Genomic DNA, 248296 nt, shown 5'->3' with positions numbered 1-248296 from the left:
AGAATTCACAGTTATTGTTATTGAGGCTAAAGGCTTAACAAGATCCTAAATTTGACATTTATTTAGATAACAGATGAACTTTGCACAAAGTAAGAGATAGTGGTTATAGAGAATATATGTTTCAAAGGTCAGGTGTATAATAATGTATAATAATAATAATCTTGAAATCAGAAAGTTTTTGTTCTTGACTTTGACAGCAACAACAGGAGGAAAGAAATCTGGTGCTGCAAATCCATCTGGCTGGATTTACAAAGAGAATCAGGAAAAATATCTGAGAGAGAAAATAGGCAGATGTTCCTAAACTACAGATGGGAGTCCTGGAAAGAGAGGAAAGAATAGGAGGAACTTTGGCATCCTCTAGAAAAGGGGCTGGACAGAAAGGGTAAGAGAATTTCTCTTATAGACAGCTGGCCCAATATTTCAAGTGCTGGACCTGTGCAGCTCTCTTGGGCAAGAAAAGGTAAATTGTTTTACCTTCTTGCCTTGTTATGTATCACTAAAGCACTTAGACTTAACAGTCTTTAACGCATAAATACAGCGTGCGTATACAGGTATCCTTAAGCCAGCAAGGTTTTTAACCATGGGTTTCAGTTCTAGCATGCGCACTGTTCTGTGGTTGCATTTGAAGTACAGTTGTGCTAAAGCGCTTCTGTGAAACTAGGCCAGAGTGCGCAGCCTTTGCCAGGGAAAGCCTGTCATGCTTGGCCTGTGACGCATCCAAAGACTGTGGTCAGAGAACATTTGTATGAGTCATTGAAGTCAAAAAGTGGTACGCTGGAGGGGTCAGTTGCAAATTATTAGGAAAATTGGAAATCAAAGACATAGAAAATTGAGCCAACCTTTGAAAGATAATTTTCACCAATACCTATAATTTCTCTGCATTTAGTAAGATACCGAAACATTCACTACTCTTAAAGAGAAGCAATTAGTGTATTTACATACAGACTGCCCTTCACTGCTAACACTGTCAGATGAAGTTTTGGGTTGTTTGACATCAGTTCTTTTACGGGGGTCAGGATTTCTCACAGTGCTCCTTTCTCATAGGGTGGTACAGCAATATATTTTAACAAAATCTTTAAGCATCCAGCTGCTTTATTTGAAATAGTAGCACCATCTAGAGGACTAGTAATTCTTGTTTCTTTTGATAATATCATTCAGGACAAATGTAATTTTATTTTCATAGTTTGTACGGTATAACCAGAGAAACTTGCTAAAGGATTTGAGAAAATTGCTTGAAAAGGAATTTAAACCCAACAAGCTTTGTCTCTGGTGGACAGGGAATCCACAAAAGATGTTAAAGGAGGCATGTTTCATTTCATACTTACAAAGGTGTATCTCTAAACGCTTGATAGCAGTCTCTATAGGTTTCATTCATAGACTTCATTATGCTCCACACTGAACATGGCAAGAGACAGTCTACATGTAAAACAAGTACAGCTAAGTAGACAAGACAGGCTGAGGCAGTGAAATAACTTATTATTAAAACTTTCAAGAATAAATGTAGAAAGGGGCTGACCAAAAAAACACAGTTGATTGTCTCCATGACCTTTGTGTGCCAGGGCAAATTTATGCGTGAAAGCACACCAGGATCATCATGTAGCTGGAAAGCATTCGTGAAACTTGTGTCTTCCCTGTGAGAGATCCATTTCTTATGATTATTAGCCTGGGTAGAGACCTACTCCATTGCTTAAATTCCACCTTGATTTACATCAAGTGCCTATTCAGAAGGAGTGATCAGCTGCTCTGGGTCACCTGAACAGAATATAGACCTCTGCCTTCCTGTCCCTTTCTGCTCCAACAGATTACAAAGACTGCAAGGGACTTCTTAATAAAAAATTTAAATGCTAGAATTCAGAGTGAAAACATAACATCAGTATAATGCTGTGGTTAAAAATGTAAATGCCATATATTTGTGGGATCGGGTGGTGCTGGTGGGTTTTTTGGTTGCATTTTTTTAAATCCCTTAGTCTTCTCTGGGAAGCAAACAAAATTATTCCACTTTTCTAGAGTGAGTTATTACTAACCTTTCAGAATTTCCAGCTATATCATTGCTCAGTTACTGCAATGGTCAGAAATTTGTTTCCCACAGATGGGGAGGTATAGCTTGGCAGTGACTCCAGTGTGCTGTCACACACATTTATTCACACTCAGCTGGCCAGGGCTCCGTTTGCCACAGTTTACTTCCTTCATCTTCGTTCCACCTAGGTACATAGAATTGCTTTTGGAAATCAAGGTGCGTCTCTGTTCAGGCAGACTGGGTGGGATGCCTACAGGGGACATACAGTTCTGAACGCACAGAGAGCACAAAAGACTCTCTCAGTGGAGGGCTGCAACTAACCCCCAGGGAAAAGAGGTGGCTTGTCAGGAAGTATTTCTGCTTTAAGAATAGCTTTGCTAGGACCAGCACCTTTCTATTCCTACTGCTAGACACCTCCACCGGCTGAGGAAGGGCCTGGCTTTGCAATAAATTATCTTTACTTGGGTTGTTTTGTGGAGGTTCTGCTCACCTTGGCAGACATATTTTGCATGGTCTTGCAGAATCCATGTCTTGAGCACTTGGGGAGTTTTTTAGTTTGAAGTTTGCATAATTATTTCACACTGAACATGGTTAGAAACATGGTTCCCATGCTATTCCTTGAGGCTTGCAGGTGGTAAAAATCTGTCCTCTCAGAGTTATTAGTCACGTTAATTTGTGTCCCCACTAAGTGCTTAATATGAGATGATCAGGTTCAACAACTGTATATATCCATCAGCTCCCACTAACCGCACTGGCACAAAAGCAAAAGAAATGAAGGATGTTGATGTGCTCATCTCCTGTCTGTGGGTGACGACTGTAATTATCAATGACTGCAAATATGTGTGGGATGGGAGATAGCAAGAAGAGGTGAGCTGGACGAAGGTGAGTTGGGCTACACTTCACTGGGAGTTGAAAATGGGCTGACGAACATGGGGAAAAGCAAAAACGAGATCTCAGTATTTTACAGCATTGCCATATCTGAGCTGCAACTTGTCTAGTCAGCCATGTAAACTGAACTGTTGAGTCTTTCAAACTCCAATAATTTCTGAATTAGTTGAGAAAAATATACATCCTACCTGAAAAACTTGGAGCCACACAGCCTGTTGTTTGTGTGCGCGCTCATTGTGCCCTCTGCAACAGCTGGCATAAAGTCTGAAATAGACTGAGTCTGAACAGCCCTTGTCCTAATTAAACATTAGTGTTAATCCCTTCTCAGGCAGCACATTGGTAGTTTTTAGTGGGGTCCACGGAAGACACCAGGGCCCACAAGCCATGTGCAGGGGTGCTGCCTAGTCCCTCTGGGGTACCCCCTAACTGACTTGCCCCAGGAAAGCCCCTCTACCTCTGACGATACTGTCTTGCTTTGCTGCCTCTGATTAAATTTGTTAGTCAGAATCATATTTATCTTTGCCAAATGCCAGCTAATCCTGTCACTCTTCTGTGGCATCTGTATCACACTACCACATGACTCAGTCATGCATCTTTGCTGGAGTCCTCAGTACTCAAAAATCCACAAGGTGTGCGCCCAGCAAGTGTTGCTGTGCTACAAAACACAGGGGATCCTGCCAACCTCATTGCCTTAAGGGATAAAGCCAGTGGACTCGGGTTCTGATGCTTGAAGTTTTCAGAACGCCATCAATAGGAATTTTTTACAGTGTTTTTGAGCAAACTGTTGTGGTAAATCTTCCAAACTCAAAACAATCCATGTACATTAAAAACCCCAGATAAGCTGATGTTCAGAGCAACCCACTGTCAGCCAGCGTCTTGGGTTCTTAACACCAAAGCTTGCATGTTTTGGTGCATTAGAGAGAATCCTCTTGCAGTGAAGAATACTTCTTACAAGTCTGTCTTGCTTCACATGGCAACAGGCATGGATTTATTAGGGCCTGGGAGGAAGAGGTCTTAATTGACGCTGCCAGATGCAGCATAGACATCCTCGTCTTCTTGATGTGGTTATAGGGCTCTGAAGTGCTTTCCATCACCCACACCGTGCAGACTGGGATTACTTCTGACTCTGGAATAGTTTCCATAGAGAAAATATGGACCCAATTTCTCCTATGTCAGATGTTAAACTGTACAAAGCACTTCAAAATACATGGTGGAGAGTACCCTATTTCTCTGGGAAAGAGGGGAAATCAACCCAATGACCTCATTGGACTTCTCTCTTTCTAGTGTGTTTGCGATACTGTGGCAGAGCTACATCACTATTAGTAACACTTCCTGTTTCAATATGCAGGCAATGAGTGGACATGAGGAGACAAGAACATTTACAGAATCACCAAGGTTTTCAGATTTCATCATCATCCAGAACAGTACTGCTCGGTCATTGTTATAATCAGCCTTTAAAATCAACGTTTTAGTCACCCGAATGTTGATAGGAAATCTCATGTCACCTGGAATTGCCATGTCCGTTGGCTGCTCCACAGACAGCAAGAGCAACTCCCAATTATGGGAACTGGAAGGAAGTGTCCTACTCACTTGGCCAGTAAGAGCAGTTTTAAGCCATGTCACTAAGTCAAAGTCATTTGTTTCCAAGCTGACATAGTAGGTTTAGCCCAGACAGTTCCTCTTATTCCAAAAGAAAATGTGAATAATGAACCACCTAGAGAAAAGGGATCGTGTCCTCACTTCCTGTTAGTCAGAGGGGGAAAGCCAAGAGTGTTTAATTGGCATAGAGGAAGACACAAGGAAGACAATATGTCTCATTACCAGAAAGATACAGAAAAGTGAGTTTAGGGCTGGAAATAGGTAGAGGGTTCTCAAGAGACTGATTTTCAAGGACAAATGGAAACAGTTAGCTGTATCTTAGCTAAGCACTGAATCACAGAAAATTGAAGTATTGGCAAAGAGAGGAGATGATTTGCATGATAAAAGGAGTTTTAATCAGAATAATGGGTTGAAATTGAGAGGGGGAATATGTATCCTGAAAAGATGATCTTTCTGTGGGGCACATATGATGTGCCCAAAGAACTGCCTTTGGAAACACTGGAAGATTCATTTGGCCCATGTAAGCAAATATATCCTGTTCCATCCTGACTGCAGCAACATGGGACCTGCAGGTCTTATTTTGGGGAACCGAAGTATCCGAGGGTTTATTTCAACTGGTAGGTGTTCACCTTCAATTCTGCTTCACTTATTTCCCAGCAAGAGCTTGACAGAAAGTGGAAGGGCCCTGCAGGGACTTAATTTCTTTATAGTTAGCAAGCATCTCATATGCTGCTACAGTTGATGCAAAGTTTAGCTCTCAGTCTAAGACCTGATAGTGGGTGAATTTTTGTTCCCCTCATATTTTTTACAGGTCTAACCAGATCTTTGGAGGGGGAAGGGGAAAGAACTGTTGCCCAGATTTAGAGGGGTGAGATGGATAAAAATCTTTTCCTTTTAAAAAGGGAGGTTTGATGTTCGTAAAATCAAATGACTGAACTATTAGTTCAACCTGAAATTATTATAACATTAAGGTTCCTTGCCAGTTTTGGTGATCACCCTCCAAAGACTACTTGAGTCAAAAAGTGGCAGTACAGGCTTGAGCAAAAAAATGTAGCGTATAGGTGGGGCATGCTTTCTTCATGGTGTATTCCTTGAGGCATTTTCATATTGCTTAATTCCCCTGCGCTGCTAAACATTACCAGAAACTATGCACCACAACTGAAGATTTACCGAGGGTACAAACTCACACTGAAATAGTTGGAGAACAACCCTGACCTAGTTGGGACTGTGAGGCTCACAACAGCCAAGCGAAGTTTGTGCTTTGAAAGACCTCAGTGAAGTGTTAACATGTTGTTTCGTGCAGGAGATGTGGCACTCTCCTGGGTGACTGCGAAGTGAGAACCAATAAAAGTAAAAAATGCCTATCTCACGGTCTTAAAACTGGTTTTATTTTTTCCTCAAATAGAAGCCTCAAAAGGTTGCATACCCGTGTGAGCCTCCCCCACTGACCATGCCTAGCCTGTGACCTGCAGCACCAGCAGACGGCACATGCACGCAGGACAGGGACAAGAAGAAGTGCCCAATACCCCACACATCGATGGAGTGATGACTGGCAAAGGTCTTTGTTGGTTTGTACTGTTACTTTTTTGCCTTGAGAGTGGCAGGGGACACTAACAGCACAGATACAGGATACTTCCCACCTCTTGCTCTTATCTTGTGCTTATGTAGACCCCTTTAACTTTGCCAAGAGAAGACATAACTGTGACCTGAAATCAAATACTGATGCCACTTCCATTAAGTTGATTTTTACTGCACTGATTTCAACTCATTCATGACTGAGCCCACCCCTGCATAGGGAAGTGGCCACAGGTGCAGGAATTAGAGATATTCAGGTGGAAGTGAGTGCGCTATCAGGTGGTGAAAGAGTATAATAAGGGAGGAAGGGAGGTTGCTTTGTTTCTTTGGCAAGGGGGAGTGGGTAGAAGCTGAGATATAGGATCAGGCCCATCTCTGTTCTTTTGTTCTCTTTTATATATATATATTAGAGTAGCCTCTGTGAGCTCATTATGGTTCAGCAGAGTGCTGTTATGCTAGATGCTAGTCAAATGCAGGATATAAATATTCATGTTCCCAAGCTTAGCTATAGAAAGGGAGACAACAGCAGAGAGAGACTGAGGAGTGCCATGAGCAGTATTACTCATTGTGATAGGCAGGAGTCTCAGGGCATCAGCACTGCAGCTGGAGAAAGCTGCTTGAATTTAGTCCAGAAAAGGTAGTTTGGGGGAATAGGAAGTAATTAGGGTGCCTGGCTGTTGGGTAATTTTGACAGTCCCAACAATAATACTGTTCCTTCAGTGCCCCAGCCTCATCTCCCTTTGGTTTTTTTGCCTGAGCAAAAGAATAAGCTGCATAGCGACATAGTTGCAGGGAATATACTTGTGATGGAGGCTCCAGTAACACTTCTCCATTCTTTTGTGAATGGCACTGTTCTTTTATGGCAGGAATCTCTGGGGAATAAAATCTCCAGGCATGTATGTTATGCAAATGTGCATAACAATATTGCTAAGGAGGCCCTGCAGTCTGGACAGTACCAACTGGTAAGTGCTATCCCAGTATTTTCCTGGAATGATTTTCCACAAGGCTGTCTCCTGTTAGGTGATAGTCAAACACTTACAGGCTAATTCATTTCTCTGTTGCTCAGCTGCACAAAACAATCTCTTATCTCACAGTTTATGAGCATAATATTTAAATATTTGCAGGTGCTATTCAGTTGTCTGGAGCAGTGTGAAAAGCTTTTCATACATGTGTGTAGCAGCACACAGATATGATCCTAGAACAAGTTTAACTTTGAGTGGAGGAATGAGGAGAGTGTTGTATCAGAGGTAATGTTGCTGAAGCTATGTACTTAGAGAGCAGTCAGGAGTATGCTATTTCAATTGTACAAGCTGCAGTCTCTGAATCTGAAAATGTTTGTTAATAGGTACTTGGGATATAGCACAGCGTGCATGTCCAAAAATGTTAGCACAGTAAAAACAAACTCAGTAAAGACTTTTGCTGATCCTCAAAGTCCCTTATTTTCCACCTCTCAGAGTAAGAATAGCTAAATAAACAGTGAGAAATAGAAAATGTAATTTCAACATAATCGATAAAACAAGGAACAATTTAGTGAAAAGTCAAGTATAATTACTAAAAAAGTCTAAATCATTTACAGAACTGACTAAATATATCTCTAAAATGGGGAAATGCTGACATGCATATTAAAGGAAGATTTTTCATCTGGGATGATACTTGTATTGAAATATTTCGAAAACCAAGAAAATCTGCCTCCTAAAATCAAGAGTTCAATATTAGCAAGCAAGCCAGTAATATCAGGAGAGCTTTGCCTTGCTACAGCATCACCCCCTGTGGAACGGCTGCAGCATTTACACTCTCCTAAAACACAAGATTGGCAGCAAAGCACCCTTTCTGAGCTCTAGTTGGGGTAGCACTGTGACTACACTGTTGTGACTTTTCTATTCTCTCCTACTTCCTTCCTTTTCTCTATCTGGCTAAAAGTTAGCTGGAAAAACTATTGGAAAATGATAGGATCTTATTCATCTTATCATACCTTACAGAAGTACATCTTCATGCAGTTTTTCAACATAAACTATACTACTAGCATTAAATGCATACACATTCTTTTAAAACCATTGTCTCTAGGGGATATCTTCTGGCATCTTCCCACAACAGATCACCAACTCTGAATCCTTTTCCACAGAAACAAAGAGAATTTTAATGCACTTTTTCCACAGTGAAAAATCATGAAAGACTCTTGTGAATTAATTAAACACTCTACTCAGGGGAATTGGGCTGCTACTGGTAGTTGGCATGCACGGTGTTTTAGTACCTAAGATGTGGATTATTTTAAGGAGCTTGGGGAATGGAACACTGACAATAAGTAATTTACAATTACCCTCGCTGTTACTTGTTAATGTTAAAAATGCTTTTTAGACAATGGCTTTTCCACTTAGTTGAGTCCCTGTTAGGGTACTGAAAATCATAGAACTAAATATAAAATCTGAATAACTTTAATGCAAGTTTGACTGGGATCACGTCACATATCAGCAGATAAACAAAAAATGCCGCCCTGACTCGCTGATGTCAGATGGCAGATCTCCAAATGCTCAATCCCTCCCACCTGGGGTTTCCTTCATCTTGTTCGTTTTAGTTTCTAGTGAGTCTAGCACTTGCTAGAAAAACAAAATAATGAATGCCAAATAGGGCTTCTGCTCCTTATTTGTACTGTGCAGACTATGCAAAGCTAATGTTTTCAAGTAATTTTTCATAGGAGATGCATGCCTAGTTATTAATATTCTTGACCTCTGTGGCATCTCTGTTAGTAACTGAAGCAGCTGGTAACTGTTGTAAAACTCTATAAAATGGTCTGCACAGCCATGATACGGCCTATTGCAAAACCCTCCATGGCTTCTAAAAAATGGTAGCCTTGTCAGAAATCTCAGGGTGGAGCAGGTCTGGGAACATAAAGGTTAAGCAGGTTAATGGTTGAAACTATAAGACAATGTTTGCACAGATGTGACTTACTGTAGTTCTGCCTCTTATTTCCCGACTCTTAAGTCTGCCCTTAAAAACAGCTCAGTTCAGGCTCACAACACTGATGTGTAGCACGTGATGTCCTTATCTGTTTTCAGGAAGATTAGCTAGAAATGGTCGGGCTCATGTTTCCTAAATCTGACAATTGCACAGAAAAGGCCACACTTAGCTTATAGCGAGTCAAGGCTGTCGTCATAAGGGAACAAGAAGCTGTTAACAGAGAACAGGCAAGATGAAGTGTAATTCTCATGCATGTGAACTGTTACAGCTCGTACAGTCTTCTACACCTTTTCACAGGCAGGTTTGAAACAGGGCTCTGACTCTCTTGCTGCAGCTTGTCCCAGTTTTTCTTTCTGGATAAGTGCCACTACATTATAAATAGACCACACTGCTAGGTCCTATGTTCTGTTAAACCACACAGATCTGGGTGCTTTCAGATATAGCTGCTTTCTGAGTTCAAAGTACTGCTTGCTGCCAAACTAATTTTCTTTCCTTAGCAAAAGACTTAAGCCATCTTTTACTGTGGTTTATATGAGAGTTAAAGCAAGAGTCCTCAAATGCACCTTCACCTGATTTAATCTAACTTTGCCTATTTTCACATTTCCATCCTCAGAGTGACTTCAATTAAACAGTCTCTCACAGTCTGTGTTGAGAACTGAGCTATGTTCTCCCAGGCAAGATTAAATGCCAGTATTCAGTCCTTATTCCAGGTAGTTAGACCAGCAGCTAAGAGACCATCAAAGCAGCTGACTCTAGATTGTAGCATGTTAGCTTAGGCACAGTCATTTCATAAGGTGTGAACAACCTTTCCTGGTACAGGGTTTGGAATATATCATCATAAATTTGTGTTGGGCATAGCTGGATGCGTGCTCAGCACATCCAGCCAAAGGGCTCCTAATGCCAAATCAAACTGGCCTAGGCATGGCCTGTGCTTCATGGGAAGCTGATTCATTACCAAAACCTCGTACTTCACACAGTAGAGTTGAGGCAGCTGTAATACCCAGCAGTCCTGTTTTTAAAGATATGTACTTGATGAACAGGAGGAACTTACTTGCAGTTTGTAGATATATTTTAAAGCCATATTCTTCAGATTAAAATGTCTGGTTCTAGATGTTAGTATCCTAAGATCTTTTATGTTTTTATTTCCAAATTTGCAATCTACCTTCTACCAAAAAGACCCCAAACTTGGCTCCTTCTTCCCTTGTCTACAGCTGGAGAAAGGTTCCTGTTTTGCTGGCCTGCATAGTTCTCCTTAAATTCCCATCTATTAATCAAGTAAAGGAAAGACCAGCAGCTCTAAGTACATCTCTTAGGCCTCACTGCAAAGACATAAATTTTTAAACATACTATTTCTGGTGATAATGCAAAGACTCTATAAAGAGAGCAGAAGAACTTATGGTCACTCTTCTGGCATGTCCCAAAACAGAAGTCTGCATTAACCATTGCTCAACAATTCAAAACTAGCAAAGCTGAAAAATGCCATTCCCTGTAGTTGGCACAGCAAGAAGTAACACCAGTACTGTTTATGTGAAACACGCCTGTTTGTATTCTTGCAGACCCTAAGGGTACGTGTTCATCAAAAACTATTATAGATAAGGAAAGATCTAAACACGCCCTCCATGTTTTCACTGATATGACTGCGCAAGTGTAAGAATTTCTAAGGCCATTTCTGCTTTTTCAAAGTAATAGCAAAAATTTTTGCTTTCTGGACCACTTAACATGATCATTTTCTCATTTCTGCTTTATGCTTTCTGAATAGTTCCATAATATATAATAAACTAAGCATGACATAAAGGGATGTCATTTACAATCCAAATGCATGCGCATAACCATTTTCTTTTGAAAACAGTATGTAAACTGCAGAGCAGCGATCGTTTTAGATATTCTACTGCTGCCATTAAGTCATCTGTGAGCGACTCAGCTTTAGTAATATTTCAGCATATAATTATTGCGTATGTGTGTGTCATCCCACTTTGGCAGCTATGAAGTAAAGAGTTTGTTGTCTAGCAAGTTTCTCTCTGCTCCCTAATTTCAGATGTAGCAAACCCTGTAAGGCTGCGGTACTCTTTCACTGTACTTATCTGTGCTTTCCAACAGCTGAGCAAACCGGATGACTGAAGAAGGGTGGTTTTGTGTTTTTAGGATAGTTTTGAGCTTGAATATAGTTTTACTCATTTGGCAGATTAGTTGCTTTGGATGTTGTCGCAGCATCAGCGGGCCCCTACTTTGAAGTTCATTTGTACAATTCTGAGGCGCCTTGTCTGTACTGAAATGCACGTTTCGTAAGCAGGGTAAGTTCTCTGGGACCTTCTGTGGGGGTTTGGTGTAGGAGTGATGCCTTTGTAGAGAGTGAAATCTTAAAGAGACAAAGACTAAACCTATCTTTCAACTGGAGAATGCTTTTTTGTTGTGCTTGTTTCTGTTTTTCTAATTCTAATTTTCTCAGTCTTTCTCCTGAGCCATGCCCTGCTGACTCCTTGGGCAATCAGGAGTGAAAAAGATAGACCTAATTTCATTCGTATTTGTCAGCCTGATGCACTGTTACACTTCCTAATTTCTGTGTGAAGGGGATCCAGAATATACTATCATACAAGCTGAATTTAAATAATATTTTCATCGTCCACTGAAAGTTTCAGATACTGTAGTGACTGTCAAAAGTAAAATACCTAGCCTAGCAGAATAGTTTTTATTTCAACTCAGTAAAATTTATTTAATTCGGAGATAGGCAGGTAAATAATTTTAAAGTATTTTCCTCAGGGAAAAACATTGCTTTTCAGAGTCTTTAAAAATTTTTGTTAGGAAGAACCTTCATAGGAAAGAACAAATTTCTTACCAAGAAGAAAATGATTTTTTGATAGCACCTGATGTCTACAAATGTCCCTCAAAGGTTTGAAAATCTTACAGAAAGATGAAACTCTATCAAGTGTAACTTTCTGGTGATAGGATTCATATACCATAAATAATGCACAAAAGTAAAAATGAAGTTTTATCATCTTTCCCGTTGGGGAGGGGATGGTTTTTTTTATGAGCTAGTAAGGTCGTAGGTGCTGGAAAGTGTCATGGTCTGTGCTGTGGATGTTCGAAGGATCCTGTGAATGAAATAGCTATTGGTAGTCACTTCCACTCCTCTGCCCCTAAGGAAGAAAAGACTTTTGACCCATGAGCTGAGTGTTTCTTTTGATTTGTAGGATTCTCTCTTAGCCACTTTGTTTATACTGTTACCGAGCTATAGAGATATAGATATGTATGATTTTTCTTGTTCTCAGATAGAGGTGCATCTGTGATAGTGTGTAAAGTCCCATTCACCATTACAGATAAATGCCTTTTTATCCCCAGCACACTGGAGGTGAGATACTAAGTCCTCGATGTCCTCAGAATCCCCTTCAAAGTAATTCTTAATACTATAAATCAGCGCAGTATTTTTGTCTCGCTGCCCACTTCAAATGAGCCACTTCTCTGGTGGCCTGTAAGTAACAATTAACTAGATAATGGGAGTAGAAAATAGTTACAACAAAAGAAGACATTCTATATCGGGTTACGTAAGCTACACCACTTATGATTTGACATTCTTCAGACTGTTGTGCTGTTTTTCTTTTTATGTCATAGATTACATAAAATGATAGTGCACAGCAAGATGATGATGAAAGCAGTTGGTCGTTAAACTGACAAGACAGAGTAAGGAAAGAAGCTGATAAGCATAAAAAAGCTTCATTAACTCCCATGAGATTTGCATGGATATAGTTAAAATGAGAAGTGAGCTCCGTAGGCCATATTGTCAAAAGCCCTAGCTTAGTTTTCATCTAAACACGCAATTAATCGTGATTAAAAATGAGAAACAGACGCTACCTCAGCACTGTAGCAAGGCATTTCTACCATTGTGCCTGCAGTTATTGTGCAGACTGAGATCTCATTTAAAATAGTCTTTGTAGCTGAGACTATGCAGTCAGATCTCCTATGTGCTTTTGAAAGCTGCAGTCCATGTACACAAATGTGAATCTTTCCTCTTTTTCGTTCCCAAATTGCTTCCTTAAATCACTGATGGTTCAGTAGTCTTTCATCATCCAATACAACTTCAATGCTATCTTTGACTGTTTTCACCTCTCCTAAACGAGGTAGCCTGCTCTCAAGTCATCGCTGAAATCTCTGCAGTGAAAACTGGCTGCAGATGGGGTTTTGACTCTCACCCTGCAGATGGCCCACACAGAAATGTGTTCTGTATCTGAGCAGCTCCAGCATTGCTCGCAAATGAGAGGATCTTCCCTGTGTCCATTGTGTGCTTTAGAGATTTTAACCTTGGTCTTTATTTTTGCCAGCTCTTCCTACCGCTCTCTCTGACCCCTCCAAATTCACACACCTACCAGCTGTGCCCCTCTTAACTTGGCAAGTCCTTTTGCTGACACACTTTTTGACCTATTAGTCTGCTTCCAACTGTTCTCTTCCTTTAAAGTCACTTCTTTTGTGAAGCTATTTAATGCCCATCTCCATCTTTGTCTAGTCCCTTTATATTTGATTTATGTCAAGTATCACATCTGCCTCTTCCTCGGGATGGGAAATGTCTTTGCTCATAAACTACTGTGTATTCTTAAAGTACTTGGTAAGAAGTAAATAGAATTATTTATGAACTAAGCAAGACAATACTCATTTGTTTTAGCTGTGTTAAGATTAAATGTTTATCAGGGAAGTCACTGATACAACATGTGTCTGAAGATGACATGAACTGCATTTTCAAAGGCATAGACAAAAGCCTTTTTCCTACCTCAAATATGTAATATCCAAGTTCAGTTGTTTTGTGCATTTACTGCAGTGAAAGCTATGGTGTACTTTGCATGCAAGTGTACTAAGTAAATCATATTTGCCCTTTATAAATTATTTCTATGAAAGTTGTGATGTGAATTCTTAGGAAATGCATCCAAACTAGGCATATTTCTTAGTTGCACTAGTGTGAACATGTCTACTGATGCTAGAAGACACAATGAAAAATTAGTTTCCTGCCTGTGTTTTATCCCAAAGTTAAGGAGTACTTTCCAAGATTTCAGATTTCTTCTCTATTTCATGTAGTGACAAGAAATTACAGCTGCACTTACATGTGTTTAGGCCCTGTAAATTCTCAGTTGTCTGTACTTGGGATTGAAAATTTCCCCATACTTAAAACTATTTGTCATTTATGCATTAGCAGATTTTCATTCAAATATCAATGTATTTTATATGGTTGTCTCCTGTCTCACACCAGGTGTCATGTCTTTTCAAACACACTTCACAATCTGCTTTGTATATCTTGATATTCCCATAATGAAGAAATTCTAGTGCTAAGGTACATTGACAACACTGTGACAGGAGTAGAAAGTTTGTGTGTACATTTGTCACATTAAGGAGAAAGTGCAGGTAGGAGAGGAAGAATGTGTAGTTCATTTTGTTCAAACTTGCAGGCAAGTGATTTTTATCATTTGTCCTTGGATATGGAGGGCACTTCCCTGATTTCCTTGAGAATGGGTCCATGACCTTCTAAAACTTCCTATTTTTACATTCAGTGAATTTTAAAGTATCCTGAATTCACCTTCTCGCTTTCAAATTATCCTTAGTGATTTAAAATTATGCCCTCAAGTATTATATTGAGAAATAGGAAGATAGTTATGCATTATTACTTGCAAAATTCGTGCTGTGCGTGTTTATAAGCAGATAACGTGCATTAAGATCCTTTTGTGTCATGTGGTGGTGATCGTTCCCATCCAGCAGAGGCATGATTTTTTCTTTTTCCCTGAAGAAATGTTGAGAGGTGTCACCAGGACACAAAAGTCCTTGATGTTATCCATGTGATTATTTAGCTGAGCTCAGCCTGGACATCGTATTCAGAATCTGTCTGTCTGCTTCTGCTATTTTAATGCAGTGAAAAGTTTTCTGTGTTCACTACGCTTCACGTCTGGAACCTTCCGTCACACGTTGTATCTGTTGGCACAGATATTCCTGGAATTTACCTCTTTTCTGAAGTTACCTTGGATAAGAGCAGACAACTTAGATTAACTGTAAATGTGCACAAACTTTAGGGCTACTTAGAAAAGTCGTGCTCTTTTTGTTTCTCTAAATAACATATAGTGTCATTGTGATTGACAGACTCCCTTCAGTTTAATTTAGGTACATGCTTGAATTTATGGTTCTCCTGGATTTATGGTATCACTCTTAATGGTGCTTTTCTTAGAATGTAATTTAATCGGTCTTGAATATAACCTTCCAGCCTTGACACATAAAACGGCGTGTATGCGCTTAAAAACTGAAAAATGAAAACTTTGGAAAAAATATCAAGATTTGTGAGCTTACATGTGAAGAGACTGTAAGTAGGCAATTTGGTCACTATACTTTCTTCAAATGAACAGGAGTTAAGTAACTGTGAATCTATCTACTGCAGAAACATGATTAAAGATAACAACGAAATTATTCCACTAATGGGCAAGAAAACAAATCCGTCTGGTATTCCTCCTTCAAACCAGCAAGAGAAAAAGCCGACTGAAAGTACTCCCACGAAGAAAAGGTAGGACTCTAGCTCAGTCTAAAACACTAAACCTCCCTGTTTTATCTGCTTTAGTAGATATTTGCACTGAAATATTACTAACATCTTTATTCACGCTGCATATATGCATGAGAGACGCCTGATGGAACACAAGGTGCCTTTAACAAAAAGCATATGCTTATGCTGTTTAGAAGTGGAAGAGTATCCTGGTTAGGTAGACATATGACTGTTTACCCTAGTGGGACAAATATTTAACCCCTATCCTAGAGACATTGGACTCGTACATCAGTCTGTGTCTCTCATCAGCTGGGCTTTTGGCATCCACTCTGTATACCCATAAAAGCTTACAAGAATGCGGTCTAATGATGGTCAGTGTTTCAATAGGAAAAGGTAGAGTGATCTTTTTAAAAAGATCACGTGGCAGGCTACACCAGGTTTTATGTCAGAGATGCTGGCCTGAAAAAAGGGAGCATTTCAAACTTAGCCTCACATGGGAATGTGACAGATGATGGAGAGGCAGAGGTGAATTAAAAAATGAAGGCTGGGAGAGCAGGAGGTTTGAAAAATCCCATCACAACCAGAAACCTGAATTCACTCTATCTTATATTATTCTGATTAACAAGACTTCTTCATTATTTTATTTATTTTATAAAATATTCACTGTCATTCATAATTTATGCTAGAGAATTAATACAAGGATTAAGGGTTTGTATTTAATATGAATGGGGAAATATAAGCAGTAATTCATCCCTGATACTACGGTATTGAAGTCAGCTAAGTTACTGTAGAGTGAGGATGAATTTTCATTCATAAGCTTTTCACTCTGTGGCTAATTACTAGCTATTATGGCAATTTTTGAAACTCTGAAGGCCTAGGCAATTTCAGCTGTTCTGACATTTATAATTCTTAATAATCAGAGGAATCACTTTCCACAGAAATGGTGTCATTTGTTATTTGAGACCCACTGCCTGGGTGGCCCAATTTGTCCTTCTGTCATTAAATTCAAAAAGAGAAGCTCTTTGCTTGCATAAGGGGAAGATGAGATGTCTGAACAGCTCACAATGCACCTAGTACTTCAAAAAGGGGTAATTCCATGGAAGATTCAGTAGTTATAACAAATGCTGGCAAACACTACCCCTCAATTACTTAAGCTCGTATCTTGCATTCAGTTTTGTGGCATCAGTAACAGTAACCTTGGGGCTTTTCCCACCTCTCAACCAAGAGCTTGGGGTGTGGCCGACAACATGCCTGTAATATAAGGAACGAAGATCACGTGAATTTTAATGCAGAGGTTTAACGTGTTCTATTAATTATATGTTTCTATGCTGCTGTACTTCTGTTGCTTCAGAATGCTTCCTTCCACTGTGCCACTAAGCAGCTAGTGCACCTCCATGGGTGGTATTTCTCACTTTACAAAATATATTGGCAATATGCACTTTCTGAAAAGACAATGACTTCCCCTTCTTGAAGGTCCTGGTATTTGAGTGGACTAACAGTATATAATTAAGTACAGGAAAACCGACAGGCAGGCTGGGAGGAGTGCTGCCAATGTTGTCAGAGACTGATTATGCTTGTGGGCAGTGTTCCTCAGAGTGTGCATCATGGCCACGTAAGCACTTGAGTATTTGTTGGCAGTTGTCCACCTGCCTTGCATGGTGGCTTTTAGGTTGTTTTGGGTTTGTGGTTTGGTTTTTTTTTGTCCCCCTGTGGTATCCCCAGATAACCCGCATGCTAGGATAGGTTATATGTCGGCCTCCAAAACAGGGCCCACTTCATAGCTGCTGTACATCTATTGGATGCCAAAATCTTCAGCATGAACACACTGTTGCTGAGCCAAGGGCAGGTGATGTGGTCCAGCAAACCCTAGAGTGTGGCACTTCTGGCTTTCTGGAGGTTCACTGTGACCTCCAACAGCTGTATGGATGTTGGGACAGTTCCTGCACATCAGGGTCAGGGAATGCAAAAAAGCAGGATGAACCCATGTTTTTTGCACTCCTTAGTCTCTCTGCCAAGTCCAGACCCCAGTAAAACAACAGTGATTTACAGCAGCTGTGAATCTGGCGAGTGTGGTAGAAGTGATGGCGATGGTCCTGCTTCTGTCTAGGTTTTTCCTGTACTCTGAAAAGCACCCCTTGCCTAAGTAATTTCAGGGACGCTGTCCTGCTAACCAGAAGTGCCATTTTACTTGCTGCCTGCTTAGAATACATTCACAGACATATCTCAAATGTTAAAAAGTCATATATGTTTAAACAACCACATACAGGGAAATAACACTTGGATCACCAGGTTGTTGGAAAATTAGGTGAACTAGGGCCATTTAGATCATGCTATTTTTAGCAGATATCAACAGGTTGTTCAGTAGTGTTCTAATAGAATACTGCATTTTAGCATCAGTATGTTTAATTCAACAGGATTGTTTGGGGAGATGCTGTCAAAAGAAAGAATATCCTATGGACTAAACAATAAATATTAGGTGAACTGGAAACATTTTCCAGGTGACTACTGGATTACTGGAAATGTAAGAGCGTTTCTGAACAATAGGCTGTGTGGGAGTTGCTACATCCACCACTGAAACTCCTCTGTCTCTGGTGAAATGTAGCAATGTTTTAATGAGATCTAGTAATACTAAGCCATTGATTTTGCCTCTCAACTCTGCAGGATTTTAAAGGGTGAAATCTTCCTATTCTTCTCATGTTCCCTTTTCTGTGTTGTCTCAATTTTTTTTTTTTTTTCCCCTGAAAATAGGGAAAAGAAATAGTTAAATGTCATGCACTGAGTGGCAAGATTACACATTCAGTCCTGGCTGTTGGAAATGCCTGATGTGATTTAACATGTGACCTTTCAAACTTTCTGACTTACTGATTATCACTGCTGATGGGTTTGAAATCATCCATCCTAATGGCTCCTGGCTGGAGAAATAGGGACTAGAATGCATTAGATTAAAACGTATATGCATGTGTGTGTGTATGCGTACATGTATGGCTGTTCAGTAAATGTCTGGTTTTGCATTTAGCTATTCTCACAGAAGTTGGATGCAAGGCTGTTTTTAGGCTGCTGGGGTAGCTGCTTAGACATGTCAGGATCTGATGCCATGTGTCCTAAAAATATCTCGGGATCTTTTGCCCATCTGCCAGCATGAAAGTGCCGGGCACAGTATTGGAGGTTGGGATCCCCCCAGGGGAAAGTAGATAAGCATCTGTTCCAGCGTCCTATTAGGTATAATGCCAGAAAATATGAATTGTCAACCTTGTCCTAGGCACGTATGTGTAGTGCTTATTTTATGGTTCAGCTTGCTTTTTTTACTAATGTTTTTAAAATGCATTGTGTTCAACAGTTCACACTTTTTTCTGGAGATTGATGGTTTCGAAAGCAATGTGACTCCAAATAATACATCTCCCCCTGTGTTTTCAAAACCAATGGATTCAAATATTCGTCCATGGTAAGTTAGATGCATATGCAATAGTCGTACTGCAAATATATTTATTTTCTTTTCAGCAGCTACTCCTTATTTCTCCTTAGACTTCAGAGCTAAAATTTCACATGGTTTTTCTTAGCTTTTGGTCACTTCAAAGACAGAACTCCATTGGAGGTCAGTTGTTGCTAGATGACTTATCTTTGAGTTTATCTACTGCTGTCATTTACACTGAATAAATCGGGCCTCAGATTTGAATACATTTAAAATCAATACTGTCTTCTTTTTTTGTCTTGTTTCTATTTATGATATGTTAAGACAAACTCCATGCACCCATTTGTGTATTTTCTACTGCATGAAGACCACAGTTTAATTTAGCAAACCCTATTCCCAGCTGTGTGCTGACATCCTCCCTCCATGCTCATTAACAATCAAAGAACATGAAGATGCTGAGCCTGAAATATTTAAAGGCAGCAATTTATGCTGAATGAATAGAGAAAAATTATGACTGGGAAGAATGCACTTAATTTTTAAAAATGTGTGGGGTACTAACAGCCAATAATTATGAATAAGGGAAATATGCATCCAATCTAGCATAAGCCCAGAATGGCCAAATGTTTTTGTGTCTGATGGATGTCTGATCAGTTTTTTGGAATTAGCTGACAGTCTTTATTTTGGTTTCAGAGGAGAGGTATCCAAATTTCTCCCTCATTCAGGGACAGACCTGCCCAAGACACACATATGCTTTATCACCAGATTCCTCACAGTTTTCTGCAGAGAAGTGATGGACTGAATAAGAATGGACTCTGAGCTACCAGCTCTATTTCAAAGGGAAGGGAGTATCTGCAGAGCAATGCTGAATCCTTCCATGATTACTGTCCATACATCCATTTTGTCAATAGATAATAGTTCAGGCTCCCTAAGTTATTAACATGAGGTAATTCATCAAATCTGAACCTTATAGAAAGCAAAAATACAAGTGAGAAAAATTGTAATAAATGAATTTTTAAGTTAGATCTGCTTTTAGGAACGTCTGGAAATGATGTACAGCAATTACAAAATACCGATGCCATTTAAATCCTTGAAGTTGATTACCTAAATATGTATTTAGGGCCCAGTCCTCAATTTCTTTTAGCTGAAGCTTCCATTCAAGTCAGCTGCAAAATGCTCTTGAGTTGCCTACAGTGTACTGTGTAGTAAATCTTTAGGTAAATCACTTTCATTGTGTGCTTGCAACCCATGTACAGTTACTGATTTAGCACTTGTTTTGTGGCAGATGACAAATTAAGCATGTGAAAAGGAAGAATGTAAGCTTCAGGCATTCAGGATGATGCATAATAAGCAGTGAACATCAAAAAAATTAAAAAAGCTTCCCACAGTTTCAGGATCCGTAATGAAATAACATCGTAAAACACAAAACAGGTTGCTTTCGTAATGATTTTTTAAATATAACAAAATCCTGTGGGTCTCTTCATTTTTACCATTCACTTTAAAATTCACGGGGGAGATAAAATGTTAGCATTAAAAAGCACAATGTCAAATTACATTAATTTCAGCTCTACTGTAGATACTGATTCTTCGTGCAATTTGCTAAAATGTCTTCCAGTATCTTCCTGACTTAGCCCTTATGCTTTACTGTTTTCTGTAGTGCATCTGGAAATGGGGAAGATATGGATTCCCCCCAGTCTCTTCAGGATGATGCCACTGAATATAGCCCTAATGTAGACAGTTGTTGGTGAGTGGAGACGTGAAGTATCTCTTCAATGAATTAAGTCTATGATAGGGCAGATATTACCTATTTTGCCTGCCATGTTTTAGAAATAAGGTCATATGTGTGCATGCATTTCTGATTCTTCAATAATTACATTTTGAAATAAACAACTCTAACTTCTACTTTTCTCAAATCTCATTTTTAGTGTGAGGATTCTTCGTATGTAAATTCTGTTTCCTAGATGACAGCACAAGACCTAAACACTAGACATGACCAAATTCTCAAAAATCAATATTGTTTAGCAACAATATAATGCATTCTTCCTTCAAAAGCAAATTCTTATAAGATAGAAAATATTTATTTTGGAGGGTGAAGTATTGCCCTCTATTTCAATCAGTATTAAGAAATATCTGTTAGCTTGATGGAATCAACAAAATGTACTTGCTTAACATTTCTGAGGACTAGTAATCCTGGTAGTTGATTTCACTGGGAAGGGAAGAGAGAGAGCTAATGTATGAAGGAGAGGCTTCCAATGGAAATCAGCAAGGAGTATTTCTGACTGGGGGGGAAATATTAAAACATTCTTATTGCAGACTAATGTATGATCAGGAAAGTTGTGTAAGAAGATGTGAGGTTAAAAATTATCTTCTGCTGTGAGTGGGATGGGTGCAGCTGAAGTGCAACATCAGGGAACTTCAGGCACTGAAGTCAGCGAGTCGTGGACAGATCAGAGAAGCAGAGAAGTATTTCCTAGCCTTTGCTTTAGAAGAATGGATAAACTGGAAAAAAAAGCAAAACAAAATACTTGAAAAATTTACATTTTTATTATAAAAACCCTCTCAATAGCCACTTATCTGCAAATAAGCAACCTGCAGAAACATTTTGAGAGATCCATGCCAAGACATACATGGAAGTGGGGGAAGTATATGTAGTTATTTCTTTTTCCTCTTACATAGAAAATAAAATAAAGCACAGTAAAGTGAATCAGCAATTTCATTATTGTTTCTTATAATTCAGTGCTAACATATCACAAGGACCTGAGCAGACCAGTGCCCGGAAGAAGTTGAAAAGATACATATTTCGGGCAGTATCTGAGGGGAATATAGAAGAACTGCAATGTCTGCTCGCGGAGCTGAAGGAACGATCAAATGCGTGTACAAACATGACTGTGCCAGGTGAGCTGTGGAGTTACCTGAAGGAAGATTGTTAGCTCTTCTAGCAGCATATGTGTAGTCTAAAACTGGGAAATATCTCTGTGCAAAAGCTACTTACCTGTGAATTTGCAGTCACTCGTTTGCAATGTAGTGTATGTCACGTTTCCTATTTCTAAATGAAAGCTTAAGGTATTCAACCAACCACCTCCTTGCTGATACACGGAGGGTCTATCTGCACTGCGTTCCGAAAGCCGTACCTAAGCTAGCCTTCTGTAGCACGAGACTCAAAGCTGATGTCTCTCTTCAAACTGCACTCAAATCGCAGGGCTTGTGATGTGTGCAGCACGGTAGAACGGGCAGAGAAGTTAGAAAAGGGTTCTGGGTCTCTCTGGAGTTACCACAGCACTGGGATGTCCAAAAGAGAAACCAAGTGCATTGGCTACCTTACTAATTAGTCCCACATCTCTGAATGCATCATCTCACCAAGTATACATAGCTCAGACACAAAGTGAATAGGATGGAGTAATTGTTTGGCAAATAGTTTATGTTCTTATACATCCCTCAGGTTCCACCCCTAATAACAAAAGCTTAGCATTATTTTACATCCACTTTAATAAATAATGATCAATCTAATCTCAAAATTCACTCTTGTAGATTATCTGATGAAAAAATTCACAGCTTCAGATACTGGGAAAACTTGTCTGATGAAAGCTCTGCTGAACATCAACCAAAACACAAATGAGATAGTGAATACGCTACTGTCCTTTGCAGAAGAAAATGGTATTTTGGAGAGATTTATCAATGCAGCATACACAGAAGAGGCATATAAAGGTATTGCCATCTGATACCAATTTCAGGTATACGGTTAAATATACCACCCATAAAAGTAATGTTTTCTGCAAACTTTCTAATGATGGTTTAAATTCCGAAAACAACTTTTATTCATTATCACTGGTGCTATCCATTGTGAAACATCACTAATGTTTCATCATGTCCTTAAGAGATTCATCACTAAATACCTATGTCTGTTGTTTCAGGCCAGACAGCTCTAAATATTGCTATTGAAAGAAGACAATATGAAATAACTCAGAGCCTTATAGAAAAAGGAGCTGATGTCAATGCTCATGCCCAGGGTATTTTCTTTAATCCCAAACATAAGCATGAAGGCTTTTATTTCGGTAAGTGGAAATGTGATCTCTCTGGAAAAGTTAGGAGGAATACCCTAACAAGTAAGACAGTATGGAAGATAGGCAAGTGTGAATCATTGCTGTAGCTAAACCTAGATTAGGAAACTCACATCACAAGGTATAAAAATGGCGTAGTACCTTTTGTAAAAGTAACTTGCCGGAGTGCAATGTATTATAAACACTCAGAAATAATTGTAAAGCATTTACAAAAAATTGTAAATGCTGAATGGCAAGTAAAATGTAACAAATTTGATTTTGAAGGCTTTCTCCAAACAATGTTTTCATGCAAATTAAGCTTTTATAAAACAAGAGCTAAATTCAATACAATCAATATGTAAATGCGCTTTCATATATTAAGATGCTTAACACAGTCACTCTTTTATAATACGATTTGAATGCTTGTAATAAAACATGAATACATGCTACATTTTACAATTTTGTAGGTGAAACTGCACTGGCATTAGCTGCATGTACCAATCAACCAGACATAATTCAACTGTTAATGGACAATACCAGGACTAATATTACTTCTCAGGATTCCAGAGGAAACAATATCCTCCATGCATTAGTTACTGTGGCAGAGGACTTTAAAACTCAGAATGACTTTGTAATCAGAATGTATGATATGATTTTGTTGAAAAGTAAAGACAGAAATTTGGAAACAACAAAGAATAAGGAGGGCTTGACACCACTACAATTAGCTGCAAAAACTGGCAAATTAGAGGTGGGTATTATTTCAGTAGCATCTAAGAGAAATTAAGTATGGAGGAAGCGTCAAGGCCAACTATGTACTCAGATGTTAGTGCTCTGACATGTAGTTTTCCATGCTGGTTATGCTGTACTATGTGTCAGTAGTATTTGGTGAGCTAATTTTGTTCAAAATACAAGCAAATATTTCTATTGCAATGTTGCTTCCACCCTTCGAGGTTTCCCTCTAACAACCCCTCTCTGTACAAAATACATGTGCTGTTTTAAAACAGCCTTGCAAACCCTTCTGTTGTACAGAAACTCAGGAATTCTTTATTTATTACAATACTACACTTATACAATATACAGTCTTTGAATAATTTCAGGAAACTCACTAGAAGTGCTCTGTTATGCTGCTGTAGAATTTGGCTGTCATAAATCAACTGTATTGTGGTAAAGAATTGACAATGGCATAATTTAGAAAGTAATTGATTAAGTTAAAGGAAGATAGAAATGTGAACCCATGGAAAATTGTGCTTTCATCCTTTAGAAAAATGTCTCTGACAGAAAATCTGGAGGCATTAAAAACACTGTATTTATTTCCTAGAGGTCTGTCACCTCTAACACTGAATTGAATAGCAGAATTACAAATACATTGAATTGCACTACTGTAGAAAATGTGATAGTTAAAAGGTAGGGGTTTCGGCAAGTACGTATGTGTGCTTTCTCCCTTCCCATGAAGAACGCATCTGCTTACAAATGATTCTGTTAATGTTTTAGATTCTGAAATACATCCTGAGCAGAGAGATAAGAGACAAGCCTAACAGGAGCCTGTCAAGAAAATTCACAGACTGGGCTTATGGTCCTGTTCAATCTTCTCTTTATGATCTGACAGAACTAGATACCACCGCAGACAATTCAGTATTGGAAATTATTGTCTATAATACAAATATTGGTGTAAGTTACCTATTTCTAAAATATATATTCTAGCAGTACACTAATTTCAGATGTGTTAGCCTGTAGATTTGACTGAATTACTTGTAAAACAGTAAACAGTAATTTTTGGTTCTCAGTTTTGTATCGGGAGCAAGATGAATTTTATACCTCTGTAGATTGTCAACTGTCAGTGAATATGTATTCAGGTCCTGAAACACTGGCTAGGTAATTTGGGACTGTTTGTTCTGCATTTGTAGTGTTAATTTGCCTTCCATGGGAAGATGAATATGGCCCAGCTGGTCAGACCAAAGCTAGTGTCTTGTCTCCATGGAGTGGCCACTAGCAGCTGCCTAAGATAGTGCATGGGAACAGGGCAAGCAAACAGAAATACTTTATGAGAATACTCTGCCTAAAGTTATAAACTTTACTCAACAGGTATGTATTTTAGGCATTTAGGAAGGACCTTATCAGAAAATGTTAGCTTTTAAAAGCCAGAATTTTCCATTTGCTAAATTCAAATACTGCCATAAAACTTCTGTAGGAAGCAAGACCAGAAGGTCACATTACAGTTTTAGGTGGATCATAATTTACCAGAGTATGGCAGGTTATCCCAGCATGAGCTGGAGTTGTCCCATTGTATCTTGTCAGGTTAAAGTCTGACGTATATGATGTGTTAGGGTCTGAGCATAGACGTGTTTCTAGATCAGTAAGGACAGATACTGAATGAAATACAGAAAATACATGCCTGAAATGATCTCAGTTTCCGTACAGGTGGCAAGTTCAAATTGTAATTAGTTTTTTTCCCTACAGAATCGTCATGAAATGCTGACTTTGGAGCCTCTGAATTCACTCCTGCGAATGAAATGGAAGAAGTTTGCACGACACATGTTTTTTATGTCATGTTGTTTTTATTTTCTATACAACATAACACTAACGTTAGTTTCCTACCACAGGCCTAATGAAAATGAAGTGAGTACAGCAACTTAATCTCAGCAAATTTTACTGCTTTAAATGTAATAGTATTTCCTGAATTGTATTTAAAATGCTAAACCAAAAACAGATAGCAGAATATCTGGCTGTAGTGAGACCAGGATCTCCCACACCAGGTCTTTGTATCTGGAAGGAAGAGCAGCAGCAATAGAGGAGATTTGCATTTTGTGAAAGTGACCTGAAATACAAATACATAATACAGAGACAGGCAGTTAAAATTCTAAAAGTGTGGGGAGGGTTTTTTGTTTTTCTTTTAAGAAAGAAACTTCTGGCATTTCAAATATACATGTTAGGGGGCTGATTCTGTAAATCCACCATGAAGAAAACTCTCAGTGAGAAAGAAGAAATTGGGTACCCAGAGGGCTACGTATGTGAGGCTTCCTGTTACTTTGCCTTTTACTCTTCAGGTATGGAACTCAGTCTTTCATTTTGGACCTGTCTTACAGGCTCCACCTTATCCACTAGCTCTAACACGTGGTGTGGGATGGCTGCAGTTATTGGGACAGGTGATGGTTATGTTAGGAGCAATATTTTTAGCCATAAAAGAGGTAAGACCTTTTAATAACAAATACGTAACAAAATAGGTAAAGAATTTCTCTAGATTTATGAATACACTGATGATGATGATCTTGGAAATATGTTTGCAATGTCTTTATATGTGTAATGTCTAAAAGTCTTTGGCACAATACATCACTTATTTGGAATGACCGGGAATATATATTTGAATATAACTGTATTGCTCTGGGAAGCAAATATGAGGGTTTTTTCCTTTCGAATTCTCAAGACAGAGATTTTATATTTGTGTAACACTGACGTTGTCAAATTACTGGCTTTAAGGACACTGTTGAATTAGAACTTGTAATGGGGGAAAAAAAACAGTGTATGATTTTTACCATATACTGTAAGTAATTAAAAACAGTAACTAACTGCTAAATTATGCCAGAGATGACAGAAACTGAAACTTTGAAGTTACAAAATAAAAAGATAAAAAGATTTTTATCTATATAAAAAGATTTTTAATTCTGGAAGTTATGTCTTATCAGTAGATTGATTTTTTTTTTTTTAGAAGATGAACTTCAATTAAATTATTTTGAAAAATCAGTTTTGAGGCCTGCTTTCTCTCACTGCCATTTCTGTATTTTATATGTGTCTACATAGAGTGTAGCCATCTTTCTGCTTAGGCCCTCAGACCTGCAGTCAATTCTTTCTGATGCGTGGTTCCACTTTGCGTTGTAAGTCTGTCATGCATATATCTTCTACTATATATAAAATTCTTATCTATCTCATGGTCACAGAGAATGTACTCCTGTAGCAGATGCTCACTTTTTCTCTGGATTATCAGTTTTTGGAGGGATGAACATAATCTTACATGCAGCTTTTCTGTAACATACACACTAATGGTTGCAGAGGTCAGTAACAATACTGGGGGTTGATGTGTACGGACTGGATTTTTTCCAAAGTACAGTGCTGTCTTTAGCTTCTCCTGATGCTGTATCTCTTTAGTGCTGTATATAGAGAAATGCGTTTAAAAAAATCGGTTAATAAACCAGATACAATTTCATGCTCCTCTTGACTCCTTCAGGAAGGAAAAATAGCATAAAGCTGGTTCAGCTGGCTGATGGGAGTATCCTATCAGCTGGCCTAGATAAAGCACAGGTGATTCCCTCTCATTAATAGCATATGATTGCAGGATCAATAAAAAGAGAGGTGGCTTAACTCTACCTTTCCTCCTCCTCCTCCAATGACACTGATATCAATATTGTGCTGCTGAGAATCTGGTCTACGTCCTATCACAGCACATCACACCTTCTACCAGTGTCTTCCTTGTTCATGGAAAATCTGTAATGATTCTGACAATTCATTAAGCTAAAGCTTGAATTAAATGACCTCAAAGATACTATTAAGAATTCTTAATGTCTTTGTCAGCAAAATCTGCATTGACCAGCTATTTTGGGGAGGATAGTTCACTTAAAGTAAGCTTTAATAAATATAATCCTAATATGTTAATATACTTACACTGCCTGTACTCATCTATTTTATTGTTAAACAATAATGGTAATGTTCATAGGGGAAAATAGAATGCAGTATGAAATTAGAATTGAAACATAAGAAGCCTTGCTTTCATATTTTTCCATTATGTTGTTGGTTTTGTGCTAGTAATTTCCCTTTTACATACATGTGTTTGTTTTTTAACAGTTTTATACAAGCTTTGCTTGTGATCTTCTCTGTCTTTTTGTACTTGTTTTCCTACAAAGAACACCTCGTGTGTCTTGTTTTGGCAATGGCCCTAGGATGGGCTAATATGCTCTATTTCACCAGAGGTTTCCAGTCCATGGGCATTTACAGTGTTATGATTCAAAAGGCAAGTTTGTTTTGTTTTGTTTTACCTGCCTTGTTATGATACTTGCTTATTATGATACAATCCCAATCGAGCATATTCAGCAATTTAGTTGTATTTTAGAGTTCATATTGAAATCTCTTATTTTCAGTTTATACGTATTATTTCAGCAGAATACACCATGTAACTTCAATGGCAGAAACTAGTTTGTATCTTAAAATTAGCATTTTGTTATATAAATATGTAACTAACTCGTGTTTTTCCAGCTAATGTAGTTCTATTTAATTGCTTCATATGCTGTAATGCCTATATTGTACCGAGTTAGTCACCCTTGGAAGTACACAACACACCAGGCTCTCAGTCATGTGATGAAAAAATCAGACCTAAACCTTCGCTGGGTTTCTCACTGAGACTACAACCATTTTGCTTAATGAAAGCAATGGGACACTTTAGTGTATGCTACACCTGTATCCCTGCAGAATTCATAAGCATAAAACTAGTTCTCAGTTTTCATTTCTGATAAATATTTAATTTAATTTTTAGGTCATCCTGCAAGATGTGATAAAATTTTTAGTTGTCTATATCGTGTTTTTGCTGGGATTTGGCGTAGGTAAATATTACTGGAGAAAAGCACTGATGCTCTGTGTGAGTAAAAATTTTAGCATTATTATGAATAAGAACCCTTTTGTCATGATGAGAGCTCATGTTGAGGTTTCTTCTGGATATTAAAAAGACAAGTTTAGAGATTTAAACTGTCTAGAGACTATCTGAACAGATAAGTAATTTGGCTCTTGCTCAATTGCCTGCAATTTCATTTGGACGTGGGCTCTTTCTGCTTCCTGTTAATCTGTCATCTAGCTGCTGCCTGCTGCTGGGTATGTTGCTGGGCAGCTCTAGCTCTTTATTAAGCAGTGCATTTTGAATTCTTTAGGATAAAATGCCATGTACACATAAAGCATTATTGTGATTAAAATTTTCTCGTGCTTTCTTCTCAGCTCTTGCTGCATTGATTGAAACTTGCCAAGGTGGCAGTGAATGCCATTCCAACAGCAGTCTGGGACCTGTTCTGATGGATCTTTTTAAGCTCACCCTAGGGCTGGGTGATCTGGAGATCCAGCAAAATTCAAAGTATCCTGTGCTATTTCTTCTGCTCCTCATAACTTTTGTTGTGTTGACTTTTGTTCTTCTCTTGAACATGCTGATTGCATTAATGGGAGAAACAGTGGAAGATATTTCGAAAGAGAGTGAGCACATCTGGAAACTCCAGGTTTGTTTGTGAGCTAGTTTGCTTAGTGAAGTATAGATGCATTGGCTAAAATCTTTTGAGCTGTACCTATGGTAAGTTACCATGCTGACAGAAGGGGTGAGGTATGAACAAGGATAATCCCTATTTGTATATGTGTACAAATAATGGAAATAAGTAATTTTAGGGTATTGTAATAAGTCCAGAATTAACAACTATCCTAAACAACTATCTTATGGCTCAGATTTTCAACCTCATGCACTGTCACATACCTTTATGACTTCCATTCCCCTTGATATGTCAGGAGGAAGGTGTGTTTCATTATCTGCCCAGAAATCTGTAACACAGCATGCTCTCCTATTCCATCCCTTGAGTTTGAGCAATGCATGAGTTCATTCCAATTTCTCATACCTTATCCAAGCCTGGTCTTTTACCAAGGCTCGACAGCTCTGAGTCCCAAGCTGTCATCGAGAACGCAGTCATAATTAGAACTGGAGTTGCTTTCTGTGGTGGGCAGCATCCCACTACAGGTTATATATATCCCTGTGGCAGGGTGTTGCACGAAGGATTGTTAGCATTAAACCCTAAACACTGAGCCTGGAGTCAGATCTCTTGATTCTTCTCCGAGTATGCCTTCTGCGGTGGGGCTAACTAGAGAAAGCTGTGGACTCCCTATTTGCACATGCCAAGTAACAAGTGGCATGCCATATTATTTACTGTTGTTGGAATCAGTGTTGGTTATGGATGGTGGATGGAGGCATGACGTGTTTTAAGGAAACATGGAGCCTGCATATATATGCTATGAAGTCAGACGATTTTGAATATGGTTAACCATACTTGTGTTACTATTTATTGTTAATAGAGAGCCAGAACTATTTTGGAATTTGAAAAATTCTTACCAAAATGTTTGAGGAAAAAATTCCAACTGGGAGAACGGTGTAAAGTGGCTGAAAATGACACCAGGGTGTGTTTAAGGTAAAGCAAAGCTTAGAATACTGTGCTATCAATTCTGCTCTGTATGTTTCTTCAAGGTTATTTCTCCTCAAAAGCCTCTTCAAAATACTTCTACATCTCTACAAATTATATTAGGTGTACAAAAATCCATTTTTTTTCAGTTGTAACCAATTGTTTAAAAAAAGGGAAAATGTATAGGGTTTTTTATGTAGACAATTTTTTTGTAAGAAAACAGATTTTCAACTTCATATGTTTTTAATGTACAAGTCTGCTTGCAGTAAATGTACTTTGTCATAATATCCTTTGAATGTTAGCTTAAAAGTAATTCTATTTAAATGGATTGCTAATTGATGATTACCGTATTAAAGAAAATATTACTATGCTGTTTTATGAAAAATACTTAAATATGTGAGTTTCAAGACTGTACTTGTAATGTGTGAAATTATAAAGTACTCTTAGTATTATCATCTTCCTATAGTAACACTGCAAAAGATACTCAGCCTTTTAGTGCCAGCAAAGCAGGTGTTGGTGGTAAAGTATGACATCCCAAGAAGGAATAAAGAAATGAAAGGGGAAATGCAGCTATGCAGCTGGGAGACAATGCATACTAATAACACAACTTATATACAATATAAACAGGATTAATGAAGTGAAATGGACCGAGTGGAAAACACATGTTTCATTTATTAATGAAGATCCAGGGCCAACAGGTACTACAGAATTTTACAGCATCGTATTTGTGAAATCACTTTTTTTCTTAGAAATGCTTTGATACATAGTTTTATACCTTTGAAAATATAAACTCTCATAATCCAGGTATTCAACCACACTTTACTGCTAGGGAAACTCATGGCTAATACGCTAGGGGTGTTAAATTATTTTTAACGATTTGGAGAGAGGGTTGGTTACAGACTCTCATTATTTACCCCTTGGCACCAGAACATGGTGGTTTTACCTTTTCTTTATTTTTCTCTAAGCACTTATACTTGATCTAAGTTTTACATTCTCTTATGGCATTTGAATGGTATAAGGCCGGAGAACTTTCTAATAGACAGAAAATATTATTTTGAAAAAGTTGTCATAAAGTACATTTAGTCCTTAAATAGTTATATAGGATTGCAAAATCTGGCAAGAAATCGGACTGATTCTCCCTGACAGTGCTATAGTCTGCTGTTTTTAACCCTAGAACATTCATGTTTATGTTTTGCGATATATATTGGATGACAAACTGCCCCGTGTGCATGTTGACCAGGAAATTCAAGATACCCATCTGCTGACAGTGTTGGAAGCGTAACAGAGAAATGACCTAACTTTGAGGTGTCAGATGTCCTTCTGGCAGCAGGCGTCAGAGTTTACAATAGGGGCATATGAGGATCTGGGAGACTTGTTCTAAGTTTGTTCTTGAGCCAATTAGCATTTATATTGCTTAGCAGAATGATCTCAGTAATAATGAAAAGGGGCAGACGGAAGAATTTCTGTATAAGATATGGTAGTAAACTGACAACTTCCTGTTTAAATAAATGCATGGTTTTTTAACAAAAAATAGATGTGCAAAAATTTGATCTTGCATATACAGTTTCTACCATATCCTGTTTTGTTTATAATGCATTTTTTTGCAGATCCAAGCAAAGTTCAAGATAATTCAAGAACTAATAGCAAAAACACCCTGAATATGTTTGAAGAAACGGATGATTTGCCTGAAACTTCTGTTTAGTTGTGCTGTATTTGATATGTGGCCGTTCTGAAGGTTAAAAGCATCAGCAGTGGATGCTGAAAGCTTTGTTGGTATTTTGGACAGCTGTAAGCAGCTGGAATGCAAACTTTCAGTGACATGGTCTGATGACTATCACCCAGTTAATCAGGGCAGCTAAGCTAAAATAAAATGGACTATTTCATTGGTTCAGTTTTGAGCCTCTTGAAAACCATTGCTGTGCAAGTTTGCGTGACGCTACTCAAACTTGGCTCTAGACTTTTTACTGGATAAAAAAGGTCAAATGTGAGATGTTTCTTCCTTTTGTGGAAAATTAAGATCATTGCAATCCCAATCTGCTGTCTTTTGGAATCTCTAACTAATGAGAAACATTTTGTACACTGAAGAAAGGCATTTCAATTCTGAAGACTACTAAATGAAGTATGTTATTTTGAAATAACAATGCTCTGGATACATTTGAAGCTTTTGTATTGACTGTCAGTGTTATTGGAGGCTTGATCCCACGAGTTGGAGAAAGCCTTTTCAGGTCTCATTAGCTTTGCCCAATCTGTTTTCCTGTATGTAAACCCTAGGGTAAAATGTGCGGTCTGCTGCTTTTTATTTATTACTATGTACGTATGCCTTCCCATAAAATAATAGGGCAGAGGCATAATTCATGATGGAGAGTATTTCCAAGTTTCTCCCAGTCACAAGGTCTTCACTTTTCCTACTCAGCTTTTCCATGCTGTTGCATCTTGCTGCATAAAAAAAAGTTATCACATTGGAAGTTCTTTGAGTTTAAAAGTAAATTAATTTCTGTATTTAACCACTTCAGGAAAATAAGAAGTCAGTATTTCTTCCGAAAATTAAGAAAATAAGTTAAATGCAATGCAATTGCAGACTTTTAAAGCTTTTTTTTTTTTTAATTGAGGACTACGTAATACATTTCTGTAGCACTTTTTATTACACTACCTGTGATGACCTAGCAGTATGAATTATATTTTTAGTTTTCTATTTTATGTGTGTATGTATAAAAAGAAATATTTGTTCTATGTACTTTTAAATTTCAATTAATACATCATGTGTCTTCAGTGTCATGGGTTTTCATCATATATTCACTTGGTGCCTGTTTTAAAGGTGCTATTTAGGAAAAACTCAGGTGAACTCTGTTCTGCGTTTGGATGATAATATTAATTGCATTGGATTCTTACAGCTAAGCCTGCTGTGGGCAAAATGATCCAAAAGACTTTCTTAACACAGAAGAGAGCATGAGGGAACTCTCCAGCGGGAAGGACAGTGCAAAGCTATTTGCAGGGATGGTGAACATGGTTCTCGCTACCCAACCGGTCTTCTATAGATGCCGTATGCTGTGTTTCCTACCACGTAAGGCCTGGATGGATGGGATCAAACTGAAATCTTCAACTGAGTTACGTTTCTACAGGGCATCGGAATTTGAGGGGAAGGACATTTATGTCTATCAATAGACCAATGTAATATCTGAGCATTGTTTGGCCTTCTTAGGATATGTGAGTAGGAGCAAAAAAAATTCCTGCGATCTTGGAATCTTTCATCTTTGCTAGTTAATTTTGCATTGAAACTGCCAACAAAAAATAGTGCCTTAGGACTATGCAGTTCCGTTTGGATTCTTTTGAGTGCCAGTTTTTGTACAAAAAAAAATACCTCTTCACATATACTCAGGAACCAGAATAAACTAGCCTGCACTGCACTCCCTGTTGCTGTGGGTAGACTTGTCACTGAAAACAAGTTCAGGTATCTCTGCGCTGTACTGAGGTCACTTTGTGGGTGTAGCCATAAAACAGGGAAGGCACAAAAAACCGTAAGGAATGTGGTGTGCCAATGTCCAGGTACAAAACTGTATAATAAAACAGAGGAAGAAGCTGGGGGGTTGTTTCTAAAAGTTTTTCATTGAGAAAATATCCTCCTTTTGTGGCTACAGAGCCCTGCCAGATCACACATGCTGTCTCTTATCTACGGCTGTTATCAAGAACACTATGAATAATGACTAGAGCAGATAATTCTGTACTTTTTATACAATGTTTATTTAAATTAAAGAAATAAAACTTGTAATTCGATAAACATTCTGTCCTGTGTTTTTATTTTATTGCCATAGTAGTTACACAAAGCAAGGAAAAAAGGATTTTGGCTTAGTCATAAATAAGGAAGACATCACTTTTCAGAAGATGTAATTCGGGGGTTATCTAAGTAATGAATCTTTCAGTAAATAGCTAATAATTGTATCCTGATGCAAAGTTCTTAATGTTTCCTCTATCCCCAATTATTGTCAAATAATGTTAAAAAGAACTTTACAAAATTAATTAAATCCCCATTTTCTTCTCTTTTTCAGCTACTATGACAGGCTTTTTCTCTACAAATACAGAGCAGGTCACTCTCAAAATTCTGAGAAGTCTCCCCATATGGAATTCTTAATTTCCATTCTGAAACACTCAGGTATGGTTTCTGCATTGCTCTTCATCAAAACCTGAGTAATTACCTAATCTTGCTGCCTTCATTGAAAACTTTTGTGGTACAACAGTTGATTAAAATTTTATCTGTAAAATGTTACAAGCAGTAGGTGGACACACCTAGAAAGTTTTAAAGCTATAAAATTATCTTGTCTCCATTGCAATAGAAACTTTCTTCAGAAGTTTCCATGGGATAAACACATCTTTTTCCTGAATTTCAATACTGCTCCAGTATGTTTCCAACTACTAGATGCTTTCTAAGTTCAAACTTTTTGTCTTTAATGTTAAATCAGAAAGAGCTTGAATTAGTCTTGTAATACTTGAAATTTAAAAAGCTTTACATTTCATTTTTCTCAGAAATCATGTTTTTAGCTTATTTTATATAAGTGTAAAAAAAGAAAAACAAAGCAAACCCTAGGGCTCCTACAGTGCAGTCAGAGTTAGACAAAAATGCAGATAATACAAAAGAATTTTAATATACATACCCCCCCCCCTATTTCTCTCTCCCTAGCTTTTCCTTTGTCTCATATTTTGTACATTTATCTGAGAAATTAGTTTCAAGGAACACCTCCTATTAAAAAAGTGTTGGTTATTGGAGGTTTGGGGTTATAAAGTAGAAATGCTGTCATTTTTTTATATAAAGTATTTTGTGGATGAGCATCTTTCTGTATGATGCTGGATATAAATTTTACAGCCACTAACCCATATGTGGTACACTGTTAAATCATTCTATATAGAGTGAACTAACAAACTTCATAAAAATAGTATTTATTCTTTGCATCTATAGTAACATATTAGAACAAGTAAACAATCAATTAGCATTATGACAGTATGTTTCATCTTAAAAGTGCTCAGCAATGTTAATTAAATTAGAATTTAAAATTAGATTCTGCATTTATTTATTTATTCCATGAATTACTACTGAATGACACAGGATTTCACAGAGAAGAAATCCACTTTTTGTATTGAAAAAGCTGTAATAAGCTTTTAAGTAGTATTCTGGCCTAAGACTGAGGATCTGATGTGTTTTGCAGTGAGTTTCATTTTTACTGTTTTTACAAAAGCTTGGTTTTTTTCATAATATGCAGCTTCATTAATAAATGTTGGATAGACTGTACAGTCCCCTTTATATGCAATTACTTCTCCATCAAGAGTCAAAAATAGAGGATCACCATCCTTCAGTGGCTGCCAGTCTTGATCCTTAGAGAAAGAAAATAAATAGAATATATTTACTTTCAAGTTTTTGTATATTTCATGTGATTTCTGAGTTTATGCTCAATAATTATATTCTCTCCGGTTTACGTCAAAAGCTTTTAAAATAATTCCTTTTAATCTTCAGTATGTAATTTCAGGTTTCTGACCCTCGTTTTCAGGCTTGTATAGAATTCACTGGTAAAGGTGAACTTGCAAGGAAACTACATATGCTCACAACTGATTAAAAACAAACCCTCATTTTAGAATTCAAAATTAGATTCATATTTTAGAATATAAGCTATCCTATTGCCTCTCTCTTCTCAGTTTTAAGTTCAAAAGTGATGTTAGATTCAGCGATTCCCAAGTCAGTTACTGAAATACTGTATGACCTTACTGACAGAACCTACTACAGGGAAGGTCTAAAGTATTCAATAAACACATTGACAATATTGTAATTTTAAATATTTACTATTAAAATATACTACAGTGTAGCAGAAGCAGCACAGGAATACTTAGAAAATGTCACAAATGGAAACTATTTTAGAATTTACCTGCAGTTTAGGGTGAATAATAGCAATAACTTCATCATTCTTATTCCTGGGATAATCTACTTTCTCCATTATTTTAAAAACCTCAATTGTACATGGTGGAAATTCCTTTCCTAGAAAGAATAAATGTAATTTAATGTCAGAATGAACGACTGCCTGTTAAAAAGAACAATGCATTATTTATTCTTTTTAGAATGGCTTAAATCATTAGGTTGTACCTCATCAAAGTTTACACACCAGTGATTAGCTCATATATCGTAAAAATGTCTAGCTCCAGACTTTTCGTTGCCTCAAAGCCAAGTTGCAGAAAGATTGTCTAGTCATGTACAGTAGCATATGAAGCCCAGATCTAAATTTGGTGCTGAAATGTGACTTTTCACTGTATACTTAAAAAGATGTATTTTGTAGATTATTGAATCAATGAGAGGCCTGTGTTTGGTAGTGCTACACAACACAGAATGGTATCAGTCCTATTTAATCTTTACCATTCCAGCACAATAATGGAGATTCTGACATGCACAACTATATTCTTTTCCTTCTACTTCCACAAAAAGCCCACTGCCAAAATGTACTCTAAAAGGATTTTGAACATCTATTTTTGTCAGTGTGCATTTTAGATAGTACACAGGTATAAAAAAATCTTACAAAATTTATTGACTTTAATTTTAGATAACAACGCACAGAATTCATGTAAATTAAACACTTCTTTCTTAGTATTAATTTATGTATGTTCTCCATGTACATAACTACTATGCAAATATTGTTAGCTAGTATTTCAGATTCTCAAAGCAACTGTAAGATTAAGATCAAGTCTACTTATTGAATCTTCAGAATGAGGAGATAGCCTTAAAGCTACCCAAAGGACTTCTGACTTTCTGACACCACACTTAGGTGGTCTAGAGAACAATCCTCCACCCCACCCCCCTTTACCTGTATAATTGCAAAATGTTGTAGCCCAACCCAATTTTTTTGAAAAATATGTCCACTGACATGACACAGGAGCCTGTATTCTCTCATTACTTACTCTACCTTCATTAAAAAGTTGCACAAAATCAAGGCCATGTTTGACAATCTTCCTCATTTTGTCCAAAATATCAGCTCTAACAACACCTTGTGGCTGGGGACCCACCTCCACACCTGTTTGCAGATGAGGGAGATTATTAATACAGCCATAATATATCACATGCTTAGATTACACAGCAAAAATGGATATCTGACTGGGTCTGTGTTTATGTTTAAAAGGAATTGTGAAGTACAGTTATGTGATTTTTAAGGCAAGCAGAAAATGTAGCTCACCAGTCAGGATCAGTTCGAAGAACCATATGTACATTTTTGAGCGTGCTACTAGGGTAAGCTAAAGGGTCACTATATATATTCATGATTTTTCTTATTCTTTTCCTCATCCTATTTTTCCATGCTGCATTTTAGAGAACTCATTGTTTCCTATGAAAAGCAAACTAATGATTTTTTTCTATGGTTATGGTTTTGATTCCATAAATGAAAACATAAACCACTTCCATGCAGAACATCATTTCTCCCTTTATCACATCTTCTCTTTTCCTCTTCTTGCCTAACCACCAGCGTTTCAGCCAAGGCTTATTTAGAGGATGTAAACATTTCTTTTCTGAAGCCGTTACTTCTTCCTTATCCTCATACATTATAAATATTTTCTGCAAACACTGGGTTAACTGAGTTTAAGAATTTCCATCTGGCTTCTGTATTTTGTAAGCCAAGTATAAATCAGAATCCTTCAGAAGACGAGATAATCATCTACATTTGATTCGGTAAATATATTGTCAAACAAATAGCTACTGGTGATCAGAGAACTCTGTATAATGAAATGAACAGATCTGGAAACAGGCATATTTTTAAATAATTTATGGTGGGTTAAAATAGTTTTTATTTTTCATATTTACCAACAGGATGTTTTGCTACAGATCGAGTTGTTGCATATTTCAAGCTAGGATGTTCAATCAGCAAAACAGGACAGCGTTCTGGAGCCAAAGCGTTCTGTGGAGATTGTTTAAAAATTTCTTTGTTATGCAAATATTTTAAAATGTTGTGCCACAAAAGATTACTGATGCAGAAGTGATTTACACAATGTCTTCAATATGTTGCCTTTATTTCATGGCCCTCAAAGAAGTAGGACATCTTTAGAAAACGTACAAAGCTGTATTTGTTGGTCTCCTTTCCATTAACTCATGCCAGGCATGCTCCACTGAACTTTCCTGTCTCCTAATATAACTGAACACAGTCCTAGTCCTAAATTGCTAACAGGAAGAAAAATCTACTGATCAGTGTTCCAAAACTTAGAATCAAAATACCGTAAAGCAGCTTTCAAGTATTTTTTTGTGTTTGACTTAGATTCTCTTATGGGGACATAGACTGCGAATTAAGCCTTATTTTAACCTTTTTTTGACACAGAAGCCTATTTCAGGCCTCTTTCCTGATGACTGCCTACCATTGCTCTTCATATAATTTTAGTCATAAACTTTCTATATCTTCAAATATTTTATAAACATTTAAATGGGATGCATGTAATAAGAAAAAAGTCAAATGTTAAAATGTACCTTGTTTCTAAGGAAAAAAAAAATTAAAATTCCACACCATTGGCCTAACCTTGATTTCATCAGTCCTTGTCTAGGTCACTGGTACTTCAACCAGATTACACTTAAGCCAGCACTTTTGCAAATCTCACTCTACCAATACTTATCAGCTTCAGGAACAGCAGAATCAAACAGCTTCTAAAGATGTATCACTATTCCTATAAATACTGATGAAGGGAACATTTGTCATTACCTAGTGCCATTACTTTTTCCATGTCTTTATTTCATAAAATTAATGTTTAACTATTTAGCATGTGTGACCCAAATTTATCCAAGTTCCTGACAGATCAGTGTGAAAGATTAAATTACATTCATTTTCATAGATGTTATTCTAGGCATTCCTCCTTGCCCATCAGTCTTACTCATTTTAATACATGAAGATTATAATGAATTCAAATCTGAATTACCTGATATTATAATCAAATTATTAATTATCTCTGATTATATATTCATCTTATGAATGATTAAATATTTTAAACAGTTTTGCATAATAAAAAATAGTATATTTAAAGAAACCACAAAATAATATATAGTAATACAACATTACAACTAATAATCTATTTTAATAGTTCATTTAAATTAGTTTTACCTTGATATAATGAAACATTTGAATTGTAAAGTCATCCCTGGAGTTTTCAAGAATAAGGGTACCACCCATGTTAGAAGTGGTGTTGTGAAGGTCAAAAATAAGGTCATACGCATCATCACTACCTTTTGGACCAAATATATGATTGATTTCCTGAGCCCTTCTCACTTCATATGGAATATCTTCCACCACTGTCCTGCTGTTAATATCAGTACAAAGAAATTAGTAAACTCATTCCATGGCTTTACAGTCAACAAAATATGTATACCCTGTTCTTTTTACTTTAATTCCATAATTGACTGGAGTTGAAATCACCTATTTAATTACCAAATTGTTAAAACTTGATGAATTTGTGCTTGAAAAAAAGCAAGTATGATTGGTAAACAGGTCTCATTATATATCTTTTGCAGAAGGGTAGTTAAGAATTTTTCGATTTGATTTTAGCTGGGGACTCTTTACTTCTTATTTCTTTACATTCCAAAATTTCCTCCTATGCAGAAAACTAACTCAAAATTTATCAACAACTTAATCCACTTCCAAGACTGGATCCACCTCCTACTGAAGATGGTATTCAGATACCCGTCCAAGCCCTTTTACCTTGGACATCAGTCACAAGGTCTTTTGTAACTTGCTTTGCTTCTTGTCTTCTCATATGCTGAACAGACTTTTAGTCTATTGTTTTGAGGCCTCCTGACCCTCAAAGCTCATAGATTTTGCTACCTCAAATCTATTCCTCCAGAGTTTTAATACTTGTAATCTCAGGTGAGTATGTCTGTACTACACTTTAAAAAAATGGTCTTAGCCTAAGGAAAGGTCTGAGATCTGCTTCCTTTCTGTATAAGGGCTCTATAGGAAACTGATGTATGACACAAAGACATCTATCTTACATTATTAACAGCATACAAAGCTGCTGTAGGTTCTGACTGGTTCCGTGTAGATAGCAAATCTGGTTTTGATGACAGGCTTGGGATACTACCCAAGGACAATATAGACACACTTAGTATCTTTTGCGCTAAATTCAGCTTCTTTACTCAACACAGCTCAAGCTTTGTAATATTTTAATATTGTATGAAATACTGGTATTAAGTTGCATAAAGAAAGTTTTGTTAAATACTAACAGAACACCTTACTAATTGCAGGGATATTTAAGCATCAGAAGAGGCTACTGAGGAAAATTATGGGATCACCACTGCTGGAGTATTAGAAATGGCAAGACATAATCTATTAGGAATGTCTACATGCAGTTGATCTACTGGTGGGACGAGGTGGATTAGAATTTTTACGTGAGCCCCTGAAGCTCCTTCTTCTATTTTTATGATTCTGTATGTTACATCATCTACCTTTGTATTCTTTAGTTCTGTCTTTGAAATTCAAGGTTTCTTCACATAAGACTGTTAAATTAATACTTCTTATTGAAGTCAATGGGACTTCCACCATTACTTTCAGTAGGATCAGGATTTCACTGTCCTTTTTCACATTTTGTAAAATCATTTGTAATCTTGAAGGCTCTACACTTAAAGGGATCAGGTGAAGGTATTCCATACAGTCAGTAGCGTTGTAATAAGGCTGGGCAACTTAATAGGATTTACTGAGGAATATTAGTTAAAAAATGAAGACAACCTGCAGGTGTCTTAATCCGCTATTTTGTCAAGTTCAAAGCAGCTGAAAACAAACAAAACCACTTTTTTTTCATATGTTTGTCCTAAGTAAGCAATTAAAAGTATGGCCTCAACACTTACGTGTTTAAAAGTTTATCTTATATATAATCATCAACAACAAAATTCTAAGATGAAAAGCCAGATGAAAAGACGTGCAGAATAACCACACTTACAAAACATGTGATACATATTTCCTTCAGTGATATTCACTTTTACCATTAAGACCTTTCTGAAACATAATTACCTGTTTAGCATGCAACTATACTAAGCATAAGAATGCTTATACAGCAAAGTTCACCTCTGGAATAGCTGTCTCAAAAGCAGAGAAACATAAAATCCCATTAAAAATGTAAAATGAATTACTATTTTACAGTAATTATAGATTGTATTTCTTCTAAAATAATGACTCAGTTAAATTATTGATACTTTTTGGCTATCGTTTTGCTATAGACTACATTATTTCTAAGTTAGCTAATTTCAAGTATAAATACACTTCCCTGAGTTGTATGCCATTCTTTCAGATACTCAGATGTCTACCTTTAAATTGCTTTTATCTGCTGTCTTCCTGCAAGTATAATTGTATTCAGAAGAGCTCCAAAGCTGAATGCACAAGAAGATGTGAGAAATGATGACTTTGCAACTCAGAACAACAGTGCTTAAGTTTACACAAATACAGCTCATCTAATACTAATTTAAAATACTGTGTTTAAGATTATGGGTTGGTTTGAGACTCCTACTAGCAATAGTTTTAAAATGAATCTGTTAACACTCATGCAATTTGTTCTTTTTGGGTTAAAGGTCAGTAATTTCAGTTATGTGACTGCACAGTTAAAATAGTAGTAGAACTTGTGTTAACATTTTAATCTGGAAAGGAAGCTCCTTACAATTTTAAAAAACATAAAAGTAAAACAACAGAAAGTAAAACTATTCTTACCCAAGATTATCAGGGTCAAAAACACGGTTCAGATCACAGTCAATATATCTAGTACACTTCTTCACAGCTCTTGGGTTGGTAAGAAATGGTTTCACTTCCATTCCTGCTCTTTGAATCTCAGCTCCATTCTCTTGCCAGTGCTTGACCAAAAATACCCCTGATAACTCATTGCCATGAGTTCCCCCGAAGATAGCAACCCGTCTTACCGGAGGTTTATCAACAACAGAAGAGGAAGTCATGCTTTTCAGCAGCTCTAAGAATTGCTGAAAGCAAAACAGAAAATAATTATAAAGCAAAACTTTTGTCTCAAAAAAAAAAAAGTTTTTACTCTTTTAAATAGGAAATTCTTTAAGCCTGTTTAGGTCAGATGTGAATGAAGGTGAATTAACATTTCTCTTAACAGTTTTAGACTCCCGTTGCAAGGCGGGGAGTTGCTAACCTGACACTCCTCCCTCCGAGGAGCCCTCCCCTTCATTTACCATATTTAGTAATATCTCCAAGTCTGTTAATGGTACTGTTATACACAGTTCAAAAGTTAACTTCTCCAGGCAATCTCTATTAATACATGATATATGGGTACATCTTGTACTAATGACAGTATGAAAAGGCTTTTTTAATATAAACTTCAATAATGCACTTAAATATCTCTGACATTTTGCATTGCAAACTAGGTGTAACAAGTATACTCATGTATGCTTGAAGTTACATAAACATCACAGTATATAAGGGCAGAAGGATTTAAAATGAGCAAAAACAGTAAAATATGAATCATATCTTGGCTCTAGACCAACACATAATGCTGAAACATCAAGTACTTTCATCCAAAAAAACAAAAACAGCTGAGTTCCTCAAAGCATGTTGTTGCTTGTATGACCTTTTTTGTTTTACAATATGTGAAAAACAGTGATTAGGAGGATCACTAGTTGAAATTAAAGTGCAATTTATCCACGACTGACTGACCCTGTATTCCTGGCTCTAGTTCTATCTCGGGGTCTGCTAACACAGACCTCTAACACATTGAAGCAACTTTGCCAGGGACAACCCTTCTAACTTCTGCAATCTCTTATTAAAAAGGAAATGGATACAGACCACAATAGGACAATAGTTGTGTTCTCCCCCCCAAAAAACCTTAGTCAACAGCTTGACTTCTTCCACTTCCAAAAGCATTCAGAGAGGCTTCCGAAACTTAAGCCAAAGAGCAGCCATTAACTTCCATCATGAGGATCAAAACGTTTAGAATGAAAGGTCTTAATAACAGAAAATAAGTTTTGCTGCTGTAAATGACAGCAGTATTTGCAATTAGTATCCGGCACGTGATATAAATATAAAAAATGTTACATTGCAAGGGAATAAAGAATGTTTATTGAACAATTCCTTTTTATTAAGATTATACTCCAGTGACTCTGAGAGTATTTGGCTAGTAGTGCCTGGGAGAGGCTTTATAAGCCAGGCTGATAGACTGTAGGTCTACGAAAAGAAAGCTAAACATAGGACTTATCTAGATGAGTTCTGCCAGGAATATATTTCCTACAAAAGTTGCTCGCTATGTTTCAGCTTATGCATACAGATTTGCTGAACCTTACAGGAGTTAATCCAGAAAGACTGTTTACTTAAACACTCAGCTATATTACTCCTGCACTTAGAAGATGTCGGATATTGAATCATAGTAAGTAATTTATTAAACAAAGCAGTAAAGTTGTATTTTACAGCACTGGACAGTCTGTACCGTCCTTTGACCCCAGTCTCTTTAGCAGTGGTGCCAAAACAGCTATTTACACGCTGCCTGAAAAAATGACTCACGCTCTGAATCTTGGTGTGCTGAATTTAACCACCACAGCAGTTTGAAGAGTAAACTGCAAAATGCAGACATGCAGTGCTAGTACATATAGTTTATCTTTTATTACTGGTGGTACTGTAATGGTTATAATTCCTTGCGAAACGCTGAATGAAATACAGAGATCGTTTGTGCACTTACCTCATTTAACATGCAAGAAGTTTGTCTCCTAAGAAGAGCTTTCTTAGGACAGATACAGTGCATTCCCAAACATGAGTTTAGGAACTAAAGCCATGGAGGCTTCTTTTATACCCTTAGAGCATGTTAACTTCCAAACAGCTTTTAACTCCTGGTCTCCCAGGACATGACGAGCACCCGCGAATTTGCGACATAAATGCAGACACTTGAAAAGCTTTCACACTTCTGAATTAAACACCAGGACCAATCCCTTGTTCCTGTGCTTTGCCAATACTTACGCTGGGAAAAATTATGTAGGATCATGTTTAGTTTAGTAAGAATTCAGACTGGTTTTATGTACAACATACAAATATCTAGTAGTGCATCTGAAAGCTTGGAACGTGTGCCACGAGCTGAAAAACATACGCAATAATAAAATGTAAATCAAATGAAGTCTAGCTATCAAAGCCACGAAGGTATACATATATACACACACAGAAAAGAAGTGTAACGTGGCTCACCAAAGTCTTCCAAGGCACTGGCTGAAGAAAAAACTGGGATTACAAGAAGAGGACAGGCTTCGAACCTGCCGAGCGCTAAGATTTTACACAGCAACCAGCCAGAATTTACACGGTTGAGAAAAGCCATGTGTAAAACCCAGAATAGTGGCTGAAGAGAAAAACAGCGTGAAGAATGCAGGTAGTTTTATTTATACCCACGTTTGTGTTCACACATTTGTGGGTATTCAGCTCCTGGCCCGGGGTTCTCTCAAGTGCTGCACATGACACCACGTGGGCCGGTTTCACGGGTACGGAGGTAATTAATTAAACCCTACAGAAGTCCAATTTAATCGCTCCTGCGAGCTGCCCTCCTCGCCGCCCTCTCCGCGGCCGGGGCCGGGCGCCCGCCCGCTCCCTGAGGGCCGCCCCCGCCGGCTGCCGCCCTTGGGAGGAGCGCGCGCTCAGCCCCTTCCCGCTCTTTGCTCACTCCCTCAGGCGCGAGCGCCTGGCCGTTTGGTCCGTTATTTTTGGCGGGCTTCACCTCAGCCCTCTCCTTCCGACTCCAGCAAGGACTTCAGACCCCTTCAGCCTCTGGCTGGTGCCGCTGCTGTGAGAAGTACCGCGGAGGCTTACCCTGGTATCTCCTGTTCGCCAGCCTTAGCTTACTTCTTTTTCTACAGCTTTAGCTCTGGGTTTTGGTTGCTTATCTTCAAGAGAGGACAGGAAGCAAAACAATATGAGCCTAAAATCCTATGCAACGCCAAAGCTGGCTTCATAAACTGAAATGTCAGGTTTATGGGCTTTTACTTTACAAGTATGTCACTTACTGGTGGCCATTAGGCTTCATAGTGCTAGCAATACAGTTGAAATTGTGAGACAGCAATGAACTAGAAGCTGCTCTAGTGTTGTCACGCATGTAATTGATGTATCTATCTCACGGAAATAGTGACTTGTTCTATTAGTCTAGCTGTGCTAGATACTTGTGCTTCATTCTTATCAACATCTTTAATAGCTGCATGTGGTTAACTGCCAGATCAAAATAAATGTAGAGGTAATGTCTTATATTATTTATACACACAAGTATGCAGTATTATGCATATGCCACTAAAGGCAATATGCACCAGTAACTTTGATAGAACAGCAACTCATGCTACGCAACAGTCTGTGTAGCATCCTCAATGTATACAGTAATGTATAGACATTTACTATAGAAGTAGATTAATCAGAAAACAAATACGGCAAACGACCTGTAGCTGATACATATTTTTTCTGCTCATAATATTTGGTTGTTAATAATGTCTTTTTGACTTGTGAAGTATTTTCTATGTGAGAAAATTGGCTAAGGGTTTTAGGTCTGTACCATAAAGTACAGAAAAGTTTATTTTTTGAAGCGTGATGCTATTTTTCACAGCACAGTTAAATCAGTTTTTTAGTCAAAGCCATGTACCTTGCCATCACACTTTGCAGCAATGTATAACTATGCATTTTCTATTAGTATGCTATTTTAAGGAATTAAAAGATATTCCTCGTGTTTGAATGTACGTGTACTGTTAAAATCAGAAGTGAATTCAGTACTTTTGCAGCACTCTAAAGAAGTAGTCAATACAACTTTTACTTCAAAAATGTAATCATTTGGGCTCTTAATCTGCAAAGAACAATTGCATGTTACTTGTGTACCCATGGATCTTCTAAATTCAGTACAACTGCTCACGCAGCTTGTGTCTGAAGTGATGCATGTCCTTGCATACACAGAGTTAAGCAAAACTGCCATAAAAATCACATAAAATTTGGATGTCTTTACAACATAAATTAGTTTACTTTGTCTGCTTATCTAACTTCCATACAGCAAATTTGGAGTAATCAATACATTGTTGCCTATTAAGATACAGCAAAGAAATGAAAAGGAATCTAGCTGACATTTCGACTCGCAGCACAGCAGGTACCATCCATTCTTTTGTGCTTTACCACTGAAACCTCATTATGCTTTTTTTTTTAATATATATGTATGCATACACACACACACACACGCAGTGTTCATACAGGATATACAGTATTCAGTCCTAGACCCCCATTTCCTGAGAGGACTTGCATGGGTTATCTGTTTTATTGCAGCACAGGGCAAGATTCTGAATGGAGTCAGGGGACTGGTGACTAAGGGAAATGTTTCATTCATGGGATTTTGTGCAGGACAGAGGGCTAGGAATATAAATTCTGTGAGGCAATGGCTGGTCTGGTATGTGTTTATGAAATGTAATTCTTATGGGTGATGTAAAATAATTGTTAAGTAATGTTATTTACAAATTTTAACTGTAGATTGTGTATTCTTTTGCTATCGGTATAGTAGTAGTATTTGAATTTTAATTTTAGGTTGTCTGCCTGTACCTCTGTTCAATCAGAAAAAAAGAAATAGACAGCCCCTCACTTCAAATCCACTTAAAAATGAGCCAGGTACCAGTTCTGGGACCCGTACTTACGACTTTTCTCCCACATCATTCGGTGAATAAGATATATTTTATTCTTTTAATGGCTCCAAATCCAAATAAACCTTAAGTTTATGATTGTATTTTATTAAATTAGACATTGTCTTTATCAAGAACTATATGTATCCTTTATGTTGATTTCTGAAAGGTTCATTATGTAGAAAATGTCCTCCAGGAAATTTCTTTCTCCTCTATACAATTGAGCTTTTTATATTTTGTGCCTAGAGGGAGTTTGACTCTTTGTGTGTTAGAGAATGAAGTAGCACTGGCATTTAAATAGAGTCTCTTGAAACTCTGACCTTTTGTTTTCAGTTGATTTCAATCAACATTCAAGTCCTGTGTTACAAGAAGAAACATTTGTAAGATGTCTGTCTTGTAATTCCGAGAACTTCTGTTCTTCAAATTCTGCTTGGAAAGAACGATGTAGAATTCTGCCTTTAGTACTTTCTTTATGTTTTACTTATAATAAAGTAAAAGTGTCTATGCTAATAAGTCTAGTGTCTGTAACTTAACCATTGTCTAGAGAAGCAACCTACATGTTAGAAGTTGCCTTAGAATTACAGATATCAAAGGATCACATTCCCCCTTCCCCCCACCCCTTCTCCTTCCTGTGTGAGACTATTTGTGGAACATTAAGCAGATAAAGAGTAGGAGCCCTAAGTAGACCTATTACCTTTCAATCTTTTTGGTTTGTATCCATATTCAATCCTTTGTCTTTTGAGAATTAGGCTGGGGAACTGCAAACCCAGAAGTGGCTGAACTACAGAAAGCAGCAAACAATGGGTATGTAAAAGCAGATTATTTGTTGCTTATTGATTTTTTTTTTTATTATTTGCATACTAATTGTTTCACAAACGATGATCCATGTGTCTGTCTTAGAATAAATCTGCTACTATATCACTCATACTTTAAACTTATCTTTGAAAGCCGAACAGAACATCAGATGGCTCCTTCCCTTATGAAGCCACCAAATGCATCGAAGTCTAATTTGGCAAATGCTGGAAAAAACTTTTATGCCTGCAGGTTGGTGAAGTCTTTAATTTTTATTATCCTTCTTCAACCAGAATGGTTCTCGTGTGAAAATAGATCTTAAATTTTCCATATTCTTGTAGCATTCAGAGACACCCTTTTCATTCTCAGATGATCACTGATCATAATTCCATTGTGCTTGTGAGCCAAAACCCACTGAAATGAGGTATCTTTCCAGTGTACCTAGTGAGGCCTATTAATTAGACCTAATATCTAGCCTTATTATCAGGCCTAAAATTCAGTCTTACCATAAGTGTTGATTGAATTTTGCTGGTCTTGGATGTAATTTTTTTGAGATTCCCCTTTACTTGAAGTTTTGCCCACTTTCAAACCATATTTATCAATAGACTCAAATAAGTTCCTATCAGTGTACATTAGGGCAATCGGGGTATATCGAAACATTTAATCAAAACTGAATATAATTGTGAACTCTGTGCTTTTATAAACCAAGGAAAACTTACAGATTCAGAAGCCTAGAGCTGGCAGGAAAACTTACAGCAATGTTGTCGTTGTCCTTTTTCTCTCTTCCCTCCCTCCTATTCCTTCCCAATGGCAAAAAGAGAGTGAATGTTTCAGGCAAGTGCCCTCAAAGGCAAAAGGGAATGGAGGTGGAAGGAATTTCTGGGCTGCCTTTATAAAATGGTGTCAGACATAATAAGGTCAGCACTAGAGTTTGTTGTAAAATTATTTCTTCGATGATGGTGGTAGGAGAATTTGGAAATCCCACTCTCAAAAGAAACTGCTTATTTTATTTTAGAGTTATGGAAAAGATGTGAATCTTAGGTCAGGAAAGATCCCTTATACAGGGCAGGATGGTAATTAAGCAAGCTTTTAAGGCCTATTGAATTCAGCTGGATTTAAGCACAGCTGTGATCAGTGCCCCTTGTATGGATAAATGTAAGTGTAAGACTCAAGTGCTTTGAGTCTGAATATTTAACAGACTTTTTAAAGCTAAAACAACAATACATAGATTGCTTTTATATACTTTAATTACACATCTGAGTATTCAGAATACATACTGTGATACTGAACTATGTCTAACATTGTACTGCAGGGCAGAAGAGAAGGATCCCAGTACTAAAGTTTGGAACAGAAATGAGTATACTCCTTTAAGTAACACAACAGATTTAAGATCTGGTAGTGGAATTATTCAAAAGTTTGAGAGCTTTTCAAATGATTTGAAAACTCTTCAGTGGCAAAAATCCCTCGATAACCGTAATTCATCTCAGCACATCAAAACAACAGAAACAAGCCAAACATATACATCTAAAGGACAATGGCCAGTGGAACCTAACACTGTTTCAAGAAGTCTGCAGGACCGTAGTCTGGCACTTAAGTTTAACCGCAATATTCAGCAAAATAAAATGAATGAAAAACAATTTGATTGTGTTCCAGAAGGCAAAACTCAGGTAAACTTATGGAAAGAGTTAATAGGAAGATACAATGAAGAAAACAGTAAAGAAAAAGAAAACTGTGGAAAGATGAGGCTTTCATCAGTCCTAGCTGCCTTAGTGTAAACCCTTAAGTTTCTGAAAACTTAGAATTGAGATTTTCATACTATAATAACCTACACTCCTCAGCATGATCATATAATTTGGCAGGGAGTTGTTTGTATAGTCTGAACAAATACTCTTAGTTTTAATGTAAATATTGGATATTTAACATAATACATAAATGTCTATGTGCCTTTTAGAATTGTGTGACAGTATCTCTAACTTGAGTTTTCATCTTGCTCTGAAAGGAAGTTTCATCATCTCAATTAAAAATTAAAGAAAAAAAGAATTCTTTGCGAATCATATCTGCAGTCATTGAAAGTATGAGGCACTGGAGTCAATATGCTTATAAAACTGCACTATTATTTGAAGTTTTAGGTAAGCACGGTAGATTGTGCTGTAACTGATAATAATGGCAGGACAACAGCCAAGCGAAAATGTTATTAACTGTAGGAACAATAGCTGAAATACTTAAAAACAGAAAATACTGGTATAAGCACCGTCTAATTTTCTTGCTGGGAGAGCCATTCAGCTATCAAAGGTGACTAAAATAGGTGCAAAATTAATAATACGGTTATCCTCCAACATTTAAGCTCTTTCTGTCCTGTTTATTTTCTTTTCTTGTTTTTAGAATGTGTTACAATACATTTTCCTATTAAAAAGGAACCTTCTGTAGGGAGGTACAGTTTTACAGTAATTTTTAATGCAATTAATCTGGGAATAAGTTCAAGTCCAGAGTACTTCTAAACATAGATGACTTTTAGTGTGTTTCACTTTGTGTTTCAATTGACATTATCTGACGAATGAACATGACAAAAGACTGAAATGACTAAACTTTAAATCAAGATGAATAAGAATATACACTGTAGTAGCATCTCAGAAAACTATTATTTTGACAAGGTTGCAAATACTTAAAGTTGATTTGCATATGAAGATCAATAAAACTTAAAGAAAATGGTGGTGTGCTCTGCTTAACAAGGGGACAACTGTTTACAGTGATGGTTATGAAAACCACGTGTGGTCACTCAGTTTAGAGAGATATCATACGCAATTTTACTATTCAAAGACTATGTAAAGCCCATAATTTGTATTGGAACTTCCAGTGCTGGCAGCACAAGTTCTCACAGAAAGCTGATGCTGACTTGATATATCTTAGTGCTTTTCTGTAGTAAATGTTGTCATGGTGTCTTTGTATCTCATACTTAGTACTACTATGATGTTTACATCATGATTTATTTTTGCTAAATGCTATAGGCACACTTGATTCTGCAGTCACACCTGGAGCATATGGAGCAAAGAATTTTCTTCTGAGAGATGGAAAGGAGAGTCTGCCATGTGTATTTTACGAAATTGTAAGTATTCTGTGTCCAGACATCACACAACACTGCTAGCTATAATTCCTTTTAGGAAGATAATAACACGTTGTTCTGATAAAACAAAATTACCACGTAAAAGGAAAGCTGGGTGCTTATATCATATTGTTCCCAAACTGGTCCAGAGCAATAATCCAGTCACTATTTGGGCATCCTCAGAATTCTGTTTCAGCAAAAAAGGTGGGACTTTCAGTTCAGCTTCTAAGTAGTTGATAATAGCAAAAAAGCTGATGTAAATTCCTTCTGCATTTGAGGTAGTCTTCAAAAATCCACTAATATATAACAACCAGACATTTTGAAAGCTTTTATGTTAGAAGGGTGTATAATTTTTTTATTTGTTTATTACGCTTTTGATGAAGGACCGGGAGCTTCCAAGACTAATTAGAGGTCGAGTGCACAGATGCATGGGAAAATATGATGCAAAAAGGAACGTTTTCAAGTGCGTCTCTGTAAGACCAGCAACTATTCAAGAACAAAACACTTTCCAAGAATTTGTTAAAATTGCAGATGTTGAGATGACAGCATATGTAAAAACAATGAATGAAATTTAAAAATCAAAATGGTTGTCCAAAACTGATTTTCACTAGTCATTACCCATAAAGGCTGGACATCCTAAAGCATTTACCAAAACTAACACTGAAAATCTGATTAAATAATTGAAAATATCACTATGCTATGTTATCTGACAAATGTTAGTAGCAATGTTTTGTTTCCACTATTACTTTTCATAGCTTATCTTTCCCAGTTAAATATGCAATAACAGGGTTTTGTTACATGGTAGATTAGATTTTACTGGAGAAATTCTGAATTAAAATGTTTAAGTTTTACAGTAGTGCAGGTGTCTTAGAAAAAGATCATCATTGCTAATTCAGATTGCCCTTGCTTTTCATTATCTTCAATTTTTAGCAATTTGTTCAATACCTTTTTCAAAATGTTGACTATATCCTTCTTTTGAGGAGTATTTGGTCAAAGTTTAATAGCTAACAAATGTCAACAAAGTTCTGTTTGGCTCTGCATATTGCATTAAAACTGCTCTTTGGTAGAAAGTAAGGAGGTAGTCTTTATTCTGCTTCAGTTCCAACTAACAGGTTCCCTTTCCTTTGCTGGGTTACAAGAACATGTGCAAAAGGTTTTCTACAAATGAACATAACAGATACTACAGAAAGATTTCACAGGATGCAGCTGTGTATGTTAGGTATTCACATGGTTCCCATTGATATGTTATCTGATTCATGTTTTTTAAAAAAATAAATAATCAGTATAACACCTGTATAAAATAGCAACAGACCCTGAAGCTGTAGGAAGATTGCTCAAAGACACAGAGGAAGTTGGACAGAAATAATTATTTGAACACAGAACTTCCTTGCCTTTGCCATAGAAACATCTTTCATGAGGGATGGGCCATGTATGTGTATTTGCCTTCAAACATTAACTTTCATAGAGTATTCCCGTTGTTTCTATTTCCTTTTCCCCTTAGCTAGTTCCCCTACTTCAAAAGCTTTGTACCAGATCTGTTGGGGATTGTAAAACAAAAGAGTAGTCAAGAAAATAGTGAACAGTGTGGTTTGTTTGGGGTTTTTTAAATTTATTTTATTATACAGTGTTGGCAATTGGAAATTTCACATTTAAAATAATTGAAATATTGTATCCAACAAGTCAAATACAGAAAACAGTTAATATTCTAGAAAGGAGCCAGCTAGTCAACGCAGAAACACATTAATGGAAAATACAGCTTTTAGATACACTTAAAAAATTATATATTTAGAATAAAACTTGAACCTGGTCCAGTAAATCGTTTGACTTGTAACAGGAAAACGGTTTTACACAGTTTAACGCGCAGACAATCTTTATTTTAAAAAGTGATCTGTCAGTGTTAGCACATGTATTGTTAGCAAACACCCCCCTTAACGTTCCAGTTGAGGATCTAAAGTATACGCTTTACTAACTGTTGTAAGAATCACTTGCATTATCATCTCTACCTTCTGTGCTAAGCTGGTTCTGAGCGTGGATGTTTCAAGGAGAGTTTCGTCTATCCCGTTGTAGGGGTCATATACATATATTTGATTTCCTTTATATATTATAAAATATTAAAGTTCCAAAAGGAAGCATTAGCATAACTCATAAAAGGTGCAGAATATTACAGGATGTAGAGCTTGACAATGTTCACAACAGAAGAAGTTGAGGTTTAAGAAGTAAAGAATTTGGTACAGCAGTGTTGTAAATTGTAAGACTCCATTGTAACAGTAAGCTAAACCTACAAAGGAAGCTTAACTATGGACCAGACCTGCAAGCATCTGTGTGTGTCATCAACATCACACAAAAGTTGTAGTCCTACTGATTTCAATTGAATGATTGATGGTTCCAGTTCTGCACATATGAAAGTTAATAAGTTATGACAGGAAATAGGTCATTCGTGTCTACTAGGTATGTTATGGCTGTTAATAAAAATCTAAAATAATTTTACTTTCCGTAAGTGTTTAGATCTTTGCAAACAAAGTGTTCTACTTGACACTAACAAATCACTTTTTCTAGTGAAACATTAAGTAAACAGTCGTAAACATTACACAAAACAGAAAACCCCCTACATAATACAGTTTATACACATTACTCGACATTTTTTCAGTTGTTGCTTGTTTCGTTTTGTTTTTTTTTTTTTAATCATATTGATCCTGTCTTGTATAATGGTTCTAGTGTAAAGGCACAGGTTGGTTAGGAAAGAAAAGCCTGCATCTCTGTCTCTACTTCGCGGTGATGATTTTCTTTTTACGTGTTGTTTGTTATTCCTCACTTTTCTGACTCTCATATGAAAATTATCAATTTCAGCCATTCATTAAAAAAAGTGTAAGACATTACTGAAAAGTACGTTACTATACAGAAGTGACTGAAATTTATTCCTCTCACTTTAGAGGCATTCCTTCTACCTATTTTGTGAAAGATTTAATTTCTTAGTCACTGTGAGCAAAACCACAAAGCTCTGGCTCTCTGTGTCTTTCTTAGTGTACTTAATTCTACATTGAAATCTGTATTTTCAAAGATTAGTAATGGAACTTGCTAAGTTTATGTGCAGAATTTGCTTTTAGAATGCATGAAAATGTAACAACAGACAGTTATTTTGGAAAACAATGCAATATTCCATTGAAGTTTAGAAGGGTGAGGAATGCAAACAAGACTCCAGAAGTCTTTGACATTTATTAAAATAACACAGTGATTGTTCTATCTGTTTGCATTTTCTTATACATCCTCAACATGTCTCTGTCTGTCCCTTCATGTACGCTTTCCATTAAAAAAAAAAAAAGAAATCAGGAATCAGTTGGACTCAGCTAAGTGAAGAATAATAAATTTGATCACTTGGTTTGTGCCAAAATACAAAACTAAGTAGTACAGCTCTGAATTAAATATAATCTATGTGATTATTTCTTTTTTAATAAATAATAGAAAATAAAAGATGAGAATAGAATTAGAATTTATATTTTAAATGAAAAACATAACAGTGGGGTGAGATTAGAACCCAATGTTTCTTTTGCTTAAGGCAATCAAGTGCACTTATTTCAATGCTTGATAGTAATGAATTCAGTGCTAATGTGGAAATCGGACTTCACAAATTTCACATACAAACCCATGAAATGTGGCCATTTGCCAGTTCTGACATGGCATCAGATTATTCTTATTAGTTGTGTCCAGTAGCATTTCACTATTTTTTTTTTTAAACAATAAGGGGCTTTTAATAGGAATGGAAATATTAGAATCTAGTTCATTCTGGCTTGTATTATCACTACATACAAGGGCCATCGGGCACATATATTTTTGTAAACAGAGATTTTTCTTTTCGACCTTAAAACACAGACAACAAAACCCAAAATCTAAAGCTGTAATAGTTCAAATAATTTTGTAAAAGTCCACCTAGAATTATAATTTAAGAAATACTGAAAACAAATTCTTAGCATTTTTTTTCCCTGTTGTTAAACTATTAAATCATCATGAAGCCTTTGGAAGTAGTTGGGTGTCTCTCTCTCTGAAAAAAAGTCATCTAAATTTTATGCAGGTCTTCATGAAGATGGCTGTAAATCATGAAGATTAGATCAGTATTAAAAAGTGTGCCGACAACTTACAATATGCAGGTACTACTAATACATATAGATGAAAAAGAAACTTTTTTCTTGTATACAATTCTTTTTAGATATCAAGCTTAATTTTAGGCCATGGCTACTAGTAGGCGCTTTTCAACTAATCAAAATAATTGTAACAAAATATCATTATTGATTTTAAAATTATTGGGTTCATAAAAGTTTTGACATCTAATAATATATAAAAAGTGAATTGAAGCTTTTAAAAGACTTACGATCTTGAGACACAAAAGAAACTGGGAGGTAGACAGATGTTTTGAGGATAAACAGATTTTTTTTTTTTTTTTGTCTAAGGCATTATGCCACTATATGTTTAGAGCAGTATAAAGGCTGCTGATTAATCTTATTTCAATTCCAGAGTGTTCGCTGCTCATACTTACGGAAGACGATCAATGCACTTTTGGTCTTTGTGAATCTGACCTTCTCTTCCCCATCTCCTTTTTTCTCTCTTTAGCCATACAGCTAAATGGAAGTGCTATAATAATTTCTGCCCATTGCCTGTAGACAGGAATGTTCTGTTCTTAAACAGTAATAAAATACTATAAAATAGTAGGTATTGGAGTTGGAGATATGTGCTCTTTTGGTGCATATTTTGCAAAGAATGGTAAAAAGACAGACAACATGACCCCAACAATTGCCAGCATATACCCCCATCCAATCTGGCAGTCTCCTGCATAGTAGATGTCTGAATTCTCACAGAATCTCTTCACAGTAGCAGAGTTGAAACCAAAAGGGTAAACCAAAAGCCCAGAAGCCATTATGAACACTAGAGAGGAGAAAAAAAACACACCGATTATTATTGAACACTTAATTCCTCTGGAAAAAAATCCTTCTTTTAGAAAGGCAAATACATGTTATATTAAAATCAATGGAAAAAGTCATAGCTTAAAAAAAAACTCTTACGACTGGCAGGTTATCTTCCTTCTCATAATTACCTCTTATGGACAGCAGTGTCATAACATGATAGCAAGTTGGCATTGGGATTTTTTTCATGAGGACTCTTGCCCATTACATAACTTCAGAAATGTCATAATCCAAATCATGTAGCCATTTAAAAAGTAAGATGATTCAGATATAATGGAATCCAGAGGAGAAGAATTCCTAAGTTTGCAGATTCCAAACCAGCTTGATTTTCTTCTCAATAGCATTTTTGTGCTTGAGACAAACAACTTCTTTGTTCTGCCAAATAAAAACTTTCAATGAAGGAGTTTAGATATAGTTTTTCAGATTCTGCTGATTAGGTTCTGCTAATGTAAGCACTTTCTCATTCTCCTCATTATTACAAACTCAAATTGTTTAAAAAAATCCTGCATTTGACCCAAAGATTGTGAGATGAAAAACAATACAATCTGTCTTCTTTTTATTTAGCTTTTAGCATTGGAGTCTTTCAGTGTATTTTTTTGAACTCTCTCTGTAAACTTATAGACTAGAAAAATTTTTGACCTAAGGTTGAGACCTAAAGTATTAAGACCTAAAGTTCCTATATTACTTAATTTTGGTAGCTTGGGCTCTAAAACCCCACAATAAATGTAACAGGACATGCTGTAGAAATCTAAAGGCTCAGTACGTAAATGCACAGAGTTAAAGTAGCGGGAAACCTCTCCCAGTGTGTCTTTTACTCCTTCTAGCCAAATACACTATCAGATTAATCCAGTGCATAATGAAGAAATACATCTCAAATACAAACACAGCTTAAGCCACCTCTGGATGTTAGAAAGCCAGACTTGCCTCCTGCAATTACGCTGTCTGTATTGTCTGTTAGCTTTTAATAGAACTTCACAGATTTCAGAGTCTTTAATGAATACACATTATATTTAGTATCATGGCTTATACAGTTAATTTAATGAAGAGCAGAACTACTTTTCCAGCTTCGAAAATAAGACTGCCCAAGGTATAAATCATGACTATGATAAGGATGCATTAAAATACTCCAGGTACAGTTCTTGGAGCCTGTTTCTGCGCACCTGGGAAGTCAGGAGGGGCTGAGCTAGGCTGATGCGAAGGGTTATGCCATCCCAACCCTTGTGTATACCCCTCGTTTGAGAGAACACCAAGAAATCATTTTTTCTTTTCCAGCCTTTCTGCTAATGAATAACCACTGTATTTAAAATCTACAGTCTAGTTTAAAAGGCTTTATTTTATGTACCAAAAAAGATACCACGAAGCAGTCCTTTTTCCTGCCTTCCCATTCTTCCAGGATAGTGTTTTGTTCAAATTCAGGGTGAATAGTTAGTGATTCAAGAATAGTGGTAATCAGAATTAACTGTTATGTTTGAGCTGGTAGATAATTCATAACCAACAAACATCTAGCGAAACATTAAGATTATCAAACAAACACTACATGCAATTCTCGGTATTTGTAATTGCCTTTCAGGTAGGGCATCTGCATATTACTCCAATTATAATATCGGAGAGGCTTAATCTTAAAAGTTTCCACTGAAAAAGCAATCACTCAGTAATTGTTTTTACTTAAAAAAAACCCCAAACTTTAATAAGCTTGAGGGCTAGATGAAGTCAAAAAGTTTAACATACTCAGCCTGTAAAGTCCCTGAGTAATTTGAATTAAACCTTTCCTTCTAGTCTAAATGGAACCGCTGAGTGCATCCCTTGTAAAAAACAGTAAGACCAAGAAAATGGAAATTAAAGGGAGAGAAACTGGAACAGAAGCAAACTTGCAAGTCTCTTTCCCTTTAGGGTAACTCACGTATGGGTACAAAGAGAAACTGCCTGCCAGTGGAGCCCTCTGAGAGCAAGGTGCTTTTACCTGCCCTTGCTCCCACAACCACTCTCTTTTCCTTTAAGCCTTTACAAATGATGTTTTCAGTGGTTCCCAAGGAAAAGACACGGTGGCCTTCCCCTCTTCCCAGGCTCAAGGTGTGTGAAGGTGATGCTGCAGGAGCCGGTTAAGGGGAAGCTCCTCCCCAGGCAGGTGAGCTCTTGAGCACACTGAACCAGCTGCACCTGCTGTGGGTGCCCAGGGCAGGAGGGAGCTCACAAAGCTCAGCACTGAATTCTTAGCTTGTGCTTGTGCATTTAGGCTCTACCATTAAACAAACATACAGAAGCTGAAGCTAAATACAAAGAAGTTGTGTTATGCAGATCTGCCTTAACTACACACGTATGACACCACTAAAAACAATACAAAATGAAAATACAATAAAAATGAAGCTACTCTAGACACACACACACAAACAAAGGTCACTGAGCTTTCCCAAAAGAAGAAAAAGAGCTAAGGGCCAGCACGCTTCTTTTGTCCAGTAGCACAGCCTGAAAGTTGTGTGACACTCTTGCACGCCCAGGAAAATTCCCCGAGCACCACTTCTGTAGGCAGAAACATGGGAAGCAACCCTGGATAGCAACCAGGAAAAAAAGGAGAATTTTCCTACTGCTATTGTAAATTTTCAGTGTGTTAAACCGCTACGCTGAGCAACAAACTAAACCCTGTTAATCCATAGACCTATGTAGGTTGTAGCATTCACTCGTGGGCTAATGCAGCTAGGAAGTGGAACAACGTGCTACCTGAGACTGGGATGCGAAGCGGATACACAGCATAGCCCCACTCAAAACCCAGGCTGCTCGACTGCGTGAAGAATCTTGAAATAGCCCCACGGTGCAAAACCTTCTGTAAAACGTTGGGCCCATTTGCAAAGGAAAGTGAGCCAGCTTTAAGAGAAACAGCAACTGCTCTAAGCCAGAAGCAGGTCTAAAATTAAAATTTCAGTTTGTTCATCTGTTCAAAGCCAAAATAGTCCACGCATCTCATTTGGCAAAAGAAAACATTATGCAGAATTGGAAGCAATCTTTTTATCATAGGATCCCTTTAAACTTTGCTAACTGTTAAAATTTGCTGGTTTTCTGACACTATCTCAACCCCTTGCTCTACTTTACCTATCTGTCCATATATAAGTTTTCTTTTTGATTGGGTTACACAGAATTATTTTGAAGGTTGTGCTTTACAGTGACACCGGTGTTTTGATTACCACTTGGTGCTGATGTTGTGTGGTGTGATTTAATGGAAGAAGCTTTTTCTTTTTTGAAGGCTAGAAATCTGTCACAGTCGAATGTAATGTGTTCACATATCAAACGGGCTAAAAAGTTACCCATGGTTTCATATCCTCAGGCATGTCATAGAATGACCTCATTATTCTCATTTAGGTGCCCTCTTTCTAACAAAGGCTCAAAATATTGAATAGCCAGTTATTATCAGCAGAAGCCAAGCTTTCAGACTTGGTGCTAATGACTGCCTAATAGTGCTGTCTGTCAGCAGTGCAGTTAGCTGGGAGAGCACACAAAGAAACAGTGGGGCTCCATTTAGGCTCCTCATATAACAATTATGCCTCCGAACGGTTTTCCAACAACAAATATCACTTTAAAAGATGTCAGAATACAGTAGTGAGTGCATCTTACCATTATGTGTAGTGTAATCCCGCTGTCATACAAGATGATGAGAAGGCTAGACAACATATTTGGGTCTGTTCTGTAGCATATGGAGTGTAAGAGGGGACTTGCTGGTAAAACGGATAGTTGGAGTTCTTTTTTTAGCATGGCTTGACTGATCATTTGGTTCATTTCCCATCAGCTATTGGGCCTTATTAAAAACATGCTTTTTTTTTTTGTTTTAATAGCTGACACATGGTGTTTGTTATTGCTAGGTCCTCATCACCTGAGTTCTCACCAGTAAGTCACAGCCACTACTGACTGCAAGGCGGTTTAAAGTCAAGCCCATGCACATTGGTTCAACTGTAAGTCACTTTTTATTTCTACTTGCTAATCGTATGCCCTCCCAAACTGTTACAGTCTCACCCTCATCCTCTTGCATCCTCTTTACTTCACTGGTGTCCTACAGCAGCAGGACCTCTGCATGCTGTGCTCTTGCTCCCTGTGCAGGCCCAAAGCTTAAAAAATAGTGTTTACCTATTTTTTTAAAAAAAGTAGATTCCTGAATTTGTCGATTTCTAAATAAAATAACTTTAATTAACAGGTATAAGATATTATTAGAAAGGAGAACACTTCTTTGTAGGGAAGACAGGGCATTTTGTAGAAAAAGTTGTAAATTGTTGGTGATAATACTGAATCAATGACACTTCTACGTAGGGAAAATAGCATTTTTGGCTATTTTAAAATCTAATAAACTATAACTCTTTGTCATTGCAATGGTTCATTCATTTCATTAAGCTCCTGAAATACTGTTTAATTATTTAAATCTATCACATACCATTTTCAAGTTTATTTTAAACCAGACACACCAAAGTAATGCAGTTCTCCAGAGTGTGTGTAGAGGGCACCAATGTACAACTCTCTTAAATACCATGCCCCAAAAAATGGCTATTTCCATTTCCACTTCTTTTGGCAAGACTGATGGACTTTTCAACATATGAAACACAATAATTGAATAGTTTTCTGTATTGTGAAGCAGGAATGTGAAAACTTGGCTAAGCTTATGTGCATCCTTCCGTACTAATGCTGAAATGGATGGAAATCCAGAGATCGACCACAAATATTATAGAGATCAGAAAAAGCTATTTTATTTTATCATGTTTTTACTATGCTTAGATTATGTGTAGTAGCAGTGATGATCACCAGTAGTAAAATATGCTGTGTGCATGAATTATCTTCCTGAAATTACCTGCTGTAAGAAGATTAGTTTGTCTTAGAAGTTTAATTTGCTTATTTTAGGAGTATATTATGTTCCTGATACTTGTGACAATGACGGATTAATTGCAAGATTGTGGGACATATCAGGCAATCATTAGAATTAGGGCTGAATCGTAGGCCAGCAAGAGTATTATTCCAACCCTATTACAGATTATCACAGTCTTATCTCCTCTTGGAACATTTTTATTGACAGAGTTTAATCTATCAAAGCAGTTTTCACTCATCTCATCAAGAAGTTTCCTCTCACATATAATCCATTACCTCCCTTCTTAAAGCTGGCAGTTCTTCTTATGCACAATCAGTTGACTTTAAGTAACACATTTCCTCTCAGGTTTATACATTTTATTAATCTAATAATTTTATTAGCTCCTCTTAAGCTTTGCTTTATGTTTATGTGATTTTACTTACATCATTTTCAATGAGAAGGCAGAAGCTGATCCAAAGCCACAGACACCCTAACACAAAGCCAGAAATACAGCTGATACCTCAGCAACGATGAGAAAACCTTTCAACCAGTAACACAGCCAGACAGCTTCAAAAACATCATCTCTTGTCCTACTGCACTGGCTAGCCTACACTCAGTACTTTCCAGCACTCTTCACAAGCAAATATTTTTGTAGCATGCCTGAAGGGTCACTACATTTAGGATACTTTGGACATAGGTGGTGCGAGTTCCCTTGTACAAAAAGGAGATACCTGTATGTTTCTTCCAACAACTGGAAACCTAAAGACAATGCTAAACAAGATCCAAGGTCACACTCCATGGTAATAGCTGTACGTGAGTGTACAAACAGAAACAAGATGGAATTTTGGGCTATCCACAAATCAGGAATTTCCTTTTGGCTACTTCATAAAAGGAGGAATTACCTAGAGTAATTTTGGTGAGTGCTGAAATACATCTAAAATCAGCAAGCATCTTTTTAAATGCCAATTAAGTATAAATAAAATGAACAGGAAACTGACCTGTCAAAGATAAAACAAACCAGACAAAATCCTACCCTTACGGAAGCAAAACTTTCAAGGGGCAAGGCCAATAGGGACCACTGCTAAATGCCATTCTACTCTGCTGAACTCCTGGCAGGTGCAATGTCACGTACCTGTAGTTCAAACTCCTGGAAGCAGCCATAGCAATTATTCCCTCCAAGGAAAGCAAAATGGAGAGCAGGGAAAGGGATAATAACGTCTATATATTTGATATCAAAATGTAGCTATCTTCCTTTGTAACTGAACAAAGAGCTGGAACTCGTAATAACGATACAGCCACTTCTAACATATTACAGTTTAGGTCTTCTCCTTTGTAAAGAATTCTTCCATCGGCTTCATTTCAGTCAAATGTGTTGCGATTTTAAGAGCATGTATCAGTGCTGGACTGGTGCCAAATAAGTAGATTTATACCAGTTCCTTTTCTAAATGGTGCAACTCACAAGTTAGCACTTAGCAGCTGTAATATAAACGTGGTTATAACGAAAGCTATGTAGCTTGTCAAACCCTTTGTTAGCCAGCAAAGGAAATGTATTAGTTTGTACAATATCTCCAAACTCTATGTTTAAATAAATGCTAAGTATGTGACTACAGCTCACAAGCTAAGGAACTGCATCAGATATAGTAACTTGTATTTTTATATATGTGTATATATGCAAAACTACAGGGAAATATATGTATATAAAAAGCTGGACACCATTTACCATTTCAGTTTATTTGGGTTTAGCTGAGGTGGAATAGGAACAGGTTATTTTAAACAAAACTAGCACTGAAATAAGAGTGCCCAGGCACCTTTTTTGCACACGTTTTTAGTACCACTTAAATACGCCATTCAGATGGGCCCTTATTGCACAAATAGCCTGTCTCAGAAATGTCTAACAATTGTACAAATACCTGAGTCTACCTCACTTTTCAACTGAAGGGAGTGGAATCTAACTATCCAGACTTTGGAAAAGAAATTCTCTGAAGCCAGCACAGAGGTAATTGGGCTTGGTAATTGCTGCATTAGCTGCAAGTTTATTAAGGGCCACAAAAGGAAATGCCATCCCAGTGACCTTTGAGGTTGCATTTCACAGCATGTTTTCTACGTGAGAACAAATGATGAAACTTCACTATTTCTGCCAAGTGAGTGGTAACTATGGTGAAGATTTATAGATGTAATCTGGTAACCTATGGGCCTAATCATGCAGTTATAGAGTTGCGTGTCATTTACTCAGAAAGGCTGAAATGATCTAGCACTGTGTGGACTACGGTGAAGAAGTGCGTTTTGTCATCTGCAAGGTTAGAAGATATACAGTCTATTTAGCAGACTGTAAAAGGGAGAGACAAGAGCTAATGTTTCTCAAAATAACAGACTGTTACACAAAATTTTACAAGACTCAGAGAGCTAAGAAATGGGGAGTGTCAGATGCACTCTAATTTGGAAGCCACAATGATTTTTGGTTTTTGTATTGCTTCAATAATTACATAGATTTTCTATTTAATTTTTTTGAAATTATGTAAGTCATGCTCATTTCGTGTGTTTCAGAACAGCAAACACAGAAGCAGACTAATAATATAATATTGACATATTTAAGTGTTGGATTCTTTAGATGAGAGCAGCATGTTCAGAATGTATTGTGCATGTATTCCCTTACCTCTGTGTTACATTTTATTCAACAGTTAAGAAGTGCTAATAAAAAGTGCATATTTCAGTTGTTCTATTTTGGGTAAACATAATATGGTAGATATTTTCTAAGCAATGCACATTGGTTAACTGCTCAATTCCATTTCTACAAATAGAAATAAAGGTGGCAAACACTTTGCTTCTCTTCCTAATTAACCTATCCATGCCAGAACCAGTATGTTCTCCAGCACAGGCAGGGAATGAAATTAATGACTGAAAATTTAAATTAATACTTCTTCTTGTGATCTTTTGGCTAAGAACAAGTGCAGCTTCAGCTCGCCATCTGATGCATTCCCTAGCAAGGAACAGTATCAGCCTGGGTCCATATGCAGCTGGACGTAGTAAGGGAGTGGACACGTTTCCTTGCAGCATATTGTCTCTCCTTTGGAGCCAGCTTGCCTGGGAAGGGGAGATGCTGCCCAGCTTACAGCAGGTCTTGGCTCCTGCTCTGGCTGTCAATTCCAAGTTCTTAAATAGCTATTTAGAGCAGGGGCTAAGGTCCAAAAGATGAACAGTGATGTGTAGCTCACCTGAAATGTCATGATTCGACACATTTGCTCCCTTTTCTTCCCCACCTGCTCACCTCCCAGGTCTCTTTTAAATCAATCTTTTCACCTCTCCCAAGACTCACAATTTAAGCAGAGCAGACGCTCATGAAAACAGATTTACAATGAAGCTGGTGGCCGTTAAATACTGGCCTTACATCAGAGGTGACCTCATTGTAAAGTGTTGTACAGTGAATTTATTTTGACTTTGCACATTCTGTACCTTGTCTCCCACATCGCGGAGACACACGATGCGGCAGCCGAGTCAGTGGCGGCGGGAGGCCTGATGCCTGAGAATAATGCCCACATCTCACTTCATTACAGTTGCACTTCACATCCCAGCAGTCTTCAAGCCTCAGGGATATCGCATTCATTACCTCTTTCAGAGACATGTATTTTACATAAATGGCTGAAAGGTGATTAGAATCCCTGACAGAACAGCATTTTATCTGGAATGCAACCATGAAAAATATGTGCCTAAAACAAAAAAGGCATCCTACATCCTTCTCCTAATTGATTTAAGCTACAAAGACCAGCTTCAGTTTTCCCAGGGCACAGGAACTACCAGGAAGACACAAATTGCATGTTTTCATATCTCCTAATAAAAACTCCTTGACAGGGGGTTGAAAATGGAGTTTTCTATTTCTCAGATGTCCTAGTCCTGTGAATGTCATCACTCAGCAGAAGCACACATACTGCCACCTGATCATAAAAAACAGTTCTGTAACAACCCTCATTTCACGGTACTGATTCCAGCCCACCATAAATCAGCAACACCACAAGTAATGTTGGAAATAATTGTCTGTTCCCGAGCTCCCCTCTTTTTACGGCCCAGGTGCCACACAGCTGTAGCCATATGGTATGCTGTGTCCTACCGAAGTGGGTTATAGCTGCACCTCCAACAGTAAATACTACCTGAGTACCTGGAAGCCCTTTAATGCTGCAAACTGGAAGTGTGCAGCTTGTACTCATGCAGTGGTTTTCCTAACCTTTAAAAACTTTATAAAGGAATTGGCTCTGGCTTAAACCAGATGCTCTGCAGATAGGAAATAGGATAGCAACTGCTAATTCTCTGAAAGCTGCCCGGTAATGCCGCAGGTGATCCCAGGGCTGTTCCTCAGACAAGTCTGCCAGCGTGCTGCACTCTGGCCTGTCCTCCCTCAGTCAGTGCACCCTCTTTCTACCATTCACCTTTTTTTTTTCCTGAGCAGAGGTTGCTCATACTGATTCCCAGCTGTGCAAATGAATTAGTGCAGCACAGCTAACATTTTGACTTCAGCCATGTTTGACCCCTATGTTCCTTAGCCAAGTCTTACACAGCAGCTTTCAGGAATGTGTCCTGTTAAAGCACATGGTCAAAACAGTACCAGGCTGGGTTGTGCTGGTCAAGCCGCACACTCAATGAGCAGCAGACAGGTCTGCTTTTAAGAACCACCAGCCACGTCTCACACGAGGCTGATTTAATCCAAGGCTGCTGGAAGAAAAGAGCTGAAACTCACTTGACATCTTATTACTGAGCACACCGTCAGCCTGCCAGCAGGAAGGACCTGGTGTGCTCCTCTCCTCCCGCTGCAGGCACCATTTACAGGTACCTGAGCAAGTCATTGCTTGCAGTGGCCCCTGTCAACTGCAACAGTTTGCTATTCTAGTGCACTTCAAAAGGCAGGCTTTGCCTCATGACCCTTCTCTGCTGCATGGGGCAAAAAACTCATCAGCTCCCAACTCTTAAACATACAAATGTAACTTCAGGCCATAGTGAAACAAAAGAAGTAATTGAGTTCCAAGGCAGAGCTACTTAGGTTAGAAAAATAATGTAGAAATCCAGAGTAGTGATAGAAATGCCCCAGATTACTAGCCAAATAAAAGTGATCTGGGTTATCTGATCATTTTTATCAGGTTGGCCCAGCTGCACAATTTCCCATCTCCAATTATACCAAAAGGCCCACACTTCCTCCTTCATTACCACATTTGAAGGATTTAATGAGTTACTTCATCAGGTTAATAAATCCCTTCAATAACTTTATTACACTTTGATACAATTACTCAAGTGGTGCAGCTAACAAATGATCATCATTTATATTTCTTGACAGAATAACTTAATATATTTGGACCGTGAAATACAAAATCCATAAATAAACTATGGGGGCGACTGCATGTCTTTGTGGGGGAAGGGTTTTTTCTGTCTCCAGTTAGGGTAGCAATGGAAATCCTCTGTCTCTTCTGCAAGTAACTTCAGGGAAGTGCTAAGGAGAACCGCAGAAGGTTGGTGCCTCCTAGCAATGTTCTGCTTCCCACCGAGTGCTTAGGAAGGAGGCGAGCTGCTGCATCGCCTATAGGGAGATGTCTTAAAATGCATCAGAAGGGAGATAACCCATATTTATTTGTTGCAGCACTATCAGGTTTAAAATCCAGCTTCATAAAGGTTGTTCCATTTCTTGAGGTTAAGAACTTTGGCTAATTTTGACAAGGTGCCGTGACACCATCAGAAAAGGACATTATATTCTGGAAATTATTTTAAAGCTAAATTGAATTGGTTGCCATGCCATTTGTTTTTCCTGTGGCATCATAGTAAATGACATCATCAACAGAATAACCTTAGGGGCAAGGGTGTTTTCAGAATCTTAACCTTTGAATGGCCAGCAGTATTACAGCTTCCTATTACCAGAGTAATAATATTTATGGTAGGTAGACTGCAAGAATGGAACCATACCATTTATTTACTTACACTTGATAGCCACCTCTGGCAAGAACAAATTTCCCATTAATCACTATCTTATCTCTGTAAGAAACAGTTACTCTCAAGGACATCTGTATTATTCCTTTTGTTTTATTAATACAGAGAATAGTGCTGCTATGGATCTTTTGACACTGAACTTTATTTATTTTCTAGATTTTCTTTTTTAAGGAGAGCTGAACTGCTTAAATAAAATAAATACTGATCTTTCTTAATAAACAAACTACTTAAGACCCCAACCATAGCGAGGGATATGTGCATTGGAAATTTCTCTGAATATATTTTTATGTAAAGAAACTGCAAATCAGTCTCTTTTTCTTCTCTTTTTTATCTGCTGAAACTCCAGTTATGAATTCTGAGTTTCTCCTGGGAGTGCAGATGTCCTTGTTAACATGTGAGAGTGCCAGAAAAGCAGTGCCCTCCAGTCCAGGGGGTCAGGGAAGTGAAGCCAGTTTCTAAGCTCAGATCCTGTAATAAAAATGTGTATTTCTCTTCCCTTTCACATAGTCTTTAGCTAGCATTTAAAAAATTACACATTATATTGAGCTCCAGGCTGATTTGTTTTTCTAATTTTTCAAGAGCACCGCATTATATATTTTCATCTTTAAAAAAGAAATCAATATAGGCCCAGCAGGGGACAATATCAGACAGCCAAATTCTCTTTCATGTGAGAAAAGCATTAGTGGAAAGATTTCCACAAGCTGAAATCTTTGGAATTTTCTCCCAGTCAGTGGCGTTTCATTCTGTTCAGTTTCCTAAACCAAAAGACGGTCACAGATAAGCACAGGTCTTGGGTCAGCTTGGAAGGACCAGGGCTCTTCCCGCTAGCAGCAAACTAACTTCTGTAAAATCTGCTTTGAAATAGTGGGGCCACAGTTTCCCATTTCCTTTCATTTGGGCTCCAAGTGCCATGCAGAGCTCAGGGCAGCAGGGCCACTCCAGCCCTGTGACTGCAGAGGAGATGCAAGCAGCATTTAATGGCTGCTTTCCCATGCAGCCGCCTCTCAGCTCCATCTCTGTGAGCGATAACTGTTGGCAGCGGGATCTGGTGATGCTCGTGTGTTTTAGATAGAGCAAAGCAAAAGGCTCTGCCACCAGCCAGCCCTGTGGAGAGGGGTCTCTCTCCATCTGTCTCAGCCCAGGACACAGAAGACAGCCTCCACATTGCCCGTCCTGATCAGCGCCTGCTGAAATGCTCCTGTCCACCCTGCAGGCCTGAGTGTCCTTTCCATGGAGACCAGAGCCCGAAGATGGAGGAAAGGAAAGAAAGAAGAGGACCGGTCCATGCCCTCTATGGCACGATGGCCCCTCTTCAGAAGAAGCCAAGTGCTTGGCAGGAAGGAGATATGCCCTGTTGCCTGAAAGCAAATAATTTATCTTGCAATAGCGCAAGCCTTATGCAGTACCAGAATTAGCTGGTTATGCTAGTGGAAGGGGGACCTATTCATTTTCATTTGCTGTTTAATTAGGTGTCCAATACCATACAACGGTGAGACGCTGGCTTGCATGGGATGAGCCACCTAATTGTCAGGTGAACATGCAGTCACGCCTGCCTCCTAAACTCAAGAGCTGATCACACAGCAATTACTCTGGAGTCTGTCAAATGTGATTTAACCAGTAATTTGCTTGCAAAGTGAAAGCTGCGCTTTCGAATATAGTAAAGGACTCTATCCTCTGTCCTGCCCCTGTGCCACTGCTGGGTCCAAGCTATGCTGATCCTGCCAAGGATGCTGCCCAGCACAACTGTCCTGCGTGGGTAGGGTTGGCTGAGCCAGCAGAGCAGAGGGAGCCCGGCAAACCCTCCAGTGATTCTGTGCTGGTTTGGCAGGTTACAGTGACCCAGTGGATCAGTGTGTGTCAGTGGGGGTGCAAGGATGCTGTTGGGAGGAACGCCAGCCATGCAGCTGGGTTTCTCTGACTCCAGCGGGTGAGCAGAGCCCAGCCTCAGGCACCCCTGCTCAGCTGTGCCTGCCCAGCTCCCCACCACCCTGCTGAGAGCTGGGACCCCCTCTTTGCCGCAGGCACCGGCACCGAGACTGCCCACCCCACAACACAGAAGCGAGAAATGCCCCAGGCAGGCACTGCGTTAGGGCTGGTTAGTCCATGACAGGGGCTTCCTTCAGGGATGACAAAAGTAACCCCACAGCATTTCCATCTTCCTGCATTTAAATGTTTGAGTCAATAACATTTATGGGGCAGACAGAAAAGAGAACTTAAATACATCATTTGTCATCTCAGGATACCGAATTATACGTTACTGAAAGAGATACAGAAAAATGTGTCTAAGAAACATAGTATATTTTGCACAATTTACTTTGCATTTTCCATATCCTGCAACAAGCGCAGGATAGCAAGGCTTCTTAATGATCATAATATATGTGCAGAAAGCAGTTCCCTGAGGACGACTGATTAATCAGGGAAATACTCATTTGTTCTGGCAGAAGTGATGTGCATCTAGGCAGGGCAAATGGTGAACCCTAAGTGCATACAGCAGCCATCAGGGGCCAAAAGTTTCCATTCATTTAGCTAATTTTCCCTCTAAGAACAGAACATGTTTCAGCACAGCACCAGGACATAACAGCACTTGTTTTCTGTCCTAATTCCTTTAGGGTTTTGTCTGACAAAGGCATAAAGAGGACCCACATTCGTTTTAGAGACTATAAATGCATAAGAGTCGTCTTCCAAACTAAAATGTCCCTGCTGCTTGCTTAGATACACTGTTCAGGGGAGGACATAAGGTCTCAGCTGCAGTATCTGATTACTGTGCGAGGGACTTGGGAACAAGTCAGAAGATTTAAAGGATTTTTTATCAGCTAATCTAAATCCCTGCCTGGGTTTTTAGTGCCCGAGCAACACTGCATGCCCACTGATTGCAGCCCTTCCTACACTCCATCATAGTCATATTAATTTTGTGGTTTGGCACAGTTTTTGCCACCTAGAAGTTTGCAACCCGGTGTTTGCTAGTAATGATGTGCAACCCCTGTGCTGTACACGTATTTCTGTAGTGTTCATTTTCAAATTAGCCACAGAAAGGACAAACTAAAAGCAGATGTGTCATACTTTTCTCTGTATATTTGGAAGCTCAGTCATGGAAATATCTTTGTCAGATAAATGAATTCCAGGTCATTGGGATAAATAGATGCAATAAAATACTTGTACGTAGAAGAAACCCATACAAAAATGTGATCCAACAACTCTTCAAGGAAATTGCTGTGTAAGAGATCCAGCTTTGAGGCTTACCTCAGACTTTTGCATAACATGATAGTTAGTACTTTAAATTGGAGAAAATGTGATGGGATCTTTAAATTTTTTTCCACTTGCTTTTTCAATTTCATGGGATCAGCAGAAAGTGAAGGGAAACAAAGCTGAACTAATGCTGCGCTTTTGATTCTGCTGCCTGAATACACGGCAGGGATCGTTTGGTTGAGAAAGGAGTATGTGTTACCCCTCTTATGGGCATCCCAAAATTGCCAGAAAATGTTGATTTTTGAATTGTTTTCAACATAGCATGAGAAAGAGGAAAAACAGAAATAAATGGGAAGGCTGAAACATAATCGGAAAACAGTAGTTATTTAGTTTGGCTACCGATTCATTAATGCATTATAGTTATGCACTCAAGAATAAACCCTCACTTAAAAATGTTCTTCAACTTCAGCGGGGATTATTTACAGGAAATAAAAACAGTTAAAGAATTAGAATGAAATCCTGCCTGTACTGAGTCAACAGAAATGTTGCCACTGCCCTCATTGGGCCAGGTTTTGCCCCCAGATATCTGCAAAGAACCACATTTCTCTTGCAGTATGACTAGGAGATTAATATTTGACAACACCAGTTTATCTTTCCCTGCAGAATCCTTCATTTTATGCAGCTGGCCTAAAAACTTTGCTCCACAAGTTTGCATTTCAGTGCAAGACAGACACTGCCCCATGCTCCTTTTTAGCCTGTTTGCCCAACACGGCCACGGCCGCTTGTCTTAAGCACCTTCTGAAATTATTATTTTGCCTCCGTGTTCCTTATAAGAGTTTTTTTCCTCTGAGCTATCTGCTTTCTCAAGAGATACTTTAAGGCATTTCAGGCTACTGAAGAACTAGAAAATTAACGCTGTGCCTGTATGGATCATAAAGAACATGCTCCTTTAACCCTGTCCTTCAAAAACCCATAAGCATTCATTGTACTTCAGCAATTTGCCATATGCTTTTGCAAAGGAACATTTTGCACCTGCCATCACAATACAGGAAAAATGCCAGCTTTGCAGGAGAAAACATTAACTAATTTACACAAAGCCTTAGGTGGTCTATTAGCCCTGCATAAAAACAAGAACATGTAATTACTGGATCCACAGACAGAATTAAATTTGATTGACTACAAAGAAGGAATGAGTGGAGCAATTAACAACAAAGCCCAAGTAAACTCCTCTGATCGGGAACCCATGGCCTGGCTGAATGATGCTGACAGCACGGTATCTACCTCTACTGTCCCAAGAGACATGTCCACACCAAAACTTTAACTCAACGCAAACAGTTAACCTGTCGACACCACTGTTCAGCTATCTGCTGAACTGCTGTGTCTTGTGCAAGATACAAACCAATAACCATATGCCCAATTCAGCACAGTACTAGTCTTCTAGCATCCTTAATTTTGTCAAATCATTCTTTCTCCTGTGTTTCTGGATGTGGATAGCAGCCACCTGAGGTGGTTGCTCCTCTGTGGCAGATGCCATTTTGGGAGGATACAGCGTCGCTCACTGGAGCACCGTGTGCCCAACAGGGCAGCGCAGCAGATGCCATCCTGCAAGCATGATGGAATAGTTGCTCCATAGGCTTAAGTTCATTTAGACTGGTCAGAGACACAAGCGCACAGTTAAACTTGGGATGGCAAAACCCATCCAAAAGAAAAGCATCTCTGCTTTCCAGATCCCCAGCCATGCAGGTTAATTGCAAGTATTTTGCCAGTGCCTGCGCTAAGGCGGGAAGCTGGGGTGTTTCTGTCGCAGCTTCTGTCCACGATTTGATTTAATGCCCTCTATGAGCAATTGCATCTCAGTGCTTGTAATAAGAAAGTGTCATAAAGGTACCTGCTGCCTGGTCCAACATCTTTTGGCTTTGACAGTTCAAATTTACAGCTTTAATTCAGGAGTCTGGAAGCCTGGTATTCTGTACCCACTTAGTGAAGGGCTGAAGGAGCAATATTTTATAAAATGTTCCCCTGTGTTCAGTGACCCATGGAGGATATAACCCCTCAGACCTTGTGGAATGACTTGCAGACAAATTCATAGTCCAGATTGTCCAGTGGCAAATTACAAAGTTCTAGTTAAACGCCTGCGTGCCTGGATGTCCTGACTTGAATGTTTTGCCTCTGTACAATAAAGAGTCAAACTTTCAGCAGCTTAATTGAACAAGTGCTCAACTGGGTTCTCTCAGCCTTTTATAAGGCCCTCAAGCTTGACTTCTCGATCATGTATACAAGCAGCTGCATTTCAAAATTGTCTCCTGTTCTTACATTTCTACAACTTTTTTCCTAACAGAATTATTTTGCTGGGGAACGGAGTTGCTGAAATACACAAACAATTATTAATGAATTCACCACCAGCACCTGAATTGCTCTTGCTGCTTTTTGGGCAACTTCAGAGCAGGATAACTGAGCACACGAACCACTGAGGCTCTTCCATGGCCACGAGATGTGGGTGGTGCAGAGGGCACCTGCACCTATGCCAGGTGCTTGGGTGCCATCAGCTGAGGGTCTGCCACAGCTCCAGGTGTGTGGCATCCTCATTAAAGCCTCAACCTGCCACTGAGTCAGAAAAATTAGCTTCCTCTCCAGACTAAAATCAGTAGGATTTAGGGGATTTAGGGGTTTAAATTCTGACCTCTGTTGCCTGTCTCTTGCAATGTTTCCCTTATCAGCATTTTGGCACAAGCCCTTTTTCCAAGGGGTTCTCCCTGTTTCGGTGAGCCAGAATACAGGCAGCTCTGGGGCCAGGGCCAGGAGGACAGCGTGCGTGCTGAGAGCAGGTCAGATTTGGTATGCAAGAAAGACAGCTGGTTTTATCAAGCAGTTTCTGTAGCAATGGTGATTTGATGTTCCAGGTATTTGTTTGTGTTCTCCAAAATGGTTTATAAAATACTGAGGAGGTGTTACTGCGCTGAGCACTATTATAGATGTATAAGGCTTGTACAGTAAGCCTAACACAGCCCTGGATTTCTAAAGACTGAAAGAGACTGTTGAGGAGAAATGTAGATATAATTTCACCAATTTCAGGAAAGATCAGATCCTTTCTCTCAGTTCTGCAAATTCTCAGGACATACCGTTTAGTGAGTAGCATCAATCAAGACATGATGTGCCCCAAATTTATTGGCACAGGACTGGCTCGGAGCATGGGGCAAGCCAGAGAGGTCACAGCCCAGCCTGCACACCTCAACCAGCGAGGAAGAAGCCAGGAAGGAGGTGGGACATGCCATGAGCATCCACAGCAGGAGGAGGAAAGTGCCCTTCAGAGCAAGTGTGATCTTCCTAGTCCTGATAACCAGGTGAACGAGGCAGTTCATTACACGGACGCAGTGAAGGCAGACATGGAGTGTATCTCTGCAGGCAGGGACTGTGGCTTGCTTTCTGCAGGACTCACAATATATTTCACAAAAACAGCACCACTGAAACACAGAGCTAAGTGCGCCCGTATGAAAGGCGCTGACACCCCACACACACTTGGGAGACTCTGGACAAAACAGCTACGGGATTTCCTTTAGGAAAAGATGAGCTGTGCGTGTGGCTGTCATGCACAGGACAATGTCACCCTGCTGAGCACAGCGGGTCGCCAGGAACTGAGTAACAAAGCGTTAAGCAGAGGTGAAGGGAGACAGCACCTCAGCCGTTGCCCAGTCTGCTCCCCCATCACAGGAAGAGGCCAACTTTGACACTCCTGCTCCTTTTGCAATCCAATTTAAGTCAAGTCCCACGTCTCTGTTACTGCTGTGTTCCCAGGGGTCACGTTTGGGGCTGTTATAAAATGCAGGCATGCTAGCATTGCAAACGTCCCCACTCTGTGCCATATATGCAGCTGTTTAATGAGGCCTGCTGTCATTACAGCAAAATGACTCAAGGACTTTCTTAAAAAAGCCTCTTATTTATAGTATCATAGATTACCTTAATGTCTTTTTACTGGGAGGTGCTTTGAAATACTGTGCAAACATTACAAGATGGTCCTGAAATAATGTGAATTTAAACAGAATCTAACAAGGAAAGCATAAATATTGGATGGAAGAGAAAGCATTTGTTGAAATTTGCTGAAACCTTCAGCAAAGGAGTATTTTAATGAAAAGTATGCGCTTCTGAGCTGGAGTTTTACAGCATACCTTGCACATGGGAGTCAGTGCAAGTGTGTACTCTGGCACAAACTCCTGATGGAGAGATCTATGTGGCAAGTGTAAAGATTAGTAAGAATTTTCTCCTACCAGAAAAACTACCTGAAAAACAACGCTACAAAGCAATGTTATTATTCACCCATAATATTCAGAAAGCAAGAGTTACTTTTCCAGGCATTGTCTCAGTTCTCAAAGAGATGTAAAAAACTTGCATTGATATCTAGTCCTCTTCGAAGCTTTCCATAACCCTGTCTATAATTTAATATTTCACATATGCCATCTCACTGTGAAGTTTTCCTTCTCACTGAGTTTCGCGTGTTTTCTCTCTGTTCTCAGTTCCATACCTGCTGCTATCCCACGACTTACCCAGAATTATCTCTGACGTCTACTGCCACATCAAACTCCTTCCATCCTTTCCATCACATTTCAATGACATCTTCACTTTTTTTGTAAAATATAGACTAAACTTTTGTATTGTCTGTTTTTTATTTTATGGCATTAGTTTTAGTTTGTGCTTTAATCTGTAGGGGAGAGATGGGAAAGCTTCATTTGTACCTGCCTCTGTGTGTGTTAGTGCAGGCTTTCTCTTGCCAGATAAACATAGCCTAGATGAGCCCTCCATGACTATAGCTATGCATCCCTGTTTGAACAAGAAAAATATTTGAAGTACCTATTTGGTGAATAAAGGAGATATCCAGGGCATGCTGATTTAAACCTGGCCAGGTCTTCATGTTCTTACAGTGGATAATTACAGGTGGAATTTTAAACGGAAATGTATTAATCAGAGTAGGATCTGCTGCCAGTGCCCTTCCCATCAAAACTCAAACAGCAGCAAGGAAATGAAGTGGTAATGACAGGGCTTCCATTTAGCCTCTAAATCTTTTTTTCTTAGGTATCCATATTTTAATGAAATTTATATGCTTTTAATGTAGGAGACATGTTGATGATCGTAACTACAGCCTCTAATTAAACATTCTGTAATTAAACTTCTTGGTGTATCTATGTAAAATGCCAAGGAATTAGAGCAAGCCTTATTCCTCCAGGTTAAGCCCTACTTTAACTCAAAGACATGCAGGGAAGACAGTGTCTAACACGAGGTTTTATAAAGCAGTCACGGGAGCAGAAGGATGTCCCTATACCAGAGACCCCCCGTGGAGCAGAGCAAAGGAAAGCCCACGCCATTTGTGCAGTGTCAAGGCCGATGGGCTGGATGTGCTCCCAGCCCAGCAGCCCACACGCCTCTTGGCCTGGCTCGGTTGGAAACTCTTGCCTCTCTTGACTATTTACTCGTTTACTTTTTCCCCAACCTTTGATGAGATTCCCATATGGGATGTGGCATTTGTGAGCCATAAATGACTTTAATCCAAAAATAACGTTTTGGAAAACATGCAGAAGACACAAGTACACTGGGTTTTGAATGTCTTCATTCTCACATGCCCATGTATAACATTGCATCCCAGAAAAATACATTTTAAATAATAATTTTAATTAATTTGTGGAGGGTCTGGCTCCTGTCTTACAGACAGATCTATGCCATACTCGCCTTTGTTTGCTACATCTGTGAAACATCCATTATTTTTCCGTGGTGTAAATGATCTCATTTCTGTTGCTTTCCCTGCAACACAGTGCCACGTTCATTCCTCCTTCGAAAATTTCAGAAAGAGAAGCAATTTGTAAGAATGACAAGAAAATGGCCTCTCATTTGTGTACACCACAGCAATCTGACACACAGAAAGAGGCTCTGGTGAGATTTACAAATCCTCATTCTCACTGAGTTTCAAGCAGTCCAGATTAAAAAAAAAAAAAAAATCACATCGACCAATTTGATCATAAAAATTCTAATTCAGCACAGGTTAATTGAGAAGTCAGATTTCCTGCTATCACTTCTGGAGAGGAGGGAGATAAGCGAACACAATGACTCTTTATCAACAATATGGGGACTTCATTTAAAGAAAGAGCATTAGGTTACAGGCTAGAAGATTAGTAGCAATCAGACTGTTCTCAGAAAAGAAAATGCACTGGGTAATAAAGATAGAAGGCATGAAGCTGCATGCATAGAAATGAGGTTTGATGCCAAATATTACAGGTCAAATCTGAGCTATCTGTCAAGTTGGCACTGATCATTGCCGATGCACAATTATTATTATTCACCTGTGATCAGGTCATTTACCACTATCAAGTCAATGGCTCCTCCCACCCATTCCACTTGTTAATGGCATTTTAATGAAAAAAAAAAAAGTCCATCTATTATCTCTTTGAGATTGCTAACCATTGTATTATAGTACATAGTATATGAAATACATTTACTTTTTCCCAATCACCCATAAAAAGATATCAGCTGTTATTCTCTTCCTTAGCCACAACCCCATAAATCTGAGTGCAGTTCTGCATTTAAAGGTGGCAGGCTTATTTTTCCTTTTTCTTTGTGTGCCATGTGTTTTCCATACCAAAAAGTGCCTGTTTTGTTGCAAGTGACAGAAGGAGAATTTAAAGGGATGCTAGAGGATCATAAAGACTCCCCTCTACCCAATCCCAAGCATGCATTCACCTTATTGTTCTGCTGACTAAAGAATTAGAAACTATTAATATTGTCTCTGCTGGCAGGTCAGAAAAATACTTATTCTGTATTCGAGTAGATTAATCCAAAGGGGGAAATAACCCTGCAAAGCCCTGCAAAAGCTGGCTGTCTAACCAATCCATTTTCTAAACCCGGATGTTTTCAATCTGTTAAGTGTTAATCTCATGATACTTCTTTTTATGCCTAGTGAAATGATTTCAACATGTATTGAGCTATTATAGAATTCATATAATTAGTGCAGTTATTAGTCTTTATGAAGGAATCTTTTGAATGAAACCCTATCTGTGAGTTTATCAGTCATACGCCCACATTAATTATCGAGGCATGCTAGGACCTCTTGCCATTAGCTTTTTTGATGGGCTCTGGATACTGCCCAACTTTGGCTACTCTTTTCAAAGAAACATATAGTGAAAACAGAGGCAGTATAATACTAGGTAAGTTATAAATTAAATGCTGGCATTCTTCTGTGATGAGAGCCTGAATAAACTGAGATTTGGGCTTCAAAGAAGATGACTGAAGGGTTTGGTCTGGGGAAGACACAGAGCACTTGTCCCCTCTGCGCAAGGACAGGGAATTTCTGACGCTTGGCGCTCTCCCTTGAGAGGCAATCTGAGTGTAACAGTTAAACTACAGAGCAGTTATCACAACATTACACCCAATGACTAATTGAGGTTCCTGGGCAGACCAGGAGGAATGGGCAGAGGTCGAGGTCAGAGGTACTGTTTTGCAGAGCCCGTGATGAGTATGTAGAATAGGTCTGCAAATGAAGGCACTGAGTCTAGTCTTTTAGATTTACTCCAGCAAAAACTGGGTAACTGTATGAAATGTAGTTATAGTTAGCTGTTCTTCCTGAAAACTGGAAGGTTTTTTTCTTCTTACACACACTCCTCTTACATCTTTTCTTGGCACGACTTTGGTCTCCTCTGATAAAGAGCTGGTTTGAAATATGACAGCTAGACTGTGGGTTTTAAGCCGAGACCTCTTCTGTGACAGGTGCTGATGGGCTCTGCTATCTGGGCTCACTGCGTGAAGAATAATGGCTTGTGAAAGGAAGGTTACAAATAAGGTCATGAAGCAGCTCAGGAAGCCTTGCATTTCATGTCAAGGATCTTAAAGGTTATAGGAGGACTGCAAAAACTTTCCTCTGGGGCTGCTGACTGACAGATCAGTATCATGATTATAGCGTGATTTTGATAAATCATGTTGCTCTACCATTTGCAAAAGGCTTTAAGAGTGCTGTTGTGAGTCATGCGTTCCAGTGAAACACTAGATCAAATCCATGCAAAAAAAAAAAAAAAAAACCAGCTTATGCCTTCCTGTATGTCCTGCTGGCATGCATACTGCATGGTGGCTGACCCGTGCCATCCGAGAGCAGGACCTCCCCCTGGGGAGCTGCCCAACCTTAAAGTGCGGCACTCAGGGGAGCCTCTTACAGTTTTGACAATCTCCATAGACATCCCAGATGCCCTAAGGGCCATTTAGCCCCGGAATCCTTAAGCGAAGTCCCTTCACGTAACAAGCAGCCATTAGATTTTGTCTGTGGGAACTGGCTGGCAGAGAATACATGTAGTTGCAGATGGCTGTGCTTACCCACACAGGGTGAGGGTTTTATCGTGGGGCTTAAGGAGCTTCTTTTCTAAGTTTGGTATGAGACAAGGGAGAGGAATCAGTTTAAAATTAAAATGAGGATTTTTCAACTCGTCCTTAATATTTATAAGGCTCTTTTTGCCTTACAGACAAATCCTCAAAGAGAAGATGGAAAGCTGCTCATCCTTATTTCTCGTGCCTTTAGTTCAGCTTCTCATTGTTTATACTACTCTAAGCAAAATAACTGTTCTGGAAATGCAGTCATTTACAAAATCCAGCCTACTAAGCCTTAAACAGCAGAGACATGTCCTGCTATGTTTGTTCCTTTGTTGTTGCTATGGCATTACCACACATTTTTCCATGTAGGAAAGGAAATCCCATGGAGACCAGATAATAAAGGCTTGAATTTCCAGGGCACAGTGTCCGTCTCGCCTCTTGACCTGTTTGACACCCTCTTTCACCAAACCTGCATTCACTGAATCCAAATAAACAGCCAGCCATCAAAGGAAATATTTTAAAAGGATTGCTCATGGTTAGTCTTGATGAAATATACATTGGAAAACCTCCATTTTAATCACGTTTGGAGTTCTGCATTTCAAAAATAGTTTTGTTTAACTACATCAGACTTGTCATTCAGGGAAGTTGCCTTCCGTAGGATGCCTGCATTTAAAAGTCAAGTTAACCAAACCCAAACAAATTTCCCAGGAGGCTGTAACAAACCAGACAAGTGTCTCACACACTTGGTATCTGACCTCTGTGCTGTACAGACCAGGTGTATCTGCCTGCTATCTGTAAGAGTCCAAGGTGCTGCATGTTTATACAACATCACCAATTCACAACAGGGTGTCATGAGGTTTCACCAAAATATCATCACTGCATGTTGCTTGTTGAGACAACCTTGGCTTAGACTCTCCACTTGGCTTGACGCTAGTTTACAAAGATTAATCCTGTGTCCTAGCCAGTCCGCTCTGCCTAGAGCTCCTGATCATTCTGGGTTGCACAGGATCATTGTGCCTTGTTTTATCTTAGAAATAGCTATTCCATGGTGTTACCTGAAATGATCCTTTGCATATATGTTAAAAATGATGTGTTAATACAAGTTTGTAAAATGTTCTGGGCCATTAATCCTATGTGATTTTTCATTCAGGCCAATATACGAAGTAGTTGTCATACTCAGTACCATCAATCTTCAACTTCCACTTATTTTAATGTATATCTAATTATAATTTCAGTAAGTGTCACCTGTTGATGTAGTTATTAGGGAAGTATGTACAGTTCATAACTGACTAAAGAGCAAATGTCTCAGACTCAGAATTGTTCTGATGCAAAATGGCATGGCCTGTTTTGGGCCAAACTTCTTGGGCTTCATTTGTTGTCTATCTTCCACTGCTGTCATTTGTGTAACACAGTTCAAAGGCACTGGCCTAGCCATCCAGGCATATTAAAAGTGCCTTGTATCCTCTCATCTTTCAAAACCACATATCCATATTGCATATAGGATATTGCAGCCAGAAGACATAGCCAGCCAGCACAGGATAACTTGCCACAGGCAACATACAGCTTGCGGCCTTCCAAATTCTTCAGACAACACAGAAAAACAAACAGCAGCCTTACAGACTTAATGGACTTTTAATGGATTTGATGGATTCTGCATCAGCAGTTTCTAATGGAACATCTAAAGAGGAAAAATTTCCTTCCCATAGAGATTCCTAGGAGAACGTGAACTGACAGTGCAAAGGCTCCTATTTTCAACGCTTTTATGCTGTGCAAGAGAACTCAGTGGCAAGACTCAAAGCCTTTGTCTCTTCTGAAAAGTCATTTTCAGGGGATAGTAACTGAGCTGTGTCCGTGCTATAGGCTTGTCATGTACCACAGCAGTCAACAGTGGCAAAAGGCACCAGTAAACCCCATGAAGTCCGTGACCTCCTTGAACAGGGCCATTTAACTCAACTCCCCAAAGCTGGTGAAGAGGAGGTGCAGAAACTGGGACTATAAGTCTGCTCCCATGCCCAGAGGGAGGCTATGGTTTTAGATGGGGAGTTGTTCTGCAGTTATCAAAAACAAGACCAAAAAAAAAACCTAAAATTCCTTTGTTGAATCCAGATAGACAGCAGTGGTAATACATTCCTCCTAGTCACATATCCTTGACTTTGTTATTTTTGCATAATCTTTTCACTTCAGCTATTGATAAATAAATTGGTTTACAAACCAGAGAGTAAATCACCATTCACTGCTGAGCTACTATTGTGCCTCTCATTTGTAAGGCAGCTTTCAAGCTTGTTTTTTAATCAGTTTGGCTTGACATTTTGTTTTCCTACTATTATTTATGAGGCTGTATCTTATGAATGGATTATGTAAAATAGTTTAATTCCAGTTGTTGCGATTTCTCAGATGCCATCACACAAAAGCTTGCCTCGAGTAGAATACTCAGGTCCAGGTTTTGTTCTCAGTTGTGCTGATACAAATTAGACCATCATCCACTGAGATCAAAAGGGCTTTCCTCAGATTTACAACCGTGATGAGCATTTAGGAAAAAATCTGAGCAATGCTCTTCTCAGAGTAAGCAAAGGCACATCAGTACTTCCCAGCAGCACGTTTCACAGATGGGGTTAACCCAGTTATCCAGTGTCCTCAGCTCAGTAACTGAACCTGTTGATTCTTGTTGCAAGGAATTATCAACTGCCTTCAGCTCTGACTTGACTGCTTTTGTTAGAATATGTCAGAAACGTGGATGGGTGGGTTTTATAACATTTTCTTTCTAAGATTTTGGATGCATGCAGTCACTTTCAAGCAAGTGTGGTGGATATACTAAAACCTCGGTGGCTAATTAAAGCAATCACATTAGTCCCCTTTTGATGGCAGGTGTTAGCTCTTTTCTGGAAAGAGCAGGCTACTACTGAAGCAAACGAGCAGGTCTTAAGCTTTTGCTTGCAAAAACTATCTCCAGATGCCAAAAATCTTGCCAATTATTACCCTCCATTTTACAGGTTTCTCTGATCTCTCAGCATCTGACTTCACACCTGAGTGTGGAACAGGGAATGTGTAAAAACAAGAGCTTTGTTGCTAAGGAGCATTTGGTATGGTTTTTTGCTATTTATTTCCCTATACTAAATGACAGTTCATTTCTCAGGATGAAGCATGTGATGTGGCCTGCAGCAGTTGTAGATAAGGTGCAGTATCACACAAAGGAGAGAGAAAGAACAGTTAACTACAAATTTCTGTTTCATGTTGGCTTGCTTAGGTTATTGCTCTGTGGTTGCCTGGACTCAGGTCACTCGGTCAAGTGCCCAGTTCCTGCACCCACCCAGTGTTTTGTTGGAGCCCAGCCTGCTGTCAGAGCAGCAGCTGGCCCAGGGGAAGCCTCACGAGGTGGCAGCCTGTGCTCTGCCACCTGCAAGCCAAACTGGTTGCATTTTTCATCTCAGCACATGGAAATAGGTATGGTTAATTTGTATGACATCGTTGTGACAACACAGAGCTGTGAAGATGACAGATGTCACAAAAGCCATTACAGGGCAGTTTTTCAAAGATGACTACAAACGCAGCGCAAGGGAAAAGGCACACAGTTTTGTGCGTGTAAATGAGGCAATTACAACCAGAGGCATGCAGACTGCACATTTGCAAAACTACAGCTCCCTTGTTTGAAGAAGTGCTGCTCAGCTGAGTTTCGCATGGCTTTCCAGGCTTGCCTGGCTTTGCATTTGGGCAAGGAGAGCAGGCAGGACCTGCATGGCCCAAACTGATGCTTGAGGCCTCACGCTGCATAGCCAACAAGTTTTGCTGGTGCTCTGCTGGACCCAGCACAACTCCTCCCTGTTTGAACTACAAAGGTCCTGAAGACCAGCCTTTCCTGGGAGCAGGGAGTAATCCTGCACAAGGCCTTCAAGAGTAATTTATCCTTATTTAGAAAGGCATGTTATTCTAATGGCATACTATGCTAGCCATGATACAGTTTAAACGTTCTTCACTGGTTACAAATGTGACCTTCATTAACTCGTCTTTGTGCGCCTAGATCTACAGGAACAGCTCATTGCATTTTCAATTTAATTTAATTTGCATGATAATTTAAAAGTTGTTTGATGCAAATGCGACCATCTGCATCCTTGCAGCTGACACAGTTTTTAAAGATGAGTTTGTCAGCAGGGCTGGGAGGGAAGCTTGATGGAGAATAAGAGCTGGGGGCTTTGCAAGGTGGTTTCCTGTGGGGTGTAGAGCACCCCAGGAGCAAGCTGTGAGTGCCTGGGGGCTGAGTGGGGAAGAAGAGAGGAGCCAAGCCAAGCGATTTCTTGTTATCAAAGTTGTATGTGACCATTTCAGTATGGAGAGGTGATTTCAAGTCACGAAGCCATCTGAGCTCATGGTGCTGCTTGTTGCCTGAGCCACGGTAAGTGTCCCATGCATGTGCTAGCCAGACCTGCTGTGACACAAAATGTGTGGGAGCTTAAACTGCCAGGAGGGGCTGAGCCAGGTTCTCTGCTGCCTCATGTATGGCATGCCAGTGCCTAGCAAAGACACTGGCTGTGGCTCTTGTTATGGCTTTAATTACTGTAATGACACTGTCTTCAAACTAAGAGCTTACAGTGACTTTGGGCGGGAGATGTAGAAAAACTCTTGCTTTGCTATGACTAAATGTAAGCGGTAGGTTTCTGGGAGCAAGTGCCTGCCTCTTCCTCTCCTCTGCTGTGCACCACACAGTCCTGGACACTCAAAGGCAGTAAATAATAATAATAATAACAGTGCTAATGGCTGTTTGTTCACAGTCACTACTTGTCTGCCAAACTTTTAATAACTTGATAAAATTGAAACCATGAAATGTTGCACTGACTTTTCTAGAACTTGGTCTGGATTGACTGCTGACTTCCTCCTAAAATAATATGGTGAAACGGAATCCATGTCCAATTCAAGCTCTTGAAAAGGAGCCAGAGGAACCATTTTGCTCCTAATGCTTCCCTGCTGGCAGCCTTGCTCAGGTAGGATGGAAGGGGAGCTCCTTGCCGAGCCTTCATACTGCACCAGCAGTGCTCCTACTACGCACCCCAGGGAGTCATGCTTGGAAACTGGCATCCCATGTGGCCCTGACAAAACCTGTGTGAACTCTGCTGACAGGGCTAGCAAAGGGAAGGGAGCTGGGGAAGGAATTAAAACAAATCACTTTCTGTCCTGTACCCTGAAAATCTCCTGTATTTCAAATAATGCTTTTTTTGGCACCTGTGTGCAACAGCCGTTGCACTGGTGCTCGTGGGAATGTGGCTGAAAGCTTTTAGCTAAATTTGCAAGCATCATCTCCCTTACCATTGCAAATCTGGAGGAGGGAAATGAGAAAAACGACCCTTTCTAATAAGGAGGGTTGGTTGGGTTAGCATTGTCTGTGGCTCAGGAGACCTGGTTTTAATTCTTAGTACAACCCTATGTTCCTGAGAGGCTGAATTCTCTCTTCTGATTTCTAGTGAAGCTCAAGCATTGCCACTCCCACAAAAGCAGACCATACCCATCTCTGCTCTATTTTGGGAGTAGCACTGTGTGCTGCTGTCTTCTGAAAAGCAAAGAATAAGCATGTGCTACTTCAGCACAGCGGAGCTGTAAGTGTGGTCTATGCCAAAGCACTACTGAGGAAGACCGATCCCTTATTAAAATGAGCGTGCACATTATGGACTGTAGGGTTTATTGTCTTAAACCTAGGAACTGGATGAAATATTGTTGGAAAAACATCACAGTGGCTTTCTGTTGCAGAGACTTAACTACTGATGTATCTATCTAACATTTTTCTTGCCCTTCATTTAAAACCATGTTTTGTGCTATTTCTCTTGTGCTCTCTAAATTGGGACATGAGAGATCACAACATCTTTGACAGCAAGAGCAATTGCCTAGAACTCCCAATACAGCTCAGTTGTCTTATTGCGTCATGTTTCAGGTGCCTCCGAGAGCTGCGTTAGCAGGCACTCAGGAATACCAAAGCTTGGAGATACTTGTATGGCTGCATCTTAGGTAGAAAGATGCACAAATGACTCTGTTAAAACTTGGTCCCATTTGAATTTGACCTTACAAGCAGTCTATCAGCTTCCCTGGCACTCTATCTCACAGTAGAAAACTAAACGTAGCAACCTGATTTCTAATGGATGACTCTTACTCTGCAAATTGTATTTTAACTCTATTTATGGGCATTAAAAAATATTATTTACATCAGCTTTTGGAAACAAGCGAGAGGGTCCCTGGTTTTCTTATGAGAGGTCAGACTGAGTGAATAATGTGAACAGAGAAGCTGAGAAGGTGGTTGGGAACAGAAGATTTAAATTGTGACTGTAAGGCCGTTTGCTGATCCTTCTGCCCTGTGTCAGTGCTGCTTCTCACCAAACCCATTAGAGAAACACTTAACAGAAAAAGGCAACACCCCCGGGAGAGCCTTCCACCTCCTGTAGAGATTTGGAAGAAAGCTCCCATCTACCCATTAGAAAAAAGTACCTTTAGCTTTTAAGTTCAAATTATGGATCTAAACAACATATGCTGGAACTGAACACAATCTTGCTGGGAGGGGATTTGCCAAATCTAAGGCTGCTCTAGCAATAAATAATAAACCTAATTAGGCTCCTTCCCTCTGGAGCACCCAATTTTGTGATAGTGATACAACAGGGCATCAGAGCCTCTCTTCTTAACAGATATTCAGAACACATTGAAGTGTTTTAAAAAAAAAACAAAAACAAACACCACTTTTCTTGAGAACAGTCAGTTATAGACAGTTGCATTATTTGTGGTTGTATTTTCCTACCACTGTACATCAGCTGCTTCTGAAAAAGATAAAGAAGAAAAAATTAAACAGCAGCTGGTCTGACTAATGTGCATTGCTATGCAAGACAGGGAAAACAGCTATTTTATATGAATACTGATTACAATGTGCAAAAACTATGGACGCTCTTTATTTTTCTCACAATACTTAGTTTCCTGGTATCAAACATCACTTTGATAGAAACCTTATAGTTTGGCTTTCAAGAGGCAAAATCACTTTAACTGGTGTGTTAGAAGGACTGCAGATTTCATCTGTCCCTGAAAATCCTTCTGTGCTTCCTCTACAAACACACAAACATCAAATGGTGGAGCTCTTCCAAGGCTGTCAGCTCAGATATCCTTTTCTGTCCTGGAAGATGCTTAAAATGGGAAGTTTTAGAAATAGAGCTGAGAGGACTCATGTTTCACTTTCTTCATGCTTGCTGCAAAAACTCCCACTATGTGCACTTGCCCCTTGCTGGTAGTTCAGCTGCAAGGCTGGGAATTGATCTATCTTATTCCCTCTGGATCTCTAAGCTTTGGCTCTTCCCTCTGCATAAACCTTGAAACCAGTCAGAGGAAATGAACGGTGCTTTTCCACCCGCACTTCTGCCAAGCCCAGTTGGCAAGCCGTGGCTGACATGCTATTTAGTCCCGTGAACAGCCAGCAATACTAGTGCGAGGGGGGGCTGTTAGTGCCTTTGTTGTAGGAGGAGAATTTTTGCACTGCTGGGGTAGGAACCCCCCAACAGCTTGGTAGCTGAGCCCTTTCCCCCTCGTGTCCTCATAAATTAAACATAATGGCTGTCGTCCGCTCCTGCAGACAGCCGTAGTCTAATAAATCATGTAAATAGAGTCTTGAAGATTCACTGCCCTTTATTTCACTTGAGTCCCGTAACTCAGCTGTTAATTGGATCTCAGATAAAATCTATTTTACCGCATGTTCCCTAAGCAGGATTCTGGAAAGTCCTCTCCAGAATAATAACCTATAGCATTGCCCTCTTTGTTTTGCTCCTCTCCCGCACCATGGAGGAGAGTGGTAAGGCAGCATGGCCAAGCTCAAGAGAAATTTCCTTCCTCGTGGCTCTCCCAGGCTGCTCCTGTTTGGCCATCGCTCCAAGCCGCCAGCGTCCTGGTGAAGATCCACCCTGGTTTTTGCAACAGCAGCACAGCTGCCAACTCAGGGCTGCTTCTGCCTCTAGTCCCAAAGCAGTGGTCTCCAAGGGGCCCTGCAAAGTGTAACCCCTTCGGAGTAATTATACAAGGCTGTTCTAACCAACAAATATTTTACCCTAACAGTAAGCTTGTTTTTCAGAAAGATCTTAGAAAGTTCTGGTGGTTTAATTGGTATAATGCACCTTTTCAGCTGGGAATTTCATCAATGAAACAGACGTGTGATGTACAACCAAAAAGGTGTTTGGCATTTTGGGGTTTTTTTTCCCTTGGGGAAGGAGAACCCCAAATCTTCTGTTTGCTTCTTGCTTTCTACTAACTGCAACACAGAAGAAATTTCAGGCTTTTTTAGGATAGCTGTTTAAAGAGTTGAATAAAACTTGCACCTATGAAACTGAGGAAAGGCAAGCTTTTTTTTTCAGTATTTTCTCTCAAAAGTGAAACCCTACAAAATTTTAGCAAGAAGATTTGCTGCAAGGTCTCTTGTCCAGAAATTGTCACCTCCCTGGTCCTGTCCTGTGCAGAGTGGGTGTCATCAGCTTGGGATGTAGCCCCTGTTCCCTGCAAAGCACCTGGCCTGTGCCTTGCTGTGCCCAGAACGCATCGAGAGCAGAGCGATGCCTTCAGCCGGTGCCACACAGAGCCGCAGCCTTGCACTGGTCACAATAGCTAAGCTACAGCGGTTTGGCTACTGGTTTTATTGTTTATAGACCTAACCTGAACCAGTATCTAGGAGCAACAGCAACATAATTAGCTTTGGCAATTAACACTGCTTAACTGAAGCTGCTGTAGGACCAAAGGCACTTTTTTAGACTGCAGAAGTAGCAATTAGTGTTTCATTAAAGTAACAAGCCTAGCTAGACTTCTGAGCCTGCCCAGGTCTGCTGATCTAATTTGGGGATCCATCAATAAACCCTAGGGGCATTAAAGTGAGATGCATTGAGTCTTTCACCACCATGTTTGAAAAGTCTGACTGGAAAGTAACAGGAAGACTTTTGTCTTTTCTTGGTTAGTTAATGGTCATCTCAGTGTACATGTGAGGTATTGCTGGACAGCACCAACTGCAAAAAAAAAGCAGATGCATGAAATTGGGTCTACACGCCCCAAAGATTGAAACTGGGGTGTCGTGGGACCCTGGGAGGCAGAGGTGGTTCAGAGAGGCTCCTCCAGCTTTCAGGTTCTACCTCCAATCTAGTAGTAAAGAAAGTAGAAATCATTTCCTGTCTTATCCATACCCCCAAGCGAGCATCCTTTTCATTAGTTTTCTGAAGAATCTATTTCTGCACCAGTTTCATGTTCAGTTCGTTGGCTGGTTTCTGTTTGAAAAATAATGCATGTGTTGGGAAACATACTTTTTGTTTGTTTGTTTGTTTTTAAGTCCTGCCTGCAGCCGGCTTGGTGGTTCATTCACCTGAAATCTGAGGTCAGTTCTGTCTTGAGGGGAAGGGGCTGATGCCACGCAGCCAGGTGCCAGTGCTCCGGGCCAGAGTGCCCAGGTTTAGTCGCTGCTGTACCACTGCTGGGCATCAGGGAGTTAGGATGGTAGAGATGCATTACATGCACATACAGTTTTCAAGCACCAGGTTTCAAAAACCATTAGGTATAACATAGTGCACATCCCTCCCTACCATCATTCGTGCATGTTAAACTCCAGCTAACATACCAAACAGTATTTAGTGGTTTTGCTAGGAAATACCACTATAGAATCAGCAGAACGTACCTTTTTTTTGACTGTTCTTTGGCATAACACAGGGGAAAAAAACATCCTGCCATGAAGCTTTCTGATATCCTAAGGGTTATTAGCCAACACAGCTGTTAATATAGCCTCTTTTCCTTGCAACCTGCTTTGCTGTTTTCTGTGCTTTGCTATAACCAGTAATTTCCAGTAACCTGGAAGCTTGCTAAAAAAACAGGCACAGAGCCGTACTTCTGCAAAAGAGACAGATATGATAAAGTCAGGAACTTTCTAAATAGCAGTTTTATTGGAAAGTGTTTCTGTTGCAGCCAGCAACAAGGAGGGCTTTGGTGTCTCTCTTCTGAATCAATGCTGTTGGGGTTTGAAGAAACACTCTTCTGGGATATGCGCTTCGCATTTCCTGGAGGACTTTCTCAAAAGAGCCTATTTCTGGATATGCCAGAAAAACAGGAATGCTTTCCTGTTTCCTGAAGACAAAAACTGATTCAGGAGGAAAAAGTGTGTTCCCTCGTTCACTGTTTACTTTGATTACATGAGAAGTTTTTATTTATGGCTGTATATCAGGCTTGGGATTTTCAAAGAGAAAGAATAAGACAAAAGTCTCTAACCTGGTTTCCATGAAATTTCTGCCACTGAGCTGCGTGGAGGGGAAGGAGCTTGGCAATGGGACACCCATTCGCAAGTGGGGGACAGGCTCCCTCCCTGTGACGTTGATGTTCAATGCCCACTAAAAACTCTTTGACCCCAGCGCTGGTCACCATCCGCAGCATTTGTCACAGCTCATTACACAGCAGGAATGTGGAAGCCCAGTGACCTTTCCCAGAGGGACAGGCAGAAAAGCAACGACACAAAAGAGGGAAGAAAATGTTGTACACTTTAGAAGAGAAATAATTGAATGTTATTGTGATGGAAAACACTGGGCTGACGATGGGCAGGGGCAAAGATTTTCCTTTTAGGGTGTTGGTTGTGGGACATGTGGGGTTTGGACATCTGTTCGTTCAGCTGGGTTCAGCCTCCCTTCCTGCCCTGCCCAGCTACCAGGGAATTTCGGCAGGCTGGGGAACAGCTCTCAGGTCCCAATGACACTGCAGCATGGGGGACCTGGGCACTTTAGTGATGCACTGGAGCAAGGATCAGAGGTGGGAGAGCTGGGGCCACCTTGTGTGGCCTCCTTCAGCCAGGCAAGGGAAGCAAGAGGCCTAAATGTGACATTTAGGAACAAGAAAGGTGAACTTGTATCAACGGATGAGGAGAAGGCTGAGGTACTCAACAACTTCTTTGCCTCGGTCTTCACCGGCAACCTCTCTCCTCACCCCTCCCGAATCGATGGACTGCAAGATGGGGACCAGGGGGATAAAGCCCCTCCCACTGTAAGGGAAGATCAGGTTCGAGACCACCTGAAGAACCTCAATGTACCCAAGTCTATGCGACCTGATGAGATGCATCCCAGAGTCCTGAGGGAATTGGCTGATGTAGTTGCCAAGCCACTCTCCATGATATGTGAAAAGTCACAGCAGTCCGGTGAAGTCCCTGCTGACTGGAAAAAGGGGAATGTTGTGCCCATTTTTAAAAAGGGAAGAAAGGAGGACCCTGGGAACTATCGACCTGTCAGCCTCACCTCTGTGCCTGGGAAGATCATAGAACAGATCCTCCTAGAAGATATGCTCAAGCACATGGAGGACAGGGAGGTGATTCGAGACAGCCAGCACAGATTCAGCAAGGGAAAGTCCTGCCTGACCAACCTTGTGGCTTTCTATGAAGGAGTGACTGCATCAGTGGACAAGGGAAAAGCAATGGATGTCATCTACTTGGATTTCTGTAAAGTGTTTGACACAGTCCCCCACAACATCCTTTTCTCTAAATTGGAGAGATATGGGTTTGATGGGTGGACTGTTCGATGGATAAGGAATTGGCTGGATGGTCGCATCCAGAGGGTCATGGTTAATGGCTCGATGTCCACATGGAGACCAGTGACAAGTGGGGTCCCTCAGGGGTCCGTACTGGGACCGGTGCTATTTAATATCTTCATCAATGACATAGACAGTGGGATCGAGTACACCCTCAGCAAGTTTGCAGATGACACCAAGCTGAGTGGTGCATTTGACACACCAGGAGGATGAGATGTCATCCAGAGGGACCTGGACAAGCTGGAGACGTGGGCCTGTGTGAACCTCATGAGGTTCAACAAGGCCAAGTGCAAGGTCCTGCACCGGGGACGGGGCAACCCCCGGTATCAGTACAGGTTGGGGGATGAAGAGATTGAGAGCAGCCCTGCAGAGAAGGACTTGGGGGTACTGGTGGATGAAAAGCTGGACATGAGCCAGTAATGTGCGCTTGCAGCCCAGAAAGCCAACCGTATCCTGGGCTGCATCAAAAGAAGCATGGCCAGCAGGTCGAGGGAGGTGATTCTGCCCCTCTACTCTGCTCTGGTGAGACCCCACCTGGAGTACTGCGTCCAGCTCTGGGGCCCTCAGCACAAGAAGGACATGGACCTGCTGGAACGGGTCCAGAAGAGGGCCACCAAAATGATCCAAGGGCTGGAGCACCTCTCCTGTGAGGCCAGGCTGAGAGAGTTGGGATTATTCAGCCTAGAGAAGAGAAGGCTGCGAGGAGACCTTATTGCAACCTTCCAATACTTAAAGGGGGCCTACAGGAAAGATGGGGAGAATCTTTTTAATAAGGCCTGTTGTGACAGGACAAGGAATAATGGATTTAAACTAAAGAAGAATAGATTTAGACTAGACATTAGAAAGAAGTTTTTTACAATGAGGGTGGTCAAGCACTGGCACAGGTTGCCCAGAGAGGTGGTAGAGGCCCCATCCCTGGCAACATTCAAGGTCAGGTTGGATGGGGCTCTGAGCAACCTGATCTGGTTAAAGCTGTCCCTGCTCACTGCAGGGGGGTTGGGCTAGATGACCTCTAAAGGTCCCTTCCAACCCAAAGCATTCTATGATTCTATGATTTCTAAACCTCTTAAAGAAGTGAAGGCAAACTTTCAGCCTTTCTCCCCAAAGCTCCCCAGCTCCTGTAGTGAGGCACCAGAGCCCTTGGGACTCTTGCCAGCTGTGACTCCATAGTTTCTCCTTCAAATAGGTCTGGGTTTCCAACCACCTTGTTCACCCCTTCATTTCACTTCCAGTTTTTATTTAATCTGACTTCTCCAGTCTCCTGAGACAAACTGATTAATTCTTTTCCCCTTCGTAGTCCCCTGAGTCCCTTGTTCAATCTTTCCCGCCTCAGTGAGATCTTAATAAATGCTGCCTGTGGCTGGAAGTGGGATTGGGTCTCAGAACTGTAATTAATTCTTTACTTCCTCCATTGCTTCAATATGCTCTTTACAGCTGTCAGCCCGTGCAAAAGCAGAGGTTTGCAGACTGCCTCCAACTTTTGCCTCCGATTAACGTGTTGTATCCACCTTTCTTTCTCCTTGCTTTCTTGCATTTCTTGGTTTGCCTTGTATCCAGTTTACTGTCGACGTATGAAAACACTGATGGACTTCCAGTTAAAATGTAATCCCAGAGACAGCAATTGCCAGGCTTTTCTCTTTGCTCATGCTCTGTTATTTGAAAGCCTCTTAGTCTGGGCTGGCTGCTCATGACAGGACATCCAGACCCATGGCAGCAGCATGACCATGGTCTGTCTATAATCTCCCTAATTGCTTTCTGTAGTCTCCCTTCCAGTAGCAGCTTGCAGGATTTTAACTCTAGCACACTGACTGCCAGCCCAGGGACGTATTGCACAGGAGAAGGAGGAGGAGGATGTAAGCAACTTGGAGGGAGGTGGGTGAGACACAGCAGAAATGACTAGGAGAATCGGAAGGTCTGAATGAGAAAAAGCTATTTAAAAGGTTTGCAGACATTGGCAGATCAGTAGAGGGGAGGACAGTGAATGCTTGAAGCCTGCAAACACTGCAGAATTATGTAGGGTGATACCATGGAATATAAATAGGAGTGAATTGAAATTAATCTAGGGATAATTGGGCTGAGTGGGGGAGCTGCTCCTTGCTGGCTGTGGAAGCCTCCCCTGGCAGGGACGGCTTCCCCAGTGCTGGCCCTGTTTTATACTGAGGGAAGTGCCTTAGCCTTCTGCCTGGGACCCGCTCAGGGTTTCAGCAGTGAACTGGAAAGCTGTGTTAAATATACCATGAGGGAGCGAATGCAAATTTCCTCCTTCTCTCTCTTTTGGGTGAGATTTATGCCACCTCCACATGCACAGCCTCCTGGCAGCAATAAATCACAGAGGGGGATGGGATGCTGCAAGGAAACGGTTACCCTGCAGTTTCTGTGCGAGAGGCAGGGAGATGGGATGTTTGGGGATCAGCCAGCTGCTCCCAGGCATGTAGCCCCAGCATCGCAAACCTGGTCCAGCACACACTCCCACTTCTTCCCACCATTACACCAGAGACCACCCCCCCGCAGCACCTGGGGAAACAGAGATGGGATTTGCTTTTTAGTCATCCACCTTCCCTTCCCTCCTGTGCAAGTGTTGCATGTGTGCCCAGGCACCAGAGGCTGGGATGGAGCTGTCAACCTCATCTCGGCAGACATGTTTATTACAGAGATCAGCACTTTGCCTGCTCTGTGCCAAAGTCCTCCCCAGCGCGTGATGAGCTGGGCATCCTCCAGCCTCCCAGGCATGGACTGCATTGCAGACCTACAGCCTCACCCACTGGGACCCGTCAAAAATACATGTGGGATGGATGGCCTGGCTCAGCCCGAATCATGGCAGAGCACAGCTCTGCCAGCAACTGGTAGGGGTGGGAAGCATTCTGCCCCTGGCAAGGGGCATTAACTCTGCTTTCCCTGCAGGTCTGGCACAGCCTCCTTGACCTCTCTGTCCTCTGACTGAGGTGTCTGGGTTCAGCCCAGGGAAAGCAGAAGAGCCACAGGGAGCAGCAGGGGCATAAAGCAAAATAAGCAAATGTGCCCTAAGAGTCTCTCTCATTTGGGGACTGGAGAAGCTCCAGCAGACCCCTCTCCTTGGGCACTGTCAGTATTGCTGTCAGATGTTTTCACCTCTGCACTGCAAAGCAGAAATGGAGGCAGGGCAAGGCCATGGGCGGGCACTGCAGGAAAGCTCTCTGTACCCGTACCAACCCTGTGCGGTGCCAGCTGAGCGCTCTGCTCCATTTTGCAACTCCCTGGCAAAAATACCCAGCTGATCTCTGATAAAACCTTCTTGTCTTTCCCCAGTAGCCTCAGCCACCACCTAGCCTTACCTTGCAGCCCCCCTGCTCCTGGGACTCTGGCTGGGCAGCTGTCAGGACTGGAGACACAGGAGATGCTGAGTCCCTTTCACGCTGGCCACAAGCACAAGAAGACACAACGGGGACAAGTTCCCTCCTGTGTGTCATGCTGAGCCCGACATGCTCTGCTCCCCACCACCCCTGCAGCTTGGCAGGGCTTGGACAGGGGAACGAGCCCTGCTCTGGCAGATCTGGGTTCAACCTCCGGGAAAGGCATCTGGCTGCTGCCTGTAAGCACCTGACTGCAGTTTAATCCACTTTCAGTGCAGAGCTCTGACAAGCCCCCAGCAGAACTAGGACAGCTAAAAATACTCAGTGCACAAAGAAAAGTAGTAATTTGGGTAGGACTGAACCAAAGTGATTTATCTCAAATCAAAAGGTGCAAAACGTGGTCTTGTCAGGTCAAGCATCAGAAAAGCAGCAAAGATGTGAATCAGTCACAGGGCTTAAGAAAAGCAGCAAAATCTAAAGATTTTGCTAAACTTCACAGCAAGAGCAGCAAAGCCTCTACCAGCAACACAGGGAGGTGTCTACTGATTTCCCCACCATACGCTGGCTTTACCTTTACTGTCAGTCTAAATTCTGTCAATTATTAAATTACCCAACTTGCAGCAGGAACGCAGTTAGATGTGATCCAAATGGTGTCACTACAATTATGGTAATTATCTGAAAACAAGCCAATTACTTCCCTCCTCTTCATGCCAGTTGGTACCCAGATAGCAGCTGTTCGAGGCAAATTTGTTATCGCGTTACTGTACATTTGTTAAAGGTTGAGGTTATAGATTCTAGCCTTTTAAATATTAAAAATGCTATAAAGTCATGGAGTGTATAACTTATTAGTATTTTTTTTAAATGTCAGGAAGGGAGAAATTTCTTTTATATGCCAAGAGAACCGGTGGGAAAGTGATTTACTAATGATTGCAGGCTGGAAATGTGTACTTTGCAATCAGCATACAACTGAGCTATAAATTAACCTGTGTCAGCTTGTTACCTCTACCCATGTAAAAAGAACTTGGAGCAGAAGCTTTCTGGGGATCTTTTACATTTTTGCTGCTTCAGTTTTGGCATTCAGGATGCTTAACGCATCAGGAGGCATCTTGCAGGATTGGCCCCTCCACTGGATTCACTTTCAGCAGCTTGTTCAGTTTGTCAAGTGCTTTGGCTCATTTAATCGTGTGAGAAGCAGCAACACTCACTTATGGAGACTGAATGCAAAGGATGGCTCAGCTTTGCCTGCAGCCCTGTGAGCGCTGCCCCAGGCAAAAGCAAGCTGGGCCAACGTTGGGCAGAGCCATGCTCTTCACCCACGTGAAGAGGCGCCTGAAAAGTCACGTTATCAAGGCATCTTTTACTTTTAAACCTGTTCATCTTCAGGATGGCCTTGCTTAAATTGCTGAAGGTGCCACAACATACAAAGCCCACCACTTGCAGCTAGTGTCAGAGGTGCAAATGAAGTGGCCTCGGACCACAGATCAGCATGACCTCTCATTTTGCACAGACCTTCCTTGTAGAAACTAGAGTCTTTCATCTCATGTTTGCTACCATATCCTCCCTTGGACTGACCTTAATTTTTTTTTTTTTCATGTGATGTTTTGAAATCTTTGGCTTTGGTGTGTGTAAAACACTTCTTTCAATAAATGTCAAGAGCAGATTAAAGAAAATTAAACAGCGGAAAGAAGAGATACTACCTTTTGGCTTGAACAGCATTTTCATGACAACTGAATGAATCAGCTATGAAAAATGTGTGTTTCCTTCTCTGTGCTCAAGGTACATGCCAGTAGGATCTGTTTATATCTGTGGGCTTAACATACACCCCCATGAATCCGTAATTCCCTGCAGCTTGTGTGCAGCTACACAGCCAAGGCACAGGACAGAGCTCAGTTCCTGGGAGCAGGTTAGTGGCATTAGCCTGCCGCTTTGCTTGAAATAATTAGCCTTGCTCACAGATGACCTTCACAACAAGCCCTAAAGGCTGACAGATTTGGGTTATATGTGAGCAACAGAGAGAAGCACGTTTCAGAGTGCTCCTCCTGGAGGAATCCCTGCTGCTCACTCCACTGTCAGCCCAAGGGAACCGGAGCTGGGCATCGCGGTGCACACACACCCACAGCAAGGGGGTTTCTCACTCCCGCAAACCATGGGGGATGGATGCAGCCGCTGCACTTCACTACCTCCCTGGACATCCCTGGTACCTGCCTGCTATTCTTAACTGATACCATCTGCTTTCCATTTTCCATTCCCAGAAAGTCCCCGTTGCTGTGAGAGTGACATGCCAGGACTCTTTCCTTTCTGCATTTGGGGTTGTTTCCAGTTCCTACTAACTTGGCGACATGTGAAATACCACCACGCACAGAAGAGTGTAGGTATGCTATTCCTTACTGATTGCCACTCAATTCTTCCTTATTGTCATTTAAGATTTACTTATTACCTTTACTCTTTTGCTTCAAATGAAGTTATTTTCACATTTGTTACCCATTAAAACTGCCCAGTTCAGATCTCTCCCTGTTAAGCAGCAAGACATTCAGCCACAAGGATTACATTTGATAGTGTTAAAAAAAAAAAAAAAAATTTAAAATAATCCAGGCAGTCCCCTGCCCAATTGTAGCATTAGATATGAGTGTGTAAACAGGTTTCTGCTTATCAGTCCTGCTGCTATCTGCTGCACACAAACTGCTCAGCCCCGCTAAATCCAATTTCCAAGAGGTTAGAGGAGGGAACTGTTTGCAGAAACACAACAATACAAATCTCCAAAGCCACAGCCCTCATTACGCTGACATTGAAGAGAGAAATGCCACTTGACTCCTTCTGGCACCCAAAGGTGACATTTACTTTTGTGACTTTGATTAGAATCAGCCCAGCTTTGCCATGGGATTGTTTCCTCCTATTTTCCCCTGTTTGTGTGGTGGGTCGGTGAAAGCGGCTGAGCCCCCATTGTGGCCAGCGTGCCCGGAGCAGGCACTTGGCATGGGGGTCTGCAGTGCACCCTGGCCCTGCGGCACAGCCATCACCTTCTGTTTCCCCAAAACCAGCTTGGAAACTCGACTTGGAAACACCAGTCACACACCGGCAGGAGAGACAGGAACACAGCCTGCTGCCTCCCGTGGGGTGCCCTGCACCAGGCATGGAGCAAGAGGGCAAGGTCCTGTGTTCAAGGCTATGCTGTTTTGAGCTTTTGCCCAAGGTCTGTACACAGACAGATGCTGCAGCTCTGTCCTGGAGGAGCTAAGCCCTCCAAGTGCCCTCTAGCATTGGGGAGGAAGGAACATGGCACCAGGAATGCCATGGGCTGGACTCTCTGACCTGGCTGCTGTAGGTGACAGCAGGAAGGATAGAGCAGCATCCAGTGGCAGCAGGGCTGTGAGGTGCAAAAGGCAAACGTGCCTCAGCCCCTGACACAGGCACAAGCTCTTTGTTTATTCCCAGATAGAGCGATCAGGCAGCAGGCAGACCACCTCCGATCCCCATACCTCCTGTAAAGCGCTGTTGCCCAGAAGTTCACTGCATCAGTAAAAATGCAAACTGTAAGCTGATTAGATATTCATAGATACTCTTTCTTGATTAGCTCACTATTAATATTTCAATGTCAGAACTGGTTGCACACTGTCTCCCTGCTCTCTTCCTTCCTGCTTAATTAATTTTGACCATCACCAACAGTCTCCGACAGATAGCAGAAATTGAAGTGGGCTGTTCCGTGACTTTGCTTGCTGTAAACAGCTATTTGCAATTCCTTTTCACACATCACCCACCCGCAACAGAGAGATCATGGTAGCAGAAAATGAGTCTCCCTCGTACGGACTTCAGCACTCCAAAAGAATATTTGCTTATTTGATAAAAATAATCGAAAAAGACAATGCAGTAGGCACAACTCAGCAACAAGATTTGTGTCTCACCTAGTAGTCAGCTGGCTGTTATGCCATAAAAGAAAAAGAAAGGGAGAGAATTGTTAATTTATCTTTAAAAAGAAAGGGCCTTTGATTTAGGGTAGCTCATAAAAGCCACAGTATCGCCCAGCTGTGAGGGGATGTGATAATCACTGCAACCCCAGCAGTTGTATGAGCAGCTCACTTCATAAAATGCAGGCTGCATGGCTGCCTAATGCACAGCACACACATCTACGGCTGATAACATGACATGTTGCTAATAGTCTGTTTGATTTTATTGACATGCTCAAGATATATGGGGGCAGGAGGAGCAGCGAGGCAGAAATTACACGGCGGTGTTGGTTCCATCCCAGCCCAGGGGACTGTCTGCCTTCGTCCATCCTCCTCCTGGGCCTGCAGGGATGGGGAGATCTCCTGCATGACAGGAAGGCAGTTTGCCACCTCCCAGGTCCACAGGGTCCTGACACAACACACACTGGGATTGCTATCACAATGTGCCTACCTGGGGCCAAAGGAGCACTGGGTTTGCAGAAACAGAAGTTTTGCCTTTGCTGCCCCCTGAGCTGCATGCCACTGCTGCAAAACAAGCCCTCTGCTACTGGACATGCTCCGTATCTCCATCCATTGCTGCAAACTATCCTGCTCCATCCTTCAACCTCTGCTTTCCCAGGGAATACACGATGACGGTGGCTCAAGGCAAGCAGAATGGCAGGAGCGGCACATTGCAGCCTTGCTCGGCTCCATCCCCGCCATGCAGTTAACTCAGGCTGTTAAACGCCTGGCCAGAGCTTGCCATCTGCTTCCAGTCTTCTAGGAATACCGCTGCGTAATGCAATCAAAAAGGAGAAGATCCTTGTTTCACTGAATCGTAAGTCACTCTTCAAGTAATTATATTTTTATACCCCTATCAGGAGCAACAGGGGCTGTTCATTTTATGGGCTTTAGCAGCCAGAGCTGTGCTTCTGCCAAGGTTATGGCTGGGAGGGGAACACGATTTAACATTTCCTCAGCTACCCAAGGCTTATCCATGTTTTTAGCTTTTTGGTTAGGCAAGTGAATAAAGCCCTGCAGGACCAGGGCCTTTGTCCAGGAGTGCTTCTATTGTGGAGCATAGAAAATGCTCTGGCTTGGACCGGAAGAGCTGACCAGACCATCAGCATGAAGCTGATTCCCAGTGGCGTGAACATGCCAGATCTGCCCTTCCAGGGCAATGCACAGATCAGCTTCTGCAGCACAGCGATTGCTGCCTAACCAGGGAGCAAAATCCTACTTATCCCAGCAGCTGGAGGAGACACAGGGCTGGATCCCTCGTGTGCTGCCTTAGAAAGGTCAGAGGAGATTAGTTCAGGGGAAAAGCCTACCAACTTGCTCCATCTAAAGTGCTTGGAATGCAACTCACAGGACCCAAAAAAGTGAAGGAGTCTTTAAAAGATCCAAAAAGGTAACCTTGCTGGAGTCTCCTGCTGCTCTTTGGGGTAATTTGCCCAGTTTAGACACTTCCACTATCCTACAGTTTGTGCCCTCTCCCCAGACAGCCATCCCTTAGCACCACTGTCCTTTCTTGGGTTAGTTCTCCACCTGCTCTTTCACTGCCCCAGATGTTCAGTCTTTTAAACAGATTTATCCCCTTGACTTTGAAAAGGGCTTCACCATGTTTCCATCTGTGTTTACACTCAGTGTGGGGTAAATTTCTCCTCCTAGCAGATCTGTTCCTTACCAGCAAAGAAATACGACTCAGCATAGACTCTGACAGGAAGGCAGAGCAAAACATTTCCGAACCAGCGCTCACTTGGGAGCTGCGCTACGTGCCCACACAAGGACGGAGACCTCCGCCAGACTACCTGCATTATCAGACTGTGCAAAAAGGAAGCGGGATCTGGCCCAGAGCCACTGCTTACACGTCTGCTCTCAGGGCTGGCTCCCCAGCTCATGCAGCAGCCCAGATCACACAGCACCGCCTGCCAGTTATTCAGCATGCTGAAGCCAAATGCTCATCTAGAGCAAGCAAAGCAGGACTGAAACGCCCTGCATCCCACCGAAGGGTCTGACCCAGGCAGCTGGGAGCCTGCTGGTTGGCCGGGGCTGTAGGTGTTGGAAAGACCCATTCTGTCAGACCTTCATAGCTCCTTTCTCAGGCAAACCCTATCTCTGTGCATGTCTTCCCGTAAAGCAGGACTGGCTGATGCATGAACACAGCCGTTCTTAACTGCCTGGGCAATTTGTGACACAAAGGACAGTGAGCAGCTGCAGCCCAGATTTATCACCTTGCTCTCCAAGGCTAGGCCAACACATCTCCGCTGTACAACAGAAGCAAGGCCCCATAATGACTTCCCAGGCAGATCTACAGGGCAGATCTACAGACAGTGTGAGCTTCATCTAATCTCAGGAAAACAGATCTTGAGGCATTTGCGGGCTCACTGCTTCACCCTAAACTGATACCAACCTTCAGGTTTCAGGGCAGCACGTTGCTTCTGGCAGATGATTGTACATGCTGCTCTCATCGCTGTGTGCTGTCCTGCACTGTGTCCTGACAGGTCCTTGTCCCCACATTCAGATGCCTGTTAAATTACAGCCAGGATGCAACCAGCCCAGCAAACATTTATATCTGACACCAAGGCCAGAGACTGTATTCCATGCTGCTAATATTGCTTTAGTGCATCATAACAGGCCAAAAACTTCCAACTTTGACAGAGAGGGATGGACACTGGGGTTGACCAAAGCTCCCTGAAGTGCATGCATACTTCTCTTGAGCAGACCGAACAGCAAACTGCCCATGACAGTCCCAAGCTCCCTGTTAGCATCAGAGAGGATGGGGAAGTTTTTTTCTCTCTGTGGTACACACTACACACTCAGTCCAGATGGATGAATTGGTAAAGATGAGGCGACCTCTACACAATTGCTTCAGGATGCATGAAATTCAGCTAGGAGCTCCATTCCCCACAGCAAGGGAGGATATTCAGGTGGCCCTGGAGGGGGTTTGCAAGGGTCTGTCTCCATCTTCCCAGCAACAGCAGATACAAACATGAGCCAAGCCAGGGGGAAAAAAGGGAAAAGTCAAACCATTTATGAAGAGAAACATCAGCCAAAGCACATAATCACATAGCAAGCAGATAAGGAGACATGCTTCTTCCCAGCACTGTGGGCATACAAGAAGCAGGCTGGGCAGCCACTAATGACAGTTATTAAATGATAGATGCTCTGAAGCTTTGCAGGATCCAGCTTATGATGTCCTGACTGTGCTACCAGCAACCTGAACTTGCAAGGGAAGAACAACCTTCTCATGCAGTGGTTCTCTCCTGCAACAACCAACAAGCACAGTTAAGCTCCACGAAAGGTAAACCATAATCAAAGCCATCCCTGCCCAAAAACTCATGTGAGGGAGCCTGCTTGGAAATGCATGGCTTGAAGAGCCCTCTGATAACACCCCTGAGCTCCATGCTGGTACCTTGAAAATGTTAGAATGACGTCCTGTGTCACAGAAGAAGGAACAGCTGCCTGCAAACTGAACAGAGTCACAGGCAAAGGGGGGAAAAAAAAAATCCCTCTACAACTGAAGTATGGGTTTTCCCATCTGAAACACATGGCTCTGGCACGGTGCTGAGGTCCTTGGGGCTGGCTGGTATCTCCTCAGAGGCAGCAGCTTTGGAGCCCCAGTGGCTCTTGTTATTTGTTGTTCCCATTTACTACAAAGCACTGTTATTATTTACAAAATATACTTTTTATGGACTGTTACTGCATCCAAGTGCAATAACTGGTCTAAACTCAAATCCCTAGGAGAACTGTTGAAAGAGAAGCAATTCAGCCACATATTAATATGACAAGGATTTCCCCAGGTTTAAGGGAATAGAAAATATGTTTTGTACAAGTGAACCAGTTCTTTCTTGCAGCATAAAACTGCTCTTTTCAAATGACAGCAATGAAAGGATATTGCTTCTGTCACTGATGCCACTGGAAATGTATTGCCCCTCTCGAAGAAACCAATGAAAGGACATGGCTGGTTTATTCTCTAAATGAGGCTACTGAGAAATACGCTGCTCCTGGCATTAGCCCAGGCACACTGCTATTGCCGTGTCCCCAGCCTGAAGGGAGGGAAAAGGCACCAAGTCAGCGGGTTTGTGACAAATGGCAAAACTGCACCTGGAGAAAATCAAACCGTAGTTTGAGAACCAAGCAGAAGAAAGAAAACTGTCCAAATGTCAGATGGAAATGAATCCCTAGCTTCCCTCGATGAGGCTACTACATGGTTCAGCTGCTGTACCGTGCAGCCAGGATCTGGCCCCTTCTCCTTCAGCAGCTCTGCACCTTGTATGAAATGAGCTTAAACCCTGGGGAAGGCTAATCTACACTTAACCTGTGGCAGGGAGCCCGGCTGTTAGGAAAGCTGCCAGCCCCTCTCCTTTTTACTGCTAAATTTAATGGTCTGGCTCTCTGCTGAAGATCTTAGGTTTTGAAAGTAAAATCACAAAATGGCTCTCAAACCAAGATGATCTGTCACTCGAATGTACGCATTGAAGTGAGCACAGAGAAATTACTGTTTCAGCAGAAGTAAAAATTTCCTCCAGTGAAAGGCTGAAGTTGAGTCGATGTTTGTGGTTCCACTTTCATGCCTGTCGATCTGCGGATCTGGCAAGTTCATTTTGCTCCCCTGCAACATCCTCCCAGGTGACACCTCCCAGTTGCCAGGTAGATGGAAAAAAAGTCAATGGTTGGTTTTAACATGGGAGTTCAGCCAATTCTTAAACATGCAGAGACTGGTGGAATAACATCATCTGGGCTTTGGCACTGGTGCCCAGCATCTCCGCAGGGTTCAGAGCAGTCCCTGCTCCAGGACACACCAGCCCAAAGCCCAGGATGGTGACGGCTTTTACTGAATTCTGGAGCAAACTGGCAAAAAATGGAGCAAAAGAGGATTTGCTTCAGTGCAAAGGAAAAAAATGAGAGCACATATAAGTCAGGCATAAGTGATACTAGTGCCGGAGCAAAGCACCTCTCAGGCTGGGCTGCAACAGAGCCCCCTCTCCAGCACCCCAGCAGCAGGCTCCTACCATCAGATATTTATTAGTTGTGTCAGGAATTAGTGAGAGTTCACTGACTGAATAATAACGTGCCAAAGGCAGTTTTTCAACTTTGCTAATGTAATTAAAGAAAGCAAGGGGGAAAAAGCCTTGTACCAGGGAAGGAACCAGGGCTTCCGATGTTGTTGGTTGCTGTCTCTATTGCAAGGACGAGATGAGAAATATGGAGGGGAGAGGGTGAAGATGGCAATGAGGACCTGAGCAGTGGTGAAGGATCACACAGTTACTCCCAGCTGTGATGGGAACATTGCTCTTTCCAGAGAAAGACAAGGGGAAAACAGAAGAGCCGTCTCTGGGCTCAGCAGTTTTATGCTGCTTTTTTTTACTTTCATGCCCGAGCACCTTGCATCAGGGATGGACTTTGCTTTATTTTTGGTGCTTCTCCTCTTGCTTAGCCAAATCTTGCAGTTTTGGGGGACCTTTTGCGAATGGTTGGAAACAGCTTTATGGCAACATTTTTTTAATGCTGCTCTGGCGATCGAACACAGCCAGCAATGTCACTGCATCAGGCCTGAGCACATTTTTCAAGCCCCACAAGAAGAGGGACCACATGGGCTCTGCAATAAAAGCCAAGATGCTATTTTTAAAACAGGGATGGGGGAAGCTTTGGGTGATTTTAAATCAAATTAATGCCTGGACGACAGGGCACTGCTCCCCCCCTGCCTCCGCTGCCAAGTTCCTCTTCCAAATCCCAGGGCTGTCTTCTAACAAACAACCCTCGGCGTCAACAGGATGGGGCTCCCAGGCGCCACGGCCACGAAAACGCCCATCAGGAAACTGGCTGCGGGTTGGCCCCCAGCCTGGGCTTGTGGGAGGGGGTGGGAAAGGCTGCATGGTCTGGGACCGGCTCAGACCCTCATCTCTTCAGCTGGCCTTGAACATTTTTAGCGTCAATCGCAGCATTGGCCACCCAACCCCAAACTGCTCCCTGCCTAGGGCAGGTGTCTGCTCCACTTACGTCTCCTCAAAGAGGTGCTGCAGGGGCTGTGCTGTGACACTGCCTGCACCCTGGGAGCAGTGGGCATGTCCCCACTCTCCAGTGGCCCCTGCAACATCCTTGGACGTTGCTCTCCAGCATCGCCAACAGCTGCTGGTGCCACAAGTCCTTTAGTGCATTGGAAGGTGATATTTGGCAAAGCGCCTTCTCCAGGCCATTATTTCAATAGTGATTTCTTGGCAAGGGGCAGGACGGGAGGGATCCGAGACCTCACAGGCAACTGCTCCGGGTGCAGACCAGCCACGCACACCGACGTACGTGAAGTTCTGTCAGCTCACAGCATCTTTTGGCCCTAAAAATGCAGCATCTGAGCTACAGAGCAAAACACAGGGACAAAAGCGGAGCTGCTCTTTCCTGAGTCATGGCAACAGCTCCACTGGTGCCCACTCATCAGAGACCCTGTCACGCAGCACTCCAAAACGACCTCACATGGTAGTGATGGCAGCAGGGAAGGGTGTGGACTTTCACAGTGTCTTTAATAGCAGGTCAGCAATTATCAGGCAGCCACAACCCCTCTATTTGCTGCCACCGTGGAGATGCTAGCAAAGGTCGGAGTACCCAGGCAGCTTGGTTGTACACCCTCTTGGTGCTATTTTTATCCCAGTTACTAATTACACATTACCTATATGTCACCAGGCTGATCGATATTAGCCTGAGGAATCAATATGGACGTGGTTGACAGTGCTGTTTGCCATTCAGAGCCTGCACAAGCTGGGAAAAACAGGGCGCCATCGATCCCAAAGGTAGGCTGAGATGCAGGGTGGGACAGGAGGCACAACACGGGCAGTGACCACACGCTGCCTTCCTCAATAACACCGTGACACAGGCACTGGGACAGCCTCCTGGCCAGGGAGCTGCCACGTCTGCGCTGTCCCCAGCATGTGCCTGCATCCCAAGGCTGGGGCAACCCTCCCACCCGTCCCGCAGCAATCCCGGGGGAATGGCAGAGTCCATTTTAATCTGGGTTGCTTTTCAGTCCTTGGGATGCATTTAAAAGATTCACACTGATCTGAAAATGAACGGTTCTCCCTTTCTGTGTTCTTACCTGATGATCAGTGTCTTAAGTAATCACAGGCTACTTCAAAGAGCACAAGGTCTCCTGTATTTTATTCTGCTGCTTAACTAAGCAAAAGCTGAGGCCATCTCTGTAATGCCACCATGCTTCTGCCAACAAGAGGGATCTTGGCTGCAGAATGCAATCAAATTTTGCAGGAAGAAGCTCTTGGGACTACCATGAAACTTGGGATTTAAGTGCAGCTAAGTAAGGGAATTGTGTAACTGGGTGTTTCTGCCTGTCTTGCTGGAGTCTTATGACTGTGCTGATTCTGTCGTAGCAATGCTGGGAAATTGCACTTGGAAACCAGAAGAGCCTTAGAAAGGCACAGGCAGGTCAGGATCATTTGCCCTCAGCACTGGGTTTGTCTTCAGCAGTGAGTTGATGGTGGTAGGATTAGACAGAGAGCAGCGTGGGGTGAAAGCAAACCTCTCCCCAGAGGCTTCCCTCACGCTCGACTGTGCCTGTGCCCTCGCCAAGGTGCAAAGCTCTGCAGCCTCCTCCTGTCAGGCCATTTCACAGGCACGTTTTGGAGACCAGGGAAAGGATCAGCAGCCGTGGGGTGGCTGGGGGTGCATCCAGTTACTAACCACTGATGGATCGGCCCCCACTCACCTGCAAAGCAAGAGCCCTTTGCCTGAAAAGCGCATGGTGAAAAGCTTCCAAAAAGCAACACAGTCCTGGTTTTTACTGAGGCTTTTAGGGCAGCAAAAGGAGCTGTGGAGGGAGGCTGCTGGTCCCTGCTGCCTGCCTGTGAAGACTTGTTGCTTTTCCTAAGCAGCAGATGCAATCTACTTTGTTGCCAGAGCACGGTCGCCAGCAGCTTAATCCAACAGCAGACCCATAATCCTTCCCTTAGGCCCGCAAGCCCCAGAAGCAGAAAGCTGCCCAGATTTGCTGTTTGATGGGGTTTACTCAGCCTCAGCTCAAATCTCGGTTTGCACTGGTAGGGAGTCTCACTCTCCTGGAAAGGCCATTCCCATGGGAGCAGCTGTGCTCCCATGGGAGCTGATACGGTCCAGGCTGGAAACCCAGCAAAGGCTGCTTTGGTTCTCGGCACCACCAGCCTTCAGGACACTCGCCTAATGTGGTGGCATTGCTGGGGACTGCGAGGGCTCCGACAGCTCTGAGTGGGGCCTCGGGGCTCCCCGGGGCATCACTGACGGGTGCCTGTGGGTGAAGCTGGTGCCTGAGACACTGTGATGGCCCCGTGCTCCTTCCAGCAGCTTCGCCACTGGCAGTTGCTCAAAAACTGGTCTGAGAGCTTTACAGAGATAAACTGTAATGTCCAGCTATGAACCCCAGCCCCCTGGCACAGCACCTGGAAGCCACCGGAAAGGTTGTACAGGCACAGCCAGCCCTGGAGAACATCCCCTGCCCTTCCCTCACAGCCCCGTACGGCAGGAGACATTTCTCCCTGGAATTAACTCTTATTTTTAAAATGTCAACAAAGAGGCTTTTGCTGAAAAACGACTGCGGCAGGGTCTCAGCTGTGCACCCATCTGCACTCCCTGTCTGGGGGCTTAGCCCCAGGGCCCCTCTCCATCAGCAGCGATGGGCTGCAGCTGGGGGTTGGGGCCACCCTGCTGACCCACACATAAATGGGGCCAGGTTGGCTGCCCCAGCCTCTCTAGTGGTGCTTCTATGCAGGCTTGGGAGGAGGTATTGTAGCAGAAATTTAATTTTAGTGAGCTGGCACCATGCTTAGGGAGTGAGCCTCATCTTTAATCTCTCTGGGGCAGCTTCCACTTTGCTTGTAGGGTGTGAGAGCTGAGCAAATGTTCTGTCTTCTTCCTCCTTTCCCTGTTGCTTTGCTGCTCATTTACTCTTTCATTAGGAATCATCCTCTTGTCATTTGTGTGGATATGTTTTTTGGTTGTGGCTTTTTTTTTTTTTTTCTCTAAGAGGTGGATGCCAGGCATCAGGAATTGTGTGTTCAACGTATGGTGGCAATTAGCCCAGCTCTGAACCCTGATGGCATGTCTGCATCTGCAATTAATGCTCTGCTCTGTCTGCATGAGGTTTCTATCTTCCTTCCTTCTGGGGCTAGAAAAGACACAGCTTGGATCTCTAAAAAATAGTAGGAAAGCTTTAAAGACACAGCTTGAGCCAGACTGCCCCTTGCTGTGGGGCTGCTCTCAGGGTTGGGTCTTGTTTGGTTCAGCTTGGCCTCTGCACCTGGATTTAAGTGAGTGTGGCTCGGGGCATCTGTCTGATGCAGCGCAGAGCCTGTGGGGACTGATTCTGGCTCTGCCGGTGCCTCTGCTTATGCACTTTATGGCATGCTTCATGCACCTGGCCCTTTATTGGGAAATTAGATTGCCTGGTTCAATGTTTTATAGTGTTAAGCTTATTTATTTGTGCCTTCGGTGCTCTGCAAAATACTTTGAGTTGTTTTTGTGGGATGGGAAAATGGGAGCAAAATTCTGATTTCAGGGGGAAAATGTCAGCACAGGCAGAGAGAAGGTGCCTGTGGGACCTGCTGTGCTTCAGGGAAACCTGGGGTTTGGGAGAAATGTGGCTCCCTCCTCCTTCCTGCTGCTCTGCCAGCATCTTGTGGTGGTTTTATAGGGGTTCCCCTGGCAGAGCTGATCCTGCAGCAGGGACAGAGCTGCCCTCCCCCCCCCCCCAAAAAGCTGTTCTACCAAACCTCATGGGCTTGCTCTCCCTCTCTCCCATCTAAATTCATCTCCCCTAAAAACCCTGCTTTTCTCTGAGATAATGTGATTTCTGGGAGGAGTTTTGCTGTCACCCAGCTGCTTGCTGGGCTGCAGCTGATTTCTAATGAAGAGCTTCCTCCTGGGGGTGGGAGGGGAACAGGGAGAAAAATTAGTGGGGGGCAGCATTTCTGAATCCAAATACATTAAACCACTTAATTCTGTTGACTCAGGGCTGCCTCGCTCTGAATGGGAATTAATCCACAGCAAACCAAAATTAAAAAGCATAATACAAAATGCTTAGCAAGGCATCACCAGGGTTTAAAGCAACCCATTAGCTTGCTTGAATGTACCCAGTAAATTTTCATTTGTCAATAACGCTTAGAGCCTACAGTTTATTTACAGCCTGTTCAATATTACCAAAACCCCTCAGAGCACCTCATTTGTATTTATCTGCCACATTCCATTTCCTTTCCAGGGACTCTTCCTAATCCCTCGCTTCGTACCCGGTTGTCTCTTGTTGCAGAGCCAGACGTGGTGGGGATGTGCCACCCCCTTGAGCAAAGGTAACGCAGCGTTGCCCCTTTCCATCCCACTTCTCTCCTGCACAGGATACCACCCTCAAGGCCACCCTGAGCCACCTCCTAGTGACCCACGCCATCCCCAGGCTGTCATGGAGCAATTCCAGCCTCTGTCCTGCACCCAGGAGACCTGCTGGCCACAGCCACCATCTGGCACGGGGGGTGATGGGAATGCCCAAATCATGGCCTCCAAGGGATGCATCGGTCACTAGCGATGGGGTGCAAGCAGCTGCCTGTGCCCACCCACAGCCCAGCTGAGCTGGAGCAGCTGTGGCTAAGGGGCCAGGCCCCTCCATCTGTTCCCAAATCAGCTCCTGTGGGATGAGCCCTGGTGAGGAGAGCATGTAACAGGATTTCCCTCAAAAGCTGCTTGAGTGCTGCCAGGCAGATAATGAAGCCTGGCTGGCCCTGAGGATTTCTCCAAGGAAAGGAGTTTATTCTTGGGCATGGACATGAATGTGTGGTTTAATCTCGTGTCTGGTTGGGGTGCTTTAGTCCAACACTTCAGCACCTGGATATGTGGCTCCCCACAGTGGAGACTGGTCTCAGGTGGGGTTTGTCCCTGCACAGGGAGCACAAGATGGGGACAGACCTTCCACAGCTGCCTACGTCCTCCCCTCTGCATTAGCACTCCTCAAAGGCAGAAGTATAAGCAATTGCAATGGAAGTAGAAGCGAATGCAGCATCAAGAGGGGTGCCTGGGGAGGCCAGGGGGAGATGCGGGACAGGGTGGGCAGCTCAGGTGTAAAGCTTGGCGAGGGAAATCCTTCCAGAGGCTTAACCACAAAGACAGCCCAAATGGGACTACAAACTTCACAGGAGGCATCTGCTAGACCCCAGGAGGTGCAGCAGCTTGCCAGCAGGCAGCCTGGTCTCCACCTCTTGCCATGGCCCCTGCCCTAAAGGAGGCTGAGCAGAGGGCAGTGAGTGGGACCTGCAGCCCAGGCTCCCTGCCACAGACCTGCATATTTGGGCAGAGGGCATTTTTAATAGATTTTATAAGCATGGATACAGGAGGCAATTGCTAAACCAAAGGGCTGCTCTCTTTTCTCCCAGCATTAGTTAGGGTTTGCAAGTGCCTCTTGTAGCTGAGATCCAGGATGCTGTGAATGGCCAGGCAGCACCCTAGGGAAACCCCACCTTTCCACCCCAAAGAGCAAAGTCACTGTCACTTGCCTGCTGCTGTCTGCATGTAGCCAGCCAGGGTGCAGACTCGCCTCTCGCAGGCTCCGCCGGGCAGCAGGACGGCGACGATGGCCAGCAGCGAGCTGAGGGCCAGCAGGGCACAGCCACCCGCACACAGCACAGCGCTCGTCTGAAAAGACACACAGGGCTGTCAGCAAGGTGGTCCCCACCACCGCAATACCTCCCCACAAACTCCCCATCTTGAAGTGAGAAGTGGGGCCCTGTCATGGGCAGCTTCTCCCACCCCTTCCCTTCTACCTTCTGCTGCTTAAATTCACTGTTAAGTCTTGAGCCCATGGTTCACCCGTTGTCTGGTCCCAGGGGTTATTAGTATTCGGGCTATGGTGATAATAGCAAATGTATTACATGCATGAAGGGCTACATCACTAATACAAGCGCCATTAGATGCCTGTGGCGCGTGTCAGTGCCTCCGCTGAGAGCTGAAACGTATCTCGCGATGGCGCCCGCCCCTGCAAGCCTGGCAATTAGAAGGTATTTTGCCAATGATGCCCCACGGCGGGGAACCTGCTGCCGCAAAGGCTGCGTTGCAGCCAGCCTCTGGCGACACAGCAGGCTGCTCCTACCCTCTAGCCCAGCTCACCACCAGCAGCCCCACCAGCTTTTCCCTGCAGCGACAATGTCTTTGATTTAGCCTCTTTTGCAACAAAACTGGGTCATTTGGGGCTGTTACTCAAACCCAGCTCACTCTGTGGGGTGATGCTTTGGGGTGTCAGAGGCTTTAGGAGTGCCCGGTGGGCAGCATTTCCCCCAGGGGCTGGCACAGCATGGAGGGGCAGTGAAAGGGGAGGCCAACACAGCAGCCTGTTCCCCTGCCATCACCTGGCCGGTGTGGAAGCAGTTTTGCTATTTAATATTCTGGCCACAAGATGCAAACTGCATCAGCATCTAAAACTGGGAAAAGTGCTAATTTATGGCAAAAGCTTGGGTACGGGCACTCGATTGCTGTGCTGTTGCTGTTTCTGTCCCCATTGCAGGTGGCATTTCTACCTCTGCCAACGGGATGGCACTGGCAGCGAGGTGGTCCCTGTACCGGTGGGGACACGTGCCAGCCCAGCCAGGGACACGGTGTGGCCGGGGGCAGTGAGGGGACCCATGATGGGTGCCGCCTCCTCCAGCACCCAGCTCATGGCAGCCTTCAAACCGTGCGAGGGCACCTCAGTCCCGGCATTGCAGCAGCCACGTCAAGTCCTGTCATTTCACGGCAAATTCTGCAAGACGCTCCTGGCTTTGGTGAGTCACCCTGCAGTAACGTCAGCATCTTGGCTCCCTAAAGCAGTACAGCTGTAAGACAGGTCTCGGCCCCGCTTTCCTAATAACCTGTGCAGGAGCTGCCATAAGGAGCTCAGGTCCCACCTCCACCCACCCTTGTCCAGCCCTCTCGCCCTGCTGAGATGTTCTGGTTAGAAATGCACAATTTTCCTTTTTTACTTTTCCCCCTACATTTGAGCTTTTGGGCAACCATGGTTACTATAGGAACAAACCCAATACATGTTTCCATTTGCTCCCCCCTCACCAAAGAGGTTACAAATCAGGAGTAAATAATCTGCTAAATGCAAGTTTAGCACCACAGGCAGGCTGAGTAGGGGAAGAGGAATTGGGTTTACCCTGTGATGGCTACAGGGGGTCCAAGCAGCTAAAAAAACCCTCCGGACCCTCCAGCACTAGCGGGTGCTGCCCCACGGGTCTGGCACTGCCCTACATCTACCTGTGTTATTTACTGCTGAGCTGTTTTTTAGCAGCTGGACTGGCTGGTGCTGTGGTGGCAGAGCCGCTGCCTGCAGGGTCCTGCTGCGGAGCTGCCGCCACTCCGAAAAGGGGCACACTGGTGCTGGCGAGGGATGGCCCAGGGGAGCACGGGTGCTGCCCCAACACCCTGGTATGAGCGCTTCCCCCGGTACTGTGCAGTGATTAGAAATCAGCATCTTATTTATAGCCTATTTATACACCACACAAGCAATGCAAACACTGTCCTGGCAATAAATTAATTCCTGGCATGCAATGTAAAAGGCACGGCCGTGCAAACAGCTACCAAGAGAAATGGAGAGGCTGTTTCGGCAGGGACTGTGGCAGCAGGGGTATCTGCTCCTCTCTGGTGCCTTCCAAGCACCAACATCCAAAGAGACAAGTGCTGCTTGAGGGCAAAAGAGATGAGGTTGGGACAGTCCCTGGTGGGGACCAGCCCCTTGCCCTGTCCGTACCCTGGGAGGGACCCACGGGGTTTGGGGTGGGATGGGCGACCCCATCGCACAGACAGCCTCCCGGCGTGGGGCCAGCAGCCGCAGCACTTGCTCCCCACCGCTCCCAGGGCCGCAGCACGGCAAGGAAATACAGACTTATAAAAAAAAAAAAAAGGATTATTCTGCGTGGCGTCTGAATTTCACCTTCCACCCAGCAACATGCAAAACCATCCTCCTTTGCGAGGACCATTAATTATTTAGAGCGATGAATTTTTCAGCAGAAGGGGGTCTTGTGAAGCAGGCTTGTTCCTCTCTTGTGTGAAGTGTATTATTTTTAATGATCTAGGTTATTCTTAATTATGGTAGTGCAAATCCCCTAAAAACTCACAGCTCCTGCTGGAAACAACCTATGAGCCGCTCAGACTGCCAATCCCTGCAAAAAGGTGCAAAGATGGTTTTCAGGACATAGCGCCAAGAAAAAAGGCACAAACAGGATGGGTGCAGGTGAGTGTTGCGCTGAAAGAAGAGCTGGGTCTGGTTTGGGTCCTGCCATCAGGGTTCATTCAGGTGGCAGCAAGACCACAGGGTTCTGGGGCCAGGAGCACGCTGATGTGCACCGTGGTGGCCAAAAACCAACCAAATCCAACCAGGCCTCGGCAAAGGGAACTAAGGTCTCATTTTGAATAATTGTGTTTAAATTCATGTGGGCAAGAGGCATAGGTAAATGGTGAGGTTTGTTTTCTGCCACGTGGGCCAGGGATGCTGAGCCACCGAATGGCCGCTGGGCAGCGCTGGGGGCGGAAGGGCTAATGCAGCTGAGTGGTTTTGCTGTGGGGCACAAGGGACGGCAGTGGCGCAGCGGCCCCAAAATAGGCAGCAACAGGGAATGGCATGGGGTGTTTCAGGGCATATTGCAATAGACCCTGCTGCAAGCCAGCAGTCTTAGTCTGGCTCCTACATTACCCTGGTATGCAATGGCCAGAGCTGCTTAAACAAAAGATGCGAACTTCTTTCCCTAACGTGTTGGCATCACCTCCCAAAACACTGGATAAGCTCTTGTAAAACAGAAATTTTGCTTTTGTCATAACCTTTCCAGGGCCTTGGCTGGGAATTATCCCAAGTGCTCCTGCGCTGTGCTGGAATTGCACCTGCAGATCAAACAGCCGCTTCCGAAGAAAAATAATAAGGCTTAAGTTTAGAGAAGTCCATAGAGCAAAGGTACCAAACAGTAGCAGCTAAAACCCCTCTCCTTCCAACTGCACAGCACCTCCCTCTCTCCTCCCTGTTTGTGCTTGTTACATCTTGAGCGGAAAGGAGAGGATGCAGGAAACAGGATACAAAGGCTGAAACCCAAAAATAGACGGAGGGAAACCAAACGGGATGCATCGAGGCCATTTGTGAGAGCCCAGCTCAGGCAGGGGCAGGAAAAAGCCCATTCATCACAGCAGAGAGCACAGCTCCCAGTGCAAAACTGGCCAGGGAGAAGCGGGACCTCACTGCCCGGGGGGCTGCCTCTCCCCTGGCATCGCAGGCCCACGTCCACCCCAGGGGACCCCCACTGGGGAGCCCGGCAGCTCCGGGCTGTGAGCTATCCTGCCTCTGCTGCGCTGGGAAAAGACATAAAACCGTGTCAGATTTTCTGCTCCCACTCCCAGGGAGATTAATTGTTTATCCCCAAACAAATTAATAGTCCCCTGGTGGGACTGTAAATATGCCTTTATGTAGCGTAATAAATTCCGATTAACAACAATCCCCTACCTATTATTTTAATGTTTTACAGGTCTGACACGCGCCATGGCTATGCCATTCACTAAGCAATAAATCTGCTGAAGATGCTGTTTCATTCACCAAAAAAATCAAAATTAAAATGTCACACAGTGACCATCCTGGAAAGAATCACTTAATATCCCTAATGAAAATTTAAGAAAAGTTAACCCATCTTTTGAAGCCAGCATCCATGATCTTTACAGTTTGGAGTGAAAAGGGCAAAGGGAGAAAAAACTATCCGGTCCAATGAGTTAGTGCTGAGAAATGGTACCCGGTGTTTGGCTTGGTGGAGATAAGCCAAGCTGGTAAAGCTCCAGCCATCATGTCCTGTGCACTGGGTCACACCACAATGCACATTAGTTTATTAATTCAATTTATTAATTGGAACTTGACCACCCCCCTGAGAGCTGCCATCCCGGATGGGCCCCATGGTACCCAGAGCAGTAGGCTGAAGGCAAGGTTACAGACTGTGTGGGTATTTCAGCCCTGCTCAAATGCTTAAGCGTCTTTGCAAATGGCAGCAGAAAATAAATACCCTAAACAATTAGGAAATAAAGCCACGGGCTGAGAGAGAGTGAAGGTCACAGTGTGCCTGGCTTTCTGGGGATGTCTGTTGAGGCAGAAAAGGTCTCAGAAACCTCAAACGAGCTGGGGAAAAACTGGCTATAAAAGCAACTATAAGAGAAGAGGGGGCAAAATTCATCAAACCATTTTCTTTTTTTACATGCGGTCCCTTGCCATCAGAGCTCTGTGTGATTAAATATTCATTCAGGGAAGATGTTTTGGGGTTAAACTGGATAGTGCTGTACCTGGAGAGGCAGAAACCGAACAGACAACAGGGTTTTGTTAAACCTTGTTAAAAAAATAAATCAGCACTAGACAGAGGTGCTGAGTGGGGACATGGGGCTTGGGATTTGCAGCAGTGCTGGCAAACATCTGGGAGGCCACACCAGGGGCTGATGCCGGGAAGCAGATGCAGATGTTGGCAGCTGGGTCTGGCTCTGCTGTGTGGCTTGAGATGCCCCTGGCCGGGCTCCTGGTAGAGGAGCCACTGCCTGTTGGAGGGCAAATAAAGAGGGCTGGAAAGGATCAGTGCAAATACTCAGGCTAGTATCTATCCGCAGGGCAGCAGCGGCGCTGAAGCAGCAAAGCTGCCTCCTCTCCACCCCAGCACCCGACGGTGTCTCTGTGTGCTCCTGCGTCCCGCGAGTTGCTGCCACCGGCACCACGTGGCCACCAGGTCCTTTGCTCCTCCCAAACCTTCCTGTGAGTTTTGCACTGGACCCTAAAGCCTCTGCTTTCATCCACACCACGCTGGCGAGACTGCCCTGCACCCAAAAGAGCAGTGCCTTCTCCTTGGCACAGAGGAGATCTTGGTGAAAACCAGGAATATCCACCTGGGCGCAACAGAGAGGCGCCTGCCTCTGCAGGAGACGCTGCGTGCGCAGGGGTGGGTGGATCGAGCCTCGCAGCTTGTTCGTATTTCCCCCACACAAGTCACAGAAACAAACATCCGCCATCTGGTCGGCATTAAAGCGACGGCCAGGAAGAGGATCCCACACGTCCTCGTCTTCTCCTCCCTGGTAATTACCTTCCTTTCGGCACCATCTGAGAGCTTTCTCCTTCCTATTTGATCTTCCCTCTTTATCCTGCTCCCATGCAGATGCTGTCCCCTGCCCAGCAGCGCTGGGAAGTGCCTGGTGTCATCCGATGGGAACGGCGGGAGCGGGTCCAACCTCTCCAAACCAGCCCGGCAGTAACACAGAGCCCCAGGCGTGATGCTACCAGGGAGGTGGCTGATGTCTAAGAGTCCCCTGAGCAGGGGTGGTTTGAGCTGGGGCACAGGGATGCAGAGGAGGCAACGAGGTTCCAGTCCTCATTTCTTCTCCTTCAAATGAAGGATTTGGTTGATGGGGACCTGCCCATGCCACAGCACACACAGGGGGTACTTCTCCTCAGCCCAGATTTAGCTGCTCATCCAGAAAATTCAGCAAACCTTCCCCAGACACAGCTTGGCCAGTCCTGGCCTTCCAGGTAAATTTTCCACTTTCAAGCTAATCAGGGCATTCAATACAAATACCAGAGGGGTTAATGCCCAAATCAATTCAAGAAAAAAAACCTGTTTTTTTTTTTTAATTAGGGAGAAAATAAGAGACAGATAATATGTCTGATGAATTATGCCTGTCTTTCTGCCAGTGCCATTGCATCTGGGGACGCTGGAAAGCAGTTCCTAATGGCACTGCTTTATCTAAAAGGGTGATGGATAGCGGTGAAGGAGGAAAAAAAGGGGGAAAAGTAAGACATTAGCACATCAATGGTGTGCCTGTGACCTCCATCAAGGGATGCGAACCAACTTAATGAAATTTTAATTAGGCAGCAAGCAGTGCTCTGTCACTGGGTACCAGATCAGACCTTCTTACTGGCACTCTGTTATTATCCTTCCTTGGGATAAGCCCTTTCCCGGCACTGGCGGCAAAGCTGGGCTCATCGTCTTGGGCTGGGGAACGCCCCGCAGCTCACAGAGCTCTCCCATCTGGCTTTTCCTTCAAAGCCAGTGGAGAGGAGCCCAAAGGGAGTGGGACTTGCAGCCTCAGGAGGATGGAGGGAATGTCTCACCATCAAAATGTCCCTGCCATATCCCGCCACCCTAAGCCAGGCTCTGCTCCGGGCCCTACACAGGGGAAATGCAACGTTCAGCTCAAATTGTCTCTGATGTGCCCAGGCGATGCCCTTCGCAAGGCACGGGGTTCAGGACTCCCTGTTTTTCCGGCAGGTTTGTGGGCAGGCGACCCAGGGTGAACCAGTCATCACTGTCACGAGCGGCCACATCTCAGCTAAGCCCCAGCTGCTGCCCAGCCCCTGGCCCCGCGGCCCAAGCAGCGATGCTGTGGCTAACACCCACCTCCCCACGCCTTTGTTTAAGCAAAGCAGCTTCCGTCTCCCGTTGAGAGCAGAGTTGAGAGAATTAATCCCCAGAGCAGCCTGTCTGTATTTTCAATCAACTTGACCTTCCACAGCCCGCCCATAAGCTGGTCCTGTCTCAGCACCCATTTCAGCCCAGCTTAGTGGTGAGCGGTCCACTGGTCACTGAGTCCTGCTTATGCTTTGCTCCTTGGGCACTGAAGCATGGGGCCAGAGCCCAGGAATTACAGGTTTCCTCAACACTGGGTATTTTCTGTTCTATTAATGTAGGTCAAAAAACTCTGGGTGGCTAATGAAAGGAGATAAAGTCTACTGCAAAGTCATATGCATAAAGAGGAAGATGGTGATTTCAAGAATTGCTGAGCACTTACGCTTCTTGCCAAGGCTATGTAAGTGCAATTAAAAAATCAAACTAACTGGTAGACAGAGTAAGCAGGGAAGGATCTGCTCTCTTGGGAAGTTCTTAGGATGAGGAGCGAAAAGTTGATTTGCTGATATTCCCAAATTAACGCTGCCTGATACACAGCCCCCGGAGGTACAGCAGACTCTGCCCAAGAGCCAGTCTCCCATGTGGCTCCCTGCTTGGGTCACGTCACAAGCTGGGAGCTCCCAAAACGCTGAGCTCTCCCTTGTGCCAGTGCCTGTGCTAGAAGAGGAGCAACGGATTTTCCAAGCATCTTCCCATCTCCACTAGCACCCTACGTACTCTTTCACTGAGAACAGGGCTGTGTAGCTCCGCAAATCTGACCCAACGGGCAAACCTCAGAGTAAATCGGGAACCCAGTGCTGAACTGACACGGTGAGAAACCGGCAATGAAGGTTTATGAAACCTTTCAGCATTTTCTAATAAAAGGGTAAGCAGGTTTACTGTGCATTTTCACTAAGCTGAATCTTTTCAAGTCCTGTTATGGGCAAAAACCCAGGAAAGACCCACACAGGGAACTTCTGGGGCCATGTAAAGCCTTCCCACCCTGTCCTGAGTGGGTTATTTTGTGCTCTGCTCCAGCGGGGCATCACTGGCTTCATAGGCAAATGGTGCATGTGGTTTTAACCTGAATACCATGGGCTGATCAGCTTCTTTGTTATTTTAGATTACATGCTTGGCAAAGCCTGAAAATAATTGGAGACTATCTGGAAAAATAAAAATAGAAATTTGAAATGAAGCAGCACTAGCTTCCGAAGTGCAGCATTGAGAACAGAACCCATGAGCCAAATGCTCCCACTGAAAGAGAAAATAAATTAGCTCAGGAGAAAGCACTATTTTGCATGCACACATATGCACACAGGGATCTGGCACCAAAAAAAGAAAAGCAGTGAGATGCGATGAAGCAGCTCGGAGCTCAAAAGCTCACCTGTTTTTCCCAGCTCTACCAGTTGGCCTCCCAAGAGCAATCCCCTCTCCCCACAGCGCCTGCACTCCTCGCGATGCCCCTCTCTAGCCCTCACAGCTCCAAGTCCTCCCACAACGGATTCTCCTTTCCATTAATTGTCCGTGTAAAGGCCCCGTTCATAAATCGGCTATGGCCCCTGGGCAATATCCCCATCGCCATCCTCTCTCCTCACCTGGCTCCAGCCAGACCCTCTCCAGTTTCCGTCAGCTCCTGCGAGGTCTCAGCCTGCACGAGACAGCCTGGCCACAACATCTCCGGGTGTCAGGGAGATTTTATGATATTCCACCCCATCAAATCACCATCGTGATGCTGAGCACAGTGCAAAGCCCCAGCAGCCTGAGCACTGACAGGGTTAAATTAAAGGTACCCATGATGATAGAGAGCTGCAAAGTAATTATGAAAGGAAGCAGAAAAAAGCCAGCAACTCTAAGCAGACATGAAGGCCCTCTTAAGAGAAGAAAGGCGTGTTAATTAACCTCTAGACATGATTCAAAGCATCATTTGTAGCATGATTAACATAATCCCCCAAGTGCAAACACACAACTGGCATCAATGATCATTTGCAGGGCTGAACGCTCCCCCACCCCTTCATCAAATCAGCACATTTGAACGGGGAAACATTTGAAACGTGGTAAGCATGCACGTTTCAGGAAACAAAAAGAACAACGCTCCCCGGGGATGGACATCCCGGCCATGGGCTGCTCTCACCCCCTGTGCGCTGCAGGTGGGCATCCACCCCAGATGTGCTCTCAGCATCCTCCCCAGGTGTGCTGTCAGCATCCTCCCCAGATGTGCTCTCAGCATCCCCCCCAGATGTGCCGTCAGCTTCACGCTAGAAGAGCTCCTGATCCCCATGTTGGCTTTTGCTTCCTTTGCCCCCCATAGCCACAGCTTCACAGCCTCCTCGCCAGCCTCCGCCACTTCAGCAAAAAGCTGGTGGCTGTTTTCAAAAGCTCCGAGATTCCCATCCACGCTAGCCTTTTGGCTTTCATTTAAAGAAGGAGCTGCCCAGAAGATTGCTTGAAAGATTGGAAATGAATGTCACGAGTTCCGAAAGCAAAGAAAAAAGAGTCATGATTTCCCCATCTCTCCAAAAAGGAGAATTTGCTGCTTGAACTTGTGGACGGAGCTCACAGCGCTCAGCTCCCCCTGTCCTGAGCACCGAGGCATGCAGGTTGGGAGGGCTGCTCATGCAAGAAAGCCAAAGCTGTTGCCTGCCTTAGCAAAGCTGTCAGGGATATTTTATTATATTCCACCCCATGAAATAACCATCACAACAGGTATTGTCATCCTCACAGAAAGCTGGTAGGGGAGCACTTCCCCCTGAAAGAGAAGGGAACACCACTGTTTGTTGTTCAGGAATTATTTGGGTGGCATTAAAAAAGGTGACAAGGATGCGTCAACAAAATCCCCCGTAAACTCCACTCGGTACCCTGCTATTATTCATCCCTACCACAGCCCAAGCTCAGGAGCTCAGAGGCTTTGCGTTGTGTTCTATTCTGGATCTAAAGCCTTTTCAGAGGCTATTGGATGGCTGAGGCTGTGTGTAGCTGAAGCTTGTTCAAATGAGTCACTGCTGAGCTTCATTCTTATCTTTAAAGTTTGTTATTACTTGGAAGTGTTTATCTGAATTACGTTTGCAAAAACATCTGAACAAAGGCCAACTTACGGAAACAACTGCGTTTTTGCACGTTTTTATATAAATAGGAAGGATTTTATGCAGCTGGTTCTTTTCTTTGCAATTCACAATATTTGTCTTTAATGACAATTTTAAGGACCATGACGGGATTTAAGCAATCGCACGCAGACATGGCATCCTGGGCGAGATAACAGCGCAGCTTCACGGCAGGCTGAGAAATTCAGCTAGTGGCACCCATTGTGCCGGGCACAGCCACGACCTCTCAGGGATTTAGCCCTCGTATCGGGATTTCTGCAATATAGCGACCCAGAGCAAATCAAAGCGCATGTGTTTTGAGCAGCGGTAGTGAAATCACGCTCACAACCTCAGGGTAAGAAGCTAAGAATAAAAGGAAAGGAAAGGAGAAGAGAAGAGGAAGAAAGGGCAGGGGTGAGCGGGCAGTGGGACGCTGGGGCCAGGCTTTCTGTGGTCCCCACGCACGCCCAGCGGGGACGGGCAGCTCTTTGTCGCACCAGGACACCGCAGCAACCCCAGGCCCCACGGGGCAAGCGGGGAGGCCTTGGCCTCCTTCCTCCCAAAACCTGGCAAGGGCTCCACCCCGGGCTGGACGGGCAGGGGAACGGCCACAGCCCCCCAAATCCAGACTTATATTTCGGGATCCTCGTGTCCCAGGGGCAGCAGTTTTGGCTGCTCCTCAGCAAACTCAGCTGGCAAGCGATGCTCAACGCCCCGCTGGGGAGCACCAACCCTCTCCTGTTTCTCCCCCAACTCCCTCCCGCACGCCCACGCAGGAGCTCGCCCGGGCAGGTCGCAGGGATTTGAGGCCCCGGCAGCGAGGCACGGCCGGGAGCCCCGGCGGGGCAGGGTGGCCGGGTCAGACCCGCGGCACTGCCGGGGCCACGGCCGGGACGTCCACGCTCAGGCTGCACTGACCGCCACAGTGGCACGAAGGCACCCGGGAGGTTTCTGTGCAGCATCTCAAGTGCAGCCGAGCATCCCAAAAAGGGATGTGGCCCCAAGGGGACCACGGGACACCCAGGGAGTGCTGAGGGGGTGCTGAGGGGCAGGACGCAGGGGATGCAGGGGATGAAAGGGATGCTTGAGGGCATCAGGGGGGGATGTCGGGGATGCTCAGATGCAGTGTGGGGGATGCAGGGGATACCCAGGATGCTCAGGGCAGGACAGGGATGCGGGGCCAGGTCTGGGGGACAGGATGAGGGGACGCTGGGGAGCCTGGGTCAGAACGGGGGATGCTGGGGTGATGACAGGGGGACCTTAGGGAGGCGAGGACAGAGAGACACTGGAGAGCCTGGGGCAGGTCTGGGGAGATGTGGGAGGGATGATGCAGGGTGGGGAGGGTGCCGTAGAGCCCGGGGCACAGCAGAGGGATGCCTGGAGGTGATGGGGGGACGCTGGGGAGCCTAAGGCAGGCAGGGGGGATGCCTGGAGGTGATGGGGGTGCCAGGGAGGTGATGGGAGATGCCGGGGAGCCCAGGGAAGGGCAGGGGGGATGTGTGGAGATGATGGGGGATGCCGGGGAGCTTAGGGAAGGGCAGGGGGGATGCCTGGAGGTGATGGGGGATGCCAGGGAGCTTAGGGAAGGGCAGGGGGGATGCCTGGAGGTGATGAAGGATGCCAGGGAGCTTAGGGAAGAGCAGTGGGGATGCCTGGAGGTGATGGGGGATGCCAGGGAGCCCAGGGAAGGGCAGGGGGGATGCATGGAGATGATGGGGGATGCCGGGGAGCCCAAGACAGGCAGGGGGGATGCCGGGGAGGTGACGGGGGATGCCGGAGAGGTTAGGGAAGGGCAGAGGGGATGCCTGGAGGTGATGGGGGACGCCGGGGAGCTCGGGGCATGCCGAGGGAGCGCCGGGGAGCCCGGGGGAGGCGGGGGCTCACCTGCCAGGAACCGGAGGGGATGTCTCCGAAGCCGCCGGGGCCGGCGGAGCCGTGGCAGCCGCGGGGCGGCCCGGCGCAGCGCCAGAGCAAGCCGAAGCCGCCGGCGGCGCGGCCGGGCGGCAGCAGCCAGGCCGGGGAGAGGAAAGCGGCGGCGCAGGCGGCCAGAAGGCCGGCGGAGAGCAGCGCCCAGAAGCAGCCGACGCCGCTGCACATGGCTCGCCGGCGGGGCAGGGAGCCCGCGCCCCGCGCCGCCCCCGCCCCCGCGCCCGCCACCGGCACCGGGACCGGCACCGACAGCATCGGCGGTGCGGGGCGGCCGGCGGGGCCGGGCGCGGGGCCGGCAGCGCTGCCTGCGCGCCTCCTGCGCGGCTCCTGCGCGGCTCCTGCGCGCTGCCTGCGCGCCGCCCCCCCGCCCCGCGGGGCGCGGCTGAGGCCGGGCGCGGTTGCGACACCCGCGGCGGGCGGGGGGGGAGCCCCGGGGCTGGGGCGGGGGGCGGAGCGGGGCCCCCCTCACCTGCGCACACGGTTTGGGGGCTTTCACGCCGTGTTCCCTGCCGGGCTGCGGAGCGGCCCCTGGAGAGGGGTTTTATCCCTGCCGGTATCGCCCATAGCCTTGCCCCCCTCCTGGGGCCCGCAGCCTTCCCGGACAGGGGCACGCGTGGGGGCTGCGGGTTTGCGGGGAATTTCTCGCAGCCCGGGTGTCACCGGGGGGTGTGTGGGGGTGCGTGTGGCCCCTCTTTGGGAGGTTTCTTACTCGGGGTCTGCTGGCTCCAGCAATATTAATTTTATCCTTTAATCTCGTAGGTTTCTCCAAAGAGTCTTAAAGGCAGAGCGGAGAGAGCCAGGCAGAAGGGCTGCCCGGGAATTTTGGGCTTACTTTAGGTATGAAAGCTGCGCCTCCCAGTGCAGAGGAATTGTTTTGTCACGGTCGTTCTGAAACTCCAGGGAACAGGTTTTATTCCTGTTAAACCTCCCGGTCGCTTTGCAGCCTGAAATTGCTCTTTTAATGCTCTCGCCTCGCAGATCTTACGGGGTTTTCTTAATCTCCAGAAGCTCGTCTGTACCCCGAGCGGTACCCACGTCCACCAGCCGCAAGGTAAAAGAGGCTGGTCCTTTTTTAAATATAGCAATATATATATATATATATTTATATTTATAATGCCCTAGCGTCCTCAGGCGGGTTTCAGGCACTTACTGCCGATACCGCTGAACCAGAGCTAAAGGTATTGAGCAGCTTTTGGTCAAAAAAAAAAAAAAAAAAAAAAGCTTTCCCTTCAGATCTGGGATGCGTTGGTTGGTGTTTCCATCGCAGCCGGAGGGCTGGGAGGCTGCCGGAGCGGGGCTGTGCCGGCGGCAGCAGCGCAGAGCCCGGGCGCTTGGCCCCCTCTCCCGGCGGCTGCGGGGCTCCCCAGCCCGCCCAAGGGCAAAGCCACGGGCAAATAATTTGCACTTGACAACTGAATTCACGGACAAAACGTCCGGGATAAAATGCTGCAGTTACGTCTGAGGGCAGAGTTTGAGCTTCGGGGGGGTGTGGAGGGTGTGGGTGTCTTTTTCTTGCGTTTAAAAATGTTGTGCGTGCTTCTTGTCCTGTAACTTCCAGGAAAGTTTTGAAGGGACAAAAAAAATCACACTCAGCCTTGTCTTTTCCCGATATCCCTGGTTCACAGAAATACGCGACTGCTGTCATGTGCTGCATCACTTCTCATGCTCTTCGAGGCATTCAGACAAGCAAAAGGGCAGGAAAAAAGCATAAATGGAGAAACACAGAAAACGGTTTTACACCAGTCTTTAAAAAAAAAAAACCACAACTTAGTTGTATTCAAGTATTTATGACACCATAAACGGCCAACAATTTGGGAAAAACACTGTGAATTGGAGAAAGGCCTTCTGAGGTGAGTCCCACACAACGCTGGCAATACCCCTGGCCAGACTGGAGGTAGGAACGATCCAGTTTGTTTTCAGTAAATGAGAATAATTCCAGAATGGCAGGGAAGCTCTGCAGAAAACGCTGTGAGGAACAGCCTGCAGCAGGGTCAGGGCTGGGGAGAAGCTGCAGAAACTGCTGGCGGGGTTTTTCTGTTTCCCACGTCCTGTGCTCCCGCTCAGCGCTCCTTCCCCAGAGCTCAGGTGCCCCGCGATCGTCAGCCGCAGGTCACCAGCGCAGCTCTTTCTGCTGGGAGTGAAGCTTCCCCCCCCATTTTGTTCTGTACTACACTTCCAGGTTCAGGTTTTTATCCACCCACCGAGAGTCAGACAGAAAGCCCTCGCCCCTCCTTGCGCCCAACCGCCAGGCACAGGGGAACAAATCTTCCTCCTTGGGCATGTGCTCAGTGGAAGGAGACGAGGAGGGATTGCAATGTTTTAATAAAATCAGTTAATTTTTTTTTTTCCAGGCTGGGACATGGGATAATTCCCTTCTTTGAAATCCTCAGCGCAGCTGAGAAGCCAGTACCAACCCTCCCGTTCCCATTACGGCTAATGGGCTGAGGTCAGCCACATCCAAATTTGCAATGAATTTTATGTGTGCGTGCAGCCACTTGTTTTCCCATTAAACAGGGAAAAAAGAAAAGAAAAATACAAGTCTGTAATTGAAGCTGCTGTGATTGCAGTTTTGGAGCACACCTACTGTGCTGGTATCGGCTACGTCTCCTCAATTTTACAGCTTGCCCAGCATCCTGTTGTGCACCATCGTACCTATGTGCTGCATCTTTCCCACTCTCCGCCACCATTAATTCTTGGATTCTTAGTGATTAGTATTTGTACTGCTTATTTTGCCAGTTCGTCTAAGACATCTATTTGTTTGAAATAATATTCAATAATTTTTTAACAATGCTAATGGAAATGTTTAGAATATATGATTTTTAAGCTCGTAGCGTGTTTCTGTACAAAGGCATCTTTGACTCCTTTATATTTTGGACATTATTGTTGATTCCAGAGTACAATCTAGGCTCTTAAAGCCCATAGTCATATCATGTTTATTATTTGTGTTCCCAAAGTAGCGAGAAGTCTATATATGAGACAGAATCCCAACATCATGTAAATAAATTAATAGACTGTCCCAAAGATGTGAGAAATGGCAATAGCCTGTAACATGATTTGTTACATTTGTGTTTTTCTGGATGCTGTAATTGAGCAGAGCAGTTCCCTGTGATTAATTATCTGAGTTAAAGACTCCAAGCTATCAACAAAGTCTTGTTCTGCTTTATTAATTCTGTCCAAACAAATTCTGTCCAAACAAGAGCATCCCATTTAGATCTTTTCAAATATTAAAGTTTGTTTATTTTTCTAGCTCTGGAGAGGGAAAAATCACCAGGCAGTGAGGCTTTTCTTTTTTTCTTTGAATATTTTAATTTAGGGAGGTGTCCCCCAGCTTCTCTGATGTTGGCCCACCTGTGTCCTGAAGTCATATTTCAACTGATTGCTCAGTTAATTAAACTGTCACGTTCTATTAAAAACTCCAGAACCTGATGTTATTCGTGCTTCCAGGTCAGCTCTCCAGGGTCTGCGGCTGAGTGACTAACTGGATTGGAGCTTCAGCCCTTCTGCACATTCCCAAAAGGGGGAGAAAATTTCAGTCCAGGAAATATAATTCATGCCAAACATACTTGTAGCCTGAGGTTTCATCAATTATCTGGAATCTGATGCAAAGGTAATTGAATTATTCCAAAGGCTTTGACAGGTCGGATGAGGTTTTTGGAAAAGGAGCTGCTGTTTGAAAATTAATTGCAACATAGAAGGTCTTCCTCATCGAGTGTGATGGGGGATGCCTACAATTTACCCACCCCAAAATCAGGTTGCCAGCTGGACAGGCTTCTGACAGCCTTGCCTCACTGATGGCAGCAATTGTCACTTTGCAGCTGGGAGTGCAGTCTCGGGACACGGCGTGTCCCAGCGTGGAAGGGTCCGCTCTGCTTGCAGCAGATAGGCATAGCTAAATAAACCTGCTAGAAAACATGCCTGCTTCTACCACTGCTCAGCCAGAGGAGCAACATCAGTCGGGATCTACGGGCTTGGCGGTAGAAAAAAGATCAGCGTGTATGGTCAGAAAGAGGGTCCAGAACACAGACTCCCTTGGGAACTTTACCACAAACTGCGACTTAGGCAGCCTGGCAGACCAGGACTCTGTAATACATCGCGTCCTGCTTCAACCCCAACATATACATTGAAACCTAAAGCTTGAGCTGGAGAACAGACCCTTCAACCACACACAGTTACACGGAACTAAAGAGAAATCCGTGTGCAGTATGCTGGAGGATCAGACTGGTTGTATTAGGGCTCTCTTTTATGTTATTATGCCAGTTATTATGCATGTTTGTAAAGGATTGGGTGCAAACTTTTTTGGCAGAAGATGTTAATTTAGTGTTCCCTAAATGATTCATCCCATTCTTTCACATTTGCTCACCTTCTGAATATTTTAGTCTGTTAGCAGCCTCTTAGGTTATGTGCCAGTTAAATAATTCAGTTCATTACGCAAAAAACATATATAATAATTCAGTTCATTATCCTCAAACCAGCCTCTGGGCACATGTACAAAAAAGTATCAAAGAGCATCAGTTAACAAAAATAATATCAAAAGACAAACTGCAGTTGCTATAGGGTGTTGATCAGCTGCAACATTGTGCCCAAGAGATGGCTTCATCTCAGCCCTGAAGAGATCCCCATATACCTTTTACGCAATCTACAATTTATGAGTCTTAATTAATGTTTGTAAAGAGCTTTGGAACACTTGGATGAAAGATGCTGCAGAAATCTACGTAATGATTATTAATTACATAATTTTCTCATGGCTCAAGCACCAACAGCAAGACAGTTACATCTCAGAGGGATGGCACTGCATCGATCCCTCATGACATGGGGATGTAAGAGGAGGTCCTGCAGCTGCCTCCTGCGGTCCCTGCACCACCCGCAGGCTTTGTTTCGGGACCCTTGGGGTATCTTGCTCACTGGGCCCCACAGGATGAGCTCCTTGGGATCAAGCCCAGAAATGTCATGGCATAAAAGGAGCTTGAAGAGGAATTGGGCTGAGAGTTATGCATTTGGAAAGCTAATTCCTGTCTACCAGGATGGAGTTGCCAAAGCCCACAGGAAAGTGGAGGACACGGTTTGTGTTTCTTCCATGCTGTGCTCGTTTTGGCTGGGGTAGAGTTAATTTTCTTCATAGCAGCTAGTATGGGGCTATGTTTTGGATTTGTGCTGAAAACAGTGTTGATAACGGAGGAATGTTTTCACTATTGCTGAGCAGTGCTTACACAGAGTCGAGGCCTTTTGTGCTCCTCACCCCACCAGCAAGCAGGCTGGGGGTGCACAAGAAGTTGGGAGGGGACACAGCTGGGACAGCTGACCCCAACTGACCCAAGGGATATCCCGCACCGTATGGCACCATGCTCAGCATATAAAGCTGGGGGAAGGAGGGCAGAGGGGGACGTTCAGAGTGATGGCATTTGTCTTCCCAAGTAACCATCACATGTGACAGGGCCCTGCTTTCCTGCAGATGGCTGAACACCTGCCTGCCCATGGGAAGTAGGGAATGAATCCCTTCTTTTGCTTTGTTTGTGTGCGCGACTTTTGCTTTACCTATTAAACTGTTCTTATCTCAACCCATGAGTTTCCTCACCTTTACCCTTCCGATTCTCTCCCCCATCCCACCGGGGGGGAGCAAGCGAGCAGCTGTGTGGGGCTGAGTTGCTGGCTGGGGCTAAACCACGACACATGCTCGCCCTTGCTGGGCTTCATTGCTCTCAGCTAGTTCTCCAGCATTCACAGCAATTCAAAGGCTGTATGGTTTGTACCATACCTTTGTACAACAAGGTTGTATGGTTTGCTGCGTGATTTTGGGAGAGCTGCTTTCCAGCCCTGTGCCTCAGTTTTCCTCATACATAAACTAGAATTTATAATAACAGTCTTTGTAGAGTGTTTGTAAAGCATTCTTATCATACACTTCTTTTCAGAGATCAACGTAAGCAATGTGTTATAACCACAAACATCTTGTGTAGCTGAGAAAAGAGAAGATTTGCCTCGGGAGGATAATTAAGAGGATTTTTGTGGCGGGATTTGGGACGGAGGCGGAACTGACTTACCAGACACTCTGCTTTCTAGCACCTGCGCAGTGCCCCCACATCCTGACCGGCACTATGCCGCCTGGCAGGCTTTTCTGGTAATGCCGCACCGATAACCGGGTAGTCTGCGATGGAATGACAGGGCTGCAGGAAGCCCTGCCACATTTCCGGCACCACACGAATGCACCAACCGGTGCCACCACGCACCTCATGCACAGGGAGGTGGCCTTTTGCCTTTGGGGACCAGGGCTCTTGTTCGGACAGGGACCCACGGCTCATGGCTGCCTCCATTGGAACTGCAAAGTCCCCACACCAGTGGTCAGACTGGCGGGGGTCTGTTGGGCTGCCATGTCTCCTCTACCCCAGCACCCGTGGCCAAAGGGGCCATTTTGGGCCCAGGTCTCAGAGGTCTCCAGGGCACTTCACACAGCACCTCGGCTCTCGCCAGCCCTGCCATGCCGCTCCCTCCTGTCCCTCGCTGGCTGTCGCCTGCCCTCTGGGCAGGCTGTCACTCGTCACCCTTCGCCCACGGGACGTGCCCGAATTGCCGGAGCGTCCCCAAAACACCGCCTCAAAGTCCTCCTGCCCTCATCCAAGATGGCCGACCGCGCCTCACTCCGCCCGGCGCCCCTTGCCTTAATCAAAGATGGCCGCCGCGCCGTGGACCCGCGTGAGCTTCTTGCCCTCACCCAAGATGGCCGCCCCGACTCGCGGATTGGCTGATCTGCCCGACGCCGGGGCGGCCATGTTGAGTGAGGCGGGGGCCGCGGCCGCATCCCGTCATGCTCGGCGGGCCGCCGGCCGCCCGGAAGAGGGAGCGGGGCGGTTGTTGACAACATGGCGGCCGCTGGCGCCTCCGCGGGAGGAAGAGGCGGAGGGAGAGGAGGCGGCGGGCGGAGGAAGGAGTCTCATTCATAGGGAGCCCGGCTCGCTGCCCTCGCCCCCTCCCTCCCCTTCTTCCCCCCTCCCCAGCGGCCGCCTCGCCCCCTCCCCGGCACCATGTCCTTCTTCAGGCGGAAAGGTAGGGGGGCGGCAGGCGGGAGGCCCGGGGCTGAGGGGCGGCTGCCGGCTTCGTCCCCCGCACGGCTGCTGGGCCCCGGCCCTGCCCCTCCGGGCACGGCGACCGGGCCCCGAGAGGAAGCTCGGCCCCCGAGGAGCGGGCTCCCCGCAAATGACGGTCAGTGCCGGCCCCTCCCGGCCCCGGCGGTGGGGCCCTTTTTCTCCCTCGGGGTTCGGGGAAGAGGTGGGGGGCGGCCGGGGCTGCGCGGGGCTCGCCGGTGCGGGGCCTCGGGGTGTCGGCCGCGGTCTGCCTGCCTGCCGGGGCTCTGGCAGTGACCCTGGGCAGCCCCAGCAGCGGGCGGTCGCGAAGGCCGGGCTGCAGCCGCCGTCCTTCCCGGGGCGGCCCTGGGAGCGGCTCTGGCTGCAGCGCTCGCACGGCTTCCCACCCTTCTTCTGGACGGAGGAGTGTAGCTCGGCGATTCTGAAAGAGTGACTTGGGCAGTTAGGTGGGCTGGTGTAAAACGTCTCGTGCCTCATGCAATTTTTGAGCCTCTTTAACTGTTTACAGAGTACTTTTTTCACAACGCTGATAGACACGGTTTCATAAAAATGTAATAGGCTAAGTATGTTACAGCAGTAGCTGAAAACCCTCATTAAAAAAGGGACCACATCGCACCGAGTTCTTCATAAAAGCCAAAGGAGTCATTGACAGCTTATTTTGTAATATGTTTGTTGATGTTGTGGAGCACAAGCCAAGGTTTGAAATTTAGGACTCCTGAAATATTTATAATATTCCTGTAGCAGAAATGGACATGGTTTAAATGCTCTTTGAGAGTGAAATGTTTTGAAGGCACTTGTGCTACAGCTTGTGATGAAATGTGGTGTAGTGCGCTTTCAATCTGCCCGATATGTGGTTTGAGTGGTTTTTGTTGAAAGTGGCACCTTTTAGGAAGGGCCTCTTGGGAAAGTAGTTCTGTTGTCTCGTAACGCTGTAGTTCAAGCAATACAACCATTGCTTTTCCAGCAGTGGCTGATACAGCGCTCTCCTAAAGCATTTCTTGGTTACTAAAACCCAAAATGTACATGTTGGGAGGCAAGGCGGTAAGTTAGGAGGAAAGAACACATCTCAGACAATGTTTTTGCTCTTGACTGACATGTCCTGTTGTAGGGTTGCTCAGCTGAAGTAGCAACATCAAAAATACCATTCTTTGGGGAGGTTAGTGCAGTAATCGTGGAAGAAATTAGTTTAAACTTCTGTTCGTATTAGTGCTTCTGAAGATTCTTGAAGTCCACTGAAGGTTTTGCAAGTGCCATAGTCCTTTTTGGGGTGTTTACATACTAACGTTGAGCTGCAGAATAGAACTTTCATACTGCTTATGAACTGCTCAAAAATAGCTTCTGCTGCTTCGTCAATGAAGAGAATTGTGAGCTGATGTTCCATCCTGATGTGTAATCACAGGAACAATGTAAGCTTTGGCGAAAACTTTCTCAGGGAGAGAATCATGAAATGGCTAATTGAGTGTCTGTTACTTTGATTAAAGGATCTTTGGTCAGAGAAGCACAGTCAGAACCAAATGCCCAAGAGGGGTGCTGTTAAGGAGAGGAGAGAAGTTAGCTTTCATCTGGGTTTTACATAAAATAATACTGTTTTGTATTTCTTCATTTTAGATACTGGCTTTTAGAGATGATCTTAAACTGCAGCTGGGAGAAAAGCAACAAATTCAGGCTTATGTTAAAACTGTGTAGACTAGACACATACAGTCCAAAACCATGTAAAGCATCAGCGTCTTTGGGTTGAAATACTGTTGTTGGGTAAAAATAAAAACTTTTTTTTTTTAAGTGAAAACATGTAGAAAATGTTCAAAACTAATATTTTTTTTAGTATGCGCCTTAAAATAAAGGTCTAGAAAACTGTGGGTGGATAATAAGTTGAGAAATTAAACTATAACAGTTGGATTGGCAGCTGGGGGGCTTGAGGGCAGATTATGAAATTGTTGTTGGTGAAAACAGCCAGATGACGTGCCCATTCACTGGAGATATCTTGGAAATAATGTACACGGTCCTACCAGCTGGCTGACCTCTGAAGCTGTATGTTGCTTTTTGTGCGTGTACATGTGTGAATGGTTTAGGTTTGTTCATTCTTCTGTATTTCAGGATGTGAATTAAAATTCTCACATCTCACATGGCCGGCTTGCATCAGTTTGATGCGTTACTGCTTTGTGAATGGGTTTTGCTGCTGGAAATTCTCACAAACTTTTAGTCCTCGGTCATCGTGTACCGCAGTTATCTCTCTGGCTTCACACAGACACCAAGTGACATCCGTTTTTTGAGGAAAGTGAAAGCAAATTCCTCTAGTGAAACTTCACTCTCTAAAATCTGGTCTTGTCACGTATAGGAGTTTTCTTTTGTCCTCTGCTGTTACTTTTAATTTCGTCCTTCTTGAAGCTGATGGGGACAAAAGAAGCCCGTATATGAAGAGGTTGGGAACATGAACCAGGAGTTTGTGTTACCAGTAATAAGTAGGTAATTAGACAGAGAGGAACTGAGTAGTTGGTAAGAAGGAACAGAGATACTTAAACGGAAAATAGGTTTGTGGAGGACTCTTCTGTTGAAACTCAGGAACCATTGCCGATAGTTAGGAATCGGTTTGATGAATCAACTATTGGAATAATTTTAGAAAGATAAAGGTTGGTAATACTGTGTAGAGGTTGCTTCGTCCCCATTGTACCTCAGCGTTACTTCAGACGTGCAGGGTTGTTTTTTTCAGTGATTTTTCTCCTGCATATCAGCACGCCCCCAGTTATGTAAAAGCTGGTTATTCTCACTGTTCACAGCTGCATCTGGCTGCGAGAGTTCAGTTTTAAAAGAGCCTAGCTCTTTTAACGGATGCTTAAACCTCTCTGTCGGAGAGAGAATGTGCTAGCTGCTGGCTTCAGTCTGAAACGCTGAGTTGCCAATCGCAGACCTGCAACGTTTTTACTTCTCGCAGCGAAGGCTGGCAGCACGACAGCACTGCAGCCGCCACCGTGCAGGACAATTATGTAATCAGAGATTGAAGTTTCCCTTTCAAATATTTAAAATACTTAAGTCAGAATAAGTAGGTGTGTTTGGTTTTGTTTTTTTTTTTTTTAAATCTTCTCGTGTTTTGTGATGTAAATGTTTGATTGTGCTGGGTTATGACTTGTGGTTATGTTTGGAAGGACTCCACAATTGGTGTTCAAAGATGACCTATTTGTAGTAATAATCCCAGCCTGGAGCAGCTGGAGAAGGTTTCGCTAGTAGATCATGTTCTTCCATATTGCCGCTTAATTTGTTTCTCATGCCATCCTGTTTATGTACTCCTTTGGTTTCTTTATTTTTGTTTTAAACAGCTCTCCTAATTTGCTTCCTTCAGGAGCTTCCTTTAAAAAATAATTTTTAAAAAATTGCTTTTCCATCACAACTTTTTTTAGCTGTTATCTTCCTGTCAGTTGCTTGCGATCGGCTGGATGGTTATTAAGCAGTATTATTTGTGAGAGAATTAACTATTTGCAGTGTGTTCCCAGAACATTTCTGTGGTATCTGTCATGACGGAGGAGTCGTGGGCTGGCTCCAGCTTCGTGGGGCTGGTTCCACGTACGTCTCTGGCTACGCGTGTTGTACTGCTCTTCCTGTAATACGAGGGACATGTTGGGTTTAGGTGTGTGATTTCTAGTTCATAGAGAGCACCTGCCAGTGCTCTGCTCTTAAAGCACATCTACCCCATTCTTTCCAGTTAATGCTGTTTATTTTAATAACCTTGAATGTAGCCCTGCTTTAATCGTATGGACAGCAAACATCTTTCTCAATGTTAATTTTAACATACTGTATTTCATTAAACTTAATTCATGGGTGATAAGGATTTGCTTTTGGAAACAAATACAGAAGCTTTGAAAGCCTCTGTCAGTTACCAGATGTGCAGATTTAAATATGAGAGATTAGTTTTAACAAAACGATAGTTTACATCTGCCTTTGATACTTGCTGAAGTTGGGAGTTTTATGTCCATTGTCCGGTAAATGCCATTAGTCACCCAAAATAGCATTAACATTTTCTCTTGTATTTTACAGTGAAAGGCAAAGAACAAGAAAAGACCGCAGATGTGAAAGCAATTAAAAGTAAGATCAATATTTACTTTGTCTATAAATTCAGATATCTAATACCATTTGCCATTTTTATTTTAACTAGTGGAACGATTTCCTTACAACTGAGCACAGATGTGACCTGTGCATTGAAAACAAAACAAACCCAAAACTTAATTCTGTTTCTGAGTATTTATAGTAACTAATCTTTCCTAGTCATCTTGCTGAATCTGTAAGTACAGAAGGTTATTAAATTATGTCAGACATGAGCTTTAATTCAAAGTGATCATGCAATTCAGTCACCTTGCAAATAGTGGTTATTCCTTATCTACAACAAATTGCTTCTGAAGCTTCTTGCTTACATGTAGCATACTTTGCAGTTTTGAAAATGCAGCTGAACTGTGTCTAATTTGCAAAAGAGGCTGCCAGTGTCTGATTTAACTTTGACTGATGTGGCTTGTGAGACTGAAGATCTGAACCTTGGTCAGAATGAATAGCTATTCTAATGTTGCTCCATGTGATACAGAAATCTTGCTGCTAAATCCATTAGGAGGAAAAAAAAATCTTGATGGGAAGGAAGTTTATAAACCATGGGAAAACAAGATTATTTATCCTGTCAGTTTTTATTGCAATATTAAAAGGACATGAGGTAATTTGTGTGAATCCGATCTGTTACTTTGATACCCTTAGACGAAATCCTGTTTCTCTACTTGTTAATGTGTTATCTGGATATCAAGAGAAAATTAAAGGCTTTTTTCACTGTGCTGGTCTGTCTTTCAGATCAAATATAGGAAACAGTAAGTTGCATCCATTTAATAGTACATCCCGTGATTTCAGTGCAGCTATAATCTCCAATGACTAGCTGAAAGAGGTTACGTTACCTGTAAATAAAAATAAATTTGAAAATGTATTGCACATTGTGAGCTGCTGCAAACAGAGAGCATCTTTCCAGTTTGGCAAGCAGCTACTCCCCGATCTGTATGATGTTAGGTTAGCGATGTAGTGCTGTCTGAAGGTTTTGGAACAGGTGTTTGATCCTTAGATTAAGTAGAAAAAAATTTTTCTCAAATGTTCATAATATAAAATTAAATTTGAATCTAGTTCACAAAAGCCTAAGCTGTTATGAGGAATGTGGCTCTGTTTCTACACAAGTAGCCTCCAGGAGGTTTTCCCCAGTTATTGTTATCAGCCAAGCAACTGGCTGCCATCCATTGGCATGGGAAAAAAAATGTGTTTTCTCTGTTATTGCTGGTATTAAATACCAAAGGCTTTGTAAGAGGCGGCAAACAGTGTCTTGGTACCAAACACTGCAACTAGAGAAACACTTTGCAATAGCTTAAACGTTTTAACTCTCCTATACTGTTGCTCCTAAGGTATCTGTTACCGTGATGTGCAAGTGTGAAATTGTCAACTTCTGTCATCCTGTGTCATGAAATTGTGAAGAAAAATAAAGTTATGCAGCATGAAATTCATCAAAACCAAGTTGCTTGACACCTTGATGAAACACGTTTTTAGGAAGTCGTGTGCTGAGATAGTGTGTCATCTGACTCGCTTTAAGAGTCAGAGGTGTAAGATGTCCTTGCATGACATCCTAATCAAATGCAATTTCCTGAGAGCTTTTGAAACCGCTATGAGCATGTTTTGTTTTTTCAGCTTTATCATCAATTAACAATTAGTTGATGCTTTTTCACTGGCAGAGTTTTGTGTGGGGAAGTTCTTCTTTGTTCTGTTTGGGCTCAGGTAGCCAGCTGTGTTCTAAAACAGTTAGAGGAGGTTCAGGTTGTAAAACCTGGGTTTTGTCAGAGATATTTCCTTATTGCTTTTTTCTCTTAAAACCAAATAGACGCAAAGAAAATATTTTTGAAAAATATTCTTGTTAAAACTCACAGGGAGCTTTGTAGTTCAGGATTTTGTAACGCATTTTAGCCTTCAAAAAGGTATGGAAATGGATTGGCAAGCACATCATAACTAAACTAAATTGTTGACAAAGTATTAAGCTGTTACGATAGCAGTTATCAAGGAAGCAGGAAGACTCAGGATTGATATTTCATGTGTAAACTTAGACTTGGCGTCTTTTGATTAGGTACTGAATGAGGAAAGTGGGTGGGTACTACTGATCTATTGGAAGTGAGTTTATTCTTGCTGTAATAAAACTTATTTATTTCTGTGGCTTTTACTTCTATCAGACCCTTGATCAAAGATGACACACAGTGCTACAGTGAGGTGTGTAGTAAGATTGTCTCTTGCAAACTCTCTGGCATATCTTGGGGTGCTTAGCACTGGATACTGCTTAGGTCTTGGCATCCTTGTCTTTTAATCATTCCTGTCTTGATTCTAGCTCCAATACCAGTACATTCCCCTCAAAGAAGCACTAGAAATCATGCCTTGCTGGAGGCTGCAGGACCAAGCCATGTGGCAATTAATGCCATCTCTGCCAACATGGACTCTTTTTCTAGCAGTCGGACAGCTGCCCTTAAGAAGCAGCCAAGTCACATGGAAGCTGCTCATTTTGGAGACTTAGGTAAGGCTTCATCAGCTTTATAATAATGTCAACATTTCTTTTTGCTCTGTGTGTATTACTGGTATGCTCACTGTCCTTTGGTTTTCAGGCAAGTAGATTAGGTAATTAAAAAATATGACTGCTGTTAAGATAGCATCCATGTTACCCTCGAAGCATTTTGAATGGGGACGGTACATTTGTTTAAAAGAAGTTCCTTTACTTTGTGTACCACCATTATGTTGGAATTGTCTCTTCACCAGTTATAGGGCGTTTTTGAATCGAATACCCATATCTGTAGTACAATATGGAGTCATTGCTTTGATATTTTTCTTTAGGCAGATCGTGTCTGAATTATCAGGCTCAAGAGACCAAATCAAGCCTTTCAAAGACCCTTGAACAAGTTCTGCAGGACAATGTAGCCCTCCCTTATTTTATCCAGTTTATGGAACTACGCAGAATGGAACACTTGGTTAAGTTTTGGTTAGAGGCTGAAAGCTTCCACTCCACAACATGGTCGCGTATAAGAGCACATAGCCTGAACACAGTTAAGCAGAGTTCATTGGCAGAGCCAGTGTCGCCCTCAAAACAGCAGGAATTTGCTTCGTCTTCTCCATCTGGATTGCTTGAAGAGAGACTGGAGGATTCTGGCACAGTCTGTCTGCTCAGGACCAACCCAGTGGCTTCGGACAAGAATGACAGAACTGGCAACAGCCAGAACCACGTGCTCTCAGGTCTGGAGAATGATAATACCAGTGTTCTTTGTCTAAGAAAATCTGAGACAGGGACCCATTCTGTTCCAGCTGATCAGCAAGAATCTTCCAAGCTCACAGTATCAAATAGAAACAGCCCCTCCTCTGCACTAAAAGACTTGTCAGGAAAACTAATGAAAAGTAAGTGCCACGTGTTCCCTTTCTTTAAAAAGGTGGGGAGATGGGGAATGTAGTAGCTGCTGCTTACTTTGTACAGTGAGCTGCCTTGGTTCTCATGTGTTCTTAGTAAGCATGATATGATGTTGCGAGGAGGAAAATAATTTTGTATGTCAGTAATGTTAGCTTGCTGTATAAGCTAATGGTCAGTTTGAGTTATGTACTGTTTGACTGTCTGGTTGTTTAAAAATAAATACGCTGCTGAAGAGACTTCAGAATCATTATGTACTCTAATAGGCTTAGGTTACTTCTGTTCCTACATGTGTAATAATAAGAAATGAAGATGAACATTGCAATGTCCCTTTCTTCCCTCACCCATCCCACACCCAACTTAAAAGAATTGCAGAAAATATGGATGATGGGGCTGAGAACTGATAATTAACTTTCCTCGGAAGGTAAATATCCTGTATCACATAAAATGACGTAAGTAATGGTTACAAGAGACTTGTAGAGATTTTTGTGTGGAACATACTGGTTTTGTTCTTGGATTTATTTGATAGAGTTCCTTCCCTTGTAACTGATTTGTTCTCATTTGGAATCCACCTCTTCAGAGGCTACTAGAAGTAAGGATGAAATTCAAATATTTGCTTTTGGTAGTAAGCTACATGCACAGTAACCTTTTCCTCTACTTTGCATCTACTCAGTCCTCCCTCATTTGTGCAAGTCTACAGACAAAAAGGAAACACTCCTTTCTTCATATTGGTTCCTTTTGTTTGCCCAACTATTTCCTTATGTTGCATCCCTTTCTCTTGCTGTTTGTCTTTCTCATATAGTTACTTATTGTATACCTCCACAATACATAACCTCAGCCCCAAAGTGTCTTAAACACAATGATACTTCAGTCATGAAAAGCACCTCTGCTTTCTGACATCTAAAAAGAATTTGAAAGGACTAGGTCCTTTTTGAGGAATCTGAAAAGTCTGCAGTATAATTTTTTTTTTCCTCTTCAAGAGCAGTGTCCCAGCTCTCCCTTGATGATGTGTAAAGCATAGATCTTGTTCTGAGGAATCCCATTTTAAGCTTTTTTTTTTTCTTCTTTTAATTCCTTTATAATGCAAGTGTTTTATATTCTCTATAACGAGAGCTAGAAGTTGGGAACTTCACTGCAGTTCTTGCCGCAAAGGCGCTACTTCTGGGACTAAGGCTAAGTTGAGGAAGAGGGTGCTGTCTTGTCTAGTGGTAGGGAATTGGAGCTATGTTACTTTATTCCATCTCACTAGTCAGTCCATGCTGGGCTTATTGTGACCTGGCTAGAGATAACACAGTCACTGGAGCTTGTCAGTAGCAAAGTATCAGGTAGTGGACTGAAAGCTTCATGGGAAGGAAACTTATTGCTGACAATTAGATACTTCCTTTCCTGAAGAGCAGATGTTTGTTATCCAGTCCTCGTTTTTGACCTGTGCCAAGGAGTTCAAAGTTTGATTCTGTATTTCTTCCTTGTAGGTATAGAACGGGATGCAGTTAGTACTTTTACCAAATATATTTCTCCAGATGCTGCTAAACCAATACCTATTACAGAAGCGATGAGAAATGACATAGTTGGTAAGAATGTATACTGCCTACTCATTTCAGAGCTTCCTCCTTGTCCATAAAAATGTATCTTTAATACCACACACACTCATATTTCTTTTTATTTTTATGAATTTTAAAGTTGGTTGTAAAAAGATAGTAGATCATATTACAAGTATCAGTGGATCTGACCTTTCAGTAGTGCTGTGCAATATCCCCAGAAGAACTTTCAGAGACTTCGCTTAAAATAGTGAAAGAATTCCTGGTGATTACAGAGGCAGTCCAGATTTGAGTCTCAGTCAAATATTTTAGCTGTAACACTATCATTTGGCTATCTGCAGTACTTTAAAAGCTCTTTTTGCACAGAATCAATCAGAACCAGCTGATTCTAGGGGATTTGAACCGCAGTTTTTCATTAACTAGTCACGCTCATGTCTTTCAGCTCACTCAGCCAAATGCACATTAAAATTAACCTGGTCTTTCTTTGCAGCAAAGATTTGTGGGGAAGATGGGCAAGTGGATCCCAACTGTTTTGTTACAGCGCAGTCAATAGTGTTTAATGCAATGGAACAAGAGTAAGTTGCTTGAATGGTTTGGCTTCTTGTGTCTGTTGTCCTTATGCGAAAGGTGGTTCTGTTAAAAATGTTTATGGAGGTATAACCATACAGTCACTTTTTTGTGCAGTTCTCTGTATTTGAAACTGCTCAGATCTCTTCCTCCAAACCCATTCTTGTGATCACTTGCTGAAGTTCTACATGCATGCTGTTGTTACATTCTTTATATCTTTCTTGTGTCATTTGTAAACCTGCTCTGTTTCTTGTTTGTTTTGCTTTTATCCAACTAGAAATGTAACACTTCTGGGGCAAGAACTAATTGATTCCTAAGGTGCCTTGAATGCTGTTGACCCTTAATAACTAATAGTTATTCTGTCTGTGTGCAGGCACTTTAGTGAATTTTTGCGAAGTCATCATTTCTGTAAATACCAGATTGAGGTGCTGACTAGCGGGACTGTTTATCTGGCTGACATACTTTTCTGTGAATCAGCCCTGTTCTATTTCTCTGAGGTGAGTGTTAGGTTTTGGGTTTGGTGGGTTTTTTTATTACTTTCTATCAAATGGAAAAAACTATTAATCCTGATGGCTCTAATAAAGACACCTTGAATATAATAAAAAAGATGAGGTGTACCTTCTGGGAGAAAATGCATTTTAATTTTCACGTTTCCTGCCCATGTGTAGAACTATTTCAAATGTTCAACCTGTACACCATATTGTAGAATGCATATTGTATTCATGCATATCTTCTCCAGTTAGTGAGTGCCTCTAAGTGTCTCTTTGCTTTGTAGAAGCTTTGACATACTCCTCTTAATCTTGCCAATTGAAGGTAGTGACTTTGAAAGCCTTAAGCCTTCTTACAGATAACAAATAATTCACTAGCTTTACATGGAGAGGATACCAGATTAGAATGTGGTAGGTTAAATGTATGATTTTTACAGTTGCAGGGCCCTATACCTTTAGAGAATCATCTGTTTGTAGTATAATACTTGTCCTGATAGTCTGACAAGCCAATGTTCTTTGAAACAGCAAGCTGGGAAGCTGAGACAATATGCTGAGTTCAATGTAAGCTAAGCATAGCATGAAAATAGGGTTTCCTCTGTCATTAGTATGCTACTAAATAAATAGTTCTTTGGAAACTAAATGTGAAAATCAGTACAGAAAAGAAATGTCACAAGTTTGGTTTGTTTTTTGTTTTTTTTTAAACAAACTAAATCTGTTTGCAATACCGTATCTGAAAATTCAGGGTATTTGTATGCCCTGGTGAGAACTTTGCATCATTAATATATGGACTATGTTTCTTGTTTTAAATGGGAAGGAGCAGGTTTGTCTGTGCTTATTAAAAGTTTCTTGCTAAAACTTCTTTAATGTCTCCTCTTTTTTTAATTTCCATTCCAGTACATGGAGAAGGAAGACGCAGTTAACGTATTGCAGTTCTGGTTGGCAGCAGATAACTTCCAGTCTCAACTTGCTGCCAAAAAAGGCCAGTATGATGGGCAAGAAGCACAGAATGATGCCATGATTTTATATGACAAGTGAGGGAGTTCAACAATTATTTGTTTCTGAAGCTCTAATTTTGTGCTTGTAGGTTTGTGTTGCACTGTGCAAAAGGAACTTTTCATTTTCAAACCATAACTGTGCAGTCTTGCACTGTTACGCTGAAATACATTTTACAGTGGCCTTTGATGTGTATGCACACAAGAACTTTTAAAATTTTTGTTTATGTATGAGGAGAAAATCCTTAAGGACTCCTTTCTTAAGCACAGTTCAGAATTTTCAGGACTTGATTGCTTGAGTTTAATGTTTGGTCGTGAAATATCAAAGCTAATTGGTTGCCATTTGAAAATGTAAAGGATTTAAACCTAATAGTAGATGCATTACTGTAGAAAAGCCTTCAGGTTCAGATACTCTTATCCATTTAAAGTGGGCTGTAGGAGCTGTTACCACACATAATAAAAGCCGAATAGTGCTTGTTCTTAGTATTTCAAAATATTTTCCTTTTTTTAAGGAAGCGACCAGATACCTTTTAACATCAGACTTTCCTCTCACTCTCAGTAGTGTAACTTTTTTCCTTTATTTTGTGCTTCACCTTAGCGATAATGCAACTGTCAGACATACATCAAAACTGCTTCCAGAAAACGTTTGTTCTTAAGCTTAAGTGCAAGACTCGTTGCCACGAGCTTGCTGAGTTATTACCCTTGTAGGAAGTACTAATTGGAGACGAGGCACACGATTCACTCTGACTTTTTGTCAGTCATCCCCCCCCCACTTCATCCACAAACTCAGTTGTCAATGATGCAACTCGCAGAGTGATGCTGCTTCAGAGTTCTGGGTGTTTCCTGCTTCATTCCCGCATCCCTGCTACAAAGCTGTGTGCGTAAGATTCCGCTTGTCAGTAGTCACATGGTGCGCTGTTTCTTTTATCTGTATCTTCAGGGCAAGGCTTTATCAAAAATATTTCTGTGAATTGGGGATTTTTTTTTTTCCCTCCTGTACTTCCTGGAAGCGTTCAAAAAACGTGTAGATGTGGCACTTTGGGACATGTTTAGTCTAGTCTACCCTTGATTGGTTTACTGTGGACTTGGTAGTGTAGGTTAATGGTTGGACTGGATGATCTTAAAGGTCTTTTCCAACCTAAACGATTCTGTGATTCTATGATTAGTGAGGATGTTTTATGTATGTTTTTGAAACCGGCACCATCTAGTGGCTGCAGCATGATTAGTGGTCTTTGGTGGAAAGGGTGGGTACTAACCACCTGCAAAGTTTTGCAAATCCTTTTGTGTTGTCTTCTTCCCTTGTCCGGTGCTGCAGGTACTTCTCCCTTCAAGCCACGCATCCGCTTGGGTTTGATGACTCGGTGAGGTTAGAGATTGAATCCAACATCTGCAGGGAAGGTGGTCCTCTCCCTAACTGTTTCACTACTCCCTTACGGCAGGCGTGGACTACCATGGAGACGGTGAGATACCTTCTTCAGAATGGTTTTGACAGTAAAGATGACATGGAGATTCTGCAGGGTGTGAAGTGTCCCCTTCAGCATCTCTGATTTGTCTTGTTCTTTTACTGACTTCCTGTTTACTTGGGTAATAGAACAGCTTTAGTAAAATTTGCTAGACTATTTTCCCTAGCCTGATTTGAAAAGATACCACCCACTGGCTTCTGTTAATTCTCCGTGAAATGTTTGTCTTGGGTGATTATTGCATTTTCATGGAAGTAACAGAATTTCTTCCCATGTGAATTGCTATCAACAGCTTATTATATATCTGTAGAAAATTTTCCTTCCTGCTGGTAGCAGTTGTTAGCAAGTCTAATAGCAGTGGTGTGGCTAATAGTGTAACTCTGGGATACCTGGGTATTAGGGATTAATGATTTGATTCTGGAACTGCAGATAATTTTTGAACAGCATAGCAAAATAACTGTAATCCTATCAGACTTTTCTAGAGGGGAAAAAAATCTGAACTTCAGTTCCAGTTACTAGAGGTTTTGATTAATATGCAGTTATTTTTGTTCATTTTGCAGTAGGATTCAAATGTAAAGCAATGCAGTTGCTAATCCAGAATAATTCCGTGTATGGACACTTCTACTTGTGTACCATCTACACAGGGACTGAGATTTTTGTGTGTCCCTTCCATTCTACAAACGATCTACAGTAATTGTGCAGACCAGCCTTGATTAAAGAGGACTCCTTCTTCTGTCTCTCAGGTTTTTTTACCTGGTTTCTTGTCCAGCAACCTTTACTACAAATACTTGAATGATCTCATCCATTCAGTACGAGGAGATGAATTTCCAGGAGGGAATATTGCACTGAGTATTCACGGCCCCGGTAGCTCTCCTGATAGCGATTCTTTAGGGGGCCCAGATGGTTCTGCCTCCCAGGTATGAGCTTCTTGGTTTGATCCTGTTATAGGAAATGCTGCAGTTACTTTTCTGTATCAATATCAAAGTTCTTACACTGTAAGAAAACATTTTGTAATTTGAAGCTTCCCATTCCACTTTAACATTAAAGCCTGCATTATATTAGGATGTTTAGTCTACCTGCTGCTATGTTCAAACAAACAGTATTGGCATGGAAGGGTATCTATCCTATTTGTTGTACGCAAAGTCTTGTACTGCTTTTAGTTCTTTGCATCAAAGTTACGTTTTTATTAAGCTGTTAATATTCACTGCAGACTGTTTCACGGGGCCATAACATTTAAGAATGCTTTTTACTAGAAATAACTTTTTTTTTAAATCAATACCATAGTTACAACTTTAGGAAAAAACCTGACATTTGTGAATATGCTATAGAATTTAAATATAAATATGCAAGTTTTGTGTGCCTAGCTCTATTAAAGTGCCAGACCTTCTGACCTGAAGAGTCCATTCAGTTGTAGGGTTTAAGGCATCTATCTACTCACACATACAGCAATGCCAGTTAATATCTGACCAGGTGGTGTTTGCTAGTTTGTCTCAGCAGACTTTTCCCTGCTATCATCCTCAAGCTAGCTAGTTGTGCTGGTCTGATAGAAAATGGCCAGACTCCTGACCTTTCCAAGAGAGAGCTGTCGTGGTTTAGCCCCAGCCAGCAACCAAGCACCATGCAGCCACTCGCTCACTCCCCCTACCCCGATGGGATGGGGGAGAGAATCGGAGGAGTAAGAGTGAGAAACACTCCTGGGTTGAGATAAGAACAGTTTAATAATTGAAATAAAGTAAAATGGTAATGATAATAATAACAATATAATAATGATAATAATAATAAACAACGCAAGTGATGCACAATGCAATTGCTCACCAACTGCTGACCGATACCCAGACAGCTCCCAAGCAGCGATTGCTGCTCCCTGGCCAACCCCCCCCCCCCCCCCCCCCCCCCCCCCAGTTTCTATACTGCCCATGACGCCATATGGAATAGCCCTTTGGTCAGTTTGGATCAACTATTCTGGCTGTGCCCCCTCCCAGTTTCTTGTGCACCTGGCAGAGCATGGGAAGCTGAAAAGTCCTTGACTAGTGTAAGCAGTGCTTAGCAGCAACTAAAACATCAGTTTGTTATGAACATTCTTCTCCTACTAAATCCAAAACACAGTACTATGCCTGCTACTAGGAAGAAAATTAACTCTATCCCAGCCAAAACCAGGACAGAGCTCTGACACTTTACCATATTACCACCTAGAGGCTCTGAGCTGGGGGGTGATACCTGCATTTTGTTTGCATGTATATAGTTTGATGTAAAGCTGGGCATAAAAAAAGTCCATTGCTGGGTAAGGCATTCTGATAGCTTGTTAAGCATGATTAGAGCTATGTGGCTGCTTCTTTGCTGTACTGTGTAAAAATGAGAATGTGACTGGGCTCCTTCGGCTCTGTTACCCTTCCAAAGTCATTGAGAAACGTCCACTGTGTATTTGCTTTGCACGGTGCCCTGGTTGCAGGCCAGCATCTTTCTTCTTTATCGCCTTTCGTGGTGCTGCTTTCCGAGAGCTGTGTTCCCGTGTGGGCCTAGCCTCAGAAACAGGCAGTGGAGAGCTCGTCACACTCTTGAAACCATCCCAATAACATCAGAGATGTGTTTTTAACCAAGAGTTGTCTGTTCCAAAATTTCCAGCTTTGCTTAATTCAGATGTGAAAGAAGAGAGGATAAGCAGGTTCTAGCTTATCTGTAACCAGGTCAGCTTGCAAACTGCAAGCCCAGCTGAGAACAGAAAAGCTAAACTAGAACTGCTTTTGCTGAATTGCTTTTATTGAATGCTGCAGTGCTGCTGTGGGTTTTAAATCCAGTATCTAGACCAAAGTTATTAATGTACTGTGTTTCAAGCAACTTGGAAGCTGTACTACCTGCTTGTAATATTTTTAAACCTCCTAATTTGCAAGGAGGGAATATTCCTGCCTAGTTGCAAAGTAGAGAATGAAATCTGTGTTCTGACTGTCTTGAAATATCCTGCTGCCTGATAGTCTGAGCAGGAGAAACTGCTGGTAAATTGGCTTGCTTGGACAATTTGGGAATGAAGTACTGCATTTTGTGGTGTGCATTCCTACTTATCTGAATAGGAGAATCTCCGGATCTCTGCATATTTTTGCATAAAGAACAGTGCTTACGCAGAGCAGCAGGAAAGGAGTTTGCAAGGCAGCTGCCATAATCGTTTCTGTTCTGTGTTAAGGTGCTAATAGATTGCTGTGCATTTGTGCTCTCCCTGCTGTTGCTCTAATGTTTCCTTGGCTTTTTTCATAATCTTATGTAAATAATCCAGGCCAAAAAGATAAATGTTTGTTCTCTGTGTATGGGGGAAGCATAGTGTGTGTGGGAATTGCTTAGCAAGTGCATGAGAGGGATGAGTGAAGCTGCTGCAGCTTTTGAGATAGTTCAGTGTTATGTACTCACAAACAAATAATTTGCATGCGCACACAGATCTGTTCAGTTGATAATGGTTAGAGAGCAGTCCTTACACATATGTATGCTGACCTGTACATTGTGTCTTTGGCTCTGTTCATATAACTATCATCCTCTGTTTAAAAACAATGTCGTACTGAGTTAGGAATTCATCACTGTGTAGATGCTCTCTAATTCTTTTATGCTTACTTAGAGACTTTATGGAGGTTTATCTAAGTGTAAAAGCACTAAAATTGCAGTTTTGTTAAGAAGCTATTAGTTGTCTGCATTGGGCACTAATACTTAGATTTTTATTTGTAGTCCAATGTCAAAAAGGCTAATGTTAAAATCCTGAAAAATTTTGATGAAGCAATAATTGTAGATGCTGCAAGTCTGGATCCAGAATCTTTATATCAACGAACATATGCAGGGTAAGGTTCATTCAGTGTATCTCATTCTTTCTAGTTACGTGTTTCACCTCTGTTTCATTTTTGCTGTGTCCTCCTGCATGGAGAGTACGCATAAATGCAAGATGTTGCAATCTTAGTACATGTCTTAATATTTAAAAGTAAATTTATTTCAATAGGGTAATTTAACACCAATGTCATAGTGAATGTTTCTCTGACTAGAATGGCAGCCAGAAAAATATTTCCAATTGGTTTCTCTCTTTCTCCTAGTTATTATTCCTCTCTGACTCCAAAATACAGCTAAGTAGTTCCTGTTTGGGGTTGGAACAGAAAAGAATAAGCTCAGGCACCTTTGATATTGTAATGTGCAACTTCAGTTTCTCCCTACCCCCATGGCAGAGAAGGGCTTGTACTTCATTTCTTCAGCAGATTGCACAGCTATTCTGTTTAAGTTGCTCTTTGTTACAAAGCTCTTCTGCTCTGTGGATCTCATACAGAAAGTCTTTGTTTCTGTAGCTACCTTGCTTTTCTATTGCATACCAGTCTTCTGTCCTTTTAGGTACTGTAAACTATTTTCTCCCTAATGACATGTTTTTATGATAGTGTAGAGCACTTGCTCGCACTGCCTGTTGGTATTACGTGATTGAGTCATTGAAGCATTTGCCTGCTTCTAGTTTCTAGAAGAATTTTTAAGATGCACTTTGAATTCACATACGTGAGAAGAGCGGGAGATTTTTTCCCAATGTACCAGTTTTAGGTGGAAGAGGTGGTAATTGGTAAAATGCCAGTCTGCTGACACTCGAGTCTTTATTGTGATGGCTTTTTTTGTTTTCCTGACTGTTAGCTTTCCATAATGCCAAAGTTCTCTTGGTAACCTGTGTGGTTCTTTTACTCCTTCTCTCTTCAGGAAGATGACGTTTGGACGAGTCAGTGACCTGGGACAGTTTATCAGAGAATCTGAACCGGAGCCTGATGTCAAAAAATCAAAAGGTTTGCTTTCCTCTTTCTCTCCATTTCTGTAAACATCTGTAGAATTGCTCTTTTCCTTACTGCAGTCAAGATAAGCAAGATTCTTGACTCTTTCCAGATCTGTTTTTAAGCCAAATAGAGATGCTTAGGGGATCGTCCTGTACTGAGGCAAAACCCACCTCTGGCCCAGTTTCCTAGCCAAATTCTGCTTTTCTGGTCCAGCTGGACTCCTGGGAGTATGAGCAGCCTGTGGGAGTTGGAGCTGTCGATGGAACCTGGCAGGGATGAAAGCCGCTAGCAGCTGAGCTGATGATCAAACCTCAAAGATTTGGTCTCGAGATGAAAAAGAACTTCAGCTGTCCACATGCTTCCCACCCAGTTTGGGATCTGCTGTTAATGCTGCTTTTCAGCTCTGGTAAAGAGGAATGGTTCGGGCTCAGTGTCTAACGAACCATGGCTCCACGTAATCCCTTGTCTTTCATGCCACTCTTCTGTGTTCTCTAACGCCAGCAGTGCGAACCCTTCAAAAGGGTGGAAGGAATTAGCTTTTAGAGAGGTGTGCCAGAGTTTGCTAATATACCTTGCTTGCTGTTTTTTATCTCGTCTAGGGTCCATGTTTTCACAAGCAATGAAGAAATGGGTTCAAGGAAACACAGATGAGGTGTGTCGTCGTCTTTTATGTTGTCCTTGTGACTTACTTTACAGTGTAGATTAGGGAAATGAAATATTGAAGTTCTTAATCCTGGCTGTTTCTCTGAGTATCTTTCTGATGCACCAACAAGAACTGCCAGACTCTGTGTGCTAAATATAATTTGATTGCATGCATGCGTGAAACTAGTTTGATTTTTGCCAGTGCTTGCTGGTTTAGCTAATATAATGGTTAACAATGTCCTTGCAGTCAAGGTTTTTCTTACTATGGTGTTATAAGATATATCTATAATTAGGAGTGGAAGTGCTGTTGTTCTTTGGTTTTTACTGTGAAGTGACCACTGTACACGGATTAAAGGCTGCATTTTTCCCCCTTGGAGGGGCTTGGACAAGGCCCCAACAGATAGGTGTAAAAACTTTTCACTAACTCTGTTGGAAATTGCATCAGGCCATAAATATTCACAATAATTGAAGTTAATGCTGTACTTGGAAACCAGATGTATTTCCATCAAGGGAGGATACGTTTACCACAACTCAATGAGTTGTGAAGGTTAACTGTGTCTCCAAGGTTGAGCACATGAATTATGCCGAGAGGACTGTATTTTTATTTTAAGAACTTGAAGCTATCTCTGTTTTGGAATGTTTTTTTCTACGGCAGGCTCAAGAAGAGATGGCTTGGAGGATAGCAAAGATGATAGTCAATGACGTTATGCAGCAGGCGCAATGTGAACAGCCTTCGGAGAAGATTACGAAGGTAAGGGGGTGGAAAGGCTGCCTGTCTCTATCTGACTTAAGCCAGACTGTGGGAGGAGCAGAGCTCTTGCTTGCCTTCCTAGTGCATCTGAAACCCACGCTGGTAAATGTTCAAACTCCGATAGCACGATATGAAGAAACAAAGGTTGGAAGTGTTTCAGCCCACATATGATGTTGTAGGAATTTCTTAACAGACACCTGTAGTGGTTCTCCTGTGCAAGCATTAAAATTGTCTGTGTTCATTTTGAGTCTTTACAAGCTGCCTTATTAGTTAAAAGGGTGATTTGTGTTGCAGGATCAATACTGTGGTTCTATAGTTGAGTTCACACTTGCTGTTTCATGTTAATGAATACTGGTATATTTGTCCCGAGGGTCAAAAAACCTCAACATCTGGAAAGTTGTCTTGCTGGGTGTGCTAATTTACACAGTGCTGTGTCTACACTTTAAAAAAGACCCAGTAGCCCTGTCCATAGGCTAGTGGTTTAGTGCTGTATATTGTTGTTTAGCAACTTTGTTGTACAAGTCCACATTTCTCTGTTTGAACAAACAAACAAACAAAAAAACCCCAAACAGTTCTTATGCAAGAGTTGAATTTTGTGAAATAATGATGACAGCAGTTTACCAAGTTAATACCTGGTACTCCTGGCTTTCGGGCATCTGACTGTTTTAAAATTAACTTGCACTTTTTTTAATTATTGAAGGTAAACATGTGCCAAAGCCCAGTTATTAGAACTGAATGGATGGATCCATAGTTTCACTATGTGACTGTTTTCTTATTAATAAAGCCGTTATCTTGAAATTACTTGTATAATGACTTCACTTAATAGCTTGGTTGCAAATTATATAATTCCAGTCTGGCTGGATGAAAAGGTCTCTCAGCACAGTATTTAGAAATATCAAGTGGCTGCAGATGCTCTGGATTTGATTAAGTGAGTAAGGTTACAGTAATCGGAAGGTTGAATGTGGGATTAGGTTTTTCTTCTCTCTCCCAAACTCATAAACATACTTGGCTTCAACATCTTTAAACACAAAACATCTTTCTATTGAGTGATTGCCTTGGATGTTTTAGGGTAAAATGAACTCTAACCCTGTTCTTCCTTTTCTAGCTATGATTTTAGAAATGCCAGAACAGGAAATCTGGTTTTCTGCTTCAAGAATGAGCGAACTTTCTCTTTTGGTGGATTCTTTAACACAGCCAATAAAAACAAAGCACTGTTACTCCAACCGACGAAATCTCCCTCATTTATAAGGAAGAATTCAAAAGAAGCAATCCTGTACCTCCACTGTAGAGCATGAAGAAACACTTTTTCCTGTTGTATGTGGCATTCACAATAATGATGGTTTTTAAAGAGATGAAGACGCAGTTTACCAATGTGTCACTAAGAAACTGTGATCAGCTTCACAAATACTTGACCCTGTCTCAAAAAGACTTTTAAGCAAAATATCTGGAATGGGACACAAGCCACAACAAAGAGGAGAAGGTTTTGCTCTAGTTTCTAGTTCTACTACTTGTAATTTTTAAACACGTAATTGGAAAGGCCATGGGGCGTGTCCCCGACATTGGCCACTGGAGAGAAGTGAACCTGAAATGGTGAATTCATTGGCAGTGAATGACCTAAAAAGTTCTAAGTTTTATTTTTCCTTACTTGAAATAGATGCGTATTCAACTGTAAGATAAATGTATTTTACTTCATAACTACATTAACTTTGAAGGCAGCGTAGAATGATCAGGAACAAAGCCTGGACAGTGTAACTCTTCCTTGTCGAGCTCTTACACCTGCATACACAATCCCCTGCTTCCAACACAGAGCAGACTCAAAAGCCAGTCTTGCACTTCTGCAACCCTCTGCTCCAAGCCACAGCTCCGAATGCTCCACGTTTTGAGGAGATCATACCCTGTGGGCTGCTCCATTTTCTTTCTTCTCCATCCCATGAGCGAGGGAAAAAAATTGCTGCCATTCTCCATAGCTTGTTGCCCTCCAGCCAACATAGTATCTAATTCCAGATGTTTGGTCCACAAAGAAAACCAGTTTTTAATGACCTCTGGCCTTCTCCCTGACACTGTCAACACTTGCCACTTGCAAAACCTTTTGTTTAAGTAAAAAAGCCACCGTGTTACACAGCACTCCCCCCCCCCCCCCCCCGTGAATTGGTTTTGCAGGGTATCAGAAGTACTCAGTGTCTCACCATTATGTTATCACTGCATTTTTAGTATACAACACTTCTACTTTGGATTTTTTGTTTTACTCTTATGATTGCTTTTTTTTTTCCTCAAACTTGTGCAAAAAAAATCACTTTGTGAAGAACTCGAATCATCTCCAATGTTCAGAATATCTTGATTGACTAGCAAGTGTTACTCTGTTGCAATATTTGATTGTATAGAGACACACTGTATTGTCTATAAAAGAAGCAAAAAAGGCTGTGTATAGGTTTTTGGTACTATGTACCACCTCTTATTTCTTTCATGCCCCAGTATTCATGTACTTAAAACATACTATATTTAATTGTGTTTTGATTTAAAATATACAAATATTAAAATTTGTGTCAATTTTTTGTTTTGATGGGATTTGACTTTACATGGGTTTGTTGGTTTTGGGTTTTTTTTTTTTTTTTAAAGGGAGTCTTAGGGGTTTATAAAAGAAACAAACCCCTGAACAGTTTGTCCTTGGTATGTTTGCACACATTTCTTAAATATTAATGGATGATGTTAATAGCAGCGTGGTGAAGTAAGAATAATTTCTATCTAAATACTGAATAAGGAGGTGTTTTAATCACAGGACCTGTCTGAAGTTGGGCTTGGAAACAGAAGGGGCAGGGTTTGGTCCTGTAGCACAGCATTGTCCTCTGTTTCCCTGTTTCTCCCAGGTTCCTAAGTAGGAGGTGACATTGAATCCTCTTCTGTGGGGGAAAGCTAAACCCTCACCCGTTCTGCGTGCACCATGTACTCATTTTTCCACCTTGGCAGGACCCAAACTAACCAGCTGAGTGTGTTTCAGGATTACAGGGCAGGTTTGGGTACAAATATTGCTGAGGGCTGTGTTTCCTTCGGCTGCTGCACTGCCTGGGGTGGATGTGGCCAGACTGAGTGTGAGAGGCTCAGCTTATCTTGAGCTGGCTCAGTAGCAAACACCTGGAGTGCCGCAGCTCCTGGAGACTGGTAAGAAAAACATTTATCAAAAAAAACAAGGGAGAAATGGCTGCCAGGGCTCCACCTCGTTTGTGGGGCCTTTCCCTGCCCTTGGAGGGGAGGGCAGTGGGCCGGGGCCGCTGCGGGCCGGCCGGGCGGCTGCTCGGGGCAACTTCTCAAAGCTGCTGCTTCGCTTGGACAGTGGTCAACGGCTAAAGCAAGGCTTGGTTGTTGATTTGGACCCCTCTGCCGGTTTTTCATCTTCTCTCCATAAGCAGTGCTTAGATTTGACGGAGCGTTGATCTCCAGGTTACGGCTATCTGGTGCTCGCCGTGGTTGTTACTGGTTTGTGCTGGGCAGGACGGGTGATGTTGAATTTCTTGCCATGTCACAGGTTTGCGTGGCAGATTTGAGTCTCTCTCAGTGTGGGATTTCCCTCCCTCTCTGCCTGCTGTCCAGCCCAACGCGCCAGCGTTTATACGGTGAATAAACCGTGCTTGATCGCAGCCCCAGCCCTTCTCTCCTTTACCCCCAGGGGTTTCCACATGCTGCAGCTGGGTGGGCTGCAGCATTGGCTTCCTTCCTTATTGGAATGGGATAATGGGATCATTTTTCCCCGTTTTGCTGCTTTTTATTTTAGAAACGCAATAAAAAGCACCTGTGTGGTCACGACGGAAAATGCCCCGGGGCGGAGCGCGCCCACCGCGGCCTCGAACCCGCGGAGCCCCGGCGCGGCGCCGTGCCCACCGCCGGCCGCCAGGGGGCAGCAGCGTGGCGCCCGGCACCTCCCCCGCGCAGGAGCCGCTTCCGGCCCACGTGGGGCGCGAGGCACATGGCCGCGGTGAGCGGGGCCGGGGCCGGGAGCGGGGGTGGGTGCCGGGGGGGTGGGGGTGTTGGGGCGCCCCGGGGCCTCCTGACCCCCGCGGGGTTCCCCTAGGGGACTCCTCTTGCACCCCCCGCGTGGGGTCGCGGTCCCCGTAGGGCGTTTCCGTCCACGCCGGGTCCTCCCGTACCGGCTCCTTCTCCCCCACGCGGGTGCCGTTGCCCGGGGCGCGGTGCTGCGGGGCCGCCCCCCCTCCCCGGTGGGATCCCCGGCCCTGAGCCCGCTGTCCCGCAGAGCATGTCGCCGGACGAGGACGTGCAGCGGCTCCTGATCCAGTTCCGGGACGAGGCGGGGGAGTCCCTGGGCTCCCCTTTCGACGTCCCGGTCACCATCACCCCGGACAAGCTGCAGCTGGTCTGCAACGCCCTCCTGCAGAAGGTGAGACACCCTCCCCCCGCTCCCCCAGCACCCCCCGAGCCCACCCCTCGCTACCCCTCTTGCCCTTTCTCCCCAGGATGAACCGGTGCCTCTGGCCTTCTTCGTCCACGATGCCGAGATCGTGGCGTCCCTGGAGAAGACCCTGGCGGGGCAGACGGTGGAGACGGAGAAGGTCCTGGACATCGTCTACCAGCCGCAGGCGGTGTTCAGGGTGCGGGCGGTGACCCGCTGCACCAGCTCCCTGGAGGGGCACACCGAGGCCGTCATCTCCGTGGCCTTCAGCCCCACGGGAAAGTACGAGGGTCTGGTTGCGGGCGGGGGGCTCGGCCGCTGTCCCCCCCGGGAGGGCACCGCGCTGAGCCGGGCTCTTCCTCCTCTCCTCAGGTACCTGGCGAGCGGCTCTGGAGACACCACTGTCCGCTTCTGGGACCTCAGCACAGAGACACCGCAGTTCACGGCTAAAGGTGGGTGCGGGGGGGTCCTGGGAGGGCAGCTCCTGACACCCCCCCCCCCCCCCCGGGGACCCCCTGCCTGCTCGGAGGGACAAACAGAGCAGAGCTGGGGCCCTGCCCGAGCCGCATAGGCTGGGGCCGTGGCTCAGGGAAGGAGCAGCTCTCTTTCACTGATGAAGCAGAGGAAGAGGGTCTGGGCGGGAGGAACGTGGCAGCTTCCCCCCGTCTCCAGTTCTCCCTCGAGCGGCTGCGTGCTGGGACGCTGGGGACAGACGGTCACAGCTTTCCACTCACGCCCACTCGTGCTCTCTCTGCCAGGTCACCGGCACTGGGTGCTCAGCATCGCCTGGTCGCCTGACGGCAAGAAGCTGGCCTCAGGCTGCAAGAACGGTCAGGTACGTGTTGGCTCCCTGCTCCCTCGGCGTGGGGCCGGGTGCCCCGACAGCTGGGGGGTCTGTGGGGGCGTGGAGACCCTCTGCGGCCCCGTTCTGAACTGAAATGAGACCTGGTAAAGGGGCTGTGGGGGATTAGGGGCAAAGAGTTGTTTTTTCTGGGGCATGAAGGGTGTATCCAGTCGTTCTGAGCAAGGTTCCCATTCTCCAGAGGAGCTTTGCATGCGGCTGCGTCGTGGTGGTTGCAAGTAGTGTCTCTGAACTCTGCCAGGCAGCGCTCTGGCTTTGTTGCTTTTGTAGACCTCTTGCCGCTAAGTCCTGCTGTCTTGTGGCAGACGCTTTTCCGTCCACGCAGGAAAGAGTCCAGGCTTTGGACGTGGTCCTTGGCAGACGGCTCCATCACGAGGGAAGTGCCTGGAGCAAAAAAGGGTATCGCCTGGCTGAGCCAGGGCTGCTGCTTGCATGACCCAGACGTGCAGCGGCAGCCTGTTTCGCAGCGCTCCCGCTCAGACACAGCCAAATTCCCTCTTACAGGAACGCAAAGGGAGCCCTGCCCCAGCTGTGGGGCAAAATTCGTGCGCTTAAGGCGCGCGCAGAAATGCCTGGGGAAGCCAGAGCGCTCGTGGGCAATTCAAAGTGAGTCAGCAGCTTGCTGAGCTGCAGAGGGGCAGTGGCTTGCCCTGACCTTCGAACAGTCTGGGAGCAACAAGAGCGGCCACAGAGCTGCCGAGTGCTGCCATCCCACGCTCGGTGTCTGAGCGGCCGCTCGTGTCAGGCCACTGTGCTGCCAGCCCCAAGGAAATGGGCCAGGCCGCGGAGGCTCTGCCCTGGTTTGGTGCTGTCCTGGCTTTAATCTAACCCAGGGAGCCGCTTGTCCTCTGTTTCCCTGTTTCTCCCAGGTTCTTAAGTAGGAGATGACTAATGCCTTGGCTCTTTGGATGAACATTTATGTAGAGAGAGAAAAAACAAGAGAAAACCAGCATGCGTCCCACCCACAGAATCCGATAATAAGTAGCATTTAGCACGCTCTGGCTTTCATCACGCTCTGCAAACATTCACTAAGTCTCTGGCACAGAATGTCAAAGGCTCAGGCTGGCTTTTTGGGGACCTGGATCGGTTTTGAGTTGAGGCAGATATTTTTGTAGCAGCAGCAGCAGCATTTTAGGCAGAGAGGAGGGCGATCAGGTCTCGTTCTTTGTCAGCTGATTGCTGCAGGGATCTGGAAAGGCATCCAGCCCTCCCGCCCCCTCCCTTTCTGCTCCCTGCCTCTGCCAATGTAAATGCAACCCCAAGGACACCTATCCTTTCTAAATGGAGCCCAAACGTCCCTGGGATTCACATGATGTGTGTGGCCTGACGCGACCCTCTTGCTTCCTCTCTTGGACAGATATTTCTCTGGGACCCAGCCACCGGCAATCAGATCGGCCGGGTGCTCACCGGCCACTCCAAATGGATCACGTGTCTGTGCTGGGAACCGCTCCACATGTAAGTGAAGGGCTGACCCAGCCCTTCTCCTTTCCTCGCGTGGAAAAGAGCAGCCTGACCTGAAGGGCGCTGCTCCTGTTTGCCCTCCACCCATTAGGGTGCGCAGAGGGGGTGCGTGCAGGAGAACGGCCCCCAAAATGGGTCAGGAAAAACATGTTGAGCTCAGAGCCAGGAGTCCCAGCTGCTGCTCATGGACCCCGTAAGGGTGCTGGGGAAGTCACTGCCAGGCTGTGCCTCTGTTTTCCCCTGTATAAGAGAGATACTTGCCTATGAAAAACAATGTTTTCACAGTGCTGGACAAACATTTGGTATGCTCCTCCCCAGCATGCTGAGCTGGGAGCAGGAAAGCCTGCCCGCGTGGTGCCTGAGCTCAGGCTCTGCGCAGCACTCCCTTTCCGCTCTCCTGCATCCCAGTTGCCTCTGTCATCCGGTTTATTTATTGTGAGGGCTGATTAACTGTGCAATCCCCTTATCCCTTCGATCAGCTAAAGCTCCGTCTGGGAAAGATGGGTGGAGAGGGACAGTTGTGGCCAATAATCCAAGACATGATAGAAATAAATAAATAAAAAGAAAGAAACCGGGCCCCTTCAGAGCAGAGCCCTGCAAATTGAATTTGCCAGTAGGAAACTCCAGCTATTTGCAAACAATTAACTCGATTAGCAAAAACTGATTAGAACGGAGGTTGAGGAAGTGGAGAGGAGGGAGATGACCCTGCCAGGGCTCCGCTCCTCTGTCTTCAGCCAGCTGTGCCCGCTGCTCGGTTCCTGCACAACAGGAGGGGCCATGCTCTTCCTCACTGCTGCTGGTGCCAGGGACCGCTTCCTTTGCCGTTAAAACCATGTGCAGCGATAAAGATGTCATGCAAAGGACAGGGGGCTGTGGCTCCCCTGTCCTTGCTGGGTTTGTGGCCAGCTGCTGCCAGATGTGTTCAATTTGCCCCTCCAAGCCACGTGGACAGACACTGCTGCTTTCAGTCCTGCCAGCACAGCGGCACTCTGTGTCCACAGGCTGGCACGTTTCCTGCTGGAGGCGAAGCATGGCATAGGCAAGGGAGCTTTCGGCGCGTTGCCGTTGCTGCCGGTCTGCGCTGCCTGCGTAAGGCAGACTGATCTCCCTGCCCAGGGCTCTCCCCAGCCAGTGCCCGGGGAAGGTGCCAGTTTGCGGTCCCCTTGTTAGCCAGCGGGTTAAAGCTGGCTCCTGTGCAAACAAGGTCACGGCCAAGGGCTCAGGTGCTGGGTTTACCCTGGATTGATGCTTCCAGCGTGCAGCCCAGGAGTCGGTTTGGAGGGAAGCATCTGTCTGCCTCTCCCCTGCCTTGTGGAATCTTGTTCTTTGTAGGTCAGCACTCTGCCCCTGCCCGGCCTCTCTCTGATCTTAAGCCAAAGAGAAAGTTGTCTTTTATTGACTTCTGGACCCTTGAATCCTCTGGGGCTGATAGGGGGAGAGCTTGGTGGAGGAGCTGTGTGCGCTGTGCAATTGGATTTGATCTTCTTTTTGCCCAGAAACCCGGAGTGCCGCTACCTGGCAAGTGCCTCCAAGGATGGCAGCATCCGCATCTGGGACACGCTGATGGGCAGGTGTGACAAAATCCTCACGAGCCACACGCAGTCAGTGACGTGTGTGAAGTGGGGGGGTGACAGCTTGCTCTACTCCTCCTCCCAGGACAGGACCATCAAAGTCTGGAGGAGCCAGGACGTAAGTGAGGCAGGCAGCCCTGGGGCTGCTGGCGAAGGGGGCCAGACTGCTCTTTGTCTGCTGGACTGCTTTTTGAAGAGCTTTGTCTGCTCTTCCTGGCACAGCTTGTGCCCTGGAGAAAGGAGGTACAGAGTGGGTGCTGTATCCTCTTGACCTGTCAGAGCCTGTTGCTTAACACCATTTGGAAGGGGTAGCTGTTGTACAATGTTTTCATCCCTAAAAGCATAAAATGGGGCTAAAAGCTGGAAACATCCCTGGATTGACCTGTGCTGGTGGGTTCCTTGCAAGGACCTGTGGGAAACTGGTTCCTGAAGCTCAACAGTGTTGTTTCTTCCCTGCTAAGCCTGGCTACAGTCCTGCCTGCAGCTGGGGCAAGAGGGTTTGGCAAGTTTAGGGTTGGTCCTCGCGGCCCAGTGGGTCTGGTGGGTCCTGCGTGGTCTGGCTCTGTCCTGCCCATCCCTCTCTAAGCGGGTGGTTTCGTTTCCAGGGGGTCCTCTGCCGCACCTTGCAGGGCCATGCTCACTGGGTGAACACCATGGCCCTTAGCACCGACTACGTTCTCCGCACCGGTGCCTTTGAACCTGCTGAAGCCACCATCAACCCACAGGATGTAAGCGGCTCCTGTAAGTGCAGCACCCATGTTGTGGGCTGGGGGGAAGCGGTGGGGAGGATAGCGAGGAGACCTCATGTCTCTTCTTAATGCTGCCATGAGCCAAAGCAATCTTGAGAGCTAGGAGCAGGTCCTGTGCCGGTGTCGGTCATGCTGGCAGCCATGGTCTTCCTTGCCCATGCACAGGGTCGAGCAGTCTGGAGGATGGGAAGGCCACTCTGTTTTCAAGGGCTTTTGCTCCCAGTATCGCCCTTGGCAAAGAGAAAGTGGGTGAACGGTCACAAATGCGTCTGGTTGGCCCACAGAGCCAGGATTGGAATTGGCATCACAGGGTTATAAAGTTCCCTTTCATCTAAGGATTGCAAATCTCTTAGTTCCCCTCTCCCTTTCCCTCTTTCAGTGGCAGAACTGAAGGACAAGGCACAGCAGAGGTATGACCAAGTCAGGGTAAGTCCCTTTTGTCCCCACTGTCATTTCTAACACTAGTACTGGTGGAAGCAGTAAACGTGCACAGTTGGCTGTTGACCCCAACCTTGGTGTGCTTGCAAGCTCTCCACGCCTGGCTTGTACAAGACTTGGGCTCTTTCATCCCTTTCTCAGGGCCAGGAACCAGAAAGGCTCGTCTCGGGGTCAGATGATTTCACTCTGTTTCTTTGGAGACCAGCAGAAGACAAGAAGCCGCTGGAGAGAATGACGGGCCACCAGGCATTGATTAACCAAGTCCTCTTCTCACCAGACACCCGGATAATAGCCAGTGCTTCCTTTGACAAGTCCATAAAGCTCTGGGATGGTAGGACAGGAAAGTGAGTTGGTTTGTTCTGTTACAGAGGTGGTGCTCGTCTGGGGCCTGTGTAATGCACAGGTTACACAGAGATGGGCCCTAATGTCGTTGCCAGCAACTCCCTGGTGTGTTCAGCATCTCTGTAGCCTGAACTCATGCAAAGTAATTCTGCTGCCTCTGTCTCTCTCTGCTCTTGGGAAGTCCCTTGTCCAGCTCTTCTTGTGTTACGGGGTCTGTCCTTGGCCGGGTGCGTGCAACCCCACTGTCACCCAGCCACGGTGCTGCCTAGCACCCGTGAAGCACATGCTGCCTGCTGCAGGGTCAGTTCTCCGGGGCAGGAGCAGCTGTGGTGGGATGGGATGTTCCACTTGGCTGATCTCCTGAAGACGTGTGCATTGCACACTGTAGACTGACCCAGTTTAAGCAGTTCCTGTGCCGGAGAACAGCTTGTTCTGGACGGTGCAAATTCTTGTAGTTACAAGTGGTGCTGTTGGTGTTTGGATGCTCCTGTAGTCTAGCTTTTAATCTTCAGCTGGAGTATTGGTGAGCTCTCAGGGGCAGCGGTCCTTCCCTTGTTCTGCCTTTATACTGATGAGCTTGGGTTTCATGTCAGTAATTTTAACTAAATTTAACTAAATGGTCCTTCTAAATCCAGGCTGCTCAGCCAGAGAGAGGAAGGACACATCTGTACAGTAAGCCTGTAGCGTTGCCCGCTGGATAAGGGTTTCTTGGCAGAGGAGCCGAGAGGAAGAGCTGTCCTCTAGAAGGCTCTGAGCCCATCCAGGAGGGTTTTTAGACAGACTGAACCATGTATGGACACTGTATGGCAATTGACTGCCTTCTGTGTGCTGGCTTAGGGTGTGCTGGGCATCCTGTGACTGTGCTTGCTTGCTCACAGGTGGAGAAGAAACATGAAGGCTGGGCAAGGGCAGGTTTGGAACAAACCCAACTGCCTGCTCCTTCTTCATGCGTCTTCCGCACCAGGTACCTGACATCGCTGAGAGGGCACGTCTCGGCTGTATATCAGATCGCCTGGTCAGCCGACAGCCGCTTGCTGGTGAGCGGGAGCAGTGACAGCACGCTGAAGGTCTGGGATGCCAAGATGAAGAAACTGGCCATTGATCTTCCCGGCCATGCGGACGAGGTGAGGTGTCTGGTCAAGCTGAGGTGTTTGAGAGAGGCAGGAATGACTCCTTCTCCCATGACGGCAGAAGTAACTGGGTCTTTCCCTAATACTAGGTGTATGCAACGGATTGGAGCCCGGACGGACAGAGGGTAGCAAGCGGAGGGAAGGATAAGTGTTTGCGGATGTAAGTAACCTGTTGTCTATCCATAGAAGTTGTCATGGCCACGCTGTGGAGACCTGCATGGTTAGGGTATGATCCCTGCTTGCAGAGAGCATGGCACTGGGACAAATTCCAGCCCGGAGACCTGACCTCCCTTGGAGCAGGAACCGCTGCTGTCCCCTGGATGATGACTAGAAAGCAGAATCCCTCCACCTGAGCAGTCAGTGGTGAAATTTGACTCAGATGTTTTGGCTTTTGGAGAGGGGAAGGAACAGTTGCACCAGTTTGTCAGACCCTTCCTTTCTCACCTTCCTCCGTCTCCCAGTTATGCAGACAGACAAATTCCTGGTTGCCATTTGACCACGGCTGATAAAGGAACCCGGTCCCGAGGCCCGCGCTGTGCTGCTCTTGTATGGTACCTGCTGGGCTGTGTGGCAGCGCTGGTGCTGGACCACAGGGACACAGCGGCTCTTTCCGTTTGCAGATGGCGTCGATAGGAGCAGCGACACAAAGCCGCCGGTCCTGTCCAAAGCTGGCCTGCCCTCGGCGCAATGTGCCTGGAAGATCTGTGAGGCGATAGATGACGGAGGCTGACCCGAGCACGACTCCCTGTTCCTCTTGGCTGCTCTCCCTCGTGGACTCTTTCCTTATATTTATTTAAGGAAATTTTAATTCCAGTTCTTATTAAGAGCTGTGCTTTGCCAGATGATTTCCTCTGAACATTACAGGAGGGATATCTCATCTGCCTCCATCTCAGCTGGCTTTTTCTTGAAATTTCAGCCTTATAGTAGCCAGCCCCCTTGAAGGGGACAAGCGAAGGGTGGGGGCAGCTCATGCCCTTTCTTGCCATGTGAAGAATCCTTCAGGGAAGAGGCTTTTAGTAGGAACAGAAAGAGTTGTCCTTGTGTGACCTTCGGAGAGGGGAAGGGGAAAATTCAGCACATCATTACATTGCAGAATTGTGCTCGGCTGCATGCCTGGGACAAAGATCTGCTGAGAATAAGGTCTCAGGTCTTCTAGTTATTCCAGTAGGGTTTTGCCTTTCCACTCAGCCCGTTTCCCCGTGGGCTGTGCTGAGCATCATCTGTTAGTGATCCTCTGCATCCAGAGCAGGTAGCTCATTCACTCATCCGTTCAGGGTGCAACAGGCATGGACTTCAAACGACTGCTGGAGCTGTGCTGAGTTTTCAGGTCTCAGTGGCTCTTGGAAACGGGGAAGTGAGGCACTTGTGCCTCTGAACAGGGGAGAGAACGCCGGTTTCCCATCCACTGCCGGCTCGGGGGGAAGGAAAGGGTGGGGAGGGGGAAGAATGGAGCAGGCGTTTTGGGTGGTGTTTGTCCCTTGCCCTGGATATGTGTTGACAGCGGGGCTGGGACTGTCACAGTAAATGGCAAAACTTCCATTGCTCAGAGCTGGCTCCTGCTGGAATTTCTCAAGTGCATTTACTTGCCCAGTGGGTGAAAGGGATTCACACTGTGAGTTATAAGCAAGCTTACAAGTATATGAGCCTTCTTACAAGTCAGTTCAGGCTTCCAACAATCATGAGGCAAATAGACCTGGATTTATTGTTTATTTCTAGGATGGTTACAAAACAGTGAAAATCAAGATGTGATTAATAAGGAATAGAGATTATATCGTCAGATTTAGTTGCAGCAAACTAGCGTCAAGGCCAAAACATTCTCCATATCCCTCATACTGCAGTTACTACTCGGTGAGTACTACAACTCAGAACACGAGTTTGGGTCTCAGATGCTTCCCAGCTGCAGAAGATGCATTTTCATAGAATCATAGAATCGTTTAGGTTGGAAAAAACTTTTAAGATCATCAAGTCCAACCATTTTAGGACTTTATTCCTGCTGGCAGGATTGCTTTAGAGAATTAAGAGGGGATGGTGCGGTAATAGCCATTTGCTTGTCTGCAAGTGTTCAGGTGAGCAAAAGACTGGAACAAAGGGTTAAATCTTGAATATGACTGAGAACAAATTGCGGTTCCTGTTGTTAGTATCTCTTTCTGCCAGCCAAGTCAGTAGGCTCTATCTTCATGGGATCTTTCGGGAAGAACTCTATATCCTGTACCTGTTCTTTCATTAACATGCTTCCTCCAGCTGGTTCTTGCTGACGGTGAGGGCCATGTTGTGTCCATCTGCATAAAGAAAACCTTTTGTAATTCACTAAGGCAACTGTTGTGGGAGGGGGTGATTTAAAACTGTAACTGATAATTCTGCCTCTCCAGACCGCCATGCCCTTGGGAAGGAGAGCAGCACATGTGCAGCTGACGGATCTCTGGTAGCAGCCAAGAAGCCTGCCCGTTTTGCAAGTTTTTTGGGCTGCCTGTGCTAAAGGAAACAATCCACCCTCGGGAGTTCAGCTCTGTCTGCGTCCCCGGGTTTGACTTGCTGAAAGCGGCAGCTTCTGCAGCTCCTGGTATTACGTGGCTCTTTCCGTGGGAAGAAGCATTGTCCTCTGCTTCCTCCCAAAGTGCTGCTCGGGGTCTCTGCGCCCCGTTAACCCACAGTGCGTTTTGTGTTAGAAGCAGGGATGTATCAGAGCTGGGCGAAGTGATCCTGCCTGCGGGGACTGGCTTGGCCGTGCGTGTGTGTACATGTACCTAAAGACCACTTCTTTGTCCCCTGATTTCCAAACCAAAGCAATTGCCATGCCTTCTGGCCGTGCTCCTGCCTCCCCTTCAGGCTCTGCTTCTGTAATATTAAGCACCAAACAGAGCCTGATTAAAACCCACTTTCCTAATGCTGGAGCAGAAAGCTTTTCCAAAGCAAAGCGAGACCTCTTGAAGAAAGAGAGGGCCTTGCAACTAAGTGTACACCAAGAAGCTATCTCACCCTTAATCTGTCTGTCACCTGATAGGGAGTAGATTTTGAACCACACGATGTGATGGGTTTGCACGGATACCAAACTGTATTTTCCTAAGCAGCTGCTACTATTTTTATCATTCATACAGTACCAGCCTTCATGCATACTAAGTGCTGGCCCCGTTCCAGCTGTATTCCTAAGCAATCCCGTAACGCTCCCAGTTTTATCTGAATGTGGCATTTCCCAGGCCTCGCTCTGCAGTCCCCTGCCCGCTGTCATGCGCTGGGGAAGAGCGGCTGCCCTTCGCTTTGGGGCTCGCTCCTTTTTGGCAGGAGGCGAAGCGAGCGTGTGACCTCCCTCGCTCTCCTGGTGATGGTGATGTGAGCTCTAATTAGCTAATTTTTAGAATTGCAGTTGCAGATTTGGGTCGATGGTGTTATTAATGGGGAAGACATTACTTTTTGTTAAAGGACAAATCTAGAAGGTAGGCTGGAACTTGCTGATTGCTTTTCTGGGAACTGCATTACTAACCTTACAAGAAATCTGCTGAAACAACGTGAACTTTTCCAATGTTGTGTGATGGGAATCTCAGTATCTGTCGCTGTTTCAATCCAGTTTCACCCGAGTTACTCGTTAAGCGTACCACACAGGTATGCCTACCACAAGGGCATTATTTTTCACTGGTAATTTAAGAATAATTTTAAGGATATCTGGAAATTGTTTGTCCCGCAGAGCCCTCTGACTCTTTCTCCTTTAAAGCTGTGATGGCTCAGCTGATGCCAACATTAATTTTATTGCAGATTCCCAATGGGAGGACAGTGATGATAAGGACTGGGAAGCATGCCAGTCTTCCGAGAAAGGTTTACCTGTCGCATAAATTCCTGGGTACGCTGGAGGGAGGGAAGGAAGGAGAGAAGAAAATGGTGAGAGCACCTAGGGTGAAGTGGGCTGTCTGGGATAGTGCTGGGATGCGCCGGACAGTGCCAGACTCCTGCCTTTGGGGGTTGATTTAGATAAGTGAGGCCTTAGCGTCCTTATGAAAACTGTTCTCAGGGCTGCGTGTTCTGCTTATCCACGCAGGAGGGCTGGGCAAGTGGCATATGTGTTGCATTTCCTGGGTCCTCGGAGCCATACATTCCTGTTCTGCTTGACTCGGCTGATCTCTTGATTATTTTCCCAGATCAGTAATTTAACATCTATGTGCATATTTATAGCCTGGGGGGAGATACAAGAAAAATCTTGCAATGAACAGGAAGAAAATCAGCATCTTCATTCATGGTTCTGCATGGGCATTAGGAAAAGCAGTCTTCTGTCTGCTTTTCTTTGGGTCAACCCAGGCACCATTCAGTTGATGTTTCTACCTCAGAAAGGGCTGCATTTTGGTGGTATGGTAGAAAAGGGCTTACTGTGAAGACCATTAGCACTTTTGAGGATGAAAGGTGTTACGGAAACTCAGAAAAGTGATGTCTGTATTCTGGGGAGCAGCTGCCAGATGAAAGTGTACTTCTCTTGTGTGTACTCACACAAGCAACCTGGAAGGTGTTAATTCCTCCCCGGATCTGTTGCTCTTGTGATCATGAGTCCTGGCTCCCATCTGAGGGGCTGATGTGGCTGAAGCAATGTAGTGCAGCTGGGAGAGAGCCACAAATTCATCCCCAGTGCTGTTATTCCGTGTTTTCTTCACTCTGACCCTGTAAATCACTGGTCCTTGCTGAGCTGCAGGTCGCTGGTGGTCTCTGTGAGCAGGCTGCAGCTCTTGCACAGTGCAATGCTAAAAATAAATAAACTCGGCGCACAGTACCCTGTGCTTTTGAAAGATCGCTGTGGTGGGTGGTACTGGTGCGCGCTGCCCAGCCACGCTTTTTGAGCGCGCTGAATATTTTATTGTCCTGCCGCGTGGCTTGTCAGAGTAGAGCGGTGCATCCCTGCGAGTGCTGCAGGGCTGCCGCCGCCTGCCAGCACTAAATGGTGAATATCTGCGTGTATTCATTGGGCGAGAGGAGCAGCACAAGCCCCGCGGGGTTATCGTGCATCGCTCTCCCAACATCTCTAGTAATGAGGCTCCCTTTGGGAAAGGCGGACAAATACAGTCCGCTTCGTCTCCGACCTCTTTCAGCAGCAAAAGTCAGTGAAGGTGCTGCCTGTAGATAGGTTTATTGTAGTCCACCGCTGCTGGAAATATTGACACGTAGAAACTCTCCCAGAGACTAAACGAGGACCCAGCTCAAATGAGTGACCTGCATGCAAATCCCACAGCCTTTTCGTCAAGCGGTTTTTCAGACCTCGGCCCTTCAGCTCCCGTTCAAATCCCAGTGCGACGGCAGCGTGTTTAGTTATTCTGGTCAAACCTCCCTGCTGCTCCTGGCTGTTTTGTCCTTGCTGTGCTGAAACAAACCTGCTCGAGGGCTCCAGCCCCATTACGAGGACAAAAGGACATCAGATGTGCTGCTACCAAAGGGAAATGTGTCTGGTTTTTGAAGTGTAATGCAGAATGGGTGGCTTAGAAATTCCTGAAGTGTCTTTCTCTGTTCAAAAGGGGTCTTTCTGGATGATTTTTTTTTTCTTTTTTTTTTTTTAGCTTCCCTAAAATGTAGCTTGTGACATTGACTTTGGGGTGAGGATATGTGCTGGTGCTGAGGATTAATGCTGAATGTGAGAATCGGTGGATGGCAATAAACAGCCAATTCTCAGGGAAATTATTTTCTGAATCGGAATATTTAACACATTGAGACTTGTGGGCTTTTTCCTGGTTTTAAGGGGGCACTGTGAAAGCATACTAGAAAGTGTCTGTGTTACTACCAACACCTTAATTTATGATTAACTTGGAATATTTTTACATCTCATTTATTCCTTCCATGGGGGTGTTCTGAGCTGCTGAAATTACTTGGTCAGCTTCGCTTTCTCTGTTTTGTTTGTTAGATTAGTTTCGGATGGGAGCTCAGAACTTCAGAAAATAAAGGGGGGGGGTTTGGTCTTGAGGGGTTTTAAAGCCCTTTGGTTCTCTTTGGCACAGAACAGATGCCTTAGGATTCCTCCGATGACTCCATATAATGTCTAGAGCTTAAAATGTGCGTCATAAAGCTGTCAATATTACCTTAAGAACCTCTTGCTTAATATTTTTCTTAATGTAAGTGCATTGTCTTTGGAAAAGACTAGCGGTGGAGGTTTTGACATGGCACACGGCTCCAGCAGCGCTTGGTTTTCAGTGCCAGAAAGCGAAGGGAGGTACGCGAAGAATAAGGAGAGGACCGACAGCGTAACTCTCTGCTCGGTCTCCATTTTGATCTCGCGGCGCTGGAAGCAGGCCCTGTATCGCCTGAGAGAAGGCGCAGCGCAGCTACGTGGGGTCGGAGCTCTGCCCTGCGTGATCCCGATGCGCACCTCGCGTCGACTGTACCTTCAGCGGAGGGTCGATCCCTGCTGCTGTGGTGTCAGAGTGCCGAGGGCGCCTGGGGCGGATGGGGATATCGGGGAGGCCTGAAACAGCTCCGGGATGCGGAGCTGTCGCGATGGAGAACGTGGACAGAGGGGAAGGGGGAGAGAGCAGTGAGGAATGGAAAGCAAAGGAAAAGGAGCATAATTATGTAGATCTGGAGGTGAAGGTCAAAGGCTCCATGTGACTGCTGCGCTGTGGCTGGTGTTTTGGTTTTGTGTTGGTTTTTTTTTTTTTTTTAATGTTTGTACGCGTTGTTGTAAACAGCCCCAGGCTGATCTGAAAGCGCTGGGGGGCAGAGGCTGTAAATTAAAGAGGTTGTTCTCCTAAAGAGAGCGAGAAACTTGGAAGTGTCTTTGGCTTACAGCATTTTGCATGCTTCTTCCCCCATTGCTTCTCCATTAATTTCAGTTCCTCGTATCAGCTCTGACACAGAGTCTTGCTTACTAATGGAGCAGGGACAGCGCCGAGAGCATGACCCCAGGGTGCTGGGCAAGCGGTATCGCCGCCCTGGCAGCAAATGTCTGCCCTCCTGCCCTGCGTGGCTGTCCCAGCCCTCACCCTGCCTTGCTCTGTGCTGACCCCCAGCCCTTTCTCCTCTCCCCATGGCCCCTCAGCTTTGTCCCTGCTGGCTGGTGGGCCTGAGGCGGCCAAGGAAGCGGCTGAAGCGACGTGCAGCGAGGGTTAGAAGCCACAGCCAGGCGTGGGGGCTGATCTCCAGCTTGGCCTCTCTGCTGGGGCGAGGGCAGGGGGTGGCCTGGGCTACCGGCCCCCCTGAGGGGACGAGGGGGACCGAGCCCAGGCGGGGCCGGGGTGAGCGGGGCCGGGGGGCCCGGGCCGGGCGGGCTGAGGGGCGGCGGCGGGGCCCGGGCCGGGCGCGCCCCTGAGGCGGCGGCGGAGGGACCCCGCCTGGCGCTCCCGCCGGGTTAAACGGGGTGAGGCACTCTTTAGCCGTCGGCGGAAGCAGCCGAGCGCTGGGGCCTGCGCGATGCGGCCTATAAAGTGCGTGGGGTGCCGCGGAGGTCCGGGCAGTCGGAGCTGGGGCGAGCGGGGAGCGGATCAGCCCGGGCGGCGCTGACGGAGCAGCGGGAGCCCCAGGAGGCGGTGGCGGCCTGAGAGACTCCTCTGCACCCTCACTCCTGCCTCCTCTCTCGCGGGGGCGACAGCGACAGCCACCCCCGGAGCCGCGGGCCGCGCCTCCCCCCGCCGTGCTGGATGTTCTGGGGCTCGGTCCCTGAGCGGGGCCGCGGCGCCGGCAGCCCCCGCTGTGGCGGGGTCATGGGGGCGGGCAGCGGCAGGGCGCGCAGCCCCTTTCCACGCTGAGAAGGCCCCTAGCCCCGGCGCCGATGCCGCGCTGTTCCCTCACACCCGGCCCCTGAGCTCCTTCCCCGCCTTGCCCTCCCCATGCCAGACGGAGCCCCTCGCCTCGGAGACGCCCTGCAGCAGCCCCGCCGGCCCGGGGGTCTGCGGCTGCCCCCGCGGTATGAGAGGAGCTGCCCCCGCCGCCGGGGGCAGCCAGGAGAGGGGCAGGCTCCCACCCCGCCGCCGGCTGCCGTGAGGCGGCTGTAGCTGCTGCCTCGGCTGGAGGAAGAGCCCCTTTGTTTTCCCTCCCTCCTTCCTTCCCGGGGCTTCATGCCCCCCTGAGGGATGATGGAGGTGGTGGGGGATTTTGAGTACAGCAAGAAGGACCTGATAGGACACGGAGCCTTTGCTGTGGTCTTCAAAGGTCGCCACCGCAAGGTAAACAGCGATGGGCTTCGCCGGCTGCCGGAGCGGGGCTGGTTACACAACCCCCGGCCGGGGCCGGGGTCGTTCCGCGGGGCTGCAGCCCTCAGGGGCCTCTCCCGGTGGGTGACAGCTGGGGCGGGGTCCTCTGGGGAGTTTTGTCGTGATTTGGCTGTTTGGGGTGGGAAAAAAAAAAAAAAGAAAGGTGCGGGGTGGGCTGAGGTACCGGGGCGGGGGCGGCGGGGCCCGGGGCTGGGCCTGCGCCCGGGGCAGCCCCGGCGGCCGGCCTGCAGCTGCTGCAGCCCCAGGGCCCAGCGGCCGGCTCCCGGCCTCCATAAACCCCCTTTTTTTTTTTTTTTTTGTTTTTTTTCCCCTTCATTCCTTCCCTCCCCTAAAAAGCCAACAACCTCTCTGCGTCCCCACCTCTCCTCTCTGCTGTTTGGTAGCTCCCTAACATAACGGCGAGTTGCAGCTGTATGGGAGGCTGAGCCCTTTGTTTGTCAGGAGGGTCATGTTTATCTCGCTGGATAAGGAGGGATCTAATGGAAAATTGTCTCCTTTGGGATTGGCTGAAGATTTCTTAAATTCAGAGGTGTCTGGTTTCCTGGCGGCGTTTGCTAATCACCACGGATATTCATAGTTAATGTTATGGTTTCTTGATGCTGTGAGAGTTTATTCTGGTGTTAGTGCCTAAAGTGCTCTGCTTTCCAGAAAGCAGCTCTTCAGATTTATCCTTTTGGAGCATTAGGGTAGTACTCGCAAGTTGGAGAGGCACAATGCAGTGAGTTTTGGGTTTAAAAAAAGAAAAAAGGAGGGAAAGGGCAACATAAACTTTAAAGGTCAATGGAGATGCTTCCACCTTACAAATAAATAGGCAATTTATTTTTAGGTAATATATAAATAGGCAACATATAAGTTTACTTAAAAATACCAGATGTTTTCTTGTGCAATTTTCAGCTGTAGAGCATAAGAAGGCTGGAAATGGGAAGTCCTTAAAGGAGAGTAAAAGTAACTTGATCATTGAGAGAGGACTGAAAAGCAGATACATAGCACCACTACCAAGAAATAAATGGGATATGATTACTTGGGTGTTTTTTTTTTTTTTTAATGCTTTTCAATCCATGAAAATGCAGTGTAGCTGCAGCTGGATTTTAATAGCTGTCTGAGCTATTGTGGAATGAAATAGTTCTTGATGGTGTCATGTGATGTAGTAATCACTGGTGGGTAGAGTAGGGGTGATCTCGCAACTTTTCCTCCAGTGTTTTGCTAGCTATTTGTTAGTGGATAAAGTTTAGAAAAAACATATAACTCACAATACTTGTTTGTTTGTTTCCAGAAAACTGATTGGGAAGTAGCCATAAAGAGTATTAACAAAAAGAACTTGTCAAAGTCACAAATCCTACTTGGAAAAGAAATAAAAATCTTAAAGGTATGTTAATTTGCGGTGATTTTTAAAGCTGCTTTACTTGAAAAGAGACTTTTGACCTAGTTCATTCTGGATCATGGGTAGTATGACAGTAATTGCTGTTCTGCCTTTTGTTTCTTTGTTAGTTCCAGGAGAAATCCACAACTAAAAAGGGAAAAAAAAAAAAGAAAAGAAAAAAAAAAAAGATACTTTTTTAGTCCTGGAAATGGTCTTGGAACAGGTTATGGGCATGCTTTTGTAGTTAAAAGTGGAAGATTGTTGTAGAACCAGTCTCTGTGCTTTGCTTATTGCACATGTAGAAAACTTTGTCCTTCAGGATGGCTAATGTGGCACCTTTCCCAAGCAGTGCACACAACAGAAGTCATAGCTGAGGGTAAAACATCAGTCTTTGATCTTTCTTCAGCTTCTTTGCTCAAAGATGCCTTGAAAGCCAGAACTGGCGTGCTGAATTTGATTCCTGAAGCAGTCTTCCTGTTTCCGAGTTGTGTTAATTGACTTAAAATGTGTAGTGTGACTCTAATGAAGGAAATAAAACAGAGCATCATTTAGTTTTTCAATGCTATTTTATGGAAATGTCTCCTTGGATAGTCTCTTAGCGTTCTCCACTCTCTGAACTTCACCACATCTCATTTTACATAGCTTTGCAGTAATAATTAGTGCTGCTTTCTTCCCATGTTTCCAAGCTTCTTGAGATACATCACTATTTTATATACTAATATTATATTCTAGTGTATTTATTATATACCAGAAATTGTAGTGTTGGGTATATTAGCATGCTGCAAGTACTTAGCAAAGACAGATGCTTTTTTGAGCAGTTAAAAATAATTGCATGTGCTGTCCTGTGAGTTTTGCTTGGTGTTATTTGGTTTGATTTCCATTTTATTGTAAAATGGTAAGGTTGACTTGAAAATAGCGTAGTTGGTTACTCCACTAAGCAAGAAATTGTGTGAGACTATAAAATTAAATTTAGTCAGTTTTCAGCACTCATTAAAGGATCTTGTGCTGTAGTACTTTCTGTAACAAGATGTAGAACATAAATTCTGGAACCAAATGTTTTTATGGCCTCTGAAGATACTGCCTAACTTCCTGTTCCTGTAAATATTGTCTAAATAGCTGGGATTTCCTCCAGATTCTATCAGATGGTCTAAAAATGATACTACCTTTCTGTGTAAAATTTGGTTCTCTTTGATTATCACCTGGCATGCTAAGTTTAAAATAATAACAACAGGAGGCTATTTCCACAATACAAATGTTTTGTTTTACAGGAACTTCAGCATGAGAACATTGTAGCTCTCTATGATGTCCAGGTAAAATATATTTTGATGCCTTTTTCTTCATTAAGATTTATTGATGAAAATGTAATGCATATATATATGTATACTGAGCAGAAAATTTTGAATGGCTGTATATTTTGTTGCTACAATCAGTTTGGTGTTTAGAAAGAGAGATCCAGTTCCCTAGTAGTGGCAGGGGACTCTTCTTATCTTCAACACACTATGCAGTTATTTTGTATTGGCTCTTTTTAATAAGCAGGATGCACAGTTGGGGTAGAAAGCCGTGAGGAATATGGTTTACTTCCAGGCAGCAGGGGCAAAGTGGCAGCCTGAGAACCTCTGCAGAGGCTGTTTGTGTAGTCTGGTCCTGTCTCCAGAGAAAAAGCATCAGCTGGCTGGGCTGGGAGCTCTGTCGGTGGCAGTAACTATTCTCCTGAATTAGCCTTGTTTCCTTGGCCCTATAATTTAATTGGAAAGTGGGTGTTTGTGGATAATGGCTGAATACACCTGAAGGAAAATGTACTAGTAGGAGTTGATCTGAATGGATGAAGCAAGTGACATTAAGAAGTCAACATAACTTAAAATACTCTGTTGCAGAAAAGGAGCAGCGTCTTTCAGATCTCTGTAGCAAAGAAATGTATTGTGTAGCCCTGTGTCATGGTGAGGAAGAACTGAAGGAAGTAGAAGACCATGATCACACATGCATATATTGCTGTTGCCTGTGTTCGAAAGGATAGGATAAAGTATAAAAGCCAAGCAGATGTTTGGATCTTTTCAAGTAGGAGAAATAAGTATTAAATTGCTTCAAATAGTCTTCCTCTATTTGAAGAAATTTAGTACTTATTTCTCCTACTTGAAAAGACTGTGTATTCAGAACTTTATTGCTAGGATTCTCCCTGATAAGGTGAAGGAGTTAGTTTTCTAGTCTGTCTAGAGTAGTGTGTTATACTTGGTAGGAAGTACATTTTTTGTATCCTAAGGCCTGCAAGTGTTGAGTAAAGCTAAATATGATGTGATATAGGTTATGCAGCCATTTGTTCTGCTTGAATAAGAACTATACAGAGTTATATTTATGAAGAAATTACTAAGAACCACCCTTGGGGCATTGCATAGTTAAACCAATGCAAAATAGTCATTTTGATGTTCTTCAGTGTATTCTGTCTTACATGTTTGCATCCTAAAAGGTTTTCGGCTTCCATGTAGATGTGTATCTGTGTAGCTATGGAAATCTGTGTTCACAGGATATACACCAGTAAGGCTCAGGTTGTATTGTGTGTAGCCCCACAGGACAGGTACTAACTTCTCTTGACTTTTGGTACTAAGTGATGGTGTTTGTGTAGTAACAGACTGTGTATCAGAACTTCCCATCTGGATGTATAGATTCTTTTCCCTCCTGGGTCTTGACTTCAGAACACTGCATTTTGAGTGATATTAGCCCCTCTGAGAGGGAAAGTGTAGTCTCTTGTGCTTCTTGAAGAGACCAGGTTTTCCTGAGTATTGCTAAGTGGAAATAATCTCTCAGCATTCTAAATTTAGTATATCCGGACATCTTAAAAGAAACTGGAATTGTTGACTGAGGGCGTTGGTGTGTGAGTAAGCAGCTGAATTTCAGATTTATCATTTACAGTTGTTTATATGTGAAGATTACTTACTAAGCTTTGCAGCTCAACCTGAGGGTAGTCGACTAGACATGTATTTTGATGACTTAACATTGTGTATCTTCTAACCCTTGGAGAGGCTCTTGCTTCTTTTGATTTATGCACAAAACATCCACAAGGGAGGACAGGACAGAGCCGTACACTTGGCTATGGTTTCTTTACCTAAAGGTTATTTAAAAACATAACTTTTATGCTTTTCTGTTCTGCCACAGGAAAAGGTGCCCTTAGAGTGACAGGACTTCTTGAGTGATCAGTCCTGCCTTCTCCATTTGAGAAGGGGGTGTTCCTGCTTGTCACTGACTATTGCATTTAAACACTATGAACAGTTAAAGCAAAGAGAAGGGAAAACCTGTGTCTCATACCTTGGATGCATTTCAAATACATTCATGGCAAACATAAAGCTTGGCAGTATGATGCTACTTCTATAGAAGAAGTTGCTTTGCAAAATATGGCCTAAAGAATGTGACACTTGCACAAATAAGCTTTTCCCTTTCTGCACAGGGCTATGTTTGTGAAATATTATACATCATTAACTTGTATGATTACATTAATTTATAACCCAGCAAGAACGAACACTATGCAAGGCATTCACATGTCTAGTAGGCTGTTACACCTACTAATTTTCTTTAGCATTTCATGTTCTAGCATGTACTGCCCTTTTTGTTTGCCATAGTATTGTGAACATAGTGATATAGTACAGGAGATAAGACTTCAGGATTTCAAACAATCTTTAAGTTACAGAAGCTTTTTTTTTTTTCCTCAGTGCTGGAGCCAGTGGAGTCTGTGTCACAGTTAGGAAGTTCTCAGTGTGACTGGGAGTCTGTTTTATTTTTATAGTTCTGTTGGTCTGAAGTTTTTCTTAATCTTAGACAGTTTGAAATAAGAAAATGCTCGTGTTTCAGATGCACTGTTTGGCAGACCATTTAGCTTGAATAATCCAAGAACTGATTGTTGTACTGAGTTTTCAAATAGAAAAGATGGTGTGCAATGTAAGTGGCAAAACTAAGTGAAAAAAGTGTAAATTGTAATGAAGAATTGGCAGTACTTTGAGATTAAAGCTGTATCCCTGCATAGCGATTTGGAATATATCTTTAAAGTTTGAGAATGAAAGGGTAGTTATTAGTTCACATGTTGCAAAAGGTTTCATTTTGGAATTGTTTTCACAAGAGGTAGTTAGATTCCTTCTCTTTCATCTCTGTTCATATATGGTTGTGTTCCTGTTGGATGATCTGTGACCAGTCGCACAAGTCAGTGTAATAGAGCTACATACACCATTAAGGTTTTAATTAGGTCCAAGGAGAACTTGTGAGGCATTCTGCTGGTAGTATATGAACATTTTAAAACCTTCTACATGCTTGTTGCTTCAGCTCCTACAAAGACCATTTTGAGATGCTACTTAGTATGTATGGGGTCCACTGAGTTAAATTACTAGAAAAGCCCATTCATCTGGAGACACACCCGAGCGAATTGGTGTGCCGTTAATGTTGTATGTGCATTGGTCGGCATAAAAATCTTTTGTTCTGGTGCCAGCATGATAATTGCCCTTGATTTCCGTAAGGTGGTTACATGCAACACTGGCAGGTTTGATCTGCAGCGAAGCATTTTATGTAAGCAGAGCATATCGTTGTTGTCTGCGCCATCTCGGAAGGCTGGGGATCTGCACGCGCCAGGGTGTGGAGACCGGTGGTTCTGAGACTGAAGGCATTTGTGGAGGTACTTAAATATGAACTCTCCATCTGTGAGAGGCAAGTGTTTTGCAGTAGTAGGGCTCTGAAAAATAAACATAAGCAGCTCACATCTAAACGTGAAATTAATTTTTCATGAAGTGAAATGCTTAACACACCCCTCCCCCTCCCCTGAGAATATAATAGAGGTATAGCAAGACATAACCTGCTGAGACATTTTTTTACTTATCTTTGTGGGCAAAAGTTTGGTATTCTTTCTTTCAAGAATAAAAAAACCTCTTGAATCTCTAAAATGGTATAAGAATGGAGCTCTTTTCCCATGGGGAAAAGTGTTGCTATGGGATGTCATTCATCCTGCAAAAGAAGATCAGACAGTCTTGGATCGTGTTAATTGGGGAAATGGAGCCCACTGTTTCTCAAAAGCAAAAGGAGTCTAAAATAACCTCTAACTCACCAGCATAAAGTACGTTGAGGTCCTTGGATAAAGTATTATCCTGAAGTATGAAGGTATCAGTAAGTTATTTGGAATGTGCTATATTTAGGATGTGAATTTACAGTTTTGTGCAGTTCATGATCCCAAGTGTGTGCTGAGTAGAACTAATCTCTTGCACAGTGCCAGACAGTGCCTGTTTTAGCAAATAATTTAATTCAAAACCTCTTTAGAATGTCAGCCGTCAGAATGAAAGCCTGTAATGTATCTTGGAGGTAGCGTTTTAGAAGAATGAATTAATGTCTTCACTGTATGGAGTCTGAAGTTTGCTATTTGAACAGTAGTTTAGGGAGAACTAATTTCTAGTGTGTTATTGGAGAAACAGTATCTGAACAGAAATTGTTTCTTGTCTTAGCTTGTTGGTACACAGCAGACAAAATAACTGCAGCTGCTTCTGCTGTCCTTGAAAGCAGTGAAAGCTAGTGGGAGCAAAGCCAGTGGTCCTTCTGGCACCTACACCTCACCCTTTACTTACATACAAGTGTCCCTGAGTTCTTACTCTGGATGCTTATGGAAGGAACCATGTTTATCTATTCCTGTTGTTTTACCAGTGGGAATTAAATATTGCTGTTTGGTTTACCTAGGGACTCCAGTTGGTCTGGTAGTATTGCATATGTTGCTTGAGGTGGTTGCTTCAGGCATTCTGGTGTGTGCTCTTGATGTTGGTGTCTCACAGCTTTGATTGCCTCCATGCTCTCATCATAGCTGTTTCTGAACTGTCGTATTTTGAATGAGGATGTCTCAATATCTTTATTTTTTCCCTCAGCTCCTTGATTAAGGCCTTGGTGTTTGTCAGTATCAATCCTCATTGTGTGTGGAAATAGTCATATGAAAACATGCTGTCCAGACAAGTTTTCAGATAAAAAGAAAAATCCTGCCCTGTAGAAATTGTAAAGGTTTTGAAATACTTCCTGGCAGCTGATGCTAACTGGAAGGTTGGTTACAACAACATTGAACTGCAAGGAATGACGCCAGTGTAGGCGTCGAAGGTTAGGGACAAGCAGTTAAAATTTGTTTTGGCCCACAGAACCAAAGAGTTGGAGTTACTACATAGTCCTTAGCTTACCTGCTGTGCCTAGGTGCTGTAATTTGTATTTCAAAACTGTTTCAGAAGATCTTCAAGTATGCAAACGTGTTAAATGTTTGGTGTGCTGTGAACAGTTTTGCCTTTCCTTTGTGCTGCGCAGCAGGCCAGTCTCTTTCACTACGTCCCATATATATTAGTTAAGTACAGCATTGCATGTAACAGCAAAGGAGTGATACGGCTATTGTGGCACATTTCTCCATGGCTGATTGCTCTTTTATGTGAGCAATTGGCAGCATGCGCGTTATTTGAATCCTACAGGCACATGTCAACTGACATTTAGGCTGAGACTTAACATTTAGTCAGAACTAACAAAATGTTCAGTCCTTTAGACATGATAGGAGCTGAACATGTTAGAAGCTGCTGCTGTGGTGCACTCGCAAAGCGAAACAAGTATCTGTGATACAGTAAGAAACAGCCTTAAAAAAAAATCTGGACCAGTCTTTTTTCACTAAATCATTAGAACTTTTGCCAAATGTATTTAATGCTCAGAAAAAATGGGGAGTGTATTCCTGGCCAAAAAATTAAAGCAAATATAGCACAAATTAACATATCAGAAAATTAATCCCATAGTAGCAGCGTACAGGCTGTTGGATTAACTCTCACGCTTTTGGGAGTCCACTCATAAACTGCAGCTAAACAGACTCTATAAACTTGGGGCAAAAACATAGTAACTATTTCTTTGCCACAGTTTCTGCTTTGGCAGCTCACTAAGAGCTCCTTACACACTTTCAGCTTGTTCTAAAGGAGGACTTCCTAACCAAAAAGAAACCTAGGGTATGTTTCTGCCAATATGCTAGAGTTCTAGCAACAGCTGTCAGAAGTAACCATGGATGTTTTGACTTCTTTTTCAATTAATGTCTTTTAAATGGAACTACTGCGCTGAGCCTGTGATTTGGGTTGGAGCTTCACATCCCCTGAGACAACTGTTGGAAGTCTGGGATTAAAGCACAGCAAGTTTTGGCAAATATGTTGCCTCTTAATCTCTTTCTAGTAGGTTTATCTGTTAGCTTTCAGAATTGTAAAATGGTTTCCTATTAACCTTTGCTATCTTTTACTTCAACTTGCAAGTAAAACCTAGATTCAGAATAAGAAGGAGCAAAAGTAGTTTTTTGTCAAGAAAACTTTAAGCAACAAAGCAAGGCTTGCTGGGCAAAACTGTTCTGTAATTGTTGCAACACAACATACATTTGTTTTGCTTGATTATTTTTCTAGGTAGAAGTGTAGGCCAGAACAACTCCAGCTGCAGTAATCTTATGATCTGTATGTCAATGTAAATTTTTGAAAGCTTTGTTACCTGTTTCAAGAAGCAGTTTAAAATAGCTTGCTAGGTCAGCTTTATTCCTGAATGTTAGATCTGAAACATGCTGGTTTACTAATCTGTTCCTTTTTGAGCACTTTGCTCTGCTTAGCAAGTCAACAGAAATCACAAGTCCATAAAGATGGCTTTACTTTTCAGCAAAATAATTTAGAAGGGAAAAATGCATCTACAGAGTTGACTCGTGTTTTCTGAATGTATTCCCAAAATGGAGATCACATTCCTAGTCAGACTGGCCAAGAACTGTAATGCAAAATGTGAGCAACTGTGAAGGGATGAACAACTTCAGCTGTTTTGAGCTGAAGCTTGCATTGGTGGGATATTGAAAAGTGTTTGGTTATAAGTTAAAGTTGGGATGAGGTGCAGCTGGGGAGCTTGCTACCAGTACTGTGCAAAATACTACTTCTGCAGTATGAATTAGATAATACTTTTGACCAGTCTGGGGAAAACTCTGTGAAACCTCTAATCTGCTCTGCTGATTTAATAAAAAAGGATTATCCAAACTACAATAAGGAAACACACTCTACTTCTTACTGTGACTTTAACCCAGTGACTTTTTTGATTTATTAATCAAGAATATCAGTCAAAAAAAAGATGAGTAATGCTCTTTGAGGAAATCTAGTGTAGCCTGTAGGAATGACTTTTTTTAAGCAGGTGAGGGCAAGTACAACAGGACAAATCATCTGCTCGGTGTTTCTGAAGGGAGCAGTTTCATTTGAAAGGACTTTGTTTCCAAGGGAATCCAGAAAACACATTCTCTTAGTTCTGTGATGAATAAATGTCTGTCATGAGTTGAGCATTTACAAACTGCCATAAGCTGCTGTTTTTTGTACAGAGTGTGTTGTGTAGTGGAGGCACTGACGCTGTGGAACATCTATTTCTGATTCATGGGATTGCTATGCTCGGGTGGAAATCCACTAACTGAGCTTCTTTCTTGTCACTGGAGAACGGACCGTTTCCATGCTGCTTAGCTGTGTTATTCTTTTACACATCACAGTCATCCTTTAAGTGAAGTGATCCTCAGTTGGCAGAATTTTCAGTTTGATAAATTGGGATCTCAGAGTTGCTGTTTGGCATCCTTGGGGATCCTGAAAGAAAGTGAGTTTCTGTCTTGGAAGATGTTGCAAAGGAACAATGTAGAAAGAAACAACACTTATCATTATGTATTTTCAGTAATTTACAGAGCAAATAATTATTTATCTTTTTTTTTGCTTTAATGTTTGCACTGAGGTTTTGAGGCATTTATAGGATTGCAAATTATGGTTCATGTTGGCCACAGCTGTTACAGAAACATTGAACAATTGTGACTTCCTGAAATGCGATCTACTGCTGCTTTAATATTCTATATTGGTTGGAGTTTGCCTTTCATTCCCAACAGATTTGACTAATGTTCCTAGAAACTTGCTTTCTTTGAAGCTAATTTCCAAATGTAAACAAACGTGTAATGTGCTTGATGTTCTGAGCTGGAAAGAACCTCAAATACATTTCTGTAACACAGACGAGGGTGGCTAAACTAGATGCTTCCAGAAAGTGAAGCAGCCTAATACAGTCTTGAATTAACCTCAAAACATCCGGTTCATCTTGAACTGTACTTACTACAGTTATCTGTAGTGGGAATCCGTATCTGTGATGGATTGATAGAAATCTGCTTTAATGGGTTGTACCATCCACGTGCTCTGTGCTGCCTTTGATATTTAGGGTAGCTAGTTTCCCTAGCCTGGGCCCATGGGCCTATTTTTACTTTATTTTTTCTTTTTAAAGCTTCCTAGCCCGACCTGTTAGCAAGCCCTTGAAAATGGCACTTTTGTGGTAGTTCTTGCCAGTATGGTCAAATTGAACATGTGCTGAAGTTTTAATACAAGCACTGAGGAAGTGGCTAAGTTCACAGCTTTTGTTTTGCCAGGCAATGTCCCTTTTGACTTTTTTTGACACTAGTTAGCAGAATACAGTCAGACTGTCTATGGTTCCGCTTCCAGCTGGGGCATGTGCCTGGCTTTGACTGGTATGCCATCTCGCTCTTTTCCTTCAGCTGTCCTAAAAACATATTTTCCCACAAACTGTCAACCTTTGTTTAAGTTTATTTTTAAAGTGAAAGGGAGGTAATGTACTAGGTAACTAAAAACATCATCCTGTTTATTGTATACTTGCCTTATGTTTGCTTCTAGTTTTCTTTGTGTTCTTTCCTTTCAGTCTTACTCAATCAGCTCAGAGGGAAAACATGCTTTTACTTTATAAAAGAGCTCTGAGTGTCTTCAACTTTGTAGGCACAACAAAACTATTTTATGCAGGAGACTGTGGAAAACAATGTTGATTATTGGCGTAGACAGGTAGGCTCTTTCTTCCCTCACACAAAATAAATACTTGTAAAAAAGATGAATGTTCTTGTTATGGTCAGGTTTAAGCATAGACATTTTTACTGCATTTTTGTGGAGTGTGGAGATAATTTACAGTAAAAGTTATCTAATCTGTCTTTCAGTGACTCTTGCCCAGTTACAAGAGAGGGAATTCAGGTTGCAAATAGGTCAAAGGAGGTCAGCGCTTTGGAAAATCTCAATAGGACTGCCATCCCAAATCGCATCTTTGCCATAGGGCGTTCAGGTCCATGGCGGGGACGCGCTTCTGCCAGTGACTCGCTGAGGGAGTTACTTTACAGAAGTATGCATGATTCCTGAATTAATTATCCTACAAAATAGCGTTCGGGAATCAGTTTATTCCAGACAGTTAACTGCTCTGTGATTTCTGACTGACCTTTGGCTTGTCAGATGGCAGAACCAAAGCTTGTTTTACCCAGAAGTGAGGGACATAACTTTGGAATTCCTCCTTAGAAAACTGGTTCTCATAGCCAAATTATCTTGCTTACAGTTTGTAATTCCATCCAGTATATTTGCGACTAAATATTACTGTCCTGTCAGTGACTGATTGCAGTGATGTCTGATAGCAAAAGTTTGTTTATTTGTAAGGGCTCTTAATATAGAGGTGGTGTTGATAGAGCAGTCCAAGGCAGTTGAAAGCTAAGGGATATTGCCTGGTGATTCTTTTGTACATATACTAATGCTTTTGAAAATGTGAAATATATAATGGTGGGGAATGTACATATTTGCCACCCTCTAAAACAGTGACTGTAACGTAAGCTGTCTTGGTTGATTGAAAAATCTCATGTTACACTAGGTTAATGCAGGTACTGAAAGCTTTGTCTTGTCACATTCTTAAATGGGATTTGTTCTCCTTCTCTTCTAGGAAATGCCCAATTCTGTCTTTTTGGTAATGGAGGTATGTGTTAACATATATGTTTCTTTCTGGCTGATTTTCAAGATGATTTTTAGAGAAAACTTCTTTGCACAGCTGCAAAATAACCATGACTTGTTAAAGCAAGCAACTCTGAAAACTAGATTATTAATTTCCTATGCACTACTAAATTTATCAGCAGTGTTTGTTCCATAAATTATTTAGTTTCATTTTTGATACTGCAAGTATTGATGAAGTGCTACACCTCAAATTATTAATTACAAATAATTGACAAAATTTTAAGGCAAACAGCTGGAAAGGATCTTCTAATTTTTGTGAAAAGATTACAAAATAAAAATCATATAGCAAGTATTTCAGTGCTTGTGTTTTGAATAAAAAACTTTCTTTTTAACAGTACTGCAATGGTGGGGATTTGGCAGATTACTTACAAGGTAATTGATTACTGTGTTTCCCTATTAAGAAGCTATTGCATTACGTGTTGATATTCTGTATTCCTGTAATCCATTGGTGTTTCTCTGAGATTTTTTTTGCTTGTGGTTTAAATATTTTTCTGTTCACGGAATGTCTGTAATTCCACAATGCATGTACACCCTGGTGTGATTTTAGAGCACGCTCTTTATAAGAGTAATTGAACTCACCAAGAATCCGTTTAGTGTTGTGTTCTGTCTCCAGCCAAGGTCAGCAGCAGAGCGCTGTTTGTTGTGTGGTTGTATGCTACCCTGGGAACTTGAAAACTACATTTTGAAGCTGCAGGAAGACATATGGTTTTGCATTTGTTTAAAAATTTTTCCCAGTGTTTTTAAATGCCACTCATAATTGCAAATAAAACCCACAAAGTAGCAATGAAGGTGAATAAAATAATGCACAGGCAGAAAATGCTTTTGCCACTGCTTTCAAAACAGTTGAATGTAACATTCCCCTATTTGTAAATGAGGGAGAAGATGTAGCTAACCACAAGTTGCATGCTGAAAGATGTGTGGTTTTCTCTTTCTAAAGTCGCATTTTGGGGGCTGCTCCCGGTGTTTTGATTCCACCTGCTTTCTTTTCCAAGATGTGAACTTAAAAATACTGAATTACCTATATAATAATGCTTTCTACAAAGAGGCAGTTCTGGCTTGGGAGAGGTTTTACCCTTCAACATAGCTCTGCCCAAAGTGAAGACAGAAGTTACAGAATCATGACAAATGGATTCTTATTACAAACAAAATTTTGAGCATAGATGTTAATCTTTGTATTTTTCTTGATGAAAACAGTCTTCTAGTTGCCTTTGTATCTCAGTATGTTGAAGGAATCTTTTTGTGAACAGCTATTGTTATGGTAACTGTGTATATTAAAAGCCTAATTCACTTCCGATTAAAATCCTTGGAAAGACTCGTACAGTATAATCCAGCTCCTGCATTCAGTACTTTTTCAGACCGCAGAATGAAATAATACCTTCTGAAGAGACTTTCGAAAGTACATCTTATTTTTTCCCTTCAAAATAAATTTTATCATGGATGAAATTTTTGAGCAGAGTGGTTATCTGCATCCCCATAATAATTTGTTTTAAAGATCAGGTTTTATGGCTTCAGGTTGTAACATGATTGTAGATACGTTTAATGTTCTAAACTGTGAAGTTCTTTTATTTTGTTGGCTCCTTTACCTTTTTAGGGAATTTAGGATTTACTGGTGATTGAGAAGTTTTACAATTATTATTCTACCAAGTTAAACTACTGTAAAAACAGATAATTCAGAGCGCTGTAGCTAGTGTAAAACTATGGAGATGTATGTGTTGTTAAGAGTATATACATTTGTAGAAAAATACTGGAGATTGGATTGTTCTGAATGTAATTCACCATGATTTGATTGTCTTCATTGTTTTCACAGTTGATCACTGTGAAGTTTATTGCTTTTTGACCAAGACAATGCTATTTAATGATATTTTCTCATCTGCTAATGTGTATGTTATTTTCAGCTAAGGGAACTCTTAGTGAAGATACCATCCGAGTGTTCCTCCAGCAGATTGCAGCAGCTATGCGTATTCTGCACAGTAAAGGAATCATTCATAGGGATCTTAAACCACAGAATATTTTGTTGTCTTACGCCAGTCGTAGGAAGTCAAGTGTCAGTGGCATACGCATCAAAATAGGTAAATATGCTTTTCTCTGATCTAAAGGTTATCACTGTCTGATTGTTTCTCAGAAGTATCTTTGTAGTTAAAGCACAGAGGGTGTACCGGATATGGTGTGTATTAAACTGATGCAAATCGGACAGTAAGTCTACAACGATGAGCTTTATGCTGTAATGCAGATTCTTGGTATAAAAAAGCTTGAGCCATAAAGACCTTTTTGATTAAATCTGCAGGAAAAGGAAATCTATTTAGCTGATGTTTCTAGTATTAAACCATTTTAATTAGACATAAATCTGTAACCTTTGAAACTTCGAGTATCTATTAGCCCATTTCAAAACTGTGCATGCAAGACTCCTGTCACAGTTCCAGCTGGGTTTTTTTTGTGGTAGACCCTCCTAAGGGTTATTTGAGAAGTTTAGAAATGTAGGTTATGACCTATTTTTGGCAGAAAGAGATTTGGCATTGTAACTGGGGAGAGATGTCAACTGTTCAGGATACTACCAAACTCCTCTTCAGAGGACACAGGAGTTGTAATCTCTCTTTGTTGTCTGTCAAGTGTCCATTTAAAAATACCTTGTTTTTAACAAGTTTCTTTTCTATGCTTTTGCTCAATCAAAATCTGAGATCTGTTCCAACTCACTCCATCCTCTGAACAGCAGAGAGGAGACAAAACTTCTCTTGCTGTCCTTACTTGATAGTTTCAGATGCTTTTGCCTACATGGAAAATTTGGGCGTCTGAAACTTGATTTCTTAAACTTCTACCTGATTGTATATTCATCACTCTTAATGAACCATTTATATTTAGCCACGGACTTTAATCCTTTCCTGCTGACGCCAGACAGCATGCTCTGCAGCTGGGGAGATGGCTGAGCAGCAGTTTGTGCAAATGATGCCACTGCTGTTTCTTGGCTTGCTATTTGGAAGATAATACATTATTCTTTCAGTGTGACATAGATTTTGCTATTCCATGTAGTTGGCTATGTATCATACCTGTCCTTTTCTCTCTAACTGGTAATTGTAGCAGATTTCAATAAGAGACAGATCATTCCTAGACTTCAAAAATTTGAAAATTATCTTTCTTTTCATTGACGAATGTGTTTCTTTACATAGCTGACTTTGGTTTTGCTCGTTATCTGCATAGCAACATGATGGCTGCAACTCTGTGTGGTTCCCCTATGTATATGGTAAGTGACAGTATATTTCAGATTATGTTCCTTATCTCAAACATTATCCTACCAGAAAAAAATAATTTACAGATTGGCAAATGCCTAATGTTGCTTCCGAAGTATTAGGGGCAGCATGCAGATCATCTTTCCGTAGTTTTACTAGCTCCTTTTTTTTTCTTGTGATTTGGAGATCATGACTGTTAAAAGCAGAGAGACACTGGACATTTTTTAGCACTGCGGGGAGGAAAAATCTTAGAGAATTAAAAGGCAATACATCTTAGCATTAAATTTTTGGCAAAGTAGTTTCATTCTCACTTACTTCCCGCCCCCCCCCCCCCCACCCCGAAATAGGGCGTTATCTCTTTCCCAGTTTCTAAGAAAATAAAAAGTGATCAAATACAGGCTAGAAGAGCTGTATACTAGTAGTTAAAAAAACTACTTGATGTTTCATTCTAGTTATTTAATGTATTCTCTCACATGTGGGGTTTGGTTGTTTTTTTTTTTAAAAAAAAAAAAAACAAAACAATTTGGAGTTAATTGCTGTTAATTTTTACTAAGTAGTGTGGTACTCAGTTGAGCACTGACTTGTCTGATACTGGCACTACCACTACAGTGCTGTACAGTCATGGGAAAAACATTTTGCTTTCCCTTGTCTTGTTTTTGTATATGTAAAATGGTGATAATAATATTTCTTATGAAATGCTTGGTTATTTATCCACAAGGAGGACTGCATAAACCAAGTAAATAACTCTTACCTCTTACTCCTATACGTGCCGATCACTAGCTGCTTTCTTTAGAACATCAACGTTTCTAGTTTTCTGTGGTTTTGAAAGGTAGCTTTCATTTTAGATAGTGTAATATGATTGTTAGCTTTCAAGTCACGTGATGCAGTTTAAAATGTTAATTTTGTCTTAAAAGATTTACTCTTTACAATAAAGTGGTCTCTGTTAATACTGCTCTGACAGAAGAACTGTAGAATTCGTATTGCTGTCACTTTGCTTTTTTGTTTTCCCTTCTGAGATTTTCCTGTTCTTTCCAGGCCCCTGAAGTGATTATGTCTCAACACTATGATGCTAAAGCAGACTTGTGGAGCATAGGAACTGTGATTTATCAGTGTCTTGTTGGAAAACCACCTTTTCAGGTAACACTTTATTTCCTTTTCCTTCTTTTTAGTCTTATGGAAATTCCTAGGGCTTTTCCTTCCAGTCATGAAAACAGAAGTAGTGATGTCCTGTCCAAGTGTAGTGTCGATGTTTCAAGGGCCAGATCGCTTGAGGATACCAAGGGAGAAGTTGCTCACATGTAGTCTGAGATCAGCATGTTCAATCCAGAGGAAATACATAAGGATACTCAGTACTGAAGTCACTGGGTTTTCTCCTTTAATGCCTATATGCAAAAGCCTCCTTTTTGTGTATATGTGCATAGGTACGAAAGCTATTTTCTTCATTAAACTGAGCTTTAATTAATGTATATTTTTATTTGACAGGCCAATAGTCCTCAAGATTTGAGAATGTTTTATGAAAAGAACAGGAATTTGATTCCTAGGTATGTCACCATGGCCTTTCCTGTCACTCATATTTGTTGATTGAACACTTTTTCATCTTTGGGAGTGCCTGGGATTCATAAAAAATACTTGATGTTGCTGTCTTGACAAGGAAGTAGTACGATACCGGTGACTTATGTTGCATCTTGCCTTCATTGTACCTTGCGGAGTTGAAAGTGTCCTGTATTAAGGCCACAGAGCATGTATAGTGAAGACTTAGGGCAGAATGCTGACTTTGTGAAATTTAATGCATTATGCATTATTTAATGCATGTTTTATTTCCTCTTGTGTGCAGTATTCCTAGGGAAACATCAGCTTATCTGGCTGACCTGCTGCTGGGTTTGCTTCAGAGAAACCAAAAAGATAGAATGGACTTTGGTATGTAACTTCTTATTTTGCTTTCTTGACTTTCCTTGTTTGTTGTATCCATGTGACCAGAATAACTGTCTTGACCTTTTGTCTACAGCCAATTACATTAAAAGTGAAGTATTTTTTTCTTCTTGGTTATCATAAAGGAGGCAGAGTAACCAAAATAAATAATTAGGTAACTACTGTCAGTCAGTGTTAAATGATGCACATGAATTATTACTTTGTTGTTGAGTAGTGAATTATAAATTAGTTCAATTCTTTCAATTGTGGCCTTCCCCCCCCCAGTGTTAACTGATATACCTTAAATTTCATGTCAGTCTTATTTCTGTTACTTCAACTGGTGTTTTGGCTTCAGACCGGGAGCAGACATCTCTGACCTCCATGTGGTGTTGGTTGCAGAAATGAACAAAGTACTGGAAGAACCCACTTTGAAAGCAAAGTTGCTTTAAATGGTTTCCTCCCTGCAGCTTTTTCTTGCAGACTGCAAATATCATAACAGTATTAATTGAGGGTACAAACTGTGTACATTTGATTTGACCTTGAAAGCTGTATATATGTGTATTTGAGGGCAATGAGAGATGTGACGTTACATCAAAATTGTTTATATTTGCAAAGATGAGTTCCTAATATTGTGCTTAGATTTTGCTAGTTGTACAGACTTTATTTTAGTGATGTATTTCCACTGGGTTTTTTTAAGCACAAAAGTAATAGAAACAACAATTGTATCTTTGTATTTCGTTAAGTCCTAAAATTTTAACATTTTTAAACTGTGCAGTGACTGAAGTTCACATACTGTTAGATTACTGCAAAGTCTGTTTAGGACTGCATCTTGAATTAGTTGGGAAGTTAAACCTCGTACAAACTAGATGGATGCTCCCTTAACAAAAGAGAACTTGTTTGGCTCCAGTTTACTGCTGTGTTTGGCTTTTTCTCTTTAGCTGGAGATCTTTGGTTGCAGAACATTGTTCTAACTTCTTAAGATTTCAAGACCTCAGATCGGTACTATTGAATCATTCCGCATGGCTACAACTGTTGCCTCTTCAAAATCGGTCAGGAGTAGAGTTTAGATTTGTGTGTGCTTTGGGCTGGATGGAATGTCTGTTACTCACTTCAGTCTCAAAAAGCCTTTTTATTGCTGGGTTTTTGGTTACCTATTACTGCCAAAGTAGTAATGCTTTTTTTTCTTCTTTTTTTTTTTAATGCAAACTCAGGCAGCATTTTTGAAAGGAGACCACTGAAAAGTTAAATCTTGATTAGTTCTTCTTGGCTGCATCTTGTATGTCATGTTGTTCATGCTGGTTGTTTAAATTTTATAGCACAGTTTGTAATTGCAGTTTTATCATAGCTCCCAGGAAATGTTAATCTTAAACTTTTAGTTAATTAAAGCTAACTCAGCTAAATACAGTTATCTTTTTCATTATTATTATTTTATGTCAATAGCAGTGTGCTTTATACTGGGATTTGTTTTAGCAACAAGATAGGTGACCTGTTAATTTTAATCTATGGAGTGGCGGGAAGGAGCCTAAACCTTAAAGTCTCTTCAGGCTCTCTGTAGATAAGACCCAGTTCTTTCCTCACCGTAAGCTATCAGCTCTTGCCATGCTGAGATCCTAGGGTGAGTTGCAACCAAAAGTCAGATGTGCTCAGTTCTTGTTTCTGCTTATGAAACTTCACCATTGCTCTGTAGTTAGCATGCAAGCTTGGTTTTGATGCAGTACTGAAATACACAAATTGACTCATTCATCACATGTGGTCCTTGTGTATTTGTGATAAGAAGACTATATTTGTTAGGCTGTGGAGAGAGGAGGATTCAAGAGGTGGTTTAGTTCTTTACTTGAAGCTCAAGACTCTCCTAGCTACCTTTTTTTTTTTTTTTTTTTTTTTTTTTTTTAGCTTTTCAATTCCTGCTATGTTTTGGTGCAAGAAATATCAAACTTTTTTCCTTAATAATTTGGAATTTAAAACATTCATCAGTACTGGCATAATTAAGGTGTTGCTCTTCTGAGAACCAGGCATGGATTTTTGTGTGTAGATGTGACTGAAGTAACTTGATTTAAGTGCTGTATGTAAAAGCTTAAGTAAAAGTCAGATACAGAAAAAGCTCATGATGATTCATAAGATGTCCCAGATAATAGTGACAGTATTCAAAGGCTGATTTATAAATCTGTATGTGTAGAAGAATTAATATGTCATGAACATGGACTTTGAGTAATTGATTCCACTTTACACTCTGCATGTGCTGATCTCCACAGTTTCTTCAAACATGGGAAATTCACTGTATTATTTGTGGTAGTGGGAGAACGAACGCATTTGTGCTTAGAAAGAAAAATAGAAAGCAGAATGGTGGTGATGAAAGTCATGTTTTCCTTGGCTGAGCCACTGAAACGGCCTCAAAGGGGCTGCTCTGGAATGTGCTTAGCAAAGGGAGTGAAAGGGAGAGTGTATAACTGGCCCAGTTGCCTGTTGTTAAAGTAAAAATAGCATTGGAAATCTTGTTGATCTTCCAGCAATACAAAGTAGAACAGCAGGTGTTGTACAAAAGCTCAAGAACACCTGATCCTCATGTTAAAGTTAATCATTACATTGTTCTTGCGTTTATAGGTAGCCTCCCTTCCTTATCGGGTCATGGATGAAAATGTTGTTGAAGGAAGAGGAGATACTGCAAGCCTAAAATTCTTTTATTTTTTTTCCTTGTTATTTGCTTAGGTCTGATGAACAGCATTGTTTTTCCTCACCTGTTAGAACATTAAAGTTCACAGAGCTCAGCGGCTGGCTTCTACCAACCCTCAATTTCCCCTAACTAGATGAAAGTCACTTCTTGTAGAATAAAACTTTCCCTGTAAACTGCTAGCCAACTGGTTATGCTAAGTCAATTAAATGCATCTCAGCATATCTATTTACAACAAAAGCAAAATGTCTCTATTGTAACAGTAACAAGTTAACTGAGGAAATTGTTAAAGAAATTGGGTTGAATTCTGCTTTAAACTGTGAACCAGCTGCACAGGTCATGTTCTGCTGTTGGGAAGGAGAATGGCTGCTGCTGTGTGGTGTGATTTTTTGGCCGCCTAAGGAGTAGCATTAATGGGTTCAAAAATAAGCGTTGGTCTTTGGGAAAGGCAGAAGTGAAAACACTTTCAGTGTTTGATGTGAGAGATGCTCATCATTTTGAAGAGCAAATTAAAACTGAATTAGTACCGTGTTGAACATAGAGAACATAATTCCATGAGGAGTATAGGAAGGCTTCTTGTGTACATGGTCCTTAAGTGCAATCATAAAATGTCCTCTAGTACTTCAGTCTGATTTGCCTTTCTGGCTGTTGTTTGAAGTTATTCAATTGATTTTTGTTTCCTTTCCAAGTGCTATAGCAACATATAACATAGACGGCTTTAATCTTTTATAAGCTCTTCACCCTCTGGCTCTGAAATACTGATTCTGGGAAGGCAACCATTTATCACCATCTACAATATAGTCTGTAAATTCCATGCCATTTGTACATTTACTCACCATGGTTGTTGTTTCTTGTTCTATAGAAGCATTTTTCAACCACCCTTTCCTGGATCAGATTTCAACAGTCAAAAAGTGTAAGTAGTTTTGTTTTTCCACTTATTTGTGTAAATGATGAATGTTGGGGGCTGGAACAGAGAAAGATCTGCCAAATATCACACTAAGTGTTTATGAGGCATTTTCCTGAGTCTGACTTGTTGTTGTGTTCTATTGTAAGGCTAAGTGTTGAATCCTTTTTTGTATTATGCTAGACTGAAATGTGATACTTATTTACTAGTTCCTTTGACATTTCAACTGAACTTAAATACCCTTGTGTGTTTAAGGATGTGCTGTGCTTATAGGTTGTTTAGGAATGAAAAGCAGTGAGGAAATGAGTATGTTTGAAATGTAGCCTTTCAAAATCTTAGACCCATTTTTTTTTTCCCCCTCCTGGGTTTTCCTCTTGTAGCTTGTCCTGTGCCCGTGCCCACATACGCAGGCTCTGTCTCTGGCAGTTCCTGTGGTAGCTCTCCTTCATGCCGTTTTGCTTCTCCTCCAGTAAGTTCTCTGTTTTACAGAACAATCTCTCTGTAATGTTTAGTCAAGAGTTAATGAATTTTAGATCTTTCAATTCTTGAACAGTGTAAACTGTCATGTTTAAGAGCACAGACCAAGGAATACCTCTGTTGTTTGCTAGAAGAATGGCATTAACATTTTGGTTCTCTCTTGCTCCTTGTGTTGTACTTTGTGGGGCTTTTGTTGTTGTTCTTTTTGTTAAAGAAAAAAACCCATACACACATCAAATGCTGGAGTAGCAAATCTTTAGATATACTGATAATGGTTTGCAACATAATGAATGTTACAGATAATTTTTAAATTGGCCTTTTTGACTAAGGCCCCTTATACTGCTATGAACTGGTGACTTCAATTTTATGTGGTATTTGGAAGAGGTGCATCTGTATCATCAGGAATGTTTGAATAAATTGCAATTGTTTAAATTCACAGCCTATTTAATATAGAACGCTCTAAATTGACACTACAGGCTTATCCAGTATTTGAAATTTCCAAATTCAAATACATTTTATGTTTCTAAATACTTAAGAAACAAAAAAATGGCCCAAGATTTATCTTTCTTTTGTCAAAGCTAGTGGTGATTCTTACTTTAGAAGCTTCATAGTTAAAAGAGCAATTCTACATTCTGAATCACTGGATTTACAGCGGGTTTTTTACCTTCTTTTTTCCACCCCGCCTCCAGTCTCTGCCAGACATGCAGCATATTCAAGAAGAAAATTTGTCTTCCCCTCCATTGGGTCCTCCTAACTATCTTCAAGTCTCTAAGGACTCTGCGAGTACCAGTAGCAAGAACTCCTCTTGTGACACAGATGACTTTGTTCTTGTCCCACACAACATCTCTTCAGACCACTCATGTAAGAACCTTCCTTATTTTTACATTTTAAAACAATTTCCACTGGTAACATACCTTTATGGCCTGTTAGTCTTTGTCTCTCTTTTCTCTAAATGTGTCTCAATTCACATTGGAACTCATTTCTTTAGTTTGAAGGCAGACTGGTAAATCTGCTTGTCCATCTGGGACATTTTCACTTTCAATTGAGTAGCCAGATATGCTAAAGATACCAAGGTGATTTAAAGGCATGGAAAATATTGGGGTTTGGCAGTAGAAGAAGAGAGCCAGTTGTAAACAACTGCTGGTAAGAAGCCCAAGGATCCTCTCAGTGGAGGCAGGCACATTGTTACCTCTAGACTAACTCAATGTTTACAGTCCATGCTGTAGGTCTTTAGATAATAAATGAGTGCAGGTAAAATCATAAAAAAAATGCTTAACATGACAGGTAGGGCATCAGACTGGGCTTATACAGTAGAAAGACTTGGATGGAGCACTTTGCCATTTTACAGTATCTTCCGAACCTGAATTGCCACTGGGAGGCTAGTCAGCTGATTTCTATACAGTGCCACTAATTCAACTAAATCAGTGCCTTGATCTCTGAAGGGCTGCTGTCATTCATTATTATAAATTTCCCAATGGTGATACCTTGTACTCTTAAACAATGTATTTTATTTCAAAATATTATAATTAGTATAGCAAGAAAAACCCCAACAAAACAAACAAAAAAAAACTTGTTAAAGAACTGCCTTTCCCAGTTAGATTTTTGTTGTAGGTCACATTTAAGGTATTTTCATACACAAAACAGTTTGTGGAAAACTTCTGTGTGTTCACAGAAGTTTGTCAGAAGTGGTTATTTCTACAACAGTAATATTGGAGACTTTTTTTTTTTAAGATTATGCTTCATGACGTGGGTTTTCAATGTGTTCTTCTGCTTACTGTAGATGATATGCCATTGGGAGCAGCTGGCAGACGGGCTTCAAGCGAGTTCTTGATGTGTGGAGGGTAGGTGTGCTGAGCTTTATCCAAAAGAAGTCTCATGTTCTAAAATTGATACTGCAGCTGTAGAAGGGGTTGCTGGGTTTTTGGCAGTGATGGGTTTACATAGCTCTGTGTGGACTTTCTTAAAGATTAATATGCCAAGTTGAATTTAATATGAATATGTAAACAGCCTGAATTCAGAGTTTTGCTGCAAAGTAGATAGTTTCTCTGATGTGAAGACCTGTCTTTTGACAGAGGTTTTTGTTTTCGCAGGCAGTCGCCATTAACTATTTCTGGAAGCTCAGGAACTGTACAGAAACCATCCTCAGCCTCTTCTCGAAGTTCTGCTTCTGGTACAGCTAACAGGTGCATGATGAAGGCTTAGTATTTCCTCTGTTTTGGAAAGGTTTTCTGCTACTGTATGGTTTGGGGTTTTTTTCAATTGTGGATGGCTACTGGAAATGGAATTGAAATAGAAGCTAGACCTGGTTTTTTCAGGCTCTCTACACTTAATGCATTCTAATGGCTGACAGTTGCGTAGCTAACTTCTGGCTCTGATGCATCCCCAAATGATTTCCCTAGGGAAAGATAGTATTCTTCTGTCTGTTTAAATTTTGAACTGGCTGAAAGCAGAAACTTCAGAGACATAACTGACTTGCCCTATTTGGTGTTATGAAGCACAGCACAGTCTTCATTTAGTGAGTCAAGATGTTAAATGCAGTATGCATTTTAAGAAGTAGCTGTGAGAGAAGGGGAACTTGCAAGGCCCAGATTGCTACAGATTTGTGTCTCATGGCTGGATTGTCTTGTGTCTGGTAACTGGGTGTGGCTTCTGTGCAAGCGATTACTGTGAATTTCGTGTTTGTGTGTCTCAAGATACCAAAGAAGCCACATGAAAGAGCTAAGCATGTATTGCAGCTTTTCCATCAGCAGGACTGTTAGTAAGGCCTCTTTCTTCCACATGGTTGTAGGCAAAGTTTCTGCTAGTTTGAAATAGAACTGTTATTCATCAGTGGTGTCTGAAATCTTTCCTGTACTATATTGGAAAATGTAAAGCTTAATTATGCTGTTTAACTACTCATGTAATATCTAAACAGAAGGGTTAGATTTGTCATTTGACCAAGCAATGAATTTCATGATGTTTTCAATACAAATAGAAAGAGGATCAGTGGCTAAATGGGGAATAAAGCTGTTATGTTGGGTGTAGTTTTGGCTTGTGCTAGTACTACAGGGCTGCGAGTCAGCATTATTTGTTTGGAAATGCTTGTCACAAGAAAAGTTTGCTACTTTGTGCTGATCTTTGTGCAGTTTGTGAAATCTGCTGACATGGGCTATCAATACAGCTTTAGTCTTACCTTTTACGTTTAAAGGCAGATAATGGGGATGGTTTGTCTGTAAAGATCCATTTGCTCTGGATTGGCCATGTACAACGTATTATAAATACATTGTAATTTCTTATTTTAAATCGTGTCAGGCGTCACAGTTTTTAGAGTTACAGGTTTTATGAAAATATGCCAGTTATCTGTACATTACTAAGTTAAGAGCTAGATGGTCATGTGATTAGAAACAGGTGCCTACTCTTCACACTTTCAGTGTTTGTACTATAACAGTTTGATGTAATTATTGATTGAGTAACTTTGGTAACTAACTGGCTGCTTGGGGCACGGTCTGAAGGAAGCAGTATGTCTGATATTCTGCAAGATGCTGCTTTTGGTTTTTGGTTTTGGTTTTTTATTTCCTGAGAAATGTTCTTTCATAGTGTGTGATTTTAAAAAAAAAAAAAAAAAATTATTAAAGGTTATGCCCTATGAAACAGTCAATTTTTCTGATTAGCTGATCAAACTAAATGAATTTGACCCATAGTTACACTGCTTTATGTCAAGTAGAAGAAGCTGTAACGCTTCTCAGGCTCTAGGTAGAATAGGTTGAGGCAGTTCACTCTCCTGTGGTTAATTGCTAATTTTATTCTCTGGATCTCATAGAAACAAGATTTGCATGCAACTCTGCACACTTCTGTATTGCATTTTCTCTAAGCAGTATCAAACCACACCAGACTCGAGGATGCCTAACCAGAGCTTAGCTTTGGGCCTGAGCTGGGCAGCCCCCATGGAAGGCCGAGTACTGTGCCATGCCTCTCCACCATGCTAACGCAGCACTGCTGCCTCCAGTTAGCTCACAGCTTGCAGAACTTGCTTGGATCTACCTGCAAGGCTGTGTGAGAGCAGGGGAAGGCATTTTCCATGCTGAGTACTTCAAAAGTTGCAGTGCCTTCATGGCCTCCTCAGTGTCACTGCCACAGTTTAAATAACATCTGCTTCCCCTCTCCCAGAGGTCGGGCCTGGGGAGCCTCCCTGCGCTACCTCAGCGCGGTGTGTTACTCGTAGCGGGCTGCCCGCTGCCTTTGTGTGGTTTCCACTTGTGAGACCTTGTCCTTGCATGGAAGCTCTCAGGCCTTCCACCAGCTGTGTGCTCATGGGTGGCAATAAAAGGCCAAACTTCTTTTACTAAGGAAGCTCTATGCGTATTAGGAAGCAGTATTTCATTCTTAGAGGTAGCAAAGAGAATGGGGCAAATGCAGTCAGAAACCCAGATTTCTGTTCAGCTGTAGCCATGCAGCGAGTGCTGTAACTGCTTGTTTTCTAGAGCTTGTTGTAGAACTTTTTTCACATCTCCTCTAAGAATTTCTAATCTTTCTCTGAAGAGGTGGTCAATAAAGGATCAGATACTAAACTGATTATCTTCCAAAAAAAAAAAAAAAAGCCCATTCATTTGAAATTCTTTCCATTGAATTCTGTCTTCCTTTAAAAGCATTGGTAACTGATTACATTGCAGTGGTTTGATTCCCTTATCAGAGAGTATGCTGAGGTAAGACAGGTCACTGACACTTCAGCTGAGCTTGGGTAAAGCTAATCCGCAGTTTGAGTCTGTGGATTAATGTTCAGGTGTGTGGTTTTGGTCATTTTGTCAGGGGTTGGTTACATAACATGTTTTCCTTTTACAAGTTCACGGTGTCTCTTGGGATATCTCTGACTCTGCTTTAGTGGCTTTTGTACACATTCCAGCCCTGCTGCTGAACTTCCTGTTCTTAGCGCACTGGGTTTTCCTAGAACGCTATTTTGAAGCATGGTAAACAGAGCGGGCTGATTGGCAGGAAGTCAGAGGGATCTGTAGATTGCTGTGATGCATGACGAAGTGCTTCAGCTAGTACTGCACTCTCAGCTCGATCTGATACTAGCCAGTATAAGAAAGGTAGTTAGTAACAAACCGTTCCTTATCCTTCCTCTGTGAAATGTTAGAGCTAGATTAGGACAAGCTAAGATCGTATTGCATGCAGGGAGTGCAGAAGCAGCTATTCGCCTGTTTCCTAGATTTTTCTTGGAATTTCCACAATGGTACAATTTGGAGAGAGACCTGCCTACGTACTATATTCATCTCCTGTCTCCGTGCCTTCCAACTTCAGGCATTGTCAGCCTTCGGTATCACCCCGCAGCGAAACGGCACCTATCCCAGTTCCCACTCAGCTACGGAATTACCAGCGCATAGAACAGAACCTCTCCTCTACTGCCAGCCCCGTGTCAAACCCCCACGGATCACCAAGGTGAGTTTGGGGTTCTTTTAACTCCTTTTTCTTGGTTCTAGTTTGTGTTTGTACCCTGACAGATGTCCGTGCTTTCTTGCTGATGTCATTTTTCTTCTGCACAAAAGCATACTAAAGAGACATTTTAATGATAACAAATAATAGTCCTTCACAATCTCAAGACTGTTGGATGGGCTCTTGAAATTTTTCCCGAAAACAAAATGAGCTTGTTCTTTCACTCAAATGCAACCCAAGAAGGTAAAAAGATGAAGTCTTGCTTTTTTATTCCTCTTTGTGTATTATATGGCATTACATCATAAACTAGAAAGTCAGTAATAAGTTATGTTTTGTTTTCACACATGTAGTGATGAGATGAATGCATTGTTCTATAGAATATCAAGGAAACAATTTTTGGCATGCTAGTTAACCAGCTTGTTGTATTACAAAGCTCTAGTGTGCCCAACTTATTCTCTGCCTTGTGGTCTACAGGATCAGGATGGTGAAGGTCAAAGACTCAGAAACAAACTACATGGAACTCTGCAGATCTTTACAAAAACAAACCCCATGGTTTCTTGCAATTTTTTTTTTCAGGATCTCTGATTTTATAATAGTTGCTGCAGTTGGGGAAATGCCTTTCCCTTAACTAATCTGTTTTCAGTTATCTGACCTGTATACCAGACCCCATATGAAAACGTTGTTATAAGCTTTGACATAAAAATGGGCATTTGCAGCAATACATTTCACTTGATTGTAAAATTCAAAATTTGATGATCAAGTTCTTTGATGATTAGGAATCCATGTACTAAGGGATATCTGTTTTAATTTTCTCCAGTTAACAGACTATTATGGCACTGAAAGTTGAAAAGTCAATGTGAACAGAGGGAATTAGATCTTGCTTGTTTTCAGTATGGGAAGCTTAGCTTAAGTTATTAGCTTCATAAGTTTCAATGTCTTAGCTTTCTCTTTAAATATCAGTATTTTCTTTAATTGATCGTTATACTCCTTAGGGGATTCTGAAGCTTATCTCAAGGAACCACAGTTATTATAGTGTGTGTAACCATTCTTTTCACCTTGCTAGAGCTGGAGTTGTGAGACGCTCAAATACTAGCCCAATGGGCTTCATGAAGATGGGCTCCTGTTCTCCAGTACCAGCTGACACTGCACAGGGCGTTGGGCGCAGGTTATCCACAGGATCTTCTAGGCCGTATTCTCCTTCACCGCTAGGTAAGCCCATACATTCTTAGCAATTACTGAAGGTTTATCTAGAACAGTAATTCTTGCTTGAAATTATCTTAAACCAACATCTGCCCAACTAGGTCACATTTGCAGAAATAATTTCTGTTAAATGACTCACAGAAGTAAACTAACTAGGTTTTGTTTTCCTTTACCTTCATTTATAGGTGAAGTATAAAGTGTAAATTCACATTTTGATTTTGTTTGCATAGTTGGAACCATACCTGAGCAGCTTGGACACTGTTGTTGTGGACAACTTCAAGGACATGAGTCAAGGAGTAGAAACTTCTCAGGTGAGTGACTTTGGACGATGCAACCAGTAGTATTTTAATAGAGCTTCTACAGCGTTTTGTGAAGGGGGAGGAGGGTCAACACTACATTAGTATGGGTCAATAGGAGACACTGGGTAAGTGGTGTGCTGAGTTTCAGTAGAAACTTAGCCCAGTTATGGCTGTATCAAGACACCTTTCCCCATAACTGATTCCCTGCACAATAAGAGAGCGACTGAAGTTTCTTTTTCTCAAGATGAAAAGGCAACTCTGATACTGCCTGTCTTTAAACGGGGATGGAATTGGATGGATTATAATGAATGGTAGCAACATGGTTCTCGGGATCTGGTTTTGATAGACCAGCTCTGTCATGCCAGTCCTCAGAAAAGGAAGGAAGAGCTGCCAGTGTACAGCGTGCAGCATGTTTTCGTCATTCCCTTAGGAAATTGACTGGGATCTGATGTTAGTGTTGCTAAGCATCCAGTAAGCTTTGCGAGTCATAAATTATTATGGCATGCCAGCAGGAAAAAAAAAAGAAAAAAAAAATCAGGGAGAAATAGGACTTGAAGATGTTCTGAGACTGTTAAAGATGGAATTGCACTGTAATGCCAGAAGGATTTGGCATAAGAATATGCAATTTGGCAACACGTTCTTTTGCTCTATGCATATTTTGGGTGCCATTTCTTCTTTATCTAAAAATACTAGTTACACTCTTTATTTTGACTCTGAGAGGTGGTGGTGAGATGGCATTGTGGGTTTTTGCTCTATTTAAACACTTTCCAAAGTCATCTGGAGATGATAGAGCCTTCATTTCTTGGAGTAGCCATATTTCAAATATCTGGGAACGGTTTCATCCATATGAAATAAGTTCTATGACGTGTCTCAAAAATTGCCTTCATAATTGCTATGCCATTGGCAGTCTCAACAAAAGGAATGAGTGAATCGTCAGATTTGAAATAGTCTCTTCTCCTAAAAAGAAAAAAAGGAGGGGTGTGTGAAGAGAATACAAAGCAGTGTGTATGTTTTTATTGTTGCATCTTTTCTTTGGATAGAATTTTGTAGGGCTGTTGGTTTAGTGCTTTTTGCCAGTGTTAAACTGACTTGTACTTGTAACATACCACAGCACTGTTTTTATGGCTGTAAGGGTTTTTAATGTTTCATTTCTTCAGCTGTTTCCTGCATTCTTTTCCTACTTGACTTTATTTCAAATGACTGCAGTGGTATTTCTATTTGTGAAATACCACAAATTGCAGCAAGTCTGTTTCTCAGCGTTTAAATGGGTATGGGAAGCTGTCTTTTGCTTCTGGGTGAAGTGAGGTCATCTGTACTGAGATTTTCTAAGGACTGAAGATGTCTGTCATAATGTAGCTTCTGAACTAATTGAGCTGCTCTTGCTGTCAGTGGCAGCAGAGGACAAACTTCTAATTCAGAAGCCTTCCCTCTGGGGGCAATGACAGTAGAACAGTAACCAGAGAGATTTAAGACTGGTTTCTGAAACAACAGGTGAGGACTTTTGATGCTATGAGGCAGACGAGCAGAGGGATTTCAAACAAGCAAATTCTTGGCTGGGAAGTTAATGAGAAATAGACTTGATCCTTCTGCTGGAGCTGCGGGCAGAAAGGCTGTTCTAAAACATACTGTTTAATGGAGCGGAATGAAATCAAGATGAAGTAGCTCATATTCAAAATCTAACTAGGAAAAGCATAGGCTTAAGAAGGTTGAAAGATGTGCCTTAACAGCTGGGCACTTTACTGAGCAAACTGCAAGAAGTTTGTGATGTTTTTTTGAGCATACATTTATGAAATGGAGCCTGTTTCAGAAGATCATCTCGGCCAGTGCTTAAAAAATCTTAGCTAGTTAGTATGGTTCACTTTCAGTTTTGCCTTTTTTCTTTTAAAACGTGAGTGAAATTGTCGCTTCAGTGTCAGCTCTTGGAGGTTACAAAGATAGGTATTTTATCTGGGAAGCTGTGGCCATAAAGCTGAACTCTTATGTACTGTTTGTAACTTTGCACAGTTCCTCATCATGAGACACAAAAATATCACAAGGAAGAGACCATTGCATCAAATTTCAGGTTCCTTATTTTGAAAGAGGAGGGGCACCTTTGAGTAGGTGAGATGTTCATAAGAGATATTTCCCCAAAGCCCTCTGTTTAAATGACTGCTTATGGCTCTTCCATTTCCATTTGCTTTAGGAGAAACTTTGCACTTGTACTGAAGTGTGACTTCCTTTGCGCATAGTAAGCTTCTGAAAAAGTAAATGACTGCCTGAAGTAATGATCCCAACCTGTTTCATTGGAATAATTTGGTTCTTTTTAGTACCTAGTTTTCTTGCAGGAAAGATGAGCTGGCTTTTGTGTCTGCAAATGAAGTCGTTATGTACAAAACAAGTCATTAACATACAATGTTGCATTCACTCACTTGTTTGCAAGAATATAATTCCAGTACTTGAGAAACTCTATTCAACCTAGAGTCTTGGCGGCTGCACTTGAAATTTCAGTATTGGTTATGCCATTCCTGCTGAATCCAACCACTTTATTTGTCTTGATGCAGGTTGCCAGAGGTACTGCAGCTGCCAGTACAGCTGTCACCCTGAAATCTTGCCTAATTGGCAGCTTGCACGTCTCATCAGTGTAAGGTAGCCTTAGTCCGAGTAGCCAACAGGCTAAATCCATTCCCCTTGCCATCTAGTGAGTTGATGATCAAACATAACGTCACGGTATTTGCAGTCCGCTCTCCTTTCAGTTTAGTGTTGATCTCTGGCATTTGGGGCTTCATTGATACATTTTCCAAGCACTGCAAGTAGAATTTTACTTCATTGTTTTTCATCTCCACAGGTTCTCCGATACCACCATCTCAGTCTCCACAGTCACTTTTGATGGGAGCGAGGTTGCAGAGTGCTCCTACTCTCACAGATATTTACCAAAACAAACAGAAGCTCAGAAAGCAGCATTCAGATCCAGTATGCCCATCCTATGCTGGGTATGGATACAGTCATTCTCCACAACCAAGTAGGCCAGGTAGCTTGGGAACATCACCTACCAAACATATGGGATCATCACCTAGGAGTTCAGACTGGCTGTTCAAAACACCGTTACCAACGATCATTGGCTCTCCTACTAAGGTTTGTTAAGTTTGCCGCTGTCAGTAAAATGTGAAGTTGTAACACGCTGCCCAAAACAATTCCCAAGAATATTTTGGGGATCTAACCTTGGTTTTTTGTGTGTTCTTGGTCTTGATTCTTAAAGGCAACAGCTCCTTTCAAAATACCTAAAACTCAAGCGTCCTCAAACTTGCTGGCCCTGGCTAATCGCCAGGGCTCGGTAGATACCCCGTTGCAGCCCAAAGACATCACTGACCCAAGGGATTTCACGCACTTCCACTCGACCCAAGGAGGTGAAAAGCAGGCAGGAGAACAGCACAGTAAAACTACATTTGGCAGGTAGGCATTGTAGTATTTATACCTGTAAAGTTGGGTGGGTAACTTGGCAGAAGAATGTACATTGCACGCAGCAACTTGGAGGGGAAGAGCATGCAAAAAGTGAGCTGTGAGGAGATGCTGAGGTTTGGTGTATACAACAGAAACGTTTTGTACTGTGTATAAATATAGCATGGACTTCCTGGAGTGCTTTGTGTTGCTGTCTAGTTCCCTTTTGTTTTGATTATCTGAATATGGAATTTTGTTGCCTCTGTGAAGCCTGTTCAGTTTTTGCTTGAAAATTTAGATGACAAAATTTGCAATATAAATTCTTAAGAGGAAAAAGGTCTCTTTATTTTTATGGTTAGCTCTGTTTCAGAAGGTCCATGATGAACAGCGAGATTTCAAGATTTCCTGTATTCTTGTTGAAGAATTGTCTATAATAAGTACCAAGAATCTGAAAGTCAGCCTTAGTTGCAAGTTAGATAGGAAGGTCTTACTGAAGAACTTTGTTGTGAATTCATACATTTTTTTCTGTCTAGATCTGTTAGTACTGGGAAGCTATCAGATCAACAGGTAAAGACTACCCTTGGTGGCCAGTTATATCAAGGCAGCACAGACAGCCTCAATACAGAGCGACCAATGGATACAGGTAAGGAACAGATTGATGCATCCAAGCTGTCTTTATGTGCTAGGGTTTTTATGGAGTGCCAACTAGATACAGTTCTGCTTCCAACTTCGATAATTGGTTCTGACAATTTTTAGCCTCAGTACAGAAAGCTTTTTTTAATCTTTGAAGGGGATATGTTCCATTTCTTTAGCATAGCTTTAAAAATAACTGAGACAGGAAAACATCTATTTCTGTGCTAAACACGGAAATATCTCGACTGCCTATACTGGCTAGAGGGGTTTGGGTTTTTTTTGTTTGGTTTTATTTGTAATACAACACTTGCGGCTGTTTCATTTCCTAATTCTACCTTGTTTTCATGTGAAAGCCAGTTTATGTAATTCTGGGTCATTTTTCTCCTCCTCTCTCCCCCAGCTTGTCCCTTGCCACAAGTGGCCACCACGAGTTCTCATCCTGTTTTTGAGCAGATGGAAGGAGTTCTGCTGGTCTCTAGCCTCCAGACCTGTCATGGTCTGCCTTTTAGAATTTTTCTGTTGTATCTTTTGCTGCAGGATTGGTGGTGTCCTCAGGCTCTCAGAGCGCGCCTCTGTTGCTCTTTTCTAGGTGAGGGTAGAGCAGAGAGAGATTGAAAGTAAAAAGATATATGAAGACTGCATCTTGACTCTTGTTGTGTATCCCCAAGGCTGTCCACTCAGCTTGTTTTATTTGCTGTCAGGACTTCTAACTAGTCCAAGTCTCGGATCTACACCAAAGCATGTTATGTTGCAGTGCTCCAATTTGCCACATATAACTACTTACTGGTATGATTATGTGTAATAGGGACTAACTTGCTTAAATTTTCTCTTCCAGCTCCAGCGGGGGCCTGTGGAATTGCAATGGCTCCTCCTTCCATCGGAAGCGGGGCAAGTTCTCGGGCTGTCATGTTTACTGTTGGGTCCCCTCCAAGCAGTGCCACCCCTCCCACCTGCACCCATATGGTCCTTAGAACAAGAACCACCTCAGGTAAGACTTTCCTGACAACTGTGGACTGTCCTCAAATGCACTATTTAGGCTTGCCCACTTCTTGGGACAGTAACCCGCTTACTGCCTTGCGCAGTAGGTCCTCTAGGCCATACAGTAAAACTGCTCTGTAAAGTAGAGATTAATATCGGGTGACTTCTGCCTTTTCTCTCCTAAAGAGAGGGCCAGAGGCATGGATTTACAATACAGCAGTGTGTAACCTCCTGTGTACGCAGCTTTACTCCACCGCAGGGAGTATAATATTTCCTCTCCACCTTGGTGGAGATGAAAAGTTAGATTTCTGATTCTGCATTTTTGCCTGCTGCTGTGCATTGTACCAGAAACAACACACAAGGTGTGTGAACTGACTGCATTTCAGCATGTGTCAGCTATGTTGCCAAATATCAAAAATCTCAAGGTAAAGGCCTTCATCTGCTCAGGATGAGCAGGAGTCTGCAGCAGTGTGCTTTTGTGAAGTATAGCACAACCTTTGGTCTGTACTGTTGGACTCTCTGCCTTGGAATCCTTGTCAGCTATTTCCCAGAATCTGTGTTATGAATCGTCACTGTTCATTACGGTGTAGCCTTTGCATTCTCTACAGAGTGATGCAAGGAACAATGAGGAGAGCCTCCCGAGAGTGAATCTGTGATGACTACTGATTTGTCATTTGCTGTCATCCGCAGCCCCAGCGCTGCGAGATGGAACAACCTATTAGACTGAATGTGTGTGTTATTTTTCTTGTAGTTGGATCAAACAGTTCTGGAGGGTCTCTCTGCTCTACTAGTGGCCGTGTATATATGGGCTCTCCTCCTGGTATTTATATGGGTTCTTCTCCTCCGGGAGCCGAGGCAGCTCCGAGTCTGAAGTACATGCCTTATGGTACTTCGCCTCCCAGCTTAGAGGGCTTTATCACTTTTGAAGCTCCCGAATTGCCTGAGGAAACTTTAATGGAGGTATAGAAAAAATAATTTAATGTTTTATAATGTGTAATGCTGCTAAAACAGAGACATGGTAAAAACAGGACTGCTCAGTGCACTTCGTAGTTTCCTCTTTGCTATCTCATATATTCCTTTTTAAGATCTTGAAAATACTCCTGTATCAATTGTGGCCTATTTCTCTTTGGTACTTTCTCCTGGCATTTCATGTATTTGAATAGGTAACCAAAGGAACATGACTGCTTTTGTTCACCAGAGCCTTCCAAAGAGGCCTCTGTTTTAATGCCAAGTCTCTGGACATGGGTGCTGACAGTAGCCATGTCCCTCTGGGCATTGTTTTTAACTGCTTCTTCACAGTCAGTGGATGACGTTAAATCCTACTTATGGGAAGAGTATCCTATATTTTTTTTAAAAATGCGTGGAGGAGTGACACTTTAAAAACACAAATCAGGATGGTCTTTCACCAGAACGCTATCCTTGGACTGTAAATTTCTCAAGGCAGATTGCTGTTCTGTTTCCTCATTCACATCTTGCTGGAAGGTGTTTGGATCCCTATTGAATCTGTATGTTATAACATGAATGCTTGACAGTACACTGTATTCTTCCCACAGATAGAGTTTAAAATGTGTTTAGACCTGTATCACTAATGAAAAGATTATAAATGTTGCTAAGATGTGTTTGATTAGTTTTGAAAGCTAATTGGTTTTTTTAGCAGAGACTATGCATGTAGTATCTGTTTTAGTCACCCAGAAGCAGTGAGTTGTTAGCTCCAGTTGAAATTGTTTAGTTTAAATTGTAAACTTCGGCAACAGCCACCTTTTAACACAATATAATTCCAGATCTAAGTGTAAATTAGAGTGAAGCAGATAAGTATGAAGCTTTAGATCAGTTCTCCTGTAGGTATCAAGTCTGCTATATAATCAAAGCCAAATGTTCCTCCTGGCTTCCGATACAAGTGCCAAACATACTTTTGGGTTGCTGATAATATAATAACAAATAATATGTCCCACTTCTGATTCCTTTAGTTAGTCAGGTTTCAGCAAACATAGAACTCCATGTTCCAATTCTTTTGGCTTCGTTGAGAGACTCTTAAGTATAAGCTACAGTATCTTGAAATCATTAACAAAGAGAGAACAAGTTAATATCTGTTGATCTGTGTGGAGCTGTTTGGTTCTGTAGTCCCTAGCGCTGGCTCTACTACAGTGTGATTTCTGCATAGAATTGACATACCAAGAAATCCTCAAATTATTAACAAGAGTTTTAAGTGTACTTGTTTGCCTTATGGCTTATAATGGTTAAATTGTTGTCATCTTTCCCTCTGACAGAGAGAACATACAGATACACTGCGTCATCTAAACATGATGCTGACATTTACAGAGTGTGTTCTGGATCTGACAGCAGTACGAGGAGGAAACCCAGACCTGTGTACTTCTGCAGTATCGCTGTACCAAATCCAAGAGAGCATAGTTGTTGATCAGATCAGCCAGCTAAGCAAAGAATGGGGGTAAGTATGCGGTCAAATAGCGTCGAGAGAATTGGTGAATACTGAATACATCAAAAATGTATTCAAACTATGCCCTTTTTGTTGGGAGTGATTGTTTTACTGTATAGAATCTTTTACAGGAATGTGTTTTAACAATTGAGGGACAGAAAGAGCAAAGGATAGAGACACATTTGCCAGCAGATAAATAAAAGGACAGTGTCTACTGGCCTGCCACATAAGTTGGGGAAAGTGGTGAGGAGTTCAGGCTTGAGGTGCAATAGGGCATTTCTAAGCCTGGAAATTTGTGTACCAGCTTCTGTCAGATCTGAGTCCTCTTCTGCTCCTGTTGGCCAGGCTGAAGGAGCAGTACTGAGGTGAAGGTTGGGAAGGGGAGGAAGGAGTGTCCAATTTTGACTTTTTTCAGTGGAACCAATCATCCCTAATACAAAATCAGAAGCAAGGAGAAATAAGAGAAATTTGGAGTGGTGGGAAAGGGCAGTTCCACTTCCTGCCTTCTTCCTGAAAAAAACAACAAAAAACAGAACAAAAAAAAAAACCCTGCAAAGTGTTTGCTTTTCACAGCTGAGAATTCCAGGGGCATAGGAAATGAAGCTGAGAGAAAAGTACACCCAGTTGTCTGTGGTAAGATGTTGACCTCGGGCAGTCAGTCCCCACAAATAAGCGTTCCTTTTTAAAATGTCTACATTAAAGCAGTTTGTATTTGCTGCTGCAGCCTCTAGATGAGCAGATGGACTCTCAACCCGTGACAGAGTGTTTGTGAAGGGAAGGGAGGGGTGGAGTTGCATTTTAAACATCTGTCTTCCTTTGCTGCTGCTGCCGGGTCCTGTGTAGGGTTGTGATTAAAAAGGGGTGTCTGCCCATGGCTTGAATGTGTTCAAGAAAGGTGTTTCGATGCATAATTACTTTTTTTTTTTTTCTTCCTCCCCTCCCTAGACAAGTGGAGCAGCTGGTGTTGTATATGAAAGCTGCCCAGTTGCTAGCATCTTCTCTGCATCTTGCCAAAGCACAGGTCAAATCGGGGAAACTGAACCCATCCACTGCTGTTAAGCAAGGTAAATGCAACATAATCTAATTTGCTTTGCTTGTGAATTTCCTTTGCTGATACATCACTCAAAAAGCTTAAGTTGCAACATTTGTTTGTTTTCTTCTGTACAAGAGAACTGTAGATATGTACAATTGCACAATTCTAATAGTAAATAATGATACAGCTAGAAACTGTTAAGGAATGGGCAGTTATTAACTTGAAATGGAAATTATTTGAGATATACTTAATTCGTAGAAGTGGCAGAGTAAATAAACATTAAAAGCACAAGTTTAAAGAGATTGACTTTGCTAGTGCTGGGAAAAGCTGAACTTAGACTATGTTGTTATTTGGTTGTGTTTGGTTTTTTGTTTGGTTTGGTTTGGTTTTGTTTGGGTTCTTTTTTTAAAATCTCTTCTTACCTTTCTTCCAGTTGTGAAAAGCCTCAATGAGAGATACAAATTCTGTATCGGCATGTGCAAGAAATTGACAGAGAAGTTGAATCGTTTCTTTTCGGACAAGCAAAGGTTCATTGATGAAATCAACAGTGTAACTGCAGAGAAACTCATATACAGCTGTGCTGTAGAAATGGTAAGTGACTCCTTTTACCTAAATCATAGGACATTGAGATGAATTGCTTCCTTTTCTCATATACGTCTTCTACATAACAGAAAATAGAATGTATGTTTCCAGAATTCTATTCATGGTAATTTTTGTTCGTCTTTCACTCTCTTTCCTGCCCTGCCTTAACTGTGGCTAAAGTTCCTGGCAGATACTGTTCCTCAGGGACATTTCCTCTACATCAGCACATTTGGTACATAAACACTAGGAAATGAACTCCTAAACCACACAGACCTGTGTGCTGAAGTCTCATCCAGTAAAGCTTCCTAAAGCCATAGTAACAACACGAAGTGGCTCTATCAATCTACCAGGTCAATTTGAAGAACATCAGCCTGTCCATACAAAGCAAAAATGGTAGCAAACATGTGGAAGCTGATTCATGTAATTGATAAACTTTCTATCTGCCATGGAGCAGATGCAGTAACTGTACAGGAAACTGAACTGCTTTTTTGATGAGAGGGAAGTCTTTTTAACATAGGTGTCACACAAAAGATACTGGCAAATACTGTGCACAATTAATTTGTCGTCTTTACATGAGAATGTAGGTATAAGAACAAGCATATTTATTCATACGTTGTTGTAATACATGTAAACACAAAAGATCAAAAAGTGCTTTTCTAGTTTATATGTGCAGAATATCCTTAGTTAATACAGCACAGGTGCTATATTCTCTCAGATTTCGTTTTGTTGTCTTACAGTTATAAAAACAGATCAGCAAAATTAAGGCTCAAAAATAGTTTCTTAATGACACTTTTACATCATTAATTTTGGATTTTTCATCTCATTACTTACCTAATCTAGTTTATGTAACTGAATCTCCTGAATGATTCCAGGTTCAGTCAGCAGCTCTGGATGAGATGTTTCAGCAAACTGAAGATATTACATATCGATACCACAAAGCAGCCTTGCTGCTGGAAGGACTGACTAAAATACTACAAGACCCTGCAGATATAGAAAATGTACACAAGTGTAAGTTTAGTTGAATAATGAAAATATGGAAAATTACATGGAATTAATGGATTGTAAAATAACACCAAAGTCATTACCTATTTTTTTACCTCTCTCTGTTTGCAGATAAATCTAGCATTGAGCGAAGGCTTTCCGCACTTTGCTATAGCACAGTGGCTGTATATGAGCAGTAGGAATATCCCGAGGACCAGATGGTGTGAACATAAGGGACCACATCAGTGATACTGCACTTTTTTCACTACAGCTTAATTGTTGTACTTGTTCTGCCCCACATGGAAGATGATTCTTACATTTCTGTGGTGACTACCAAAGAAACAGCAGCATATTCAAAGAGGAGAAATTCCAAAAGTACACTTGCCTTACTGATCCAGCAGCTCCTTTTTCTTCCTAGCAACAGAATTTAAAAGAATCTCTCTTGACGTTTCAAACTGATCCTTGTACGTGTGCTTTGAACTTGAATGATCAGGGTTTTTTTTTTTTTTCCTCGTGAGGTTTATAGAGAGTGGATCCTTCTGCATCAGGTACAAAAAGACATTTCCCTCAGAAGATTTCCTCAAAAGTTTGTGAAAAATATTTTTAAGTTGTCAGTGAAATGTGTTGGAGTGAATTTGGGAAACCCTAACCATGTGCAAGTGCTGTTTGAAGCTTTCGGGGCTAAGCTGGCTTGTATCAGAGTTCACATGTTGTAAACATGGCTCAGTTTGTCATACGAAGGGATGGCGAGAAAGCGCTCTTTTACACGGGAGAAAGACAGTAATGGAAGAAACTGCACTCCACCTGTGCAAAATCCCCAGCAGTTTTCAGCTGATGTGGATACAATTTGCTTCTTCTTCCAAAATATTTTGTTTTGCACTAATTTACTAAAGCAACTGTATATTCATTTTTGAAGAACTATTAGAGAAAGAAGGCACAATGGACTTGGCTGAATTTCATTTCAGTGTACATAAAATTCTTTTCAGAATTTCAAATGTAGCTTCTAGAAGACTTTCAAACAAACTGTAAAAACTTGTATTCATGTGAACCTTTCCATTTTATACCTATTTGTCTAATACTTGAGTAACTACTGCTCTGGACTTTCTCAGTAATAGCAATGTTGAGTTGCTGGTTGTTTGCTTTTTATATAGATTCGGTTGCATCTTTTGTTGTGCATGCGATACGTGCATTAATGCCTGCAGTCTCTAGGGGTGTGATGACAGTTCTCTGTAGTTTGTTTCTTGGGCAGTATTACAATAAATACTGTAAACTGAAAGGTTCTTCAAGGAACCATGCAAAACCAGAAAATAATGTTTGGCTTTGAGATGCTGGTAAATTGATGTAGAATATCTACATACAGAGTGTGAAAAATCAGGATTATTTTGTGTGCATTTTGGGGGAGAGGTGGGAAGCTTCATTTAGCCTCATAGGCATTATCATTTCAAGCATCCCATGAGATCATCAGGACAGCGATTTGCAAAGTATTTAGGCAGATCAGCTTCTCTGGAAATGGTTCCTATACTTCATTTTGGGGACTTTTTTTTTTTTGTTACTCAACTGCTTGAATACTTGAATAAACCATTCTCCAGGACAAAAATCATTTTAATCCTCTTAAACACAGTGGTCTGAACTATTTGACAAAGTTGTACAGGGCTTACACATCAAAATATTGTTTCCGTGTTCGGATAACCATGTGTTTCCTTTACTTTGACAGAGTAATGTACTTTTTACCTTATTTATCTGTATGAAATTCCAACCGTTAATTTGAAAGTGTTTGTTTATATAATGTTTGTATTTTTAGGTCTTTAATACGGTGTTTCTACCTCTCCTTTGTAATTGCATGCATTATTCTTGAAACTAGGTAATAACTCACTGAACTGTTGCGTAATAGCCTTTTTATTATGGCCTGTATAAATGTATATTAAGGTAAAATAAATACTGACACTAGAAGTGTTTCTATGGTAAAACCGAGTTTCTGTGCCTCTGTAAACAAAGGCCAATGGTGTTAACTTCAGACGGGGTTTGGTGTGGGTTTTTTGGTTTTTTTGTACTTGGCTGATTAAACCAGATGCTGAATGTTTCCCTGCTTGGGTCAAGAGATGCTCAGCAGCTGGACATGCCACCAGGACGGGATGGGGCAACTTGCTCGAGTTCGTTATCTCTGGATGGCTCTGGCACAAAGCGTCCCTGAGTTTGTTTTCATTTGCTTTAGGAAAACAATTTACCCTGTGGTTTGTTCGGTGTGTTTTTGGGGGGTTTTGGGTTTTTTTTTTTAAAAACTTGGATTTGAAAACAAATACGGTAAGTAGGTTCCTGGGTAACAGCTGTATGTTCTTTCAACAAGGTGCCTATAGCAAGGAGGAGCTGTCTGGGCTGCCAAAACAGCGTATACATATATACAGCATATATATATATATACACACAATTGACAAAAAACTGGTAGTAAGTTAGAATTTGTATCTAAACTTTACAAAAAAACTAGGCTTTGTCCACCTTGTAGCTGATATCCTCTCCCCAGCTGAGGTGTGCTGTGGTAGCTGGTATGCGGTTATTGTATTTCTTAGTTGTACTATCAAATTTTTCCCAATTTAGTATTTAAAAAAAACCCAAACAAACCAACCCTGCACTTGTGACTGGCACCTAACAATAAAAGAGGATGAGGAAGGAGTGAGCAGGGAATGCTAATGATATGTCTGAACATGAATCTAGGAACAATGCACGAGTCTAGGAGATAGGCTGCTTTTCCCAGGAACTCACTAGGTTTTGTTGGTTTTATTTTTTTTTTTTCTCCTCAGGATTCAAGCTCATTCTCCTTCCACACTTGCCAGCAAGACTACAGCTGCACAAACAGGAGGAGAAGAAAAGGGCTATTCTTATTTGTTGCTCTCAGGAGGAGGAGACCAATGTTCATGGCCTGTCTTTCTGCATAAACTCATTCCACAAAGATCCTGAAGCTGTCCTCTGTCTTCAGCTCTCCGCACTGAACAGCAGGTGCTTGTTTCTACCAAATACTTCTTTTTTTTTTTTTTTTCAGCCTTTTGAAAGATAGAACTTGAAAGGAGATATTTGATGTGCTGCTTTTCTAGTTCAGCTCTCTAGCATCTACTCAAGAGCACCATGTTCCATACTTGTTCCACTCTCTCCGTAGTGTATACTGTCAACTGAGGAATCTAAACCACATTTTGATTCTGACACTTGCTGCTTTTTATAAGCAAGAAGTGGAACTCTCAGCCCTTCCTCTGATACAGGGAATTAAATTTAGTTAATTTAACTTGCAACTAAGATACTACGCATTATTCTGAGAAACATTTTTCAGCTGAGAGGTGTTAAGTTGTTCCTGGATAGTCGTTGCTGCTTTCTCGTACAGCAATGTCAAGGCATTACTGTTGTCACCTCTGGGTTCAGAGGCAGTAACTGTTGTGATCCACCGGTGTCACAGCACTGTGTAGTGCACAGCCCAGCTGCGCTGAAAAGCAAAACTTGTTGCATTTTTTGTCTAGATCAAGTAAAGCTGGATACTGCTGCTTTCAAAGCTTGTTGAGGCTTTGAAATTCAGATAAACTGGCTTGTGACCTGACTTGCGACCCGCCTCCTTTTTGACTCCTGCTTCCTCTCCTATTTTTTTGTGTGGTGGGGTTTTTTTTAAATTTTAAATTTAAATTTTTAAACTTTGACTTTTCTGTCTGCTCAGATCTCTGCTTGCCACTATTTTTGACCATCCAGGATGCCTTTAAATCTTTACGCAAATCTCCTTTTATCCTGAAATTTCCTGTCCAACCTGAGCCATAGCCCTGGCTGTGGCTTTTTAATAAACGCCCACACAGCTCCTCCTTTCTGTAGATCAGTGCAGTATAGCTCAGTAACCCCTCTCTTGAGGTCTTTAAGTCAGCTGGAGCCCAGTCTAACTAAGTCTTGGCACCGCTTCTTCAGACAAACACCTTTTCAATAGGCTTTTGTATGTGGCAGGCTCCCCCCGTCCTCTTGGGCTGAAAGCAAACTAAATGCCAGTGGTGCTGTTGAGTCTTGTTGCAGTCTTTGTGCCAATCATTTTCATTGTTTCTTTGTGTCGCTTTCACATTTTCCATGGCCCCAGCTATGTCTACAATGCAGCCCACAGACCATGGCTCTGTACTACACAGTATCTTGTTCTTGCAAATGTGAGATCAGCCACAGCTTTCAAAACAAGTGATGCCATAAATGAATTGAGCTGCATTTATTCGTGTAGGTTCCTTAAAACCTCTCCCTGTTGTTCATCTTCTTTACCCGCTTTTATGATTGAATGCTGTTTGGGCTTCTGTATCTGCCCATCTTCTTGTGCCACTGGCCACTGGATTGTGTGACTTTTAGAAAATATTTGGAGCTCTAGACTCGGGTAGACATTTAGGCAGAAATTGAGGATCGTCGGCGTAGCTAAAAACTTGAGGTTCTGTGACTGTGGTGTGTGAGCTAAACAAAAGTTTATTGATTAGCTGTGTTGTTTGGTGGACTCTTGAAACCAAATACTGCACAGCTTATCTTCTAAACCAAAGTCCTCCTTCCCCAGGCTCTGCTGGATGCTTTTTGGGAAAAGCAGGGCAAGGAACAGCACAAAGGCATGATCCCCCAGGCCCAGTGCAGGGCAGGAGCCTGTCTCACTGAGGTGCCTTGCTATAATTGACTCCAAGAGGGGAGTGAGAGCAAGGGGCTGCAAGGAATGGAGGGGAGAGGGGAGCCTCAAGCTCAGCTTCTCAATAAAAGGTCTCTTGCTGCTGCAAGTATAGCCCTGGGGATTAGAGCACCCCGAGCGCTGCTTACCTCCCGATTCCTCCGGAGTTCAATTACTTCCCCATAAATAGTTCCCTTCTTTATTGTTTCTTAGTGACTGAATAAAAATAGAAAATTCTGTCAGCTCCTAGGCTTGGGCAGCACGCTGCAGATCATGCGTTTCATCGGGTGCTGTCTGGGGTATTCTTCCACTTCACTCGAGATCCCACACTTCCCATGAAATCCACATGTCATGCCCAGCCGCTCCAGGAGACTCAACTGATATTTTGGAACACTTTAAAACACCCTCAGCCTTGTTCCCTGTCCATAATTGGCTAAAAGATGTCCCTGACAAGGACCAAAAGGGACCATCTCCCACAATGCAGCCACGCTGCCGCTGTCTCATTGCTGCGAATACCAAGGAGCATCAAGACCAGGTTTTCTGCAAAAGCGTGGCACAATACCAGCCTGCTGGTCACTGGGATGAACTGGGAGCTGGGTCGTTTGCCTCCTGTGTGTGATGCCAAGCACAAAGAAGCACTTGCTGTGGCATGAAAACCCTCCGGCTGAAGGGTGAGAATTTTACAGGCTCTGGAGAACGGCCACTCTGGAAAATGTGGGCGAATAACCATCTCCCTGCTCCTGCAGACATCCTTGGTAAGTGCGCTGCACGCAGAGGATGCATTGCAGCACTGTTTCCCCAGGCATATTGTTAAGACTCCACACTGAGAGCTCAAAGATTTTTACTCTGACTGCAGTAGCATTAACTTCTTATCTAATTTTCCTTGGACCTCCAGACAGCGTGGTGCCTGGACAGAGCTCCAACCTGCCCTGCCTGCAAGGATGCTAACAGGATCAAGGAGAGCATGTTTGCATCAGGTAATGCTCCTGCGAGGAAAGTTCCCGCTTTCCCTACCTGCGTCGTCTTGAATGCAAACCCAGCTCCTTTTCATATACCGCAGTGCAAGAGCCCTGTCAAGCCCAGCCTGTTTTTCTCTCACGTTGCCTCCTCCATACAAGTATTGGCAGTCGCTCGTCATTCTTTTCCACAGCAGACTGTTTACTGCTGAGATTTGTGCAATAGCTTGTGAAATGTTCATGTGCTGACTGAGCCGCAGCCCGCGAGTTGTTAGCAAAGCCAACCGACCTCACAAAAGCCAAGCTTTGTGTTTTGGGGGGGGGGGGGGGGGAGTTGTGGCTCAGGCGCAGCCTGCTGAGCTAAAGGGCATCCCCCAGCCTCAGAGAGCCGTGCTGATCTGGGAAAACGTGATGAAACTTTGGGGGGGAAAGTGCGTGCTCCACGCTAGCCCCATCTCCTGGGCACGAGCACCCAGCTGCCAGCCCCACGCATCGCAGAGGTGCGTGGTGGGCAGGGATTTAGTTGGGCATAGTTTCAGCCGAGGAGCGTTAGCAATAAATGGCCTGTGTAAGAGTGCATCAGAAACAGTAGCACATAACAACCAGGGAGTAATTTTCAAATAATCCCCTTGCATTTCTTAGAACAAGTTGCGGCAGGACTATTTTTAACTGGAATGAGCCCAGCCTTGTCTCAGCTCCTTTCCCTGCTTTTTTTTGGCTTGTTTCCCACACGAGTGCTGTATCAAGGTTAATTTGACTGTCCTGGCCAGGCTATTCCTGTTGATTGCTTTGCCTCCTACGAACCACCACCTACGTTTTCAGCGCTTGCTGGCCGGTTTTCCTTGACTGAGTTGTCTCTCCCTCCCACCCGAGCAGGAGGTTTTGCTGGAAGGACACCGTGATCCCTTCACCAGCACTTGGGCTCAGAAATGTCACCCAAAGATGAGCGCTCCGTGAGTTCACGCAGCATTTGCTCTTCAGGGGAAAACCGAGGGGTAAAGCTGCCCAGTGACATTTACCCTCCTTAGATAAGGAACTCTGAGGAGGACTTTGCCTCCCTCCCCGAGTTCTCACGCAATGCATTTCTCCAGCCCAGGTCTGTCAGCGTTTCACAGCCCGCCAGGCCCCGCTCTGTGCCAGACCCAGTGCCACCCCCGGCTCGGCGCAGCTCCCGTGGGAGCCCACGGGGGATTGGCAGCCTTCGCAAGCAGCTGGCACTCCCGCGAGGCAGCCCACGGAACCAGCGGTGCTGGGACAAGGGAAAGGAGCATCCTGAGAAGAGCAACGAAGCTGGTGAAGGGTCTGGAGCACAGGGCTGATGGGGAGCGGCTGAGGGAACTGGGGTTGTTTAAGTCTGGAGAAGAGGAGGCTGAGGGGAGACCTCATCGCTCTCTGCAGCTGCCTCAAAGGAGTGGGTAGTGAGGTGGGTGTTGGGCTCTTCTCCCAAGTAGCTAGCGATAGGACAAGAGGAAATGGGCTCAAGCTGCACCAGGGGAGGTTTAGATTGGATATTAGGAAAAATTCCTTCGCGGAAAGGGTAGTCAAGCATTGGAACAGGCTGCCCAGAGAGGTGGTGGAGTCCCCATCCCTGGAAGCATTCAAAAAACGGGTAGATGTGGCACTTTGGGACATGGTTTAATGGGCATGGTGGTGTTGGGTTGATGCTTGGACTGATGATCTTAGAGGTCCTCTCCAAATTTAATGACTCCTAGTTTTTACTTTCATTATAAGTAATCCAGCCACCAAGCCAGGAAACATGAAATTGCTGCTCTCCCCTTAATTGGTTTAGTGCTGGACTTGGTAGTGTTGGGTTAATGGTTGGACTGGATGATCTGAAAGGTCTTTTCCAACCTAAGCGATTCGATGAATTCTCTGATCCTGGGAACCAAGGTACTGCCGCCGCTGCCTGTGCCGGGGGGCCCTGCCCGCCTCCCGCAGCCGGGGGTGCTCGGCTCACGTTCCGCACCCCGCTCCGCCCTGGCGCTCCTTCCCCCCCGGACTTTGACGCTCTTGCGTCCCTCGCCCCCTGCGCTTCCCAAGCTCACGCCTGCAGCCGAAGGACGCCGCTCGGGTTCCTGCTTACGGCAGCAGGAAGCGATACGGCTTGCCACGGCCCTGCCCGCCGGTGGAAGGGCTCAGCAGCCCGGTAAATCCGCTCCTGCCCGGGGCCGCCGGGCTCTCCCACCGCCCCCCCCCCCCCGCGTACCCCCGCCGCCGCCGCAGGCCCCGGGCCGGACGCTTCCATTCTGCGCCCGCCCGAGGGGGGGCGCGGGGGCCTGGCTCCGCGGCCGCTCCCATTCCAACCCCGGGGGTGCCCCGCGCCGTCAGCTGAGCGGAAGGCGGAAGCGCGGACGCCGGCGGGGCCCTGGGTGGGCTGTGGGGCCTTCCCGGGGGCTGTGGGGCCTTCCCGGGGGCAGCGGCACCGCCGCGGGGCGCGGGGGGGGTGTGCCCACGGTCGAGGTTTTCGCCTCAGCCCGGGGGTCGCTGGGGTTGCTGGGAGGGGCGGCCTGGGCCCGCCGTGGCCGCGCTGGGTGGCGGGGGCAGGGGGAGGCCGCCTTCCCTGAGCTCCCTCCCGGCCAGGGGCTGCCCTCCGGCTGCATGCCGGGCACCCTTGCTATTGTACCGACGTTTGCTCCCCGTGTTCCTTTTCAGACTTTTCTAAATCCCAAACTGCAGCAAATTATTTAAGGTTTCGGAAAGACAGGGCAGAATTAGGACCGAATGACAGCGGATATTTGCCTTCGAGCCGGGGAGGTGGGATTGCAGCTGGTGGTTGAGAGTGCGGCCAACGCTCGCGGGCAAACTCAATTCCCATCTGTAGGAGGGAGGCCCCGTAGCGAGCTGGGTCTTGCCGCTCTCTCCCCGCAGTGCTGAGCGGCCATGGAGACGGTGCAGCAGGTCGTTGGGCGGGCGAGAGCCGCCTTCAACTCGGGCCGGTGCCGCTCGCTGGAGTTCAGGATGCAGCAGCTGAAGGCCCTGGAGCGGATGGTGCAGGAGAAGGAGAAGGACATCATGGCAGCCATCAACGCGGATCTGCATAAGGTCTGGGTCGGGGTTTCTCCCATCAGGTGTGCACGGGCAGTGGTCAGCCCGGAAGGGAAAGCGGGAAGGCCAAGGGCTGCCTTTGCCGTGCCAGATGGCTTCTGCTGATGTTCCCCACCATCCTGGTTCTCGCCGTGGCCTGCCAAGGTCTGCTGCCACCATTTATTAGAAGGAGCCTAGTCTGAGGCAGGACTGCGAAGGCAGGTCCTGGCTGTCAGGTTTTGGCTTCTGCTGCACGGTGAGCCCCACGCACCCAGACTGACCATCTGCTGTCAGGGATCCTTTGGGGCAGCACTACCAATAACTGCCCTGGCAAACGCTTCAAGCTAGCAGAACTTACCTTGCTTCCCCGGGCTGCTGCAGTGCGTGCGGGAGGTGGGTGCCTTCGGCATCCCTTCCCCAAGCTTCCTGTCGTTGCAGAGCGGGTACAATGCGTACAGCCATGAGATCATGGGTGTGCTGCGGGAGCTGGCCTTGGCCATGGAGAAGCTGCCGTCATGGGCAGCCCCTCAGCATGTGAAGAAGAACCTGCTGACGCTGCGGGACGAGGCCTACATCTGCCCCGAGCCACTGGGAGTGGTGCTGGTCATCGGGGCCTGGAACTACCCCTTCGTTCTGATCATGCAGCCTTTGATCGGGGCCATCGCAGCAGGTGGGGACCCGCCACAGCCCCTGTCCTTTTCAGGGCCGTGGGCAGGTGCTGCGGGAGGTGGGAGAGGAGCGCGAGGACTCAGGGGCTGTGCTGCATTTGTCTTGTAGGCAATGCTGTGGTGGTGAAGCCATCGGAGATCAGTGGGAACACAGCTCAGCTGGTGGCTGATCTCCTCCCCCAGTATCTTGACCGGGTGAGTGCAGCCCTGTGCCTGACGTGATTGTCTTGAGAAAATATCTGTCATGCTTTCAAAGGGCTCCTGCAGGTTAGAGCCAAATCAGTTGCCTACTCTCTCCAAAGAGCGTAAGCAGGAGATACAGGAAGGGTTGATTTACCCTTAGGGTATGGAGACACGTTGACATATTCTTCCTGTGTTTGTGCAATCTAATGTGCCTACATAATGTTGCTGCAATGTGACAGCCTTTTTGACATTCGTGACCGTGTAAAGAGGTGTGTATGTACTTCTAACTGCAATGATTGCTTTCTTGAACAATGTGCTGGGGTTGCCTCTAGGTAAGCATAAGTCTGTGTTGGATGCTGGCTGCGCCTGGCTCTTCCTGAGAATTGGGCACCATTTGCTCCGTGGCAGTATGTTCCGGGTTTTCACGTCCTGCTGAACCACGCTCATCGCGGGAGGTGGTGTTTCTCCTCCACGCGTCTGGCAGTTCTGACATCCGTTGCTCTGTGTCACAGAGGCTGCTGCTCTGACAGCAGGGCCCCGCTGTGCGCTGTCCTCCAGGGAGTTAGCGCTTTCTCTAGGCGAGGAGTGAGAGCTGAGGAAGGAGACAGCCCTCGGGAGAGCCCAGCGGTTGTATGTGCCTTTGTTCTTAATGTGTGGGAGTAGGTCCGCAGCCTAACTCAACCCTGGCCTCAACCTCCATTGCTTTTAGTTCATGTGGCACAGTACGACAAGTGGAACTTCATTTCAGGGGAAGGAGCAGAGCTTGTCTCTGTTACCGCTCTTCTTTGTCCAGATCCTAGTGTAGCTCACAAGTGAGTCCACCCCATGTAGAGCTGCTCCCTTGATATATTTGCTTTAAATCAGGGTAACTGTAAGGCTCTTGTTTACCCTGCAGGAGCTGTACCCTGTGGTCACTGGAGGAGTACCTGAGACGACAGAGCTGCTGAAGCAGAGATTTGATCACATCTTCTACACCGGCAACTCCACAGTGGGCAAAATCGTGATGGCAGCGGCTGCCAAGCACCTGACGCCCATCACCCTGGAGCTGGGTGGGAAGAGCCCCTGCTACATCGACAAGGACTGTGACCTGGCCGTCGCCTGCAGGTCAGGCTGCTGAAGCCCTTGGTGGGGGCTCAGCGGTGGGGCAGGGGGACATCTCTGGGCCTTGTCCCCAGACCGTGGGCGTCACTCAGGCGCTGTCGGCCAGGCTGTGGGGGCTGGAAGGGAGTGACCATGGAGAAACCATCTTTCCTTCTCCCGTAGGCGGATAACATGGGGGAAGTACATGAACTGTGGGCAAACCTGCATCGCTCCGGACTACATCCTGTGTGACCCGTCCATCCAAAGCAAGGTGGTGGAGAACATCAAGGCGACTCTGCAGGTGAGCGTGGAGTTCCCCGTGCTGTGGGAGTTGTCCCCGTTACAGCCCAGGTCTGAGTTTTGTAACTGCAGCCCTGGAGCTGTGGTTGTTGTGAAGGTTTGTTGAGCGCTTTCTGCTGTGCCCTCTGGCAGGAATTCTATGGGGAAGATGTGAAGTCATCTCCCGATTATGAAAGGATTGTCAACAAGCATCACTTCAAGAGGATCATGGGCCTGCTGGAAGGGCAGAAGATCGCTTACGGGGGAGAGGCTGATGAAGCCTCGTGCTTCATAGGTGCTTCTGGCGGCTGTTGGGGAGGTGGAGGGTGGGACCTTCTGCTGTCGCGGGTGTCTTGGGGACTGTGCGTGTCTGTGGCTTGCTTGGTGCGTGTTGAGCGCAGGCGGTGCCCAGGATGAGGTCCTGTGATTGACCACGTCTTCTGTGCTGCTCCCGCCATCTCCCGCCCTCCTGTTTGCCTCAGCACCGACTATCCTCACCGACGTTTCTCCCGAGTCAAAGGTGATGGATGAGGAGATCTTTGGACCGGTCCTCCCCATTCTGTGTGTGAAGAGCGTGGGCGAAGCCATTGAGTTCATCAACCGTCGGGAGAAGCCCCTTGCCCTGTATGTCTTCTCCAACAACAAGAAGGTGGGTCCGGGCTGTGCTCCCCCACGGGGCGTGCCTGCGCGGTTGGATCCTGAACGCGGCCAGTCCCAGGCACAGCTCCCCGCAGGGCCCGTGTCAGCTCCTCTTTGCTTGTGAATCGCAGCGTTTGCCTCGCGGGGGACCACGAGTGTCCCCAGAGCTGCTGGTGGCTCCCAGCCTCCTGCTGAAGTGCTTTGCATTTGCCTGACTTTGTGAAATGGAAGGAGAAAAGGCTGAATTTCCTCTTTGGTGCCATGTAGTCTTTCATGATTAATTTAGTTACTTTTACTCTATTGCTAGGGAGGCAAGCTCCCAGATTTCCAGCTTTCACATTCTTCCTCCAAACTTTCCTACTTTCCTACTTTCTTTGAGTTAGCATCGCATGGAGAGGGCTCTCTGAGTTGTCAGAGAGAAATGAACACGATGGCCTCTTGGCTCATAGCTCCCCTATACAGTCCCTACAGACCCTACATGGTCTCTGGTCTCTTCTGGGCCTTTGTAATGTTCTGTTTGTTTTTTTTTTCTTTTGTTAGTTAATCAAAAGAGTCATCTCAGAAACCTCTAGCGGGGGTGTTACTGGAAACGATGTCATCATGCATTACTTCCTCTCAACCTTACCCTTCGGTGGTGTTGGTAAGTTACTGGAGCTCCTGAAGTGGTGTGACTTGATGCACGGTGTAACCCAGGGAACAGCAGCAGTTGGTTTGTGTCCAAGTACCCTGCGCCTGTTACAGCCGAAGGGTCTCTGTGTAGTGGATCTCAATAATAAATTCTGGGAATACATTAGGAAAAGGGGCCAAAAGAGAACAACCTTTGTGTGTGTGTTTGAAAAGGTTGAAGTATTTAGCGCAGACTGACGTGAAGGGTGCATTAAGAAGATTAACTGCGCTCGGAGTGATTAGCAGTTATTGCAGGAGGAAGGGTAGGACTTCAGCTTGGGGAGAATTGGAACAAGTTCCAGAACAGCATACGGGAGCTTTGCAGAAGAGGGTCTGGGTGTTACAGTGCTCACAAACTGACTGTCAACCAGCAGCGTTCTGCTGCTGTGAACAGCATATGCTGTCCTGGAATTGGAAAACGGAGGTGTACCCTGCAGGGCTCCTCAGGAAACACTCCTCACGCAGCACTGGTCGGATCTCTGAGCCTTGGTGTGGTGCTTTGAGAGGGAGCTAAATCCAGGCAAGAGCTGGAGATGGCTCAGAGGCACGGGGAACAGTGCACGCAGGGATGCAATGAAGTACCGGAGAGTACGTAGTGAAAGCGGGCTGGGGAGGAAGAGGGGTGGAGTACAGATGAGCATCTTAGAGACTGAGAAGTGGTGCAGAGAGGAAGGAACAGTTGCCCCCTCTGAAGGAACATGGAGAAGTTGCGCTTTTAAACTGCAGCAAGGCAGATGCAGGGTAGGTTAACATGCACTGCAGCTGGCAAGCAACTGGAATTTTGCTGTGCTGCTTCTTGCCCCACTGGTGGCCTCCAGTGGCCAAAAGTTTGACTGGCTGAGCCTGTGGTGTGACCTGCCTGGGTTGTGTTCCTCAGGTAACAGTGGGATGGGCGCCTACCACGGCCAGTACAGCTTTGAGACCTTCTCCCACCGCCGCTCCTGCTTGATCAAGGACCTGAAGATGGAGGGTACGAACAAACTCCGGTACCCACCTGGCAGCCAGAAGAAGGTGGATTGGGCCAAGTTCTTCCTCCTGAAGCGGTTTAACAAGGGCCGAGTGGGACTGGTCATCTTGGCCCTGCTGGGGATCGTGGCAGCGGTGGTGATAAAGGTGAGCTTTGGCTCTTTGCCACCTACATGAGTGCGTGTGCAATTCAGCTGATCTTCTGCAAGTCCCCTCTTTGCAACTGCCATCCTTTCTTAGACCCTGGCCTGTTTTTTCTGTCTTGAGACTCAATGATATCTGTCCCACCTGAAATTACCAAGATCTGCTTTTCACTCTTGCAAGTGCTATCTAGAATAGAAATGTCCTCAGAGAAATCTCCTGGGCTGTTGTACTCTTTTCGTTGCTCTGCCTTGGTGGGTGACACTCGTGAGAAGCTCCCTCCAGAGGCAGAAGCTGGTACATTTTGGACAGGTCTCTTCAGAGCAATTTTGATTCCCAGGCTTTCTTCAGCGGTGTTGTGAGCTGCTCCACAGCCTAGCCCAGCCGACTGCGGTTTTGTGCCGCAGGGCCCTGGGGAAGGGAGGCTGTCCCCTAAAGCCTGGGGCTGCAGCGAGCTCTTATTCCTCACCCAGTTGCAGCCCCCACCTGACCTTAGCTCAGTTATTTCCATTTCCTCCCCTGTTTCCAGCTGGGTAGTGCAGAAGGGTGGGATGTCCTCCCCTCTCTGCGGGAGGCAGAAGCCTGCTGGTGCTGGCAGGAGGACTCGAGGTGCCTCCCTGAGGTGGAGGGGTAAGATCTAAAACTCCAGGTGTGATCGCTGGTGGTTCTCCATGGCTGGCAGAGCAGGCGCTACGTGTGCCTGCGCTGGCTGCTCCTTGCGGAGCTCAGCTGTGCATCCTGGGGGCTTAGTAGGCTTAAGGGAGCAGCCACGTGAGGGGACAGGAGACAGCAGGGTGGATCAGGATTCCACCTTTCAGTCTGTTTTGCGTTGTTACTGCTGGAGGGAGATGTGCAGGAGCCCAGCAAGCAGGGGGAAATACCCTGCCTGCATATCTGAGTCTAGGAGGAGGTGTAAGAGAGATGTAAGAGCCAACAAGTGGCTCAGGCTTTGAAGCACCAGCCAGGGAAGCAGGCCCTGCCTGGGTGAATGCCTTCTCAGCGAAGAGGGGGAAACTCACGGCATTTTGAAATCATTTGGGTTTTCTCAGAATCACCAGTCTGTGCTGAAGAGAAAAGCCCTCTTGATTGTGCTGGCTGTTCAGAGGCTGGGCTGGCTCAGTGAGTGGTAAGGAGGAGCAGGTTTCAGAGCACTGCTGTGGCTGTCACAGTGAGGTAGGAGCCTTTTTCTTCTCCTGTGCGTAGACCTGATTTGAGATCGGGCAAAGATGTGTTAGAGTAGTGAATGTGGGGCTTGCGGAAGGTCCCGCCGGGAGCCAGAGAGCAATCCTTTCCCTGGCAGTGCTCGGGGCTCGTACGGCATCCAAGAATACCAGCAGTCAGTGCATGCCGAGGGGGCAGGAAGCAGGCAAGCTGGAGCCGGGGGAAGTCACCCTGAGTGAAGGGGCTTTGCTCCAGGCTGTTCTAGAAAGGGAGTTGGTTTTGTCTCAGCAAATCCTTCATGGGACGTCGGTGTTGTGCTTTGCTTTCACAGATGGTTTACTGCTGAAGAGAGGAGAAGGCACCGTGTGCAAGTCATACTCCGAGTGCTCGCTTTGCATCTGTTTCCTTAAGCTGAGAAGTCTTTTTTTCTTTTGTACTGGGTTATTTCAGTGAGCTGTCAAGCACACAGAGTAGCCTTAGAGAGGCACTAACCAAGAGAAGGCTCGGACTCCTGTTTACTGAAAAGCCATGCTGAAACAGAGGGACCAGTGGGTACAAGCTCTCAAAAGGAGGCCTGCAGAGCAAGAAATACCAGTCCCGACCTCCACCGCGTGCCATGCAGAGCGCTGCTTCCAGGGACGTGCGCACTGTTGTCTTGCACCAAACCACTCACCTTCCTTCAGTGACAAAGATGAGGTCCTGTTTTGGCTGTGATTGGGTTGACGGTGTTTTCCCTGCAGTTTTCGGGATGGTCTGTCTTCTCTTGTGCTCTGAACAACCAGCCCCTTGGTGATGAGTCTGACACAGGCTGTGCCGACCGATACATTTTACTGGTCTTGATGGTTATGAATAAATCTAATGAGGTTCCCACTTTAATTGAGGTGAAATATTCATGGATCCCTATGAGCCGGAATTGTCCGCAGCTGGTCAGGGGATGCAGGCTGACACCCCTTTTGGGGCTCTGTGTTTCACCGTGTGCCTGTAACAATTATTTGGCAGTTAGAAAATTACAAAGATGATTACCTGCACTGCCTGCATTTTGCTGCTAAGAGTATCTTATGCTCGTGCAAAAGAACTCCCAGGCCTGTTTAGGGAAGTGGGGATCACAAAGTACCCTGTTGTGGCTTAGCCCACGTGGGCACCCAAGTCCTACACGGCCGCTCGCTCACTCCCTGCGGTGGGATGAGGAAGAAAATCAGAAGGGTAGAAGTGGGAAAACTTGCAGGTTGAGATAAAAGTTTAATAGGTAAAGTAAAAGCTGGGTGTGCAAGCAAGCAAATTAAGGAATTCATTCGCTACTTCCTCTCAGCAGGCAGATGTTCAGCCATTCCCAGGAAAGCAGGGCTTCATCACATGTAACGGTGACTTGGGAAGACAGATGCCATAAATCTCAATGTCCCCCACTTCCTCTTCTTCCCCCTCCCAGCTTTCATCACTGAGCACAATGTCATATGGTCTGGAATGTCCCTTTGGCCAGTTGGGGTAAGCTCTCCCAGCCGTGTCCCCTCTCCGCTTTTTGCTGACCCCAGCCTACGCGCTGGCGGGGTGGTGTGGAGAAATGGAGACCTTGATGCTGCACGAGCACTGTTGGGTGACAGCTAAACCACAGGCGTGTTACCAACGCTGTTTTGGTCACAAATCCAAAACACAGCACCATCCTACTATGAAGAAATTTAGCAATTATGATGAAAATTAACTCCATCCCAGCCAAAAGCAGTACAAACCCGTCCCTGGTCACATTCCTCCAAGGGAAAGCAATTACTGAAAGTGGTTTTTTTGCATTCAAGCTTCTGGGTCTGCTATAATCTTGCACTGGGAGATAATGTGGGGCTTGTTCTAGCTTGGGGAGAGGATGCTGGAGAAAGTTAAGGTGAAAGGACCTTAGAAATACTAATGTTTAAATAAGGAAGGAAAATTTAAAAATTATTATTAAATGCAATTAGAAAATTACATTTACTGTGCAATAGGTGGGATTTCTTCATGTCTGGTGAAAATCCATGTGCTAAGCCTTTTTAATGCTATATTTTACAAGTACTAAATAAACACTGAGAATTTAACTAATAAACCGAGCGTGGTAAGTGCCTGCAGTCTCCTGGGGAATCCTGCCCATCCTCTGCTGCTCCCGGCTCTGGCCGCGGCGTGGCTGAATGTCACACGTGTGTTGAGAGGTGCCTCTGCCCCGGCACAGGAGCAATCCCGCACGGGCGGCTGCGTCACTGCCCCGGCTGAACGCGGCGATCCAGGGCTTGCGTATTCACAGCGTGAAGATATATCTGGGTAGAGGGCATCGTGTATCTAGCGAGAGCCCTGGGCCCGAGCCGTCCCCAGAGGTGCTGGGTTGGCGAGAGAGGTGCCCTCCATCGCTGGACCCTGCGCAGGTAGGATGGGGCGTCGGAGGGTGGGAGCCCTGAGCAGCCACCGCAGGAGCAGGGGGCCACCCAAGGAAGAGAACATCTCCCAGCCTTGCTCCAGGTGGGACATGTCTTGGTGGTGGCCCCACATTGGGTGTTCCCAGGCCTGAGCAGCCCTCGGTGGCCCCGTAGCGAGCTGGGTCTTGCCGCTCTTTCCCCGCAGCGCTGAGCGGCCATGGAGACGGTGCAGCAGGTCGTTGGGCGGGCAAGAGCCGCCTTCAACTCGGGCCGGTGCCGCTCGCTGGAGTTCAGGATGCAGCAGCTGAAGGCCCTGGAGCGGATGGTGCAGGAGAAGGAGATCCTGGCAGCAGAGATTTGATCACATCTTCTACACCGGCAACTCCACAGTGGGCAAAATCGTGATGGCAGCGGCTGCCAAGCACCTGACGCCCATCACCCTGGAGCTGGGTGGGAAGAGCCCCTGCTACATCGACAAGGACTGTGACCTGGCCGTCGCCTGCAGGTCAGGCTGCTGAAGCCCTTGGTGGGGGCTCAGCGGTGGGGCAGGGGGACATCTCTGGGCCTTGTCCCCAGACCGTGGGCGTCACTCAGGCGCTGTCGGCCAGGCTGTGGGGGCTGGAAGGGAGTGACCATGGAGAAACCATCTTTCCTTCTCCCGTAGGCGGATAACATGGGGGAAGTACATGAACTGTGGGCAAACCTGCATCGCTCCGGACTACATCCTGTGTGACCCGTCCATCCAAAGCAAGGTGGTGGAGAACATCAAGGCGACTCTGCAGGTGAGCGTGGAGTTCCCCGTGCTGTGGGAGTTGTCCCCGTTACAGCCCAGGTCTGAGTTTTGTAACTGCAGCCCTGGAGCTGTGGTTGTTGTGAAGGTTTGTTGAGCGCTTTCTGCTGTGCCCTCTGGCAGGAATTCTATGGGGAAGATGTGAAGTCATCTCCCGATTATGAAAGGATTGTCAACAAGCATCACTTCAAGAGGATCATGGGCCTGCTGGAAGGGCAGAAGATCGCTTACGGGGGAGAGGCTGATGAAGCCTCGTGCTTCATAGGTGCTTCTGGCGGCTGTTGGGGAGGTGGAGGGTGGGACCTTCTGCTGTCGCGGGTGTCTTGGGGACTGTGCGTGTCTGTGGCTTGCTTGGTGCGTGTTGAGCGCAGGCGGTGCCCAGGATGAGGTCCTGTGATTGACCACGTCTTCTGTGCTGCTCCCGCCATCTCCCGCCCTCCTGTTTGCCTCAGCACCGACTATCCTCACCGACGTTTCTCCCGAGTCAAAGGTGATGGATGAGGAGATCTTTGGACCGGTCCTCCCCATTCTGTGTGTGAAGAGCGTGGGCGAAGCCATTGAGTTCATCAACCGTCGGGAGAAGCCCCTTGCCCTGTATGTCTTCTCCAACAACAAGAAGGTGGGTCCGGGCTGTGCTCCCCCACGGGGCGTGCCTGCGCGGTTGGATCCTGAACGCGGCCAGTCCCAGGCACAGCTCCCCGCAGGGCCCGTGTCAGCTCCTCTTTGCTTGTGAATCGCAGCGTTTGCCTCGCGGGGGACCACGAGTGTCCCCAGAGCTGCTGGTGGCTCCCAGCCTCCTGCTGAAGGACTCTGGGTTTGCGCAGCTCCCTCTGTGCCTTGGCCGTCCGTCGCGCACCGTCCCCCTGTCCCACACCGGTGGATGCTGGTTCCTTGCACATCTCCTGCCCGTGCTACAGGCTCTGTTGTGCCAGCTCAGGAATTTAGGGCAGGGCTTTGCCCTGACACAGCAGCCCCAGGTAGGTTTGGGGGGGGCTGAGGAGTGCCCCAGGCTATGGCTGATGTGCCACCACCTCTGACCTGTCCCACTGAGATGGAGCCTTTTCGCTTCGTGACTGTTCCAGCTGGGCAGATCTTGTGCTTAAATCATGTGAACCCGGCCTCTCCCAAAGAACAAGGCGCAGCCTGTGTCCCCCCACACAAAGGGGGATGCAAGCATCACCTCGACACCCACCCGCTCTGGTAAATGCCACGTTGTTGGTGGCCCATCTTGATTTCCCTCTGTTCTGTGCCATCTCTCGTTCTGGGTGGCTGTGGTGGTGCAGCCCCCCGGGCCACTCTGAGATCTCGGGGTAAGGCATGCGTGCTTTGGGAAAAAAATCCCACTGTCTGTTCTCTTGGATGCAAGTGCAGTAGCCAGGGGCTGGGGGGGTCAGGCACCCACTGGCCACACCTGGGCCATCTGCCGCCTGAATTGTACGCCAGCATGACTTGGCGCAAATTGTGGCCAGAATGAAAAATACTGACCAAAGCCGATCATCTCCAGATCCTATAAATAGCGATCCAAGAGGGAAGACCCTTCGAGCTCTCCGGGACCGCAGCAGGCTGGGTGGCCCAGTATCTCCCCCTGAGCTGGGACGCCTCTCAGGGTAGATTGCGCGAGGGTTGAAGGATCGTCCGTCAATAATTTCACGAGCACTCGAAGGCCTGATTTCGTGAGGTTCACCGACCATCTGTTGATGAATGCCGGTGCATAAAAGTGAGTAATTCATGAAACTCATGAAAAGGGAAATTTTAAACAGAGGTTAACTTCTGTCTGTGTGTGTGTGCAATTTGATTCGGAACTGTTCGTCTCTGTGTGTCTGTGCAATTTGATTTAGAGCTGCTGTCGGTCTGTCTGTGTGTGCGATTTGATTTAAACCCCACCTGTGTGTGCAACCCTGCTGTAAGTTTCGGGTGATCCTTACCATTCTCAAACCTTGAACTAAGTCGCAATTTTGATTGTAACAAATTCCATTGAATCGCTCTGTTAAACCGGCTGATGCTTAAGTGCTGTTAAGAATTATACAACCTAGTTTTGTGATCTATCTCAAAAATATTAATAAACCCTAAATTGCTGCTAACCCAAAGCCATGTAAAAAATCATACTTGCGACAGTAGCTGATCAGACAAGTGATATTGAAGATCTCCAGCGGCAGCGTGACAGCCAGCGACATCCTCATGCACTCTGAGGTTCTGGGTCTGCCCTTCGGCGGCGAGGGTAAGTCCCTGCTCCATCCCATGCACCGGGTTTCCGTCTCCCAGCAGCAGCCTCTGACCCATGTGCCTTCATGCCCGTTTGGCAATTCAGGAACTTTCAGCTGTGTTTTCCCATTAATACTATTTTCACTGGTGGGTTCCTTTGTAAAAAGGCTCATTAGTGGCTGGAGCAGTGTTGGTGCCAGTGGGAGAGGAAAACCCTCTGGCACATCTGTCCGCAGCTCCGGTTCTCCCGTGCCGGGGCGCGGGATGAAGTCGCCTGTGGCCGAGCAGCTGGTTGAGTTTCCACAGTCGCTGTCGGGCTCATGGCTTTGTGGCCAAGACAACCTGGCTGCGGGTAGAGGGCTGAGCTCGTGGGTGTTTCTGATGGGAGGTTGCTGAACGTCCTCCTTATGCCCCACCGCTTGAAATAATAGACCCTGTTCCTCCTGTCCCCAAACCCCATGTAAATTTTGCGGGAGAGGTAGGACTGGCCCTGGGGAGGAGAGGGCTGGTGCTGCTAACGTTTCAAGGATGGGTGCACACAACCAGCCTGAGCACCAGTTCAAGGCACTGAGCAGGTCCTCACTTATTTCTGGGTAGTTATTAAAGCTGCTCTTCACTTCTCTGCCCTTGGGGAGCAGAGCAGCTGCTCCGGGTGTGAGAAGCACCATGACCAAGCTTTCCCTGTGTCCGGGGGGTTGCCAAACAGAATTTAAGAAACGCAACTGTCACCGTGTATGGTGTGACCTGCCTGGGTTGTATCCCTCAGGTAACAGTGGGATGGGCATGTACCACGGCCAGCACAGCTTTGAGACCTTCTCCCACTACCGCTCCTGCTTGATCAAGGACCTGAAGATGGAGGTGAACAAACTCCGGTACCCACCTGGCAGCCAGAAGAAGGTGGATTGGGCCAAGTTCTTCCTCCTGAAGCGGTTTAACAAGGGCCGAGTGGGACTGGTCATCTTGGCCCTGCTGGGGATCGTGGCAGCGGTGGTGATAAAGGTGAGCTTTGGCTCTTTGCCACCTACATGAGTGCGTGTTCCCAGCGCCATCCCCTGAGCCCTGCCTGGTCCCAGCCTCCATCACCCCGTTGCCTTGGGCTCTGCTCCCTCCCTGTGGGAGTCATCCTTGTTTCTGTGCCTCTCCAGATGATGTCAAGAGGCGTGATCAGCAGTCAGCAGCACACTGGACCTGTAACCCACCACTCACTCCCTACAGTCCTAGTGCTGAACGTTTTTTTTTTTTTTGCTGCAATTTCTTTTCTTCCAAGGCAGCCAGTGCACTGAAGAGGTAGAAGCAAATGAAACGCACCTAAAGCAGAGAAGCTCTGAGCTGGTGGCTCCGGCTCCTGCTGAAACACAGGAATCGATTGAGACCTACACCGTTGGTCATGCCTCAGCAGTGAGTTGGCAGCAGGTGGAAGGAGGCAGCATCTGCCCTGCTTTGCAAACAAGAGCCAGCCCATCTAAAAGCTCTTGGGAACAGGGGAGCTGTTTATTACAAGGGTGTCAAAACAAAGCCAGTTGTTACTGAGCCTTGCTGGATAAAACCTTTGTTTTACTGTGAAGGGCACCTGGGGCAGGGCAAGACCCCCATGCCCTGGGGTCCCGCAGGGGCTGCAGCCCCCAGCGTCGGGTGTTCCCCTGCTCTGGCCGGAGCCCTGCCCTCAGCCTCCACCCGAAGGAGCCAGCCCGAGTCCACATGGGTTTATTCTTTATTTGGCATTTGTCACGGAGCAGCGGTGTGAGCCAGGCTGCGCTCGGCTCCGGTCGGCAGGTGATAGCCAGCAGCGTGGGCTGGAGGGGGTTACCTGCACGCTCGGTGTGCGTCTGGCAGCCCAGAGCAGCGTTTTGGGTGTTGGAGGAGCAGCAGCAGGGCCCGTTCCCAAGCAATGTCTGAGCAGATACTGCCAAATGCTGACTTTGGCTCCCATGGGACAGGCGTGTGCTGGATTCTCGCGCTGGCCGGTCCGTGCTTTGTATGTCCATCCGTCAGAAGGGGCTTTCGCCCCCCTCCCCCCCCAAAGCAAGGTCCCCAGAGTCCCTACTGCGAGTCAGTGTTTGCTGGTCATCAGCTTTATGACAACGCCAAGCGCAAGTACCCCTACGGCTGCGGCTGCCGCCAGCCCACGCCGGACGATCAGCTCCTTGGTGACCGTGGCAGTGGCTGGAGGGGATGTGGCAGGTGTGGCTTCCTGGGGCTCCAGCTGGTACCTCGGTCCCTCCATCCTGGTGATGCCCGTGAGCACGATGCCGTTCTGCGCGTCCGTTCCCGCTGCAAGGAGAATGGGGTAGCGTCGCTGAGGGCTTATGAGGGGATTGAGGGGTTTCTTGGGAGGGTTTTGACTGAGGTCTGAAAGCACATTATGAGCAGCCCAGAGCGTGGAGGTCTCCAGCCCTCGACAGAGCTTCGGCAGAACCTGGTGTCTGCAAGGTGAGAACTGCCCAGGGTGCCCCATCCTTCCAGGTTCTCCCAGCCTCTGTCACTCTCCCGATCCCACCCTTGTAATTACTGTTTTCCCAGTAACTGAGAGCATCACCAGCCCTACGCTGCACCCCCATTTCGTGGGCTTCTGCCTGGCTCATGTGAATCCTTGGAGACCCTTCCTGGACCCAAAGCCACCGCTGCACCCAGTGCCCAGCTCCTGGCCATACCTACGCACCCCCGCACCGCCGTGGCGGGGGGGTAAGGGTGGGGCTGTGGGGCTGGCCCCACACCAGAGGGAAGCGCCTTGCAGGATGGTTCGGGGGCTGGGTTCGGCTCCTCCGGCGGTAGCTGGCTCACTCCTGCACGGTGCTGAGCCTGGGGGAGGGAACACACTGGGTTTAGCCAGTGGTGCATGGTGCGGGAAATCCCCACCGAGCAAAGCCAACACGTTGCCTCTTGTGGGGTTCATCTGGCTGGAAATGGCACCGTGTAGCTGAAAGATGCCCAAAATGAGAGCTGCTGGCTGGTGGAAACCCTGAAGCTGTTGGGGCACAAGGTGATGCTCAGGGCTGCAGGGCTGAGGGTAGCCTCGGTCACTGCATCTGCTTTGTTCTTGATGTCCCCAGCCAAGGGTGGCACGAGGTGCAGAGGGAAACCGTGAGGCCGTCAAGTGCGTGTGTGGGAGGGAGCTGAATACAGGGACATGACTGCGGTCATGGGAGCGCTGGGTTTTACTGGGAGCTGAAGGACAGCCCTGGGCAGCACTGGCCCATGGGATCGAGCCCGTGATGCTGTCTCATCCCGATGCGATCCCAGCCAAGGCACTGAGGACCTTCCCGCTGGCAGGGCACGACGCTGCGGGTGCGCGGGTTACCTCCTCGGCCGCTTTCCTCCAGTCCGTGCGGGCGATGTAGGCAACGAAGCAGGTGCAGAGGATGGAGACGCAGACGAGCATGCTGAGCCACAGGCCTGCAGAGGACATGCCAGCATCAGCCAGGTGCCGCAGCCGGAGCAAACCCAACCGAAATGGCATCTCAGGACAGCGAGTCAAGAAAGGGGACATCACCAAGGTCAGCAGGGACACGGGGATGGGGCGGCTGTGGGTGCCTGCTGCGGGGCTGCCCAGCAGACCTGGCAGTGGTTGCTTTTCCCCAGTACAATTAAAAGCTCTGAGTAGTTGCAGGGGCCATCCCAGTCCCCCCCAGTGTGCCCAGTCCCCAGCCAGGTAGGAGGGCAGAGCCAGGCGGGAGGGTCAAGGCGAGCCATCAGCAGAGCTGTGGGGAGCCGCGTCTACCTGTGGGGGATTGGGGGGCAGGCAGAGCTGCGTGCCCGGGGGTTGGTACCTATGACGCCGATCTTGGCCACGAAGAGCAGCACAGCTCCCAGGGGCAGGCCCACACCGTAGTAGCTCACGGCGTTGAGGATGGCACCGAATTTCTGCTTGCCTATGCCTCTGAGCACCCCGCTGCAGGCGCCCTGCCGGGAAGAGGGAGAGGGGCTGGAGCCGGGAGCACCGCCTTGGCCGAATTCGGGGCTCTGTCGCTGCCTGCGGGCTGGTGAAGCAGCTCCCTGCCTCTGCTCAGTTATTTCTGTGTCCCTGCCCGGTCCTGCGGGTCGGCAGCGATTTGTGCATTTGGTGTTTTCTAAGGGATGACCCCAGGAGCTCTGCAGGGCCCCGGTGCCTGTGCTGGTGCCCACCCGCAGCCTGAGGGACCCCCGACCGACCGACCTGCAATGCTGCTGCTCAGCACCGAGGCCCCCTAATGAAAGTAGAAGCATGCCCAGGACTTACACACATCGCTTCAAACAAGTGGAAGACAACATAGACTGGCATGACCCAGGCCACCAAGTCAACGATCTCCCTGGGGACAGAGAAGAGCCAACAATCGCTTTTGGGAACCAACCTCTGCACACCAGGGCCAGGAGCCGGGGGCACTCACTTGTCGCGGGTGAAGATGTATCCCAGCACATCCTTCGTGGCGGCTAAAATGGCCCCCACGGCTACGCAAAACCCCCCTGAAAAAGAGAGCGAAGCGCTGAGCCTGGCCTGGCCGTGATGGGGAGCTCGGGAGCAGCCGAAGGGAGAGAGCAGGGGACACCAGTGCGTGCCATGGGCAGAAAACTGCAAAACTGCAAACGCTCTCTGTTTCTGCTGTGCCCTGAAGGAGCCCCGACCAAGGCTTCCCGGCACGCGGGCGGCCTGACCTGTGCAGAGCAGGCTGGTGGAGGAGGATCTCTTGGCCGTCTCGACGTCGCCGGCGCCCAGCGCGTTCCCCACCTGCACGCTGGCGGCCGTGCCGAGCCCCAAGGGGATCTGTAACCACAGGGCTGAGGCTCACGTGTGCAATGGGGCCATGGCAGCAACAGCGGAATAACCACCCGGCAGAGAGGGAGACGGAGTTCAGGATTTAATTTAAAACATCCCTGTAGGAGGGGTAGGCAGGAGGAGGGAGAGGCTTAAGCACAGAGGGGGAAGACTGAGATTTGCTGGAGCTGATTTTTGCTGGGTGTCTGTACTGGACTGTCCCGAGGGAGCCCTGGTCAGAAATAATAACCCCCAGCCCTTACCATGAAAGCGACAACGGACACCTCGTAGATGATGGACTGGGCGGAGAGCTCTATGACGCTCAGCAGGCCTGGGGGAGAGGAGAGGGTCAGCGCGGGGTTCGGGCGCCCGGCGGAGAGCCGCTCTCAGCCCCCATGACCGCCACGAATGCTGCTCCGGGTCACAACTCCCCCTCTCCGCTGACCTATCAGGAAGCTCCCGATTTCGTAGGTCCACCACTCGATGCACATCATGAGCATGCTGGGGACAGCCAGGGAGGTGAAGCTGTCCCACTCCAGCAGGCACTCGCTGGACCAGCCTGCAGAGAGGAGAAATGTCACCTGATGGATGACCAGACTGGCCATGTGTTACATCCTCGAGAGCACCCGAGGCAGCTGGAGGGTGCCATTCCTGTTTGCAGAGCCACCAGAGCAATGCTCCTCAGCTCCATAGGACCTCCAGCAGCAGAGTGTGCATGTACGAGCTCTGCTGATGCCATCCTGCGGGCCCCAGAGCGGTGCTACCCTCAGCTCATCCCGCCCGGAGCAGAGCATCTAAGGAAAACCTCATGCCTACGTCTGTGCTCATCCTTTGGCACTGAACCCTACAAAGCCTCAGCAGAAAGTTTCATTTCTCCAGAATTAATGTTTACTGCCCGCCGCGGTGCTCTGCCAACGCTTGCGCGTGACGTGCTGCTACCAAAGCAGCACCGCGTTCCGGGGGCGTACCGGGCTGAGATTAATATTTCACTGTCAGGACTAACAGAGTTCACTTGATAGAAGTGGTAGAAGATTCATGAACACTCAGGTAAAGTGGGACCTGGGGGAAGCTGGGGAGATGCCCTTACCTCCCCAGGTCTTCACGTGGAGTTTCTTGCCTATAATGTACAGGAACAAGAAAATGGTTTGTGAATACTGAGCGACGGTGTTGGCCCAGGCGGAGCCCCTGCAAAGGAAGTGAGAAAGGTCGTCGGCATCCTGCTCACGCCTCCCTGGCTCGGGGTGCCAGAGCGTAACGTCCCGCGTGCCCCCGCGAGCGCCGGATGCTCGGCCGCGCCTGGTGGTGCCGACGTCCCCGAAAAGTCCCTTGCCGTTGCCAGGTGTTGCGTTTTCCCCTCCGTGGGACGCAGGCACTACTCACATGATGCCCAAGTGGAGCACGTAGAGGAAGATGCAGTTTGCGATCACGTTGATGATGTTGCCGACGACCCCGCTCAGCACTAGCGGCCACGTGATCATCTGCGAAAAGGAGGAGACGGGGGGCTACGGCGCCTTCGCAAAAGCTTCGGGAGAGAGGTGTGAAGGTCCCCGCCAGCCCCGCGCTCAGCAGCTTTCCCAGCCAAAAAATAAACTTCTGATGGCGTCACCTGCTTGGAAAATGAGTGTGTTGGAGGTAAATCCCTGATGCGGGGAAGTGTGAAGGGAGGTCCATCAGGCAGTTGGATACAACTGGCTGTGGGATGGGGTGATCTCCAGGGTCAGAGCTGCTCCGGGGCACCCGGGCGGTGGTGGGGATAAGCGCTGCCTCGCCACCAGGAACAGCGAGCACAAAAACCCCGGTGTGTGGTCAAGGGGAGCCCCGAGCCAGGGCTGAGCCTCTGTGGGTGCGAGGGCTGCAGGACCCACCTGGTTCTGCAGGTACCTTGTCTCCAGGTTATACAGAAAAACCGCCTGAAAAGGAAATTGGAGGATGAGATGAGGGCCAGCGCTGAGCAGGGGCTGTGCTGCTGCGGTGGAAAATAGGAGCAGGATGGCCGGTCACCGTGCGTGGCCAGCATCCAGCGTGCCCACAGGGACTCACCGGGAGAGCAGGGAGAAACGCCATCACGTAGCGCTGAGTTAACCTGGGGGACACGAGAGGCACGGTCGGCGAGGGGCCACGGCCACCGTCCCCCCCAGCCCCGCCATGCCAGGGAGGGGAGGGGGGCAGCGGTGCCTGGGCCACAGGACCACCCGACCTGGAGACCTCGGGGTCCTGGCGGATGAGGAGCAGGAGCTGCTCAATGTTGATGAGGATGGCGCAGCAGGGGAAGCAGCAGAGCAGGAGGATGAGGGTGGCACGCTGCAGGATCACCCCCACGCGCAGCAGGTTCTTGCTGCCGTAGGTCTGCAAGGTGAGAGGACGGTGAGCTCTGCCGTGCTGGTGCTGGGGAGAATGGGGACCCCACGGAGCATGGAACAGCCCTGACCACCCCAGAGACTGCCCAGGAGGATTTGGTATTTTAAGGGGAGCACAGAGCTCCCTGTTATGGGGGACAAGCTTCCCAGGTCGCAGGTGCAGCCAGGGTGTAATGCAGCGCCTGGGCAGTGTCAGCCGATGCTGGAAAACCCCATGTCTCCAGGGCAAGCACCAGCATCTCTTACCCACCTGCGATATCAAGGTGTCACATGCCGAAGACAAACCATAACCTACAGAGATGGCAGTAACGTTTATAACCTGGAAACGAGATTTTAAAAAAAAAAAAAAAAAAAAAAAAAAGAGAGAAAGAGCATATGAGCATTTAAGACTTGTAAGTAGGGAGAGGGGCTAAAAGGAAAAATGGGAGTCTGAAATCTGCTCTGTCCTTGTCTGCCTCTGTTCCCGTATCCCATCCCAGCGGCAGTGGGTGGGAGCTGGCGCCGGGGCATGCTTACAGCGATGGCCAGCGTGACGGAGGCCAGCTCGACCTTGCCCAGGTGGCCGCAGAATATGGAGCTGACGAGGTGTATCAGGAAGATCAGCAGCTGGATCAGGATCTAAGCGTGGGGAAGAGGAGAAGCAAAGGTCAGAGACAGAGGTGAGCAGAGGTGGCCGTGCTGGGGCGAGACCTCCAGGGCCAGAGCATGGGATGGGAGGGGAAGGCAGCTGTACGTGTCCAGCTGAGCGCATATAACTACACGAGCAACCCAATCCCCCCGACACGTCAGGTGAAGCCGATCTGAGTTTTTGAGCCCCTGGCCCAGTGTTTAGCAGCACTCCGTGTCCATCTTCTCTGAGAGCTGTTGGAGCTCTGCTGCAACCTGCTCCCCAGGGTGCCCGCGGCATTTGGGCTGCGGTAGCAGCCGCCCCAACGTGCAAGCGCTCTCCTCCCAGGGTCCTTACCAGTGGCCCCGCCAGCACCAGCAGCTTCTTTGCATCCTCCCAGAAGTTGTCCGGGACCAGGCGCTGAAGCCAGCGGCGTTTCTTCCCGCAGCTGCCGGGTGTGAGAGCGTGCTGGCCAGCGGCTATCGCCTCGTTGCAGCCGGTCTCTTCGGGGAGGTTCGCCTGCTTCATGCTGCCGCTCTGCCAGGGGAGTGAAACAACCCTCTTCCTCTGCGCTCTGTTAAAACCACCCTGTCAGGGTGAGCAATGTGTAACCACGGTGGGGTGAACTTCAGCCGGGGCCGGGCGAGCTGACCGCGTGCTGCCGGCAGCTGGGCTGGCAATGGGAAGTGCAGGCAGTGGGTCAGGGCAGGGCACGGAGCTGGGAGCCCAGTGAGGGTCCTGGGCACCGCTGCGGAGCCTGGATGTGCGGTGCAAGGTGCCCGCTGCCTGCCCCGAGCCGGTGTAGGGACTGAGTCTTCCCAAATCACTCCCGTGAGCCTTCCTACCTCTCTCCTGCTTTGCTGCAGCTCCGACGGCCGGCGGGCTGGAGGGTCGTCCTCCTCTTCCAGCAGCGACGGAGGATTCACGGGTCTGTGTGCAGTCTCCCGTGAGCTGCTGCCTGTCTTGGCCCCTCTCATCACAGCGCAACGGCCAAAACAAGCCGGCCCCGTTGGCTCCAGCTGTCGGCCTCGCGCAGCACGGCAGCGTCGGGTTTCACCAGCACCCCTCTGCCGGGCCAAATATAGCGTCCTGCCTTGGCCCACCGTAGGCAGGGAGGTGGAGGGGAGCTGCCGCCGCGGTGCGGCCCCTCTCCTGCGCAGAGCGGGAGGTGGGCCCCGCGGGGATAGGGTAGCCCCCAGGGCAGAGCAAGGCAGGCTTCCCTCCGCTCCCCAGGCTCCCATCCCAAAATTACCTGGATGCTGAGCAGGGCACAGTCTGCCACATCCTCCCCACATCTGGGCAGAGGATTGATGGTCAGGGTCGATGGCTGTTTCAAGCTCCTTTATATCATGTCTTTTCATTCCCAGCCCACAGGCAACCAGCACTGGGTGCCGGGAGAGTGGTGGGGTGGCAGGGAGGGGCCGTGCACCGGCTCTACGCGGCATTCACCTCCAACGCATGAGTACATGCCACACTGCGGTCACGCAGCTGCAGGTAAGAAGAGCCTGGGACAGGTCCTGAGGGGCTCGGTGCTGAGGGCAGGGGCAGGCAGGCAGCGCTGGTGCATTTGCATTCAGACGTATGGCAGTTCCTTGGTGGCTCTGCAGAGTTGTGCGCTGCAACCACCCTCTCCCGTGCAGCAATCCAGGTGCACAAGCCCTGCTTGTAGCCGAGGGGAGCGGCGTGCTCTGTGAACCCAGCTAAAACAAGCCCCTGGCTACCGCTGCACCCAGAGCCAGTCCCAAACTGCAGCGGCAGGAGGCTGAGGCTGCGCCCTGTGCAAGCCCACCGTGCTGCACAAACCAGGCACACGGCTCCCCTCCAACAGCTTAGTCGTGCCAATGACCGGGGTCATACTCACACCACATTAACAGCCCAATATTTACTCAGAAAACTTTATTGTATCAAAATCCCACCTTACAAAAGTGCAAAGAAGAGCTGCTTTAGGCCCTGTGCCTGCCCCGCAGCAGGGAGAGCAGGGCCAGCGGCCAGCACCCAACGCCCCAGCAGCAGTCAGCGGAGTCAGCCATCTTGCAGCAAAAATCAGCCTTGCTCTGCGCTGCTGCGGTGGTAGCGAGCGGGCTCTGCCATGGCCGACCATGCCAAGGTGCTGGCACAGACTGGTGCATGAGGAAACGCGCTGTGCGCAGCAAGAGCCTCTGCCATTAGCAAGTGACATGGACAAATGCCCCCAGCGAGTAGGGCAGCAGCAACCAGGTCCCTGTCCCCCTCCTGGGCCAGCCCCAGGGTACGCTCCCACCTACGACGAGTGACATCCCGGTGCAGTGCAGGAGAGGGACCAGCTCTCAAGCACTTTCTTCCCAGATGCCACACCCTCACCCCCTTTGAGAACTCTGCATGTGGGATAAAACATTGCAAGTTAACCAGAAACTGAGTAAAGTGACTCTTTCCAAGGAACTGAGGGGGAATTCCTTCCCCTGCCCCATGCTCCTGGGACATTACCACGTGCCCTCCTGCTCTGTGCACAGCTCCCCAGTGCCGCTGGTTCTAGCCATTGCTGGTCAGGAGCCGGACCAGTACGCCCACCAGCAGGACAGCGACGGCAGCGGCAGCAGCCAGCACGCGGCGGATGATCAGGGTCCTCCATAGCACAGCGGGAGGAGCAGAGACGACAGCAGGCTCCTCCTGTATGATGGGCTGGTGGTCAGGTTGCCTCTCACCTCCCACGATGCTGTCAGGCAGGACCACCGTGTCCACCACATGCGTGTCGACAGAGATGTAATCTGCGTAACAGAAAGGCGAGTGCTGCAGGGAAGCCGAGCTGCAAAGTCAGGGGAGCCCAGCGCGATGCTGCACGAGTGCTACAGTGACAGTCCTGAGGGTCCTTTCCCAAGGCTGGGGGACACTGGGACATGCTGCAGCGGAGTGGCAGGGGTTCCCAGGTAAGGCAGACGCTGGCTGCTAGTCCAGGCTCTTCCCTGGAGCAGCCAGGGTGGTGACAGGGGTAACAGGGTATCTTGTACCCCATTACTAAGTACAGGAGAAGTGCCACTGGCCTGGGACCAGCACCAGACACTGGGCTCCTTCCAGCCATCGGGGCCTGCAGGACAGACACAGCTGCCACGACTGCGAAGGAAAGGGAGGGTTGGCTGGAGAATTCAGGCTCCCTCCCTGTTGTCAGGCCCGGTTACATACCCAAAGCAGCTGTTTTGTTAGCAGCTGTGCCATTGGAGTTCACATCTTCCAGCTGTTTTTTCAGTCCAGCTCGGACTTGAGCCTAAAAACACACGGAGCAGTTGGTCTTCTCAGAACAAGGATGTCCAGCCCAGCCAAGCAAACCTGAGCCTCCTCCCTCCACTCTCCCAGAGCAAGCACCAAATTGCTCCTCTGCTACCGGAGAGGGACAGACCCCATTTCACTTGAGCCTCCTCCCAGTAGGGCTGTGGCATTGTACTGGGACAGGAACTCACTTAGCACCTTTTAAGAGTTACTAGAGAGAAGCACAAGTCTCACCTCTTCTGCAGCTTTCTTCCAATCCATGCGCATGACAAAAGTCGAGAAGGAAAGGGCTTGCAAGGAGATGCAGAGGATCATCCCCACCCACAGACCTGCAGCAATGGAAAGTTACTTCAGAGAGGGCTAGAGGAAAGCCTGCTTTTGCCAGCCACTGCCAAAATGCCCAAGGACTTCAGTGGGGTCAGATTATTGCCCCATGTCTAACCCAGTCTGGATGGGAGAGCTGCCCTGCGGGGCAGCAAGAAGAAACAGCTCCTGGGGGGTCTTATGCTGGGAGCAAGCCTGGATTTACTGGGACATCTTGGCCCCCATTTGATGGAGGCTACTCAGAGCCTGCCTCAGATGAACAGTGTGCAATCCAGGAGGATCTGAGCACAAGTTCCAGGGCTGAGCCTTTGCTCAAAGCACAGGGTTTGGCCCAGCAGCAGCAGCGCTGGCAGCTCGTACAAAGCCAACCTACCAATGCCAAATGGAGGACACACGTACCTAACACCCCCATCTTAGCCGCAAACATCAGTGAGATGCCGATGGGCAGGCCGATGGCATAGTAGCCGATGGCGTTGGCGATAGCACCCATCTTCTGCTTCCCTGTGCCCCGCAGCACACCGCCACAGGTCGCCTAAGGGAAGCGGGCAGAGGGATCAGTACAGGGGACAGGACGCGCTGTGGAGGGTACCAGCACAGGAGCTCTGGGCTATGGCACGGCCCTGCGAATAGGGGAACCCACAGCTCCGTCCCGCAGAGCCAGAGGGACCAAGGCCACATCGCAGAGCACACGGTGCAGGGCTCCTCTCGTTCCAGCTGCCGACTCGGGCGCAGAACGTGGTGCTGCCTGCAGACACCGAGAGGCATGCCGACGGACCCCATAGTGCTTGCCACGCTGCCTGGGTCCCCCTCCCAGGGACACGACAGGAGGAAACAGGCTGAAATGACTATCTAACAAGTTGTATGAGCACTGCTGCTATGCTGCGTGTACCTGATATCTCTGAAGCCTTGCCAGGGGGAAAAGAAGAAGAAAGACCTGGGTCGTTCTGCAGCAATGCCAATGGGCAACTACAAGCGCAGGGGACACTGAGGTGCTATAGGTAATGCAAGCAGCTGCTTTGAGAGTTTATCAGTTTGCTTCTCTGTATCATTTTAACAGATCAAGAAAGAGCTAGAGGCAGCTTTGCACTCTCCATCGCACCCCAACCTGCAGAGAGGAATCGCTCCGCATACTGGAATACTCACTGCTGCTGCATCAAACAAGTGGAACGGAGCAAAGATGATCATCACTTTGGACACCAAGATAACGATCTCCCTGTTGGGAAGATGTATGTACTGGTCAGGGAAAGCAGCACAGCCTGGTCCCAAGGGACTTGGATTCTGACATATCTCCCTCGGCCAGCTGCAAAGCCTGATCCCAGCCCGTGAGACTTGAGGGGATGCGTGCAGCTTGGGTACCACCATGGTAGTGTCCCACTGTCAGCAGCATCCGCACCGCCCAGGGACAGCAGGGAAGAACCTTTGGGGAACGTGTTTGCCAGATGGAAGTTTATGAACTCTGTCTGCCAGCAGCTTCTGAGCAGCTCCTGGGATAGAAACCACACCCTCAAAGAAGGTAATAATACTCAAAAGCAAGCTGTTAACCCACTTGTCATTGGTGAAGATGTATCCCACCACATCCTTTAGGGTTCCCAGTAACGTTGCAACCACCACAGCAAAAACTTCTGAAAGAAAAAGAAATAGTCAGATTGGTTGGTTCAAGGGCAGCGTGTCCTGCTCCTTTATTCCCCTCTGCAGGACCTGGGCTGACCTGAGCACAGCAGGGCTGTAATGCAGGAGGTCTTGGCTTGCACCATATCCCCCGATCCCAAGGCATTGCCCACTCTGACACTCACAGCCACGCTGAAGCCCAGAGGCACCTGAGTAGCAGGAGACAAGGAGGAGGTGGGTAGCAATAGAGCCTGCACCAATTTTCTTCTTCCCCAGCAGGGAATTTGGGGCAAATTGGCATTGCTGCAGTAAAGGGATTTTCTACCTGCAGCCCACCCCTGCATGTGCAGCTGCATGGCAGGCCTGAGAGTCATCACCTGCCTGGTGCAGGCTCCTGCTTCCCTCCCCAGCCTTGATCTGCAGGGATATTGTCTGGGGGCTCCTCCCAGGCTGAACTTGGTTTATCACACCCAGCCCTTACCATGTACGCCGCAGAGGAGAGCTCGTAGATGACAGACTGCGCCCCCAGCTCCACCACATTGAGCAGCCCTGGAAAAGATTCATCACTTCCTTCGTTAGGTCAGAGTTAAACTCCTCCTTTGCTGACAAGGAGACAGTGACTACAGGGTTCCCATCTAACAGATGCAGAGCCAACCCTGCAGGCGAGGAGGCTGCTGGCAGGAGGTGTCTGGGGACACACTCAAGAGGGAGCCACCACAGCAGGCACGGTTGGAAGATGACCTGTTGAACCGGAGGAAAAAGAGGATTTGGACTCACCTGCCAAGAAACTCCCAATCTCAAAGGTCCACCATTCAATACACATCATGAGCATGCCAGGCACCGCCAGATGGATAAAGGAGCCCCAGTCCAGGAGGCAGTCCCTGGTCCAACCTGAAATGAGGAGGTGAAGCAAAATGAATGCATGTTCTCCCTCTCCTCCCTCAAAGGGCAGCCATATGCTCTTCTGGACGGTCTCTGACGACAGTCACTGCTGCAGCTCACAGGACATCAGCCTAGTCTTGCTGCTGTACTACGCTGCGTTCCTGAGACAGGATGATCAACAAGAATGTACTTGGAGCTACAGTAAAGGCCTTGAGGACATGGCTACAGCATCTTCCCACCATGAGGGGATGGTAATCCCTTTGTCAGGTGCTGGTGACAGCACCAAATCCCCAGGGCCAGACACTGGTATTTTGAAGGATTAAACTATGAACAGTACCTCCCCACGTCTCCACATGGATCTTCTTCCACCACACGTAAAGGAAGAGGAGAATGGCCTGGGTGTACTGAGAAACGGTGTTAGCCCAGGCAGAGCCCCTGGGGAGAGAGAGGCAGGCAGATTACAAATGACATCCTCCCCAACCTCCTCAGCTACAGCAGGAGAGACCTGGTGGCAACCATACAAGCCTTGCTGCAGATACGGGGCAGATCCCTCCAGCCTTATCTTTGCAGGCAGGTTGGCTGGGGGTAGAGGGTGGCAGAACTGGGCACCCAGGACACCCTACCCCGGCCCTGAGCAAACCCCTGCACCCAGGGAGAGGCTGTCACCATCTCTGCTCACACTTACACCATGCCCAGCTTCAGCGCATATAGGAAGAAGGCGTTCATGGCCACATTGAGTATGTTGGCTGCAATCCCCGTCAACACCTGAGGCAAAATGATCGCCTGGAAGCCAAGGAGAGACTTTGGAGTTTGCTTCCCCAACACTGCCCAAGCCCCATCCAGCAAACACAGGGGAGACCTTCAGCAATGCCCAAGGAGAAAGCCAAGAAGGCAACTCCTGTTTCAGGTAAAGCTGGATTGTGTTAGACATGCAGAAGGTAGCGTGCAGGGCTCAAGAGCTGGTGCAATCAATAAAATGCAGAGTTGGGAGGTAGCAATGGGGAAATGGAGCAAACTAAGTGTGGTTCCTATGAGCTCTCCCTGCTCCGCAGGGCTGGCTGGGGGGCTGTGCGTCACACTTTCCTCAGCCCAGCTCTCCCCAGAGCAAGATGAACTTAGATCCCCGACTTTATCCGTGTTCCTAGGAATACCTTTAATCTACGGCCCAGAACCTGGCTAGTTATACAATACCTGACTTAGTAAATATCTTGTCTGCAGCTGGTACAGAAACGCCGCCTGCAAAAGTCAGGATTCATTTCATCAGCACCGCCGCGCTACGGTTCAACAGCCAGCTACCATTTAACACTCCCAGATGGGTCCTTCCCTCAGCTCCCCGCACTGCCTTCTCAGGGTGCCCCAGCCAGGCACGCTGCCCAGCACCCCGCTCCTGTGGTCCGGTCGAAGCGTGGCACCTGCCAGCACTGGCTGCACCCAAAGCCAAGAGTAACAAAAGGCACCTCCCATTCCCACTGGGAAGAGAGAACAGTCTCCAAATGGGAAATCTCCCATGCTTCCTCATCAGCATGAGAAAGCCTGGAAATCTTGGAAGAAAGGATTAACCCACAGACCCTTATTCCCCAGGGGTACTGCTCCCTGTCTTAGAGGAGTCAGAGTAACTAGCCAAGAGCCCAGCAGCTATGAGTACGTGCAAACAGCAAGCTGCAGCCTTTATCTCAGAGCTAAGAGTGAGCCCTGGAGCCCCCGGTTCCAATGTCCACCGCCAGTTACGTGTTGCACAGAGACATGGCCTGCAGTAAAAGCCTTTGCAGAGTAAGATGAAAGAGCGCACATTTGCTGGTCCAGCAGCTGCTGGCCAATGCACCTCTGTTAAGGCCCAAGATCAAGGGGCACGTTGTAAAACCCTAAAGCGTGCTGCCCTGTGATCCACACAGCGAAGACCCAGCCTCCTTTCTCCTAGTGTTACCGAGGGATACAGAGCTTCTAACAGCTTTAGCAGCAACTTACAGGCAGCGCTGGAATAAAGATCATCACGTAGACCTGAGTTAACCTGGGAAGAGAGTTGTTTCCCCAGTTAATGATAGAGCAAAGCAAGAGCCAAGCCAAGCAGCGTTGCACTCAAGCTCCACGGAGCCTTGATTTCAACACTACGTGGCAACCCCCCAACAGCCAAATAAATGCCTGATCCAGAAGGGCTCGATCTCACCCCTGACCTGGAGACCTCGGGGTCCTGTCGGATGAGCAGGAGGATCCGCTCGGTGTTGATGAAGAGCGCCCAGCAAGGGAAGCAGCACAGCAGCAGGATGAGGATCCCCCGCTGCAGGATGGTGCCCACCTGCTTCAGGTTCTTGCCACCATATGTCTGAGGCAGGAGAGAGGACCAAGGTGAGCGTTACAGGGAACCAAAGGGTCTGGGCAGCAACAGGCTGATTAAATGCATCTCCCACGCCCTGCAGTGGCTAGTGCCAGGCTGGTGGGGTTTAACTGGCTCTCAGGTGGATTGCACACTCCTTTTGCTGCCCAGGCACGACCCAGGACTCCTTGGGGGAGCTGCAGGGAGGGAGCAGGCTCCAGCCAGTGCATCTGTAGCCTGGGGCTGGCTGGAAGCTGCCATCCTCCCGCCCTTAGCGCCCAGATCGTAGCGTGCGGGAGGAGAGACACCACCAATCGCACCCTGTCAGGCACAAGAAAGGGGGGAAGCTGCTACTGACCTGGGACATCAGCGTGTCGCATGCCGAGGCTAAACCAGAACCGATGGAGATGCCCGTCACGTTGATAACCTGGAGCAGAAACAAGAGACTTGGGTTGCAAGGGAGGGTGACGGAGACCTGGCCCAAAGCACTGTGTCCCTCCCAGCTGGGTGGGGAGAGAGTTCTGCTACGAGTTTTTGGGAAGTTTCCAGCCCTTTTCTGTTTCTCAGAATAACATGTTCTTGTTACCTACATAGCCTGGTGTAGAAAAGGATCCTCTAGCAAGGGGTGAATATCTAAAGGACCGCTATCAGTGTTGCTCCTAGCCACACGTGCTTGCCTAGGTCAGGCAGGCCAGAGAGCTGGTTGCAGGCTCCAGCTCCCTGCCCAGGCGCTGGCCTTGCACCGGCACAGTCACCGACCGCTCCGCTCCCATCTCCTGCCTGTGCTCAGGGCAAAAGAAAGAACGGTTTGGCGGATGCAATGTTTGCGTTGTAAGCACAGCCTGATGCACATAGGGTCCTCACATACACATCCCTAGAGGTTTGGGGGTGTTTTCTTCTTCCTTTTTTTGGCGACACTTAATTTGTATGTTTTAAACCAGAGCAGAATCAGTGATACATACAGAGACGGCCAGCGTCACAGCATCCAGCTCAGCTTTCCCCAGGTGACCACAGAAGATGGAGCTGACCACACTGATCAGGAGCCCCAGCAGCTGGGCGACAAACTAGGACAGGAGGAGAAGGAGACGGTGAGATGAGGACCAATTAGGACTTGAGGAACACCACCCCTCCCCCAGGCATTGGACTATGACCCCTCGGGTTTCCTGGTCTCACCGCAGCACCTCGCCTCCAGGCCAGGGCTCTGCCGTCCTGGGAACCCGTCTCCGCTCGCCAGCACTGCTGGGGCAGAGGAGCCAGCTCCAGGACTCCAGGTTCTCGGTGGCTTTGTCTTTCAAAGCAAGCCTCTACCTGCCCCTGGGGTGTTTTGGTGTTATGCAGCCAATCTGGCAGATGACCTTGTTTTACATAGGGCTTAAGGGCTTCACTAGAAATCCTCTTTTCCAGGATGAAAGATGCATGGGGGCGGGGGGGGGGTCAAAAATCGCAATGCTTTTCCGCACCTCTGTGCATCTAGGGAAAACTCTCCTCTCAAACCGCAATGTCCTCGCCTCCTGGAGAGACGCCAAGTCCAGCCTGCTTGTTCCTTGCCAGGGGCTACAGCAAGGCTTAACGATGCTGTAGCAGAGACTGCACTCCAGTCCTCATTTTCCCTTGGCAAGGGATGCCCTCTCTACAGGCCTCCGAGGCACGGAGTCATGGCACAGCTAGAGCCAGATGGCAGGAGTTAGAGACATTTATACCCGCTGAGGGGTGGGCATGGCTCGGGACCATGCCTCGGGTCCGCTCATGCTCCTTTTCCACCCAGCAGCTGGCAAGCCGAGAGCCCAGCGCGCTGCTGGAGAACCAGCTCCTGCGGGGTCAGAGGAAGAACAGAACAAAACCTTCTCCTCTCCAGACCTCCCACCGCTGCCTGCAGATGCGGTCCTCCTGCCAGGCCGGGCATGTTCAACCTGCTGTGATTAATCCCCGCAGGAGGGGTCCATACCGCCACGATTGTTCCAGTGCAGGATTTGATACTAAATGAGAATTAACTAATGGCAGCCGTGGGTTTGGTTTTGAGGTTATCTGTGCACACAGAGAAGCGGGCTGTGCCGCAGGTGGAACGGTTGAGGGGACTGAGCTAGGGGCTGATGCATTCAGCTATAGAAACCGAAACCCATCTATGCTTCCTCCGCTGTCTGATCACAGTGGGTCAGCGCTTCGGTGTCAGGGAGGACGCCTCTGAGAAGTTCATCGGTTGGTACTCATTTACCGGATTGAGTAGAAGATTCAAAGCACAAGACTTCACGCGCAGTAAATTCAGACCGGGGCTGTGGTACATGTGGAAGCCTCTGCAAAACGTGCTCAGTGCTGCGCCATCAGTCCCTGCCTACCAAGGGATGCATCTCCTTCCAGACAAACGGCGGTCGAGGGAGGATTTCGGGACAGCAAGCCATAGGGTACCTTTGCACCCAGAGTCTGCTGGAAGGGCTGGCATCGAGCGAAGCGACTTTCTTGTCACTCAAGGGGTACGTGGCAGCGCCGGGGCTGCTGACTGGTTTCACAGAGCAATTTAACAGAACAGCTTATGCTCCCCCCTCCCCAAATCCACTGCTCTTTTAAAGCCGTGCTGCCAGGCCCTGCTGGAGCAGGGCGCATGGATCAAGCTGGACAGCAACAGCAATTCCTGTGGCAAAGCATCAGCCCTCGGATGACAATTAAGGAATGATTGGTGGCGGTTTAATTCCGCCTGTGCCTTCAGCGGGCTTGCAGGCACGGGCTGCAGGAGGGAGGGTCCGGGCTGGCCCCGGTGCGGGAGGGGAGGCGAAACCCCGGGCTGCGCCGCCGAGCCCGGAGGCCGAAGGGCGATGGAACGGCGGGGCAGGGCTCAGCCCGCCGGCCGGGGCCGGAGGTCCCCTCCGCAGCCCGGGGCAGGCTGCCAGGCTCCGGGCTTCCCAGCCCCGCCGCCCTCCCCGGCGCGGCCCGGCGGCCCCCTCGCCTCAGCGCCGCGGCCGCTCCCCCCCGCCTGCCCGGGCTGCGCCGCTCCGCCGGGCGGGAGGGCGCCCGTCCCCGTCCCCGTCCCGGTCCCCGTCCCCGTCTCTCACCACGGGCCCCGCCAGCCGGGCCAGCTCGCAGCTCTCCCGCCGGGCCCCCGCGGGCAGGAGGCGCCGGGCAGCCCGCAGGCACCGCGCTGCCGCCCCGCCCGCCGCCGCCATGGGCCCCGCTGCGGTCGCTGCCGCCGCCCGCCCGCCCGCCTTATGGGCACGGCCCGGGCCGGCTCCCCGCCCCCGGGGCCGAGGGGCTGCCGGCTGTGGGCGGTGCGGGCCGGCGCGGCACGGCGGGGTTCCCTGCGTGCAGCGGCTCAGCGCTGGGCGCCCTCCGCCCGCCAAGGAGGACCCCAAGCTCCGTACGGCTCCGGCCGTGGGCCGGGGACCCCCCCCCGTGGGGATGCAGGAGCTGGGGATTCCCCCCCCCCACACACGTGTTGGCCAGGGTCAAAGCGCACCGTGGGTTTTTTGGGAGGGTTGGGGACACCTTCATGTGAGAGCCACGGGATGGGGACCCCCCCACGTGTGTTGGCGAGGGACTGGGGGTCCTGCTGCGTGGGGGGCAGAGGATCCCCCTATTTGTTAACCGACAGCTGGAGCCCTCTCCACGTTGGCTCTGGGGTGGGGACGCCCTGCGGATCCCTCACACCTTGGCCAGGGGTTCACCAGCGGTCCAGAGACCCCCACTCCAGGTGGGGGCTACGGACTGGTGACCTGCTTGTAGGGCGATGGCTCGGGACCCCCCATGTGCTGGCTGTGGGCTGGGTCCCCCAACATAGGGGCCTGTCAAAGGCAGGGACATCTCAGCACATCCTCCGGGACCAAAGGGATGTCCCCTCTGCCACCAGCACTGCGATAACGGCGGGGGCAGCTGGCTGTAGGCAGCCTCCCGCTCCCCTCCACGCACCCACCGGCACCCCACCGACGGGGTGACATGGGGACGGCCCTCCGAACCAGGGATTCCTGCCCAGCTGCACCCACAGTGCTGCAGGGCAGCTAGCAGGGTGCAAAGGCTTGAAGGGGGCTGCCGGACCCCACGTTTGGCTGGGGTGCCCGTGGCCGTGTTTGCCCGGCACCTGGGAAGAAGAGGCCTTGGTTTGGGTGGGAGCTTGGGTTGTGATGGGAGTGAAATTCTACCTAAGCGCAGGAGCTTGTAACCAAGTAGCTGTAACCAAATCTATTTCTAATGCACGGAAAAATTGCAGTGGAAAGCAGGGCTTGGTTTTACAGCTGTTGAAACGCTGCCTCGGTGCCTTATAGCTGTGGTGTCAGCACCCAGAAATGTAAAGTCTCATTAATGTTTCACTTGCCCCCTTGCTCCTTCAGATGTAACGTGACATCATGAAAAATTGTGTAGTAGCAGTGGTGAGTCATAGCCACTCTGATTTTATGTGCCATGATGAAATCAGGCTATTTCAGGACAAAAGAGTGTCTGATGCTGCTGCGATCTGGCCTTGAGTTCCTCCTGGTTCTGGTCATAGTCAAGGAAGAAAAAGCAAGTTGCAAAATTCCCCTGAAGTTGTTTCTTCAAGAACTGCATGTTTCAGCGTAGCCAGTGGATTTCGTTTGTAGATCGCCAAAACCTTTTCACAAATGGGGAGAGAGCACTGTAAAGTTCAAGGTAAAGTTTGGGAGCATATTTTAACTTTGGAACGGTTTTGTCTTCCTTCGGTGGTGTTCGCATCACCGTGACCCACCCTGGGTGGCATGGGCCACCCTGATGTGCTTTGCAGTGGGCACAGGCTGGGCTCCGGTAAACACTTTGCTCTCCAGCGGGCGAAAGGAGAGGAACAAACTGACTTGCAGAATGGAAACATGCTGGGCCAACGTTTTCAGACACAGGCACTTCAAGTCAGATAATCTTACACTAATGTTTCAGAGACTCGAGGCCTTTCTTGCCCTGGGTGCTCAGCGCTCTCACCACCCAGTGCGCTCATCGCAGGGCTGCTCAGCACCACTGAAAAGAGGCTAAATAGAGATTTGCTTGCTGATGTTAAGACAGCTGGCGTGCAAACCTCCGCCACACCTTCTGAGGGTGGAATACGGACCGAAGAAATGGAAGAGAAGGTGTCGCTCCAGTCTCGTGCTAGGTAGAAGGCAGCAAGTTGCGCTGGTGTTTGCTCCAAATGGCATGGCTTTGTGCAGGGCTCGGCGAGCTGGGGCTGCGCCTTCGCTCCGCGATCCTTTCCTCCCCCATGGCCGGTGGAGCAGCGGGTGGCTGGATACACGTGCCAGAGCCTGTGCTGCCTGCGGGACGGCACTGCAGTGGCAGCTCTGAAGAAATAGAAGTAGTTAGCAGCAAACCACGTGCGTCCTGGCTGGTGGCGTGACTGCTGTCACCAGCCTGGCTGTGAGCTGGCCAGAGGGTTCCTGCGGTGCCGTTATCTCACGCGGAGGCAGGAAGGGAAATGATAAGGCGCAGATGGTGCCATTCGTGGTCCTCAACAAGCAGCGCAAGTGTGAGTCCCTTTGAAGTTTACTTGCGACCCTGCTGAGATCAATGCCCTGGGCTGGCAAAGAGGAGGCAGAGAATCAGGCAGAAACCTGGGGAAAAGGACTTTGAAAAGAATAGGGGGAACTTTAAAAAGGCTTGGGGGAGAAATGTTACCTCCCAGCCCCAGGAGCCAGGCACGGGACGAGGCCCTAGAGAGCCCAACACGCATAGACGGGCTGTGATTGAAACCCTCTTGTGTTTTGCTGCTGCTGCTTGAAATCAAATATATTTGCTTTCAGAAGAGCTGTTTTATGTTTCCGTGGTCACATGTGGATCCCAGTCTTGCCGGGAAGCAGAACGGGCACCCCAGCACCTGGTCTGGTGGGCGGGGGTGCCCTGAGGTCTCCCCTCGTCGCCAGCACGACAGACCTGGCTCTGCTTTATCCTCCCCGCTCTCAGATCAGCCTGTGAGCTGCTGAGGGGGACGTGGGCCAGTGCAAATTCGCAGGCTGAGCCCGGCACTGGATGCCGGCACGTTTGCTCCTTCCCTTTCTGTGACGGGGGCGAGGACCCTGCCAGCTGCCTGACAAGATTCGTCGGGGCTCATCTGCCGGAGCCTCTACGCAGATTGGGGAGGGTCAAAGGTACCGCTAGCCTTGCACCAAGCTGCCCTCAGCAGTCCGGATATTACCAGTATTGCAACATCAGTTAGAAGAATTTGAAGGGTCAAATTCCTTCGGAGCGGAACAGCGTTGAACTCGGTCAGTTTAGACCTCCAGCGAATTTGGAGCAGCATTTTTGGAAGGCTGATACCTTAACGCAGACCTGTTTAAAGGAGTTAATGTGCGACCAGCTACAAACCATCTGGAGCTGGCAGATGGCCTGCCCTGCTGGAGCTGGTGTCGGCAGCTGGGACCCTGCGCAGTTCTCAGCGATGCCGATGTGAATCCAGAAGCAAGCAGCTGAGGGGAGAAGGATTGCAGTTGCTTGCATCAGCTGTAGAGCAGAATTAGGCCTTTTTTTCCAGCAGATTTCCAGCAGGATGACTACCCAGGGCTTTCTCTAGATATGTATGTCCATATTCTGAAACGCAGCCAGCATCCCATTACTAAAATAAACCCCACAAATGTACCGTGTCTGGAACCATTGCGATTAAGAGCTACCAAATAAGAAAAATGTCAGAACACAATGGATTTATGTCAAACGCTCAACTGTTTGAAGAGCGTCCCTTTCTTTTAAGAGACCTTCCTGCTGGCTGATGGCCAGATACCGTGGCAAACCCACTCCCCTCTGTGCAACGTGGAGTTCAGAATACAGCTAAATTAAAAAGGAAAGAGCCTTTTGCAATCACGTCAGTTTTTATTTAAGCGCCACATTGTAGGATCAGGTGAACGGAGCCGTCAGTGGATACAGCACATGGATTTGGGGCTTGTCAACAGGGAGAATAAACCAGAATAGCTGTCTTCAGATAGCTCCCCTCGCGTGACGAGCTGACTGTGAAGAAAGTTACTATATTCTGGAGTAGTAAGTGCATTAGCAAAACACGCTAATAATTTTAGACCCTAGTGACCCTTACTGCAGGGTCGCCTCTCTACTGGGTACACAGGGATGGATTTTCTGTTTAACTCCACGTAAGCGTTCTCAAGTCCATCCCGCAGATCGATGAGGCTTCCTCGGACCCGGGAGAATTGGTGTTCCACCGCTGCCTGTGTCTCCAAGGTATAATTGATGTTCAATAATGTCAAAAACCATAATGGCTAATAATGTTTTAAATGGTGCTGGCTGGTGATGCAGCTGCTGCACTGAAGGAGTTACAGGACCCGCAGTTGTGTGGCTGCCAGAAAGGTTGAACTCGGAGAAGGCAGCTCTCAGCAGTCTCTAATCATCCTGGGTGTTCTTATCACCCGGAACCGCTATTTTTTGGCATGGACAGTCACATAAACAGGACTGTTCACGCTGTTATTTATCCCAGCTTGCTAGTGCAGACATGCCTCTGTAAGAAGGGTTATAGAGAAGCTCGAAACCGATGTTTACAGCGGATGGAATTTGTCCCAAAGGCTCTTGCCTGTTTAAAAAAAAAAAAAAGCAATGAGAAATCTAGCGTCTCACTGGCACCCGCAATGCTCGCACGGCCTCCGTGCTTCTGCATTGCTGCGCATCCGCCGCTGTGTGCTGCTGCCTGCCCGCACGCTGCGTGTGCTGGGAGCTAACCTGGGGCCGCTTTTGTGTCCTGGAAAGCTGCTTTCCCAGAGATTGCGACTAACCAGACGGTTTCTTTCTGCTGTTGGTAAACAGGAGTTTTATTTTGATGGCTTCTTTTATGCTGTGGCTTTAGGGTAGCTCAGCACCGCTGTTTAAAAACCACCCTGAGCATACCTTTCTTTTCTTCTTTTTGCTGCCGTGGGTTTAATTTGCTCAGGCTGACGAGCGTACGTCCCCACGGCTCGGTATCATCGGCTTTGGGCAGAAGCCGCAAAGCCCGACGAGCTTCCCCAATTGAAACAGCAAGCGTGAACTCAACTCAATTTGCCATTTGTGCTCCCAACCCGCTGGGGTAGGGCTGGGGGCTCGCCCGGCTCTGTGGGTACCTGCACCTTCACCCCGCGCCCTGCAGAGCCGGCATCAGCAGAGGGGGAGGCCCGGGGTGGGAACGGGACCCCTTTTCCAGCCGTTCTTGTCTTCGCCTGGCAGCACCCTGGCCTCAGCAATTTCACCCTGCTGCACTTCATCAATTTTTTTTTTTGTTTTTTCTCCCCACAAGACCCTAATAAACACTGGTTGTGGGGGAAACAAACCCAGGCAAATGCAAATATTTGGTAAATATTTGCCAAATACTTTGGCAAAATATCTGCTAAATACGTGAGTGAAAAATACAATATATACTAGTCAAAGGGGGTGCAGTGTAAAAAATAGTACTTAGAAAAAATGAATAGGAGTTAGGGAGATGCAGATTGGCACTGTCTCTGTATAGACAAGAAACTGCTTATTAAAAGCCCCGTGACGTCGTCCTGCCTCTTTAATTCCAATGTTTCAAGTTGGTTCGCAAATGGGCATCCTGAATCGGTGATTCTGCTGCGGAGCCGGCACACGGGCAGACATGCACCCGCAACGGGAGCCCCGCAAGCGTTCGCGTGGTTTAACCGCAGTCCAGTCGCACCTCACGTTGGGATGCTGTTCGGTAAGAACAGCTCTTTCCTCATTTTGTTTTATTGTTCTTTAAGAGAGAGGAATGCTTTTTACTCGTTCTGTATTTCAGAGCGTCTTACTTCTGCTTTGTTCACTAAAAATGAGGCTAGACAAATGAACTGCAGTCATAAATATTATTTTTAGAACAGAATATTTATTTTGCCACACGGGTTGGTCGAGTTCAGGGCTGCAAACTTAAAAACCAGAAAAGCCCAAATACTTAATTAGGGCAGATAAGGCAGGACAAATAAAACCAAGACAAAACTCCTCTTGCTTTGAACCACTTCTAGGGAGCAGGTCTTGGCAAAAGAAAAGAGAGATTGTAAAGCTGTAATAATAATAATAATGATAATTAATTGTATTTATAAAGCATCCTGTAATGGTTCTGGATGCTATGCAACGATTTTAAATATTATCGAAAGCAGCAACAGTAAGGGGCCAAATAAGGAAGCGTTGTAAAAATAAAGGCGTCTTTTACAGTAGCAAGATTTAAGAGCGCTGGTTTGGGACTCTCAAAAAGTAAAATGGAGGAGGTGTCCAACCCGCGCGCACACTTTGCTCCCCACGTGTTTTGCAGCGCCCGTGCAGCCGTGTGTCTGCAGAGAACGCGTGCGGAGGCTCCAAACCGAAAGCCTCAAACTTCG

The 248296-nt window shown here is 44.9% G+C and overlaps 10 protein-coding genes across 13 annotated transcripts; 7 read left to right on the top strand and 3 right to left on the bottom strand.

Moving 5' to 3' along the window:
* The first annotated feature begins 15409 nt into the window (after positions 1 to 15409).
* On the top strand, positions 15410 to 32843 carry TRPV3 (transient receptor potential cation channel subfamily V member 3). Its single transcript, XM_009479628.2, has 17 exons — positions 15410 to 15557; positions 18871 to 18975; positions 20597 to 20683; positions 21677 to 21834; positions 22468 to 22644; positions 22851 to 22991; positions 23444 to 23724; positions 24468 to 24644; positions 25434 to 25592; positions 26060 to 26161; positions 26772 to 26845; positions 27810 to 27975; positions 28495 to 28561; positions 28947 to 29218; positions 30057 to 30169; positions 30788 to 30858; positions 31768 to 32843. Exons 1-17 carry the CDS (start codon positions 15439 to 15441, stop codon positions 31860 to 31862), a joined length of 2364 nt encoding a protein of 787 aa, XP_009477903.1. The 5' UTR covers positions 15410 to 15438; the 3' UTR covers positions 31863 to 32843.
* Positions 32844 to 35308: 2465 nt separating this feature from the next.
* Positions 35309 to 120320, bottom strand: ASPA (aspartoacylase). Of its 2 annotated transcripts, XM_075719872.1 has the most exons (8): positions 120021 to 120320; positions 108196 to 108334; positions 41848 to 42100; positions 39259 to 39454; positions 37980 to 38073; positions 37093 to 37200; positions 36067 to 36176; positions 35309 to 35521 (listed from the first exon to the last, which is right to left on the bottom strand). In XM_075719872.1, the coding sequence occupies exons 1-8, from the start codon at positions 120318 to 120320 to the stop codon at positions 35309 to 35311; spliced, it is 1413 nt and encodes a 470-aa protein (XP_075575987.1). The 2 variants fall into 2 exon arrangements, with proteins under 2 accessions (XP_075575987.1, XP_075575988.1); XM_075719873.1 differs by lacking the exons at positions 108196 to 108334; positions 120021 to 120320 and adding an exon at positions 43823 to 43885 and having other exon boundaries at positions 41848 to 42110.
* Positions 46195 to 51224, top strand: SPATA22 (spermatogenesis associated 22). The gene is made up of 8 exons (XM_009492048.2): positions 46195 to 46237; positions 46666 to 46794; positions 47507 to 47561; positions 47706 to 47801; positions 48862 to 49216; positions 49549 to 49678; positions 50555 to 50652; positions 51033 to 51224. The coding sequence occupies exons 1-8, from the start codon at positions 46195 to 46197 to the stop codon at positions 51222 to 51224; spliced, it is 1098 nt and encodes a 365-aa protein (XP_009490323.2).
* Positions 120321 to 127066: 6746 nt separating the features above from the next.
* On the top strand, positions 127067 to 147900 carry AKAP10 (A-kinase anchoring protein 10). 2 transcript variants are annotated; one of them, XM_075720333.1, is made up of 15 exons: positions 127067 to 127100; positions 131165 to 131212; positions 133515 to 133697; positions 134012 to 134566; positions 136046 to 136144; positions 136602 to 136686; positions 137052 to 137175; positions 138061 to 138197; positions 139474 to 139618; positions 140362 to 140535; positions 143324 to 143433; positions 144317 to 144399; positions 144987 to 145039; positions 145685 to 145780; positions 146886 to 147900. In XM_075720333.1, exons 1-15 carry the CDS (start codon positions 127079 to 127081, stop codon positions 146889 to 146891), a joined length of 1920 nt encoding a protein of 639 aa, XP_075576448.1. In that variant the 5' UTR covers positions 127067 to 127078; the 3' UTR covers positions 146892 to 147900. The 2 variants fall into 2 exon arrangements, with proteins under 2 accessions (XP_075576448.1, XP_075576447.1); XM_075720332.1 differs by lacking the exon at positions 146886 to 147900 and having other exon boundaries at positions 127079 to 127256; positions 145685 to 146879.
* On the top strand, positions 147321 to 157473 carry NLE1 (notchless homolog 1). Its single transcript, XM_075720101.1, has 13 exons — positions 147321 to 147370; positions 149888 to 150167; positions 150244 to 150461; positions 150552 to 150631; positions 150938 to 151014; positions 152399 to 152496; positions 153999 to 154191; positions 154679 to 154814; positions 155202 to 155248; positions 155402 to 155604; positions 156567 to 156726; positions 156822 to 156892; positions 157353 to 157473. Exons 1-13 carry the CDS (start codon positions 147321 to 147323, stop codon positions 157363 to 157365), a joined length of 1626 nt encoding a protein of 541 aa, XP_075576216.1. The 3' UTR covers positions 157366 to 157473.
* A 7289-nt stretch (positions 157474 to 164762) lies between these two features.
* On the top strand, positions 164763 to 203854 carry ULK2 (unc-51 like autophagy activating kinase 2). The gene is made up of 27 exons (XM_075719499.1): positions 164763 to 164852; positions 166174 to 166266; positions 167529 to 167570; positions 177010 to 177042; positions 177413 to 177449; positions 178973 to 179146; positions 180239 to 180312; positions 181334 to 181435; positions 181781 to 181839; positions 182133 to 182215; positions 185737 to 185787; positions 186159 to 186247; positions 186945 to 187116; positions 188036 to 188096; positions 191533 to 191670; positions 192728 to 192873; positions 193095 to 193175; positions 195988 to 196274; positions 196399 to 196592; positions 197111 to 197220; positions 198046 to 198198; positions 198940 to 199148; positions 200456 to 200634; positions 201568 to 201686; positions 202089 to 202246; positions 203110 to 203245; positions 203351 to 203854. Exons 1-27 carry the CDS (start codon positions 164763 to 164765, stop codon positions 203416 to 203418), a joined length of 3138 nt encoding a protein of 1045 aa, XP_075575614.1. The 3' UTR covers positions 203419 to 203854.
* Positions 203855 to 211694: 7840 nt separating this feature from the next.
* LOC104029134 (aldehyde dehydrogenase family 3 member A2-like) lies at positions 211695 to 219670 on the top strand. Of its 2 annotated transcripts, none has more exons than XM_075719417.1 (10): positions 211695 to 211861; positions 212282 to 212513; positions 212621 to 212706; positions 213590 to 213798; positions 213958 to 214075; positions 214207 to 214348; positions 214536 to 214702; positions 215233 to 215332; positions 216236 to 216471; positions 217958 to 219670. In XM_075719417.1, the coding sequence occupies exons 1-10, from the start codon at positions 211700 to 211702 to the stop codon at positions 217970 to 217972; spliced, it is 1467 nt and encodes a 488-aa protein (XP_075575532.1). In that variant the 5' UTR covers positions 211695 to 211699; the 3' UTR covers positions 217973 to 219670. The 2 variants fall into 2 exon arrangements, with proteins under 2 accessions (XP_075575532.1, XP_075575531.1); XM_075719416.1 differs by lacking the exon at positions 217958 to 219670 and adding an exon at positions 217515 to 217595.
* A 678-nt stretch (positions 219671 to 220348) lies between these two features.
* On the top strand, positions 220349 to 224288 carry LOC142594669 (aldehyde dehydrogenase family 3 member A2-like). The gene is made up of 7 exons (XM_075719730.1): positions 220349 to 220500; positions 220660 to 220777; positions 220909 to 221050; positions 221238 to 221404; positions 222904 to 223003; positions 223754 to 223986; positions 224259 to 224288. Exons 1-7 carry the CDS (start codon positions 220400 to 220402, stop codon positions 224268 to 224270), a joined length of 873 nt encoding a protein of 290 aa, XP_075575845.1. The 5' UTR covers positions 220349 to 220399; the 3' UTR covers positions 224271 to 224288.
* A 749-nt stretch (positions 224289 to 225037) lies between these two features.
* Positions 225038 to 231657, bottom strand: LOC104029135 (multidrug and toxin extrusion protein 1). The gene is made up of 18 exons (XM_075720100.1): positions 231526 to 231657; positions 231038 to 231217; positions 230590 to 230691; positions 230324 to 230392; positions 229914 to 230062; positions 229757 to 229799; positions 229582 to 229626; positions 229097 to 229194; positions 228804 to 228901; positions 228162 to 228275; positions 227980 to 228047; positions 227617 to 227725; positions 227352 to 227427; positions 227204 to 227273; positions 226755 to 226887; positions 226286 to 226380; positions 225639 to 225786; positions 225038 to 225258 (listed from the first exon to the last, which is right to left on the bottom strand). The coding sequence occupies exons 1-18, from the start codon at positions 231655 to 231657 to the stop codon at positions 225038 to 225040; spliced, it is 1950 nt and encodes a 649-aa protein (XP_075576215.1).
* A 1531-nt stretch (positions 231658 to 233188) lies between these two features.
* Positions 233189 to 242200, bottom strand: LOC104029136 (multidrug and toxin extrusion protein 2-like). Its single transcript, XM_075719643.1, has 17 exons — positions 242090 to 242200; positions 240008 to 240109; positions 239404 to 239472; positions 238906 to 239054; positions 238700 to 238742; positions 237926 to 237970; positions 237420 to 237517; positions 237072 to 237169; positions 236630 to 236743; positions 236334 to 236401; positions 235953 to 236061; positions 235791 to 235866; positions 235388 to 235457; positions 234644 to 234776; positions 234155 to 234249; positions 233837 to 233918; positions 233189 to 233424 (listed from the first exon to the last, which is right to left on the bottom strand). Exons 1-17 carry the CDS (start codon positions 242198 to 242200, stop codon positions 233189 to 233191), a joined length of 1698 nt encoding a protein of 565 aa, XP_075575758.1.
* Positions 242201 to 248296: the final 6096 nt, after the last annotated feature.

Source organism: Pelecanus crispus, chromosome 12, assembly GCF_030463565.1.
Source record: "Pelecanus crispus isolate bPelCri1 chromosome 12, bPelCri1.pri, whole genome shotgun sequence".
NCBI classification, from domain to species: Eukaryota; Metazoa; Chordata; class Aves; order Pelecaniformes; family Pelecanidae; genus Pelecanus; species Pelecanus crispus.
This window is presented reverse-complemented; position numbering and strand designations above follow the sequence as displayed.

Excerpts from the sequence above, each read along its gene's own strand:
- LOC142594669 (XM_075719730.1), top strand. The coding sequence starts at position 220,400 with ATGGCAGCGGCTGCCAAGCACCTGACGCCCATCACCCTGGAGCTGGGT. Across the intron at positions 220,778-220,908 it reads ACATCAAGGCGACTCTGCAG|GAATTCTATGGGGAAGATGT; the intron begins GTGAGCGTGGAG and ends GCCCTCTGGCAG. Across the intron at positions 221,405-222,903 it reads TCTTCTCCAACAACAAGAAG|CTGATCAGACAAGTGATATT; the intron begins GTGGGTCCGGGC and ends TTGCGACAGTAG.
- TRPV3 (XM_009479628.2), top strand. The coding sequence starts at position 15,439 with ATGATTAAAGATAACAACGAAATTATTCCACTAATGGGCAAGAAAACA. Across the intron at positions 18,976-20,596 it reads GATTCAAATATTCGTCCATG|TGCATCTGGAAATGGGGAAG; the intron begins GTAAGTTAGATG and ends TGTTTTCTGTAG. Across the intron at positions 22,992-23,443 it reads GCATGAAGGCTTTTATTTCG|GTGAAACTGCACTGGCATTA; the intron begins GTAAGTGGAAAT and ends ACAATTTTGTAG.
- ASPA (XM_075719872.1), bottom strand. The coding sequence starts at position 120,320 with ATGCTGTCGGTGCCGGTCCCGGTGCCGGTGGCGGGCGCGGGGGCGGGG. Across the intron at positions 108,335-120,020 it reads TCCCCTCCGGTTCCTGGCAG|ACGAGCGCTGTGCTGTGTGC; the intron begins GTGAGCCCCCGC and ends GTGTCTTTTCAG. Across the intron at positions 37,201-37,979 it reads TGTAGCAAAACATCCTGTTG|GTGTGGAGGTGGGTCCCCAG; the intron begins GTAAATATGAAA and ends ATCTGCAAACAG.
- LOC104029136 (XM_075719643.1), bottom strand. The coding sequence starts at position 242,200 with ATGGCGGCGGCGGGCGGGGCGGCAGCGCGGTGCCTGCGGGCTGCCCGG. Across the intron at positions 236,402-236,629 it reads GATTGGGAGTTTCTTGGCAG|GGCTGCTCAATGTGGTGGAG; the intron begins GTGAGTCCAAAT and ends AATCTTTTCCAG. Across the intron at positions 234,250-234,643 it reads GGCTAAGATGGGGGTGTTAG|GTCTGTGGGTGGGGATGATC; the intron begins GTACGTGTGTCC and ends CCATTGCTGCAG.
- SPATA22 (XM_009492048.2), top strand. The coding sequence starts at position 46,195 with ATGAAAAGGAATCTAGCTGACATTTCGACTCGCAGCACAGCAG. Across the intron at positions 46,238-46,665 it reads TTCGACTCGCAGCACAGCAG|GTTGTCTGCCTGTACCTCTG; the intron begins GTACCATCCATT and ends TTTTAATTTTAG. Across the intron at positions 47,562-47,705 it reads CAGAAAGCAGCAAACAATGG|CCGAACAGAACATCAGATGG; the intron begins GTATGTAAAAGC and ends TATCTTTGAAAG.
- LOC104029135 (XM_075720100.1), bottom strand. The coding sequence starts at position 231,657 with ATGAGAGGGGCCAAGACAGGCAGCAGCTCACGGGAGACTGCACACAGA. Across the intron at positions 229,800-229,913 it reads CAGGACCCCGAGGTCTCCAG|GTTAACTCAGCGCTACGTGA; the intron begins GTCGGGTGGTCC and ends CGTGTCCCCCAG. Across the intron at positions 225,787-226,285 it reads GGAGGAAAGCGGCCGAGGAG|GCTCAGCACCGTGCAGGAGT; the intron begins GTAACCCGCGCA and ends TCCCTCCCCCAG.
- AKAP10 (XM_075720332.1), top strand. The coding sequence starts at position 127,079 with ATGTCCTTCTTCAGGCGGAAAGGTAGGGGGGCGGCAGGCGGGAGGCCC. Across the intron at positions 127,257-131,164 it reads CGGGCTCCCCGCAAATGACG|TGAAAGGCAAAGAACAAGAA; the intron begins GTCAGTGCCGGC and ends TGTATTTTACAG. Across the intron at positions 134,567-136,045 it reads GTCAGGAAAACTAATGAAAA|GTATAGAACGGGATGCAGTT; the intron begins GTAAGTGCCACG and ends TCTTCCTTGTAG.
- LOC104029134 (XM_075719416.1), top strand. The coding sequence starts at position 211,700 with ATGGAGACGGTGCAGCAGGTCGTTGGGCGGGCGAGAGCCGCCTTCAAC. Across the intron at positions 212,514-212,620 it reads GATCGGGGCCATCGCAGCAG|GCAATGCTGTGGTGGTGAAG; the intron begins GTGGGGACCCGC and ends TTTGTCTTGTAG. Across the intron at positions 212,707-213,589 it reads TCCCCCAGTATCTTGACCGG|GAGCTGTACCCTGTGGTCAC; the intron begins GTGAGTGCAGCC and ends TTTACCCTGCAG.
- NLE1 (XM_075720101.1), top strand. The coding sequence starts at position 147,321 with ATGGGGCGTGTCCCCGACATTGGCCACTGGAGAGAAGTGAACCTGAAA. Across the intron at positions 147,371-149,887 it reads AGAGAAGTGAACCTGAAATG|GGCGTTTCCGTCCACGCCGG; the intron begins GTGAATTCATTG and ends CGGTCCCCGTAG. Across the intron at positions 154,192-154,678 it reads AAGTCTGGAGGAGCCAGGAC|GGGGTCCTCTGCCGCACCTT; the intron begins GTAAGTGAGGCA and ends TTTCGTTTCCAG.
- ULK2 (XM_075719499.1), top strand. The coding sequence starts at position 164,763 with ATGGAGGTGGTGGGGGATTTTGAGTACAGCAAGAAGGACCTGATAGGA. Across the intron at positions 188,097-191,532 it reads GAGTTCTTGATGTGTGGAGG|GCATTGTCAGCCTTCGGTAT; the intron begins GTAGGTGTGCTG and ends TTCCAACTTCAG. Across the intron at positions 199,149-200,455 it reads CTGAGGAAACTTTAATGGAG|AGAGAACATACAGATACACT; the intron begins GTATAGAAAAAA and ends TCCCTCTGACAG.